Source organism: Pelophylax lessonae, assembly GCF_965119305.1.
Source record: "Pelophylax lessonae genome assembly, chromosome: 3".
NCBI classification, from domain to species: Eukaryota; Metazoa; Chordata; class Amphibia; order Anura; family Ranidae; genus Pelophylax; species Pelophylax lessonae.
The window spans coordinates 361,276,388-361,564,745 of record NC_138770.1 but is presented as its reverse complement, the minus strand read 5'-3'; the positions used below and the strand labels follow the sequence as shown (position 1 = coordinate 361,564,745).

At 44.2% G+C, this 288,358-nt stretch overlaps 2 protein-coding genes and 1 pseudogene across 3 annotated transcripts in view; all 3 read right to left on the bottom strand.

The window, feature by feature from the left end:
• The window catches only part of LOC309551352 (cytochrome P450 3A9-like), a 97,674-nt gene extending 67,743 nt beyond the window's left edge, over window positions 1-29,931 (bottom strand). The window contains exons 1-6 of the mRNA XM_082251905.1: window positions 29,751-29,931; window positions 26,279-26,372; window positions 24,889-24,941; window positions 22,864-22,963; window positions 11,257-11,370; window positions 11,000-11,088 (exon numbers count right to left, since the gene is read on the bottom strand). Of these exons, the coding sequence (XP_082108031.1) occupies window positions 11,000-11,088; window positions 11,257-11,370; window positions 22,864-22,963; window positions 24,889-24,941; window positions 26,279-26,372; window positions 29,751-29,821 (521 nt within the window). The 5' untranslated portion in view covers window positions 29,822-29,931. The remainder of the gene's footprint in view (window positions 1-10,999; window positions 11,089-11,256; window positions 11,371-22,863; window positions 22,964-24,888; window positions 24,942-26,278; window positions 26,373-29,750) is intronic.
• A 97,490-nt stretch (window positions 29,932-127,421) lies between these two features.
• LOC309551353 (cytochrome P450 3A9-like) lies at window positions 127,422-268,183 on the bottom strand. The gene is made up of 13 exons (XM_082251906.1): window positions 267,985-268,183; window positions 264,161-264,254; window positions 262,244-262,296; window positions 260,004-260,103; window positions 236,559-236,672; window positions 236,302-236,390; window positions 232,405-232,553; window positions 181,862-181,989; window positions 179,856-179,931; window positions 166,556-166,716; window positions 155,442-155,668; window positions 154,060-154,222; window positions 127,422-127,555 (listed from the first exon to the last, which is right to left on the bottom strand). The coding sequence occupies exons 1-13, from the start codon at window positions 268,053-268,055 to the stop codon at window positions 127,478-127,480; spliced, it is 1,503 nt and encodes a 500-aa protein (XP_082108032.1). The 5' UTR covers window positions 268,056-268,183; the 3' UTR covers window positions 127,422-127,477.
• An 8,184-nt stretch (window positions 268,184-276,367) lies between these two features.
• LOC309550537 lies at window positions 276,368-277,135 on the bottom strand (annotated as a pseudogene). The gene has a single exon. The product of its transcript is annotated as an uncharacterized misc_RNA (transcript).
• Window positions 277,136-288,358: the final 11,223 nt, after the last annotated feature.

The window sequence follows — 288,358 nt, the reverse complement described above, 5'->3', positions numbered from 1 at the left end:
CTCATTAACATTTAACAATGGAACAGACAGGTAAACTTTAACACAATACAGATTCCCTTCCAATACACAAACAATAGGGAAGTCTGCGAATGACAGTCTTTGTGTCTCTCTCACAGCCAAGCATGGAATACACTGTGTAAGGTGGTATTAAATCTTCATATTTCTATATGAAGATTTTGCTGACAAATATTGAAGCAATCCAAACCATTACTTATCTGTCTTTCACTCATAGTGACGGTTAGTACCGTCACATATAGCATAACTGCAAACCTACCAAGACATGGCCGTCCACCTAAACTGACAGGCTGGAAAAGGAGAGCATTAATCAGAGAAGTAGTTTAGAGGCCCATGGTAACTCTGGAGGAGCTGCAGAGATCCACAGCTCAGGTAGGAGAATCTGTCCACAGGACCACTATTATTTGTGCACTCCACAAATCTGGCCTTTATGGATGAGCGGCAAGAGGAAAGCCATTGTTAAAAGAAAGCCATAAGAAGTCCGGTTTGCACTTTGCGAGAAGCTATGTGGGGGACACAGCAAACATGTGGAAGAAGGTGCTCTGGTCAGATGAGACCAAAATCAAACTTTTTGGCCTAAAAGCAAAACACTATGTGTGGCAGAAAACTAACACTGCACATTACCCTGAACACACCATCCCACCGTGAAACATGGTGGTGGCAGTATCATGTTGTGGGCATGATTTTCTTCAGCAGGGATAGGGAAGCTGGTCAGAGTTGATAGGAATTTGGATGGAGCCAAATACAGGGCAATCTTAGGAAAAAATCTGCAAAAGATTTGAGACTGGGGCGGAGGTTCACCTTCCAGCAAGAGAAGGACCCTAAACATACAGATAGAGCTACAATGGAATGGTTTAGCTCAAAGCATATTCATGTGTTAGAATGGCCCAGACAAAGTCCAGACCTAAATCCAATGGAGAATTGGTGGCAAGACTTGAAAATTGCTTTTTACAGACTTTCTCCATCCAATCTGACAGGGCTTGAGCTATTTTGCAAAGAACGAAGGGCAAATATTTCACTCTCTAGATGTGCAAAGCTGGTAGAGACATACCCAAAAAGACTTGTAGCTGTAATTGCAGTGAAAGGTGGTTCTACAAAATATTGACTTAGGGGGGCTGAATACAAATGCACGCCACACTTTTCAGATATTTTATTTGTAAAAAAATTTGAAAAACATTTATCAATTTCCTTCCACTTCACAATTATGTGCCACTGTGTTGGTCTATCACATAAAATGCAAATAAAATAAATTTATGATTTTGGTTGTAACATGACAAAATGTGGAAAATCTAAAGGGGTATGAATATTTTCTCAATTGTATGATTTACACAACTGTTTCTTTAGGTTTTGCAAATATTGATCATGCACACATCTGCTGGCTGATTTACAGTATACGTCAGGGCTACTTGCTCATATTGCCTGAATTTACATGACCATAATGTGTTCATTTTTAAAGCAGATTTGCCAGATGTTACTAACTCTTTTTTTTTTCCGTCAAATAAGCATATTCCTCCTCATTTGGCAGCCTACTGCAGTGGATGGATAGATTTGGATGAAATTATATGAGGAGTTAGCCTGTAACTATGGAAACTTTTAAAAAATGCAACACTTGCCTATGGTCATCAGCCAGCATATTTCATTTTTTATTTAAAAAAAAAAAAAATCCTATAAGCCTTTTAAATTATGGCAAGAGTTATTAGCAAATGCCAAGTTTGAGCAAATGTCAAATGCTGTTCCCTCAATCTCTTGAGACACAGGCTCATTCTGACTGCTTGGCTTGGGCTCAAGTCAACATTTACGTAGTGTGCAATCCTTTGTTCCTGGAACACCCTGAAAAAAATGGGGCAGTTTTAATTTAAAGTCGAACTAAAGACAAAACATTTTATTTTTATTTTAGATAGAGCCAGGGATGGTTGCAACCCCATTAAGGTTTTTTTTTTTTTTATATCGGTGTCCCATTGGGAGAGATCCCTTTACTTCCTGTCCATTCCCAAAACAGGATGCAGGAGAAAGTCCCTTTAAAGTAAGGGAATTCGTGGTTATCACCAGAACTACTTTCACCATTGGAAGATTCCCCTCCTATTTATGTTCTAGTTTCAAACTCAGTAACGGTCCCCAGGACAGATAGAAAGAGAGTAAATCTCCCTGATGAATACACAGACAGACAACATTAAAAAAAATGGACAGGTGTTCTAATTCTTCTACACTCTATCCAAAAAAAAAAAAAAAGTGCCTTTAGTTTGGCTTCAAATACATAACCTGACTTTGTTAAAGGTATATTATAGATGTAGCAACCTCCTAGGTAGGTGCTAGGAAAAGTATATATGTGGCCCTGTCTGCTTATCAGGGGGGCCTGATCATTCAGTTAGGCTGTCATGTGCTTCTATGTGTGGTCTGTTGAGTCTGGGGAGTCTCCCCACTGTATCCAATGAGGGCTCTTGTTGGACAGTGGAGGAAACCTGGCCAATAGCGCACCCGGGCTTATAGCTGTCTCAGTGGGCGGAGGTTGCCGCAATGCACCCTGGGATCAGATATAAGTCTGAGTGGAGCATGTGACAGGTCGTCTTTGGCGGGAAGCAGAGTCCCAGGAGGAGGCTGACGGCTATCTCTCCTTCTGTCAGAGCAAGTGAGGGTGTCCTGGGCGGTCGGCCTAGAGGACCAGAGGCTGAGCTGGGCTGCAGGAAGGATACAGAGTGCTGTGGACCGAGTGGAGCTGCTGGGCAGAAGTTTCCTGGAAAAACAGTTTTGTGAGTACTCGAAACTGCCCAGGGGTCTGCCTGAGAGAGAGGACCAATCCAGAAGGTCAAAGGGATCCAAAAGCCAGCTAGCCAGTAGTGGTGGTTAGAAAGGGGGTGCCAGTATCTAAGCCCTGAAGATTAGAGAGAGAAAGGGGGTGCCGGTGTGGGCCCTGAAGTGTTCAGCGGTGCAACAGTGTATTCAAGTAGATACCTCAGCAGGAGTGCTTAGGGGAGCTTGAAGAGGACTTCTTTAGTCAGAAAGCAGTCCCAAGTCAATTCAGCATTAAAAGGCTTCCAGCCAGCATTAACCAGCGTCAAGTCAGCGTTGATAGGCATTCAGCCAGCGTCAAGTCAGCGCCAAACAGTAATATTCAAGTGTCTCTGCCAAATATGCCTAGTTTAGTTCCAGGAGTATCTCACTCATCCCTTCTCTCATCCGAGTTACCAAATAAATACAAAAAACCCAAAGATACTGGACTGGTCATTGTCTCAGTGCTCACACTTGGAGAACATGCTTAAATGTGCTGTTGTTGCTAGCAGTATCCCAGGGGGACCCATATCCAGCAAAATGGCTGGGAATTGTGCTACATAAATGTTAGTAAATTCATTCTTTACTAATATGAAAAGGGGTGTGATGTTCAGTCCCTACTAGAATGATACGATTGGACAAAGCTTTAGCTTATACAGTAATTACCCTGCATCTGCTGTAGTGGCAGTAGGCTTTAATACAGGGCCACTGATAGGGCAGGGCCAAGGCCCCATCAGTTAAACACTGCAGGCTTCTTCTCCTCTCCCTCTCTCTGGATGCGCACCTTCCTTTCTTGAATTAACACAATGACTGTTCTGTACCAGTCATTTCATCACTGAAGCATAGTAAACTGTTAACTATGCTTCAGTTTGTGAATGAATAGGAAGCCTCCGAGTGCTTCCTCTACATTCATCTGTGCAACTGTCCCTCAGTCCCATTCTTAGTTTCAAAAGTGAGACATTAGGGTTCTGTATAGACCCCTGATATTTCACCAAGGCCCCAACAACAAGGCAGTAAAAATATGTAAAAAAAAGAATTCTAAAAAAAAAATCAAAAGGAAGAAAATTACAATTCTAAAAAGATTTAAAAAATTGAAGGACTTGTTCACATGTGCTTTGCTCTCTAAAGAACAGTCTGCATTTGGATCGCTCTTCAGAGAACATTTGACAGGAGGTGAGGAGGCATATTGTTTCCTCACCACCTGCTTTACACGCTGGTGCGGGGTACTTGCAGAGCAGCGCTATTCACTTGAATGGTCTTATTCGATGGGGGTATAATTTCTGCCATGGCTGCAGAGCATAGCATCACAGCCATGGCATGTGTACATGTATGGCATGCGTATGTTTCGGGGTGGGGGCTCTGTCAAATAGGCTGTATGGGATCCCCATGATTTCTTACAGCAGCTCTGCTTTTAAGTATTATTCCTATGTTTAAAGGAACTTTAGATGACGATGACCCCTGCATTGAGCAGGACCATTAGGAATTCCTCCCAGACACAGAAAATTGGACAGTTTATTTGTCTGAGAAATAACAGCATTATGAGCAAAGCTTTATTACTTTTTCGCACTGTAGCCATGGAGACTTTCATCATTTCTGTGCATGGTAGAGTACTTCATACTTTTCAGTTAATAACTGAGCTCCAAGCAACTATTTGCATTACTGTAATACATATATTTTACCTCCCATACAGCAGTAAAATTTGGTCAAAAACACTAGGTCAAACCACATAATCAACCTGCTGATTGGTCAATACAGCAGCAGCAACATACTGATGAGGTCACCCCTCTGTTCACTCTGTGCTCTCCTCCTGTCAGCACCTATGCTGTAAGCACATGAGTTTTTAGTAATGTGATGCCATACAAGACATTATAAATGGCCGATATCAAGGCAAATTTATTTAGTTGCATTTCAAAATACATATAGTGATATATACTGTATTATATATATATATCTTTTCATATGACAACACTGAAGAAATTACACTTTGCTACAATGTAAAGTAGTGAGTGTACAGCTTGTATAAGAGTGTAAATTCGCTGTCCCCTCAAAATAACTCAACACACAGCCATTAATGTCTAAACTGCTGGCAACAAAAGTGAGTACACCCCTAAGTGACAATGTCCAAATTGGGCCCACTTAGCTGTTTTCCCTCCCCGGTGTCATGTGACTCATTAGTGTTACAAGGCCTCAGGTGTGAATGGGGAGCAGGTGTGTTAAATTTTGTGTTATCGCTCTCACTCTCTCATACTGGTCACTGGAAGTTCAACATGGCACCTCATGGCAAAGAATTCTCTGAGGATCCGAAAAAAAGAATTGTTGCTTTACATAAAGATGGCCTAGGCTATAAGAAGATTGCCAAGACCCTGAAACTGAGCTGCAGCACAGTGGCCAAGACAATACAACGGTTCAACAGGACAGGTTCCACTTAGAACAGGCCTCGCTATGGTCGACCAAAGGAGTTGAGTATACATGCTCAGCGTCATTGTAACAGATCCCCAATACTTGGACCAAATATTTCTGTCTTAGGTCTCCAGACTCTCACGTGATGCAGTGACCTGGCCCCTCAATTCTCCCCAAACATCAGCCTAAGCTTGATGAAGGGTAAAACAAAAGACACTTGATTCAACAAACTCACTTCCAATATATACAGTTTTAGGTGCTTGATTACATCATGCAAATGTATTGTATACAGAACATAATTAACCACTTAAGCCCCGGAAGATTTTACCCCCATTCCGACCAGGGGGTATTTTGCGATTCGGCACTGCGTGACTTTAACGGACAATTGCGCGGTCGTGCGACGCTGTACCTAAACGAATTTGGCGTCCTTTTTTTCCCACAAACAGAGCTTTCTTTTGGTGGTATTTGATCACCTGTGCGATTTTTTGATCACGCGCTATAAACAAAAAAAGAGCGTCAATTTTGCAAAAATAACAATATTTTTCACATTTTTTTTATATGAAATTCCCCCCAAAAAAATGTAAAAATCAAAATTTTTTAACATTTTCAGCCAATTTGTTTTATGCTACCTATGTTTGGTAAAAAAAATCGCAAAAAGCGTATTTTGATTGGTTTGCGCAAAAGTTATCGCGTTTACTAACAAAGGGAAAGATTTTTGTCATTTTTGTTGTTTTTTTTTTAACGCGTAATGGCGGCGATCTGCGATTTTTTTTGCGGTACTGCGACATTGCGGCGGACAGATCGGACCCTTGACTGACATTTTTGACACTTTTGGGGTTACCAGTGACATTTCTACAGTAATCAGTGCTATATATATGCACTGTTACTGTAAAAATACACTGGTAGTGAAGGGGTTAACTTTATTTGGGAGGGAGGGGCTGTGTGTGTCCCTAGGGGCGTGCTTTCTACTGTGATTGGCTGTGGCTTCAGCTGTAAGGACACTGATCAACGGATCTACATAGTAGATCCATGTGATCAGTGTCTTTGCAGCGAGGAGAATGACAGGCAGCTTGTTTACACAAGCTGCCTGACATTCTCCCTCTCCCCCGCCAATCGCCGAGTGGCCGGCGGACATCGCGTCCACTGGTCACACGCGCGGGGGGGTCCGTGATTAGAATTAACATAATTGACTCCACAAACAACCAGCCCAAACATAGCCAAATACACATTCCTAGAAGTTTGAACACACTTCACCTCTAAACAGATGAAAGCAGAAGACATAGGCTTTCAGACTGCCCGTCTCCATTTTCAACACACCTTATTATAACTGTCAATACACATCCCCACAGTAGTCGTCATTAGCATCTCTTTAGTCTCTCAATGTGTGGAGAAGTCCTCTGCTGCAACACTACTCCCATGGTCCTCCAGCATATACCCCCACACAGAGGTGCACTCCCCTACAAGCCAGGGCCTGTAGTCCGTGGGCAGGAGGCTGGCCTCCACACTCCTCCAGTAGCCCGTGGCGAACATCCCAGCAAATGGGCGTTTGTCACAGTCATATTCAGAGGTTGTCTTTGGGAATAGACATATGAGTGCTGCCAGCATTTCTGCAGAGGTTGAAGGGGTGGGGTTAGCCTGTCAGTGCTCAGACCATACGCCGCTTACTGCATCAAAGTGGTCTGCATGGCTGTCATCCCAGAAGGAAGCCTCTTCTAAATATGATGCACAAGAAAGCCCAAAAACAGTTTGCTGAGGACAAGCAGACTAAGGACATGGATAACTGGAACCATGTCCTGTGGTCTGATGAGACCAAGATAAACGTATTTGGTTTAGATGGTGTCAAGCGTGTGTGACAGCAACCAGGTGAGGAGCACAAAGACAAGTGTGTCTTGCCTACAGTCAAACATGGTGGTGGGAGTGTCATGGTCTGGGGCTGCATGAGTGCTGCCGGCACTGGGGAGCTACAGTTCATTGAGGGAACCATGAATGCCAACAAGTACTGTGACATATTGAAGCAGAGCATGATCCCCTCCCTTCAGAGACTGGGCTGCAGGGTAGTATTCCAACATGATAATGACCCTAAACAGACCTCCAAGACGACCACTGCATTGCTAAAGAAGCTGAGGGTAAAGGTGATGGACTGGTCAAGCATGTCTCCAGACCTAAACCCTATTGAGCATCTGTGGGGCATCCTGAAATGGAAGGTGGAGGAGTGCAAGGTCTCTAAAATCCACCAGCTCCATGATGTTGTCATTGAGAAGTGGAAGAGGACTCCAGTGGCAGTGTTGCCAACCGCCTGTGGATTTACGGGCAGCCTGTAAAAACAGGGAACTTTTAGGCTGCCCATATATATGCCCATAGGAGCTGAAAAGTACCAGTAAAAATAGCAGCTACGGGCTCGGGTGAGAACTGCGCATGCGCAGTTCTGGAAATCGCCGACTCAATCCGATCTTGAGTCCACGCCGGCGCACCGCCCAGTGATGATGTCATGCCGCATGGCCGACGGCCTATAGAATTTAAAATGCAGAGCCGTGGCACGCCGAGCCGCGGGCTGACGGGAGAGGACTTGTTGTGTGGAGCCGAACGGACTGGCAGCACCAGCGGGAAAAAACAGACAGCACGGACCCGAGCCACCCCAAATAGACACACAAGGCCATGACCAGTGCCACTAGCCGGCACTGAGCACACCCTGCCCTGGCTGCAGCCCCTTGGTGAGTGAGTGGACTCAAGAGTGTAAGCATATAAGCCCATTTTATACTGGCCCTCTCTTGTATCCTGTCTCAGTCTGTGCATCCTCTGGCCCTCTCTTGTATCCTGTGTCTGTGCATCCTCTGGCCCTTTTTTGTATCTTGTGTGCATCCTCTGGCCCTCTCTTGTATCCTGTGTCTGTGCATCCTCTGGCCCTCTCTTGTATTCTGTGTCTGTGCATCCTCTGGCCCTCTCTTGTATTCTGTGTCTGTGCATCCTTTGGCCCTCTATTGTATCCTGTGTCTGTGCATCCTTTGGCCATCTCTTGTATCCTGTGTCTGTGCATCCTTTGGCCCTCTATTGTATCCCGTGTGCATCCTTTGGCCCTCTCTTGTATCCTGTGTGCATCCTCTGGCCCTCTCTTGTATCCTGTGTGCATCCTCTGGCCCTCTCTTGTATCCTGTGTATGTGCATCCTCTGGCCCTCTCTTGTATCCTGTGCGCATCCTCTGGCCCTTTCTTGCATCATGTTTGCAATCTCTGACCATCTCTTGTCTTTTATCATGTCTGTAGTTTCTGAGGGGGAGTCTGGAGAGGAATCAAGGGTGAGAGCGGGGATGAGATTACGGGAGAAGTCAGACGTGTGTGGATTATGGAGAGGAGACTATGGGATAAAACCAGAGCCACCATCCTTGAGCCATCCTCTGGCCCTCTCTTGTATCCTGTGTCTGTGCATCCTCTTGCCCTCTCTTGTATCCTGTGTGCATCCTCTGGCCCTCTCTTGTATCCTGTGTCTGTGCATCCTTCGGCCCTCGCTTGTATCCTGTGTGCATCCTCTGGCCCTCTCTTGTATCCTGTGTCTGTGCATCCTCTGGCCCTCTCTTGTATCCTGTGTCTGTGCATCCTCTGGCCCTCTCTGTATCCTGTGTGCATCCTCTGGCCCTCTCTTGTATCATGTGTGCATCCTCTGGCCCTCTCTTGTATCCTGTGTCTGTGCATCCTTTGGCCATCTCTTGTATTCTGTGTCTGTGCATCCTTTGGCCCTCTCTTGTATCCTGTGTCTGTGCATCCTTTGGCCATCTCTTGTATCCTGTGTCTGTGCATCCTTTGGCCCTCTATTGTATCCCGTGTGCATCCTTTGGCCCTCTCTTGTATCCTGTGTGCATCCTCTGGCCCTCTCTTGTATCCTGTGTCTGTGCATCCTCTGGCCCTCTCTGTATCCTGTGTGCATCCTCTGGCCCTCTTAAGTACTTTTTTGCAGTGTCAGTAAAACATTTTTGGCATCCTGGGGAGTTGGCAACACTGTCCAGTGGCAACCTGTGAAGTTCTGGTGAACTCCATGCCTAAGGGGGTTAAGGCAGTGCTGGAAAGAAAATGGTGGCCACACAAAATATTGACACTTTGGGCCCAATTTGGACATTATAACTTAGGGGTGTACTAACTTTTGTTGCCAGTGGTTTAGACATTAATGGCTGTGTGTTGAGTTCTTTTGAGGGGACAGCAAATTTACACTGTTATACAAGCTGTACACTCACTACTTTACATTGTAGCAAAGTGTAATTTCTTCAGTGTTGTCACATGAAAAGATATAATAAAATATTTGCAAAAATGTGAGGGGTGTACTCACTTTTGTGAGATACTGTGTGTGTATATGTGTGTGTATATATATATATATATATATATATATATATATATATATATATATATACAGCCCTCAAAAATTCTATTCGACTGCTCGCATTTTGCGAGTGGAATTTAATTGAGGGTGAGTGTTGTAGCTTGGCTTAGATGGTGGTGAATGGTGGTGGATCGAATGGCTCGACTCGGGCTGGGGGCTGGTGGATCGGATGGCTCGGCTCGGCTGGGCTCGGGCTGGGGGCAGGTCTGCTCGGCTTTAGACAAGCCGCCTCCCCAGTCATCTATATGGAGGGCTCTATGAGCCGCACTGCACACTGGGAAGTGTAGTTTCCAGCACAGCACCGTGGATTTTCTCCTCACTTACATGCCGGACTTGAGGCGGCAGAGAAGATGCGCGTCCCAGGGCAGTGAGGAAGAGGAAGAAGAGTCAGCAGCGAGAACTCAAACTTCAGGTAACAGCCTACTGGGAAGAAGTGAGAACCGAGACGTTGGGGAGACCATCAGAGAGACAGAGAGAGACAAGTCAGAGTGTGTAAGTTTGCACAAGCAGGCAATGTACAGGGATGATGGGTACAGGCTGTTAACTTATCATACCAACTGTACTGGCTTCTGAATGGTTGCTATTAGGCCCCATTTACACCTAGCGATTTATGCACAACATGCATAGGGCAGCCCATTCATTTAAATGGGGATACACTACATAAGGCAAAGTAGCTCATTGAGCTTTTTCTGGATTCAGTTTTTAGTTTTTATTTTTACACCACTTATTTTACAGTGCTTTCACATTTTTGCATGCAGAAAAACACATGTCAGCTTGTGGTGTCTGGGATGCCATAAACAACGAATGGCACAGCAAACTTGATGTGGTTTTAGCATGTTTTATAAATGCGTGCATATGCAATTTTGCATGCGTTTACAAAACACATATGAAAACAAGTATGAGTGGAGCTTTAAGGATGGGGTCGGTGAGAACCCAGAAAGAAGGTGTCACTCCTGCACAATAATTTAGCGTAGCATAGCGCACCTCTCAACCCTACAGTCTGTTCGTAGTGCACCTCTCAATCCTGCACTCTGTATGTAGCGTATATTTACTTAAAAAGGCCGTAATGATGTTTAAAGTGCCTGTGCCCATATTATTAAAGTTGTTGTTGATAAATAGTTTTGTAACCTAATTCTGCATACAACATTTAACAGTGTAATTTAATGAGATAACTAGGGGGGCATGTTTAGGGGTGGAATTATAGGCGAGGCAGGGTAGGGGTTGGGTGGGGCAACTGGTGGTGAGTAACTCTTAAGGCCTGGCTAGTAGCTCAGGACTTGAAATTTTGAGCCCTGTATGTGTATATATATATATATATATATATATATATATATATATATATATATACATACACACACATTTATTATACATATACAGTATACAGTTTTTATTTTCTCAATAGCTGCTGGGGGTTCAGCTTTAATGTCATTTCATTCACATTGAATAAACTCACTCTTTCATTTGACATGGCTCATCTTTGGCAACATAAACTTGTATATTCTTGACCAGTGTGTTAGAATATTCCTTCATTATCTTGAACATCTAAAGAGAAGAGATTTTAGTTTAGAATAATCAACTTCTAAGTATTCTTGCATAAATACAAAGGGAGGTGATATCCTGTAGAGAATGATCTCATTTGTTCCCTAATCCTAATATAGCGGTGCACAAAAGAACTCAAGAGATACAAAGAAGCTGAGTAATAACATTTACCTCCTTCAGTTTCCCACTGGTAAATGATGGTGAGAGCACTGTACGAATCCTTTTCCACTGGTCATCCTCTGCAATTGTTAGAGCTGATTCCAATGGACCATTAAGGCCAAAATTCTGTATCAGAGAAAAAAAAAATCTTCACAATACATTTTTGTTGTGTTCACTTTTATTTGAAAAAAAACAAAAGAATTTTATCATTTACACAGAAGTACTTTGCAATCTGAGTGCTATTTAAACATCAGACACAAATAAAGATAACTAATTAGAGAAGGAAGGAAAGAAAAAGTATTAGCAGTAAGGCAACATTCACACTGGCATTAAAAGCAGGCGTTTGAGAGGCGTTAAAGACATTTATGCAAATTATACAATGGACAGCACAAAGTGCTATTCACACTATCAAAACATGAAGCGTTCCTGTCCCTTCGCTTCAAAATTGAAGGCGCATGTCGAGTCAGGAGGCCTTTCAACGCCTCCCATTCAAGTCTATGGTAATGCTTTGCAAACGCTCTGGCAGGCAGTTGCAGTGCGTTAAGATTAATTTATTTCCTGTAATGGAATAGGCATTTGTGGAGCAGTTTTAACGCGCCTAACACTCATCAAAGTGATGGTCTCGGATTTCATGCATCATACTCCTGAGACTGAAAGAAAAGCATTGTGGGGACTGTAGTCTTCTGGAATGATATTACTGCACTGCTGAACTGTTTATGAACTACACCTCCCAGCAGACCATTCACTCCAGGGGAGAATTGTGGGAGAGACTAACGGGATCTGCTGATCAGGCCCACGCTCTCTTGCTTCCCAGTGTTCATTGTGTGTGCATTGGTCCACCACAGAGAGAGAGGACTGCGGCCTACTACACACCACCCAGCTGTCTGCAGACTCAGCCTGGGCGGGACGGATGACACTCGCTACATCACGGACATGGTCATCCCTGTAGCATCGCTGATCTAGTTGGAGTTGGCGGGACTCACTGAATGAGCAGAGCACGGCCTTCTCAGTGTCTCACAGCGTGGAGAATTGCCTTTGCCTGTTCTTCCAGAAGTTATAAGAGGGACATCAGGATTGGTGAGAGAGAGCACCTGCTCAAAGTCCAGTTATCAATAGCCATAGCTTCTCTTGAAAACTGAACACAGGCACCCAACACTTGAATCAGTTAGTGGATCAACATTTATCAGAACCAGCTATCTTACATTGCCTGTCTTACACTGTGCTACACTGGGGAATCATTTGTTCTTTGAACTCCAACTGCTAGTGAAGATAATAGCAAGGCCTTGCATTCTTAAGATTGCTATCTTATTGCTTTTGAAGGGGACACGCTACTGGTATCTAGATTACCTCATCTCTCACTAGGATATAGGCTGGCCGGGGGTTCCCCTTTAGCAGGGGTATTTCATATAGCAATTTATAGCTTCCTGAGAGATTCATTCACTTACTGTAAGATACTGTGTATATTGGTGTATTTAATTGTTACTCTAACTGGTTATTTAACTGTTCTTTAGTGTTATATCAACTGAGCCTTGGCTGTTTACCCAGAGCCCAGTTGATTAATACTCCCTTTGAGGGGAGTCCAAACGATGGCACTCCAGCTTTTCAGGAACTACAATTCCCATCATGTCTAGTAATGTCTGTGAATGTCAGAGATTTACAATGCCTCATGGGACATGTCGTTTCGTAACATCTGGAGAGCCGTCATTTGGACACCCCTGCAGTTTAAGCCTTCTTTTTGAGTAAAGCAGTGTGTCATTTAAAGGTATAAACAACATGTCTGAACCTAGAGTGTCAAGGGTGCTGGACGGTTCACAGGGTCGAAGCGGCACAGAAGAACATACAACTAAAAACAACTCCCAAGGGGGGATTGCTACATTTGGGGGCTCGTCCGGGAAGTTCTTTGCGGTAAAGGTCCTAGTCAGCCCAGTCATGAGCCATTTAGAGAGAAAGAGATGGACCCAGTTGCTGTAGCTGCCTGGGGAAGGGCTTGGATGGAGTGAAGCACTGTTCTAGAGATCTCAGGAAGTGAGTGTACAGAGAAGGAGATCTGACAGTGGGTTAGGGCCTTAGTGCCAGAGCAGAGGACCTACATCTTGGATGTGAAGGCAGGATTTACTCTGGACTATGTGTGGGTGTTGATGGAGTGGCAGGAGGATATACCTGCCTATTTCCAGGAAGAAGAGGTATCCTTAAAAGAACGGGTAATTGCTCGGGAGGTCCCACTTCAAGAGAGTGAAGAGACCACAGAGGGGCTATCGCCACCCCAGGCCAGTGCGGGGATAATGGGCCAGTGCCCCATTTCGTTCTATACAGACATGAGTCGGCAAGTTGAGAGTTTGGTGAAGAATGGTTCTGGTAATGCAAGCCAAGGATGCAGAAAGCTCCAGGTCTTCTCAGGGCAGTGATTGACTGGCTGGAGAAGAGGAATTCGAGACATGGATGGGTCAGGCCACTCAGGCAGTAGAAGAGTGGAGTGTGCCAGAAGCTGTGAAGACAGCAGCTTAGTGAGAGCCTCAGGGGTCCTGCACTCGAAGTGATCCAAAATTTGCAGATGGGAAAGAAGGACTGTGTAGCTATAGATTACATAGATGCTTTGTATGCTTTTTTTGGAAGGGTAGGGAATCAGTTGTACAAGTTTAGCCACACCCACCAACAAAGAGGGGAGAGACTTTCTGAATATATTTCTTGAGTAGATAGGATGTTACACCAGATCATCCTCAAGAGGGGCATAAACCCCAAGGATGCTGACCAAGTTCAACTGGATCGAGTTCTGCAAGGGCCCATCCAAATCACCCAATTGTGTTGAAGTTACTGCTGAAAGGAGCATGGATGGTTCCTACTTACCCGGAACTGATGAGAGAAGTAAGGGAGGAGGAAGCTTTGTTGGAAGAAAGGAGTCAAGGGACAAGAGAGCTAATTGCAGGAGGGGGGAAAAAGGAGAGAACTTCTGGCCGTGTTGTTCATGCAGAACCTAATTTCTCGGATGAGGACATAGAGACCAAAACAGATCAAGAAGGGAGTGAGAGCCCAGACAGCAAGAAGGCAGTGGACACTCTGAAATCGGCAGAATTGATGACTCGAGTTGCTCAAGTTCAAACTCAGATATATCTTGCTCTGATGCGAGTGATGGAGACTCAAGGGAAAACACAGGAACAAAGATTTAACCCTGGAGGATCAAGGCTATTTTTAACCAGGGAAAGGAGATGTTTTGAATGTGGAGAAGTTGGGCGTTTTAAAGGCTAAATGCCCCAAAAAGGGAATCAGTCCAGAGCTGCTGGCAGAAGTGTTGAAAGCCTTACAGAAGATACTCTTTCCACAGAAGGAAGGAAACTTCTGGGGACCTCAGTGAAGGAGCCAATTGAGTGTTCCGAGACCAAACAGAGCTCCAGAGTTAGAGAGGTATCAAAGAAAAAGCAAAGGACAAAGTCTTCTGTTTGTCCTTTTACCTCTCTGCCTGTATCTAAAAAGGAGTCGCCCAGGTTGGGGGGAAAGGCACAAGAGGACAATGCACCCTCTCCTAAAAAAAAAAGAGGACTCTATCACCATGGAGGAAGTTAGTTAGGCCCAGGCTAAGGAGTCACAAGTGAGAAACGTGCAAATACAAGTGGTAGAACGAACTCTATCGCCACAAAGGAAACTAGTTAGGACCCAGTCTACAGGTGCACAAGTCAGAAACATGCCGAAGAACTTGGTAGGGCCCTCTCTAATAGTTTTGCTGCAACTGGAAGGGATCTACACTAAAGCTTTGCTTGATACTGGAGCCCAAGTGACACTATTGTACAGGGATGTCTATGACAAACACTTAAAGCATATCCCTCTGTGCAAGTTGGAAGAGTTGGAAATCTGGATACATACCCTTCAAGATAACCTTTGACCCTTCTTTGGCTGGGAAGCCAGAGACCTTTGATACACTAGCAGTTGTTTGTCCTCAGCCTCGGGAGCAGGACAGAATTCCTTGTTGATAGGAACTAATACTGACTGTACGAAGACTAATCATCCTGTTAGCCACAAAGGGCTGGGTTGCAGAGGAGACACTCACAGTTGAGACAAGCTTTCCAGTGTGGTCCAGGAGCAAAGGGCACCAGCTTAAGGAGTGGCAAGGCTGTGGTGATTGGACACTTGAGAGAAGGTGTTGCAACCCGGAGAGAGAGTATGTATGAAAGCCACTTTTCAGTTGTCTTGGGACCAGCCAGGTCCATTCATGGTACTGGAAGCTGACCCATTGGGAGAAGATAATGTAATAAAAAATCTGCGCTAAGGATATGTCTCTCTGGCTGCAGCCTACCTCCTATATATAATCCCACTAGGGGACATATAAAGGAATTTGTAACTAGAGGGAGGTATGTGGCGCTGCCTACTAATCCAATAAACTAAACGTCTAGTGATTGAGCGTAAATCAAATCAAAATAAATCAGCAATATTTGATCAAGTAAAAAATCACAATAAAGTGACAAAGTGTATTAAGTGAAAAAAATCTCAATTAAAGTGCCAAAGTGCAATAACTTTTTCACTTTGTGACTATATAAATAAATGACCAAAAATAGTTAACTATAGTGAGCAACACTTAATATATAATATATAGCCAATGTGACCAATGTGCATAAATCGGTGATGTATAGTGTCACACCACTACCACATTAAATTAGTGACTTTATAAATCTTCAGTAATAAACCATATATATAGCAGCAAGGAATAAAATCAAGTGACATGTGAAAAGTGACTCAGTGCAACTCCAAAAAACTGACCATGTAAATGAACATAAAATGAATAAATCTTGTAAGCAATCTTGATGTTCTCCAAACATGACTGGTGATTGTGAAAGAACTCTCGTGCTCCCAACACTCCAAGGACCGCACTCACCAGATATGAGAACTCCCACAGGGGTAATAAGCGTTTCTGGTTTTAAGGGATGTAGCTTATATAGATAGCCAGTAACGGACCCCAGCATCAGTAGATGGTATGCATAAACACATATGCCCCAGATATGTAGGAAAGAGAAAGGGCTCACATAGTGAAGTACCATTTTAAAATCCAATACATTTATTAAAGAAACGTACTCACAATGGTAGAAATATTACAGGCAGTGCAATAACCGATTTTCACAGCTTTCCGGGTGGAATAGGATCGCTTCCGGAACGCAATGTTTTCCAACGACTGAAAGTGCGTTCCAGAGATGTGGAAACGACGCAATGACACTCTACGCTTTACATCGATGTGACGTCATTGGGAGAAGAAACAGGGATAGAATTGGTTCCAGAAATTGTGCCCACGAAGATGTTTTCGACAACCAGGGGAAGAGTCCCGGGTAGTTACTGCAACTTTACAGGTCAACCTGTCAACCTGAAGCCTCGGATGGTGCTAGGATGGGTGAATGCGGCCACTCCTGTGACATTGGATGATTTGGTTCAGAAGGCCACTGGTGAGGACCCGGAAGGAGAATTTCAGGTTCAACATCCTGCTATGCCCCTCAAGGGGAAGGAGAAGATCAAAGCCTAGCTAGAAAGATGGGAAGCGATGTTTTCTAAGAATGACTATAATGTGGGTTGTGCCAAGAGTGCCCAACACCGCATTCGGCTTAATTAGGACAAACCTTTCCAGGAGAGAGCTCAGCGGATCCCTCTGAGTGACCTTGAAGACCTTCAGCAGCAATTAGCGGAGCTGAAGAAGTCTGGGGTCATTAGGGAATCCAGAAGCCCTTATTATGGCGGTGCACAAGAATGGAACCATTCGGATGTGTATCGATTATAGAACACTAAACCGAAGAACTATACCTGATCAATACACCACCCATCGGATAGAAGATACTTTGCAGCGTCTGTCTGGAGCGAAGTGATTCAGTATGTTAGCTCTGAAGAGCGGGTATTACCAATGCACCCTGATGACCGAGGAAAAGTATGTAGTCTCGGCCAATGGAGTAGCCACTGACATACGAAAGCTGGAAGCTGTTACCACTGCTTCAACCAAGGACAGTTACAGAACTGAGGTCCTTTCTAGGATTTTTCTCCTATTATAGAAGATTTGTGAAGAATTTTCCGCAAATTGCAAGACCTCTGAACGAGTTGTTGCAGAGGGAAGGGAATGAAGAGTCGCAGAAGTTGAGTCCAGGGGAGCAAAGGCTATTGGGGCCTAGAAGACCGCGTGAGTCTGTTCAGGATCAATGAACTCCAAAGTGTGAAAAGGCTTTTAGACGTTTGAAGGAGAGCCTTACAGAAGCCCCCGTTCTGGTCTACGCTGACCCTTCCAAGCTTTGAGTTGCATGTGGACGCTAGCTGAGATGGGCTCAAAGAGTTCTGTATCAAGCGACGGCAAGGAAGCTTCATCCGATAGCGTTGATATGTGAGTGGAAGTCTTACTTCCTTTGAGAAGAACTACCCTGTGCACAAGTTAGAGTTTCTGGCCCTCAAAGGGGCAGTAGTAGACAAGCTGCGAGACTACTTGTATGGAGCTTCGTTTTTGGTAAAAACAGATCACAATCCATTGACCAATCTGTTATATACTGCTAAGTTGGATGCCACATGACATCGGTGGTTGGCTGCACTGTCTGAATTTCAATTTAGCCTGAAGTATCGGCCAGGGAAAGGAAATCGGGATGCAGATGCTTTATCCCAAAGACTGTATGTTTCGGATGATGGTGCCTGGAATTGGATACATCTGACCCCCGAAGGAGTACCTCGATACAAATAGACCAAGACAGTATCTCTCCTGAGCTCAAGTGGTATGCGAGAAGGTAAATGGTCTATGTGATCTTTATTATCACAACCTAAGGTCTTGCAGCCTCCTCAGGACCATGGGTATCCGAATATACTGCAAAACAGCAACAAGAGAACAACAACAAGAGAAAGTACTTTTGGGTCCGAGTAAGAGGGTTCTCCCTCTAAACGCATCAGCCAGGCATATACAAACATTATCAAGTCTCCTTGCACCATTGGTGCATCCCAGCAGTCTTAGATGCGATTGGTTCCACTTCTTTTACTTGCGTACAATTATCATGCACTTGTGAGTATAATGTATGCTGTTTTTCTAATTTTAATAAAACATTTTTAGTGGTAATGCACTAGGTCGGTGCGCCCTTCTCTTGTTGTTGTTTTTCAGTACCTCAATACTACTGTGATCTGACTCAAGTGTGCAGTCAAGAACTGCCTCATCTGACAAAGGAGAATCTAAGAAGGGATCAGCGGGCAGATCCACTATTGGCTCGTTTCCACTGAGCTTTCTGGTACGGTTCGGTTCAGTACGCTTTTTAGGCCGTTTCCATTATGAATGGTACCCTAATTCCGAACCGTACCGTACCACTTTTTTGGTACTCTTTCGTTGGAGTACCAAGGACATTAGTACCGTACCAACAGGGTGGAGCTACACTCTGCAGAACTTTGATTGGTTGACAGAGAATCGTCTATCACAGCTTTCCTGCTATACCATGCCTATCATGAAAGGGTACTATTGGCAGTGGAAACGCAATGTGTACCGCTCCGAACCGTACCGTACAGAACCGTACCATACCGTACCGTACCACTCAGTGGAAACGAGGCATATGTGACCTTGTCATGAAAGCATTGGTGGCTCAAGACTGCTACTGAAAAGTTTAGATGATGGCGCCAAAGTAGCTTACAAAGAATGGAAACTAATGCAATTGGAAGATGGGATTGTATATCAGAAGTGTCAATCTGAAGAACCAGAAGGTATTCAACAATTGTTTCTTCCTGAAAAGCACAGGTTAATAGTGTTGACATGATCATGGACAGCTGGGACTGGATAGAACCCTTAAGCTAGTTAGGGATAGTTTCTATTAGCCATCTATGAGGACAGAAGTTGAAAGTTACTGTCCTTCTTGCATTCAGTGCATCCAGAGAAAGACTTTGCCCAGCCGAGCTGCCCCAATGGGCCATCAATGAAGTTAAGGGCCAATGGAACTTGTGCGCATTGACTTCTTGTGTCTAAAACCTGACCTGAGTGGGCGCAGTAATGTCCTGTTTGTGACAGATCATCTCACCTGTTATGCTCAAGCTTTTCCGACCAAGGATCAACAAGCCAGAACAGTTGCCAAGACTCTGGTGGAGAAGTTCTTCATTCATTACGGCCTGCTCCAGCGTCTTCACTGGGATCAAGGTCGGGATTTTGAAAGTAAATTAGAAAAATGGCTCTGCAAACTGTTAAGCATTCAAAAGCCCAGAACCACCCCTTATCATCCTCAAGGGGATCCGCAACCAGAATATTTCAATCATACTTTGTTTAACATGTTGGGAATTTTTCCGTTAGAGAAGAAACAACACTGAGGTAATCATATTGCCGCTGTAGTCCACGCTTACAATAGCACAGTGAACGACTCTACTGGGTAGTCCCCCTACCGGCTGATGTTCACTTAACTTTCAGAACATCTTCAGATCGCACCTCTCTGGCCTCTTATCGTGGATATGTCGATAGGCTGTGAAGGAATCTGAAGACTACTTATGAGAAAGTCCAGGAAGCATCCACTGCAAGGGAACAAAGAAACAAAAGAAATTTTGATCTCAACGTAAGAGTTCAGGACTTGCAACCAGGAGATTGAGTGTTGTTACGCAATCTGGGAGTGCCAGGTAAACACAAACTAGCCGATCGATGCCGTTTCCAACCTTACATCATCTGCAGACAGCTACCTGGACTTCCTGTGTACCAGATCTGCCCAGAGGGAAAGACCAGTCTGCTTAAAACCTGGCACCGAAACCACCTTTTGCCAATTTTAGGTTTTGGTGTCTTCACCCCCTTGTTCTGATACACCCTGCTCTCCTAATTTAAGGTCTAGAACCCGTTGGACACCCCAAACCTACACTCCAAGAGGATGAGGAAGAGGAGAGTGATGGAGAAGAACTGACTCTTGACTGGTTGTGGGTTTTCCCACCCGAAGACACCACCGGTGTTTCTCGGTCTTCAATGGAAGATGTAAGTGCAGTGTCTCCACCTGAAAGGGTAGAACATCAGCCTGTTGAGATACAGAGACCTGCACCATCTCCTATAAGAGGAACTGGAGGGGTTAAGCTAGACCCAGCTGACAACCCTGAAGTGCCAATTGTTGGAGAAGATCCTTACCCTCCACCCACGATGAAGGAGAAGGAACTGCTCTCTAAGTTTAGAAGAACCAAAGCTTGGTTGTAGTTTTTGGAGTCTGGGACATGAGCCTGAAACCATAGAAACATGTATTCCAGGCATAGATGGGAATTTCTTCCACCCAAGAGACTAACATATGACACCATTGGAGAAAGTTCAGGTGAACGCTTTCTACAGCTCAACGTTCTAGTCAAGTGCCAGCCTGCTGTACCGAACCTTTGGTAGAGGATGACCCTGTCCCACCCTCTGATACTTCTCGGTGGGCCACTAACCCAATTTTGGCCTGTTATCAAAAAGATTTAACTTTGTCTGATGACTTGTATAGTTTACTGTTGGAAAATCCCTCTATTAGCCACCTATTTGCTACTGTAGGTTCTGGTTGGCAGAACTTATGTTTTCAATTTTGAGATATTACTCTCTTTAATTAAGTTATATTCTGTCTTTAAGGACCAAACACTTTTCAAAGACTTACTGTAAGGTACTGTGTATATTGGTGTATTTACTTGTTATTATAACTGGTGTTTTAACTATTCTTTAGTGTTATATCAACTAAGCCCTGGCTGTTTACACAGAGCCTGGTTGATTAATACTCCATTTTAAGCTTTCTTTTTGAGTAAAGCAAAGCTCAAGAGTTAAAACACATTATGTCAGTGTGTAATTTAAAGATATACACAACAAGTCTGAACCTAGTGTCAGGAGGGCTGGATGGTTCACAGGGTCAAAGTGGCACAGAAGAACATACAACTACAAGCAACCCCCAAGGGGGCAGGGTTACATATATATATATATATTTTTCCTTATTATTCTTTCTCTTTCTGGAGGTTTGGTTTCAGCTGCTATGCCAGAAGATCCTTACAGATACAGCTCAGTAAAATCTGATGTAGATAATTTTAGTAAGCATTAATAAAAATAATAATAATGATAATAATCAGAAAAATATTGCATTATGGTGATTAGATGGAGCTGACGATGATTTATATATTTACTCTATTCTGTATGAATGAAAAACACTTGACCTAGAGAGAAAAACAGCCTAATAACATTCATTTATGCTCGCTTTCACAAAGAACGAGCGTTCATGTAGTGTCACAGAATGAATAGCTCTGCAAATCTTTTTTAAAATACCCACTAATTGTTGGAAAACTTAGCTGGTGGTTATTTCTGTGTGTGTGGCATTTTCATAGCCCTCTTTCACATCGGCGCGATTTGACAGGTCAAAGCGCATGACAAATTACAGCCTATTGCCGTCAATGGCACCGTCCCAATCAGTGCGACGCTGACTTTGCGGCACCGCATCGATTTTCAAAAGTAGTTCCTGCACTACTTTTTGCGACTTCAATAGACATTTGTGCATGAACCCACACAGATGCCTTTCAAGTTTCCGCCGAAGTCGGACTGAAATGCAGCTTTGATAGTGCGAGTTCAGGTGAAGTTGCGCGGTTTCAAAGCCACGTTCAATGTAAAGGAGGGCTAAGGCTCTGTTCCCACTATGGCATCCCGGAGACTACAAGAATTTCCAAAACTATTTTTGGGCGACAGGCGTCCCACGATTCTGTTTGCGTGATTTTACCATGATTCGTCGGACGACAATCATGGCAAAATCGTGCCGCAATTTGTGGCGATTCGGAATCATGGGCAGAATCGCAGCGTTTTCTGCCCGAGATCCAGAAGGCCATAGTGTGAACGAAGCCTAATTCAGTAATAATCAAATAGTTCACTATTTATGGTTTCCAAACTTTTAACATAATAATTTAGGATAATTAATCTGTATTACATAATACATGCGCAGCTTAGCGTACAATTCTAGCATCTGAAAAAATGAATTAACTCCTGTGCGCATTAGCAGGAGTTACGTCATCCCAGCCTGGCCAATTAAGATGGCTGAAGATTTTGAATCCAGAAGAAGCTGGCAAAAAGATGTCAGCATTGGCAAGGAAGTTGTGAGCATTGAATTACTGGTGAGTGAGTATAGTATATGGGTGTGTCTATTTCTGTTGTAAATGCATAAAGCCACCTTTGTAATTGTGCAGCTTGTAATGCCATTTTTACACAGGCTGAAACCATGAGGTATTGTGATTCACTATTGCTGCTGTTTTGAGACAAATTATTGTTAAAGCGGTAGTAAATTGCTAGAAAAAAAAAACAAAAAAAAAAGTATGTATCGCCTCATACTAGCACATTATGAAATACTTACCTTAGAAGGAAACTCCCACAGTGGAGGATGGTCACCGCTGAGGGAGCTGACATGTTCCCCCTGTGTTTCTTCCGGGTTCGTGGGCTCCGGCTCTGTGCATGCGCGCGGGAGCCCTCCGTTCTGGCAAGAAGCTCTCAAGTTGGGGCACGATACACCAGACCTTCAGAGTGCATGCGCCGCTAATGTCAGCGGCTGCATGCAGGGTGAATATCTCCTACACCGTGCAGGTTTAGGAGATATTCATTTTACCTACAGGTAAGCCATTTTATAGGCTTTCCTGTAGGTAAAAATCACCAAGCGGGGTATACAACCTCTGTAAATAATTTTCCCCAAGGACACTTACCCGTCTGTTTATGAAGTTAGTGTAACACTCTTTCAGCAGAATGGCTTTTATTAAAACGGGGTCTAGAATTGCAAGAACTGGTTGTCTTCCATCATACAATCTGCAACAAAATATACAACAGACATTATTCATTGCTAAAAAATATATAAATGCATATTCAATAACAAAATGATCTGTCACCAGCCATGTATAGCAGGCTTCTAGAAGTTCTACATAAATGATCATGTACCCCAGAGTGCCTCAGAAGCCCCAGAGTACCGGGTGATCAATTTTACAAGTTTCTGTTAGCTCCTGTGGTCAAGACATCTGGTCTCCATTCCACACTGATCTGTTACTAATTTTGGCAGTCTCACTGACCAATAGTGAGACATGGGAACTAGAAAGGACTAGGCCTGAGCTCTTTACCATTGGTTAAAATGTGCTAAATGGAATTCCCCAGGGTTTGCATTTTCCAGGGTTTTCTATAGTCAACGGCCTCTATGTGGCTTTGACTAGTGACAGTTTTGAAAGATGAAAGGTAATACTGGTGTAGTTCCCAGTAGGGATGGATCCTCTATTCTTTGACTCTACCTTTTCCAAAATAAACACAACCCATCTAACACACAAGGTTGAGAGTTTAAACATACAATATCACAAGAAATCACTGAAGGTAACATTTAGTACCCAGTAGTAGTGCTATATCAAAAAAAAAAAAAAAAAAAAACAAGCACCAAAGCATGTAGTAAAGGCAAATTTAAAATATTGTCAACCAATATGGTTAGTAACTAGGCAAGCAGAAAATGGGATAACAGTGGTAATAACACAATTTAGTATACACAGTAATTAACACTAAAGACTATGCATAAGATGACATTTGGCATCCAGATCAGCATAAACAGTAGCAAGGCCACCTCAAATGCAGCAATGAGCGGTAGTAGAGTTAAATCTACCGAGTGCTGGAACTCTACTGCCAGAGCGTATTCAGAGTGGTGATGCTAGTCCTAGACCGACTGGTTATGAACAGTCAAAAAGAAAAGAAAGATGGCAGCAGAGGGGGAAGGAACAAAGGGGCTTGCAGGATAATTTTTATGGAAGGGAAAGTCCTTTGAGATGTTCTTTTGCCAGCTATTGTTGGCATCAATGCACTTAAAGATTGTCAGTGCATTTAATGACGGTCCCAGGTAACCTAATTGCAGTATAGGTACAGTATACAGTAATCTCGGCACAGGTGCAAGGTTGATGTCGTTCAGATGCGGTGATGAACTGTTAGGTTGGTATAGGTGCAGTCTAGGTTTGGAATAAGTGCAGTAGAGGGTGTGGTATGGGTGTGGTATAGATTGGGTACACTTGGTGTCCTGCTCTGAGTGTCTCTGGTGTCCTTTCTAACAGTATCAGCAGTGGGTGACTAGCCCTTTCACCAGTCCCTGGAATGCTGTGGTGATCTTTTGATTTAGAAGGTAGTCTCTGGTGATCAGCGATGAGACGCAGAAGGTGAGTGGACACTCCTGTCTTCCTGTGACAGCGGTGCAGGTCCTATCATGTGGGCAGTGCTGTGCTGTCCAGGGTGTCCTCACTCCAAGTCACAAGCTTGGATCTCCACTGGTATGAGCTACAGCTGGCAGGTGAATATTCAGACAATAGTCAGAGGTGCTCTCTTTAACTCCCTCAGTGCCAAGAAGAAACACTTTTGGGGGTAGTTTAATAAAAATCCTCTATCCACTCCCCCCACTGCACAGTGCCTATTGGCATTTGTATTGTAACCATTATATTGTAGCCATTTTATGGCTGCCATCTTGCCATCTAAAACTACAACTTCCAGGATTCTGAGCACTCTGCATATGTTTATAGGTTGCTTGGGCTTTAGATCTCCTCCTGCTGGTCAGAGGAAGAAGGTGCAGCATAACATCAGTTTCTCAGTAAAGGGAGAGAAGAATAAAGAGCAATGTCTTCATATTCATCTGGCTACATAGGGTATAATTTTGAATCATCGGCTCAACTAGAAATTGGTATCACAACAAAATGTATATTCTGGAGCTTTGAACTCACCCCCATAATTTTCCATATTTTTTAAAGCATTCGACATCATACTGAACCACGCCCTGCAAAATTAGCAAACATATAAACACACACATACACAAATAAACATGCATATTTTCAGATGAATAATACTGTATGGCACCTAACATCCAAACTTTGTTTAAGCGACATTGCAAAAACTATTGGGCAATCAGGAAAAACTCAACTAACCAACCAGGGAGATCTACAGTTTATGCTCAATGCTGCTATCCAAACTTTATAACATGTCGTTTAAAAAAAAAAATTTTATATGGCTCCTTTTGACATTTTAGTCTGAGTTCATTGGAGCCACAGTATGTGCCTCTGATGACGCTGTTACAGTAAAATGCGTCAGTTTTATTGCTAGGCTTTGGCAATGCCCGATCCTGGAGACACATATCACCGTTCTCTCTCCCTGCTGCTATACTCTATCTCAGATGGACTCATAGACTCTTGGCCATGAGTTTTAGAGGTACAGGCACTTGGACGACACTCTGGTTTGCTAAAGTATAGTAAAATATGACCTGCATGCCTGGTATATTTGAGGATGGTGTCTTGTGAAATGAAATTGTTTGCTAGTATATTGAATACAGCAAGTGCTCTCTACTATATAATGTGCAATGAAATTAACATCAGAGTTTTTCATTTCTCAAACTGACTGTGTTTGGGCATTTTTATGTACAAAAGCAAACTTGTGAATCACATTGTTCATAGTATTATGGACATTGCATTTACCTTTATGTCCATGCACATTTTTTGTCAGATAGCAATATGTGCATTGCACAATCTGTGGACATTTGCATTCATTTGGATTGTGTTGACTAGTGTTTTTCTTACATACCAGTTGATGAATACAAGTATCCGGTGGGATTTACCGGGTCTGTCGTGTCATTGTTACATATTGTTCAGATTTATACAGTGTAAGCATACTATTCATGTGGCAATACAAGTATATGAGGCTGCTCCTGGAGGGTACTAGCATTTCTGTTTAGGTTTTTATTTTTGTCTTTGTTTACTTGGCAATAAAAACTGGATAGAGGCTATAACCCTTCCTTGCTTTATCTAAAACTAAAAATTGCTTGGCTAATGTTGGACTTATAAGAGTTCCTTAATTTATCCAGGGAGCACCACACGGATATACAGTAATTACCAGAGCTTTTATTCCTGTATAGTTTTTCTAAAACGTAAAACAGGCAAAGTTTTCTATATACGTTATTATCATATGTATAGTCTATTGCCATAATATTGCACACTAAATGGGTACATTATTAAATATCATCAGCCAGGTGATATTTTTTCAAAAATTTTCATACCAGTAAATGTGACTCTCGGGTAGATAAAGATTGGGAATTTTGGGTCTTTGATAAAATCACATACTTACTTTTCTATATCCAAGAAATGTTCCAATAAATGGAACTGGAGAGGGCCCTGGAACTTTCAACTTCTTAAATATTCCATATGGCCATAGACCGTAACTAAGTAGAAATAAGAAATATAGTAAAAAAATAAATTTTACATATAAAGTACAAGTAAACAGAAAATGATAGAGCAAAAAAAATAAATAAAAAAATAATAATAATAGAAAAACGACTATTTATTTAGACCTCATAGTGTCAGTTTGTACTACTTCCTCAAAATGTAGCATACAGTAGATTTGCATAGCTTAGTTAACATTGAAGTGTATATAAAACCCCCAAAAAATTATGTAATCTATTGCATCTTACCAGTTCTTAGATGTGGTGGCGGCATTCATTTTCTTCTTTCCAGGCTTTTTTTTTTTTACCAGGTAATGCTGTAAGTAACACACTTCCTGTCCCGCATGGCTACACTCTTCTCTCCACTGTATCTATGGAAGGTGTCATGGTTTTCACACAAGCTGGACTTCAAACTTATCTGCCTTTGCCTAATTCCATCACAAGGTGGTTTAATGAAACTAAGGCCCCTTTCACACATACGGTCCGTTCAGTTCATCAGTTTAGTCACGTCAAAATGTATCAGTTTTCCATCCGTTTTTTATCCATTTTTCGTCCGTTTTTCATCCGTTTTTCGTCAGTTGTCATCCGTTTTTCGTCAGTTGTTATCCGTTTTTCATCCGTTTTTCATCAGTTGTTATGCGTTTTTCATCCATTTTTCATCAGTTGTTATCTGTTTTTCATCCGTTGTCATCCGTTTTTCATCCGTTGTCATCCGTTTTTCGTCCGATCCGTTTTTTTGACGGATGAAAAATAGGGCATTTATCCATTCAAAAAAACAGACATTGTCGGAAGCGGATGAAAACGGATGTTAACTGATGATCATTCGTTGTCATCCGTTTTTACATAGAGATACATTGATGTCTGTTTTTCTAAAACTTTATAGGATAGGGATGTTTGTGGTTTCTTCTGCAGCTCACAGAATGAGACAAGGACACTGCTGGTCAGGCAAGATCAACGGGTAATTTCTGTACGTGCTAAAATAGGTTTAGGCATTTAGGCAAATGAAAGCTAATGTAGCCACTACATCCAAGGGCTGCAAAACATTTTTGCTTTTAGGTTTAGATATGTGTTTATACTATACTACTATACCATATTTACATAAAAGTCTTAGAATAGGCTGCATACCTGTAATCCTTACATAAACCTTTTGATAGAAATGTCTTTCCCACATAATAGAGGCGCTGTGTTGATTAATTGCTAATTGATGTATTAAAAGAGCTTCATTACTAGTGTTTGGGATTTCTTGCATGGTCAACATAAAGAGGGCAATTCAGTAACACATGTGCGACCCATTCCTGGAGGTTTGGATGTAATTGCACGCCTTGCGTCAAATTATAAATCCCTGCAACATTTTCATTGTTAGGACTGACATGTGCAACACATTCAAGTACTTCTCAGCTGCAAAACTATTATGCCTCTTTCACACATATGGACCGTTTGTCCATTTTTCATCCATCTGTTGACAGAGGAAAAATGGACATCAATGCATCTCAATGGAAAAACAGATGTAAATGGATGATCATCTATTTACATCCGCTTCCATCAACATCTGTTTTTTTGGAACGGATCAAAGTCATGTTTTTCTTCCGTTAAAAAACGGATCGGACGAAGAGTGGATGTAAACAGACAAACGGTCCGTTTTTGCGTGAAAGAATGGCTCGGGGATTCAAGCGGTTATGGATTCTAGCTGGCAGATGTAAAAAACTGATGTATAAAAGGATGAAAAACGAATGAAAAACTGATGTAAACTTCATACATGACTGAACTGATAGAACAAACGGTCCGCATGTGGGAAAAGGGCCTTACTGTCTGTCTCTTTTGTTGTACAAGTTCATAAAGAAATACTTACTGTACATATAGAAAAATGCATACATTACATAAAGAAATTCACCAAATTGGTGAAATGGAAAGTGGATGTAAATAAGACCTCTTTCATGTTGAGGAAAATGTGTTGCATGTGTAAAGCAACCCATAGATTTGCAATTTTCTTTCCTTCCACCACGCAGGATTGGAACCCTTCCGCAGCGCTATTGTGTTCTGCTGGCGGGGAGCCTTCCCTGCCGGCAGAACACAATTACTGCTGGCAGCTATATCGCCGCTGGCAGTGATCACATACAAATAATTCAATGGGCTGGTTGTGCCCAAGTCGTGTGGATTGACTTGAGTACAATCAGACTGCCCGTAGCTGGATTGAATCTCATCCAGTCCCAGCTGAACCGGCCAAGATTCGATCCATCTATGGCCAGCTTAAGTATTGTGTGCAGACATAATTTTTCTGAGACAATTCTGCGACAGATTAATACACTGTACACTTTATGGACATGTACACAAATCTGTCAGAAGCTGCAACATCTGTATTTTCAACACTTTTTGAATTTAACAGAATCTGAATTGTGAATCTTTGATGAATCTGAATTCTTTATGAATTTGTCGCAACAATAGGGACAGACAATAAAAGTGTTGCAAGAACTGCGAGAATTGTTGCACACATTGGTACTAAAAATGAAAACGATGCACAGGTTTTGTGAATTTAGCGCAAAGTGTCAGACTATATCCACACCTGGAAATTTACAGCATCTCTAATGCCGTATTAATCTGGCCCAATTATGTTTCCCTAATGTTGGTCCATTCTCTTGGGGCATTTCTGTCATGTTTTGCCCACTTTCTTTAGACTTGGCACAAGCACTGGCTGTCACTCCCTGTTTACTTAGCTTATTCAAATACCTTACTAAATGCCTAAATAAAATTAGCAATCAAGACTGAAGCATGTAGGAAGATATAAGGGGCATAGCTATACTTCAACCCAGAAATAAAATGTAGTTATTCTTGAATCTGTGTTTCATACTCTATGCAGCTCATAGCAGCCAATGCATATTATAAGTAACCTAGAACACATACATTTCTTTTCAGCTTAACAAGGTATATGTGTGTCAGGAAGTTGATATAATTGATAATTAGCAACACAATCACTTATCCAGCTTTTTTTTCCCCCTTAAGTCCAATGTCTATGATATAGCCCAGGGTTTCACCATGTCAATATTAAATACTCTTTTATAGCAAAACATATTTAATTTTATTTCATTACTTTTATTTAGTATAACACAATAGAAGCCTGCAAGACAGGTGTGGAAGTTACAAGTCACTTTTCATTTCTGAACTTAATTACTTAACTAACTGTTACTTAATTTAAGAAATCACATCATTATGAGAAATGTATTTGCATAATGTCTACTGATAGTTATTAAACTTGTATTTGTGTAGGAAGTGTGCAATCCCATGTTTGTAACTAATCCCAAGGTTGTAACTAAATCATGCTCCTTGTATGTATAGTATACTAGTGTGTATATTGTGTATTATGTCAGACTATATTATACTTACATTAAAAAGAGAAGCCAAAATAAAGCTATTAGGATCCAAGTCTCTGAAGAGAAGCTGGGGATGAAGTTCATGATTCTTCTATGACGTCCACTGTCCTTAATGTCAGCATGTACTGCCTTCTATGTCTCCTTCACCCTAGCTCTTTGTTTCCTATATTCTAGTACATTGTACAGCTGCTTTCCAGTTCCTTGTTGTCAAGCCTAGCAACTTCCTTTGTGTCTCACAGAGCAGTCATATGATCTCATGGGCTGGCCACAGAAGGTATTGCTTGGATGTGATAAATACATACATTCCAAGCGAAGGTATTGTGCAACAACTGTACAAGGAAAGAGTGCATATAGGGAAAGCTTATGTGTTTTATGGGAAAAAAATAGTACTTTAAAAGTCATATAAGTAGGGTCACACACAGTTATTGATTTTTCATACTGAGCAAAAGCATTATGCAGGCATAATTAGTCACTTATTTCATTACATAAGTGTTTAATGTCTACAGGAGCATTATCAGTACAGTTTGTTCCATTCTTTGCATAGGTCTAACAATTAGTATTAAAGGTTTTAGTTGCACAACATTTGCAAAGATAGGGGGAAGTCGTCCTGCCTAAACAAGGAAGTGCTAAAGCTGGCCATAAATGGAAAGATCTAGGAAATGCAAAATGTCTGTAAAAAACACACTGAAGTGATTTTTAGGGCAAACAAACGCAATAAATTACCCAATTTTTGGTGACATATAAAAGATGAGGTTGCACTGAGTAGATATCCAACATGCTAACCCTTAGGTTTGTGTGCGCCCGTGAAATGGTGACCAATTTCAGTACTCTATATTTTCTGTAGGCTACAATTCAAAAGCCCCCTATAGGTCATAAGTTTAGTGTTATGGAGGAGGTCTTGTACTAGAAATATTGCTCCCTCTCGCGTTATGTAATGTGTACTGCAATAAACATTTTCATGTGTAGGCGCTTCTGACACGTTAATGTTCATACGTACATATATGTGGGGGTGGGAGGGCCTCAACGTTTTTGGGTGAGATTCTATGTGCTTGGGTGTAACTATATTTTTTTGCAATTAAAAGAACATTTTTTACCTAACTTTTGTGTCCGCTCTCCTCCCTGCCCACCACCCACCATGTTTGTCCTGAGCCTACGTACATGGGGGGGGGGGGGGGTGGCACAATTGGGGGAGGGTGTGTGGAAGAAATCCACCTGACAGGCGGGAGATTGCTTGTTAGTTTTACACACAATCCTGGTGGCTGCAGCTATCTGATTGTGTGTGAACCCCCCCCCCCCCCCCGCTGTGAGGTCTGTATTACCTTGCAGAGAAAGGGTTAAACATACAAACAAAGTCATAAAACGACATAATGTATTGAGAGCAATTCTTAACATTAATAGCACAATTACACCTCTCAAATACCCTGTTAAGACAAAAACAAACACTGTCATGCGGACATAAAAGGTAAAACTACATACTGTATGTGGGCAGGTGAAACAGTTGGTTAGTTGCTGTCCCAGCTGGGAGGATAGGAGTTGATGCCAGTCCCAATTTCTTGGTCTTTTTGGTGGGTTTTTGTCTGAGTTTGGCCCACTTATTCTGTGAGATATAAATTGGGTCAATGACTTGGCACAGAGAGTTCTCTCCTTAGCAGAGAACCAGGTTGGGTATTGGGAGAGCATTCCCCTGCAAGGAAACTAGAGCAGCTGTGGGTTGCGAGGCCCATAGGGGGTTAAGAGAGGAGATGAGACCCAGAGCAGCAGAAGGAGGTTGTGTACCACTGCCAGCATGTAGAGACATTTAACCTGGGGTTCACAATGAAGACATCAGCACTGGAATATGCCGCTAAAGGATTTGCATTTGGGCGAGAGTGCCTCTGAAGAACTATAACTGCTGGAGTACACCTTTGCAGGTATGCCGGGGCAGCACTCAGCCTGTAGGTATAGTTAGGGAATTAGGAATGAATAATGCCTTTTTATGTTGGACTGTAAGATGTCTGAATTGCACCTTTCTTAGATAAAGTATTGAAATGTTGTCCTCGCCTGGTCTGAAATTACTAAAGAGGTTTATCGTAACTTCGTAAGTAACTGACACCTACATAGTTTACCTAGTGGGTCTTATCACATTAAGGGTATGAAGATGTCAGTATGGAGTGGAGTAGTACGAAAATACAAGTGGTTACCTGGGGTAACGGAAGTGTAACAAGTAGCCTGTTGATAGCGTGTACCTGTTATAGGTGACATGGCCTCTAGCAGAAGGAGAGATTTTGTTGGCACTCCTGCCAGCTGTCTGTCTCCCAGAGCAACAGGAGCAGATTGCAATGCAGAGGCTCCCCATCCTGTACAGATGTACAGAAGGTCAAGAGTTAAGTCAAGTGCACATGTGGAGCCCATGCAGAGTGCACAGCACTACACATACATTACATATAAACCAACAAATATAAACAAACATATCCAGAATTCCTAAACATTGGTTTATACATGACCCCTTATAAAGTTTTTATAGAGTCCATAATGCAACAAATACTCAACTAAATAACTCTAAACAGAATTGATCACTCATATTAATGAGTCAGATCCCAATCATAATTTCAACCTCCTGGAATTCTTGTCTGTATGTGGAATATTCAAAAAACTTCTCGCTTACATATAAGTATAAAGGTATCCCCCCTCTTTTTAGGACACATTTTTTTCTATGCCCTGTATCTGTAAGTCTAAGGAACCTCCTCCATGTAGATCATTAAAATGCCCTGCTGTATTTGTGTAATTTCTTTTCTCTCTGTAGCACCCTCTAGTGTGTGTTAGACGTTAGTACAGAGTATGTTAGTATTTAGAGTAGGTAAAATATAGTTTAGCTCAGAGCTAAATCTGAGCCATGGAATCTGGGTCAGGGCTCAGAAGGTCCAGGACTGGGTAACTCATCCTGGCAGCTCTCTGATGCCTCCCCCTGGTCTAGAAGGTTGGAGAATCTTCTAGAATTAGTGGGTGGAGGTTAGGAGGAGCTGTAAAAAGGGGGGAAAGATCCACGCTTAGGATAAATAATATAAAGTGTAGAAAGTTGGCTGCAGCCTACCTCTTAACTGTTAACAAAGGTATACAGTAGAAATGAAAGGATTATTGGGGAGGTAAATGGCGCTGCCAAATATGGATGAAAGAGTACAAATAGAAAGTTGTGTAAGTGTGGTCACACTGTAAGATTTATATCAGCAAGTAAAGGATAAATAAATGGCTAAATGGTTAATATGTAATCAAGAAAATGAACACCAAATAAATGCTTATACTTGATATACTGGGTGATACACAAATAAGTGACCAGTAGAGTTTAAAGAAGGAAAGAGGTGGTCCTTCTGCAAGGATTAAAGTGCATATGTACTGAGTGGCTCAGTGATATAGATCAATCAATACATAGAAATGTCCATTGTAATAAAAAAAGTGCAGATAACAATCAGAATCCGAAATAAAGTGCTGAAGTGACTGAGTGTGAATAAATTCAACAATGAGTAAGCCCAAAGGGGCAGGTGAAAGTGGATACCAATTAGTATCCAAAATAATAAAGAAATAAGGTGCTAATAGGGCAGGTAATTAATAGTGCAAAGTGATGCGATTCCAAATCGCATAAGCATAAGAAGTGGACAAATTCATATACAGGGAAGTATATACAACATGGGTGTCTTTTTCCTACATGAAGTGAATATAACTGTCAATAAAAAGATTGAGTTATATAATAGTTCCAATTGCACAAAAAAAGGGTGCTCCAGTGCAGGGCTAAATCAGTGCAACTTCACATCAAAGGTGACTTGTTGACTTGGTGACAAATGTGCTTCCTGTGACTCTTCAAGTGTGGCCGGAGTGATGAGTCAATGGTGCCCCCCTCACTCCCAGGACCGCACTTACCAGAAGGAAGAACCCCTACAGGGGTAATGGGCCTATAATCCGGGTTAGATGTGGTTCCTATGACCATCAAAGGTCATCCCTTGGTTCCTCTGGATGTTACATCAATAAGGATCCTATCACCTTGGATAATTGGGAACAGCCAACGGGGGTCCTATAGTGTGATCTCTCAGATTCCAGATGTACTCCGGGTACACATGTGAGGAAGTTGACTGTTCCCAGTTATCCAAGGTGATAGGATCCTTATTGATGTAACATCCAGAGGAACCAAGGGATGACCTTTGAGGGTCATAGGAACCATATCTAACCCGGATTATAGGCCCATTACCATTTTAGGATTTCTTCCTTGTGGTAAGTGCGGTCCTGGGAGTGAGGGGAGCACCATTGACACATCACACTGGCCACACTTGAAGAGTCACAGGAAGCACATAAGTCACCTTTAATGTGAAGTTGCACTGATTTAGCCCTGCACTGGAGCACCCTTTTTTGTGCGATTGGGACTATTATTTAACTCAATCCTTTTTTGACAGTTAGGAGGAGCTGCCTTGAATATTTATGGAGCCTATGCCAATTTTCAGAGGTAGGCTGGCATGGGGCTGAGACCACTCCATAAATAGACATGGGCCATACCAGCAGGGGCAGTCAGGTGGAAGATAGAAATACAGTGCTAAGGAGGCTGTCAGTGGCTCTTTAGGGTTACCCTCTAGTCTGGGGCAGGTGTCCTGCATCGGCCGGGGCTTGGATACTTGAAGGATTCTGCCATAACACTCGGGACGAAGCCCTTCCTGGAGGTATGGGAGTAAGAGAGGACAAAGTGAGTAGAGCAGCACTGTTGAGGACTAACAAGGGGGGGGGGGACTGCCACATGTAGTCAGTCTCCCTGAAGACAGTGGTGTACTTAAGTCTTGATCATTCCCTGAGAGATCTCCTGAGATTCAGCAAAGTGGAATGGTGAAGAGTCAGCCAGGTGGGCTAGTGAAGTGTCAGTCAGGAGGACTGGAGTGAGGGTTAGCCTGGGGGGCTAGTAAAATGGGCAGCTGCAGGCAGGTCGGTTGGTGGTGCCGGGATCAATGGCCACAGTTGATAAGATACAAGCTGTCTCACTATATTTATTGCTAACATCTGACTGGGAGCCTGTCAAATTATTCTACAGTGATTCAGCTGAAACAAGTGTGTGCAGGAGGCAAGTGAAGGAGACTGTATATAGACTGTATATAGGAAGATCTCCCTGAAGTTATGCTGAAAGTTTTGCTGAACTCAAGTGGGCATTTCATAACCTACCATCCCTATCCAAGTTATTAACCCTCAATAAATAACAAAAACAAAGTCCCGGACTGTTCTCTAACTCTGGGTGCTTGTGAAAATTTGGTGTGCTTGGCTGTGCAGGAGTGGGGTATCCAAGTTCATCAGCAGTCCCTAAGGGGGTGTGCTACATCTATATGATAAGTATGATTATCCAGATGATCTTGCAGTCTAGCTGTCCTCCATACATATGTTTCAGTTTAAGCTGGTGCCTTGACCACTGCCAAGAACTAGAGTTGTGCCTCCCTATATACTGCGTGTATCATCAGAAACACACAGTGTAGTAGTCAAGGATGGCAGGGCTCCTCCCTGCTCCTCCATCCTCCTCCCTCTTCCTTCTCCTAGGTAACAAACTGACTAGAGACTGTACTGTCCACTGATAACTCTTTCCTGTGAAGACTGGAAGTTCAGGAAAGCTGCACTGAGAGGATCAGGAGCCAGCAGCATTAAAAGTTGTAAACTGTGCTAGGGTAAGAATTAAAAAAAAATAGTTTACTGTGGAATGTTTATTTTATTGTGCTTAATGTGTGACCATAGAACTATAGGCAACACTTTTTTTTTTTATTTGGATAGAGTAAGGAAGTAATAACCCCTGTTTGATTTTTTATTTGCCACCTATGTTCCATTGGGGAGATTTCCATTCACATTCAAAACTGCAAATCCCTGAAAATGAACCACTTTCTGACCAGAGTATTGTTTTCTGGTTTGCACTGCGCTACTTTAACTGGTAAATGTGTGGTCATGCAACGCTGTACCCAAACAAAATGTATTTCCTTTTTTCCCACAAATAGAGCTTTCTTTTGGTAGTACCACTGGGATTTTAATTTCTGCGATATAAGCTAAAAAAGATTGAACATTTTGAAAAAAAAAAGATATTTTCTATTTTTTGTTATAAAAAAAAAAACATGCAATAAACTCAATTTTTTTCATACATTTAGACCAAAATGTATTCAGCTACATGTCTTTGGTAAAAAAAAAATCCCAATAAGTGTATATTGCTTGGTTTGTGCAAAAGTTATAGCGTCTACAAACTATGGTATACAGTATATACTGGAATTTACGTAGCATTTATTTTCAGACTACCCCCCCAAATTACACCTTTTTGGAACATAGACTCCCCAAGGATTTTGCTGAGAGGCATGTTGAGCCCATTTTATAAATTTTTTTTACACAAAGTTGTCACTAAATGATATATGGCTCACACATGCCATGGATATATGTGAAATTACACCCCCAAAATACATTCTGCTGCTTCTCCTGGGTATAAGGATACCACATGTGTAAAACATTTTGGAAGCCTAGCCGTGTACGGTGCGAAAAACGAAATACCTTGGGATGTCTTCTTTCCAAAAAAATTTGGGGAGTTTTTGTGCTATCTTGCCATTTAACCACTTTACCACCGGAGGATTTTGCTGTCTTCCGTCCAGACCACTTTTTGTGCTTCGGCACTGTGCGACTTTAACTGACAATTGTGCGGTCATGCAATGTGGTACCCAAACGAAATTTACGTCCTTTTTTTTTCCCACAAACAGAGCATTCTTTTGGTGGTATTTGATCACCTCTGCGCTTTTTATTTTTTGCGATATTAATAAAAAAAGAGCGAAAATTGTGCAAAAAAATGACATTTTCAATTTTGTCTTTTAAAAAATATCCAATATACTCAATTTATGTCATTTTTTTTGGCCAAAATATATTTAGCTACATGTCTTTGACAAAAAAAATTCAATGAGCGTATTTTTATTAGTTTGCGCAAAAGTTATAGCGTCTACAAACTATGGTGTAAATACTGAAATTTTACGCAGCTTTAATTTCTGACTGCCTATCTCAATTCATGAAGTGCTAAAATGGCAGGGCAGTACGAGACCCCCCCAAATTACCACTTTTTGGAAAGTAGACATCCTAAGGAATGTTCTGAGAGGCATGTTGAGCTCATTGAATATTTAATTTTTTTGTCACAGGTGTTTGAAAAATGAATAAAAAAAAAAAAATTTTTTTTTTTAACACAAAGTTGTCACTAAAAGATACATTTCTCACACATGCCATGGGTATATGTGTAATTACACCCCAAAATATATTCTGCTGCTTCTCCTGAGTACAGGGATACCACATATGTGAGACTTTTTGGGAGCCTAGCTGTGTACGGGACCCCGAAAATCAATCTCCATCTTTAGGTTTTCTAATGGCGTAAATTTTTGATTTTACTCCTCACTACCCATCACAGTTTCGGAGGCCCTGAAATTTCAAGATAGCACAAAACCCCCCAAATGACCCCATTTTGCAAAGTAGACACCCCAAGCTATTTGCTGAGAGGCATGGTGAGTCCATGGAATATTTTATATTTTGCCACAAGTTTTGGGAAAATTACAATTTATTTATTTATTTTTTTTTAACACAAAGTTGTCACTAAAAGATAAATTTCTCACACATGACATGGGTATATGTGGAATGACACCCCAAAATACATTCTGCCGCTTCTCCTCAGTATGGGGATACCCCATATGTGAGACTTTTTGGGAGCCTAGCTGTGTACGGGACCCCGAAAATGAATCTCCATCTTTAGGTTTTCTAATGGCGTAAATTGTTGATTTCACTCCTGACTACCCATCACAGTTTCGGAGGCCCTGAAATTTCAACATAGCACAAAACCCCCCCAAATGACCCCATTTTGCAAAGTAGACACCCCAAGCTATTTACTGAGAGGCATGGTGAGTCCATGGAATATTTTATATTTTGCCACAAGTTTTGGGAAAATTACAATTTATTTATTTATTTTTTTTTTTAACACAAAGTTGTCACTAAAAGATAAATTTCTCACACATGACATGGGTATATGTGGAATGACACCCCAAAATACATTCTGCCGCTTCTCCTCAGTATGGGGATACCCCATGTGTGAGACTTTTTGGGAGCCTAGCTGTGTACGGGACCCCAAAAATGAATCTCCATCTTTAGGTTTTCTAATGGCGTAAATTGTTGATTTCACTCCTGACTACCCATCACAGTTTCGGAGGCCCTGAAATTTCAACATAGCACAAAACCCCCCCAAATGACCCCATTTTGCAAAGTAGACACCCCAAGCTATTTGCTGAGAGGCATGGTGAGTCCATGGAATATTTTATATTTTGCCACAAGTTCCGGGAAATATATTATTATTATTTTTTTTTTTTGTTTTTTTTACACAAAGTTGTCACTAAATGATATATTGCTTACACATGCCATGGGTATATGTGAAATGACACCCCAAAATACATTCTGCTGCTTCTCCTGAGTACAGGGATACCACATGTGTGAGACTTTTTTGCAGTCTAGCCGAGTACAGGTCCTCGAAAGCCAACCCCCACTTTCAGGCTTTCCAAGGGCGTAAATTGTTGATTTCACTCCTGACTACCTATCACAGTTTCGGAGGCCATGAAATGCCAAGACAGCACAACCCCCCCCCCCCAAATGACCCCTTTTCGGAAAGTAGACACCCTAAGCTATTTGCAGAGAGGCATGTTGGGTGTTTTGCAGATCTCACTTTTTGTCACAAAGTTTTGGAAATTGAAAAAAGAGGAAAAAAAATGCATTTTCCTGTTTTTTCTTCATTTTCCAAAAAAAATGAGAGATGCAAAATACTCACCATGCCTCTCAGCAAATAGATTGGAGTGTCTACTTTGCAAAATGGGGTCATTTGGGGGGGGTTTTGTGCCATCTTGGCGTTTCATGGCCTTCAAAAGTGTGATAGGTAGTAAGGAGGGAGATCAACAATTTACGCCCTTAGAAAGCCTGAAGGTGGGGAGTGGTTTTCCGGGTCCTGTACACGGCTAGACTGCAAAAAAGTCTCACACATGGGGTATCCTTGTACTCAGAAGAAGCAGCAGAATGTATTTTGGGGTGTCATTTCACATATACCCATGGCATGTGTGAGCATTATATCATTTACTGACAACTTTGTGTAAAAAAAAATAAAAAAAAATAATAATTTTCCTGAAACTTGTGGCAAAATATAACATATTCCATGGACTCATCATGCCTCTCATCTAATAGCTTGGAGTGTCTACTTTGCAAAATGGGGTCATTTGGGGGGGTTTTGTGCCATTTTGGCATTTCATGGCCTTCAAAAGTGTGATAGGTAGTAAGGAGTGAGATCAACAATTTACGCCCTTAGAAAGCCTGAAGGTGGGGAGTGGTTTTCCGGGTCCTGTACGCGGATAGACTGCAAAAAAGTCTCACACATGGGGTATCCTTGTACTCAGGAGAAGCAGCAGAATGTATTTTGGGGTGTCATTTCACATATACCCATGGCATGTGTGAGCATTATATCATTTACTGACAACTTTGTGTAAAAAAAAAAAAAATAATAATAATTTTCCTGAAACTTGTGGCAAAATATAACATATTCCATGGACTCATCATGCCTCTCATCTAATAGCTTGGAGTGTCTACTTTGCAAAATGGGGTCATTTGGGGGGGTTTTGTGCCATTTTGGCATTTCATGGCCTTCAAAAGTGTGATAGGTAGTAAGGAGTGAGATCAACAATTTACGCCCTTAGAAAGCCAGAAGGTGCGGATTGGTTTTCCGGGTCCTGTATGCGGCTAGACTGACAAAAAGTCTCACACATGGGGTATCCTTGTACTCCGGAGAAGCAGCAGAATGTATTTTGGGGTGTCATTTCACATATACCCATGGCATGCGTGAGCAATATATTATTTAGTGACAACTTTGTGTAAAAAAACAAAAACAAAAAAACAAATTGTCATTTTCCTGAAACTTAGGGCAAAATATAAAATACTCCATGGACTCAATATGCCTCTCCGCAAATAGCTTTGGGTGTCTACTTTCCAAAAAGGGGTAATTTGTGGGCTGTTTGAACAGTCCTGGCATTTTATGCTCAATTTTAGCAACACATCACCCACTCTTCTAACCACTTGAAAACCAAGCCTTTTCTGTGAGTTTTTGTTTACATGAAAAAATATTTTTTTTTCACAAGAAAATTACTTTGAACCCCCAAACATTATATATATATTTTTTAAAGCAGAGGCCCTACAGAACAAAATGGTGGATGTTGCAATTTTTTTTGTTACACGGTATTTGCGCACACATTTTCCAAACGCAATTTTTGCGTAAAAAAACACTTTTTTTATTTTTAATGCAGAAATACACTATATAATTCCAAATTGTTTGGTAAAATGTAAAAGATGATCTTATGCCAAGTTCATAGACACCTAACATGACATGCTTTAAAAATTGCGCACGCCCGTGCCGCGGCAACAAACTACGTACGGTTTTAAAAGCCTTTAAAAGTCTTTACAGGTTACCACTTTGGACTTACAGAGGAGGTCTACCACAAGAATTACTGCCCTCGACCTGGCGTTCACGGTGATACCTCACATGCATGCTGAAATTGCGGTTTACATATGACACTAGACCAACGCTTGTGCGCGCATTTGCGCGCAAGCACGGGGGGACAGGGGGGCTTGATTTTTTTTTTTTTTCTTTAATCATTTTTATTGTTATCACGGTGAATTTAAATTTCCTCTATGATAGCAATCTGTAGTGACAGGTACTCTTTTTAAAAAAAATTGGGGTCTTTTAGACTCTAGATCTTTCCTCTGACCTTAACGCATCTGACCATACCAAAATTGGTGTGATAAAATACTTTCCCAATTTCCCAATGGCGCTGTTTATTTCTGGCGAAACAGAAGTCATGAAATGCTCGTAGCCTCCGGCATCTTAGGCCATAGAGATGATTGGAGCCATTCTCATCTCCAATCAGCTCTATGGTTAGATAATTGAACCACCGGCTGCACTCTCGGGTTAACCGGTGGGACAGGAGAGCCCGAGAAAAACCGTGGAAGGCAGCGGAAGGCGGCAGGAGGGGGGGGGGAGTCCCCTCCCACTGCATGTAAAAGCAGTCTAGCGGCCAATTATCCGCTAGGATTGCTTTTACATGTAAGCCGACCGCTTGCTGTAAAAAACGATACCAAGATGATGCCTAAATCTGCAGGCATCATCCTGGTATAACCACTCACATTCCAGCAACGTACCAGTACATTGCTGGTCTTTGTTTGGCATATAGGTTTTTTTTTTTTCATGCAGCCTGTGGGCTGAACGAAAAAAAAGAGAACCTATCAGAAATCAGCACAGGAATAATGCGTAGTATTACTCATCATTAACCGCCCAAACAACCACCCACTGAATTTAATGATGGGTATACACGACACTATCCACGTATACCAAAATAGGATTTTAACTGCAGTGCTGAAATCAGAAAATCACCACAGCTGCTATCAGCAAAGGTATCCATATATGCTGAGTGCAAACGCTGTTTGTGTCAGAATATATAAAATCAATGCATGGTAGCCGACGAGTACCTGCAAGAGAAACAGGTCACAAAAAAATGAAAAAACAAACAAAGTACATTAAAAAAAAGTACATTAGGAAGAGTAGGACATATAAAATGACTGACACAACAAAAGTTTTTGGATTCTCATCATTAACCGCCCAAACAACCACCCACTGAATTTAATGATGGGTATACACGGCACTATCCACGTATACCAAAATAGGATTTTAACTGCAGTGCTGAAATCAGAAAATCACCACAGCTGCTATCAGCAAAGGTATCCATGTATGCTGAGCGCAAACACTGTTTGTGTCAGAATATATGAAATCAATGCGTGGTAGCCGACGAGTACCTGCAAGAGAAACAGGTCACAAAAGAATGAAAAACAAACAAAGTACATTAAAAGTACATAGGAAGTGTAGAAGAACATAAAAAATGACTGAGACGACAACTATTTTTGGCTTTTATGTATTTTTTTTTTTTTTTTCTTCAAACGTCGAGTTCCAGGTTCCAGGTTCGGGTCTCTCAAAATGACGATAGCCATCGAACATCTTTTGAGACCCTGTGTAAATGTGCCCTAAACTGTGCCGTGCTGTACCCTATGCTAATAATCCACTAGTGTGTGGTAGCGACGGAAACAGTCACCGTGGCAAAGACCAGGTCGGTCAGGACAGTCGGGACAATAATTCCGGGTGTCACGCCTAAATCCGCGCTTGCTGCAGACACGGCATCTTTTTTGGGGGTATCGTTTGGTAGGGGTACTCGGGAGGTATTTCGGAAAATGCCTCTCATGCAGCCGGCTCACTGCATCTGGTTGGGGAAGTTGGGCAGGAGCACCAGCTGAATACAGAAGGGCTCTGATTATCTCTTCTTGGAATTGAAAGAAGGATAATGTTCCAGCAGACGCTTTGTATAAGACAAAAGCGTTGTAAACAGCCAATTGAAATAGGTATACAGACACTTTTTTGTACCAGCGTCTGGCCTTACGGGCAATTAAGTACGGTCCCATCATCTGGTCGTTGAAGTCCACCCCTCCCATTTTACGGTTATAGTCGTGGACACAGAGGGGTTTCTCAACAACAACACCGGTGACCGTAGTAATTTGGACTGCCGTGTCTGGGTGAATGGAGGACAGCACGTAAACGTTTCGTTTGTCCCTCCACTTCACTGCAAGCAATTCATCGCACCTCAAGCAGGCCCTCTCCCCCGAGCTCAGTGGGGCATTCACTAGCCGTTGGGGGAAGCCCCGACGATTAGATCGCACGGTGCCACAAGCGCCAATTTGCAATTGATAGAGGTGTCTAAAAAGTGGCACGCTTGAATAGAAATTGTCCACGTACAAGTGGTACCCCTTTCCGAATAAGGGTGACACCAAGTCCCAAACTATCTTGCCGCTGCTCCCTATGTAGCCTGGGCAGTCGGGGGGCTCCACAGTGCTATCTTTTCCCTCATAGACACGGAAATTAACTGTATAGCCTGTGGCCCTGTCACAAAGCTTATACAACTTGACCCCGTATCTGGCACGCTTGCTGGGGAGGTACTGTTTGATAGCAAGGCGACCAGTAAATTTAATCAGGGACTCGTCAACGCAGACATCTTGTTGGGGGGTAAACAAGGCTGCGAACCGCTGATTGAAGTGGTCTATGAGGGGCCGAATTTTGTGGAGCCGATCATATTCAGGGTCTCCCCGAGGACGACAGAGTTCATTGTCGTTGAAATGCATGAACCGAAATATTTGTTGGTATCGAGCCCTGGACATAACAGCAGAGAACACGTACATTTGATGAATTGGGTCAGTGGACCAATATAATCGCAATTCATTCTTTCTTGTAATGCCCGTGTTGAAGGAAAGGCCCAGATAGGTTTTAAACTCCTGAATCGTAATAGGATTCCAGGCGAATGGTCTGGCAAGGGGTGAATTTGGGTTGGCGGCGATGAATTGTTGAGCGTACAAATTTGATTGGTCCACAATAGATCTGAAAAGATCTTCAGTGAAAAACAGCTCAAAAAAGTTTATGGGATTAAAACCAGCTGTTTCCACTTGGATTCCGGGTTGGGCGGTGAATGGGGGAAGTACTGGCGCTGTGGAATCTGTGGGCTGCCAATTAGGATATGCCAGCGCTTCAGGGAGGACACTATGGGCTCTACGGGCCTGTCTTCGGATACGCTGTGGCTGCGGGCCACTACTCGTGCTAGCCACCGCACCAGCTTCAACTGCACTCAGGTGACTCGCCACGTCACCAGGTGATACTGTAGTGCTGGTTGAAGGTCCAGGGTGTACTAGGCCGCTCGTGCTTGCCAGTTCATGAGAAGTGTGAGCGGCACTAGTACTGGCACTCTGCTGCATACCAGAAACCTCCAGTTCTTGCAAGTCAACAACTCCAGAATGGGGTCGGGTACGCCTGACCCTAGCAGGGACCCCTCTGTCGGAGCTATCTGTCAGGTAGCCGCTGCTGTCATCTGGTTCGTATACTGACCCTGATTCTGACAGTGAGGCTTCCCCATCGCTCTCACGTGCCGCGGTCAGCATTTCGTAGACCTCTTCACCACTGTACCAACGTTTTGTCATTTTAGTAACTAAATTTACCGGTACAGTAGTGCGACTACTAGGTAATAAAAGCACCTGGTTGTGGAGGACTATTTGGTCGCTACAAAGAAAAACTGCTAGTGCTAACAGAGATCAGGCCTGACTCTGCTAACGCAGCGGTTTTGTGTGATGTGTTTTTTGGAAGTGTCAGTAATCTATTGATTACTACACTTGCCTGGGTAAGGTGGGCTGGGCAGGGGGGCTAAACGCAGGTGCTAGCAGGAATCAGTGCTGATTGTGCAAACACTGCGTTTGGGGAACACTAAATTATGAGGACGCTAGTATAGTTCTGATCAGATCAGATATTGATCTGTTCAAACACTATACTAGTAACGGTGGTGTGTGTGTGTTAGTGTACTTGACTCTAACTGACACTAAGTAACGGTGGTGTAGTGGGACCCTGACGCTAACTAGCTAGCCTAAGTTGTGTCACCCGTGACGCTAATACAGTGATCGGTAATCACTGTATATAGTGAACACTGTGACAGGGAAGTGAAGGGGTTAAACTGGGGGAGATCAAGGGGTTAAACCTTTATAGAGGATAGATGGCGGGTGGCCTAAACCTATTCGGGCCTAGCGCAAGCGCAAATTAGGGTCACCAGTGACACTAAATACAGTGATCAGTAGTTATCTGATATACTGTATATATTAGTGCACTGTTTTATATGGAGTGAAGGGGTTAACTGGGGAAGATCAAGCGGTTAAAAGTTTATTAGGGAATAGGTGGCGGGTGCCCTAACCCTATATGGGCTTAGCGCAAGCGCAAATTAGGGTCACTAGTGACACTAAATACAGTGATCAGTATTTACCTATATACTGTATTTAGTGCACAGAGTAATAGGTAGTGAAGGGGTTAACTGGGGCTGATCAAGGGGTAAAAACTTTATTAGGGGATAGGTGGCGGGTACCCTAACCCTATTTGGGCCTAACGCAGGCGCAAACTACGCTCACAAGTGACACTTATACAGTGATCAGTAAAATATCTGTATACCACTGTATATAGTGTTCACTGTGAGGGGTTTGGGGGTGATCAGGGGGTGATCAGAGGTGATGAAGGGGTTAAATGTGCCTATGTGAGGTGTGTCAGTGTAGTGTTGGTGGAAACTCACGTTTTTGGTGTGTCTCTGTCTCTCTCCTGGAACCGAAAGGACTTCAGGAGGGACAGTGACATCACTTCCCCTGTCTGTGTTTACATTACACAGACAGGGGACAGATTGCCATTGGTGGGGACCGATCTACAGACACTGACCAAAAATCATTGGTCAGTATCTGGTGATTGATCGGTTCCCTACCGAATGCCATCGGTATCGGGACCCGTGGTGCGCGGGAGCGCGCTCTGGAGCCGCGATCGCGCATGACGTTAATACTACGTGGCTGAGCGGTATCGTGCCGCATTGCCGCAGTAGTATTACCGCGCGCGGTCCTAAAGTGGTTAATGGCCTCCGAAACTGTGAGTTGAGTGAGGAAGTGAATTTAAGTGAATTGAGCAATTTAAGCCCTTAGAAAGCCTGAAGGCAGTGATTCATTTTCAGGGTCCAAGATGTGGCTAGACTGCTAAAAGGTTTCACACATGGGGTATCCCCATACTCAGGAGAAGCAGCAGAATGTATTATGAGGTGTAATTCTACATATACCCATGGCATTTGTGAGCAATATATTAAGCGACAACTTTTTTGTAAAATAAAAATAAATACTCTTTTGTCATTTTCCAGAAACTTGTGGCAAAACATAAAATATTCCATGGGCTCAACAAGCCTCTCAGCAAACAGCTTGGGTGTCTACTTTCTCATTTTTTTTGGGGGGGGGGGGGGGGTTGTGCTATCTTGGCATTTCAGGGCCTTCAAAACTGTGACAGGTAGTCAGAAAGTTTAATGAGAAAATAACGCCCTTTAAAAGCCTTAAGTTGCTTATTGGATTTTTTGGTCCTGTACGCGGCTAAACTCAGGGCTGGAATCAGTATAAGGCAGCTTAGGGAGCCGCCTTAGGGCGCCAGGCAGATGGGGGTGGTAAATTCTGACACCCGATTCCCTATTTGCCAACCATATTGCCCTTTCGCTAGGCATCATCTCGCCTCAACTGTGTCCTCACTGCTTAGCTGTGTCCCCGTAAAGCCCATGGCCGCCCACACACATTGCTGTACATGATAGGTGGCATACTGTGTAGCCCGAGACCTTCCTCTCCCAGCACACTGTATAGCCCATGCCCCAGTCAACCCCCCCCACACACACACACACACACACACACACACACGCTCACAGTGCAGGCATTTCAGTAGACTGTTCTTCTGCACCAGGAAGAGGGCCAACTACTGTCTAGCCCCCTGGGACCTCCCCTCTCTGTCCTGCATTGCAGCTAGGGAGAGGGGCACTGCATGCTTCCTGTACACTCCTTGGCTTCTTCATAGACACCAAGGAGTGCCTGGGCAAGGTAATCACATGTGGGTGGGCTTACACCCTCCAGGTCCACCCCTCAGTGTGCACTGCTGCCTGTCCTCTGATACACACCAGGAAAGAAGATGAGGGAGAACGATATTGTCACAGGTGTGCTGGATTTGTGTGTGTGTGTGTGTTGGGGGGAGGGGGGGTGGTTGGTTGCATAGGTGGGTGTGCTGGATGGGGGTTGATTGGAGGCATAGGTGGGTGTGCTGGATGGGGGAGGATTGGTGGCATAGGTGGGTGTGCTGGATGGGGGGTGATTGGAGGCATAGGTGGGTGTGCTGGTTGGGGAAGGGGGGGGGGGTGATTGGAGCCATTGGTATGGGGGGGGGGTGGTGTTTAGAGGCATAAGTGTACTAGATGGGGGAAGGGGAGTGATTGGAGGCATAGTTGTGCCGAATGGAGAAAAGGGCGGTGAGGGGAAGGATTAGGAGGTATGCTGGGGGGGCATTGGAGGAAGAGGTCTGCTCGGGGCATGTTGGTGGCAGAGTAGTGCTGGGGGGTACAGAGGTCTGATGGGGGGGCATAAGTGGAAGAGGTGTGCTGGGGGGGCATCTGTGAATGGGGAAGAGCTTCACAGAAGACCCAAAGGCTATTAACCCCCGCAGGAGAACTTCAGAGACTAGAGGGAGATAGGGCATCTCTGCACAGAATCCAGCTGCTTGGGATTACTTTCATTATTGGTAAGTACGCTCACTGAAGCTATAGAGATTTTTTTTTTTTTTTTTTTTAGCTAATCTTCATCTTTAAAGTGGCAGGAAAGTCCACTATATATTTTTTTTTTCTTTTTAGGGGCTCCCTGCAGGTATATGCCATAATATGCTGGTATGCACAGCATTTTAGCACAATATGACAGACTTACTTGTCAAAGGAGCCTTCCAGCACTGTGGTGTGATCGATCCAGCGGGTCCCAGGTGCTTCCATCTTCACCTGGTCTTCCTTCTGGGTTCCATGTCTTCAGCCACTTGAATGGGTGGGCCACGGTGATGTCACTCCTGCGCATGAACATAGGAGTTACATCACTGCAGCACAGTTTGGGGGCGACCAATGTACACTGAGCTGCGCATGCACAACTCAGTATACATGGTGGCTGACAGGTAGGAGCAAGCTTTTATGACAGAAGAGACCGACAATGCTTCTTATGTCATAAAAATCCTGCCTGTCAGCAAGTTTTCAAAATGTAGCTTTGCCACCACTTTAATGATACGCCTATTTTAGAATCACACTCATTTTAAAAGAATGCCCTGCCCCTAATTAAACTAATTCTCAAAAAAGTCTCCCTAGAAATGTTGTTTTTTTTTTTTTTATTTTGTGTAGCACTGCCCCCTAGAGGGCTGCTGAGAATTACACTTTCTGGATTCCCCTGGATTATCCATAGCAACAGTTTGTAGAAACTTATCACTTTAAATGTTTGGTTCAGACAATGAACCGTCCAGGGGATTTGTTTTTTTTGTTTTTTGTGTTTTATTTGGAACGGGGATGGGATACTCCAACTATGAACTATACACAAATCTTGAGGACAACTTGCTGTAGTGTGCGGCAAGGCCACTGCTTCACCTTGAAACTGAAGTGAAGATAAAAAATATGATCCTGTTATAGTTTCTTTTCAGGGTCCTAACTTGGCACCCCCTTTCTCATTTGCTGTGCATGCTAGCCCCTGTCCACTGACTCTCCACTGGAGTGGTCCCCTTCCTGGGCAGACCCCTGGCAAGCTTCCTGATACTCACGGACACTGTTTTTCCCAAGGTTGCTCTGCCTTCAACTCCACTTGTCAGCATCCACTGGACCTCCTGGCTCAGCACCACACTTCTGGCTCACTAGGCCGACCGCCTGTGACCACTTTCCATAGGCTTCTCCAGGCTGGAGAAGAGACAGCCATCAACCTCCTCCTGGGACCTGGCTTCCTGCCCAAAGACACCCTGTCACATGTGCCCTTGGCTTTTATAACATATCCCAGGATGCACCACTGTTTGTGCCAACCCACTGGGATAGTTACAAAGCATGTGTGTCACTGGGTGGGTTTCCTCCACTGTCAAACATGCCCCCCTATTGGATACAGTGGGGACACTCCCTCAGCCCAGATGAATCACACATGGAGACATGCAACAGGCATAACTACTGATCAGGCTCCCCTGATAAGCAGATGGAGCAGACTATGAGTTTCCTGCTGCTCCCCTGTTAAGCAGGTAGAGCAAACAATTCTCCTTCCTAGCACGATCTAGGAGGGTGCTATATCCACCCCCCACCAAAATTGAGCCATGTCCCCATTGGCCCTGGGGAAGCCGTCCCCTTCAAAAAGTCCCTACCGGAAAAATCTTTCAGGAGTATCCCACAAACCTGGAGAGGAGGAAAAGGGAAAACAAATGTACAAGAATAAATTATGTAGAAAAAAAAATAGGCATTTTGTTTGTACAAGTATGATACAATTTTGGGGTGCATTTGGAACAATGCACCCACCAAGCAAACTTTGCTCCGGTGGTTAAACACAGCATCCTAGCTAACTATCTACAATAATTTTAGAAATCCTGAAAGGGAGAAAGAAGAAAGGTTAGGCACTTTTGCATGTATACAATTAGACAATCACATGTCTAGATCATTCTTGATGAGAAGACCCTCCCCGCCGGGGTGGCCTTCTCATCCAACATCCATAACTAAACAGCCCATCAGGCATTGGCTTGTCAGTCTTGACACATTGTTCCATGCTGCTCCTTTAAGGCTGTCCTGGACCCTGTCACTGACTATCTATTAAAAAAAAAGCGCGTGTCTGCTATGCCCTCTTCATCGCAGTATCTGCACCCAGTTTTCTTCCCTACAAAAGACTTTGTTGCCGGAGCCTGGGCAACCCATCAGTCCTGTAGGGGCTTGTAGTAGCTTCTTCAGGGGCCCCTGGCACCAGGACACCCCCCCCCAAGACTCCTAGGGTACCGCCCACTTCTTTCAGGCGGTCACCCGCAAAGTTCCACTGTGGCCCATTGGCCCAAAGAAAGTTCACTTGGAACTCCGAACAAGTTGTAATCCATGATCCCGGCCCGATGGCCCAAAGGATCTCCGGAACAGCATATAGCAGTCCTTTGTTTCTCCTGAGAGGGTCGGCCCTCTGGTATGAGTCCACTATCAAGTGCCATCTTGATTTAATGGAAAGAGGGCATAAGCCCCAGCAACACTGAACTTTAATTTTAGTCCGTGAATCTTTTCAATCATAGGCTAGCCAGCCTCAATTGAACTCTGTAAGTTCTCCTCAGCAATAGAAATCTGGATGGGGGATCCGTACAATCTTCCCCTCCTTTTCTTAAATACTGATCGACAAGGCCTGGCCAGATCCATCTGGGTGGCAGATCTCTACCCGCTCCAAGTAGATAGCCCGCCCATGGTTCCACTGTGCCTTCACCGATAGGAAGGTCTTCCACGAGCCCAACCTGGACTGGTCACGATATTGCTTGGGGACAAAGAGCAAGTCCCATATAGCTTCATCACACTCTCTTTTGGCCTCTATCTCCAGCATGACCTCCCACGGAGCATAGGGATAGTCATACACATACTCTAAGGCCCCCTTCCTCTGTATCCACCTCTGCATCCTGGAAAATCTGGGGAGGGTTTTCCAATTACCTCTCCCAGCTGGGGAATATGGGGTCTCCTCTCTTTTGATGAGGGAGGCGTAGGCCTCATTCTGATCCCAAGCCCAGGCATAGTTTCTAGGTGGGGATAGGTCTGGGACCCGATTAGTGTAGGCCTCAAAGAACCCCAGATTCCTCGCGCACTGCCCTCGCACCACAGAATCCCTAACCTCCTCATGAGGTGGGCCAAGACTGACTGGACTGCTCCGATCTTCGGACCCCCAGTCTCATTCAGTCATCTCCTACGACTTCCAAACATCCAATCCCTCCTCCAAGGATCCAAACCGATTCTGGAAGCTGGGAGACCCCACATCAATGACCCCGGCCTCTTCCTCGCTGCTCACACTCACACTTGCAGCCTCAGTCACCGCTGGCCATCTTCTCCCCTCTGCCTGTATGGGAACAGACTTTACTCCTGCCAATGCAGCTTTTGATGCACCAGGTGGCCGCTCCCTGGCCCGCACTACCTGCATGCATCCCGGCTTGGACATTCGGGTCTCTCTCCACTTGCACTCTGAACCACTGACAGTTTGCATGGACTCCAGCTGCATTAGGAACCTCAGCACTCCTCTTCCACGACCCGTGAAAGGCCCCGACTCTGCAGCCAACAGGGCGTGAGTGACTTCGCTCTCCCAAAACACATTCAACTTTTTGGGCCGACCTCCACTCTCTTCCTCCCGCAGCAGTAGATGGCTGCAATGCCCGCACTGACCCACACCTGCATACGCATGGTCACATTCAGACACTGAGGACATACCAGGCCCAAATGATCCATGCCTCCTCCGGTGCACAATGCCAGTCTTCCGTCGGGCACAGGGTGGATGTCTTCGGCTCTCCGATCTGCTCCGCAGGTTCTCCGCCAACACGTGGGATAGAATCTGCACTCCGGCTCACTCTGGTACTCGCCATCTTGCTCTTCTCAGCCCCACCCGGAGGCGGAAGTAATTTATAGACTTTCCTTCCTGTTCCAGATTGGCTGTGAGTGAGCTGTGTCTCTGCCCACATCTCCGGATTGGCAGTGGTTCCTCCTGCTAGGCAGAACTTTCCAGCGTGTGCTTTCCCACGCGGTACATTAACCCCTCCATCTTAGCTCAGCCTGCATGGAAGTTACTGTAAAGCGGACTGTTCCTCTCAACTTGCATGCATTCCACCATCTTTGCCTGTACCAGGGCTCCCACTGCGCCTCCATCAGCTGACCCTCTTTGCTATGTAGTAGAACTGTCATATGCATGGCCAACATTTCTCTTCCTAGCTCTTTTACAGGCAACACTCACCATAGTGTATTTAAAAAATGTCCCACTGTCATTGAAAGCATGGTCAACAGTTTTCTTTACTAGGGATGATCGAACTTTTGAAAAGTTCGGTTCGACCAGAAAACCCAAACTTCCCGAAAGTTCAGCCCGGATTTCAGAACCCCATTGAACTCAATGGGACCCGAACTTCGGTAATCAAAAAACACCATTTTGAAGCCCTAAAACCCAATAAATGCCCCTAAAAAGTGCCTAGGGTTCTGGGTCATGCCCCAGGGACTATTAATCACACAAAAAAAAAGTTCTTAAAAATTGTAATTTTTGATAGAGAGCCAATTATTGAAAAAATTATTGAAAAAAAATGAGATTTCTTTGGATTTAGTGTCTGGGGGGTCTAAAGGGTGTACCTGTGAAGTTTCAGCTCTGTAGCATGTCCAGAACTAGAAAAAAAAGATTGTTTGTATTAGAATTGCAGTAGAACAGGCATATGGCTTCGCTATTTTCACACCTGGCTTTTTGTTGCAGGCGTTTATAGGGCTTTTTTGTGGACGTGTTTGGAGGCAGGCATGACATCTGAACTTCTGTGTAGGGGTATATTTACACACACACATGTATGTATATATACACATACACATATATAGGTGTGAAAGTAGCAGAACCCTATGCCTGCGCTAATGAAATAATTAGCAGGCATAGGGCTACGCTCCTATCACACCTATATGTGTGTATGTGTTTAAATACATATAAGTGTGTGTGTGTATATACCCCTATGCAGAAGTTCAGATGTTATGCCTGCCTCCAAAGACACCCAAAAAATGCCCAAAAAAAGGCCTACAACAACAAACCTGGGCGTTTTTGTTGCAGGCTTTTTTTTGGGCGTCTTTGGAGGCAGGCATAACAGTTGAAACTTCTGTATAGGGGTATATATATACAAACACACTTATATGTATTTATACACATACACACATATAGGTGTGATAGGAGCGAAGCCATATGCCTGTCAATTATTTCATTAGCGCAGGCATAGGGTTCTGCTACTTTCACACCTATATATGTGTATGTGTATATATACATACATGTGTGTGTGTATATATACCCCTACACAGAAGTTCAGATGTTATGCCTGCCTCCAAAGACGCCCAAAAAATGCCCATAAAAACGCCTGCTAAAAAAAAAACGCCCAGGTGTGTTGTTGCAGGCGTTTTTTTGGGCTTTTTTTGGGCGTCTTTGGAGGCAGGCTTAACATCTGAACTTCTGTATAAGGGTATATATACACACAAACTTATATGTATTTATACACATACACACATATAGGTGTGATAGGAGCGAAGTCCTATGCCTTCTAATTATTTCATTAGCGCAGGCATAGGGTTCTGCTACTTTCACACCTATATATGTGTATGTGTATATATACATACATGTGTGTGTGTATATATACCCCTACACAGAAGTTCAGATGTCATGCCTGCCTCCAAAGACGTCAACAAAAAAGCCCAATAAACGCCTGCAACAAAACGGCCAGGTGTGAAAGGAGCGAAGCCACTATCCTGTTCTATTGCAATTCTAATACAAACGATCTTTTTTCTATGGCGGTCACCCTGAAATGGAAGGGTTTGGTCACCCTGCCATAGCAGTCAGAGTCAGTTAACCCTACACTACACTACAGTCACCCTGACACTTAACACTTTCCCTATAGAAACTATATTTTCTAATCTAACTATAGTGGAAAATAGTACCCTAACTACACTAGATATCCCTTTCCTCACACTAATAATTGCTAAATGACACTTTGAAGCAGGAGTAACAGAACTGCTTCCACTCTCTTCCACATCCCTGTATTACAGTGCTAGAGATTCGGCGGGGCTATCTTATATACTGGGGGGCGTATTCACTACTGATTGGACTCTGGACCCCCTAGTCACTCCAATCACATTCCTATAATCCTCCTGCCCCCTCAATTGTCTTTTGCTGATGGTTCTGGTCCAATCACGGACTTTTAAAGCCCAGTTACTGTCCCATTGCTTTTTGGTCGGTTCTGGTTGCCGAATTCCGAACTTTTCGGCAAAAAGTTCGGATATCGGCCGAATTTCGAACAGTCAATGTTCGGGTCGAACCGATGGTCGACCCGAACCGTTCGATCATCCCTATTCTTTATAGCATCCACTTTGCCACTATGTTGGAAGAATGTCCCGCTGTCATTGGATGCACGGTCAACATTTTCCTGCATTGCTCTAGCACACATATGGCTCCCGACACACCAATCCACATGCCCTGGGCCGCCATTTTCTCCGTCCACACTTGCACGATTTACTGTTAAGCAGGCACAGTCCCTTTTCACAGAAAGATGCAACTCTCCCGCTCTCCAGCACATTACTTGAGCAGACAATTCACAGTTCAAACAAAGGTTCTTCTGTTGTCATTGGCAACCATCGTTGTGCATTTGATTCTTCATCTCACTCTCTCTATCTCCTGTAGAACAGGCCTCACACTTCTATTGAGCATTAGAACACAGTTCTTGAGAGAAAAATTACATTTTTGGTAATTTTCTGTGGCCGTTGCCGTTAGCAACCATTCCGGTAACCCAGGGCGATATCCCGGATGATCCCCCAAATGTAGCACTGCCCCCTAGAGGGCTACTGAGAATTGCACTTTCTGGATTCCCCTGGATTACCTGTAGCAACAGTCTGTAGAAACGTATCACTTTAGATGCTTGGCTTAGACAATGAACAGTCCAGAGGATTTGGTTTTTTTTGTGTTTTATTTGGAACTGGGATGGGAGAAGGGATGAGTGGAATACTCCAACTATGAACTATGCACAAATCTTGAGGACAATTTGCTGTAGTGTGCGGCAAGGCCGCTGCTTCACCTTGACACTGAAGCGAAGATAAAAATTATGATCCTATTATAGTTTCTCTTCAGGGTCCTAACTTGGCACCCCCTTTCTCACTTGCTGTGCATGCTAGCCCCTGTCCACTGACTCTCCTCTGGAGTGGTCCCCTTCCTGGGCAGACCCCTGGCAAGCTTCCCTGTACTCACGGACAATGTTTTTCCCAAGGTTGCTCTGCCTTCAACTCCACTTGTCAGCATCCGCTGGACATCCTGGCTCAGCACCACACTTCTGGCTCACTAGGCCTACCGCCTATGACCACCTTCCATACAGACAGTAGGAGAGACAACCCTCACCCTCCTCCTGGGACCTAGCTTCCTGCCCAAAGACACCCTGTCACATGTGCCCTTGGCTTTTATAACATATCCCAGGATGCACCACTGTTTGTGCCAACCCACTGGGATAGTTACAAAGCCTGTGTGTCACTGGCTGGATTTCCTCGACTGTCCAACAGGCTCCCCTATTGGATGCAGTGGGGACACTCCCTCAGCCCATAGGAAGCTGGCAGGTGAGGCAAACTAAAACGTCCACGCTGCGCCTGGCCATATGGCATTTGGATGTGGGGGGGTTGCATTGTGGAGGGGGAACCAAAATGCACCTTCGCCCATGTAGATAAAAATCCTTGCACCTGGCACTGGCTCAGTTTTTGGCTAAACTGCCAAAAAATCTCTCACCTGCGGTATCCCTAGCAGAATGTATTTTGGGGTGTAATTCCACATATACCTGATCGCATGTGTGAGCAATATATAATTTAAATGACAACTTTGTGTAAAAAAAAAAAATTTAATTTTCCAGAAACTTGTGGCAAAATATAAAATATTACATGGACTCAACATGCCTCTCAGCAAATAGCTTGGGGTGTCTACTTTCCACATATTGGTCATTTGGGGAATGTTTGGACTGTCCTGGCATTTTATGGTCAACAACATTAGAAGCTTATACCACACATCACCCACTCTTCTAATCACTTGAAGACCAAGCCTTTTCTAACACTTTATGTTTACATGAAATTATTTTTTTTTGTTAAAAAATTACTTTCCTGACAGTCTCCATGGCAGCCTACGTGTGGGTTAACCCCGCCTCCACTCCAAGGGTATAGAACCCCTTTCCCATAAATTTCAGCTCACAGGTACAGCCAGTGTTCCTTTTTTGTCCTCCTCCAAGGACCAAAGATATTGGATTACTTGTGTTTTGGATGGCCGGCTTGCCTCAAATTTGGATCAAGTGGTGTCTGTGTGCCCAGGGCCCAGCCATGGGCGGGTGAGTGGCACTTTGAATATCCCCCTGGCTATGTGCGGACTTCGCCCGACGTTCCTTGGCAGGGTCCGAAGAGCTCTCTGCAAGTATTTCCATGGCAGTTGTATTTGTCTTGTCTCTCTCCTTGTCTCTTTACTCCCTGTTGCTAGTGGGTTTTTTTTTGCCAATGGCATCTGGAACGCTCCCTGCGTTACAGGCACTTCCTTCCTTCTCCTTCGCTACTAGATACTGCGGGCGCATGCGCAGTCAGCATGTGGAGCTCGGTCCTGGTCCCGTGCATGCACACTATGCCGCAATCGAGATCGAGGCCTGGTTTGCGCATGCCGGACCACTTATGACGTCATCCTGCCGGGGAATTTAAACCGCTGTCAAGTCCCAGTGCTTTGAGAAGTACTGTGGGCATAGTGGCAGCTTCCCTGTGCATTTCTGCTCGGAATCTTAGGTATGTGGATGATGGCGGTGGGGGGGAGGGGGTACAATTTTGCCTGAAGCATGGATCCTGTATCACCGCCCTCCTGTGGCCAGCCCTCTCACAACAGGTGGGTGCTGGTGTGTTCAGGGGGGGGGGGGCATTGGGAAAGGATGCTGGCATATGGTTCACGGCTAAATCCTATGTCTCCCTGGATTTTCTCTTTTCCCCAGCTCTTCCAGGTCTGGTACTCATCAGGAAAGAGACCCTGCCAGGTCACGAAGAGATTCATCTTCTAGGTGCCATGAGTCTCCATCAGGGAGCAGGCTGCAGAGGAGACGCTCAAGTTCCTCCTCCAGACACCACACACACCGCCATGGTAGCCAGATAGCCCAGAAAGCCTTTTGGGGATGTGGGGCACATGTCCCAGAGGACAAGTCCCTTTGCGAGCCATGCTTCACTCGCGCAGCCGGCGAGAGGGAGACTGAGGACCAGAGGCTGGAGTCCCTGGTGAAGCGGGTCATGCAGCAATCCCTGAAAGAGTGGGGAGTTGCTCCCATACAAGGTCAAGCTACAACTAGCTCTCCCATTGAGGCCCCAGAAGATCAGGGCCCCTCTCAGCCGAGCTTTACTTCTGGAAGGTCATCTGACAGTGACTCCGAAGAGGATGGAGCTATAGGGGCTTCGACTTTGCTCTGGTCTCACCATTGATTAAGGCTATTAAGGAAGCCCTGAAATGGGAAGATCCTGTGGCTCCCCAGGCGAAGCAAAGAAAATCATTCAAACATCTGGGTAAAGAGTGCCTTAATCTTCCATACCTTACTGAGCTGAAAGACGTCATTACGGAAGAATGGAGTAAAGGGGATAGCAAGTCTTCCCTATCTTCCAAACTGGAGAAGCTCTATCCATTCAAATCAGAGGATGTAACTCATTTGGAGTCAGCCCCTCTCGTAGATGCAGCAGTCACAAGACTGGCAAAACATGTTACTTTGCCATTGGATGATGCAGTCTCTTTTAAGGATCCCTTAGACAGGAAGATAGATCTGGACCTGAGGAGGCTTTACGTTACGGCTGGTGCAGCCTGCAAACCTGTCCTGGCTTTAGCCGCCATGTCCAAAAGCCTTGGAAACTTGGGTGTCCGACATTGAGATTAAGCTGGGCAGCATCTCAGAGGAGGCAGTAGAAGGTTCCCCAGTCCAAGAGCTCATATTAGCCTCAGTCTTTTTGGGAGAAGCCTCCATCGACACCCTTCGTCTCTTGTCCAGAGCCATGCTTTCCTCGATTACGGCCAAGCGGGCTCTATGGCTGCGCCCCTGGCTTATGGATCCAGAATCCAAACAAGCCTGGTGTAAAATTCCCTTTGAGGGTTCCTCTCTCTTTGGGAATAAACTGGATAGCGCCGTAGCGCAGGCCACTGGGGGGAAATCAGGTTTCCTTCCCCAAGATAGACGTCTCTTTGGCCAGAAGAAGTCTAAACAATCTAGGAAACAGTATACAGATCAGGCAAGGGATGCTCGCTCCTACAGGCCTGGTCGGGGCTTTAGAAGGAATTGGAGAGGAGATCAGACATCCTCCCAAAGATCTTTAAAAAACCCTGCTCCTTCTGGGCAGGAAACTGTGAAGTCTTTTTCAGATTGGGCCTGCTCAGACATGCCAGGTAGGGGGACGTCTGCTCCTCTTTCGGGGTGTCTGGGCGGCCTCAATCTCGGACTTCTGGACTGTTTCCACAGGCCACACATGGTCCTTCCTGACAGATCCTGTTCCCATGTTAATTCTAGCTTGTTTGCCTTATCAAGAAGAGAAAAGAGGAGTTTTCTCGCTTATGTAGACAATTTGGTGTCTCAAGGTGGTTCCTGTGCCCGATCAGTAAAAATTACAGGGCGTGTACTCACCTTTCTTCCTAGTGCAAAAGAAGAACGGATCTTGGAGGCCTGTCATAGACCTTACTTATTTGAACGGGTTCATAGAGAACGAAAAGTTCAAAATGGAGACCCTTTCCACTATCCAAAAGGCAGAGCTACCAAGCGACTGGTTAGCCTCAATAAATCTCAAGGCAGGGGAGTCACAAGGGGTGTGTGGGGGGGGGGGGTCGGACCGCACCAGGGTGTCCACCGGGGGGAGGGTGACACCACTCTGCCTCTGCCCAAGCTCCCGATTCTTCTCTTCTCCCTCTCATCTATGCGGGCAGGGCAGCATCGCATCGTCGCTGAGCCACATAATGTGATGTGTACTCAGTGGCGGCAGGTGCGTTGGGGGCACAGGGATGCCGCCCCCCCATCCATGTGTCCGGCCCACAGAGACTAAGTCATTGCGACTCTCATAGAATTCGGCTGGTTGTTGAACCTCCAGAAGAGCCAGCTGGAGCCCACTCAATGCCTAGTTTATCTAGGGGCTCAGTTCGACACCATCAGGAGTACAGTCTCTCTTTCTCTGGAAAAAATCTCGGTGGTTCGGGAAAGGATCTGTTACGCTCAGCACTCCGGGCCCCCTGCTGGCCTTGGAGCGCTCACAGCGTGTGTCCCCAGGCGGCGCTCCTGCGTCTCGGCGTGTGCGTCTCCGCTGTCTAGGGCGCGCACGCACCGGGACTCTTAGATCTAAAGGACCAGTGACCAGGTGATTGGTGCCTGGTCCAAACTGGTTATTAAGGGTTAAGGGTTGTGAGAGGCAGTGCTGACTTAATTAGGTTTCACCTGTGCACTACCCATAAATACCTTCTCCTCCCACAACTTCCTGCCGGATCTTTGTGCCTTGTGCCTCTGAGAAAGCGTTCCCTACTGAGTTTGTCTGCTTTGCCTGTTGCCGAACCCGCTGCTACCGACTACTCACCTTTGAATCTCTGCCGCCTGCCCTGACCTCTGCTACGTCCGACTACGCTCTTGCCTACTCCCTGTGTACCACGCCAAATCAGCTGCCAGAGAGATCGAGTTGTTACTAGGGGACACAACCTGGTAGTTACCGCCTCAGCAAATCCATCCCGCCTTGCGGCGGGCTCTGGTGAAGACCAGTAACTGCTTAGAACCGGTCCTCTAGTACCAGTGGTGTATTTAGGTTTTGTGCTGCCCTAGGCCGGACTAAACTTGTGCACCCCCTAATTTACCTACGACCCACCCCTTCCTGTCAAGGCCAAACCCCTTCCTGTTTCAGACCCGCCCTATCATCTGTAAACCACACCCCTTCCTCTTTAGGCTCCACCTCTTCCTCTCTGTACATTAAAAGTGGGTACAAAGTGCCTACTTGTATATTTCGTTGTTTTGTATGGGTACATTGGCTCGTGAGAGCGTTCCTGGGGGCCCCCACTAGGCAGCAAGGATGCCAATCTACGGTGCCAGCGGCCGCAATTGCCGCCGGGCACCTGCGATCGATCCCTGCTGAGAGAGAACGACGGCCTGCTGTTGTAAATACAGCTGACCATTGTTCTCCCTGAAATGATCACAGAGCCCCTGTGATCCTTCTATATAGGAACACAGGTCTCTATGGTCATTTCACAAGCCCCTCCCCCATACAGTTAGAAAACACCACCTAGGCTCACACTTAACCCTTTGATCACCCCCGGGTTAACCCCCTTCCCTCCCAGTGTCATTATTACAGTAACAGGGCATATTTGTAGCACTGATTACTGTAGTAATGTCACTGGTACCCCCAAAAGTGTCAAAAATGTCAGTTAGGGGTCCGATCTGTCCGCCGCAATGTCGCAGTCCCACTAAAAATCGCAGATTGACGCTATTACTAGTAAAAAAACAATAAATTAATAAAAATTACATAAATCTTTCCCCTAGTTTGTAGACACGATAACTTTTGCACAAACCAATCAATATACACTTATTGGGATTTTTTTGACCAAAAATATGTAGCAGAATACAAATTGGCCTAAAAGGATGACAAAATTAGATTTTTAAATTTTTATGGGGGAATGTTATATCGCAGAATGTGAAAAACAATATTTTTTTTTCCGAATTGTCGCTCTTTTTTGGTTTATAACGCAATAAATAAAAATCACACAGGTGATCAAATACCACCAAAAGAAAGCTCTATTTGTGGAAAAGAAATGACATTCATTTTTTTAGGGTACAGTTTTGCACGACCGCGCAATTGTCCTTTAACCGCCTTAGCGGTATCCCCGAGCGTGACTCGGGGTAGGAATTTTCTGCTATTAGCGGTATCCCCGAGTCACGCTCGGGGTCAATGGGCAGAGCGTGCAGACAGCGCAGCGGAGCTTCTCTTACCTTATCCTGGCGATCCAGCGATGAGCTCTCATTGCTGTGACCGCCAACCGAGATCTCCGCCGCTCGTCTGTCGGTAGGAGGACTTCCTAGTTCCGTTCCCTGCAGCAGCAATGCTGCATGGGAGCGGAACTAGGGAGGGAAATTCAAAAAAAAAAAAAAAAAAACGTTGCACAAAACACATAACACATTTTATATTATATATATGCATATATATATATATATATATATATATATATATATATATATATATGTATATATATATATATATATATATAAATATATATATATATGTGTATATATATATATATATACACACATATATATATAGATATATATATATATATATATATATATAAAATTATATTATTGATTCGATTATAATCCATGCGTTATATATATATATATATATATATATATATATATATATATATATATATATATATATATATATATATATATATACACACACACATATATATATAATATATAACGCATGAATTATAATCTAATCAATAATATAATTTTATTATATATATTATATATTAAATAATAAAATAATATTATTGATTCGATTATAATTCACTTGTTTGTGTTTCAAATTTATCACATCTGGGATGTCTACTAGAGTCTTGTTTTGGTCAGGTTTAAGTCAGTAATTACTAAGAATTGTAGGCCTATAATACATAACGCCAAATTTCCATGAAAAGAATTGTACCGCTTTTGGAACAGAATTCCTGACAGAATCATACCGCCAGGGAAGTTAAAGTAACGCAGTCCTGAATTGCAAAAATGGCCTGGTCATTAAGGGGGAAAATCTGCCAGGGCTGCGGGCATAGTGCAGGGGCTGCAGACATGGTACAGGAGATGCAGGGGTTGCTGGAATTTGCAGGGGCTGCGGACATGGTACATGAGATGCAGGGGTTGTTGGCATGGTGCAGGGGCTGCGGACATGGTACAGGAGATGCAGTAGTTGCAGGCATAGTGCAGGGGCTGCAGACATGAAGATGCGGTGCTGCGGGCATGGTACAGGCATGGTACAGGAGATGCAGGGCTGTGGGCACTGGGCAGCATGGTACAGGAGATGCAGGGCTGTGGGCACTGGCAGCATGGTACAGGAGATGCAGGGCTGTGGTCACTGGGCACTGGCAGCATGGTACAGGAAATGCAGGGCTGTGGGCACTGGCATCATGATACAGGAGATACAGCAAGGCTGTGGGCAATGGCAGCATGGCACAGGAGATGCAGCAAGGCTGTGGGCACTGGCAGTATGGCACAGGAGATGCAGCAAGGCTGTGGGCACTGGGCACTGGCAGCATGCACATGGCACAGGAGATGCAGCAAGGCTGTGGGCACTGGGCACTGGCAGCATGGCACAGGAGATGCAGCAAGGCTGTGGGCACTGGGCACTGGCAGCATGGCACAGGAGATGCAGCAAGGCTGTGGGCACTGGCAGCATGGCACAGGAGATGCAGCAAGGCTGTGGGCACTGGCAGCATGGCACAGGAGATGCAGCAAGGCTGTGGGCATTGGGCACTGGCAGCATGGTACAGGAGATGCAGCAGGGCTGTGGGCACTGTGACTGAGCAGCATAATATAAAAGATGCAGGGCTGTGGGCAGCATAGTACAGCCGATGCAGGTGCTGCGGGCATGGTACAGGAGAATCTCCTGTACCATGCCCGCAGCACCGGCATCTGCTGCGGAGGAGTCCGAGTCTCACTTACCTTGAGGCGCCTTCCATTTAAAAATGGCGCCGCGCGGCGCCATTGCGTCACCGCACAGGCGCCGCCTGCCCGGGAATAGCCGAACATCATGTTCGGGTTTTCCCGAGCGGCGGCGGCACATGCGCAGCGCGCATGTCGGGCCGGCCGCAGCCATTTTTTTTCTTTCAGGTTCAGCGGCGGAATCGGGGGGGGGGGGGTTTCATGCAGGGGGTCGGCTTTTTTGCCGCCCCCCCCCACAAAGTGCCGCCCTAGGCCTAGGCCTTGTTGGCCTAGGCCTAAATACAGCAGTGTCTAGTACAACCCACGCCATCGCCTCTCTGGTCCAGAGGATCCACTATCAGTCCTGCCGGTTCGTGACAGGATCCTTCCAGCTCTTTCCTCCTCCCTTCTGAAGGCTTCTCAGTGCCTCAATATCATTGGAACGATGGTGTCAACGGCTCCCATGGTCAAATGGGCCTTGTGGCGAATGCAGCCTTTTCAAAGAGGTTTCCTGCAGCAGTGGAACCCAGAGGAGCAAAAACAATATATTCAAATCTCCAGCATGAGGACCAGTCTTTGGTGGTGGCTCCAGCGCAAGAATCTGCTCAATTGTCACTCCCTGACTCCAGTCTCATGGACCATCATCACGACAGACGCCAGCAACTCCGGCTGGGGAGCTCATTGCCTGACAGAAGTTGCACAAGGGAGGTGGCCTCCTCAAGTTCACACTCCTGTCTCCAACATTTTGGAATTGCGGGCTGCATTTCTGGCTCTCAGAGCCTTCCGCCACCTTATAGAAGGGATGTCCGGTCTCCTCAGGATGGACAATACCACAGTGGTGTCCTACGTGAAGAGACAAGGTGGGACCCGGAGCCTTCCCCTCTTGCGGGAGTTAGACCCGATCATGTCCTGGGCTCAATATATCCGCAGTATACATCCTGGGGTCTTAGAACGTCCAAGCGGATTTTCTGTCCAGAGTTCAGTTGAACCACAACGAATGGTCTCTCCACGTAGAGTCGTTCAAATGGATTCTGTCACTTGGGGTTTCTCCCAAAGTCGATCTGTTCGCCTCTCCTTGCAATCACAAGTTGGAGAAATACTTCACGAGAGGCAAGTGTGACCAAGCCTGCGGGACAGATGCGTTGACCAACAAGTGGGAGTTCAGCAAGGCATATGCCTTTCCTCCAGTTCCCATCATCCTCAGGTTCCTATAGAGACTCCAGGCAGAAGATGTGGAAATTGTGATGGTGGCTCCGTACTGGCCGAACAGGCCTTGGTTCCCGCTTCTCTTGCCACTCAGCTATCGGGACTTGATCCCTATTCCCCTCAGACCAGACCTTCTTTCGCAGGGGATAACATTACACCCCTGCCCTGCAATACTCCGATTGACGGTCTGGTTCTTGAGAGGGAGAGGTTTGTATCCCTTGGCTGTCCCTCAGGGGTCATTCCCAGCTTAATGAGCGCTAGAAGACCGAGCACGAATAGAGTTTATTGCAGAGTCTGGGCAGGATTTATGGAATTCAGGTACCTGGAAGGAAGGTCCTCTTCAGACCCTGGGATTCAAGAAGTCCTGAAATTTCTCCAAGCAGGTCTAGATATGGCCCTTTCAGTTGGCACTCTTAGAGTTCAAGTATCGGCCTTGACTGCTTTCTCTGGTGTCCTGTGGGCCAAACACCCACTCATCCAGCAATTCTTTAAGGGAGCGGCCAGACTCAGACCACAGAGGAAACCTAGATTTCCTAAATGGGATCTCCCTCTCATCCTAAATGCCTTCTCAAAGTCCGGTTTAGCGTCCTCTACATCAATCAAGGACCTTACTATCAGGACAGTCTTTTTGGTAGCGATCACCTTGGACAAAAGGGTCTCGGAGATAAGTTCCCTCGGTCACAAGGAACCATTTCTGACCTTTATTCCAGACCGGATGGTCCTTATACCCATGCTGAACTCAAATCCGAAAGTCAGGTATTTCATGAGAACCAGGAGATTGTTCTCCCTATCTTCCGGTCTTCAGATAATTCCAGTCCTCATCCCTTGGATGTGGGTGAAACCTTGAGAAACCTAGACAGTCAGACAATCTTTTCATCCTGGAATTTTCCATTTTGAACCCCCAAACATTATATATATTTTTTTTAAAGCAGAGGTCCTACAGAATGAGATGGGGGGTGTTGCAATTTTTTTGTCACACAGTATATGCACAGCAATTTTCCAAATGCAATTTTTTCATGGAAAAAAATACACTTTTTTTGAATCCTAATGCACAAAAACACAATATGATGCCCAATTGTTTGGTAAAGTCTAAAAGATGATCTTATGCTGAGTAAATAGATACCAAATATGACAGATTAAAAATGTGCACGCCTGTGCAGCAGCGACAAACTATGTACATTTTTAAAAGCCTTTACAGGTTACCACTTTAGATTTACAAAGGAGGTCTGCTGCTAGAATTACTGCCCTTGATCTGATGTTCATGGTGATACCTCACATGCAGGTGATACCTCACATGCATGGTGCAATTGCTGTTTACATACCACACGAGACCGATGCTTGCATTCGCCTTTGCGCCAGAGCAAGGGGAGACAGGGGTGCTTTCATTTTTTTTTGATTATTTATTTTGCTTTTTTCACTGTCCCTTTCATTTTTTTTTTTTTATTTTATCACTTTTATTGTTATCACAGAGAATGTAAATGTCCCCTGTGATAGCAATAGGTACTGACAGGTACTCTTTTTTTGAAAAATGTGGGGTCTTTTAGACTCTAGATCTCTCCTCTGCCCTTAAAGCATCTGACTACACCAAGATCAGTGTGATAAGATGCTTTTCCAAGTTAGAAATGGAGCTGTTATTTTCCGATTAAATGGAAGTGATGAAATGCTCATAGCTTTCGGTTTCTTAGGCCATAGAGATGATTGGAGCCATTTTGGTCTCTCATCAGCTTTATGGTCCGCTAGCGGAACCACCAGCTACATTCTTAGGTTCCCAGGTGGGACGGGAAAGCCGGAGAAATCCGTGGAGGGCGGCGGGAGGGGGGGGGGGGGTTGTAATTAGCCACTAGGATTTCTTTTAAATGAAGTCCAACTTCCGGCTGAAAAAAACTATACCAAGATGATGCCTGCACCTGCAGGCATCATCCCAGTATAGCCACTCAAAGTCCAGCAACGTACCAGTACATTGCTGGTCCTTGTTGGGCATATATTGTAATGTTCTTTTTTTTTTTTTTTTTTTTCATGCAGCCTGTGGGTTAAACGAATAAAGACAGATTCCTCCATTCACATCGATCAATGTGGATGAAGAAATCTCTGCCAGAAAAAATGTGTGGTATGCCCACCATTAGAATATACTGCCCTGCATCCACCCACTTCAAATGATGGGCATAACCATGGGCTCAATGAAAAAAAAAAGAATCTAACAGATTCCTCCATTTATGTGGCGATTGATGTGAATGAAGAAATCTCTGCCAAGAAAAGTGGGGAAAAAAAATGTATGCCGAAGCATCGGCACCGCACCGATTCCCAAAAGTAGTTTCTGTACCACTTTTGGTGACTTTGGGGGCATTTTCCATAGATATCTGGGCAGGAACCCGCACAGATGTCTGTGAAATCGTCCCCAAAGTTGAACTGAAATGTCGGCTTAAATTCGTGCGAGTTTAGCTGAACTCGCAATCGCATGATTTCAAAACAGCCTCAGTGTGAACCTGGCCTGACAGAAGTTGATTGTTTGCTGCAGCTGCTGGTCAAAGTATGCTGACAGAAGCAGGTGCGCTGTCAGACTACAATGTCCCGGCGTGGGGGACTCCTTCATTCATCTGTGAATGGAGAAATCTTTCATGTAAAAGCAAATGCGGTATTCAATGGACTGGAACGCCAGCCAAGAAACCACCAAGATATGGGACTTTAAAGGTGTATGGTAGTGGCACAGACAGAACAAACAAAAATTGAATTAAAATTAAATTTTATTAATTAACATTGTAGATTAAAAAAGATACAGTAATTGTACCCAAGCGTTAATGGTCAAATTACATAAAGCAGACGTTACAGTAGATATACATGTGAATACTACGTTCATTGTATGCCGCGGAGATGCAGGGGGTCACCGGGGTCCTACATGTTTCGCCATTTCATTGGCTTCGTCAGGGACCAAGTGACTTGTGACCTCTCGCAATGGCTCTAAACACAACACGTAATAAACATAAGCAGAGCAACTGTGAACTGCATGGCTGGACGTGCGTATAAAGTGGTGCCAGACCTTCCCCCAGGTCCTGAATGGACGCGGGGTAGTGAGTGCCTTGAAAGGCCAAACCAATGCTGGACCGGGCTGGGACACAACAGTCGGCTAATTTGTCAATTGCAGAAGAGTAGGATAAAAGATTCCAGCCTCATGAGACCAGATCAAAGTTGCAACCGTCCCGCGCAACGCAGCATCAGGTAGTGATCATCATTAAGTCTCCAAGAAGTCTCCTGGAAAGAAGGGTACATTATGGCTACAGCCGACGTAGCGTCGCTGTACACCGTAATAGATCATGAACAGGGACTTGAAGCTGTAAAACATTATCTAGATCTTTGGAGCCCTTTGCTTCAGGAACAAAAGTGTTTTGTAATTGACATGATTAAATTCGCTATGTCACATAACCTTTTTTGGTTCGACAACACCTTCTATTTACAGAACAGGGGAGTCGCAATGGGGGCCAAATTTGCCCCCAGCTTGGCCAATCTATTTATGGCCAAGTGGGAGGAGGATGTCGTCCTTACCAACCGTCCGCCGCAATTAATTCTGTGGCGGAGGTATATCGACGACATCCTCCTCCTATGGGATGGCAGTGCCCCGTCGCTTGACTCCTTTATGCCTTGTTTAAATGTCAACAATAGAGGCATTAAACTGGATCATACCAGCAGCTCTACTGACATTACTTTTCTTGATTTGAATTTGGTGGTACAGGGTGACAAAATTATAACCACCACTCATTTCAAGAAAACAGACCGGAACAGCTTCATTCCACGTGACAGCTGCCATCATCAATCATGGCTTAACGCCGTCCCAAAAGGCCAGTTTCTGCGGTTACGCAGAAACTGTACCCGACGGGAGGACTTCCTACTACAAGCCAATACCCTTAAGGCTAAATTCATAGAAAAGGGATATGATGGCAATCAATTAGATGCCACTATTAAAGATATAGTAGCTTTAGATAGGTCGTCTTTACTACGCCCAAAATTGAAGGGAAATGATAACGAAGGTTTCAAGAACTCATTTGTCACTTCCTATTCCACCCAACATTTTCTGATTAAGAAAATTATTAAAAAACATTGGCCGGTTTTAAAAAATGACCGCATTCTGGGCTCTCTGTTATCCGAACATCCCAAGATCATCTTCAGGGGTGTGCCTTCCTTGAGACATAAAATAGCCCAAAATGTTATCGAAAGACCCATCCAACCTTCCTTCTTTGGCGATTTTAAAGGTTTCTATCCATGCCATAGATGCAAAATTTGTGCTCTCAACTCCTTCAAGGGAAGGAAAGTTGAGAAATTTACATCCTCTGCAACAGGACGAGAGTATAAGATAGATTCACTTATTACTTGCTCGTCCACCAATGTTGTATATATACTTCAATGCAAGTGCGGACAACAGTACGTGGGCCGCACGACGAGGAAATTGCAGGTTAGGTTGGGAGAACATGCAGGCAATATTAGGAAGGGCTTCCCAGGCCATAGTGTATCAAAACACTATGACCAGTGCCACCACAATAACCCTAAAAATACACTATTCATAGGGATAGATAAGTTTTTACCTCATTGGAGGGGATCCAATGCAAGACGCGAAATATCAAAAATGGAGACTCGCTGGATCTATATTCTTAAAACTTATACTCCCTACGGGTTAAATGTGGACTGGGATGTAAATGCTTTTATTAATAATAGTTGATTTTAACATATTTTATATTTTTAAATTTGTCCTATTTCTCATGTTTTTATGTACAAAAAAAAAAAAAAAAATTTTTGTTATGAGATCTTTGTGGTAGTGTGTCTATGTGTTACTATTGTTGTGATACACATCTCGCTGTATATATTTTTTTATAAATTAGCACTTTATATATTCAGATAAGGCCGTCATTGGCTTTTTTGCCTAGCACTTTATATGGTTTATGTGTGATCGTCACTGATCTTTTTTATACTTTTTATATTTATTTTTATATTTCTTCATATTCACTTTTATATGAATCGTTTTCAGTACACGGGTCACTCCCATAAAATTATCATGAACACTTTTATTATTCCTTTTTTAAGTTTTTGTCTTTTTGCCACATGTTCTTTAGTGGATTCACATATAGTTTATAGGTGTTTAAATGTTACACCACTTTTTGGCCACTAGATGGCATTTTTTTTACAGCTGGATGAAATAGACACACTGCCCTAGAATTGTCATTATAATCATTAATTATGAGATTGTTTTAACTTATTGTAATTATATAAATTCTTTTATATTTGTTTTCTTGTAATATTGCACATAATTCCCGCTGTTTGTGCCTTTTATGAACAACTAATGAGCGGACTCTCCATATTGGATATTGTTAGTACCGCACATATATGTGGTTCTTTTTTGAGAGAAATCAATATTGCGGGGATATTCGGGCATCAATGACGAAATTCTTGTTATGATATTTCCCAAATGCTCACTCCCTTGTCAAAATCAATAACGGGAGGAGCGATGTGCCATAAGATGTTTACTTCCTTGGTATCCTGGTCATGTGGCCTCCACAGGTGTTCGTCATTGGAGTATTCCGCCGGAGGCGGTGAGCGTCACTTCCGCCGGCTTTGGATTGGCTGACGAACGTCATGCCACTTCCGCTGGGGAAGACGAACATCACTTCCGCTGACACTGGATTGGCTGACGGGCGTCACTTCCGCCCACTGGGGATTGGTAGACTCTCGTCGCCATAGTTACAATCATAGCCAATTGCGGACATACAGAAATCGGATTGGCTGACGAGCGTCGCTTCCGCTGACTGCGGATTGGTAGACGCTCGCCGCCATAGTCAATTGCGGACATTATGCGGTGGACCTCACGGCCAGTGAGCAGAGTTATGGGGGTATTTTAGGCGTGTGAGTTGCGTCTGGGGTCACGCCCCCAGACGAAGTCTATTGAGACGAAACGTTGGCGACTCCAGACGCAACGTCCACACGCCCCTTGAAACTTCCGCCGGCCTTCTACTATTTTGCCACCTGGGACAGTCTGCGGGACGCCGCACTTCCATCCCTTGTACCACTATTTGATATGCCTGTCTATTCATGCTACACTGTGAGTACCATTTTTTAATAAATAAGATTGTTATTTTAAACGGGATCACGCTATGGGCCTCGCATTCTTTTTCCTTGCATATTCATTTATGACCGATGGAAAATATTGAGGAGTGTCTATCTCGTACTGATCCCTTTACGCATCCTGAGAGGTGGTCCATTGAATCAAATTAGTTTCCACGTGATATCAGATCTTCAGTGGTCTTGATTAAGAGCTGGGAGAGGCTGACTCATTAAGTTGAGCAGCCATTGATATCTGGTAAGCTGCTTTACTTACCCCATCACAGAGGTGCTCCTTTCCTCCACATACCCTTGGTGTCACGGGAAGAAGTCCCCCCCTGGATTATTGTGCATGTGGATTTATGATTTGATTTCACATCAGTTTTCTTTGGGACTTATCTATTTGGACACAAAGTTTTTTTTCCTTTTTTTCTATATACACATCATTGTGATTGTTAGTTTTTCATTAATTTGGACACTATTTATCATTTTTTGTGATTATTCACATTACTAGCGCTACACTTTTACGTTTTATTATTAATTTGAGTCATTGTTGGTTGATTTTGTGTTGACTGCTGACATTTATTATCATTTCTATTCACTCATTACACCAGCGCGGAAATTTTTTGAATTTTATTTTATATTTTGGTATTACTGACACCATTTCTGCTGCTTATCATTTATTATCTCCTATATAATGGCTGTTGATTCAGACATTTTTGACTATAGAAGTAAGTATGTTTTAGATGTGGGTGATGTATTTGACGGCAGCGGGGTCGTTTCAGATGACCTTGCTGGGCGTTTTTTATGCCTAAAAAATCTGATGACTGCAGAAACCCACACTAATTGGGATATCGCATTTCTAGAGAAGTACGTGGTGGATAAAATGGTCCCCCGTAGCCTCAGATGGGAGGTCAACCCCCAAAGTGATGAACCAGACATAGATGGCTGGTTCCAATACTTTAACGAGGCAGGGGTCAGATTTATTCAGTTCCTCATCAGTAGAAAGAAATGCAAATTAGTTAAGATCAATGAGGAAATAGAGACCTTAAAAACGTCCCTCGCTGATCTTAAAACAGATGAGGAATATAAGAAGAGATCTGAAACACTCAAAAAACATCTAGAAAAACGATTGAACAAAAAAACAAAAAGAAAAGAAAATATAATAGGGATTTACAGGATTATAAAAATAATACTGTTTTTAAGTGGCAAACACTAAGAAATCCTGAGGGCTCTGGGAATACTAATCCCCTAGAAGAAGAAATGGAGATACAAACACAGTTTTCCATTCCTTTAGCCCCTCTCCCTCCTCCCCCCAGACCGCAACAAGGGGGTAGAGGAAGAAAGCCTCCTTTAAAACAAGGACCCCAGAAACAAAGAGGGAACAATTTAAATAATTTTCAACAACCCTTTAGAAACCCACCTCATAATAGGGAGGGTAATAACAATAACTATAGAGGGTCCAACGGAGATTTTGCAACACCTAGAAATCCACCTTATAATAGGGAGGGTAATGGTAATAACTATTACTATAGAGGGTCTAATGCAGACTATATAACACAGAGGAGGTCTGAAATTCCCCTTCATAATCGGTTCACCCCGCTGGAAAATGGAGGTCGGGATTCCCCTGTTAATACTGGAGAGAGGATCATTACCCGCCATCCCAGTGAGACCCCCAACAATGGGTGGTCAGATAGAAGACCTTCCAATGGGTATTACCTACCCAGAAACACCCCCGGTCTAACTATCCGTCTTTTGACCTCCCACGGGAAGTCAACTATCAACAAGGGGATTTTCACAGGGAAGGTGGAAACAAGAGACATATAGATCAAAGAGAGGGACCAGAGGGGGGAGGCGGACAAGGAAGAAAAAGGAGGAGAGTATAAAAGATCCAGGTATATTCAATTTGTCTAAGGTTCAGTTCTCTGACAAGGAAAAAGCCGTTCTCCATCGAGGATTAAAATTTGCACCTCCTAAGGCGCTAAATAAATTTGGCGTCTTTATGGACGTGCAAAAATATGTCAGGAAACTGAACATTCAGAGATATATTATCTCCAATCCCACCCGTACTATAAACAACACTGACCATAGGTATGTGCATACATCCCTGGCCAATGCTTCCTTGTTTAACCCTCCCAGCAAAATTGCCCCCTCAGTCCAGGTTTTCAAAGACCTGGTCTCTAAAGATATAGAAAATATCAGAGTAAAAAGACCTCCTAACAGGGATGAATTCCATATAGGACTTCAAACCCTCTGTAACAACAAAGATATTGTTATCCGCCCCGCCGATAAGGGGGGCGGTATAGTCGTTTTGGATAAAGATGACTACATTTCTGAGATGAGGAATATCTTAAATGATAGAAACACCTACAAAGCCCTCACCTCTAACCCCACCTTAAGATACAAAAAGGAATTGCAATCTTTGGTGAACAAAGCACATGAGGAGGGAATCTTAAGTAAAAAAGAGAAATTATTTTTAATCCCCTCAGCCCCTCGTTTGCCCGTTATTTATTTTTTACCTAAGGTACATAAGAATCCCACAAAGCCCCCAGGACGCCCCATAATTAGTGGGATCGATTCCCTGTGCTCCCGGATTGGCAAATATGTGGACGAGTTCTTGCAGCCCTTAGTTAAACAAGTTCCATCTTACCTCAAGGACACTACTCACGTCCTAAATATTCTGCAAGAAGTCTCCTGGAAAGAAGGGTACATTATGGCTACAGCCGACGTAGCGTCGCTGTACACCGTAATAGATCATGAACAGGGACTTGAAGCTGTAAAACATTATCTAGATCTTTGGAGCCCTTTGCTTCAGGAACAAAAGAGTTTTGTAATTGACATGATTAAATTCGCTATGTCACATAACCTTTTTTGGTTCGACAACACCTTCTATTTACAGAACAGGGGAGTCGCAATGGGGGCCAAATTTGCCCCCAGCTTGGCCAATCTATTTATGGCCAAGTGGGAGGAGGATGTCGTCCTTACCAACCGTCCGCCGCAATTAATTCTGTGGCGGAGGTATATCGACGACATCCTCCTCCTATGGGATGGCAGTGCCCCGTCGCTTGACTCCTTTATCTCTTGTTTAAATGTCAACAATAGAGGCATTAAACTGGATCATACCAGCAGCTCTACTGACATTACTTTTCTTGATTTGAATTTGGTGGTACAGGGTGACAAAATTATAACCACCACTCATTTCAAGAAAACAGACCGGAACAGCTTCATTCCACGTGACAGCTGCCATCATCAATCATGGCTTAACGCCGTCCCAAAAGGCCAGTTTCTGCGGTTACGCAGAAACTGTACCCGACGGGAGGACTTCCTACTACAAGCCAATACCCTTAAGGCTAAATTCATAGAAAAGGGATATGATGGCAATCAATTAGATGCCACTATTAAAGATATAGTAGCTGTAGATAGGTCGTCTTTACTACGCCCAAAATTGAAGGGAAATGATAACGAAGGTTTCAAGAACTCATTTGTCACTTCCTATTCCACCCAACATTTTCTGATTAAGAAAATTTAAAAAATGACCGCATTCTGGGCTCTCTGTTATCCGAACATCCCAAGATCATCTTCAGGGGTGTGCCTTCCTTGAGACATAAAATAGCCCAAAATGTTATCGAAAGACCCATCCAACCTTCCTTCTTTGGCGATTTTAAAGGTTTCTATCCATGCCATAGATGCAAAATTTGTGCTCTCAACTCCTTCAAGGGAAGGAAAGTTGAGAAATTTACATCCTCTGCAACAGGACGAGAGTATAAGATAGATTCACTTATTACTTGCTCGTCCACCAATGTTGTATATATGCTTCAATGCAAGTGCGGACAACAGTACGTGGGCCGCACGACGAGGAAATTGCAGGTTAGGTTGGGAGAACATGCAGGCAATATTAGGAAGGGCTTCCCAGGCCATAGTGTATCAAAACACTATGACCAGTGCCACCACAATAACCCTAAAAATACACTATTCATAGGGATAGATAAGTTTTTACCTCATTGGAGGGGATCCAATGCAAGACGCGAAATATCAAAAATGGAGACTCGCTGGATCTATATTCTTAAAACTTATACTCCCTACGGGTTAAATGTGGAATGGGATGTAAATGCTTTTATTAATAATAGTTGATTTTAACATATTTTATATTTTTAAATTTGTCCTATTTCTCATGTTTTTATGTACAAAAAAAATTTTTTGTTATGAGATCTTTGTGGTAGTGTGTCTATGTGTTACTATTGTTGTGATACACATCTCGCTGTATATATTTTTTATAAATTAGCACTTTATATATTCAGATAAGGCCGTCATTGGCTTTTTTGCCTAGCACTTTATATGGTTTATGTGTGATCGTCACTGATCTTTTTTATACTTTTTATATTTATTTTTATATTTCTTCATATTCACTTTTATATGAATCGTTTTCAGTACACGGGGTCACTCCCATATAATTATCATGAACACTTTTATTATTCCTTTTTTAAGTTTTTGTCTTTTTGCCACATGTTCTTTAGTGGATTCACATATAGTTTATAGGTGTTTAAATGTTACACTACTTTTTGGCCACTAGATGGCATTTTTTTACAGCTGGATGAAATAGACACACTGCCCTAGAATTCTCATTATAATCATTAATTATGAGATTGTTTTAACTTATTGTAATTATATAAATTCTTTTATATTTGTTTTCTTGTAATATTGCACATAATTCCCGCTGTTTGTGCCTTTTATGAACAACTAATGAGCGGACTCTCCATATTGGATATTGTTAGTACCGCACATATATGTGGTTCTTTTTTGAGAGAAATCAATATTGCGGGGATATTCGGGCATCAATGACGAAATTCTTGTTATGATATTTCCCAAATGCTCACTCCCTTGTCAAAATCAATAACGGGAGGAGCGATGTGCCATAAGATGTTTACTTCCTTGGTATCCTGGTCATGTGGCCTCCGCAGGTGTTCGTCATTGGAGTATTCCGCCGGAGGCGGTGAGCGTCACTTCCGCCGGCTTTGGATTGGCTGACGAACGTCATGCCACTTCCGCTGGGGAAGACGAACATCACTTCCGCTGACACTGGATTGGCTGACGGGCGTCACTTCCGCCCACTGGGGATTGGTAGACTCTCGTCGCCATAGTTACAATCATAGCCAATTGCGGACATACAGAAATCGGATTGGCTGACGAGCGTCGCTTCCGCTGACTGCGGATTGGTAGACGCTCGCCGCCATAGTCAATTGCGGACATTATGCGGTGGACCTCACGGCCAGTGAGCAGAGTTATGGGGGTATTTTAGGCGTGTGAGTTGCGTCTGGGGTCACGCCCAGACGAAGTCTATTGAGACGAAACGTTGGCGACTCCAGACGCAACGTCCACACACCCCTTGAAACTTCCGCCGGCCTTCTACTATTTTGCCACCTGGGACAGTATGCGGGACGCCGCACTTCCATCTCTTGTACCACTATTTGATATGCCTGTCTATTCATGCTACACTGTAAGTACCATTTTTTAATAAATAAGATTGTTATTTTAAACGGGATCACGCTATGGGCCTCGCTTTCTTTTTCCTTGCATATTCATTTATGACCGATGGAAAATATTGAGGAGTGTCTATCTCGTACTGATCCCTTTACGCATCCTGAGAGGTGGTCCATTGAATCAAATTAGTTTCCACGTGATATCAGATCTTCAGTGGTCTTGATTAAGAGCTGGGAGAGGCTGACTCATTAAGTTGAGCAGCCATTGATATCTGGTGAGCTGCTTTACTTACCCCATCACAGAGGTGCTCCTTTCCTCCACATACCCTTGGTGTCACGGGAAGAAGTCCCCCCCTGGATTATTGTGCATGTGGATTTATGATTTGATTTCACATCAGTTTTCTTTGGGACTTATCTATTTGGACACAAAGTTTTTTTTCCTTTTTTTCTATATACACATCATTGTGATTATTAGTTTTTCATTAATTTGGACACTATTTATCATTTTTTGTGATTATTCACATTACTAGCGCTACACTTTTACGTTTTATTATTAATTTGAGTCATTGTTGGTTGATTTTGTGTTGGCTGCTGACATTTATTATCATTTCTATTCACTCATTACCCCAGCGCGGAAATTTTTTGAATTTTATTTTATATATCTATACTTCCATTCCATGTTTCGATTGCACTAAAAATCTAAAAAATCTTGCTAATTGTAGCTAGCTTGCATATTTATGATTTTCCATTGCATAGCTATTATAAAATCCTCATGATTTTCTTTCAGCTATAATAATCCCATCTAGCGATTTAAAAGTAAAGTTAAGCCTGTGAAATATTTTAAAGTCACACTGATACCCAAAAGCACTGGTGATGATGATAATCATTTGGACAGTCAAATGAAGGGCGTATGGGAGTATGGGGGCATATTGAGAAATACATTAGGGGTCTGTAATCCTAAATAGGAAAAAGGGTTAATTCACCTTTACCAAAAATGGTCTATGTGGGTAAGAGGTATCTGTAGATGAAAACAAACTGCAGCTTTGACTAACGTTTGCTATAGGTGTAGGCCATTTATGTACAGTAACTTCTGAAGCCTGACTGAAAAACTCCTAAAGATGGCATTATCCAAATCCATCCTTGTTGCTAGGGCATTGCTAAGACACACCCAGCTGTTACTACTCATTTCCATCAACACAGGAGTGAGCTCTCAAACCCCTAAACATGTGTCTTCTGTTATTGCCACCAGTGGCAGAACTACCAGGGTTGCAAATGTCGCACTTGCGACCAGGCCCTGCCATTCTACCACTGTCAGGGGGGCCCTAGCGGGGTTGCTGGCTGCAGCGCTCTGAGCTGAGAGAGTCTCTCATACATCCCAGAGCCTGCACTAACAATTCCCTGTCCCTCCTCACCGCGGGAAGTGTGAAGCCCAGAAGCAAAAGATCAAACTCATTTGCTTAGCTTCACACTTTCCGTGGTGCACACACAGGAGAAGGGAGGGAGGCAAAGGAGCAGATTGTCTCTCTCCTCTCACATCCATGCAACGGAGGGGGATCTGCCAATGCAGGCTGTAAGCTGAGAGCAGCCCAGAGTCTGCACTGACAGTTCCACCTCCCTTGCACAAATAGGAGAGGAGAGAGATGCTCTCAGCTCAGAGCCCTGCTGAGGAGGCAATAATAGGCAGCACTGATGGGCAGCACTGATAGACACCACTGATAGGTTGCACTGATAGGTGGCACTGATTAGCAACACTGATGGGCACTGATAGGTGCCATTGATGAGCACTGATAGGAACTGATAGGTTTCATTGATGAGCACTGATAGGCAGTACTGATAGGCGGCAGTGATGGGCACTGATAGGCAGCATTGTTGAGCACTGATGGACAGCACTGATGGGCACTGATAGGCAGCATGGATGAGCACTGATAGGCGGGATTGGTAGCCTTGCACTGATGGAACTGCACTGATGATCAGTGCCCTGATTATCAGTGTAAACAATGTACTGACAATCTTGCCAGTTAGCTGCTCTCCTTTCCTCACACAAACACAGCATGGGAGGAAAGGACTGCAGGTCTGTTTACATGTGATTAGCTGATCACAGATACAAAAAGAAAAAGAAGGCACAGGCATCCAAGTGTATCTATTTATTGGTAAAACACACATGAATTAAAAGATTGCACTCACAGAATGTAGGGAACGTTCATGCAAAGTAATCATCCTTCTCAGGAAACTGATGACGAGAGTGGATCCAGAGAGATGGATGTGTCAGTATCAAATCACTACTGCCCCTAGCAGTCACCGATGACATGTCAGTGGGGGTAGTGCTGGATGGCTCTGTCAGCAGGCAGCCGAATGTCCGCAGTTATCTGGGGAACAGGGGTGAGTGTGTCTGGAGATCACCCCCGGACGAACTGACAGGCAGGGAGAGATTAGTTGGTCACATGCTAAAGGGCCATTGTGCTTGGCCCTTTACCGTGATCTGTGATCAGTTGTGTCCAAAGGTGGAATAAGAAAAAACTGAATGCACGAACCAGGGGACACGCGAAAGGCAGGGTTCTGGAAGGATGTCCATGAACGTCCTCCCAGAACTAGAAACCTGGAGCTCGGCTGGAGGGGTCAAGGGGGCCCTTAATGGTTTCTTGCACTGGGGCCCTGAAGGTTCTAGTTACGCCTCTGATCTCCACCATCGCAGCATTGCTGAGCTCAGAGCTACTATGATGAAAGAATTGTCTGGGAGTGTCTTAGTAACATCCTAGCAACAAGGCAGGATGGCATAATGCCATCTATTGGAATATTCCAGTGAGGCTTTGAGAGGTACATAGAAGGCCTTCACTTATAGCAAGGGTAATATTTACCTTTGGTCAAAGCTGCACAATAAGTTTTTTTCTTCAAGTGCCCCATACCTACATAGGCAGTCTTCTGTAAAGGTGAACTATGCTTTTATAAACCCCCTGGTTTATTTGGAAATGTATAAATTGTTGGAGATCCATAGGAAACTGATCTGTTATCTTAATTAGATCTTATGTTCGAAGGAAGTTCAAGCAGTTAGTCACTGTTTAACTCCTAGTACCTGTCGTCTCATCATCAAGATGGTTTTTTTTCTTCTATGTATTAGTCAATACATTGGAGTGTGATTGTTTATGTGTGGGTGGAGGGAAAGATGAGGCGAAAGATCAAATTCCTGAGCTTATCTATAAGGTATATATATATATATTATACACACAAAGCTGCTGTGGCAGCACATGCGCTGAAAGTAACATTTTATTCTTTTAGGTCTCATGCACACGCTGCCAGAATATGGCAGAAAAAATCCCTTTAGTGTTGCATTTTTATGCATGTTTACGTGCATACTGCGTTTAATGGCATATGAGCGTAAACTCAATCTACTGACTAGAATAATAATTTATTCTAGTCACTAGAATTAGATTATGTGCATATGCCCATGTGTAGGCACACTTGTGCACGTTTACATGCGTACGGGTTTAAATTGTGCTGGAAAACTCCTCTCTGAATGTAGGTTTGGGGCACTTTTTTCTAAACCCTTGAATGCTGCTCTAAAATATGCCTTTAACGACTTCCATACCGGGCCATAGTCAAATGACGCCGGGTACTGCGCTCTCCCGGGGGCATGCAGCGAGGAGATCATGGATGAGGCTCGTCCCTCGGACAGAGCCCATCCCCGATCAAGGTAAACAGCCAATTTCATTGGCTGTTTACCACGTGATCCGCTGTGTCCAATCACAGCCGATCACATGAGCGGCTCCAGCGCGAGCCGCTCATTCTCTCTGCAATGTGCGCCCCCAGGGGCACGCAGCGCGGCGATCGGGAACAAGGCTTGTCCCTCGGACAGACCCCATCCCTGATCTAGGTAAAGAGCCAATGAAATTGGCTTTTTACCACATTACCAGCTGTCAGTCACAGCCTGTCACAGAATGTCAACAGAGACAACGGTAACTAGCTGTTACTGTGTTTTCCTCCTCACACACTGATCCTGTGTGAGGAGGAGATTGTGGTAACAGCTAGTTACCGATCATAGTGAACCCCAAAACACACTGATTGCCCTCCCAATAAAGAGAACCTGTCACTAGCCCATCAAAGTACCTGTCACTAGCCCATCAAAGTACCTGTCACCAGCCCATCAGAGTACCCAAGTACCTGTCACCAGCCCATCAGGTACTCTGATGACAGGTACTCGGGTACTCTGATGGGCTGGTGACAGGTATTCGGGTACTCTGGTGACAGGTACTCTGTTGACAAGTACTCGGGTACTCTGATGACAGGTACTCGGGTACTCTGATGGGCTGGTGACACTTACTCCGGTACTCTGATGGGCTGGTGACAGGTATTCAGGTACTCTGATGACAGGTACTTGGGTACTCTGATGACAGGTACTCGGGTACTCTGATGGGATGGTTACAGGTACTCGGGTACTCTGGTGACAGGTACTCGGGTACTCTGATGACAGGTACTCGGGTACTTTGAGTACCTGTCATCAGAGTACCTGAGTACCTTTCATCAGAGTACCTGAGTACCTGTCATCAGAGTACCAGTGTACCTGTCATCAGAGTACCCGAGTACCTGTCATCAGAGTACCAGAGTACCTGTCATCAGAGTACCTGAATACCTCTCTCTATCCCATCAGAGTACCCGAGTACCTGTCTCCAGCCCATCAGAATACCCAAGTACCTCTCTGAAGCACATCAGAGTACCTGAGAACCTTTCTGAAGCTGATCAGTGTACCTGAGTACCTGTCTGCAGCCCATTAGAGTACCTGAGTACCTATCTGCAGCCCATGCCTTCTAGATTATGTGTTGGGGTGTTTGCTTTCCAAAATAGGGTCATTTTGTGCGGGTTTCCATTGTCTTGGTGTTCCAGGGCCTTCAAAAGTGTGATAGGTTGTAATGAAATTATATGTGTAATTTATGCTCCTAGAACACCTGACGGTGCTCCTTGCATGTTGGGCCTCTGTATGTGGCTATGCTGTGACAAAGTCCCACATATGTGGTATCATACTCAGGAGGAGTAGAAGAATGTATTTTAGGGTGTCATTTTTGCTATGTACATGCTATGTGTTAGAAATATCTTATAAATTGACAACTTTGTGTAAAAAAAAAATGCGTTTTCATTTTCTTTCCACATTTTCCAAAAACTTGTGGAAAAAAATGACATGTTCAAAAGACTCATTATGCCTCATAGAATATACGTTGGGGTGTTTTCTTTCCAAAATGGGGTCATTTTGTGGGTAATTACATTGTCCTGGTGCTCCAGGGCCTTCAAAATTGTGATAGGTCGTTAGGAAATTATATGTGTAATTTATGCTCCTAGAACACCTGACGGTTCTCCTTAAATGTTGGGCCTCTGTATGTGGCCAGGCTGTGTAAAAGTCTGACACAGGTGGTATCGCCATACTCAGGAGTGGTGTTGAGCGAACACGGACTGTATTATTCGGGTCCGTACCGGATAATTGGATTTTTGTTACCCGGACACGGACCCGAAAACTTTACTGTATGTTCGTGTTTAAAATCCGTGTTCGGTAATTTTATTTCCTGTTTTGTATGTAATGGCACGCTTTTAATGGCGGGCTTTCAACAGCCAATCAACAAGCGTTTAACTGGTGTGCCATAGAAGCCATCACAGCCATGCCTACTAATGCACACGCGCTGTGCGTCAGTCTGCTGTAGTGTAGGGAGAGAGCACACATAACGGTGCTGGCTGCTGCTGATTAGGGACAGACAGGGAAAAACAACATTGTGCCTGAAAAGAATGCAGAGACAGGTCGAAGTGTAGGCAGGGAAAGATATTTGAGCATTTTAGGGACAGGCTGGAGAGAGTAAGCAGGGAGAGATTAGGAGACACAGGACAGAACAATCATCCGTTAGCGATCTACATCGATTTTGCTGTGTGGGGGGTGGTGCAGTGAATAATCTTTTTGCCCTCACTTGAGCCCACTGAGGAGGAGGAGAAGGAGGGAGAAAAAAAAATATTTTTATCAGTCTGTTGTGTGCAGCGTTCAGCTATATTTTACTACAGAGTGCTGTTCTAATCTGCTATTTAAAAATTACAAAGTTAAAGGGGAATTTTTTTTTTCCCTTCATAGCCTGCTGCTGACCGTGACATAAAATATAAGACACTGCTGTGTTCACATGTGCTATTGAAAAATCACCAATTTTATATACTTTTTTCTATTCCGCTATTCAATATACACCCTTTTGGGGTAAAAAAAATTTAATTGCGGCATAGTCTGTATTGGTACGTGTGAGATAGACCATTTTATATACTTTTATCTATTCCGCTATTCAATATACACCCTTTTGGGGTGAAAAAACGTACGGTGTGAGATACACCTTTCAAATTTTTTTGGCGCATCTTCCACCGCCGAGGATTGCAGGGCGCTTCAGTTTGCCTCCTGTTCCGAACTCCTCCTACTCCTCTTCCTCATCCTCATCCTGCCTTTAGGGTACAAAAAATTGTAATCGGGGCATAGTCTGTGTTTGTACGTGTGAGATACACCGTTTTATACATTTTTTTCTAATCCGCTATTCAATATACACCCTTTTGGGGTAAAAAAAATGAAATTGCGGCATAGTCTGTATCGGTATGTGTGAGATACACCTTTCAAATTTTTTTGGCGCATCTTCCACCGCCGAGGATTGCAGGGCGCTTCAGTTTGCCTCCTGTTCCGAACTCCTCCTACTCCTCTTCCTCATCCTGCCTTTAGGGTACAAAAAATTGTAATCGGGGCCTAGTCTGTGTTTGTACGTGTGAGATACACCGTTTTATAAATTTTTTTCTATTCCGCTATTCAATATACACCCTTTTGGGGTAAAAAAAATTAAATTGCGGCATAGTCTGTATCGGTACGTGTGAGATACACCTTTTTATATACTTTTTTCTATTCAATATACACCCTTTTGGGGTGAAAAAAATTTAATTGCGGCATAGTCTGTATCGGTATGTGTGAGATACACCTTTTAAATTTGTTTGGCGCATCTTCCACCGCCGAGGATTGCAGGGCGCTTCAGTTTGCCTCCTGTTCCGAACTCCTCCTACTCCTCTTCCTCATCCTCATCCTGCCTTTAGGGTACAAAAAATTGTAATCAGGGCCTAGTCTGTGTTTGTATGTGTGAGATACACCGTTTTGTATAATTTTTTCTATTCCACTATTAAATATACACCCTTTTGGGGTGAAAAAAATTTAATTGCGGCATAGTCTGTATCGGTACGTGTGAGATAAACCTTTTTATATACTTTTTTCTATTCTGCTATTCAATATACACCCTTTTGGGGTGAAAAAAAATAAATTGCGGCATAGTCTGTATTGGTACGTGTGAGATACACCTTTCAAATTTTTTTAGCGTATCTTCCACCGCCGAGGATTGCAGGGTGCTTCAGTTTGCCTCCTGTTCCGAACTCCTCCTACTCCTCTTCCTCATCCTCATCCTGCCTTTAGGGTACAAAAAATTGTAATCGGGGCCTAGTCTGTGTTTGTACGTGTGAGATACACCATTTTATATAATCTTTTCTATTCTGCTATTCAATATACACCCTTTTGGGGTGAAAAAAATTAAATTGCGGCATTGTCTGTATCGGTACGTGTGAGATACACCTTTCAAATTTGTTTGGCGCATCTTCCCCTGCCGAGGATTGCAGGGCGCTTCAGTTTGCCTCCTGTTCCGAACTCCTCCTATTCCTCTTCCTCATCCTCATCCTGCCTTTAGGGTACAAAAAATTGTAATCGGGGCCTAGTCTGTGTTTGTACGTGTGAGATACACCATTTTATATAATTTTTTATATTCCGCTATTCAATATACACCCTTTTGGGGTGAAAAAATTTAATTGCGGCATAGTCTGTATCGGTACGTGTGAGATACACCGTTTTATAAACTTTTTTCTATTCTGCTATTCAATATACACCCTTTTGGGGTGAAAAAAAATAAATTATGGTATAGTCTGTGTCGGTACGTGTGAGATACACCTTTTAAATTTGTTTGGCGCATCTCCATTCCACCGCCGTGGGTTGCAGGGCGCTTCAGTTTGCCTCCTGTTCCGAACTCCTCCTACTCCTCTTCCTCATCCTCCCTGTAGGGTACAAAAAATTGTAATCAGGGCCTAGTCTGTGTTTGTAGGTGTGAGATACACCGTTTTATATACTTTTTTCTATTCCGCTATTCAATATACACCCTTTTGGGGTGAAAAAAATGAAATTGCGGCATACTTTGCATATTTGACTGTGAGATACACCCGTTGTATTTGTATACTGTTTTTCTATTCCGCTATTTAATAAACACCCTTTTGGGGTAAAAAAATTAAATTGCGGCATAGTTTGCATATTTGACTGTGAGATACACCCGTGCGATACTGTTGTTGTTTTGTTCCGCTATTCAATAAACACCTTTCTAGGGCAAGATCATAAATTACAGAAATATGAGGAGAACGTCAAATAGGGGCCGTGGCCTGGGTCGTGGTGCTGCTGGTAGAGCTCCTGTTGCAAGGAGAGGACGTGGTCGATCTGTGCCAGCTACACGCACAAGTGAAACACCTTCCTCAAGTGTGAGTAGGCGACAGAACCTGCAGCAGGGCATCATGCGCCTCTACAAGTGTTGAGGCAAGAACAAGTACAGGCGATAGTAGATTGGGTTGCTGACAGTGCCTCCAGTTCCTTCACATTGTCTCCCACCCAGTCTACTGCAGAAAGGTCAGAGTTGGCACTTGCAGCTGATGTCCAACCGTCTTTCACCTCACCCCCTTGCAAATCAGGCAAGCAGTCTGAGCCCCAAGTCATGCAGCAGTCTCTTCTTCTTTTTGATGACTCTGTCAGCAGGGTTTCCCAGGGCCATCCACCTAGCCCTGCCCCAGAAGTGGAAGAGATTGAGTGCAGCGATGCCCAACCACTTATTTCTCAAGATGAGTACATGGAAGGACCATCGCAGCACGTCTCCGATGATGACGAAACGCAGGTGCCAACTGCTGCGGCACTCAGAATTGTGGAGACCGACAAGGAGGGCAGGGGTGAAGACTGGGTGGAAGATGATGTGGAGGACGATGAGGTCCTCGACCCCACATGGAATGAAGGTCATGCAGGTGACCTGAGTAGTTTGGAGGAAGAGGCGGTGGTCGCACAGAGCCACCAGCACAGCAGAAGAGGGAGCAGGGTGCAGAAGTGGAGCCTGCTACTGCCCAACGCAGCAAGGGACTGCTGTCATTCCGTCTGGTGGAGACGCAGAGTTTTAAAAGCCTTATGTCGGTGGCTGTCCCACAGTACGTCGTGCCCAGCCGCCACTACTTTTCCAGGCAAGCCATCCCTTCCCTGCACAACCAAGTGGGGGAAAAAATCAGGTGTGCACTGCGCAACGCCATCTGTGCCAAGGTCCACCTAACTACCGATACGTGGACCAGTAAGCACGGTCAGGGGCGTTATATCTCCCTAATGGCACACTGGGTAAATGCAGTGGCGGCTGGGCCTGAGGCGGATAGCAATTTGGCGCATGTCCTTCCACCACCGAGGATTGCAGGGCGCTTCAGTTTGCCTCCTGTTCCTAACTCCTCCTACTCCGCTTCCTCATCCTCTACCGCCTCCTCATCCGGTCAGAGTAACACCTTCACCACCAACTTCAGCACAGCCAGGGGTAAACGACAGCAGGCAGTTTTAAAACTTGCCTGTTTGGGGGAAAAACCAAACACCGCGCAGGAGTTGTGGAGGAGCTTGGAACAGCAGACAAATGAGTGGTTGCTGCCAGCGAGCCTCAAGCCCGGCCTGGTGGTGTGCGATAACGGGCGAAATCTCATAGCAGCTCTGGGCCAAGCCGGTTTGACGCACATCCCTTGCCTGGCACATGTGCTGAATTTGGTGGTGCAGAGGTTCCTTAAAAATTACCCCGATATATCAGAGCTGCTGCAGAAAGTGCGGGCCGTCTGTGCGCACTTTCGGCGTTCTCACCCTGCTGCTGCTTGCCTGTCAGCGCTGCAGCATAACTTCGGCCTTCCCGCTCACTGCCTCATATGTGACGTGCCCACAAGGTGGAACTCCACCTTGCACATTCTGGAAAGACTGTGCGAGCAGCAGCAGGCCATAGTGGAGTTTCAGCTGCAGCGCGCACGCTTGAGTCGCTCTGCGGAACAGCACCACTTCACCACCAATAACTGGGCCTCCATGCGAGACCTGTGTGCCTTGTTGCGCTGTTTTGAGTACTCCACCAACATAGCCAGTGCCGATGACGCCATTGTCAGCTTAACTATCCCACTTCTATGCCTCCTTCAAAAAATGATTCAGGCGATGATGGAAGAGAATGTGGCACAGGAGGAGGAGGAGGAGGAAGAGGGATAATTTCCAAGGCTTTCAGGGCAGTCATTCACAAGTGGCTCCGAGGATGGGTTCCTGCACCCACAAACGCCAGGTACACAATTGTCCAGCAGGGGCACAGTTCTGGAGGATGAGGAGGAGGAGATGGAGGAGGAGATGGAACCATGTTCACAGCAGGGTGGCACCCAGGCCAGCTCATGGCCATCACTGGTGCATGGCTGGGGGGATACAGAGGACACAGACGATACACCTCCCACAGAGGACAGCCTTTTGTTGCCTCTGGGCAGCCTGGCACACATGAGCGATTACATGCTGCAGTGTCTCCACAACGACCGCCGAGTTGCCACATTCTAACTGCTGATTACTGGGTGGCCACGCTGCTGGATCCCCGTTACAAGGACAACGTACCGTCCTTAATTCACTCACTGGAGCGTGATCGCAAGATGCGCGAGTACAAGCGCACGCTGGTAGACGCGATGCTGCTGGCATTCCCACCTGACAGCGGGGCCACAGTGGAAGCACAAGGCCAAGGCAGAGGAGGAAGAGGTCGCCAACGCAACCAGGGCACCGCCAGCACCTCAGAAGGCAGGGTTAGCATGGCCGAAATGTGGAAAAGCTTTGTCAGCACGCCACAACAAACAGCAGCACCAGCAGCTCATATGGAACGTCTTAGCAGGAGGTAGCATTTCACCAACATGGTGGAGCAGTATGTGTGCACACGCCTACATGTAGTGAATGACGGGTCTGCCCCCTTCAACTTCTGGGTCTCCAAATTGGGCACATGGCCTGAGCTTGCCCTTTACGCCTTGGAAGTGCTGGCGTGCCCTGCTACCAGTGTATTATCTGAACGTGTATTTAGCACGGCTGGGGGCGTTATCACAGACAAGCGCAGCCGCCTGTCCAGAGACAATGTGGACAAGCTCACATTTATTAAAATGAACCAGGCATGGATCCCACGGGACTTTTCCGTACTTTGTGCAGAATATAGATGGATACCAACCTTACCCAGGCATTGTTATATTTTTGATCTTTCTCATTCTTTTGGGGTGTACCCTAATTTAAAATGACTAAAAAAAGCAGTGTTGGCTACCTCATCCCTCTCCACCGCCGCTTCCACCTACACCGCCACATCCACTGCCACCTCAACCTCCCTCCTACTCCATATGGGCCTCGTCCTTCACAGATGAAGACAATTGTTTTATTTTTCTGTTTTTTTTGTTGTTTTAAGTTATTTCCCTATCCGCATTTGTTTGCAGAGCACTTGCCATGCTCTTAACTACATTTTGCTGCCATTTGCAGCACTCTAGCCCTTTCCATTGTTTTTTTTTTAGAGCCATTTTAGTGCCTGAAAGTTCGGGTCCCCATTGACTTCAATGGGGTTCGGTGTCCGGGTAAAGTTCGGAAAAATTCCGGGTCACGGACCCGGACTTTTTTTTCAAGTTCGGCTGAACCCACCGAACACGGACATGCAGGTGTCCGCTCAACTCTCCTCAGGAGGAGTAGCAGAATGTATTTTGGGGTGTAATTGCAAGTATTCATATACTGTGTGTGAGAAATAAATTATTATTATGACAATTTTGTGTAAAAAAAAAAAATTCTTAATTTTTCCCAAGAATTGTGGGAAAAAATTACAACTTCAAAAAACTCACCATGCCTCTTACTAAATAGTATACCCTGGAATGTCTACTTTCCAAAAAGGGGTAATTTGGGGGGTATTTGTACTGTCCTGACATTTCAGGGCCTCAAGAAATGAGATAGGCTGTCGGTACATCAGGAGTGATTATGTGCGATCAATTTTCAATGGTTGGTGCCATAGCTTTTAGACTCTATAACTTTAACACAAACTAAATAATAACCACTAATTTGTTTTTTTTTTGGTTTTTACCAAAGATATGTAGAAGTATACATTTTGGCCCAAATTTATGAAAAAAACTTATTTGCTAAATTTTATAATAGAAACTAAAACAAAATGCTTTTTTTTTCACATTTTTCGCTTTTTTTCACTTATATTTTATAATAGAAACTAAAACAAAATGCTTTTTTTTCAAATTTTTCGCTTTTTTTCACTTATATCGCAAAAAAAAAAAAAACCCAGTGGTGATTAAATACTACCAAAAGAAAACTCTATTTGTGTGAAAAAAATTATAAAAAATGATAAAAAATGTGATTGGGTACAGCGTTGTATGACTGAGTAATTATTCAAAGTGTGAAAGCGCTGAAAGCTGAAAATTGGTCTGGGCAGGAAGGGGGTGTAACTGCTCTGTATGGAATTGGTTAAAGGACACAATGGGGTTTATTTACTAAAATTGGAGAGTGTAAAGGCCTGTACACACTTGATGGAAATCGGACGAAATATCCTCCGATTTTTCTCTCTCATGCTTAGTGTTCACAACCGTTTTTTAGTTCACAGTGCATAAATGTTCACAAAATTTCTCGTCCGATTTTTTTTTTTTTTTGACGTTTGTTCGTAGAGTGTGATGTAAGTACGTATACGTGTGACCCCCGATGCCACGCCTTCCTTCTTGTGGATGTGACGTGGCTTTTGTTCTCGGACCATTAGTGGAACTGCGCTTCGTATTATTCAGAAATTTCGAGATTTATCACCTTTGTCATTATACAACGATCTTGGAAGATGGAGATCGAAACATCCTGGCTATCCAAAGGCAGCAGAAAAGGAAGATGAAGAGGAGAAGAGCATGGTGCAAGAGATGGCTGCTGAACCGTGACCAGTTCTCTCATATGTCACTACTGAGGGAATTGAAAGAGAACAATCCTGATGACTTCAAGAACTATTTACAGATGACTGATGAGTGCTTACATGTACTCCTGAGTGCAGTGCGGCCATACATCCAAAAGCAGACACCATTCTGCGGAAGGCTAACACTGCAGAACAGAGATTAATCGCCACTTTGCGTTACCTGGCCACAGGCAGAAGCTTACAGGATCTTAAATTCATGACAGGCATCTCTCCGCAAGCCCTTTGAGTTATAATACCTGAAACCTGTAATGCCGTCATCCAAGTCCTCCAGGAAGAATACATAAAGGTATATATACATGTATTTTAAACTAAATTGATAATTGTTGAATATGCCTGTTCAATTTGAAAAACCTAAAAACATATACAGTATATTGATCTTAAAAATGTTATTTTTTTTCTTTTCTGCAGAGGATTGGAAGCAAATTGGAGTCCGATTTAACCAGCAGTGGAACTTTCCGAATTGCGGAGGAGCTGAGGACGGTAAACATGTTTGAATTAGCCCTCCCCCAAAATCGGGTTCCTATTACCATAACTACAAGGGCTTTTTTGGTATTATTTTGATGGCTCTTGTAAATGCCAACTATGAATTTATCTATCTGGATATCGGGAAGAACGGTCGTAATTCGGATGCCGGGGTTATTGATCAGACCGAATTTTATAAATGGTTGATGAACGGAACCCTAAATTTGCCTGCACCTGAGGATAACATTGAAAACATGAATTTCGTATTCGTAGCAGATGACGCCTTTGCACTCCAGGAAAGTGTATTAAAACCATTCCCTATGCGCAATCTCACACGTGAACAGCGAATATACAATTATTGACTGTCTCAGGCTAGGCGTGTAGTGGAGAACACCTTTGGAATTATAGCAAATCGGTTTCGGATTTTCCTGACTACCATCAACCTGGCCATATACAAAGTGAACAAACTTGTTCTTTGTTGCTATATTTTGCATAACTTTCTTCGGAGACATGTAGCTAAATACATTTCTGCGCATCAATTTGATGAGGATCCAGCAAGGGCAGGGAACACATCTGGTGCACAGGAACATGAAATTCTGGATGTCATGACACCCATTGGCATGGGCCGTCCTGGACTAGCCACTCAGAGCGCTAGACAAAACAGGCTAAACTACATGCATTATTTCAATGGAGTTGGTGCAGTGGAGTGGCAAAATGACATGTAACCATCAGGATGTGCATATTCTTTAGCCACTTGCCGACTGCCGCACGACTATTTACTGCAGCAGTCTGGCTCTCCTGGGCAAACCGACGTAGGGCTACGTCGCTCGCCCAGGAGCCTCTAGGGGGCGCGCGCGCGCCGCCGGAGACGCGCCCCCGCTTGTTCCTGAACATCCTCCGATGTCCGCCGGTCACTCGCGATCTCCCGCTGGAGAGGGAGAAAGGCAGGCGGCTAATGTAAACAAAACCACCTGTCATTCTCCCTGATGTAACTTCAGAGACTACACTATCCTGCTATGTAGGATCGTATGTCTCTGTTGTTACATCACAAGCCACGCCCCTTTACAGTTAGAATCACGCCCCTAGGGACACACTTAACCCCTTGATCACTAATAAAGTTAACCCCTTCCCTGGCAGTGTAATTTTTTACAGTAACAGTGCATATGTATAGCACTGATTACTGCAGTACTGTCACTGGTACCCCCAAAAGTGTCAAAAATGTTCGTCAGGGGTCAGATCTGTCCGCCACAATGTCGCAGTCCCGCAAAAAAATCGCAGATCGCCGCCATTACTAGTTAAAAAAAAACAATAAAAATTACATAAATCTTTCCCTTAGTTAGTAAACGCAATAACTTTTGCGCAAACCAATCAAAATACGCTTATTGTGATTTTTTTTACCAAAAATATGTAGCAGAAAACAAATTGGCCTAAAATGTTAAAAAATTTAGATTTTTACATTTTTTTTTCTGGAATTTCATATAAAGAAATGTGAAAAATATTGTTATTTTTTCAAAATTTACGTTCTTTTTTGTTTATAAAAATAGCACAGGTGATCAAATACCACCAAAAGAAAGCTCTGTTTGTGGGAAAAAAAGAACGTCAATTTCATTTGGGTACAGCGTCGCACGACCGTGCAATTGTCCATTAAAATCACGCAGTGCCGAATTGCAAAATAGGCCCTGGTCTTTGAGCAGGAAAATCCTCCGGGGCTTAAGTATTGTTTCCCTATTACAAATACCCAGCTTAAATGGTTGTTTTTCATGTTATGTGCCTGTTGTATCACATAGTTTATTACATTTTTACTGTTTATTTCATATTTCTTCTTGTTCATAGTGTTATAATTAAATAATAAATATTTATGTATATAGATACACACGTCATGATTCTCTTGTCTTCTATATTTGCATATAGACATACCAATTCATTGATCAGTTAACATAAGCCTATTGACTGTTATAAAAGACCATATCTGATGTTCGAATAAGTAGAGAGAAACTGTACTTCCAAAAACAGAAAAATATACTTTATTGACACATTTTTACATAACAAAAAAGGTGGTATAATGATTAACATTATAAAGTGGGCATAATTTCCCTGGTGCAAATTGTGTTATTGGTTTGTTAACATTTTCAAACAGTAAAGTGCATAAACAAAGTGCTGTATAGTACACTAACGTTGTGCAATGTCATCTTGAAATCACCTATAATATTTGTAGAAAAGTTCACATTTTTTATTAGGCAAACAATGTAATTTATACCTAATTACAGTACGTAGGAGTGTCATTGTCTTCCATCTTGATTCCAGGTGAGGAGATAGTTGCACAATATATTATTGCACTTTTATTAAGATTAATGAAATGTACTAAAAGAGGGGGGTGGGAAGGTTGAGGGAAGGGGATGTACTGGGTTTGGGAGACAACTGCATCCCTGTGTCAGAGCACAATATTGGAGATGATTATCTCTGTGAAAACATGCATATAACTTTAAAAAATGTAACAGACCTCATAGAATTTCTGTGGAAGAGCAATGACATGTTTAAAGCTAAAAAACAACATTATTAAACAATTTTTCACAACCATAGCTTCATTATAGACTGTGACAATAATGATCTAAATGAGTCTAAAAAAGACCCACAGCAATGGGCACTGGTGAGGATGTCATGCTGGGACTTGTAGTCCCGTGAATGGACCTGCCAAGGTCTGCAAGTTCCAGCATGAACCCCTCAGAGCTGAGGACATGACAGCCCCCAAACTAGTGAAAGGCTATAAGTCCCAGCATGAGCCCCTGAGATTTTTGTTTCACTAGTTGGGGGGGGGGGTCAGGTCTTCAGCTCGGAGTGGTTGAATTTTACAAAGTACGTCGATAAAGTCCTGCAATTTTTGACGTAAAACATTAGCTTCATCCCTTATTTTTTCTAATTCGTGACAGCAGTGGAACAAATCCATGGTCAGTCTTGCAATGGTGCCACTATCCACACCACGACCTGTAGTAATAAAGACATTTATCAAAGCAAAATTGTCGAAAATATAATGTTAATTAAAAAAATATGTACAATACATGTGTAGGGGACATACTCACTGTCATGTATTCTTGAAAAAACATGATCGTCAGCATTTTCTCCATCAAGCTCACATCTAGATTGGGAATGTCATCTGTAACTTGGCTTGAGGAATAGTCTTGGATGTCAATCGCAGAATCGGGATATGTTGAATGCAGTATATTATCTTCATTCGGGGTGGTTGTGCCCACACCTTATTATAAAAAAAAGCAAAAGTTTACAGGGGTGTTGTTGACCTTTTTTGTTTCTTACAACTACTATAATACTGAACTTTTCTAAGAAAAAAATGGCTGAGAGCCTTGTGAAAAATAGCATAGATAGACGGTTTTTAATGATATTAAATACCGTATTATTAAACTCACCTGTGCATGACAGATCTTTAGTGGCAATTTTCTTCAGTGTTTCCTCTTCAAATTCTAGATCTTGTATACTAGTTGTATCCATTATCCTCGAACTATCCTCATCACTGACATCTATCTGTACAACTGTTGATTATAAAAAATGACATTAACATACTGTAGTATTCAACATAATTGCAGCAAGGTGAAAGAAATGTGACTGTACGCTTTTTATATATCCACATTTTTTCTCTCTCTCTCTCTATATATTATATATATTATATATATATATATATATATACTTACATACATACATGTTAGCTCCAATCTTGTCAGGAGGCAATCACGATGATATTACAGCCCTTCAGTTTCTAACCCCCCAATAGATAATGAATTCACCCTCCGTCCGGCCGGGAGTTATGACAACACATAGCACTCAAACGAAGTGCAGTCACAACTGTTTATTTCAAGTTTCGTGCTCCCATTTAAAGGATATTTCGGCAGCAGAAACTGCTTGAAACTGGTTACAAGTCATGAGTCAATTTAACAATAGGACATATCTTACAGAAACTGTACATGAAAGGCTTTTGTTTCCCTATGCATTTGTGTCAATATGAGGTGTTTTGTTGTAGTATCGGTCTGTCTTGTGTTCAGCTTGTCTGTGTTAATGTAAGCAATTGTCAATTGTTTACAAGACATTTTGCATAGAGACTGACACCACCCGTAATCTAAATGCTAAATATCCAACTGCCAAGTGTTCAAATGAATGAATAGAGAAGTGTTTAACATGTCGTCTAAATGCAAAATACAGCTGTCTGATGTCCCGGGCCGTATGAATGAGTGTCAGTCTGGATCGTTAAATCTGTAATTGCAGGGGGCCACATTCTATCGTAGAATGAGCCCTAACAAAGGTAATATGAAATATAATTTTTGTAAGGCACGTTGATACACTCTTTCAACCCAACCTTTGATCCCAGCTTATTCATAACGGTGGGATCACTTAGAGTCTTTGAATAGCACAAAACAGGTGACATTATATTCTGAAGTGTATGTAGGCTGGTGACTTGGTTGTGTGCACATAGGGATATAACTTATTAGAATTCTATCAAATCAAAAACAGACATGTTCAATGGGGAGGGCCATAGCTTGCAAGAGTCCATGGCCTGAAAAATCCAACTCCATTATTACGGCAATAAAGTCACTACAAAATAGACCATGGCAGCACATACCACCTGTTGACGATGGCATGTGGTTTTTCAACATGTCCTAAGGCCTTTTCCAGGAAAGGGCAAAAAATAAACCTCCCGTTTTAATGAGAGGAAAAAAATTCCCTTTCAACCCTCGTTCAGAGCGGTCAGACCAAGTCCCTGGCGGCTATAACGAAAAAACAATGTCCTTTGTGTCCAATCGGCTTGACTTCGACTGTAAAGTGGAGACATGAATGTCTCGTGTCTCTCTCTTTTCCTGGGGTGAGTAAGGGCAAAATGAGGAGAGGTTCTCGGGGGGGGGGGGGTGAGCACATGTTGCAAGTAACCAGACAGTGGCTACTAGTGCTCAGCTTGCTACAAAGCGTACCACTGTCGCACGAATGCGACGTCTTCCAGGAGTAGAGGTGTCCGCTGGCATTGTACCAATGCGTCTGTCTAGATCCAGCTGGAACTCGTCTGGTGCTCGTCGTCACAATCTCCAATGATTCGGCTGGTGCTCGTCACAATCTCCGGTAAGTTGTCGTGGGGTCCAGGGGTGGGGCTTCCGTCTGTCGCGATGCGTGGATCCAAACCGGGGAGTCGTCTGTCAGTACCGCTGTTCTGGTCACTGCTTGAACTGTTGCAGGAGGTCCGTGGGGTGGGTCTAGCGACGTCAGCTTATGGAGGGGCCTTCCCCAGGATTCTGTCTCCAGGCTTGAATGGGTGGGTTGGTGCACCTGTTGGCAAAGGAAACGATAGCGAGATATCACCATAATCACTGTTTAATTTTTTCAATTACCACATATTCCTCTTGCAAAATCTCTAGATATGAGAATAAATGGACTCATAGGGTTGAGACGGGTCTGAAGTCATTCTGACTTTAGCAAGAATAGCAGGTAAGTACTGAGACAAAAATACAAGTTTTACAAGAATGGCAGGAGTATTTTGCGCCACTGGGCTTCTGGCCTATAGACAGGCAGCAAAAATAAATGCTAGTGAAACTACTCGCAGCACTGAGGTTTAGGGCCTACATTAAGGCAGGTAACAGGAAGGATACTTAATGGCACTGTTTTGGGAGAACACAGCATGTCTACACATGCAACAATGGTGAGGGCCCTTGGAGGGTTTGAACTGCCTTGTATTCCTCCTGAGGTGGAGATGGGTTAAATTGCAGTCCTCTGACTCACCCAAGCAGGAAGCTACCTAGAACTGAGTATCCCTTGCATGGCTAAGAAGCTGTGATCACTGAACAACAGGGAGTGAAATTCAAGCTGTCTTGTGTACATGGACACATAGAGACACACAAAACAGCTAGAAATCAGTACTCATGCAAACATAAATTTATAAGAGATTGCACAATTGCTTGGTGACACCTGAACAGGAAATTGAAACCAAATGGCCTTGGAGACACAAAATCTGACTTCAAGAACCATTCATATGCAAAACCTGGGCAATGAGTCACTTTTTTGGATGAAAAGAGATCAACTAATTGAATTCACCGCAGGAGGTTACCTTTAAAATCTTATCAAAGTAGTAACACTGGCATAAATTCATTTTAATTCTTAGCATACTATCAACAAGCCAACCACTTCCATCCTATTTTTTTTTTTTGAATGACAGCTTTCTATTCTATTATTTAACAATACAGATTTCACAAACTGCACATCTGATAACGTGCTGTGACATATAAATGACAATAAGCTCACTAGTTTCCAGAGTTACATATGGTATATGTACACAAATCTGTAAAATTTCATTTGTATCCAAGATTATAATATAAGAGTAGTACTACAGTATCTGCCTGAGCACATTATCCCATACCAATAATCTTGGCAAGAGAAAAGGTAGTAAAAGCATAAGTGCATAAATTAGATCATGGATGCAAAAATTAGTGTTTAGCACCAGAATACAAAAGTATGTACCAATATACCAAAAGAAAACTCTAAAAAAAAAAAACCAGAGATGCTTAATTATCTAAAGCATAGCACCTCATTTATGCCACAGCTCATATATGTCAAATTAGAACACATCGAATATCTGACACCCAATAAATAGAAACTTTCTAACACCCATAAAAACAGTCTAATCAATCAGAAAAAAACAATTTGGAAACAATACTCCCATAAGGTTGGTTGTTGTTGAAGGCTGTGCTTGGTCGTTCTGAAAATCTCAAATTTCACTTATCTGAGGAATAAGCATCAGAAAGGTTTAGTAACAAAACATTTTACTTTTCCTCCTAAAAATAAACCAACGGTTAGAGGAATTGAGCATACAGTAAGCATATCAAACATTTCCCTTCCTAACAGTGCACTTCTCTAATACCAAAAATTGTTGACGTCAAAGTAATTATTACCACGTGGATTTCTATATTTTTTTGTTATTATTATGGTATACCATAAACTTAAAGAAAAAAATTATTATTGTTCACCATGGTTGAAAAAAAAAATGAGCAGCTCAAAACATTAGTAATTTCTCATTTGAAATACAAGAACCCATACGTCACCCATTCTTTAGCAATTCGGAACATTCCTTAAAACTTGTTTTCTCTACAAGGCAAAACTGATCGTTAATTTGTATGACAATACAGCTGTTTACAGTCCCTCTTGCTATTCCCTGTGTCACAGACCGAAAGAGGTGGGGGGGGGGGAGGGGGGTTTGTTTGCTAAAAAGGCACTAGAAAATATATTTTTTAAAAAAGCCAGTGATAAAGAAAGAAAAGTTGGTGACACAAAACCTTAATGATGAAAGTTCAAAATTGCTTACGATTTTTTTAAGGATAGAGATACAATTTTAGTCCTTAAGGTCACACTTTACACACCAAATATATATTTCCTTGCTTCTAAAAGCTGCCATGACCAGCATAGTACGGCAAAATCACATCACTTTTAAAACATAAGTAATAACCACAAAACAAATTATTATGCAACCAATATTCATTTAGTGTTATGAAATGCTTTGCTGATACAGCACCTATAGGAACAGTGTTAAAACGAACACAACATAACGATTCATGGATCTAAGGTTGCCCATACACGATACAATTTTCATACAATCTTCCTAAACGTAAATTTCATCATTTTCTCGGAATTCTCCTTACCTTGAAAATTTCCCATTATCTTAAGCTCAGAATACAAAGTGAGATCAGCTGAGTTTGAAGGTTTATATATATCTATATAGGGGTAGTGAGGTCAGTATTTATACTTTATTGGAAAAACCTAGTTTCCCAACTTATGTGGTTTCCTGCATCTAAATAATCAGATTTATACACATCCAACTCATCTATGTTAACTATCCTTGGTGGCCAAGTGTATACCTTCAGGCTCAGCTTAATATCACATACAATCTCCACATACATCTATACAATGGCATGCAATCTTATATAACGACTAAATACACTTAAGTGTCTATACAAATATATACAAGGTTTTGGAGGGAGAATTCACCATCACACACAGTACTGCTTTGTAACTGGGTTCCAAACCCCATTTTATCTTTGGCGCTTCAGGCGCTGGAGTATCAGACCCCATCTTTGGGAATTTCAGATTCCTGGGAGGTGCTAAAATTAGCGGTTAACTGGGTACCGTTTATCTGCTCTGACAGTATAGGGTAGTAATAATAATAATAAAAATATAATCACTTACCCCATACTGTGTTTTTGGCAGATCTCACTTTCTGACACCAAAACTGTTAGCTCCAATCTTGTCAGGAGGCAATCACGATGATATTACAGCCCTTCAGTTTCTAACCCCCCAATAGATAATGAATTCACCCTCCGTCCGGCCGGGAGTTTTGACAACACATAGCACTCAAACGTAGTGCAGTCACATCTGTTTATTTCAAGTTTCGTGCTCCCATTTAAAGGATATTTCAGCAGCAGAAACTGCTTGAAACTGGTTACAAGTCATGAGTCAATTTAACAATAGGACATATCTTACAGAAACTGTACATGAAAGGCTTTTGTTTCCCTATGCATTTGTGTCAATATGAGGTGTTTTGTTGTAGTATCGGTCTGTCTTGTGTTCAGCTTGTCTGTGTTAATGTAAGCAATTGTCAATTGTTTACAAGACATTTTGCATAGAGACTGACACCACCCGTAATCTAAATGCTAAATATCCAACTGCCAAGTGTTCAAATGAATGAATAGAGAAGTGTTTAACATGTCGTCTAAATGCAAAATACAGCTGTCTGATGTCCCGGGCCGTATGAATGAGTGTCAGTCTGGATCGTTAAATCTGTAATTGCAGGGGGCCACATTCTATCGTAGAATGAGCCCTAACAAAGGTAATATGAAATATAATTTTTGTAAGGCACGTTGATACACTCTTTCAATGCATCTTTTTACATATATGTCAAATATGCAATGTTCATTGGATAGGACACAAATCATACATTATGTGCACCTACCTGTACTGCTCTGACGGGTGTCTGAGTCCACGTTTTCAATTATTATTGTTGAACACTGCTCACTTTTCCCATTTGTGCTGTTAGCATATCTTTTCCTAGATATTTTCCTTTAGAAAGGTGCTTCTTGAGTTTTCCTGAAAAGAAGAACATGTCATGTCTATTCTATATGCTTACAACAGGTGCACAGTTCTACCACATTGTAAAAAACATAAGATTGAAAAGCCACAATACTTACTTTTCTTTAGGATTTTGTGGATACTTGCAAGCTTCTCAAGTTCTCGATGTTTGAGATCAGACTAGAGTTGAGCGGACACCTGGATGTCCGTGTTCGGCGGGTTTGGCCGAATTTGAAAAAAAAGTCCGGGTCCGTGTCCCGGACTTTTTCCGAACTTTACCCGGACACCAAACCCCATTGAAGTCAATAGGGACCCGAACTTTCAGGCACTAAAATGGCTCTAAAACACCAAAGGGAAGGGCTAGAGTGCTGCAAATGGCAGCAAAACGTAGTTAAGAGCATGGCAAGTGCTCTGCAAACAAATGTGGATAGGGAAATAACTTAAAACAACCAAAAAAAAACAGAAAAATAAAACAATGTTCTTCATCTGTGAAGGACGAGGCCCATATGGAGTAGGAGGGAGGTTGAGGTGGTGGTGGATGTGGCGGTGTCATAGGCGTGCGCACAGGGTGTGCCGGGTGTGCCTGGGCACACCCTAATCACCTAGGGCACATTAGCATTATCGCATTGTTTGCCAGTGAGGAGATGGGAAAGATCTCCCTCGGACCTGCTCTGCCATAAGAGAAGTGCCACACACTTCTATTTCACTTTGCCAGCAGGGAGAGTAATGTATCGGGCCATGTACATGTAGGCAAACACATGCATGTGTATTTAAACTTTGGGGTGCACACCCTAATGCAATAGGCTGCGAACACCTATGGGCGGTGTAGGTGGAAGCGGCGGTGGAGGAGGACGAGGTAGCCAACACTGCTTTTTTTCAGTCATTTTAAATTAGGGTACACCCCAAAAGAGTGAGAAAGAGCAAAAATAGAACAATGGCTGGGTAAGGTCGGTATCCATCTCTATTCTGCACAAGGTACGGAAAAGTCCCGTGGGATCCATGCCTGGTTCATTTTAATGAACGTGAGCTTGTCCACATTGTCTCTAGACAGGCGGCTGCGCTTGTCTGTGATAACGCCCCCAGCCGTGCTAAATACCCGTTCAGATAATACACTGGCTGCAGGGCACGCTAGCATCTCCAAGGCGTAAAGGGCAAGCTCAGGCCATGTGCCCAATTTGGAGACCCAGAAGTTGAAGGGGGCAGACCCGTCATTCACTACATGTAGGCGTGTGCACACATGCTGCTCCACCATGTTGGTGAAATGCTGCCTCCTGCTAAGACGTTCCATATGAGCTGCTGGTGCTGCTGTTTGTTGTGGCGTGCTGACAAAGCTTTTCCACATTTCGGCCATGCTAACCCTGCCTTCTGAGGTGCTGGCGGTGCCCTGGTTGCGTTGGCGACCTCTTCCTCCTCCTCCTCTGCCTTGGCCTTGTGCTTCCACTGTGGCCCCGCTGTCAGGTGGGAATGCCAGCAGCATCGCGTCTACCAGTGTGCGCTTGTACTCGCGCATCTTGCGATCGCGCTCCAGTGAGTGAATTAAGGATGGTACGTTGTCCTTGTAATGGGGATCCAGCAGCGTGGCCACCCAGTAATCAGCACAAGTTAGAATGTGGGAAACTCGTCGGTCGTTGTGGAGACACTGCAGCATGTAATCGCTCATGTGTGCCAGGCTGCCCAGAGGCAACGAAAGGCTGTCCTCTGTGGGAGGTGTATCGTCTGTGTCCTCTGTATCCCCCCAGCCACGCACCAGTGATGGCCATGAGCTGGCCTGGGTGCCACCCTGCTGTGAACATGGTTCCATCTCCTCCTCTATCTCCTCCTCCATCTCCTCCTCCTCATCCTCCAGAACTGTGCCCCTGCTGGACAATTGTGTCCCTGGCGTTTGTGTGTGCAGGAACCCACCCTCGGAGCCCCTTGCGAATGACTGCCCTGAAAGCCTTGGAAATGTTACCTCTTCATCCTCCTCCTCCTCATCCTGTGCCACATCCTCTTCCATCATCGCCCGAATTGTTTTTTGAAGGAGGCATAGAAGTGGGATAGTTAAGCTGACAACGGCGTCATCGGCACTGGCCATGTTGGTGGAGTACTCAAAACAGCGCAACAAGGCACACAGGTCTCGCATGGAGGCCCAGTTATTGGTGGTGAAGTGGTGCTGTTCCGCAGAGCGACTCACGCGTGCGTGCTGCAGCTGAAACTCCACTATGGCCTGCTGCTGCTCGCACAGTCTTTCCAGCATGTGCAAGGTGGAGTTCCACCTTGTGGGCTTGTCACATATGAGGCAGTGAGCGGGAAGGCCGAAGTTACGCTGCAGCGCTGACAGGCGAGCAGCAGCAGGGTGAGAACGCCGAAAGTGCGCACAGACGGCCCGCACTTTCTGCAGCAGCTCTGACATATCGGGATAATTTTTAAGGAACCTCTGCACCACCAAATTCAGCACATGCGCCAGGCAAGGGATGTGCGTCAAACCGGCTAGGCCCAGAGCTGCTATGAGATTTCGCCCATTATCGCACACCACCAGGCCGGGCTTGAGGCTCGCTGGCAGCAACCATTCATTTGTCTGCTGTTCCATGCTCCTCCACAACTCCTGCGCGGTGTGTGGTTTTTCCCCCAAACAGGCAATTTTTAAAACTGCCTGCTGTCGTTTACCCCTGGCCGTGCTGAAGTTGGTGGTGAAGGTGTTACGCTGACCGGATGAGAATGCGGTAGAGGATGAGGAAGCGGAGTAGGAGGAGTTAGGAACAGGAGGCAAACTGAAGCGCCCTTCAATCCTCGGTGGTGGAAGGACATGCGCCAAATTGCTATCCGCCTCAGGCCCATCCACCACTGCATTTACCCAGTGTGCCATTAGGGAGATATAACGCCCCTGACCGTGCTTACTGGTCCACGTATCGGTAGTTAGGTGGACCTTGGCACAGATGGCGTTGCGCAGTGCACACCTGATTTTTTCCCCCACTTGGTTGTGCAGGGAAGGGATGGCTTGCCTGGAAAAGTAGTGGCCGCTGGGCACGACGTACTGTGGGACAGCCACCGACATAAGGCTTTTAAAACTCTGCGTCTCCACCAGACGGAATGACAGCATTTCAAAGGCCAAGAATTTTGAAATGCTGGCATTCAGGGCCAGGGATCGCGGGTGGGTAGAGGGGTACTTCCTCTTCCTCTGAAGTGTTTGGGAGATGGAAAGCTGAACGCTTCCACTGGACATTGTGGAGATGGTTGGTGACCCAGGTGGTGGTGTTGCTGAGAGATCGTCTGTTTGCGGGGTGGCAGGTGCCGGTATCACTACAGAGGTGGATGGAGAGGCCGAGACAGCAGCAGAAGAGGAAGCAGGAGGAGCCAGCCAGCCTTTCTTGGTTTTGAAGGTGTCTACTCCACTGCAGCTCGTGCTTTGCACTTAGATGCCTGATCATGCAGGTTGTGCTCAGGTTGAGAAGGTTTATGCCTCGCTTCAGGCTCTGATTGCACAGGGTGCAAACCACTCGTGTCCTGTCAACAGCACATTTTCTGAAGAACTTCCACGCTAGAGAACTCCTTTGAGCTCGCTTTCGTGTACTCGTTCCCTTGCTGCGTTGGGCAGTAGCAGGCGTAGTGTCTAGGGCACGGCCGCTCCGCTTCTGCACCCTGCTCCCTCTTCTGCTGTGCTGGTGGCTCTGTGCGACCACCGCCTCTTCCTCCAAACTACTCAGGTCACCTGCATGACCTTCATTCCATGTGGGGTCGAGGACCTCATCGTCCTCCACATCATGTTCCACCCAGTCTTAACCCCTGCCCTCCTTGTCGGTCTCCACAATTCTGAATGCGGCAGCAGTTGGCACCTGCGTTTCGTCATCATCGGAGACGTGCTGCGATGGTCCTTGCATGTACTCATCTTGAGAAATAAGTGGTTGGGCATCGCTGCACTCAATCTCTTCCACTTCTGGGGCAGGGCTAGGTAGATGGCCCTGAGAAACCCTGCTGACAGAGTCCTCAAAAAGAAGAAGAGACTGCTGTATGACTTGGGGCTCAGACTGCTTGCCTGATTTGCAAGGGGGTGAGGTGAAATACGGTTGGACATTGGCTGCAGGTGCCAACTCTGACCTTTCTGCAGTAGAATGTGTGGGAGACAATGTGAAGGAACTGAAGGCACTGTCAGCAGCAAACCAATCTACTATCGCCTCTACTTGTTCTGGCCTCATCACTTCTAGAGGCGTATGATGCCCTACCAAATACTGCTGCAGGTTCTGTCGCCTACTCACACTTGAGGAAAGTGTTTCACTTGTGCGTGTAGCTGGCACAGATCGACCACGTCCTCTCCTTGCAACAGGAGCTCTACCAGCAGCACCACGACCCAGGCCACGGCCCCTATTTGACGGTCTCCTCATATTTCTGTAATTATGATCTTGCCCTAGAAAGGTGTTTATTGAATAGCGGAACAAAACAACAACAGTATCGCACGGGTGTATCTCACAGTCAAATATGCAAACTATGCCGCAATTTAATTTTTTTTAACCCAAAAGGGTGTATATTGAATAGCGGAATAGGAAAAAGGATAAAAAACGGTGTATCTCACACGTACAAACACAGACTAGGCCCCGATTAAAATTTTTGGTACCCTAAAGGGAGGATGAGGAAGAGGAGTAGGAGGAGTTCGGAACAGGAGCCAAACTGAAGCGCCCTGCAATCCTTGGCGGTGGAAGGAGATGCGCCAAACAAATTTAAAAGGTGTATCTCACACGTACCGATACAGACTATGCCGTAATTTAATTTTTTACACTCCAAAAGGGTGTATATTGAATAGCGGAATAGGAAAAAATTTATAATACGGTGTATCTCACACGTACAAACACAGACTAGGCCCCGATTACAATTTTTTGTACCCTAAAGGCAGGATGAGGAAGAGGAGTAGGAGGAGTTGGGAACAGGAGGCAAACTGAAGCGCCCTGCAATCCTCGGCGGTGGAAGGAGATGCGCAAAACAAATTTAAAAAGGTGTATCTCACATGTACCGATACAGACTATGCCGTAATTTAATTTTTTACACTCAAATAGGGTGTATATTGAATAGCAGAATAGGAAAAATTTTACAAAACGGTGGTGTATCTCACACGTACAAACCCAGACTAGGCCCTGATTACTTTTTTTCGTACCCCCAAAGGCAGGATGAGGAGTAGGAGGAGTTCGGAACAGGCAGGAGGCAGACTGAAGCACCCTCAAATCCTCGGCAGTATGAGATGCTCCCCAAAAATTGGAAAGGTGTATCTCACACGTACCGACACAGACTATCCCCAGGGCTGCTGATAGAAATCGCGGGGCCCCTTACAGACTACCTGACAGGGCCCCCAAGAAAATATTAAAGCTATATTTAGCTAAAAATACAATAAAATCATTATTAGCAGAAACAAATACAACATAACTCACAGAATTCCTGCTAAATCTAAAAGAAAAAACTGAGTTAATAAAAAAAATGAAGATGAGATGAAAAAATATACAGGCTGGGCAGTTAGAGCTCTGGATCAGAGAGACAGAGGGAGAGAAACAAAGATACAGAGATAAAAATCTCAGGAGCAGAGCTAACATTAGAGCCAGGGATGGGAGAGGGGCCCACACAGGGAGGGGGATTAGTGAAGGATAACTGTCTCTTTCTCAGCAGATAAAAGCTGGCAGCAGGAAGAGGGGGAGAGACCAGCTTTCAGCTGCTGGAGGAAGAGTTCATCACTAAGCCCCCCTCCCTGTGTGGGCCCCCTGTGTGTTTGGGCCCCCTACTAAATCCAAAGGGGGCACACAGAAAATGCTGAGGGTAAGCTAGCTGTTTTGAAATGGCACTGGGGTGGCTCTGAAATAAATTGCCGCCAGTGCTATCCCTACCACATTTTAAAGCAGTGGTGATGAGAACTAAAAAAAAAAAACCTCAAAAATAAGCTGGGCATAAAATTTCTGCACCTGAGGAGCTGCAGGTGCCACCGTATACAGCCTTCTAACACCGTATACAGCCTTCTATACAAGTTCATGTTCTCTTGATAAAAGCTGATGCTTCAGATACTGCATATAGATCTTTCAGTTCATCTCATTGTTCCTCTCTACACTCTTCTGTTCTCTGCCTCTTTCTTTCTCTCTTTCCTCCCTCATTCGTTCACTCTGTTCCTCTTTCTCTCTCCACCCCCTCATTCATTTCTCTCTTCCCTCCATCATTTGTTCACTCTGTTCCTCTTTCTTTCTTTCTTTCATTCATTATGTCATCCTTTCCTCTCTCTCCATTTATCTTTCTGCTCTCTCTTTTTCCCTCTGTCCATTTTGCTCTCTTTACCTACCTATGATATATATATATATATATATATATATATATATATATATATATATATATATATATTCTATCTCTCTCTGCTGTATCTCTATCTTTTCAGTCTCTCTCCCTCTCTCTCTCTTTATCCATCTTTATTCTGTAATATATAATCTTTATTTTTCTCTCTACTTCTCTTTCTCTCTCTCTCTCTTTATTTCTCTCTCTCTCTCCCCGCCCCTCTCTCTTTCTGCCTACCTCTATGCTTCTTTCTCCATTTTTCTTTCTCTCTTTCTCTCTCTCGCTCTCTCTTCATTTTTTTCTTATATAATATTTATCTATCTGTCTCTCTCTTTCTGTCTGCCCCTCCATCTGTAATTCTCTCTATGTCTTGTTTTCTCCATCTGTGGCTTTCAGTCTCTTTCCCCATCCATCCCTCTCTCTCTCTCTCATCTGAGTTTTTATATAAAGTGAAATCAGTGAATTTTAGGGCAGTGTTATAATGCTTCCCACCTCTGGCAGGGAAAACCCTCTTTGTTAATTCATTATGTATTGAATTCCTGATACTTTCCCTTGTAACAGAAGTGACAGAATGCATTTAACAACACTGCTATATGGTTAGTTAGCATTTTATTTCCAACATGAAAAAAAAAAAAGTTTCTGTTTTCAGAAAGCTTGATTTAAAAGCACACATGTCAAAGGATAACTTTTATTTCTATTTACTATAGAAGCCTTTAGGCTGACTTGGGAAATAACAGGCAAACACATATTTAGGTATAGCAATCCTGCAAACGTTCACAAAGTTAAATAAATAAAGAGACAATCTGGACTTTCCCTGAATTTATAGCCCTGCCAGACTCTATGTGAAATAAATGTGTCTTCAGAAAGTCAGACAGCCAGACACACCTGTTCTGCTGTGTTAGGCACTGGCAGCATCACCAACCTCTTCTTCCCCTCAGTTCCTGCAGTGCTGCTTCCTGTGGAGAAATGTCGGCTGAGCTGTTTCCTCTTCCGCCTCACAGCATCCAGGCTGAGTGGAGAGAAGACCTGAGCACTGTGAGCAGGAGAAGATAGATCACTCCGCCAGGGAAGGCAATATGCAGAGAATCCTATGGAGGGCGGACACTGAATTGACATGTGCCCGAAATAGGAGAAGTAGTCCCTCCCACACACTCACCAGAAAATCACTGCAGAGGGGCCCAGAAAAAGGAAAAACACACCCAGCTAAGTCATTAGGAGGGGGTGCTGCCTGGTTTTAATTCAGAAAGGCTTTTTTTTCTATTCTGCACTGTGTGTTTGATTTTAGATTGCCCGGGCCCCCCTGCTGAGCTGAGCACTCCGGGCCCGGTACAACAGGGCCAGTTGTACTGGCTTATCAGCGGCCCTGACTATCCCGCAATTTAATTGTTTTTACCCAAAGGTGTAGATTGAATAGCGGAAAAGAAAATATGATATCAAAAGGTGTATGTATCTCACACGTACCGACACAGACTATCCCGCAATTTAATTGTTTTTACTCCAAAGGTGTAGATTGAATAGCGGAATAGAAAATATGATATCAAAAGGTGTATGTATCTCACACGTACCGACACAGACTATCCCGCAATTTAATTGTTTTTACTCCAAAGGTGTAAATTAAATAGCGGAATAGAAAATATTATCAAAAGGTGTATGTATCTCACATGTACAGAACCAGACTAGGCCGCGATTACTATTTTTTGTACCCCCAAAGGCAGGATGAGGAGTAGGAGGAGTTCGGAACAGGCAGCACCCTCAAATCCTCGGCAGTATGAGATGCGCCCCAAAAATTGGAAAGGTGTATCTCACACGTACCGATACAGACTATCCCGCAATTTAATTGTTTTTACCCAAAGGTGTAGATTGAATAGCGGTATAGAAAATATGATATCAAAAGGTGTATGTATCTCACACGTAGAGACCCAGACTAGGCCCAAATTACTATTTTTTGTACCCCCAAAGGCAGGATGAGGAGTAGGAGGAGTTCGGAACAGGCAGCACCCTCAAATTTTTGGCAGTATGAGATGCGCCCCAAAAATTGGAAAGGTGTATCTCACACGTACCGATACAGACTATCCCGCAATTTAATTGTTTTTACCCAAAGGTGTAGATTGAATAGCGGAATAGAAAATATGATATCAAAAGGTGTATGTATCTCACATGTAGAGACCCAGACTAGGCCCAAATTACTATTTTTTGTACCCCCAAAGGCAGGATGAGGAGTAGGAGGAGTTCGGAACAGGCAGGAGGCACACTGAAGCACCCTCAAATCCTCGGCAGTATGAGATGCGCCCCAAAAATTGGTAAGGTGTATCTCACACGTACCGACACAGACTATCCCGCAATTTAATTGTTTTTACCCAAAGGTGTAGATTGAATAGCGGAATAGAAAATATGATATCAAAAGGTGTATGTATCTCACACATAGAGACCCAGACTAGGCCCAAATTACTATTTTTTGTACCCCCAAAGGCAGGATGAGGAGTAGGAGGAGTTCGGAACAGGCAGCACCCTCAAATCCTCGGCAGTATGAGATGCGCCCCAAAAATTGGAAAGGTGTATCTCACACGTACCGATACAGACTATCCCGCAATTTAATTGTTTTTACCCAAAGGTGTAGATTGAATAGCGGAATAGAAAATATGATATCAAAAGTTGTATGTATCTCACACGTAGAGACCCAGACTAGGCCCAAATTACTATTTTTTGTACCCCCAAAGGCAGGATGAGGAGTAGGAGGAGTTCGGAACAGGCAGCACCCTCAAATCCTCTGCAGTATGAGATGCGCCCCAAAAATTGGAAAGGTGCATCTCACACGTACAGATACAGACTATCCCGCAATTTAATTGTTTTTACCCAAAGGTGTAGATTGAATTGCGGAATAGAAAATATGATATAAAATTGGTGATTTATCAATAGCACATGTGAACAGTAGTGTCTTATATCAGGCAGCTCTGCTGCAGGCTATGGAGGGGAAAAAAAAAAGAAAATTCCCCTTTTAAGTTTGTAATTTTTAACTAGATTAGTACAGACTATGCCACAATTTAATTTTTTTAACCCAAGGGTGTATATTGAATAGTGGAATAGAAAAAAGTGTATAACTTTTGAAATCACTCAATAATAGCACATGTGAACACAGCAGTGTATTATCACAGTCAGCACAGCAGCACTGCAGGAAAAACGCTGCACACAACTGACTGATAAAAAATACTTTTTTCTCCCTCCTCCTCAGTGGGCAAAAAGATTGTGTTCACACCACCCCACACACAGCAAAATCGATGTGGACCACTGACACCTGCCTATCTCCAGACTCTCCCTAAAAGGATCAATAAGATCGGTCACTGCCGGCACTGCAAACCCCCCCACACTGCAAAATCGATTGTAGAACACTGACCCTAAATATCTCCAGCCTCTCCCTAAAAGGATTGATAAGATCGGTCACTGCCGGCACTGCAAACCCCCCTCACACAGCAAAATCGATTGTAGAACACTGACCCTAAATATCTCCAGCCTCGCCCTAAAATGCCTATATCTCACCCTGCCTGCAGCACTCCGACCTGTCCCTCAATTCTTTTCGGACACAATATGATTTTTTGCCTGTCTGTACCTAATCAGCAGCCAGCACGTATGATGTGTGCTCTGTCCCTGTACTACAGCATAGTGACGCAGCGGCGCTCGGTCTCGAACTTATAAAGACTTGGTCACATGCTTCAGATGGCCAATCACAGCTACTAATACATTTGTAGGCATGGCTGGGATGGCTTAAGGCACACCAGTTAAACGCTTGTTGACTGGCTGTTGAAAGCCCGCCATTAAAAGCGCGCCAATACATACAAACCCAGAAATAAAATGACCGAAAACTGATTTTTACCTGAACATACAGTAAAGTTTTCAGGTCCGTGTTCGGGTAACAAAAATCCAATTATTCGGTACGAACACGAATAATACAGTCCGTGTAGACCCTCAACCCTAGATCAGACCATCTCTGTCTGACTTGCTCTTTGGATCTTTCAACCTCACACTTCTTTTGCAGAACTTGTAGAATTTTAGTCAGAATCTGGTCCTTTCTGGCGTTTGGTTTGAGGTAGTTCTTCAACCTTCCATCATAATCATATTTTTCGAGCAGGTGCACCATCTCCACCATTTCTTTACTGCTCATGACTGTTGCCTTGCCTCTCCCTGCTTGGTTGCTGCACTTGCGGCCTTCTCCGGTGTCCTCCATCTTCCCTGTAGCCCTGTGTCGCAGATGGCATCTGGCGGGCACATACTGACTCCGCGTGATATGCAAGGAAGGAGCCACGCACAGAACGCACGGGAGGTGAGAGACATTGGTCACAAACCTTTTATAACCGCTAGCACACCGGAACTTTCACCATTGTTCCAGATGTTCTACAGGAAAGTTCCTCTGTACTACGGAAGTTTCTCTGTACTACGGAAGTTTCTTTGTGATATGGATTTTTCTCCATCACCAAAGTTCACCCACAGCAGAATCTTGGCTGTACGAACAAAGGTAAATTCATTTTTTACAAGAATATTCTTTGTAGTGTATATGCTATTACAAACGATGGTTGACAGTCATTTTGTATGTTGCAGGTGACAGACATGGCAGACAAGTTCACATCACCTTCCTTCTTGCCCCAATTTATTGAGGAGTACTCAATGATGCCTTGATTATGACTAATTATTGACTAAGATGCCTTGATTATGGAAAATAAAATCAAAGGAATATTCCAACAGGGTTCTGAAAAATGAGGCTTTGGGAAAACTTATGGAGCTGTGCAAAACCATAAGTCCTAATACAGACATAACTAAATATATATAATATATAATATACATAAAATACATTTCCAATCTGCGCACAGTGTTGAAAAAGGAATTGAACAAGATCAAGGAGTCAGAACGTTCTGGAGCTGGAGCAGATGACATCTACGTGCCAAGATTGTAGTACTTCGAAAGCTTACGCTTTCTGACGGATCAGTGGGACTGCAGTCCTTCATTGTCCACATTACCGTCTACCTCTACTGAGTCAGAGTCACCTGAACTGTTTGGAGAAGACAATGAGGAGATACCGCTCACACAAGAGCCATCATTGACCCAGGAGATCTCAGGGACAGCGGTAAGTTTGTTTTAATTTTTTTTTTCTAATGACATTAGTTAAATGAAAAAGATGTTTATATGTCTTTTCTCATTATCAACTCTAGGACAGCGACACTGTCATGCCCACACCTCGCTTGCCTGCAGCAAAGAGGAAGCGGAAAAATATTGAGGATGCTACAACTTCATTTTTAAGTCACGCGTCTGCAGCTCTAAACAATAAATATGATGCTGCAGATGCGTTTGGGTTACTGACTGCCAATAAACTGCGTAGCATGTCTGAGGTGCAAAGACAAATGGCAGAGTGCCTTTTATTGAACGTTCTCAACAAAGGAGTAAGAGGTGCTATCACCAATAACACTTGTGTATCCGAGTATATGGCTCCTACTCCACCTCCACCTCCAACTCAAGCTTCACCTCTGCCAACATCACATTGGCGTTATCTTGGACCAGATGGACATAATAACTCACCATGGACCCAGGATTACAAATACACAAATTTATGATTTTAGTTACAATTGAAAACTTTTTTTCTTTGCATTTGCACTTTTTTAATTATTTATGTTCTGTTAAGTTATTATATGAATTTATTTCCATTTCCAGTTGAGATGAGTAGTGTTCAATGTTTTGTTTATTTTGTTTAAATTAAAAATAATCGTTATTTCATATATTAATAGTTGTGTTTTTATTTATCCAACACACATACATGGTAATATAATATAATGTAACAACATTGGTGTATAGAATGTACACACCCCCTGTAGACTGAATACACATGTATTGAAACTAATGAATTGCTATACACATACAAAGACAATGGATATATAAATTCTTCAAAACACTGTAGTTTTCTCTATGCTGACATATATACATTGCTGTATAGAATGTACACACCCCCTGTAGACTGAATACACATGTAATGTAACTAATGAATTGCTATACACATACAAAGACAAGTACAACGAAAATAGATACGAATTATCCATTTTAGTTGTTTTTTTTTCTGATAAACTTCTCGCCAGTAACTTCTGATCATGCGCGGTCTTTCGTAGCCGATTTTTCCAGGACGTACTGTGTACATATTAAACGAACATTGGTCGTGATGAGGACGGGCGATTAAAATTTTGGTGTTTGTCCCTCCGTTTTTTTTCGTTGACAGGATCGGCTGCTGAAAGTTGTGTACACACTAGCCGAAAATCGGACGATTTCCCCTCGGGCGGGAATTTTCGGCAGATTTTCTACTAGTGTGTACCCCACTTAAATCAGGTGCAGCTGTATATGGTAGCCAATCGGCTTCTAACTTCAGCTTGTTCAATTAGGCTTTGACAAAGAAAGCAAAAAACCTGGGAGTTGATTTGTTTTTATGAAGAGCTGCACCAGATTTTGCACTCTCCAGTATCAGTAAATCAATGCCAATGTACATATGCACATTAAATAATCTTGAGCTTAAAAAAAAAAGCCAGATGCCTTTACCAGCAGCATTTTTTCTGCCAGTGTGCATGAGACCTAAGACCCCTTTCACACGGGCGATCTGATCCAATCCGCCTGTCAGTTTTTCAGGCACACCTGATTGGATGCTCCATGCATCCCTATGGGGCAGATCTGCTGACACTCGCTGCTATCCGATTCCGTCCTGTCCGTGAAATCTGGACGGATGGAAACCCTATTTTCCATCCGTCTGGAGGATAGGATCGGATCGGATGAGAACGGACAGGCGGTCCATTCTCATCCGATCTCCCCATAGAGGACAGCAGGGATCTGGCAGCTCTGTCTCTGAACACAGAGCGGAGACAGAGCTGTCATCCGCCTGCTCAGCGGGGATCGGCGGTTCGATCCCCCGCTGAGCAGAACTGACTCTGTCGGGCGGTGCGCCCGTGTGAAAGGGGCCTAAGTCTTACACAAAGTCTTGAGTAACATTTATGATATTGTAGGCAAGTTGAACTATGTTCGGTTCTAGTGAGTTAGCGTGGAGCCCAGATGGGGGAATGGGGTTAATTTGGGGGTTAAGATCTGTTCCTGGGGTTTTTGGTCCTAGCTACCTGTGATATTATAAGGGGGAAGGGCGATGACCGAGGCTCACTTCTTGGCCGTCTCATCCTAGCTGACTGTGTTCTGTCTGCACATGAAAGTAGGAATGAAGACACCAGGACTCTTGGAGACAGCCAAGCCATGGACAATGCCATAATGGACATTCACCCCACAAAGGTATGCCTGGGCAGCCACACTACTATAGTTAAGGTTAGAGGAAAGACATTGTTGCTATTGAACTGCCACATTTGTTTAGTAAAGTTATATTAATCATTATGAGCCTGGTTTGATTTTATTCAAAGGGGTGCATGTTGGTTCTGACGCATTTAAAGAACCAGGGTCTGTAAAGCACTACGGGGTATGAAGTACTACTACAAAGGGTTAACTCTGCAAAACAAAGGGAAGGAGTATAGTTGCTAAGAGTAACCAAGTACAAATTCAAGACACCAAGCAGCCAGTCATTAGGCATGGTACCTGGTAAGGTTACAGGGCCTCTGGTAGCAGGGGGGTCAATATTCTGGCTCCCTCCCTAGCATTTGGTATCCAATAGCAACTGGACGCAAACTCAGATTATGGAGACCCATGGCCTAGTTACATTCTGTTACTGGGAGCAGGGCTGTCTTTAACGCAGGGCAAAAGGGGCACCTGCCCAGGGCCCAGTCATTGTTAGGGGGCCCCTTGAGCCTGCAAAAAGTTCGGCCACCTCTGGTGCTGGTCACATGCTGGCTGCTCGCTACTATCACTTGTAAATACAGAAGCGCTGCTTCTGTATTTACAGGTGACAGCTCTCCCATCCCACCGGCCGCTCTGATCCCTCTTGAGTACACACTGATCTATCATCTATGAGAGCAGAGGAGGAGGTAGGCGGGGAAGCTGCATCTGGAACAGGAAGGCTGCACGGACATCAGGCAACATGCTGTGAGTAACATTTGGGACAGAGGAAAAGTCTGTACTGGAATTAGGAGGGGAGGAGGAGCGGAGAGCCTTGTACTTGGGGGGAGTAGAGCTCTGTACTGGAGCCAGGGGTGGAAAGAGAGCCGTGCACTCTACTACCACCTCACCCCTGCACTCTGCACCCTGCACCTACCTCACCTCTGTACTCTGTACCTACCTCACCCCTGCACTCTGCTCCCACCTCACCTCTGCACTCTGCTCCCACCTCACCTCTGCACTCGGTACCTACCTCACCTCTGCACCTTCCTCACCTCTGCATTCTGCTCCCACCTCACCTCTGCACTCGGTAACTACCTCACCCCTGCACTCTGCTCTCACCTCTGCACTCTGCTCCCACCTCACCTCTGCACTCTGCTCCCACCTCACCTCTGCACTCTGTACCTACCTCACCTCTGCACTCTGATCCCACCTCACCTCTGCACTCTGTACCTACCTCACCTTTGCACCCTGCACCTACCTCACCTCTGCACTCTGCTACCACCTCACCTCTGTATTCTGTACCTACCTCACCTCTGCACTCTGTACCTATCTCACCCCTGTACTCTGCTCCCACCTCACCTCTGCACGCGGTACCTACCTCACCTCTGCACTCTGTACCTACCTCACCCCTGCACTCTGCTCTCACCTCTGCACTCTGAACCTACCTCACCTCTGCACTCTGTGCCTACCTCACCCATGCACTCTGCTCCCACCTCACCTCTGCACTCGGTACCTACCTCACCTCTGCACTCTGTACCTACCTCACCCCTGCACTCTGCTCTCACCTCTACACTCTGTACCTACCTCACCCATGCACTCTGCTCTCACCTCTGCACTGTGTACCTACCTCACCTCTGCACTCTGTACCTACCTCACCTCTGCACCCTGTACCTACCTCACCCCTGCACTCTGCTCTCACCTCTGCACTCTGAACCTACCTCACCTCTGCACTCTGTACCTACCTCACCCATGCACTCTGCTCCCACCTCACCTCTGCACTCGGTACCTACCTCACCTCTGCACTCTGTACCTACTGTACCTTACCCCTGCACTCTGCTCTCACCTCTACACTCTGTACCTACCTCACCCATGCACTCTGCTCTCACCTCTGCACTGCGTACCTACCTCACCTCTGCACTCTGTACCTACCTCACCTCTGCACCCTGTACCTACCTCACCCCTGCACTCTGCTCTCACCTCTGCACTCTGAACCTACCTCACCTCTGCACTCTGTACCTACCTCACCCCTGCACTCTGCTCTTACCTCTGCACTCTGTACCTACCTCACCTCTGCACTCTGTACCTACCTCACCTCTGCACCCTGCACCTACCTCACCTCTGCACTCTGCTCCCACCTCACCTCTGCACTCTGCTCCCAGCCTCACCTCTGCACTCTGTACCTACCTCACCTCTGCACTCTGTACCTACCGCACCTCTGCACCTACCTCACCTCTGCACTCACCTCACCCCTGCACTCTGCTCTCACCTCTGCACTCTGTACCTACCTCACCTCTGCACTCTGCTCCCACCTCACCTCTGCACTCTGTACCTACCTCACCCCTGCACTCTGTACCTACCTCACCTCTGCACTCTGCTCCGACCTCACCTCTGCACTCTGCTCCCACCTCACCTCTGCACTCTGTACCTACCTCACCTCTGCACTCTTCTCCCACCTCACCTCTGCACTCGGTACCTACCTCACCTCTGCACTCTGTACCTACCTCACCTCTGCACTCTGTACCTACCTCACCCCTGCACTCTGTACCTACCTCACCCCTGCACTCTGTACCTACCTCACCTCTGCACTCTGCTCCCACCTCACCTCTGCACTCTGCTCCCACCTCACCTCTGCACTCTGTACCTACCTAACCTCTGCACTCTTCTCCCACCTCACCTCTGCACTCGGTACCTACCTCACCTCTGCACTCTGTACCTACCTCACCTCTGCACTCTGTACCTACCTCACCCCTGCACTCTGTACCTACCTCACCTCTGCACTCTGTACCTACCTCACCCCTGCACTCTGTACCTACCTCACCCCTGTACTCTTAACCTACCTCACCCCTGCACTCTGCACCCACCTCACCCCTGCACTCTACACCTACCTCACCCCTGCACTCTGCAACTACCTCAACCCTGCACTTTGCACCTACCTCCACTCTGCACCTACCTCACCCCTGCACTCTGCTACTACCTCCACTCTGCAGCTACTTCACCCCTGTACACTGCACCTAGAGCACCCCTGCATTTTGCACCTTGCTCACCTCTGTGCTGTGCACATAGCGCATCCCTGCACTGTGCAAATAGCACACCCCTGCATCTAGCATACCTCTGCGATCTGCACACAGCGGATCACTGCATGTAGCACTCCCCTGAACCCTGCACTCTGTACCTAGCGCACCCCTGAACCCTGCACTCTGTACATATCACACCCCTCAATCCTGCACTCTGCATGTAGTGCACCCCTCAATCCTGCACTCTGCACATAGCGCATCCCTTAACTTTGCAATCTGCACGTAGCGCAACCCCCAACCCTGCACTCTGTACATAGCACACCCCTGCACTCTGTACATAGCGTACCCCTGAACCCTGCATTTTGTACATAGTGCACCCTTCAACTCTGTATGTAGCACACCTTTGAACTATGCACTCTTTATGTAGTGCACCCCTCAACTCTGCACCCTGTACATAGTATACGCCTCAGTGCTAGTGCAGTTTGGCCACACCCGCAATTTGATGCAGAGGTTATAATGTGCAGTAACCTCCAGCAACCAATCAGTGAGCAATAATGAATTGCAGTAACCTCTGGCAACTAATCAGTGAGTGGTAATGATGTACTGTAACCTCTGGCAGCCAATCACAATCGCTGCCTGATCTTCTGCAGTAAAAACTCATTTTGAGTCTAGCGGGGGGCCCCAGGAAAATTTTTGCCCAGGGTCCAATCAATAATAAAGACGGCCCTGAGAATATCCTCGCTAAAACATATAAATTGCAAATGAGCAGCTGCTTAAGCTATCTGTGACACTAGATGCAAGAATTGTGATAAATATATGAAGCAGCGCTAAAAAATTTAATTCAATATTGTGAAAACCTAAAAATGAATCAATATAATTACATCAAACTTAAGTGAAAAACATATATAAAGAAATCACACCAAATATATAAATAGTGTCCATAAAAGCCCATTACACAAGGGCTGAAAAGGAAAAATATATGTGAAACAAGAAAGTCCAAATAAAACAAATTGTCCACGATTCACTTGCTCCACCAGTGTCCCCACAATCACAATTCATAGTGCTTTCACCACCAGGTGACAACAAGTATTAAAGCCTCTTAGCGGATCCTGTGGACCATCATATAGTATGGTCAAATGTGCGTGTTACATCTTCTTATGAAGGGGAACTCCAAAGCGACGTGATGCAGTCAGGGTTGGTTCATCAGCAGGATGAAAAATAAAAAGCATATAGTGTAACCAATAAAAAACATTTATTCAAAAAATAACAACGGAAACTTGCAAAGGGAATTACACTAAGCAAATCCTTGGGCAATAGGTTTAAAAAACTTGCATAAAGCAATAAAAACAGATACAATTGCTCTCCCAAAAATCAGCAGGCTGTGTGGCTGCACTAAACTCTCCCGCCGGTCAACAAGTGTGTGTGATGACGAAACCTCGTAGCAACGCCCAACTAGTTTCGTCAAGGAGATGACATCAGGGGACTGGCTTACACATCATACACCACGCTAGACATTTTTAAATGTCTGCTGATAACCAGGCAACCAACACAGACTGTGAAGTGCTCATTATTGTAACGCAGCACATTTGAGAGAAGGGAAACAAAAGGGAGTTATTGTAGACGGGTTTGTAATTTCCTTATTGTCCTACTGACCTATTGGTAGCCACATGGGCACCTTTTCAGCCAATCAGACTAACAAAACCTATAAAATGTATTCCGTGATTACATGTGACACTAAAAATGTTGTTTATATGATTATTTGCCTATGTGGCTACCAATCTGTCAGAAGGACAATAAGGAAATTACAAACCCGTCTGAAAGAACATATTTAAACCATTAGGGCAGGTGTTGTAAATCATAGTGTGCCTACACTTTTTGCTAGATGTCATGGTAGAGACCCTGCTGGTACTACCTTTTTGGCCATCGATACATTTTCTTCACATTGGAGAGGCAGTAATACCTGGAGGGAAATTTCACACTTAGAAACAAAGTGGATTTACAGCCTGCAGACTTATGTTCCCTTTGGCATGAACGTTGATTGGGACGTGAACTGCTTTATTAATAATGGCTGACCTACCACTTTTTTTCCTTTGATGGTTATAATAATTTTTCTGTATATGCACTCTGCATTCACCAATGGGTGAGGCATGGGTGGTTTTAGGCCTATGGATGTGTTTTATTGTATAATCTTTTTTGATTACAATGATCGTTTTTTATATTTATGCTCATGTTCATATGTACAGTAGTTTTGTTCAAACAATAGCAGCAGGCTGTTTATCTGAGAACATTTATAAAAATAGATTAATTTTAAATTAAAAGTTTTTTTCAGTGTAATATGTTGCTTTGCCACTAGATGCCATTGAGTACTTTCACACTACAAGGTGGCTTTTACAATAACTTCCTTTTGTTTCCCTTCTCTCAGAAGTATCGGTTGTTAAGGACGCAGGCGGCCTCCAGTTAGAAAAAAAAATCAAAAAAAAAAAACCTGTGCACCGGCATTTAGCAGAGTTTAGGAGATGTCGGCGGTTTTTCTGCCAAAATGCTGCTGCTCCAGAACGCACACTGGCAGAGGATTTTTTTTCACTGCCACTAAACTCTCCTGTCACAAAACACTGCTAAAAGCCTACGTGTGCTTGAATACATAGGATGACATGCAGGGGAGTTTAGAGACAGTTAAAGAAACGTCTGACACCCAATATATCTTTAAATACGACCAGTGCACATGAAGCCCAATAGTTTTTTTAAATTTGTATGATTACTCGAATCTGTGGGGTTGGACTGCACAGTTGTGCTGTGAAGCCTTAAGGCCCGTACACACGTACCGATCGTCAGCCGACAGAACGTCCTACAAATGTTCACGGCTGGTGTGTTTGTTGTTTGTCTGTTGAAAAGTGCTCAAAACTTGCCCAGGACATTTGTCTGCCGACAGAAAATGACGTCACTACGTTCCACGCACGTTCGCCGCTACAAAAGAGGAAGTGAGTGTTTGGCCGTGACCCTTCTGGGCATCTCGTGCTGATTTCAGTAGCATTTGTTTGGTTGACGACATTTCGCTATTTTCCGAGACATCGTTCGAGAATTTATTATGGCTACCGTGAATTCGTCCGTTGCTGTCGTTAGTGTTGGAGTTTTGGCTCTGAGACGACGTACGAGCAATAGGAAGAAGAAGCGGACCTCCTGGACGAAAAATTGGTTGCTTAACCGTGATCAATTTTCTCATATGTCCTTGCTGAGGGAGCTCCAGGAAAATAATCCTGATGACTTCAGGAATTATTTGAGGATGACGGATCCCATCTTTTACCGTCTTCTTGCCCTGGTGTCCCCCTATATTCTGAAGCAGGATACTTGTATGAGGCTTGCAATTACTCCTGAGCAAAGGTTAATTGCGACGTTGAGGTATCTTGCAACAGGGAGAAGCCTGCAGGATCTGAAGTTCACCACAGGCATCTCCCCCCAAGCACTTGGAGTCATCATCCCTGAGACCTGCTCTGCCATCATCAAGGTCTTGCAGAAGGACTATATCAAGGTATGTTTAATTTTTTACATTACATGTATTAGTTGTTTCACCAGAATTATTAGGTTTTTGGATGTACAGCAATTGACACAGGCCATTATTTTGTAACTACCCTCTGTCCGCATGCACATAGTAGTAAAGATGTAGATTATCTTAACCATTTGTAAAATTACCCACTAACCACCCCAGCATTTTCTCCTATGTGTCCCTAAACGCATTGCCTGTTAACAGTATTTTTAATTTGGGTCATTTTATTACTTTTTCTCAAACAATTATTCCTTGGCCAATGTTTTATTACCTAGTTTATGATTTATCTAAAATACATCAGTCCATCCATTCCCACCTATGATTGTGTATGTTTATGTAATGATGTTAAAACCTTCACTGACCACAAGCCCTTATTGATGTATAAATGCCCAGTTTTACTTACCCATCCCCCACCCACATGCTAAATCTCAAAGTCAGCATATACCAAAGCTCAAGCTCTGAGGTCTTCAAACTACGACCCTCCAGTTGTTCAGGAACTACAATTTCCATCATGCCTAGTCATGTCTGTGAATGTCATAGAATTACAAGGCCTCATGGGATGTGTAGTTCTGCAACAGCTGGAGGGCCATAGTTTGTAAATCTCTGCTCTAGCTGGTGAGTATAATGGGCCATACACACTATAAGATTGTCAGAACAATTTATCCTTCCGATTTACCTAAACCAAATAATATGAGGTCCAACAAACACTTTCAAATCCTATGCAATCTGGTAGGCCCTTGCACTACATAGAAAAGGTAAATCTGCAGGAAAAAGTCTTCAGAGAATCTTATAGTGTGTATGGCTCTTTACAATATAAGAACAATAGGAGGTTGAAAATAAATTTATGTATATGTTACATCCCCTAATCCAAACGTTTGCCTTCCTGTTGTTTATATTTTTAACAAGTTGCATAAGCATTTAACAGACAACTGTGTGTGTAATTAATAATGTGATGTGCTCAAGCACTAATTTTTTTTTGTTTCCCCACAGTTTCCTTCAAACGCAGAGCAATGGCTGGAGATTTCTGCTCAATTTCTGGAGAAGTGGAATTTTCCCAATTGTGGGGGTGCTATTGATGGGAAGCACGTCCGCATTGTCCCCCCTCCGAATTCCGGCACATTTTATTATAATTATAAAGGTTTTTTTTAGTATAGTCATGCTAGCCATAGTTAATGCAAACTATGAGTTTATTTATTTGGATATTGGCAAAAATGGCCACAATTCTATTCTAACAGTTATTGAGCAGACGGAGTTCGCTCGTCGTCTAAAGAACGGCACTCTGAACCTGCCATCCAGGGAGCAAACTGTTGAGGGTATGAGCTTTGTGTTTATCGCAGATGATGCTTTTGCGCTTGGGGAGCATCTCATGAAGCCCTACCCTCAGAGGAACCTCACCCCCGACCAAAGGATTTACAACTACCGGTTGTCCAGAGCTCGCAGAGTTGTGGAGAATGCCTTCGGGATAATGGCCAACCGGTTCCGGATATTCCTGACGTCCATACACCTGGCACTGTACAAAGTGGATAATGTGGTCTTGTGTTGCTGCATTTTGCACAACTTCCTATGCAGGAATGTACACAATTATGTTTTGCAGCAACTGGATACAGACCCTGCTATGCCAGGTACAAGTGGAGAGGCCCAACCTCCAGACCAAGTGGAGTCCATGACGTCAATGCAAGTTGGACGGTCAGGATTGGCATCACACAGGGCCCGTCAGATCCGCCAGGAATATCTGGACTATTTCTTGGGGAGAGGAGCTGTGTCATGGCAGCAATCAATGTCACACACACATTAATGTTGTTAAAGATTTGACACACAAGATAAATGTCAGCGATCTATTATTTTAGAACACATTAAACAAAAATTGCTATGATTCTGTATTGTGGATTCTAATCATTTGGGCACATATGGCCAACATAATTTTTGGTGTAAATCATGTGTTATATATGTGTGACTTTGGAAGGGTTAATACATTCATCACTGGGTTTCTTTGCTGTAGTCTCTCACCAGCTGATCCAAAGTGATGATGGCCATGTGTTATTTTTTAGCCAGTGGTGTAAATAAAAAGGCCTTCTGCACCCCATAAAATTTCCACAAACCCTCTCACATTGAGAACTAGGTCACACCCAAGGTTCATCTAATGTCATCTTACATTGGTGGTCATTGTCCAGAAGGTGCCCATACTATATATTTCATATAATACATTAGGGTATTAACAACGTACCTACACCTGTTATGTTGTGTTCATTTATGACATCCTTCTCACTGCCCACCAATGTTAGGATATTTCAGTGTTATGTGAAACTTGATCATTGTTCATCTCAAAGTGTTATATATATATAGGTAATGGAAAGTGAACTAGAGCAACGAACAAGCAATACACTATAGATTACACTGATCTCCCTACACTGATTGCTACTGGCAATATCAATGCCATATTGAATCCTAGGACTGCTAGTACCTTGAGTGTTGAGTCACACTTATGCGATGTGGGAAGTCTGCGACTTTGCAGCCTTCCAGCATTGCATAAGGGTGACCCGCCACTTACTTTTTGCACAGGATTGTATTCCACAAGTGTTAAGCACTGTGCGATCCAATCCAGATACATCCGAAATAAAGGGTCATGTGCGACTTGTATGCGTGTTCATTGCGAATGTAGCCATACAAAGTGTATATGTCTCAATTCACACTGCACATCTGATGGCATGTAATATCGTAGCGCACTGCTCCTTTATTACATGCGATCAGATGTTGATGTGAAAATCATCTATACAGTTTGTATGGCTCAATTCGCACTGCACTCGCACAAAAGTCGCACATGATGCATTTATTCAGCCGCATCAGGATAGGATCGCACAGTCGTTCAAACTTGTGTGATCCGATCCTGTGTGAAATGTCAGATCGCACTGTGATATGCATTAAAACTGGGGGTATCTTTAACATTTCATTGACACCTCCAGCAACTCGCACATGGCAGTGTCCAAAATGCTTTCATTAACATGTAAATATGGGAATAGGACAGCCATCATACATTTAGTGCTTCTTTACACAGCTTTAGACCTCAACCCCCCCAACGAAAGTCTAATAAAGAATTGAACACACATTGTTGAATGTAAAAATGTTTTAGTATCAAACATTCACAGGGTTAGGGTTAGGGTTAGGGTGTTGTAAAGTGCTTTTCCCAAACTTGGGTACACTCTTTAACATCTGAGTGTCATAAAACTGGCATAAAAGATTATATAAAATTTTGAACATCAGTAACATCCCAATACAAACATTAAAAACTTTAAAAAAATTTTTTTTAGAATTTGCCAAGCATGTCCACAAAATCACGCATTTTGGTTTGCAATGCCGTTGCAGTCTCCTTTATTTGCTCTAGGTCTGAGCAGCATTGAAGAGCCTCACGGGTCAATTTGGCCAAAGTGCAACTATGTAATACATGATCTGGAAAATAAAATACAACGGAGTCAATGTGAATCACCTACATGAGGTCATAATAGAGAAACATTTGGTGTGCAGGTAATCTTAAAATCCTCTCGAGTTAATACCTACCCTGTTCTTAAGCTCTTTTGCCCTAGGCTTTTCTTCTTCCTCCTGTCCTCCTCCAATGCTGTTGCTGATGATTCTGACGGTCTCCTGAGCTTACTATATATTCATTAGGGGTGTGAACGCATGATGACGTCATTGTGAGGGCATGGTCGTAATGTATATATATTAAGATGCAGAGACCAGAGACGGGCAGAATGCACGGCAACAGCATCGGAGGAGGACAGGAGGAAGAAGAAGAGCCTAGGGCAAAAGAGCAGACAACATAAGAGCAGAAGATTGGACAGCAGAAGACTGGAGAGGAGAAGATCCAAAGAGCAGAGTGGAGAAGACCGGATGAAGATCTTTAAGAACATTTCATAAACGTCTCCTGTCGTTATTCACATACACTTCCATTTATGTGGTTAATGTGTAGGGGTACTATGTACCCCATACCCATTCACATAGTGATTGGGGTCTGGGATCTGGGGGCCACCCTTTGTTAAAGGTTGCTTCCAAAGTCCTAGGAACCCCCTGGCCGCATGACACCCCCCAAAACCACCAGACAGGGTTGTGGGGATGAGGCCCTTGTCCTCCTCTACATGGGAGCAAGGTGCTTTTGGGTGTGCGGTGTAGAGGCCCCCTGGCCCAAAGCAATAAAACCCCCCCATGTTGAGGGCATGTGTCCTGCTGTGGTCCAGGGGGTGTTTGGTCCGCTTGCTCGTTCTCTTTCCTGGCCTGACAAGCTGCATGCTTGGATAAGGGTCTGGTAGGGGTTTTGGGGGTAACCCACGCTGTCTTTTTGTTGTGGGCATACCCACAAACTCAATACCACACACCAAAGGCCTGGTTGTGAACTTGGGGGGGACACCCACGGTGGGTTATTCAAATTTGTCTGTGTAGTTCCCCCTCAAAAATCTTCACAGCGCAAGTGGCCCCGCAAGTCAGAGCATTCTGATCCGACTTACGGTGCCACTTCCATTCAAATAAAGAGGCTCCCATAGGGAACTAGTGTTGACAATTGGAGGCTACAAATAACACTGATAAAAATCATTATGAAAAAACCTACGTGGGCACACAACTGGCTCTCTGACACTTGGTCCTGGATCCTCCACAGTTTCGGAAGTGGCTTCCACGCTGCTTGCCAAGTTGCCAGGAGATCGGGGTTCTGACATGGCTGGGGATGCCACATCCTGGCATGACGCAACATCTGTAATGTAAATTTGTAAGGGAATACAAGAATATAAGGTTAAACAATCATTGCAAATACACATATTTCTATGATCCCACTACACAAAAATCTGTGCCTACCAACCTTCATGTTGCTCTGGTGTCTCGTCACTTGTTGGCTCCACCAGGATTATTTCCGGAATAATGTCTTCATCTACATAATACAAAAAAGTTGCCATATCATAAAAGTCACAAGAGGTACATTTGTTAGGACATGGTGCCCTGCTTGATAGCTCTTTTAGTAACAAATATGAAGACATGTACATGGTTATCTATGAAAAATATGGTACATTAATGTTTGACTGTGCATAGGAACCAATTACCTTTAGTGGAATCTGTGCCACCATCTGGGCCCATGTCCTCATCTTCTTCCACAACTGCCGATGGAGCTGCCAAACCTCTCCTCCTCCTTTCCCATAGTTTGGCACGGAGTTTTCGTTTTTCTCCTATTTAAAGGTTTGATTAATAATCTGTGATTAATAGGAATGTTTGCAGAGAAGATTCGTGCAGGAAAGAACGTTCGTTGCAACACAATACATATATTTTTAACTATGGCTTCCTGACTTTTAATGTCATATACTAAAAACATCAACAATAGATCGATCTAATCACGACATGACAACTAAAATGAGTAATCTAACTTTTTACATAGACATTATAATCTAGACATGTTAATACAACATACACAAAATTATAAAAAACATATTGCATGTTTAAAAAAATAAATAAAAAATAAAACTTACTTTTTTTCAAAATCCGATGGATTTGGCCTAGCTGATCCTGCTCACGGTGTTTCAGGTCGGACCACCGTTTCCTAATTTGATCTTTTGATCGCTCCACACCAAATTTTTTTAGCAAACAGGCCACCACCTTATCCATGATGCCATCTTTCCTGGCATTGGGCCGGTCGTAATTTGCCAACTTGCCATCATAGTCCATTTTTTCTAAAATGGAGACCATCTCCACCATTTCTGGCTTTGTCATGGGTGTAGCCCTTGATTTTCTGGTGGCCCAATCACTTCGGCCCCCACTTGATGAACTCTGAGATCTTTCAGACATTCTTCTTGATTAAAAGATTGTTCCACTGCTTCAGGTGTGTGTGTCGCATGTAGGCCTGATCTTCAGCACGTACACACCCCTGCACAAGCCCGCCACTGGAGGAGGAGTTGACGCATGCGCTGTATTTAAAGGACGCCAGATCTTTCGGCCGACGATTCGCTAGCGGACATATCGAGGGTTGGAGCACGATCGAGCGGCGAATCACGACTTTTCCCCACAAACAAAGGTACGACTATTTTAATAGAAAGTGTGTGTTTTGGGCCCTATACAGCTTTTACTATGAATATCTTTATTATGTCCCAAAATACATGCTATTTTAATATGTTTTGTGTTGTGTTGTGTCTTGCAGGCATATACTGTCCTGCAAAATGGTGGACAATTACACCACACACAACTTTCTCATCAGTTTCATTGATGAGTTCAGGCAACTGCCCTGTTTGTGGAAAGTGAAGTCGGCAGAATATAAAAATAAGAAACTAAAACAACAGGCCATTGAACACCTAGTGGCCTTCTACAAGCCCGTCTGTCCTGGGGCAAATGTGGAGTATGTACGGCGAAAAATTAACAGCATTCGCAGTGCCTACAGGCGGGAGGTTAAGAAAATTGAGGATACCACCAAGTCTGGAGCAGGTGCACAGAATGTACATGTACCACGGCTGTGGTACTTTGATAACCTGCGATTCCTGGCAGACACCTTGGAATCGAGGCCATCCATCTCAACACTGCCTTCGACTTCGGCAGAGGGCTCAGTGTCAGTTGATCCAAGCCAGGATGAAGATATCCTGGAGGAGAGTTTTACTCAGGTATGGCATGTCACTATATATTGTCTGCTAAAATTTAATCATGTAACAAAATTATAAGCTAAAGCATAATTGACCCTTTATGTAAACTGGCATAGCAAGGGGTTGGCATGACAGGCAACTGCCAGGGGCGCAGGCCAAGGGGGGTGGGTCGCAAAAACATTGGCATTGTTTTAATGATTTTTTGAACAATCCACTCAGCCTGCACACCCCAGAACCCCCAGTTTGCAGGCGGATTCATGCAGGTGTAAAACATTGAGAGCTGCTTCATGCAGGTGTAAAACATTGAGAGCAGCTGAGCCAAAAGACCAGGAGACTGAGACTGCCTCTCACTGCATCCCCAGCACACCTCTGGTCTTACAAACACTGCTGCATCCCCAGCACACCTCTGGTCCTAACAAACACTGCTGTAGCCTCAGCATTCCTCCGGCTCAACCTTTTTTAAAACAAAACTAACAAACTAACAGCTCCTGCAAATGATACATCCATCCTTGCTTCCATGTCTCTGGTCTCTCACTGTGGGTCAGCAAGGCAGGTGGCTCCCTTATTCATGTTTTCCTGCAACGCTTCACCCTTAATGCCCTACATCAAGCCCTCTGCAAGTTCAGGCCCCTCTCTCTCTGCAACCCCCCTCCTCTCTCTCTCACACCCCCTCTTTCTCTCCCTCTCTCTATCTCTCACCCCTCTCTTTCTTGTTTTTCACACCTGAGACAATGATTGCCCACTAGAGAGCTCTACACTGGGCAAACAAGGGACAAATGAAAAACATTTAATGCCCTTTTATATTTGGGGGGGGGGGGGGGGGTTACATTTTTACATTGATCTTGGGGGGGGGGGGGTTGTTGCCAAAACAGCTCCTCAACAAGGGCACTGGAGACCCTAGATACGCCACTGTATGTAAAGTCTGCTATTTGTTCACAATAATATAACAAACATGCATTTTTATATACACTATAACATTTTAAACAATTGTTCATTTTTATCAACAGGGAAGTGTCACTGAGGAGGAGGCAGGTTGCAGCCAGGAGCCTGGGGAGCCTGAGGAGCCTGTGGAACTCTTTCCACCACCACCTCCTCCTGCCAAACGGAGGCAAAAGAGGAAACACATCGACGACATCACTGATGAATTTATACAGGAGGCCACCATAGCCCTACGTCGCAAACCGGAGGCCAATGAGTCCTTCGGCAACATGACGGGCAAAATTTTAGATAAGGTGGACCTCAGGCAGTGTCAGTATGCCAGAAAAATTATTCTGGATGTGCTGCAAAACGCTGAAAACGGCATCCTTAATGAGCACAGCCATGCATGCCAGGAGCACCCATGCCCTCCACCTCCACCTCCACCTCCACAACAGCCACTACCTCGCCAAATGCCACATGGCCAGTGGCAATATGGCCAGCAGGATCCAAACCTGCCCTCATGGCAGCCTGATTATAGCTATCACCAACTTTAATTTTTGTAACCCCCTATTATTTATTTTACCCCTGTTTGGCAGTTTCTAATTTAATTTAGTCCAAATGGACCTTTTTTATGTTTTTTTTTTTTTATACGGAGAGTATTGATGTTTTCATTTGTTTTTTCAGAGATCCAAAAAATAAAGAAAAATGTAACTAAAAAATGGCCTATCTGAATTTGTTAACATGTTTAATATGGTGCATAACCTGAAAAATATGTTTTATACATTAATTCATAAAAGAATAAAGGGTCATATCAATAGTTAGATCTTTGCTGTTAAAAAAAAAAAAAAAATGGTGAAGAGTTCAAATTATTTAATTATAAAATTTGATAGAACAGATAGAATATACAAACATTATCTTCATCATAACAGAACACATGCCTTTTTATTAGAAAAGTATGGCATTATGAGCAGCATCTTCCTTCTTCTCACATTTATCAAGATGAGCATGTGCTCCGCATTTCACCTATTTCTTGGACTGCCGCGAGCTTTACTAGAGTTTACTAGAGAAAATTCTTCCGGGACCTTATTTGGTTTGATCATGCGTGTTGGGATTTGTAGCTGTGTGTCGGCTGATTTCTGTACTGACTGGCGAACAATCTGCCGTTCTGGTGTCGGCATACAAAAATTTCAATGCTTGCAAGACAGATTCTTGTCCACAGAATGTGCGCTGACGGCTGTCGGAGGCACCATACTAACAAGCGTACAATCGGCAGATCTTTCGTCCACCGACGTTTGTATGCCGACGATCGGTACGTGTGTACGGGCCTTTAGGCCTCTTTCACACAGGGGAGTCCATCGGCGGACTCCGTTTTTCTCAGCGGGGGATTGATCTGCCGATTCCCCGCTAAGCAGGCAGATTGCTGCTCTGTCCCTGCGCTGTGTGCGGAGACAGAGCTATCAGGTCCCCGCTGTTCTCTATGGGGGAATCGGATGAGAAGGAACCGTCTGTCCGTTCTCACCTGATTCCATCTGATCCGCTGGACGGATGGAAAATAGGGTTTCCATCCGTCCAGATTTGACGGAACGGATCGGATGTCAGCGGACATGTTTCCGCTGACATCCGATGCCCCATAGAGATGCATAGGGCATCTGTTCAGATTCGCCTGAAAAACAGACAGGCAGATCTAAACGGTCCGCCTGTGTGAAAGGGGCCTTATACTGTTGACTGATAACCATTTGGCTGATCAAGTATTCATCATGATTAGCCATTGCCCAGTAACAAACTGTTTTACTTTCTTCTGTAAAACACATCCAGTAAAAAAATGTAAAAAATCTAATTACTTCATAAATTTAGGCAAATTTGTATTCTGCTACATGCTTTTGGTAAAAAGCCCAATAAGCATGTATTGATTGGCTTGTGCAAAAGTTACAGCGTCTACAAACTATGGGATATATTTATGGACTTTTTATTTTTTTTTATTGTTTTTACCAGTAATGGCGGCGATCAGCGATTTTTAGCGGGACTGTGACAGTGCGGCAGACAAATCTGCTACTAAGTGGCACTTTTTGGGGACCAGTGACACAAATACAGTGATCAGTGCTAAAAAAAAGCACTGTCACTATAAATGACACTGGCAGGGAAGGGGTTAACATCAGGGGTGATCAAAGGGATAACTGTGTTCTCTGAGAGTGCTTTCTTACTGTGTGGGGGATGGCTTAACTGAAGAAAGACAGGGATCCGTGTTCCTGCTTAGCTTTCTTACTAGCAGAACGGCTATCTGCCTTGTTTACAGTCATAGGCAGACTGCCATTCTGCCACTCAGAATAAGTAAGTAATGACGTACAGTATATATACCTTTGCAATGGGAGTTTTATTATTGGTGAGAGTTTTATTCACATCTAAAGGATTGCACACACCGCTGTTTTTCTGATTGCAACAGTGTGATTGCACCAGGTGGTTACAATGAAGGCAGACCTCTCTGTTTAGAAATTGGCTTGATAAAGGACAGAATATCATTCTCCAAAAAACGTGTTTAAAACCTGGCAAGATATATAGTTTGCCTGTAGGGGTTTGTTTTTTTCAAAAAAATCGCAAGGTCTTCTCATGCTAGTCATGCTCCAGGTTAGTAACCTCCTTACTACTGGAAAATGAGAACTTAGAAATGATAAGCACTTGAGAAAAACTAACTGCAGTGACAGAAAAATAGGTGTCATAAAAGCAGTGTCAAAAATGTTGTGCACATTATATATCACATACTATGTTTTTCAGTTTAGCTCCACTTTATTTGTCATTTTTATTAAGAACATAAAAGCAATATGAAATCTACGGTTAGAGGACCCATTCTTTATTTCAGCGTTCTCTTTTCAAGATCGAGATACAAATTTCAAAATAATTGGTTTCTTGGGTTGCATGAAACCTTGAGTGCTGAACTCCATTGGGATCTGTATACAGAAAAATAGGAAACAAACATGTAAGCACCATAGCCAACAAAGCCAGGAAAACAAATTATATTCTACAATAAAGGCTTTTGGGTAAAACGAATTGCAGTTTTCCAGCTTAATTTATTATTTTGTTGTTTCTTCCTCTTCAGCTGTGTTCACTTACTGTATACTTTTTAGTGCTTGTTGCATCCTTTGTGCTTTCCAATAAGATATGTTCTCCATAGTATGAATGTCGATACATGTAATATGCACTAAAAACACATCTAACATGAACTGCAGTGTTTAAAAAAAAGCATATGGTGAATGTAAACTTTTAATAATTAGTGTGCGAGGTATCTCCTTTTTCAGAATAGTCAGTGGGTGACAGACTGCCTGTTGTAGTGCAAGTCACTATTTTTATACTATTGCCACTATCAGAAACCTGTTGCTTAAAGCAGAGCTCCACCCAAAAGGGTCGCACCCCCCCCCCTCCACTGCCACATTTGGCACTTTTTGGGGGGAGGGGTGGGGGTACCTGGTTTTGACAGGTACCCGCTCCCACTTCTGGGTAGGATCGCTGATCTACAACATTTCCAGCCCCTCCTCCTTCCCCCTTGCTGCCTTCTGGGACACACACAGGTCTCAGAAGAAAGCGCAGCATGACTCTGGCATGCACAGTAGGAAACTGGCTGTGAAGCCTGAAGGCTTTATTGTCAGTCTCCCTTACTTACAATGCTGGTTCCTGCACCCAAAGCCGTTTGATGAATTGGCTTGGGGTGCAGACATCGCAGGATTCCTGGGCAGGTAAGTGTCCTTGTCATGTTACATGAAGCTGTTTTATTATAATGTACTGTTTCTTTAATGCTCATATTAAGATTGTCTCTTGTACCACTCCGTAGTTTCCATGCTGGAGGTTTACCCCTCCCCTTTTTTCTGTATCAGCCATTTCTGCTGTAAAATTCAATGTGACAAGTACTCTCTCCTACCTGTATGGAAGAATCGTTATTTTACCTGATGTAACTGCACATTCTACGGATCATACGACGAATAAACATCGCCAGATCTTCTTACATGTGAGTTGTGACTGAGTAAACTATCTGGGAAGGTGATTTGGTATTGATAATCTCACCAGAGCAATGAGCTCCATGTGCTCATGAAAATCACATTCATAGCCTTTGCGGCCGGTCCAGAATAGTAAAAGAACGTATCCAGCAGCTTTTACAGAGATTGCTGTGTCACAGGACAGATCATAGTGAAGTGTAACTGTGTGTATTGCATCAGAAGTCTGCATACAACCCCAGCACAGCTTGTTACAGCTCCACACAGTATACAGACACTCTTCACTGCTACAGCCAAGCCTGTGTACTTCAGACCATCATGAGTGGAAAGGGCTCAGTATGTGATGAAACAACACAGCATGCACCACAAAGAGAAAGCCAGGATGAGGATCCAGAGCCCAGTGCATTGACTAAACGCTCTGTGAAACCCACTTGGAAGGTTAGAGAGAACTATGAATCCATGAGAACTGAACTAGCATCCAGTTTGAAGCAGATTTGGGATAAAATCCTCACCCACATTGATGTGTTTTCATGTCCCAGCCATGAGGTACTGCAACTAGAGGGTGCCATAAGGCATCTCTCTGCTTCATATGAACTGTACCAGACTACAAGCAATAAATATAAAACCAGTCTGCAAAGCATTAACACTGAGGAGTCCTTAGAGCAACTTAACAATGTCCAGCTTCTTAATGTGGAAAGAGAAAGCAAACTAAAGCAAAGGTAGAAGCAAAATGAATGCTGCCACAGGACACTGTATCTCACAGATCTGTATCCACCAGACATTCTAAAAGTTCCTCTAGATCCCGAAGTTCAAGGCACTAAACGCTTAGTGAACAGCTTATAAATGCCCGTGCTGAAGCAGAGGCTATCAAAGTACAGGCTGCATATGCAAAAAAGAGAGCTGAGGCTGCAGCAATGGAAGCTGAGGCAACACGTCAAAGGGCAGCGCTGGAAGCCGAAGCAACAGTAATGCAAGCTGAAGCAGCACGTCAAAAGGCAGCAATGGAAGCTGAAGCAACAGCAAGGCAAGCTGAAGCAGCACGTCAAAAGGCAGCAATGGAAGGTGAGGCAACACGTCAAAGGGCAGAAGCCGAAGCAACAGCAATGCAAGCTGAAGCAGCACGTTAAAAGGCAGCAATGGAAGCCGAAGCAACAGCAAGGCAAGCTGAAGCAGCACGTCAAAAGGCAGAAATGGAAGCTGAAGCAGCACGTCAAAAGGCAGCAATGGAAGCTCAGACAGCATGCCAAAGGGCAGCAATTGAAGCTCTAAAGGAACAGAGCAACTACGAGGCATCGGTGCAGATGAAAATGCTAGTGAAAGGGTCAGCATCAAGGCAGATGTAGAAGATCCTTTCGAACGCACTAAGAACTATGTTCTAAGCCACAGCAGTGAACGCTCAATTGCCTCCATGCTTCGCGCCAATCCAAGGACTTCACCACACCACCAGGTTAAAGCTGTTCCAGCAACTTCCTACATGCAAAATCACCCCAGTGCATCTCTGGACTGCACACTAATCTGCAAGCAAGTCACAAACCTCCTGCTAACAGTACCGTTCCTGACTTTAACCCAACAACTCAGCTGAACGCTTTTGCTGCACCATACCTTCCCACGTCTTTAAACAATGCTATCCGCAACATTCAACCAGCAACCTCCTACATAAAGTCAGAGGAAACTGATAAAGCAGAGTTCGTAAAGTATATACTTCGACGTGAGCTCACCAAGTCAAGCCTAGTAAGCTTCAATGACCATCCTGAGAACTACAGAAGCTGGAAAGCCGCTTTCAAAAATACAATAGGTGATCTTGGTATTACTGCTGCTGAGGAGCTAGATCTGCTGATCAGGTGACTTGGCCCTCAATCTAAAGAACGTGTCAAGAGCCTCAGGTCAGTCTACATCGACAATCCAACTGTAGGTCTCACCGCTGCATGGGAGCATCTAGTTATGGTAGTCCTGAAGCCATAGAGAATGCATTGCTCAAACGATTGGACAATTTCCTATCGATATCCGGTGAGGACAAGAAAGAGTTCCAGAGACTCAGTGACCTTTTTCTCGAAGTCCAGCTTGCCAAAACCGACCCTAAACTACCTGGCCTCAGTTACTTGGACACTGCTCGAGGAGTTAACCCTATCGTTCACAAGCTTCCGTATGGCCTACGAGAAAAGTGGATCAGAATTGGGCCATCATACGAACGGGAAAACAAGGTTTCCTTCCCCCCGTTTTCACACTTCTGCGATTTTGTCAGGAACATTGCCGACACCAAGTATGATCCTAGTTTTGTATTCTGTGAGCCCAGTACTTCCTCGCTTAAAGGTGACAATCTACACATCAGCTACAGGAACCGTAGAGGTCCGGTGTCCGTCAAGAAGACAGACATTATTTCAACGTCCACCTCAGCTCCTGTCTCAAACAAGAGTGGCAAGATCGAAAACCCAAACCGATTATGCCCTATCCACAAGAAGCCACATCCCCTCAAAAAATGTATCGGCTTTAGGAAGAAGCCCCTACAAGAACGAAAGGAACTCCTAAAGGCCTTTGGGGTATGTTATAGATGCTGTGCTTCCACTGAGCAATTTGCCAAGGAATGTAAAACATGCATAGAGTGTGGTTCCGAGGACCATGTGCAAGCTCTCCATCCACTTGGGTCCAATCCTTCACAACCCGAAAACCTTTCTCCTGGGCCAAATCACGGCAGGGGGAGTACAGATCAGGTGCCCAACTCTACCATGATATTTTCCTCATGAACTGAAGTCTGTGGGGAAGGCCACTGTGATAAGTCTTGTGCTAAAATATGCCTAGTCAAGGATCAACCAGGAAAGACTTTAAAGGTGTATGTTATCTTAGACGATCAAAGCAATTGATCACTTGCCCGATCTGAACTGTTTGATCTATTCTGCATAAAAGGAGAGGTTCACCCTTACACCTTAGGCACGTGTAGTGGCACCACAGAGGTCTTTGGAAGAAGGGCCCATTGATTTATTGTGGCTTCTCTAGGAGGTAACTTACAATTACCCTTACCCACACTCGTAGAGTGCAACCAAATTCCAGCCAACAAAGAAGAAATACCTACACCAGAAGTCGCCTTCTACCATCCTCACCTAAAGTCAATAGCAAGCGAAATCCCACCGCTTGACAAATATGCTGAAATCCTTCTTCTGCTGGGAAGAGATATCCTAAGGGTCCACAAGGTACATAGGCAGGTCAGTGGACCCCCAGATGCTCCATTTGCCCAGCACCTGGACTTAGGCTGGGTCATCATAGGCAATGTCTGTATAGGCAAAATGAAAAGGCCTACTAACATTTCTTCATTCAAAACAAATGTATTGCCAAATGGTTGTTATACTCACTTTGAGCCATGCCCACATCACTACTGGGTAAGAGAGAAGGTAACTAGCTGCAAGTTGCAACATGGCGACACAAACCTTTCCCGCACCTGCGATAACAGTTTTGGCTCTACAGTTTTCAATACAAGCAGCAAAGACGACATGTTAGCTCCTTTGGTAGAAGACAAGGAATTCCTCAAAGTAATGGACAATGAGTTGTTTCAGGAAGATTCCAATAGTTGGGTAGTATCCCTACCCTTTCGCCTCCTAAGAGAGAAGCTACCAAACAATATACATCAAGTCATTAAAAGATTCTACTCCTTAAAGCGTACTTTAAGCAAGAAACCAGGGATGAAAAGACATTTTGTGGACTTTATGCAGAATATCTTTGATAGAGGTCATGCTGAACCCGCACCTCCACTGAAAGAAGGAGAAGAATGCTGGTACCTCCCTTCCTTCGGTATGTAAAACCAGACCAAATCACAGTTGTCTTTGACTCCAGTGCCCAACATGAAGGCATCTCTCTTAACGACATGCTCCTCACAGGTCCCAACTTGAACAACAGCCTGATTGGAGTCTTAATTTGCTTTAGTCAAGAACCTGTAGCAGTGATGGCTGACATTCAACAAATGTTCCACTGCTTCATCGTCAAGGAAGACAACAGGAACTACCTCAGGTTTCTATGGCACAAAGACAACGACATCAACAAAGAGGTAATTGAGTACCGAATGAGGGTGCATGTCTTTGGGAACAGTCCTTCCCCAGCTGTAGCAATCTATGGACTAAGAAAGACAGCCCAGCTCGGAGAAGCTGAGTATGGATCCGACGCTCGTCAATTCATTGAAAGGAACTTTTACGTAGATGACGGGCTCATATTCTTTCCTACTGCTAAAGAAGCAATTGATCTTCTCACCAGAACAAAGGAGATGCTATCTGTAGCAAACTTGAGACTTCACAAGGTTATATCTAACAGCCAAGAGTTAATAAATGCATTTCACTCTGAGGACTATGCTGCCAGTCTGAAAGACCTTGACCTTGGGTGTCACGGGGTAACGTGGCAGAGCCTGACGTAAGAGGAGTGGCTTACCAGGAAGTTGGCGTGGCACAGGTTCACCAGAGGCGCGGAGTCTAAGTGTTAGCCAGTTTTCACCAGGGCCCCAGATGGTGGGGATGGACTTGGCTGCTTGCTAACACCAGGTCGCGGTCCCCCGGATTCCCTGGGTGAGCCAGGAAGAGGTCCAGGACCAATAGCCGGTAGCAAGTAAACAGATCAGGATGAGGCAGGAGAATAGTCAGGACAAGCCAAGGTCAGGGCGGGCAGCAGGTAATCAGAATCCAAAGACAAGCCGGGTCAGGTAAACAGGAACAATCAGAATCCAAGGACAAGCTGGGTCAAGTAACAGGAACAGCAGATATAACAGGCACAGGATACAGGAGAGCTGATGATCACACAGCAATGACTCAGAGTGATCACTGGCTTTAAATAGGCCGTTTGGCGCCAAAGGCGGATTGCGTGCCCACGCACATTTGCGCCAACGCAAAATAACCTCGAACTACCTAAGGTAGCCTCAGCGCATGCTCATGCGCATAGGCGTTTGCCGGTTAGCGACGCCAGTGCGCCTGCGCTGGGTATTGAGTCCCTGACATTGGGTCAGACACGCCTCCTATGCAGAGAAGTCTAGGTCTGCTGTGGAACATCAAAGAAGACACATTCACCTTTCAAGTGTCTACTTGTGACAAGCCTTTTATCAAGAGAGGAGTCTTGTCCACAGTGAACAGCATCTACAGCCCACTGGGATTTATAGCCACAGTCACCACCCAAGGTAAGATGCTTTTAAGACAGCGTACTACTGATAACATAGATTGGGATACTCCGCTACCTATTGAGAACCAACAAAGATGGGAGAAATGGAGAGTATCTCTGAAGCCACTAGAACAGCTTCAAATCCCATGTTGCTATGCCCCAGTCACCATTTCAGCTGCTAACCAGAGGGAAATCCATATTTTCTCAGACGCATCAGTTGAAGCTATTGCTGCAGTGGCTTATTTGAAGACCTCAGGGGTTAATGGAGATATACATAGCTTTTTCTTGCCTAGAACAAAATTGCAAACACCAAAACCTGCACATACCATACCCAGACTTGAACTTTGTGCAGCCGTGCTAGCAGTGGAAATTGCTGAAGTCATAAAGAGTGAAATGGACATTAAAATTGATTCCTTCACATTTTACACAGACAGTAAGATAGTACTTGGTTACATTTACAACCAAACTAAACAATTTTACAAGTACGTCAGTAATCGAGTAGAACGTATCAGAAGGTTCTCCATGCCAAAGCAATGGCATTATATTCCCACTGACCTTAATCCTGCTGATTGTGGGACAAGAGCTACTGTATATCTTCAGCAGCTCTCCATGGCTGCTTGTGGCTGTCGCCTCCAAGATTTCTTTGTGAGAACTCCTACTCAATTTCCACTGACGTTACGTATGAACTGGTACATCCTGATGATGATACAGAAATCAGGTCTATGAACACCACACTGCTTACCTCTGCAAGTTCAGAACCTAAACTCAAGTCACATAGTTTTTAATGTTTTTATACCTGGTCATCAGCCGTTAGGGCTGTTGCTTATTTGATTCACATTGCTCATTGTTTTAAAAGGAGCTCAACATCAGAGTGTCATGGCTTGCACTTCTGTACCAACCATCCTACCGCAACGGAAATTGAGCGTGCAAAAAGGGTTATCATTCGCTGTGTACAGCAAGAAGTGTACATGGAAGAATTACACAGATTCAAAGGTGGAATACCTTTATCAAAGGGTACTTCACTATTCAATCTAAACCCTGTGGTTGATGACTATCAGTTGTTGCGAGTTGGAGGCCGAATAGAGAAATCTGACCTGTGCAGCAAGGAACAAAACCCTATCGTCATACCAGGTCAGCACCACATTGCCACTCTTCTAATCTGGCACCATCATGAACTAATACAACACCAAGGTCGACAATTTACAGAAGGTGCTATCAGGTCAGCTGGCTTGTGGATTGTTGGAATGAAGAGATGTGTTTCTTCCCTGATTTTCAAATGCATCAAGTGTCACAAGTTAAGAGGTAGACACCAATTACAAAAAATGGCAAGCCTGCCAGCTGATCATTTATGTACAGATCCACCTTTCCCCTACGTTGGAGTTGACGTTTTCGGTCCTTGGACTCTGGTAACTCGAAAGACTCGTGGTGGAGCAGCCAATAGCAAGAGGTGGGCTGTGTTGTTTACTTGTCTCAGCATACAAGCCATACATATTGAGGTGATCGAGTCAATGGATTCTTCTTGTTTCATCGACGCTTTGCGAAGATTCTTCTCCATCCGAGGACCCGTCAAGCAGCTAAGATCTGACTGTGGTACCAACTTTGTTGGAGACTGTAAAGAACTTCAACTAGACAATTTCTTAGCAAACAATGGGTGTACTTTAATCCACCACATTCTCCACATATGGGAGGATCCTGGGAGCGAATGATTGGAATCGCTCGAAGAATTCTTGATTCCATGTTACTGGACCACAAGTCTTCCCTATTGACTCATGAAACTTTGAGTACCTTTCTCTCGGAAGTATCCGCCATCATTAATGCAAGGCCTCTAGTACCAGTATCTTCCGATCCTGATTCTCCAGTAATTCTTACCCCAGCCACACTCCTTACTCAGAAGGTTGGGACTACTTTGATAACTTCTGCTGAGATCGACCCTAAGGATATCTATAGGCTTCAATGGAAACAGGTGCAACACCTAGCTAACGTGTTTTGGCACCGCTGGAGAAAGGAATACCTACATATCATTCAAAGCCGTTACAAATGGCAAACACCCAAGCCCAACCTCAAAGTAGGCAACCTTGTTCTTCTGAAAGATAGAGAAGTCTGTCGCAATGAGTGGCCTATGGGTCTGGTAACAAGTGTGATGCCCAGCGATGATGGAAAAGTTCGGAAGGTTGAGATTAAGATAACCAAAGGAGGTTCCTCTCGAACATTCTCACGATCTATCACAGAATTGTTACTTCTTCTCCCAAGTGAGTGACTTAAGCAAGAGCACCAGGCTGTACCATGCTATGGCGGGGAGAATGAACATGCTATGGCGGGGAGAATGCTACTAATAACTGTTAATAGCCGTGGAACTTCAACAGTGGCATAGTTAACTGTAGACTACAGAAATTTGCCATCTGTTATTGGACTTCATGTTTGGTTGTTCATTTACTGCATACCTTCTTGTTTTGTAGGTATCTCATATTTGTGATTTACACACCAGTATTATTTTCTAATGTCTTCTTCACTTACAGGTTAAATTTGGACTTTTGACATTTGGATTTATCTTTATACATATTTAATAGTTGTCAGGGTCCGGACTGGTAGCAGGAGCGGTGCAGGGAGTGTGTCAGTGAGGGATTGGCGTGGACCGTACCGGAGGATCGGTTCTAAGTAGTTACTGGTTTTCACCAGGATGGGCTTGCTGCGGCGGTAACTACCAGGTCGTGTCCTCTGGTAGCGGCTCAACCTCACCGACTGCTGATATAGGCGTAGTACAAAAGGGACAGGCAGAGGCGTAGTCAGACTTAGCAAAGGTCAGGGCAGGCAGCACAGGTTCAGAGGCGATAGTCGTTAGCAAAGGGTTCGGCAACAGGCAAAGGATTACACAAATAACGCTTTCACTAAGGCAACAAGGCAACAAAGATCTGGCAAGGGCTGGAAGGGGCAGGTCACTTATATAAGAAACAGGAAACAGGTCACAGGAAACAGGAAGGGAGGTTTGGACCAGGCACCAATTACTGGTGCACAGGCCCCTTAAATTTCAAACAACTGGCGTGCGCGCCGGGAACCATGTGAGCGGGGAGCGGAGAAGGGAGCCGGAGCGGGCACAAGTGAGTGGATCTGGAACGAACGCCGCGAGCGCTCCGGTCCAGAAGCAGGGACCGGAGCGCTCAGCGTTACAGTACCCCCCCTTTGGTCTCCCCCTCTTTTTGGTACCCAGAAACCTGAGGATGAGGTTACGGTCTGTAAGATTCTGGTACCTTCGGTACCCTTCCAGCCCAATTCTTCCGCATATAGCTACCTGTCCCTTTAAATCTCGTGACGTCATCACTAGGCGCCGCTCTGAGCGGCTATTTCAATTGCCGGTTTTCACTCACAAGGTGTTCGTGCAAACCGCTTGTTACACAGCCTTGTCTGACGCTGCCGAAGCCTCCAGCTATTTCCTGTATCTCGCTACGGATCCTGTATCTCGCTACCGATCCTTCTCCTCATTACCGGACCCCTCATCTCTCTAAAACCAACTAGTGATAAGTACCCCGCAGGGGATTCCTTCCTATCAACTTACACTATCTACTCTTGTATACTAAAGACTGTTGCTATCTATGCATTACTATTTCTATCATCTGCACTGTTACATAGATTGCTAGCTCTTGAGTCTACTACCATCTATATCCTTGCACTGAGTTAGCAATTCCTGTACACTTCATCTGCTGTCCCCTACCACCTGTTAATTGTACATGATTGCTAACCTATCTGCATACTATCTATCACCATCTGCTAACACTCCTGAACATTACTATTGAGTGCCTATCATTGCTATCACTACTCACGCCTGTCCTTTCAGCACATCACCTCTATACTATCGTATACAACCTATCACTCCAGGAACATCTTATCTGAGTGCCTGTATATTTGCATGCTGAGGCAGGCTGGGCCACAATGATGAGTCTGGAGAGTTGGATATGGTGATTCAACACATCTCTGCACGACTACTGAGTGGAAATTCTGCAGCTGCAAATCCAGTTCACTAAACAAACGCCGGAGCGTTACTGTAACGCTCCTGCGTTTTATGTATAATGTGGATTTACAGCTGCAGAAATATTCCACTTCAGTAGTCATGTAGAGAAACGCTGAGACACCAATCCCAACTCCCAAGACTCATCATGTGTGGATAGTCTCAATTCAGCAAGTAGATACACACACTCAATAAGATGTTCCTAGAGTGACTTATATGTATAGTAATATAGTGATGATAGGCTGAAGAGACAGGTTGGGTAGAGATGGTAGATGACAGACACTTGAAAGGAATGTTCTTGAAAGTAAGATAGTAGCAGATGGGATGCAGATAGGTTTAGCAATCATGTATGGTAGCAGATGATAGAGTAGCAGGTGAACATACAGGATAGACCAACCCAGTGCAAGAGCAGATGGTATTAGGCTCAAGAGCTAGCAATCTTAGTTAATGCAGATGTAGTAATAGTCCTTAGTATGCAGAGCTAGATAGTGTAAGCTTTAGTATGAAGGTTATAGAGGTTTCCCCTGTGGGGTACTTATCACTAGTAGCAATGTAGTAGAGGAGAGGTTCGGCAAGAGCGGATGATCCGGTAACGGGATACAGGGATCAGCAGCGTGGTTCCGATAGCGAGGTATGCTTGCAAGCATGAGAGCTTCAAGGCAGATTATGCGACGTTGAACGAACATGTGAGTGAGACCGCCGGAGGTTGAAATAGCCGCTGCAGCGGCGCTCAGTGATGACAGCATCGGTCTTAAAGGTGTATGCGCACCTTACCAAAAGAGAATGGTGGGGCGCATAAACTTAGGAAAAGTGGAATTAGGGTACCAAAGGTACCAGAACATTACAGTACCCCCCCCTTAAGGCCGGCTCCTGAAGGCCTCTGGAGCTGGTTTGTCTGGGTACTTCGCATGAAAGTTGCGGATTAATCTAGGGGCATGTATGTCAGAGGTGTTTAGCCAGGTGTCGTCTTGGGGCCCATAGTTCTTCCATCGAACTAAGTATTGAAGTTTTCTTCTGTGGATACGAGAATCCAGAATCTCTTTTATCTCATATTCTTCTCCACCTTCAACTTGTACAGGAGGAGGAAGTGGGATAGTAGGCCTTATTCCTTGGTCAGGAACATGGGGCTTCAGTAGCGACACATGGAAAATGGGATGTATTTTGAGGTCTATTGGCAATGTAAGCTGTACTGCAGCTTTTCCAATAAGTTTCTTGATTGGGAAAGGTCCCAAGAAGAGAGGTCCAAGCTTTTTGCTAGGGATTTTCAGTCTTAAATTTTTTGTTGAGAGCCAAATGAGGTCCCCAATAGCATACTGAGGAGAAGGTCTTCTGCGAAGATCATAGTACTTCTTTTGTTGACTATGAGCGTGTGCAATGGTAGTATTAAGCAAACCCAGAGAGTCCTTTATTTGGGTAAGATAGTCTGAGGCTACTGGGTTATTTGAAGGAAGGATGCGTGGTGGAAGAATAGAGGGATGAAACCCATAGTTCAAGTAGAACGGACTCTGCTTGGTCGTACTGTGGGTTGCGTTGTTGTAGGCAAATTCTGCCAGAGGGAGAAGATCCACCCAATCATCCTGTTGGTAAGAAGTGTAACAACGTAAATATTGCTCGATGCATTGGTTGACTCTTTCAGTCTGTCCGTTGGTCTGCGGATTCCGCTCAATTCGTAGTATGTGACATAGTTCTTGCCAGAACTTGGAAATAAATTGTGATCCACGGTCAGACAGAAGAGTTTTTGGGATACCATGTAACTTAAAGACATGTTTCATCAGGAGTTCTGCCGTTTGTTTGGACGAAGGTAGTCTGCGAATAGCAATGAAATGTGCCATCTTTGTCAGATGGTCCACTGACACCAAGATGGTATTAAATCCTTTGGAAGGAGGTAGTTCTACTATAAAGTCCAAGGACATAACTTCCCATGGAGTTTGGGGTATTGGTAGACTGCATAGTAGACCGGATGGTCTTGTAGTGTCAATTTTGGACCTGGCACAGACATTGCATGAAGAGACGAATTTTTGTATAGAGGTTTTCATGTCAGGCCACCAGAATTGTCTGGTAATCAGATTAAGAGTCTTTGTCATACCCATATGTCCTGCCATAGGCACATCATGCGATAATTCCAAGATCTTGGTGCGCATGGTAGGTGGTATGTAAAGTTTGTCGTTGTAGTAGAGGAAGCCTTCTGCATCGGTATTTAGTTGTGGTGGGGGTGAATCCAAACTTATACCATGCAAAACCTCTTCCTTCAAAGAACGGACAACTCCAATAATACGCTTGTGAGGTATTATAGGAACGGAAGGGATTTCGAAGTAGTTTTCTTCAGTTAGTCGTGATAGTGCATCCGCCTTTTTGTTCTTATCTGCAGGTGTGTAGGTCACTAGGAAGTTAAACCTTAGAAAGAATAGTGACCATTGTACCGGTCGGTGAGAGAGAGTTTTGTTAGTCTGAAGATATTGAAGATTTTTATGGTCCGTGTATATAAGTATTGGTGATCGGGTGCCTTAGAGTAGATGTCGCCAATTCTCCAGAGCCAATTTTATAGCAAGCAGTTCTTTTTCACCCACGGGGTAATTTACCTCTGGACTGCTTAAGGATTTAGAAAAGAAGGCGACTGGATGGAGTGGTGAAGTGTTAGTTGGTCGTTGGGAGAGTATTGCTCCTACTGCCATGTTTGACGCATCTACTTCCAGAATGTATTGGAGGGATGGGTCTGGATGGCGTAGTATGGGAGCAGAAGTAAACCTTGTCTTTAACAGGTGAAAAGCTTTATTTGCTTCATCTGACCATTTGAATGGTCTCTTAATGCTAGTGAGCTGTGTGAGGGGTCTCACAATGGCAGAGAAGTTCCTGATGAATTTCCTGTAGAAATGAGAAAATCCAAGGAATCGCTGTAGCGCCTTGCGGGTGGTTGGTGTAGGCCAATCCTGAATGCAGGATATCTTACTCATGTCCATCTTGATTCTTGTTTTGGATATGATGTAGCCTAGAAACAGTACCTCTTCTTTATGAAACAAGCATTTTTTCAGTTTCACGTATAGGTTGTGTGCAAGCAATCTCGATAATACTAGTCTTACATGTCTTATATGTTCAGACAAGGATCGTGAATATATAAGTATATCGTCCAGATATACCACAACACAGACATCTAGTAAGTCTCTGAAAATATCGTTTATAAATCATTGAAAGGCTGCAGGGGCGTTGCACAACCCGAATGGCATTACAAGATATTCGAACAATCCGTATCTGGTTCTGAATGCAGTCTTCCACTCGTGTCCATCACGGATTCGAATGAGATTGTATGCCCCTTTCAGGTCCAATTTTGAAAAATAGGTAGCTCCACGCACCTGCTCAATGAGCTCAGGGATAAGCGGTAGAGGATAGCGATCTTTTATTGTAATAGCATTCAATTGCCTATAGTCGATGATAGGCCTGAGACTTGAGTCCTTATTGCGGACAAAAAAGAGTCCTGCTGCTGTGGAAGAAGTGGAAGGTCTAATAAAACCTTTTTTCAAATTCTCATCCAAATATTCTTTGAGATGGGAAAGTTCATCCTGTGAAAGAGGATAAACATGACCGAACGGCAATTTGCTATTTGGGAGTAGATCAATACTACAATCATAGTCTCGATGGGGAGGTAGTGCTTGAGCATTTTTCTCAAGAAAAACCTCAGAGAGATCCTGATAACATAGTGGTGCAATCTCATCTGTCACCACAGACAGGATCTTCCCGGAAGACGGGAGGTTACACGTACCCTCGCAATAGCAAGAGAGGAAGGCCAGGGTCCGTTCCTTCCAATCTATGGTTGGTTGATGTGTGTGTAACCAGGGAAGTCCCAAAACAATGGGAAAGTGGGGTGAAGGTATTAGATCGAAGGTAGTGGTCTCCATATGAGACCCGTTAGTAGTGACTAGGAGTGCCTGTGTCTGATCAGTGATCAGACCAGAGGATAAAGGAACACCGTTAATAAGACTCACTGAGACAGGTTTAGGTTTAGAAATAATAGGGACTTTATTTAAAGCAGCAAAACGTATGTCAATATAATTTCCACAAGATCCTGTGTCAATCATGGCCTTAGTAGTAATCTTGTTCTGGTCCCACTGTAATGTTAAGCAAACAAAAAGGTAAGGGTTAGTAATTGAAGTTGTCAATCCCCCTAGGAGGACATGTGAACACTCACCCTTCTTTTTGTAGACTAGGGGACAGACGTTTATCTTGTGATCCGGGGATGCACAGTACAAGCAGAGATTACCAGATCGTCTTCTGGCTCTTTCCATAGTTGATAGAGGTGGGCGTATGGTTCCTACCTCCATAGGAGTGGGGTCATCGGCCGAAATCCGAGAAGAACTGGATAATGGCATTCCCATTTTTTCAGCCTTTCTTTCTCGTAGTCTTCTATCTATGGTGATACTGAGTTGTATCAATGCATCCAGGGTTTTTGGCAGATCCGCTCGGGCGAGCTCGTCTTTAACGGCCTCTGATAGGCCAAGCCTAAATTGAGTTTTCAGAGATGCATCATTCCATTCTGAATCAAGGGTCCATCTCTTGAATTCTGCGACAAAGTCTTCCACAGGTCTCCTACCTTGTTTCAAGGACCTTAATTGAAGATCGGCAGTACTCTGCCTATTGGGATCATCATATAGGCTAGTAAGTTCTGCTAGAAATAAGGCATAGGATTTGAGAAGCTGATCGTTTTTCTCAAAAAGAGAGTCTGCCCAGGCCCGAGGATCGCCTGTTAGGTAAGAAATAATAGTATAAACCTTAATGTGATCAGTAAGGTAGGTACGGGGTTTTAGCAAGAAAAGTAACTCACCTTTTTTTTTTTTAAATTCGCTAATTTTTTTGCGATCGCCTGTAAATACCAAAGGAGGATTTATTTTGGGTTCAGGGGACTGAGCAGTGGTAAGTTGTGTCAGTCTGGTTACCTGCTGCGTCAGAGCCTGATTTTCTTCTCTTAATTCAGCAAGTGCGTGTATTAACGCAGTTACTTGCTGTTTTAATTGTGTCACCTGAGTGGTTATTTCTGCTAAATCCATTTGAGGTTCGTTCAATCTGTAACGCTCCTGCGTTTTATGTATAATGTGGATTTACAGCTGCAGAAATATTCCACTTCAGTAGTCATGTAGAGAAACGCTGAGACACCAATCCCAACTCCCAAGACTCATCATGTGTGGATAGTCTCAATTCAGCAAGTAGATACACACACTCAATAAGATGTTCCTAGAGTGACTTATATGTATAGTAATATAGTGATGATAGGCTGAAGAGACAGGTTGGGTAGAGATGGTAGATGACAGACACTTGAAAGGAATGTTCTTGAAAGTAAGATAGTAGCAGATGGGATGCAGATAGGTTTAGCAATCATGTATGGTAGCAGATGATAGAGTAGCAGGTGAACATACAGGATAGACCAACCCAGTGCAAGAGCAGATGGTATTAGGCTCAAGAGCTAGCAATCTTAGTTAATGCAGATGTAGTAATAGTCCTTAGTATGCAGAGCTAGATAGTGTAAGCTTTAGTATGAAGGTTATAGAGGTTTCCCCTGTGGGGTACTTATCACTAGTAGCAATGTAGTAGAGGAGAGGTTCGGCAAGAGCGGATGATCCGGTAACGGGATACAGGGATCAGCAGCGTGGTTCCGATAGCGAGGTATGCTTGCAAGCATGAGAGCTTCAAGGCAGATTATGCGGCGTTGAACGAACATGTGAGTGAGACCGCCGGAGGTTGAAATAGCCGCTCCAGCGGCGCTCAGTGATGACAGCATCGGTCTTAAAGGTGTATGCGCACCTTACCAAAAGAGAATGGTGGGGCGCATACACTTAGGAAAAGTGGAATTAGGGTACCAAAGGTACCAGAACATTACAGTTACACGGTCCAAGATATTCTCCTCTGGCTCCCAGGATCTCTCTTCAGGACCGCAGCCCTCCCAGTCCACCAAAAAATATCTTCTCCTCTGACCAATTTAGAGGCCAATATTTCCTGAACGGAGAAGACATCCGAGGTACCGGATACAGGCGTGGGAGGAAGATTCTTAGGGGAAAAGCGATTAAAGACCGCAGGCTTGAGGAGGGAGACATGAAAACAGTTGGGAATTTTAAGGGAGGAAGGGAGATGGAGTTGGTAACACACAGGATTGATCCTCTTCTTGACCTTGTAGGGTCCCAAATAACGAGGACCAAGCTTGTAACTAGGAACCCTGAAGAGGACGTACTTGGAGGAGAGCCAAACTCTGTCCCCAGGAACCAGGACAGGAGGAGACCGACGTTTCTTGTCCGCTTGGATTTTCATGCGGGATGAGGCCTGTAAGAGGGACAGGCGCGTCTCACGCCAGATGGCAGAAAAGTCTTGCACCAGGTCATCCACTGCAGGTACACCGGAGGAGGAGGATAACAGCAGAGGAGGCAGAGGATGACGACCGTAAACCACGAAGAAGGGAGACTTGTTGGTGGCGGAAGAGTCTTTGTGGTTATAGGAGAACTCCGCCCACGGGAGGAGGTCGACCCAATCGTCTTGACGGGAGGAAACGAAGTGGCGAAGGTAGTCGCCCAAGATTTGATTGACCCGCTCTACTTGTCCGTTGGTTTGGGGGTGGTATGAAGAAGAGAAATCCAGCTTGATTTTAAGCCGTCCACAAAGAGCCCTCCAGAACTTGGACACAAACTGGACTCCTCTATTGGAGACAATATGTGAAGGCAGGCCGTGTAACTGGAAGATGTGTCGGAGGAAATGCTTGGCCAACTGAGGTGCGGATGGTAAGGCTGGCAACGGGATGAAGTGCGCCATCTTCGAAAAGCGATCTACGACGACCCAAATTATCGTTTTCCCGTGAGATGGTGGTAGGTCCGTAACGAAGTCCATCGCGATATTGGACCAAGGGGTCTCTGGTATGGGAAGTGGCTGGAGAAAGCCGGCGGGTCTTTGGCGAGGGGTTTTGTCTCTGGCACATACAGAGCAGGACTGTACAAATTCAGACATGTTCTTCTCCAAGGATGGCCACCAATATCTCCTGGAGATAAGTTGTAGAGTCTTTTGGACGCCAGGATGTCCTGCGAGAAGAGAAGAATGTCCCCACTTAAGAACCTTTAGGCGAAGATGGGGAGAAACATAGGTCTTTCCGGGAGGGAGGTTACGCAAGTCTATAGGTGCCACGGTGACCAGACATTCCGGGGGCACAATGTGCTGTGGCTTGACTTCCTCTCCTGTGACATCAGACGAACGAGAGAGGGCATCGGCCCTGAGATTCTTGCTCGCTGGACGAAAGTGGATCCGGAAGTTAAATCTGGCAAAAAATAGAGACCAGCGAGCTTGGCGGGGATTTAGTCTCTGAGCAGACTGGAGGTAAGATAAATTTTTATGATCCGTGTAGATGTTCACGGGATGTACCGATCCTTCCAGTAAATGCCGCCACTCTTCCAAGGCCAGCTTGATGGCGAGTAATTCTCTATCCCCAATAGAATAATTTCTTTCAGCGGGAGAGAAAGTCTTAGAGAAAAACCTGCAAGTAACTGACTTGCCTCTCGTAGTCTTTTGCATGAGCAAAGCACCAGCACCAACAGAGGAAGCGTCTACTTCCAGGTAGAACGGCTTAGTAGGATCCGGTCTGGACAGAACTGGGGCGGTGGCAAAGGCAGACTTAAGATCGCTGAAGGCCTTCTCGGCCTGGGGCGGCCAAGATTTCGGGTTAGCCCCCTTCTTAGTTAGGGCTACAATTGGTGCCACAAGGGTGGAGTAATGCGGGATGAACTGTCTATAATAGTTTGCGAATCCGAGGAATCGCTGGATGGCCTTAAGGCCAGAGGGACGAGGCCAGTCCAGGATGGCAGACAGTTTGGCAGGATCCATTTGTAGTCCCTTGGCAGAAATGATGTAGCCCAGGAAGGGAAGGCTGGTACGGTCGAACAAGCACTTTTCAAATTTAGCGTAGAGACGGTTCTTTCTGAGACGGGAGAGTACTAAGTGGACATGAGCACGGTGTTGATCCAAGTTAGTAGAGAAGATGAGGATGTCATCCAAAAAGACCACGACACAGGTATAGAGCAGGTCTCGGAAAATGTCATTAACGAACTTCTGGAAGACCGCTGGAGCGTTACAGAGCCCGAAAGGCATGACTAAGTACTCAAAATGCCCGTCTCGGGTGTTAAAAGCCGTCTTCCACTCGTCACCCTCTCGGATGCGAATAAGGTTATAGGCCCCTCTGAGATCCAACTTGGTGAAGTACTTGGCGCCTTGTAACCGGTCAAAGAGTTCCGTAATCAGGGGAAGAGGGTAACGGTTCTTTACAGTAATGCTGTTGAGACCCCGAAAGTTTATCCAAGGCCTAAGGGTACCGTCCTTCTTCGCAACAAAGAAGAATCCTGCTCTGGCAGGAGAAGAGGATCTCCTGATAAACCCTCTCTGCAGGTTCTCCTGGATATACTCTGACATGGCTAGAGTCTCTGGAGGGGAGAGAGGATAGATTCTTCCCCTAGGCGGCGTAGTGCCAGGTTGCAAGTCAATGGGGCAGTCATATGGCCTATGTGGAGGCAACACCTCCGCTTGTTTCTTGCAAAAAACGTCTGAAAAATCCGCATATTGTTCAGGCAGACCGGGAGGAGGAGAAATAACAGGTGCAGACTTGACTCGTACCAACTTGAGACATCTGCCGAAACAAGCCGAACCCCAGCTTCGAACCTCTCCGGAGGTCCAATCCAGAGCGGGACAATGGCGCTGGAGCAAGGGAAGACCCAAGAGGAGTTCTGAGGTGCAATGGGGTAACACAAAAAACTCCAATCGCTCAGAATGCAGGACTCCGATGTCCATCTGGAGGGGTTCTGTACGGAACTGCACCATACCGTCGAGTCTCTCTCCATTAACTGTGGAGATGAAGATGGGCTTCAGTAAACGAACCACAGGGATGTGGAACTTGTTCACCAGTGAGGCGTCGATTATGTTACCGGCTGAACCGGAATCTAGAAAGGCAGAGGCAGCAAAGGAGATCTTGGCGGACACGGAAATCCGCACGGGTACCGTAATGCGTGGAACGCCTCTCCCACGTTGACTAGGTGCGAGCGTTTCCCTGACGCGGTGGACGGAGAGGACAGTCCTTTACAAAGTGCTCAGTACTGGCACAGTACAAACAGAGGTTCTCGTCTCTACGGCGGTTCCTTTCTTGCCTGGTCAGGCGAGACCGATCCACCTGCATGGCTTCCTCGGCGGGAGGCCCAGAAGAGGGTTGCGGTGGATGCTGGAAGATAGGCGCCAGACGAGGAAAGCGTCTGGGACGAGCACTTCCCTTTTCCTGTAGCAGTTCCTCTCGTCGCTCAGCAAAACGCAGGTCAATCCTGGTGGCCAAATGGATGAGGTCACTCAGGTTGGTAGGGACTTCTCGTGCGGCCAGGACGTCCTTTATGGCGCTGGACAAGCCTTTCTTAAAGGTAGCACAGAGCGCCTCGTTATTCCAGGAGAGTTCCGAAGCCAGGGTGTGGAAACGGATAGCATAGTCTCCGACAGAGGAACTCCCCTGGGACAAGTTCAATAACGCAGTCTCTGCTGAGGCAGCCCAGGCTGGCTCCTCAAAAACACTCCGGAATTCCTGAAAGAAATTCTGGCAGTGGCAGGATCTTTGCGGTCCCAAAGCGGTGTAGCCCAGGCCAGGGCCTTCCCTGAAAGCAGGCTAACGACAAATGCCACCTTGGCTCGCTCCGAGGGGAACTGGTCAGCCGACATCTCCAGGTGAAGGGAGCATTGGGATAAGAATCCGCGGCACAACTTGGGATCACAGTCGTACTTGGCCGGCATGGACAGACGGACTCTAGAAGTGGCGGCGGCCACAGGCTGCGGTGGTGAAGCAGATGCAGGCGGTGGAGGCGGCTGCTGCTGTGCTGGAAGAAGCTGCTGCAGCATGGCGGTCAACTGTGCCAGCTGTTGACCTTGCTGAGCGATCTGCTGTGACTGCTGGGCCACAACTGTAGTAAGGTCCGCGATACTAGGCAGAGGCACATCAGCGGGATCCATGGCCGGATCTTACTGTCAGGGTCCGGACTGGTAGCAGGAGCGGTGCAGGGAGTGGATCCGCTGTGTCAGTGAGGGATTGGCGTGGACCGTACCAGAGGATCGGTTCTAAGTAGTTACTGGTTTTCACCAGAGCCCGCCGCAAGGCGGGATGGGCTTGCTGCGGCGGTAACTACCAGGTCGTGTCCTCTGGTAGCGGCTCAACCTCACCGACTGCTGATATAGGCGTAGTACAAAAGGGACAGGCAGAGGCGTAGTCAGACGTAGCAAAGGTCAGGGCAGGCAGCACAGGTTCAGAGGCGATAGTCGTTAGCAAAGGGTTCGGCAACAGGCAAAGGATTACACAAATAACACTTTCACTAAGGCAACAAGGCAACAAAGATCCGGCAAGGGCTGGAAGGGGCAGGTCACTTATATAAGAAACAGGAAACAGGTCACAGGAAACAGGAAACAGGAAGGGAGGTTTGGACCAGGCACCAATTACTGGTGCACAGGCCCCTTAAATTTCAAACAACCGGCGCGCGCGCCCTATGGTGCAGGGGCGCGCGTGCTGGGAACCATGTGAGCGGGGAGCGGAGGAGGGAGCTGGAGCGGGCACAGGTGAGTGGATCTGAAACGAACGCCACGAGCGCTCCGGTCCAGAAGCAGGGACCGGAGTGCTCAGCGTTACAATAGTCTTTGAAATCTAAAGGTTTCTAAAGGGAGTGTCATGTTACATGAAGCTGTTTTATTATAATGTACTGTTTCTTTAATGCTCATATTAAGATTGTCTCTTGTACCACTCCGTAGTTTCCATGCTGGAGGTTTACCCCTCCCCTTTTTTCTGTATCAACCATTTCTGCTGTAAAATTCAATGTGACAAGTACTCTCTCCTACCTGTATGGATGAATCGTTCTTTTACCTGTTGTAACTGCACATTCTACGGATCATACGACAAATAAACATCGCCAGATCTTCTTACATGTGAGTTGTGACTGAGTAAACTATCTGGGAAGGTGATTTGGTATGGATAATCTCACCAGGGCAATGAGCTCCATGTGCTCCTGAAAATCACATTCATAGCCTTTGCAGCCGGTCCAGAATATTCCTTATAGTAAAAGTCAGCAGCTACAGTAATTTTGTTTTTTTTTACAGACTGGAGCTCCTCTTTAAAGTGATAGACCCTTACATAGGTCCTGAAGTGACCAGCATCAGGTGATACACAGTGAAAAATGAAATTCTCCTACATAAGTGGTACCTATTTTTCTTCAGATTTATATCCTCTACAGCCTTCTAAAGTATACAGGTGGTATTTCTCAGCTTCTAGGAGGTAAGGGGATATGATGTCACTTACTGCACAGAGTGTAATCTGAGATCTGAGTGGAGAGAAAGGAGACACCTCCCTATGCACATTCTCATAGGGAAACATGCATAGCTGAGGGTGTCAATGATTAACTGTCAGAAGTGACTCATGCAGTGCTTTCATTTAAAAGGTTTTCAACAAACTTAAAGCTAATATTCAGGCAGATATGCAAAATATACCAATGAAAGCAGATGTATTTTTATTTGAAATTGAAATGAATATTGAAAAATCATAAATGTATTTTAAATGCAATCAATATAATACATACATTTTACTTGAGTTCAGTATGCTGGAAGACGTAGCGTTCACATGCTAGATTTGATGCCAAAGAACACACTGACAGTAGGAAATAGACAACTTCATATGTCTGTTGCTGCTCCCTCACTGTCCAGTCAGAGACTGAGACCAGGGAAGGGAACTAGCTGTGTTGTTTATCTGGAGCAGATAAATGTCAGATCACCTGATTGGTTGTGCTATATGGCAGGGTTGTGTAAATCTCAGGACTAGTGGACAAAAATGCTCATGACCATAATGAGGATGGTATTGACACAGGCCCAAAGGATCCACAATGGTTTAAAAGTGATATGGTCCAGAAATATTTAGACAGAATAAAGGTGGATAAAGCGCCTGGACCAGATGGCATCCACCCCCGCATCCTAAAAGAATTGAGCGCTGTAATTTCAAAGCCTGTGTTTCTAATTTTTAGGGACTCGTTAGGACTGGAATGGTACCACTGGATTGGCGTAGGGCCAATGTGGTGCCTATATTTAAAAAGGGATGAAAGATGCCAAGTAACTATAGACCTGTTAATTTAACTTCTATAGTCAGGAAGATACTGGAGAGTTTAACCACTTAAGCCCCGGAGGATTTGGCTGCTAAAACACCAGGGGGTATTTTGCGATTCGGCACTGCGTGACTTTAACGGACAATTGCGCGGTCATGCGACGCTGTACTTAAACGAATTTGACGTCCTTTTTTTCCCACAAACAGAGCTTTCTTTTGGTGGTATTTGATCACCTGTGCGATTTTTTGATCACGCGCTATAAACAAAAAAAGAGCGTCAGTTTTGCAAAAATAACAATATTTTTCACATTTTTTATATGAAATTCCCCCCCAAAAAAAAGTAAAAATCAAAATTTTTTAACATTTTCGGCCAATTTGTTTTATGCTACATATGTTTGGTAAAAAAAAAATCGCAAAAAGCGTATTTTGATTGGTTTGCGCAAAAGTTATCGCGTTTACTAACAAAGGGAAAGATTTTTGTTGTTGTTTTTTTAACGCGTAATGGCGGCAATCTGCGATTTTTTTGCGGCACTGCGACATTGCGGCGGACAGATCGGACCCTTGACATTTTTGACACTTTTGGGGTTACCAGTGACATTTCTACAGTAATCAGTGCTATATATATGCACTGTTACTGTAAAATTACACTGGCAGTAAAGGGGTTAACTTTATTTGAGAGGGAGGGGCTATGTGTGTCCCTAGGGGCGTGATTCTAACTGTGATTGGCTGTGGCTTGAGCTGTAGGAACACTGATCAACGGTCCTACATAGTAGAACCGTATGATCAGTGTTTCTACACAGGGGAGAATGACAGGCGGCTTGTTTACACATGTGTACCAAGGGAAAAAGGGGGGTTTACACAGCCTGCCTGCCTTTCTCCCTCTTCCCCGACGATCGCAGAGTGACCGGCGGACATCGGGTCCGCCGGTCACAAGCGCGGGGGGGGTCCGTGACCACGCGGGAGCAGGAGCGTGCTCGCTCCCCAGAGCCTCACAGGCTAGTGACGTACCGATACGTCACTCTGCCTGTGAGGGGCTGACCGCCGCAGTATATGTACTTGCGGCGGTCGGCAAGCGGTTAATAAAAGACTACATAGATGAGTTCTTGGGAAAAAATATTTTAAGCAACAGACAACATGGATTCATGAAAGGCAGAAGTTGTCAAACAAACCTGATTTGTTTTTATGAGGAGGTAAGTAAAACCTTGGACAGAGGGGTGGCTGTGAACGTAGTATACTTGGATTTTGCAAAAGCATTTGACACAGTTCCCCACACACGGCTAATGTGTAAGGTAAACACTGCAGGCTTGGAAAGATCAGTTTGTAAATGGATAGAAAATTGGCTAAAAGATAGAATTCAGAGAGTAGTGGTTAATGATTCTTACTCTGAATGGTCTAAGGTTAGCAGTGGTGTACCCCAAGGTTCAGTGTTGGGACCCTTATTTTTTAATATCTTTATAAATGATATAGGGTCTGGGATTAAAATTACCATTTCAGTCTTTGCAGTTGACACCAACTTACAAGCTGATCTCAATGCACTGTTTCATTGGGCAACTATGTGGCAAATGAAGTTTAATGTTGATAAATGTAAAGTTATGCACTTGGGGGGCTAATAATATGCATGCATTATACATACTAGGGGGATTACAACTAGGGGAATCTATAGCGGAGAAGGATCTGGGTGTTCTTCTGTTCTGGCAGATCCTAAGCTTAATAATAGCATGCAATGCCAAGCTGCGGTTTCTAAAGCAAGCAAAGTCCTTTCTTGTATTAACAGAGGCATGGACTCCAGAGAGAGAGATATAATTTTGCCCCTGTAAAAATCATTAGTAAGACCTCATCTGGAATATGCAGTTCAGTTTTGGGCACCAGTTCTAAAAAAGAATATTGGGGAACTGGAGAAAGTGCAGAGAAGGGCAACCAAACTGATAAGAGGCATGGAGGAGCTCACCTATGAGAAAAGATTAGAGGAACTGAATTTATTCTCTCTTAAAAAGAGGAGATTAAGGGGGATATGATTAACATATATAAATACATAAGGGGTACATATAGTGAACTTGTTGAGTTATTCACTTTAAGGTCAACACAGAGGACAAGGGGGCACTCTTTGCGTCTAGAGGAAAATTGATTTTGTCTCCAAATACGGAAAGGTTTCTTCACCGTAAGAGCTGTGAAAATGTGGTGGTTCTGGCTAGCTCACTAGATTGCTTTAAAAAAGGCCTGGATTCTTTCCTGGCTGTACATAATATAAATGGATACTAATATTTATAGGTAAAGTTGATCCAGGGAATATCCGATTACCTCTCGGGGATCAGGAAGGAATTTATTTCCCCTGCTGTAGCAAATTGGATTATGCTTTGCTGGGGTTTTTTCGCCTTCTTCTGGATCGGATTATAGGGTATAGGATTGTGTATATGTTATTCTATGGTTGGGTTTTCTTTACTGTATTTTATTTTATTGGTTGGCCCAGATGGACTTGTGTCTTTTTTCAACCTGACTAACTATGTAAAATGCTAACAGTTTTGCAGGTAAAATAGATTCCAATGCATACCTTCCAACTTTTTAAAATAATAAGCAATAAAGAGGGACAGCTTTTAGCACACAATATGTAGAGCAATGAAAACAAGTTTTTTTTCACAAAAAAATTTAAACAAACAGGGAAAAACAATATTATGCATATTTTTGGGTCTTCAAACACAGAGTGAAAATCATGTTTTCTGAATTACATTTAGCTATCATGATGATACTCTTTTGACTGGCATGTCATCAGGGAAAAACTCAATTTTTATACACTGAACGTTTATGAAGAACAAACCAACATGTGGACAAAGAAAAATCCTCGCCGCTCGTAACATGTTTATATGTAGACATGGCTAGAGGGGTCACTCATAATGACATTACTTCCTTTTGTACTGTGGCATGTTGCTACGTATGGGGGAAATTATATTGTCTTACGAAAAGTTTGAAATTTTGGTACTGTTCGCAAACCAGCCATGGGTTTGATATGAGACTAGCATTTAAAAAAAAAAAAAAAAAAACCGAAAAAAAAGGACCAATTTAGACGGGCCAATAAACCATCAGCATGTCTTTGAAGCACTGGCTTACGATACACTTTAGTCAAATACATACCATACATACCAAAAATAATTGTCACTATCAGGAAAAGCACCAAAAAACACTTTTAAAATATAGTATAACTCCAATAAGAAGTATAGTAATACACCACAATGTAAAAGGTCAACTAGGGGCTCACAAATTTACCTTTCAAGTATATCAGCAACCATTAGAGAGATTAAAATGTATCCATATCCAAAACTTATTTTAGCTTTGCACAACGTGGGGAAAAGTTAGAAACCCCGTCAGATTTTACTGCTATCCAGGGCTCTGTTAGAGAGATTCCCCTCACTTTCTGTTCTGGGGACAATCTTTTACCAGAGATGAAGTAAAGAAAAAATGCAACAGAGAAACAGAAAACAATAAAAAACAGACAGATGTTCCAGCATTTCTGGACGTAAAAAAAAAAAAAACATCTTTACATCTGTCTGTGTTGCTGATAGAGAGGTTTCCCCTCACTTCCTGTCCTGGGGACATCCTTTTTACCAGACAGGAGGTGAAGGATTCTCTCCAGTGGAGTTCTAATCTTACCCAGTCTATCCAAAACTAAAAGAAACGTTTTGGCTATAGATACATATCAACAAAATGCAGCATTTTGCCAAAGATGAAGCCGGCTCCAATCAAAACATTTTTTTTTTCTTGTTTTGGGTTGAGTAGAGTAGGGTTAGTGCCTTTTTTCATTCTATTGCTGTCTGACTCCCTGTTGAGGATATTTTTTCCTCACTTTCATTTCTACTTAGTAACGTAAGTAGGAATCTCCAAAATGGGGACACAAACTGTAAAAGAACTCAAAAAGGTTATTAACCTTCCATAAGCTCTTAAACAAATGCTCTTATTGCTGAGTCCCCAACAGTGATCAGATAGCAGCAAAAACCTGGTTCCACAAAGCATGCGAGAGGAAACCGGCCCAAATAAATTGCATACATTAAAAAAAACCTGGCATGGTTTCTAGACTTCTTCAATTCTATGCAAAACTAAAAAATCTCTTAGGCTGGAATTCCACTTTAGGAACTAAAAAGATGTTAATACCTAAACAAACTCTTTTGTGAAATAGATGTAAATGTAGAGTGAGATGGATAATACTATCTTTATAAAAAGTACAGATATTTAGCTTACCAGCGTGTCTTCACAGGGTCGACACATGAAGTGCTGGAGGATGGTCACTGTTGCTACTTTCATGCTTAGCAATGCAAACCTCATTCCAATGCAGTTTCGTGGTCCATCTCCAAAGGGAATGAATGTGTATGGAGTATGACTTTCTCTGTTTTCCTTGCTAAACCTGTAGAAAAAAATATTACTGCCAAATGAATACTTACTATGAGCTGCAGTATTTTTATTAGGCTACAAAAGGGTGACTAATATTTTACTTTTGATATATTTATTGTCTTTTGTAAGAATAAAGCACACAACCTTATAACAGTAGTTATACATCAAAAGTACATAAACAAGGCAAGACAGGGAAATACCTCCCCTGGGTACATGGTCCATGGGTGACTAATATTTTAAATAAATGTTGGAACAGATCAGGTATTCGAGAAATGGTACTCTACTTTGTTAAAGTATTTTATACTATACTATTTTACAACTATTTATGTTTGAGATCTATTCTAAGCGCTGTCAGCAAGTTGTTTTTTTTTTTTTTTTTTGCATAAGATAAGATCATAAACTATTTGCATACATTCCATGTTTCTACAAACAAATAAAAAACAATATGTGATTGGTTATATATGGGCAACAACAAATTCTTATTTCAGTAAATATAATCCATTGCAGGTTTTTGGGTGACCACCTTTTTGATTGTGTCAGTTCATATCAGATAATGAATTGTTTTTAAAGTTGTCACTGGGGACTGATATCAAGAGGTAAACAGCTTGACATCTTCTAGTTTAGGGTCAAACTGGAATATGCACCAAAGGAAATGATAAGGGTCAATAGAGCCTCTATTGATCTCTCAATCTCTCAAGTATGGAATTCTGTCATTTGCATTTATTCCTATCGTTTTCCAGAGGCTATTGAAGCAGAGGTCCTGATTGTTGATGTCCTCAATGTAGCTGTCAGGGGCTCCACTGCTCTTGCAAATTAATAGTAGCGTCAATTGACACAACTGGCAAGTGCATCTATATAAGTGGAGGTCTAGCTGTTCATTATGACCTTTGCCAGTGAGTTATAGTATAGAAATTTAACATATTTGAAAAATCTGGTGCCAAAACTTAACCTCAAAAGAGTGTGGTCCAAAGGGAGATCCACAAAATGAGGGAAATGCCTTTGTGACATCTGAAAATGACAGCACCAAGCTATTTGTATTTTTGTCAAATATGTTATGTGTATATTCAGATAGCATGTTTGGCTCAGATGTAAAATGTTTTTTTTTTTTTTAACTATTATTGATTGTGAGAATAAAATCTCAACCAACATCCTTATTTTAATTTTGAAGCAGGGAAATGGGTCAGTAAGGATGGGAGTTCATGAACAGTATGCTGGTATTTTCCATACTATACCTTTCAGGTCGAAACTCTTCAGGCTCCGGCCAGTATTCTGGGTTATTATGCAACGCATATGCTGGGATCATACAGACCATTCCTTGTGGTATGGTAACGCCATTGATTTCAACAGTTTTCTTTGAAACCCTCTCCACTCTTGCTGCAGGAGGGTACATTCGAAGAGTTTCCTGAATCACCATATCCAAATATTCCATTTTCATAAGAATATCATAAGTGGGGCTGGCCTGAGAGGGTAACATTAAATAAGTACACTCAGGCAAAAAAAAAAAAAAAAAAATCACAATTTAATGCATATCCAAATTCAATCATTTAGTTTGCTAAGGCCCTTTGCATCATAAACAGTTGCTATTTTTTACAGTTAATAAATGCTGTTTTCACCTTTTTTTTATGCTTTTTTTGCATCTCTGTGCGGTTGATCTTATAAAGCCTACACTCACTCCAGCATCAGCTGCAAATAATCGCTCTGTGCTGGCTTACTTTTAACCATGCCTGTACAATGTGTGTACTCTTAATAAGCAGGAGCGCACGTGATAGGTGACATGGCAGCAGTACATTTAGGCTATTTACATTATAAATCAATATGCTTTAAGTTCAAGCTGAGAAATGTGAAATATTTATTCTGTAAAATGAATTTCCCATTGCAGTAACCTTTCTTTATTTACTGATGTGTTGATCCAGAGGTAGACAAAAAAAAAAAAAAAAACAAAGTGAAAAAGTAGAAAAATAACCAAAGAAAAAAATCAGGGGGAAAAGTTTACTCGGCTGGGTGATATTGATTCAGCTAATGCGTTGTTCTGTAAAATTAATTTTCCATTGCAGTAACCTTTCACCTTTGGTGATGTGTTGATCCTGAGGTACACAAAAAACCTAAAGTGAATAAGTAGAAGAAAAAACAAAGGAAAAAAAATCATGGAGAAAAGTCTACTAGACTGTATGAGGTTGAGTCTGCTAAAACTTACATTTTATGTTTATGTGCAAATCTTGTGCGGAAAAAGTCATTTTTGTAATCAGATCTTTCTAAAACCTCTGAAAGCTGTTTGAAGTTGACCTGTGAGAATGCAAAAAAGCTTCCAAAGCTAAATTGGGTTTCAAAGTCCAGGCTCAAGGTCTGCTGATTCTGGCTCCAATAACTAGTGAGTGACTGACCTAGAACAGGCATGCAGACAACAAAGTATAAAAAGTCAGAGCTGTCATTCTACATGATTATTCATAGTCAATGATGCCAGCATCAAGATTGAAGCTTTAGAAGTGGCACTTTTAAAACTAGGTAAGCAAAAGCAGTGTAATATAGGAATTTAACTCCTTTATTTGTGGCTTGGGCCAAACAGCATGCCACCACTGCAATCCTTTTGTATTGAAGCTCCCCAGAGATCCCATTATTCTTAGGGGCAGAACAGTGAGATATAACACCCTTGGGAACTCTAGGCAAGGCCCAGCCTGGCCTAACCTAGATACAGTCCCACTACTGAGCTCTCCCTCTTTAGCCAGCACAAATACCTTTATCACTTCACACAGATCCATGTTCAAGAGTACCTCCCCACTTTGTAAATAACATAAGCATAGGCTGGATAGCATGATCAACAATCAAAGCGTTGCTGTACAAGTGAACAGTAATACATCAGTGGCAGTTATTACTCCACAAGCACCTCTGAAAGCTCATAGCTTTAAGAATGTTTAAAATGCCTAGGCCACTCTGAGAGACCCATGCCATCATTTGCTTTGTTATCAAAACATGTTCTTCAAGTTTAAGCCTCGGTTTCCACTAGTGCGGCTACGAAGTCGTGCTACTTCTAGCACGACTTGATAGCGAAAGTAAACTGCGGCTTTAGTGAGACTTGTCCCTCATATATAGAGGGAAGTCGCACTGAAGGCGGCTCAAAAGTAGTGCACAATCTACTTTTGAAGTCGCCGCAACTGAAGCCGCGGCAGTGGAAACGGGCCCCATTGAAAACAATGGGTTTTGACTTGCGTGCGACTTAACATGTGTCAAGTTGCACCGCAAGTCGCACTAGTGGAAACCGAGCCTAAGCTATAGTCCAGTCATCCTGCCCTCTCCAAAGGAAACAGTCCAAATGCTCCCCCAAAGGGCAGCATACAACCCAGTACTGTCTGCATCCACATTCTCCTTACTGCTGGCTCACCAAGGGAATAGTAATCTCTTTATTGCTGTTGCCTGTCAACTCAACTAGAACTTTACCCAACTTTGACTTTATACCTTAACTGCAACAACAGTGATAGACAGAGGAAGATTGCCAAGCAATCTAAGTTGTGATCCAAACTTAAAAGACTTCTATCTCCCTACAGTAGCTCACGTATTATTCCTTACTGGCTCCAAAAAAAGCATTTGGCTAGCTAGCAACTATATGGGGAATTTTCTGGACAAATCACTTTTTTAAAATGGACTATTATAACTGTTTTTTTTCCAAGCTCAGGCTTCCATTTCACATTTTTTTCAGAAATGCCATTCCAACACTGTTTTATAACTGTAGCATCCCTTCTTAGAACCATATCCATGGTACTTCCACATTGTGGTTGGATGGGAAATGCCTATAATGTCTTTCTAAATTCCAGTGAGCATTAGCAGTCAGTCTAGAGGAGCCCAGAGATTACCACCACTTCCTTCATTCCTGCTTCACAGCTCTAGATGGAAATTGCTGCCTGATGTGATTGGTACTTTTTAGGGCTGTGCTGGCAAGCAGACAGATCATGCCTACAAATGCAACTTCCCCTTAGTGTTTACAGCCAGCTCCACTCAGCCAACCCCACTTCAATTTTGATTTTCTGTTCGCTGATAAAATTGTGGAATAAAAGAAGAGATAAGGTACTGTGCTAAATAAATAATAAGATCTGATAAGTGATATACCCCAATGAATATCACAAACATGGAAAGCAAGATAAATCAGGTAGATGTCTGTGATGATGACAGGTGACTCAAATAAACAAATAGATTGGCATTAGGTGAAATGATGCATAAAAATAACCCTTAAGTGACCCTTAAATATAAGATATTATTTGAAAAATCTTAAAACGAATGAATTGTGAAACAAACAGTGTAAAATCATAAAGTGTCCAGATAGCATGTAAACATTGTCAATCCAGAAGGTGAATCAGATCCAATAGATCCTAAGATATAGACAATGGAACACCCAATGAAGTGAATGAATGAATCCCAACACCAGGCAACAAAAAAGGGATGCAGGGAGAGGAGGTCTTCTCCGGATGCGCTACACCCTTACCTTACTGCTGTAAGGCAACAGCATAAAACAAATCCACTGGCAATGATGGAATATTCCCTGATTGGAAACGGGAGAGAAATACTCTGTATGATCAAAAAACTTCTTTGACAGATGCTAGATCGTCCCAAGCTCGGACAGGGTAATATGGAAGAACAAGGGCTCCATATAGTGTAGTAGGAAACAACTAATTTATTGTAATAAAATATACAACTCACATTTTGGTTAAGTAAAACAAGCTAAAAATGTATGTAAAGTCCATTCGTCAGCCGCACTTCTGGGTTCACCTATCCTAAATCTCCCAACGCGTATCATCACGGTCACGTGACTTCCTTTAGGGGATAATGATAGGCTAATGGAGTGTGTCTAAATAGCAGAGTAATAGCGGCATAGTAATAAAAAGGTAAAAGACTGTTACTATACAGCCATGTGAGTGTAGACTAAATAATATCATACTAAGCCAGGCAGCTTGAAAAATAAAAAAGTATATAAAAAATGTTCCAAACACAACTAGATGAACCTAAAAATAAGCACAGGAGAGAAAAATCCCTGATGCAATTTAAAATAAGTGTGAAATAAAAAAACTATGAGATGTTGATAAAAAAAATTGGGGGGGTGATCCCAAAAAGGTGACCGAAGGATGGGGAGGTTCAACAACTGAATAAACACAATATGTACAATGAATAATGCCCATAGTCCCTAAAAGGGTATTTGTAAATGTATAATGACTAATATCACATGTGACGATCATAATGAATGAAGGGTAAGGAAAAGTAGAGTAAAGAACATAAAAAGGAAAAAATGGGAGAGCGGCCTAAATAAAAAGGGTATGTAGATGGAAAGGCAATTTAGAGAATCTAAAATGTTTTCTGATTGTCAGGTCACCTGTGGTCAGGTGACAACTGCACCCTGTTGGAGGCAGGGGCGCAGCGCAAGGTAGGGAACCCGATAGCAGACTGCTGCGAATGGACCAGAACGTGAACCCAAGATTCCCCAGGGCGCGGAGTCTAAGACCCAGCAGGTGTTCACCAGAGTCTCTAGTGGTGAGGATGGACTTGGCTGCAGCTGGGCCCAGGTCGTGGCCCCTGGGGTCCCCCAGGTCACGCTCCGTAGGGATAGAAGGGAAGCAGCCACTCAGGACACACAGAATGGTGAAGGGTAAGCCGAGGTCAGGGTAACAGGCAGACAAGGGTAACCAAGGGACAGGCCAAAGGTCAGGGTAACAGGCAAATAGGAATAGTCAGAGATAAGCCAAAGTTGGTACACAGAAAAGTAGATTAAGCACACAGCAAACAGGAAACAGGAACCAAACACTGTTGAACAGCAAAGCAGACCTGCAGTGCACTGGTTAATATAGACTTCCTGTGATGACCTGGGTGGGGCAGGAAGATGAAGGAGAGGTGATAAAATGGAACCAGAAGTGCAGTCTGACCTCTAATACAGACATGAAGGGACAGGTAAGCTTGCCAAACTCTATTGCAAGTCCATGACACTGATGCAGCTGAATAACAATGATAGAAACATCAAATTATCATGGGAAATCAATCAGCATGCTATATCCTTTTTGGATCTCGAGATTATTCAAGTAAATCAGAAATTTACCACCAGAACTTATTTCAAAAACATTGATAGGAAAGCTACCTCCCTATTGAAAGCTGCCATCACAAGAACTGGATATTCAACATCCCGAAAGGACAAATGATAAGGGTAAGAAGGAACTGTACCTCTTTAGAAGACTACTCTACACAAGGCTATGATACCAAATTTATAGAAGAAAAGATTAAGGAAGTGTCACACTTGTATAGAAGGGAGTTAATTAACAAGGATAGGAAGGAAGTTAATAAATTAGATGGAACTCCTATTATGCTAGATTTTAGTATCCAGCATAAAAAAGTGGAAGAAATCATCAGGTGTCATTGGCACATTTTAAAGGCAGACAAACTTCTTCAAAATATATTACCAACTGATCCGAAGTTTGTCTATAAAAAGTTTGTCTATAAAAGAGCTCCTACTATTCGTGATAGGGTTGTGAAAAATGTTGTGGATCCTCCAAAAAAAACCTTCACCTTCTTTAATGGGAAAGGATTTTATCCCTGCAGAAGATGTTTTGCTTGCACACATACCCATCGCCCTAATGAGAGAAAATTCCAGTTTACAGCAACAAGCACGGAGGTCCGGTTTTACATTAGAGATTTCATCTGTTGCAACCCTGAAGGTGCAGTGTATGCACTAGAATGTGATTGTGGGTTGCAATATGGGTTGGTCAAACGAAAAGACTTTTAAGACTAAGAATCAAAGAACATGTCCAAAACATCATCAAAGGATATGATAAACACAGCGTTTCCAGACACTTCGCCAAAGTCCATAACAAAGATCCTAAACAGCTCAAATTGTGGGGCATTACCCCTTACAAGAAACATTGGCAAGGTAGCCATAAAGTTAGAACCCTTAGCCAATTGGAATCTAAATGGATATTCTCTATGAATACCTTTGCCCCTCATGGGTTAAACAACAAATTTGATTTGAATTGCTTCATAAGTGATTTCTAACCCTCTCCTATATTATACATGCCTATATATTTTTTGTTTATTTAAAGGTTAATTGGTTGGACATCTACACACCCTTTTTATGTAGCCCGCTCTCTCATTTTTTCCTTTATAGGTTCTGCGCTCTCTTTTTCCTTACCATTCATTCATTATGATCTTCACACGTGATATTAGTCATTATACATTTACAATTACCCTTTTAGGGAATATGGGCATTATCCAGTACATATTGTGTTTATCCAGTTGCTGCATCTCCTCGTCCTTCGGTCACCTTTTCGGGATCACCTCCCCAATTTTTTTATAAATATCTCATAGGTTTTTGATTTCACACTTATTTTAAATTGCATTGGGAATTTTTAGAAACATAGAAACATAGAATGTGTCGGCAGATAAGAACCATTTGGCCCATCTAGTCTGCCCAATATATCTGAATCCTATGAATAGTCCCTGGCCCTATCTTATATGAAGGATAGCCTTATGCCTATCCCATGCATGCTTAAACTCCTTCACTGTATTTGCAGCTACCACTTCTGCAGGAAGGTTATTCCATGCATCCACTACTCTCTCAGTAAAGTAATACTTCCTCTTATTACTTTTAAACCTTTGCCCCTCTAATTTAAAACTGTGTCCTCTTGTGGTAGTTTTCCTTCTTTTAAATATGCTCTCCTCCTTTACTGAGTTGATTCCCTTTATGTATTTAAAAGTTTCTATCATATCCCCTCTGTCTCTTCTTTCTTCCAAGCTATACATGTTAAGGTCCTTTAACCTTTTCTGGTAAGTTTTTTCCTGCAATCCATGTACTAGTTTAGTAGCTCTTCTCTGAACTCTCTCTAGAGTATCTATATCCTTCTGGAGATATGGCCTCCAGTACTGCGCACAATACTCCAAGTGAGGTCTCACCAGTGTTCTGTACAGCGGCATAAGCACTTCTCTCTTTCTACTGCTTATACCTCTCCCTATACAACCAAGCCTTCTGCTGGCATTTCGTGCTGCTCTATTACATTGTCTTCCCACCTTTAAGTCTTCTGAAATAATTACTCCTAAATCCCTTTCCTCAGATACTGAGGTCAGGACTGTGTCAAATATTCTATATTCTGCCCTTGGGTTTTTACGCCCCAGGTGCATTATCTTGCACTTATCCACATTAAATTTCAGTTGCCAGAGTTCTGACAATTCTTCTAGTTTTCCTAAATCCTTTTCCATTTGGCGTTTCCCTCCAGGAACATCAACCCTGTTACATATCTTTGTGTCATCAGCAAAAAGACAAACCTTACCATCGAGGCCTTTTGCAATATCACTTATGAAGATATTAAACAAAATTGGTCCCAGTACAGATCCCTGAGGTACCCCACTGGTAACATGACCTTGTTCTGAATGTTCTCCATTGACTACAACCCTCTGTTGTCTGTCACTCAGCCACTGCCTAATCCACTCAACGATATGGGAGTCCATGCTCAATGACTGCAGTTTATTGATAAGTCTTCTATGTGGGACAGTGTCAAAAGCCTTACTAAAATCTAGATATGCAATGTCTACTGCACCTCCACCGTCTATTATTTTAGTCACCCAGTCAAAAAAATGTATAAGATTTGTTTGACATGATCTCCCTGAAGTAAACCCATGTTGTTTTTCATCTTGCAATCCATGGGATTTAAGATGTTCCACAATCCTATCCTTTAATAGGGTTTCCATTAATTTGCCTACTATTGATGTCAGACTCACTGGTCTATAGTTGCTCGATTCCTCCCTACTACCTTTCTTGTGAATGGGCACAACATTTGCCAATTTCCAATCTTCCGGGACGACTCCTGTTACTAATGATTGGTTAAATAGATCTGTTAATGGTTTTGCCAGCTCACCACTAAGCTCTTTTAATAATCTTGGGTGTATCTCATCAGGACCCTGTGACTTATTTGTCTTCACTTTAGACAGCAATCTTAGAACGTCTTCCTCTGTAAAGACACATGCATCAAACGATTCATTAGTCATCCTTTCAAGTGGAGGTCCTTCTCCTTCTTTTTCTTCTGTAAAAACTGAACAGAAGTATTCATTAAGGCAGTCGGCTAGCCCTTTATTCTCTTCTACATACCTTCCGTCCTTTGTTTTTAATTTAGTTATTCCTTGTTTTAATTTCCTTTTTTCATTTATATATCTGAAGAATGTCTTATCCCCCTTTTTCATAGACTGAGCTAGTTTTTCTTCTGCCTGCGCTTTAGAAGTTCTTATAACTTGCTTGGTCTCTTTCTGCCTAATCTTGTAGATTTCCTTATCTTCACTGCTCTGGGTTTTTTTATAATTACAAAATGCTAGCTTTTTATTTGTAATGATTTGGGCCACTTCTGCTGAGTACCACAGTGGTCTCTTCCTTTTTTTTTGCTTTTACTGACAAGTCTAATGCAATTTTCTGTTGCCTTCAATAATGCACCTTTTAAGTAGTCCCATTTCTCCTGGACTCCATGTAATCCGTTCCAGTCTGATAAGGACTAATTTATGACTAATTTCATTTTTGAAAAGTCTGTTTTTCTAAAATCTAAAACTTTTGTTTTTGTGTGGTGTGACTCTTTCACAGTCCTTATATTAAACCACACTGACTGGTGATCACTAGATCCCAAGGTTTCGCCTACAATGACATCATATACCGAATCCCCATTTGTGAATACCAAATCCAAAATGGCCTCCCTCCGGGTTGGCTCCTCAACCACTTGTTGCAGAGACAACCCCAGTAGGGAATTTAGAATATCTGTACTCCTGGTAGAACTTGCTATTTTGGTTTTCCAGTTTATATCTGGAAGATTGAAATCTCCCATCATGATAACTTCTCCTTTCATTGTCATTTTAGCTATTTCTTCAACTAGTAGATCCATCTAGCTCTTTAACTTGACCAGGTGGTCTATATATCACACCTACACGAGTTACTGCATGATTAGCAGTGATTTTTCACTCCTGTGCTTTTTTTTAGGTTCATCTAGTTATGTTTGAGCCATTTTTTATATATTTTATTTTTCAAGCTGCCTGGCTTAGTAGGATATTATTTAGACTACACTCGCATGGCTGTATAGTAACAGTCTTTTTACTGTTTTTATTATGGCCGCTTTCATCACTCGATCATCAGGACACATCTTAATACCATCACTTGTATTTAGTATGGCTTGCCAGTCTTCTATATATAGAAGTTCCTCTTTTGTACTGCCCATCTGGTTAGTGTCACCTGATCAACATTGTCAACATTTCTATTAGATACTGTTAGTATGCTGTTCTATTAGAGATGGCTACAAGAAAACGGCCGATGTGTATTATTTTCATATACGATCTTCAGGCTACTACAAAATGGCCACTGCTACTACTCTACTATTTAAACACACTTCGTTAGCCTATCATTATCCCCTGAGGAAGTCACATGACCGTGATGATGATATGCGTTGGGACGTTCAGAATAGGCGAACCCAGAAGTGCGGCTGACAGACAGACTTTACATACGGTACATTTTTAGCTTGTTTTACTTCACCGAAATGTGAGTTGCATATTTTATTAGAATAAATGAGTTGTTACCTACTACACTATATGGAGCCCTTGTTCTTCCATGTTACCGTGTCCGAGCTTGGGACGATCAAGCATCTTTTAAAGAAGTTTGATCATACAGAGGATTTCTCCCCCTGTTTCCAACCAGGGAATATTCCATCTTTGCCAGTGAATTTGCTTTATGCTGTTGCCTTACAGCAGTAAGGTAAGGGTGTAGCGCGCACGGAGAAGACCTCTTCTCCCTGCATCCCTTTTTGTTGCTTGGTGTTGGGATTCATTTACTTCACCCTTTTAAAGATAATGGAGTGTTCCATTGTCTATATCTTAGTATCTATTGAATCTGATTCACAAAGTTTACATGCTATATGGACACTTTATGATTTTACACAGTTTGTTTGTTTTACAATTCATTGGTTTTGAGATTTTTCAATTAATATCTTATATTTAAGGGTCACTAATTGTCCTACCTTCACCTTTTAAGTCATTCTTATGGATACTTATTATTATTTCAGGTACTTATATAGCGCTGTCAATTTACGCAGCGCTTTACATATACATTGCACATTCACATCAATCCCTGCCCTCAAGGAGCGTATAATCTAAGGTCCCTAACTCACATTCATACATACACATAGTAAGGCCAATTTTTTTTATACAGGATCTAATTAACCTACCAGCATGTCTTTGGAGTGTGGGAGGAACCCGGAGTACCCGGAGGAAACCCACGCAAGGAGAACATGCAAACTCCAGGCAGGTAGTGTCGTGGTTGGGATTTGAACCAGCGACCCTCTTGTTGCTAGGTGAAAGTGCTAACCACTACACCACTGTGCCGCCCTTCTTGAAGATCCTTTTTATTTTTATGCATCATTTCACCTAGTGCCAATCTATTTGTTAATTTGAGTCACCTGTCATCATCACGCCTTCATTTGAATCCCTCACACACATCTACCTGATTTATATTGCTTTCCACGTTTGTGATATTAATTGTGGTATATCACTTATCAGATCTTATTATTTATTTAGCACAGCACCTTAATGCCCCGTACACACGTGCAGATTATCTGAAGACTTTTGTCTGCAGACTTACCTTTTCTATGTAGTGCAAGGGCCTGCCGGATTGCATACAAATTGAAAGTGTTTAGGTTTGACCTCATATTATATGGTTTTGGTAAGTCTGCAGACAAAAGTCTTCAGATAATCTGCACGTGTGTACGGGGCATTACTCTTCTTTTCATTTCATTTTTCTCAGCCTAGGATGGGCTGACTGGTGGTTGCAGCTCTAACATTCCTTTCATTATTTATTTACTTTTTTCAAGATAGCGCAGGGGTTATCCTCCTATATTTTAACATTGTGAAATAGATTAGAGCCATAAGTGATCTACTGCTGCAAAGATTACTGGGGAAGTACTAAAAAACAAAATGTATAAAAATGAAACTTTAATAAAAAATATAATGCCCTCCCCCAAAACCTCAGGTTCAAGTGGACACTTTTTAAATTTGTGTTATTGCCAAAAAATTGTGCCACTAAATTGGTTGCTGCTAACACAAACCTAGCTTGATCTTTTGTAATATCGTCTACTAATCTAAAGATACTGTCATTTAAAGATACTTTCATCTGTGTTTGCCATTTGTAAAAGCAAAAGAGTAAAAACTCTCGTAATCCTAAAGTAAAACCTGCACTTTTCACTTCATTCAAATAAAGATCATAGGCATGTGGCGGTCTTGTGGAATGGAGCTTAAAAGAATTAGAGACAGTATTGTGTTTGTTGTGCATTACAGATTTAAAGCTGCTTATCACCAGGTAGTTTCTCACCTTGTTGGGAAGATATGAGTCAACTTCCTCTTGCAGTTTTAGTTGTACATCAGGGTGTGTTGCCAGGTTATAAAATAGATAGGTCAGTGTCAAACTAGTGGTCTCGGATCCAGCGAGTATAAAAACAAGAGATTGAGCCATTATTTCTGAATCTGTCATTGCTGTGGAGATAGAGCCAAGGGTTATAGTGCTAGTAATGATATTTTTAATTGTGATCATACCACAGCAAAGTCTAGTATACACTTCTTCAATTGGTGAAAACTTGGTGCTTTTTGGATTCTAGGGTCAGTGTTACATCTGTGACAGACTGTTAACAATACAGAACTGACATGTTCATATACATAAAGTTTCCTTAGAAGATTATAGACCTCTTATTTTCAAGCACAACTGTAATTTTAGAGCAACTTAAATGCTTCAAAGTAGGTTTGTAAGATGGGAACTACCTTTTTTATGTGTTTTTAGACCTTGTACATATGGGCTTCAGCTTGTAAAAGAGCAATGTGTACTGTAGAGTTTTAGAAAGCATTTGCAAAGCTATCAGCAAGCTTTAAACAGATTTCCTGAAGTGGGAGCAAACTACCATGTATGATATAAAAGGCTTACCTATAGGTACAGAAAATATCTCCTAAATGTGCACCGTATAGGAGTTACTTACTTTACATGCAGTCGTGCCATAAACAGTGACTCCCATGTGCATCCGCTGGCCATTCATAAACCCAGAAAGAAGACCGGGTGAAGATGGAAGCACCATCAGTGGTGACAATGCGCCACTGGAGGGCTTCAATTTCAGGTAAGTCTTGCATATTGTGCTAGTGTGCAATGCATACTAGCTTGTTATGACTTAAACTACCCTGGGTCCATTTTTAAAAAAAAATTTTATGCAGTTTCCTGCTGTTTTAAAGCCTTCAACAAACCCTTCTGCTCCAGTGCAGGGATGTTAAACACAAATCCTAATATTAGTCCTAGCTGTCACATTAACGTAAAATGAAACCTTCCTATTCTTTACAGCCAAGGAAGGGGCCATCTTACTGCCTGTTTGATCTGCAGTTACCATGGTGCTGCACATGTGATCAGTTATAACACCAGCCAAGTGAGCAGTGGCGGCCCGTGCATAGGGGGCGCCAGGGCGCCGCCCCCCCCTAAAAAAAAAGAAGAAAAAAAAAAAAAAAAGACAAAAAGAACAATAAAGTTCGGAAAAAAAAAAAATCAGTTCGCCGGCCAATGTGGTGGCTAAAGGGGGGGTGGGGGTTACGACCCAGAAGAGGCGCCGATTGGCTGCCTTCTGGGGGCGTAACCTGGGCGCAGGAAACAGCGCTTGGCCACCCCCACCTTCGTGATATCCTGGCTGTGATTGGTCCAGTCTCCAGCCTGGACCAATCATCATCCAGGATATCGCTGACGTCGAATGGGGGCGGTGCCGGTGCGTGCGTCAATCACTCACCGTCACTGCCGCTCAGAGAAGAGGAGAGGCCGGCCGCCGGTTCCCGCCGCGAGACGAGGGAGAAGGACCCGCCGCAGAAGAGGAGGAAGAAGCTGAGCCGCGCCGCCACCAGGTAAGTTTGAAGGGAGCACGCACGCTGCACTCTGCATCGATTGGGGTACACTGCTGGCACTCTGCAATCATTGGGGGACAATGCTGTGGCGCTCTGCAATAATTGGGGTACAATGCTGTGGGCACTCTGCAATAATTGGGGTACAATGCTGTGGCGCTCTGCAATAATTGGAGGACAATGCTGTGGGCGCTCTGCAATCATTGGGGGACAATGCTGTGGCGCTCTGCAATCATTGGGGGACAATGCTGTGGCGCTCTGCAATCATTGGGGTACAATGCTGTGGCGCTCTGCAATCAATAGGGGACAATGCTGTGGCGCTCTGCAATCATTGGGGGACAATGCTGTGGCGCTCTGCAATCATTGGGGGACAATGCTGTGGCGCTCTGCAATCATTGGGGGACAATGCTGTGGCGCTCTGCAATCATTGGGGGACAATGCTGTGGCGCTCTGCAATCATTGGGGGACAATGCTGTGGCGCTCTGCAATCATTGGGGTACAATGCTGTGGCACTCTGCAGTGATTGGGGTACAATGCTGTGGCGCTCTGCAATCATTGGGGGACAATGCTGTGGCGCTCTGCAATCATTGTCGGACAATGCTCTGGCACTCTGCAATTATTGGGGGACAATGCTGTGGCGCTCTGCAATTATTGGGGGACAATGCTGTGGCGCTCTGCAATCATTGGGGGACAATGCTGTGGCACTCTGCAATTATTGGGGGACAATGCTGTGGCACTCTGCAATTATTGGGGGACAATGCTGTGGCGCTCTGCAATCATTGGGGGACAATGCTGTGGCGCTCTGCAATCATTGGGGGACAATGCTGTGGCGCTCTGCAATTATTGGGGGACAATGCTGTGGCACTCTGCAATTATTGGGGGACAATGCTGTGGCGCTCTGCAATTATTGGGGGACAATGCTGTGGCGCTCTGCAATCATTGGGGGACAATGCTGTGGCACTCTGCAGTGATTGGGGTACAATGCTGTGGCGCTCTGCAATCATTGGGGTACAATGCTGTGGCGCTCTGCAACCATTGGGGTACAACGCTGTGGGCGCTCTGCAATCATTGGGGGACAATCCTGTGGCGCTCTGCAATTATTGGGGGACAATGCTGTGGCGCTCTGCAATCATTGGGGGACAATGCTGTGGCGCTCTGCAATCATTGGGGGACAATGCTGTGGCGCTCTGCAATTATTGGGGGACAATGCTGTGGCGCTCTGCAATCATTGGGGAACAATGCTGTGGCGCTCTGCAATCATTGGGGGACAATGCTGTGGCACTCTGCAGTGATTGGGGGACAATGCTGTGGCTCTTTGCAATCATTGGGGTACAATGCTGTGGCGCACTCTGCAATCATTGGGGTACAATGCTGTGGCGCACTCTGCAATCATTGGGGACAATGCTGTGGCGCTCTGCAATTATTGGGGGACAATGCTGTGGCGCTCTGCATTGAAAGGGGCATGCACGCTGAACTCTGCATTGAAGGGGGCACAGTACAGTGTTTATTGCATTGAAGGGGGCACAGCACATTGTTCATTGCATTGAAGGGGGCACAGCACAGTTGCATTGAAGGGGGCAGGCACGCTGAACTCTGCATTGTGGGGGCACAGCACAGTGTTCATTGCATTGAAGGGGGCACAGCACAGTTGCATTGAAGGGGGCACGGCACAGTGTTCGTTGCATTGAAGGGGGCACAGCACAGTGTTTATTGCATTGAAGGGGGCACAGCACAGTGTTTATTGCATTGAAGGGGGCACAGCACAGTGTTCATTGCATTGTGGGGGCACAGCACAGTGTTCATTGCATTGAAGGGGGCACAGCACAGTGTTTATTGCATTGAAGGGGGCATATCACAGTGTTCATTGCATTGAAGGGGGCACAGCACAGTGTTTATTGCATTGAAGGGGGCACAGCACAGTGTTTATTGCATTGAAGGGGGCACAGCACAGTGTTTATTGCATTGAAGGGGGCATAGCACAGTGTTCATTGCATTGAAGGGGGCACAGCACAGTGTTTATTGCATTGAAGGGGGCACAGCACAGTGTTTATTGCATTGAAGGGGGCACAGCACAGTGTTTATTGCATTGAAGGGGGCACAGCACAGTGTTTATTGCATTGAAGGGGGCATAGCACAGTGTTCATTGCATTGAAGGGGGCACAGCACATTGTTCATTGCATTGAAGGGGGCACAGCACAGTTGCATTGAAGGGGGCATGCACGCTGAACTCTGCATTGTGGGGGCACAGCACAGTGTTCATTGCATTGAAGGGGGCACAGCACAGTTGCATTGAAGGGGGCATGCACGCTGAACTCTGCATTGTTGGGGCACAGCACAGAGTTCATTGCATTGAAGGGGGCACAGCACAGTGTTTATTGCATTGAAGGGGGCACAGCACAGTGTTTATTGCATTGTGGGGGCACAGCACAGTGTTCATTGCATTGAAGGGGGCACAGCACAGTGTTTATTGCATTGAAGGGGGCATAGCACAGTGTTCATTGCATTGAAGGGGGCACAGCACAGTGTTTATTGCATTGAAGGGGGCACAGCACAGTGTTTATTGCATTGAAGGGGGCACAGCACAGTGTTTATTGCATTGAAGGGGGCACAGCACAGTGTTTATTGCATTGAAGGGGGCATAGCACAGTGTTCATTGCATTGAAGGGGGCACAGAACAGTGTTTATTGCATTGAAGGGGGCACAGCACAGTGTTTATTGCATTGAAGGGGGCCCAGCACAGTGTTTATTGCATTGAAGGGGGCACAGCACAGTGTTTATTGCATTGAAGGGGGCATGCACGCTGAACTCTGCATTGTTGGGGCACAGCACAGTGTTCATTGCATTGAAGGGGGCACAGCACAGTGTTTATTGCATTGAAGGGGGCATGCACGCTGAACTCTGCATTGTTGGGGCACAGCACAGTGTTTATTGCATTGAAGGGGGCATAGCACAGTGTTCATTGCATTGAAGGGGGCACAGCACATTGTTCATTGCATTGAAGGGGGCACAGCACAGTTGCATTGAAGGGGGCACAGCACAGTGTTCATTGCATTGAAGGGGGCACAGCACAGTGTTTATTGCATTGAAGGGGGCATGCACGCTGAACTCTGCATTGTTGGGGCACAGCAGAGTGTTTATTGCATTGAAGGGGGCATGCACGCTGAACTCTGCATTGTTGGGGCACAGCACAGTGTTTATTGCATTGAAGGGGGCATAGCACAGTGTTCATTGCATTGAAGGGGGCACAGCACAGTGTTCATTGCATTGAAGGGGGCACAGCACAGTGTTTATTGCATTGAAGGGGGCACAGCACAGTGTTCATTGCATTGTGGGGGCACAGCACAGTGTTCATTGCATTGAAGGGGGCACAGCACAGTGTTCATTGCATTGAAGGGGGCACAGCACAGTGTTTATTGCATTGAAGGGGGCACAGCACAGTGTTTATTGCATTGAAGGGGGCACAGCACAGTGTTCATTGCATTGTGGGGGCACAGCACAGTGTTCATTGCATTGAAGGGGGCACAGCACAGTGTTTATTGCATTGAAGGGGGCATAGCACAGTGTTCATTGCATTGAAGGGGGCACAGCACAGTGTTTATTGCATTGAAGGGGGCACAGCACAGTGTTTATTGCATTGAAGGGGGCACAGCACAGTGTTTATTGCATTGAAGGGGGCACAGCACAGTGTTTATTGCATTGAAGGGGGCACAGCACAGTGTTTATTGCATTGAAGGGGGCATAGCACAGTGTTCATTGCATTGAAGGGGGCACAGCACATTGTTCATTGCATTGTGGGAGCACAGCACAGTTGCATTGAAGGGGGCATGCACGCTGAACTCTGCATTGTTGGGGCACAGCACAGAGTTCATTGCATTGAAGGGGGCACAGCACAGTGTTCATTGCATTGAAGGGGGCACAGCACAGTGTTTATTGCATTGAAGGGGGCACAGCACATTGTTTATTGCATTGAAGGGGGCATAGCACAGTGTTCATTGCATTGAAGGGGGCACAGAACAGTGTTTATTGCATTGAAGGGGGCACAGCACAGTGTTTATTGCATTGAAGGGGGCCCAGCACAGTGTTTATTGCATTGAAGGGGGCACAGCACAGTGTTTATTGCACTGAAGGGGGCATGCACGCTGAACTCTGCATTGTTGGGGCACAGCACAGTGTTCATTGCATTGAAGGGGGCACAGCACATTGTTCATTGCATTGAAGGGGGCCCAGCACAGTGTTTATTGCATTGAAGGGGGCACAGAACAGTGTTTATTGCATTGAAGGGGGCACAGCACATTGTTTATTGCATTGAAGGGGGCCCAGCACAGTGTTTATTGCATTGAAGGGGGCCCAGCACAGTGTTTATTGCATTGAAGGGGGCACAGCACAGTGTTTATTGCATTGAAGGGGGCATGCACGCTGAACTCTGCATTGTTGGGGCACAGCACAGTGTTCATTGCATTGAAGGGGGCACAGCACATTGTTCATTGCATTGAAGGGGGCACAGCACAGTGTTTATTGCATTGAAGGGGGTACAGCACAGTGTTTATTGCATTGAAGGGGGCACAGCACAGTGTTCATTGCATTGTGGGGGCACAGCACAGTGTTCATTGCATTGAAGGGGGCACAGCACAGTGTTTATTGCATTGAAGGGGGCATAGCACAGTGTTCATTGCATTGAAGGGGGCACAGCACAGTGTTTATTGCATTGAAGGGGGCACAGCACAGTGTTTATTGCATTGAAGGGGGCATAGCACAGTGTTCATTGCATTGAAGGGGGCACAGCACAGTGTTCATTGCATTGAAGGGGGCACAGCACAGTTGCATTGAAGGGGGCATGTACGCTGAACTCTGCATTGTGGGGGCACAGCACAGTGTTTATTGCATTGAAGGGGGCATAGCACAGTGTTCATTGCATTGAAGGGGGCACAGCACAGTGTTCATTGCATTGAAGGGGGCACGCACGCTGGTCTCTGCATTGAAAGGGGGCATGTACCATCTCCTGTACCATGACCTGTGACATGCTTATACCATATCTGTGCCGTGCCTATACCATCTCCTGTACCATCACCTGTGCCATGCCTGTACCATGACTTCAAAGTCACGCAATTTTTTACTGCGTTTTTTGACGCGAAGCAATACCTATTACATTTTTCTTTTTGCGCCCCCCCAAAAATTTTGAGCACCAGCCGCCACTGCAAGTGAGCAGGTTTCAGCATACTTCAGTGCTACATGCAACCTCGATTTATATTGTATTGTATACACGCAGCACATATGTTAATGAACACGTGTAGGCGAGAATGGACTCAAAGTGTTTCCATTTGTTTTTCATACTAAACTACAGTACAAAGAAGTGAACCAACCAAATAGAAAAGAATGGGATTTCTACTTGACATGCACGTCATGTAGCAAATTCAAGAGATTTGTGGCTTCAAAATGGAAAAGTGTGAACAGGTTTATTGCCTGCTAAAGCCTACTAGCAGCTTGTTAAATAACCAGCACTTATTTTAGGATGTGTTCTAACCACAAACTGTCAGTGGGTAGGTCCTGCTGTCAATACAATGTCCTGGCAGTGAGAATTACTCCATTCATCTCATTTGTGTGGATGGAGGAATCTGTCAGCCGGCTGAACGAAAAAAATCGAACGCATCTACAGCCAGCTTTAGTCTAATCTGGAAAGGCGATATTAAAGTGATTGTAAGGCTTTTTGTTTTATTAAAATAATAAACATGTTAGGCTTACCTTGTCTGTGCAATAGTATTGTACAGAGCGTCCCTTAATCTCTTCTTATCGGGCCCCCCACTGGCACTCTTGGCACCTCCATTTCTTGGTGCACCACCATAGGAAGCCACTTCGTATGAGGGCACGCTTGCAGGCTCGCTCCTAAACCAGGCTGTGTGCAGCTATAGACACACACAGTGTGGCTTGGCCCTACCCCCTGCTCCCTCCTCACAGGATTTAATTGACAGGAGCCAATGGCTTCCACTGCTCTCACTGAGTCCTGTAGGAGCAGTTAAGTAGTTTTGGGTTCTCTGGACTGAACCTTGACTCCAAGAACAACCTCAGCCCTTTTCGAGAAACCTGATTGAATATAAATAACTGCAAGAATGTATAAAGACACCAATGTAAAATACCATTTGCCTGGCTGTGGGTTGCTACTAGGAAAATAGACACACATGTTTAGTAATAAATGCACGTCATCAACTGATGCAAGCTTAAAGTAAATGACAGTAGAACATAAATGAGCACACAGCGAGCAAATTTTAGCACAGTTTGCTAGACAGAGTAATAACTATGCCAAAGTGACTAAGATCAGTCTCTATATCACTAACTGAAATAAATACCCATATTAGCAAACCAGCAATAAACAGTGTAAATGAACGTTAAATGTATTGTAAGTTATGCTACTACTACTGCTCTGGTTTAGAGTGCACTCTAAGGGATTGGCTCGGGTATGGTGTAGCGTCTCCTAAGAGGTACCTCTTTAACTAAGCAAAAGCGCAAAGGCCTTAGGGCAGAAACTGTTAGGGGCAGTTTTTAGTCCTCACTTTTCAGCCAGCTAAAGGTTGGGGCCCAGTAACCATTGATGTGCTAACCAGTAACCAGGCAGTCAGCAAGGCCTGCAGTCAGTACTAGAGCTATACAGTAGCTGGCTCAGTAGTTCCTAATGACTTAGGCCATTATGGTGGTAGCAAGTAGTGGCCACAAGGCCCTCTCACCTGACCTAGCGACACAACAACAGAGGTCCCTCCGATCACGTGTCAGCTCACTCTGGATGCCCATGGTGACTCCAATAGGCAGCACAGCAGATCTGTATTCATGTAGTGGCTCTGTCCCTCAATGCACAGGTAACCGCTCTGCACTTTCCAGGTGTAGGCACAGCAAAGGGGCTCTTGGGCGGCTCTTTCTCCCCTTCTCTCTGATACAGACACACAGCAGGAACCTTCACAATTCCCCTCTCCATGCTACACTGCGACTTTCTTAAGGATTTGCCTGTCAAAGTTCTGCTCTCTCCTCCTCTTTTTAGCAGGGCTAGCTAGGGGCTGTAGTGCATGCCCCATTGACCCTATAGGTAGCGCTGGCCAGGGGAATACATGTCCCATCTGGCTCCTCTCCTCCCCTTTGATTGGTCCCTGTGTCACTGCTGTTTAACAGGAAGGGGGGTGGGATCAAGAAGGAGATTACATAGAGCCTGTAGCTGCCCTCAGCTGCTGCCATAAAACCTTTAACTGCACAGGGGGGTTGGGGGAGGTTGTAGACAAGTGAATTAGGGGATAGGTTGGAGAGCGAGGGGGGGGGGGGGGGGGAGACAGAGCACTTGGCTACATGGACCTAGAATAATTTATGCTGTTTTGAAGGCAAATGTGGTCACACCAAATACTGATAGAATTTAGATTTCTCTTCTGTACATTTTACTTTCCATTTTGTTAATTAATATATATAAACTATTACCACTTTTATTTCTGAAAGCATTCTTAAGTTACAGCATTTTTCACACCTGTCTAAAACTTTTGCACAGTAGTTTATTTATATATTGTATGAATATACTGTATATATCAAAGTTGCAGCTGTCAGGAGGTTATGTGATTGAAAGTCGACATGTGCAACTTGTTTCAATCTGAATACAAATTCAGACAGATTTTTGGTGATTCAGAGATTGGGATGTATCCAAATCTCTGAAAGAAATAGTAACGAATAGTAACAAATTTTGTTAAAATTCATTAAAATTATTTTAGTTTATTCATTTTCTAAGAAATTCCAAACGAATAGAATTCAGATCAGTCGAATAATGATCGACTGATTCGAATTCTGTGTGAAGAATAGCTGGTTGTTAAGCAGTGGGCCGGGAAGCTGGCCGCCGCGTCCTTAACCACTTAAGCCCCGGAAGATTTTACCCCCTTCCTGACCAGGGGGTATTTTGCGATTCGGCACTGCGTGACTTTAACGGACAATTGCGCGGTCGTGCGACGCTGTACCTAAACAAATTTGACGTCCTTTTTTTCCCACAAACAGAGCTTTCTTTTGGTGGTATTTGATCACCTGTGCGATTTTTTGATCATGCGCTATAAACAAAAAAAGAGGGTAAATTTTGCAAAAATCTCCTCCCCCTTCCGCACGCGTTACATCCGTGGACGGGACTTCTTCTTCTAACCAGAAGAAGTCCCGCCCACGGACGTAACGCGTGCGGAAGGGGGAGGAGATCGTGACGTCACCCGCAGTCCCTGTCAGCAGAGCGTGGCTCTGTTCATCTTGTTTGCTGATATCGCCGTTTTTTCTTCTGAATCAAGTAAGAGGCTGTCTTGTCGTTTCTCAATAAATGTGGTATTACATGCATAATACGCTACGATCCGCCTTTTGCTTTTTCTGGGGAATATCATTACCTGAACTTGGGAGAAGGGGATACATGTAAAGGTCCGATGATCCAGTGTGGAGATTTGACTATGCTGATTATTGAATAAGGCTGCTTACTCTCAGCCTTCAGGTGAAAGGCTAGAACCACTGGTGGAGGATATTGGCACTGAGTGTGAGCACCTTGTATCTGGATATTGTCAAGCACTGTGCACTTTTTCCCTTGGCTTCTCTTGGACTTTTTAACCCCTCCCTCCCTTATTTTTAAGATGTAACACAGCGATCTTTTATGAATGATCTTTCATGAATGATTTTTAGATATTTATTGACCATTTGAGCGCTGCACTTTTTTGCTTGTTTGACTTTTTAAGGTTTTCTGTATTTTTACCTTGGTGTTAGCTGCTTTGTAATATTTGTTCTTTTGCTTGCGCTGATATATTTTTCTGTTAAGCCCATTGAATGGCCTGGATGATCCAGGAAGAGATAGATCTTGAAGAAGCTCTTGAGCCCTTGTTCTTTCCATTAAAAGAGACAAATAGATACTCTGACTGTCGGAAGGGAACCGTAGCTTCCAAATACTGCTTGATGCAATTACCCAAATCCAGCGGGTGGACAGGTGAGCCCTCATCCTGCCTGAAGGTGGGCAACACAATTTCTGCATTTTCATGAAAGACAGAGGTAACTTTGGGTCTTGCATCCAACATAGGAATTAGGACTACTCTGTCCGGAAAAAAGGTCAGGAAGGGCTCTTGTGCCCCTAAAGCCCCAATCTCAGATACCCTTTTTGCCGATGTAACGGCTTCCAGGAAAAATGTCACCAACATCAGCTCTTTGATGGTAAGAGGCTCAGTTGTATCACGAATGCGTTGAGCTAGGAAGTCCAGATTTAGGGAATCTTGGCTTCTTCTGGGGTCTGAGTCTTACTGCTCCCTTGAAGAATTGACGCACCAGAGTATGGCTAGCCCAAGAAATTCCCGTAAACGCTGAGATGACCGATACCTGGACTCTGAGTGAACTCACTGAGAGTGGAAGATCCAAACCAGATTGCAGAAAACTCAGCACATCTTGGATTTTAATAGACAAATGAGGGTCAGGCCTTGCGGCTAAATGTGAGGAGAATCTCGACCATATCCTTTCGTACACTCTATTAGTTGAATTTCTCCTAGCACTCAAAAGTGTAAAAATAGCCTCCTCAGGGCATCCTAAGGCTTGTAACCTTCTCCTCTCAACAACCACACCTTCAGATGTAGCCGAGCAGGATTCAGGGGGCTCCTGGGTTAAGTCACAGGGCTTTATACTTCTCCTCAAAGTTACAGCCACGCTGGAAGAACTTTTTCTGCAAATGCTTTAACACATTCTATTTGTAATGATATACAGAAACAAAACTTGTGGAAAGGAGAGTCGGGCTGGGACCATTTCGAGTGTTGGCTGGCTTAGTACCGCGGCTCCCTGCTGGATTTGCATAGACCATCGAGAGAGAGGTACCAAGCACCCTACAGGAGTTCCCATTATATGTTGGATGCCTGTATTTACCTTTATCTGGTAAGCGTTTAGTGTGCCCACAGCATGCAGCACTAATTGTGGAAGAAGTCATAGAATTGGTGGTGGATTCTTTTCCTGCACTTGGCACCCTAAATTGGACTTTCCTGTTTCTTTATGGACACTATATATTAACAGATAATTTGCTGTTTTTCATAGACAATATTACTTATTGTTTATTGCCATATATGTAATTGATCTATATGATTTAATTTCTAGCACAATTTACGGCTATTGCTTTTCACTATTCATAGTTTGATTTATTTCCAATATGTCAATTTAGCGCGGCTCTTCTTTGCATTTGTCACACATGGACTTGCCTTCAGGGACACGGGCGCGACAACCCCAACAACCCGCTCTGTCTAGGTGTCGTGAGGGTCCGGCTGATGCAGACGCCTTCTTATGATGCTGGGAGCCCGACGGGGACCTCGGAGCTGATTTTGAAAAAGAGTACCGGTGATGCTAACTTGACCGACGCTCATTCCTGTGTGAGGAGTGTCGAGCATCCGATCGGGAAGGGCTGTAAAACAAAAAGAAACAAAGCGGACACAGATAGGGAGCCAGGAACATAAATAATGCTCCAATCCCCCCTTAACACACCCCAGACCCCCAAAGCCCTGAGTACCTGTTAAGGGTGGGCTGACCACAGGAGGGCGGAGAAGTTTCCATTCTGGCGCTGACCTGCAGGGATGAGCTGGACAACGGGATCATGGAAGGAAGAGGGAGGGGGGACTCCCATAACCCTGGAGCCAGTGTACTCACCAAGAACAGAGAGGCTTGAACGCAGAGCAGCAGCAGCAGCAGAAGATCCGAATACAGCAGCAGCAAAAAAACAATCCTCCTGCAGCAGAATGTGTATAAACACACTTTGCTGACACTTGGAGGGTTTTTAAATATGGCGCCCGCTGATGTCATCCAGCGGTGCCGCAAATAGCTACTGCGCATGTGTCGAGCCACTATTGCGCATGGGCGGAAACCAAGCCTTGTTCTGAGGTGCTCGCGTATGCGCAGTAGGCCAAAAAAAACGGCGGCCGGTCAGGAAGTGAATGCATACCGGCCCCCGGACCACTAGCCACCAGGGAGAGCAGGAGAAACCAGGTAACACGCAAAAACACTGCCCTGAAATAACAAATTAGCTGCCATGGAGAAAAGTAAACACAGTACTCACTGCGGACCACTAGCCACTAGGGATCCATTAGCCACCAGGGATGGATGAATATATACACACCGGACTTTCATATGGGGACAAGCCACCCGCGGCAGCTGGGTTCACTGGCCAAAGCTGCATGTAGAAGATCTAGCCCCACTCCATACCCCCCAGCAGCTGGGGCTTATTGGAGACACTCAATACCATACTGGCAGAGTTATCCCTCTCCAGGGATCCAAACGGGTAGGATACAGGTAATCCTTAGGAGGACAAAAAAGGAACATGTGTGCTGAACAGGTGCAAAGATTTATGGGAGTGGATGTCCTATAGGGTAGGTTTGGAGGCGGGACTTAACCTGATACGTATGCTGCCATGGAGTCTGTCAGGAAAATTAGATTTTTTTTTTTTTATTGGGAATTATATAGTAGAAAGTGAAAAATATTGTTTTTTTTTTAGAATTGTCGCTATTTTTATGTTTATAGCACAAAAAATAAAAATCGCACAGGTGATCAAATACCACCAAAAGAAAGCTCTATTTGTGTGAAAAAAAGGACATCAGTTTTATTTGGGTACAACATTGCACAACTGTGCAATTGTCAGTTAAAGTAACGCATCGCAGAATCGCAAAAAAAGGCCTGGTCATTAAGGAGGAAAATCTTCAGGTCCAGAAGTGGTTAATGTAAATGAACAGAAAGCATAATAATGGAAGTCAGCTTACCTTTTTGTTCTTTGTCCAGACCACTGATGTCTTCTGTTTTGGAATCCAGCATAAGCTGTAGGAAGTCCACACGACCCTGTTGATTAAAACATACCAAGCAGACATGATGACATACATCACATTAATAAAATATAAGGCAGTAGCAGATCTGTATTTTTATGCCACCTTTCACCCTCATCATAAAAGCAAGCATTGGGCAAAACACTGCATTCATATATACATACTGAGTAGCTCCTGTGTCTGAATTTAGTTTTCTGGATACAGCTTTCAGAAGAGTGAATAATCTGAAAGACTGGATTCACACTTATGCACTTATGTTGTGGAATGTTTTTGATGTACAAAGCACATCATTATGCATTGACATTCGTTGCCATTTCTCTTCAAACTCTTTAAAATTGCACTGATGGACATGACCTTTTTTTGGTGATTGCATGTCCCCGTGCTGCATGTATGTGAACTAACACAATAAAAACATTAAAAACCTCTGAATGCTAACAAGTGCTTTCAAATGCATATGTGTGAAGGGGCCCTCAGGGAAACCTGCAAAGAGGGAAACAGGTAAGCTGCCATAACTGACCTCCCCTCTGGCTCACATGCTGGTGTCATTACCTTCGGAATAAAGCCCAGTACACATGTACCGATTGTCGGCCGTAAATATTCGGCCGCCGACCGATCGGCCGATTGTAGGCTTGTTAGTATGATGCTTCTGACAGCTGACAGCGCATTTTCGGCCGAACAGAATCTGTCATGCAGACTTTAAAATATTTGTTGGCCGTCACCAGAACGGCCGATTGTTCGCCAGTCAGTACAGAATTCGGCCGACAAACAGCAGATTAGCAAGACTGGGCATGCTCAGAAAAGAAAAAACACACGGAAAGTTAACCATCACATGACATCACTTCTGCAGTCGGCTGTTGTTGGCCGACAAAATTCATGTGCAGTCTTTATCACTTTTCAACCGACAGGACAGCACCGGACAAAAGACGGCCGATCGTACGGCCGACATTCGGTACGTGTGTACGGGGCTTTACTGAAACAAATATGCTGAGAAAAGAGATCTGACTTCACTTATGACGCTTTTGTTCTATGTCATCAAACCAGAAAGGATTGAAGCCATTGATTTACCATGACAGCAAACATTTTTAGAAAGAAGCCAGGAACAGTAGGCTACCTATTTCTCCTCGTGCAACTTTGTTTTAATGCTACAAACAATTTTTGAAAACCAGCAGCAAATGAAACCTGCTTTGGATACAGTAGTAAACAATTAAAACCCCGGTAAGATTATATATACTGGCTGTTTCCAGTATCACCTGGACTTTTTTCCCCATTGGAAGATTTACCCCTCAGTTCTGGTTCTATGGCAACTCAAATTATTTGGAGTTCCCATCACTTTTGTCTCAGTGGCCTTGATTGCCACCAGCAGAAATATAGAGGGTAAATCTACCCAGAGGGGACACAGACAACAATAAAAATCTGGCAGAGAGAGCACAGTGTACTAAAAACACCCTCTGTACACATTTTTGGGTGTACGTAACACGCCTTGCGTTTTTTTTTTTTTACGCCTTGAGTTTTTTAAAATTTTGGTGTCAGTTAATCATTTATAAATACCTGTTAATACCGCCAGTTTCTCTGAGGCCCTTTTATAATGGGGTAACCACCATCCAGTCTGCTACAGCCAATGGCCCTTCCTGGTTCACTGACAGCTCTGCCCATTTAAAAGCTGAGGCAGGGACCCCCTGTAACTGTACCTTACAATTTTTGCTGGCCAGCTTGGCCTGTTACAGGAAGAGGCAAAGACAGGAGCAACAGGTAATACATTGACGTAATACTGCTGTGTTATTGACAGACTACATCATAAATGGTATTTTCTTATTTATTGTGGCTATACAGTAGTTGTACTCTAAATCTTCTCAAAAACATAGCGTGTGTAAAGCCATATTGTTAACACAATATTATGGCACTGATCATCTCAGTATACACGTTATTTATTAGTAGGGAGGACTTACTGAGTGGTCTCCTTTCTGACGCTTCTCCTTGAAACTAGTAACAGCATTCATGTAGAAAGTTACAAACTCTTTTGGAAACACGGTGACATTCAGCCCCTCCAGGATAGGACGAAGGAATGGGAAAATAACTGAAAGCAAAAAAGTCATGTCACTCTAAGATCATTTTTTTTTAATGCAACATATTTTCAGTATTTTAAAGTTTGGCATAATGCAGGTGTTTAATTTTTGTATACAGAGCTTGATTATTAATTTTATTTTTTATTACAGGTACTTATATAGCGCTGTCAATTTACGCAGTGCTTTACACATATACAATATCCATGGAGGGATGTACAGACCTCTACAGGCAAGACAATGGTACCCAGACTGCCATTAGATATCGGATGAAACCCTGGGACCCATTGTCAGACCCTACGCTGGTGCAGTGGGTCCTGGGCTCCTCCTGGTGCACAAGAATGCCCAGCCCCATGTGGTGAGAGTATGCAGCCAGTTCCAATGAATGGCCCCCACACACGCCTGACCTAAATGCAATAGAACACTTCTGGGACATTATGTTTCGGTCCATCCGACACAGCCAGGTTGCACCTCAATCTGTTCAGGAGCTCAGTGATGCCCTGGTCCATATCTGGGAGGAAATACCCCAGGATACCATCCGTCGTCTCATTAGGAGCATGCCCCGACGTTTTCAGGCATGCATACAAGTAGGTAGGGGCCATACAAACTACTGAGTACCATTTTGAGTTGCTGCAATGAAATTTCAGCAAAATGGACAAGCCTGCTGCATCACTTTTTCACTTTGATTTTCGGGGTGTCTTTGAATTCAACCCTCTGTAGGTTGATAATTTCCATTTCCATCAAATGAGGTGGCATCCTTTCGTTCCTAACACATTACCCAGTCCATATTCATATAGATATGCAGCATGATATTTTCCCCATTGAGATCTGATGTATTTTCAAAGTGTTCCTTTAATTTTTTGAGCATTGTAAATTATTACTTTCACTGTTTCACAGTATAAATGAACCCCTTATAGTAGCGATTATCTGCTCTTTTTGTACTGTAAAGGGCTAATTTTTCCCCATTATGACAGGTGATACAAAAAAGAAAAGCATGCTGTTGCTACTAAACATCTTAGGCCTGGCCTGGTTCACACCTATGTGTTTTTTGGTGCTTTTTGCAGAAACGCACTACAGTTAGTTTAACATGGTCTCCTATGGGACAGGTTCACATCTATGCTTTTTTCAGCTGCTGCTTATTTGGAAAGGGTCAAGGACTTTTTTCAACACAAAATGGTGCTTTTTTTGCTTTTCTGGTTCAATAGACTTCAATGGAGAAGCGGCAGAAAAACATGTAGTCCACAGACTGTGAACCTTACTCTTTTGACTATTTTCATGATCATGATTATCATGATCATTTTCCTGGACTGTATCCTGTTGCATGTCTGATGTCTCTGAAACTGAATATTCACCTAAATGTATGTTCGGCCCTTTGGTGATGGGGGGGGGGGGGAGGAGGCGGGTCATACCTGTGGCCCCCTATATCAAGAAGCTTGACCACTACTGCCCAAGCCTAAGCCTGTATTGTTGGTGTGCATTGAAATATGTTGGTGGCAGGCAGCCTCAGTACTAGCAAGGGAGATCTAGGCATATATGTAGCAGGCCCCTTCAGGGGTGAGGGCTACAATAATAAATTTGCCAATGTCTCCACCCAGGACAGGGCCCCTGTGAGCAGGAGGGATTTCCTTCCTGCGAAATTAACCAGTAATCTAACCAAAGTAATTGAGAAAAGCAAAACTACTGCAGCCAGCATAAAACATTTACCATTAGTATACAGATACACACCAGTATGGAAGCATCACCAGTATGGAAAAATTGTTGCATAATAAAAGATTAGTAATAGTGCATGCATCCAATGTAGAAAACAGGTAATATCAAAAAAGGGTACAGCAGGAGTCAGTTTAGAATTCTGCACATAAACTCTGGTATATATACTGTAGTTAATAGAGATACCTACAGATGAATGTTGCAGCAAAGTCAATTTGCAGGAGCTCCTAAGGATGACCATGATGTGGCCTCTATCTTGGTTTTGAAGACCTAAAGACAGTCAGTGGTGATGGGGAGATCCTCCAGCCCATGTCCGACTAATCTAGAACATAGCTTTTCACCAGCAAAAACTGTGATGTGATGCTGGAACTCAGGGTCAGCCTATCTACTCTCCTTCTTAGTCCCTAGTAACTTCTAATCTTCCATGCAACCGGACCTCTAACTTCCTACTGGGCTGTTGGATGCCTAACCTGGCTCTAGCCTAAGCTCTGAGCTAAAACTAGCTACAGAATCCCAGACCAGAAGGGACAGGGTTAACTAAAATAACAGGAGCTGTATATAGATTCTATTGCAATGAACCTGTTCATCCACTAATATACTGGAAGATGACCACTACATACATACAGTATAGTAAAACAGACCAAGCTATCTGGCACTGTGCATGTCACATAATAACAATAGGACAAAGACTTGTCTTTCACTAGGATTCATATCAAGAAGTTATGAGTAGGGATGATCGAACTTTTGAAAAGTTCGGTTCAACCAGAACACCCGAACTTCACGAAAGTTCGGTTCGGATTTCAGAACCCCATTGAAATCAATGGGACCCGAACTTCTGTAATCAAAAAACACAATTTTTAAGCCCTAAAACCCAATAAATGCCCCTAAAAAGTGCCTAGGGTTCTGGGTCATGCCCCAGGGACTATTAATCACACAAAAAAAAGTTCTTAAAAATTGTCGTTTTTGATAGATAGCCAATTATTGAAAAAATTAAAAAAAAAAAAAAAAAGAGATTTCTTTGGATTTAGTGTCTGGGGGTTCTAAAAGGTGTACCTGTGAAGTTTCAGCTCTGTAGCATGTCCAGAACCAGAATTACAGCATACCAAACCTTCAAAAAGGACTTTTTTGCTTAACCGCACCTTTCTTTTGCTCCTAATCAACGGCTCAGCCAATGTGTATGATGGGGACATATTGCAGTGCACTGGGAACAAGATTAGAGGTTTTTTTGGAAAAAGGTGCTGTCTCTTTAAGTGTGCATATAATTAACGGGTGTATTTCCACAATGGGGCTTTTATTACCAAATGTTTCAAGAAGTCCAAAGATGTATGTAATTGCACTTTGTTTCATGTAAAATGGTGTTTGGTGCACTTTAACTTGAAATCTCACAAGAAACAGACATATATGCACGGATACATTGAGGGTTAGGGGTAGGGGCCACAATGTAGTGCAGAGTGAACAAGATTAGAGATGTTTTGGATGAATACTGTTGTCTCTTGACTTTGAATAGAAGTAAAGGATGCTTAAAAATTGGGCATTTGGTGGTGCGGACGATGCCTTGACACCATATCCCTATGAAAGTGCTGGTAATGAAAGCAATAATTGCCTTTGTAAGGAAAAAAATTACAATGATATGCATCTGTGTGACAGGTGCGCAAAAATTGTTGTTTGGGTGTTGGCGGAGCCATACCACTGTAAGCCCAAAGAGCTGGTGTTGAAGAAGGCGTAAAAATTATGAAGGTGTGCACATGTGGAACAGGTGCGCAAACATGGTAGTTTTGGTGTTGGCGGAGCCTCCCCACCATAACCCCAAAGAGCTGGCTTTGAAGGAGGCCCAAAAATTGTAAAGGTGTGCACCTGTGGAACAGGTTCGCAAACATGGTAGTTTTTGTTTAGCATAGCCTCCCCACCTTAACCCCAAAGAGCTGGTGTTGAAGGAGGCCCAAAAATTGTAAAGGTGTGCACCTGTGGAACAGGTGCGCAAACATTGTAGTTTTTGTTTTAGCATAGCCTCCCCACCTTAACCCCAAAGAGCTGGCGTTGAAGGAGGCCCAAAAATTGTAAAGGTGTGCACCTGTGGAACAGGTGCGCAAACATTGTAGTTTTTGTTTTAGCATAGCCTCCCCACCTTAACCCCAAAGAGCTGGTGTTGAAGGAGGCCCAAAAATTGTAAAGGTGTGCACCTGTGGAACAGGTGCGCAAACATTGTAGTTTTTGTTTTAGCATAGCCTCCCCACCTTAACCCCAAAGAGCTGGCGTTGAAGGAGGCCCAAAAATTGTAAAGGTGTGCACCTGTGGAACAGGTGCGCAAACATTGTAGTTTTTGTTTTAGCATAGCCTCCCCACCTTAACCCCAAAGAGCTGGTGTTGAAGGAGGCCCAAAAATTGTAAAGGTGTGCACCTGTGGAACAGGTGCGCAAACATTGTAGTTTTTGTTTTAGCATAGCCTCCCCACCTTAACCCCAAAGAGCTGGCGTTGAAGGAGGCCCAAAAATTGTAAAGGTGTGCACCTGTGGAACAGGTGCGCAAACATTGTAGTTTTTGTTTTAGCATAGCCTCCCCACCTTAACCCCAAAAAGCTGGTGTTGAAGGAGGCCCAAAAATTGTAAAGGTGTGCACCTGTGGAACAGGTGCGCAAACATTGTCGTTTTTGTTTTAGCATAGCCTCCCCACCTTAACCCCAAAGAGCTGGCGTTGAAGGAGGCCCAAAAATTGTAAAGGTGTGCACCTGTGGAACAGGTGCGCAAACATTGTAGTTTTTGTTTTAGCATAGCCTCCCCACCTTAACCCCAAAGAGCTGGTGTTGAAGGAGGCCCAAAAATTGTAAAGGTGTGCACCTGTGGAACAGGTGCGCAAACATTGTCGTTTTTGTCATAACCAAAATGAGGTTCTGTGAACGTAAAGAGAATGAGAGGAGGGTTTGAGGGTGGCACCATGGTCCAGGCTTAAACTGAGGCTCAACTGCCACATCACAACGATAGCCTAGTCTACAAGGCCTGCATCAGGTGCATCAAAGCTTGATATCCACGACTGATTCATCTTAATGAATGTCAAACGGTCGACTGAGTCGGTGGAGAGTCTAGTTCGATGGTCTGTGACGAATCCTCCTGCTGCGCTGAATGCCCGTTCCGATAGGACACTGGAAGCAGGGCAGGCCAACAACTCCATGGCATACTGGGCCAGTTCTGGCCAGTGGTCTAATCTTAAGACCCAGTATGCCAGTGGATCGGATTCGTCACATGAAAAGCCCTCTGTGTCACTTTGTGCCCTCACGTAATCGTCCACCATGTGATGCAGACGGTGTCGATGCGATGTGGCAGCTGAGAGGCCTGGGCAGTGAGGACTAAAAAAAGACCGAAAGGCATCCGTCAACCGCACGCCTTCTCCAACGCTCCTCTCGTGACCACCAGTAGAATCCATGGTAGGTTGTCCCCGCCCCTGCACCCTACGGGAGTCGGGGAACATGTTCACCAGATTCCTCTTGAGACTGTCCTCAAGGGATTTGATCCTGTGGACTCTCTGGGTGGATGGGAAAAGCTCCGAGACTTTACACTTGTACCGGGGGTCAAGTAGGGTGGCCAACCAATAGTGGTTAGTCTCTTTAATGGCCTTGATTCTGGGGTCCTTTCGCAGGCTCTGGAGCATGATGTTTCCCATGCGTCGCAAATTAGCGAAGGCCTGAGAAGCTGACTCCTCGGGGTCACTCATAACGACATTATCTTCAACGGGCTCCTCCTCCTCCCAGCCACGTACTACTCCAAAGTGTCCCGAGGGAGTCAAACTAGGCCTTGCAGATTGCCGCATGTCTTCCTCCTCCTCCTCCTCAAACCCTGCAAAAGTTCCCGCAGAATCGTCCTCCTCCTCCTCTTCCACCCCTGGATCCTGCTCGGGCCTCTGGGAGCTAGGCATAATGGGGTCAGGATTCTCAGGATAAAGGGGGCCTTGAGAGGCAAGGAAGTCCTCCTCTTCCTCCTGCTGCTCTGCCTCCAGTGCCCTGTCCATAATGCCACGCAGAGTGTGCTCCAACAAAAACAGTACCGGTAGGGTGTCACTGATGCATGCGCTGTCCCGGCTGACCATCCTTGTGGCCTCCTCAAATGGCGAGAGGACAGCGCATGCATCCTTAATCAAAAGCCACTGCCGTGGTGAAAAGAAGCCCAGGCGCGCAGAGCCAGTGCTGGTGCCGTACTCGCATAGGTATTCATTGAGGGCCCTCTGCTGCGTGTACAGGCGCTGCAGCATAGCCAAGGTGGAGTTCCAGCGGGTGGGCATGTCACAGATGAGGCGGTGTACCGGCAGGTGAAACTCGCGCTGCACTTCGGCCAAACGTGCAGTGGCACTGTACGACCGCCTGAAGTGACTGCACACCCTTCTTGCCATCCTTAGCACATCCTGCATTCCCGGGTACGAGTTCAAAAACCGCTGTACCACGAGATTCAGGACATGCGCCAGGCATGGCACATGGGTTAACTTTCCCTGACGAAGGGCGGCCAGGAGGTTTGACCCATTATCAGTAACCACCATCCCTGGCTGCAGCTGGCGTGGTGTCAACCACCTCTGGGCCTGTGCCTGCAGAGCCCCAAGAATCTGAGGGGCAGTGTGCTGCTTGTCCCCTAGACACACAAGCTGCAGCACTGCGTGACACCTTTTGGCCTGAGACATAGAATAGCCCTTTGAACGTTTACGTGGTACCTCATCATATTCAAAGGACCATTCTGCAGAGGAGGGCATGGAGGAGGTAGAGGAGGAGGAGCAGGAGGGGGTAGAAGTGATCGATCTACCCGGATCAGCGACACCACCAGCTGTTTGCAGACGTGGGGGCAACACTGGCTGCAGCACCGAGCCCTGGCTACAATCCCTTCCACTGGCAAGCAGTGTCACCCAGTGAGCAGTGACAGAAATGTACCGTCCCTGCCCATGTTTGCTTGACCAAGTGTCAGCCGTCAAGTGTATCTTACGGCTGACTGACTTGGCCAGGGACGACACTACATTGCCTTCCACATGTTGGTATAGGGATGGCAGGGCCTTACGGGAAAAGTAATGCCGACTTGGCACCTGCCACTGTGGAACTGCACATTTTGCGAAGTCACGGAAGGGAGCAGACTCTACCAGGTTAAATGGTAATAGTTGCAGAGCCAGTAGTTTAGCCAAACTACTGTTTAGACGCTGGGCATGTGGGTGGCAGGGAGTATACATTTTTTTTCGTTCCAGCATGTGTGGAATCGAAATTTGGCGTCTAGATGTTACAGCTGGTGGTGTGCTGGAGGTAGATGCGACACTGCCTGCTATATCATCATCCCTGCCAGTGGAGGCTGCCAACAGGTGACGAGTGACTATAGCAGGGCCAGGAACAGACTGATGTGTAGGTGGAGCAGGTGGAGCAGATGGAGCATGAGGAGGAGCGCGAGGAGAACTAGGAGGCCGACTGACCGATCTTTGGCCCTTTTGTGGGTTCTTTAAATGCTCCTGCCAACGGGCCGAGTGGTGGGTTGTCAAATGCCTGTTTAGGCAGCTTGTACCCAGGTGGTTGACATTTTTGCCACGTTTTATACCCTTCTTACAAATCTTGCAGATCGCAACTGTTTTATCTGCATGGGATGTCTCAAAAAAGGCCCAGCAAGATGAGGTGTGTATAGTGGCCCGGGAGACAACAGGTGCGGCCTTAGATGGAGTAGGCCGTCTGCTCTCCCCTCTTGCTTGCTCTGCCTCCTCCTCAACCTCAGACCCAACATCTGACTCCATCAAAGACTGAGCATCAGGCCTGGCCTGGAAGACAACAGGTGCGGCCTTAGATGGAGCGGGCCGTCTGCTCTCCCCTCTTGTTTGCTCTGCCTCCTCCTCAACCTCAGACCCAACATCTGATTCTATCAAAGACTGAGCATCAGGCCTGGCCTGGGAGACAACAGGTGCGGCCTTAGATGGAGCGGGCCGTCTGCTCTCCCCTCTTGTTTGCTCTGCCTCCTCCTCAAACTCAGACCCAACATCAGACTCCATAAAGGACTGAGCATTAGGCTGGAGTAGATGGCCGACACTGTGGTCAAACAGCTCAGCTGACTCCTCTGCCATGTCTGAAGTTGGGTCTAAGGGAGGACATGAGGTGAACATGGACTCATCTGTATTTGTTCTGACAACTGCAGAAGACTGACCACTTTTCTCTGCCTGGGTCACTGTAGTTGCAGATGATGCCGATGATGAGGGTTTGTTCATATAGTCCACCACCTCCTGTACATACTGTGGACGTATAGCTTGGCCACTGCCGGAGAACAATCCAAATGGTGGCCTGGCTGGGGACTGACCACCACGTCCACCCCTGCCTCTAGACACCCTAGAAGCTGTGCCCCTTTCCGCAGCAGGGCCACGTATGCCTTTTCTTGGTCTACCAGGCATATTTCTCACTGATGCGTTGGCAACTGTGTGCGGTGAAAAACGCACACTGCTATGCGACCCACAGTTGTCGCTGGATACAGCACAGCAGATGTGTCACGCACAGTAGCAAAGCCTTTTGCACAGTGGACCTAACGCTTTGAACAACAGGCGTTAGGTTGTCACTGATGCGTTGGCAACTGTGTGCGGTGAAAAACGCACACTGCTATGCGACCCACAGTTGTCGCTGGATACAGCACAGCAGATGTGTCACGCACAGTAGCAAAGCCTTTTGCACAGTGGACCTAACGCTTTGAACAACAGGCGTTAGGTTGTCACTGATGCGTTGGCAACTGTGTGCGGTGAAAAACGCACACTGCTATGCGACCCACAGTTGTCGCTGGATACAGCACAGCAGTTGCGTGTCACGCACAGTTGCAAAGGCTTTTGTACAGTGCACCTAACGCTTTGAACAACAGGCGTTAAGTTGTCACTGATGCGTTGGCAACTGTGTGCGGTGAAAAACGCACACTGCTATGCGACCCACAGTTGTCGCTGGATACAGCACAGCAGATGTGTCACGCACAGTAGCAAAGCCTTTTGCACAGTGGACCTAACGCTTTGAACAACAGGCGTTAGGTTGTAACTGATGCGTTGGCAACTGTGTGCGGTGAAAAACGCACACTGCTATGCGACCCACAGTTGTCGCTGGATACAGCACAGCAGTTGCGTGTCACGCACAGTTGCAAAGGCTTTTGTACAGTGCACCTAACGCTTTGAACAACAGGCGTTAAGTTGTCACTGTATTTTGCTGCCTAGCAAGCACGTATACCTGCTGTGATAGAGCAGCACTGTGCCACGTGCTCACTAAACAGAACCCTCACACTTTCCCTACAGAAACTAAATTTTCAAATCTAACTAATGTAGTACAAAGTTCCCTAACTACACTAGATATCCCTTTCCACTAAATAGAAAGCTCCATACAGCAGAAGACTGACACTGTCCCTTAAGTTTTTTTTTTTTTTTTTTTTTGTAACTCTAAGAACCAGCACAATCGCTGTATCTAACTACACTGGCTGTAAGCTAAATACAATTCTGCTATATGGAGCTTTAGAACCACTCGATATATAGGAAATGTAGTGTAGCAAGCAGGAGTCAGACAGAACTGCTTCAACTCTCTTCAACAGGCTCTGGATAACTGTGCTAGGGGTTAGGCGGGGCCATCTTATATAGTGTGGGGCGTATTCACTCCTGATTGGCCTCTGGTCCCCGTAGTCACTCCAATCACGTTCCTAGGAGACTCCTGCCCCCTCATTGGCTTTTGCAGACGTTTCTGGGCCAATCACGGGCTTTTAAAGCCCAGTTCCTGTCCCAGTGCATTTTGGGCGGTTCTGGTGGCCGAATACCGAACTTTTGCCGCAAAAAGTTCGGTATTCGGCCGAATATCGAACATCCAATGTTCGGGTCGAACCGATGGTCGACCCGAACCGTTCGATCATCCCTAGTTATGAGCAGGTACAGTTAAACAGACAGAACAATTACCTAATAGCCCCTGCTTCTGATCTATATTAAAAACAGCAGCAGCTCCTGCATGTGGACATGTGATCTTAAAAAATCTCTCTATCCACCTCCTTCTTCAGGGGTTTTTAACCCAGCCTCCCAGAGACAGGAAGTGCATACATAAATAACTGTGTTATATTAAGAGTACAGGTATTCACATATACAGGCAGTAGAGGGCAGCAAATCCCTAGACAGATATTACAGGCGGTAGCTAAATCAGTGGTGGTAAGCCAGTTAAATATAGAGAGCCTCAAGTGTGGCCTCTGACATGTCCAAGGGGTCCACACAACAGTATATATACTTAATTGATAGACAACAGATATAGAAAAGAAACAGATAGACATGTTACATTGCACTGTGCTGCCAGAAATAGTGAATGCACCATTTTTGGTGTGTTGCCAGCCCATTCATTTGCAGCAGGCTGATTCCACCCACGCCTAGGAGCAGGGAGCTTTAATTGGCTTCAGCTTTTTTTCACATGTGGTCCCTATGGACAAATCACTTATCTGTCTCTCTAGACCTCATGGAATAGAAATAATGGTTCCCAATGCAAAAAGAGCTAGATCTGATTTAGTGCACCTCAAGTTTTATTTGTCTTGCTAATTCTGATACACTCTGCATTCTCAACCTCTCTGCAGCAAGTGTCAACCCCCTAATATTTAACCTGTATAAGCCCTGGAAGGCCATCTTTACTAATGCAGGTAGAGTAACAGGAGTCCACACAAAAAGGTTTTCTTGCAAAATGTTTCAGCTCTTTTACTGTAACAGTTCTTTTTTTTTTTTTAAAGACTTTTTCAATTTCATCGTTGAAGCATCTGTTTGATACTGGAACTAGGTCTTAGGCCACTTATTCCTCTGCTTTTAACTCCATCTGGGAGGAACAAAAACCCCTGGGATGATCATCAAGACCAGTGATCACAGTATCCCGAGATTAGATTAGATTCAACCTAATCAGGGAGGATGAAAAACGGGCGGTCCCTTGTTCCATCATCTTCACTTCAACCTCCGCATGTGCATTCCCTTCTTTAACTGGGGAAAAAACACCAATCAGACGAGAGAGTGGGTTACTTAGGGAATTTCTTAATAAAGATAAACAACATCACCTTGTAGAACCCATAACATGTTCTAAAAGTGAACATTACCACGTTCATGTTCCAAAAAAACTAAAATTCTAGCAATCAGCATAAGAGCCTTAGCATGACTCGATGTTCAAGATAAAAATAAGCAGCATGCCATACATTAGACCAGAATAAACCCAACTATATTTCTGTTTTAAGCCTAAACTGTAGTAATGCAGAAACAATTTTAAGTTTTAGTGCAACAACGTGTGTCCAGAATACACAAAACATTGCTCCTCTCATCACGATTCTATGGTCTATCTATGTGTTATGGGGATGGATAGTCTGGGGCTTTTGTTTGGAGATTTTCTTCTGTGATTGAATTCACAAAAGCAGTCCGTAAAATTTTGGGTCATCAAGTTTTCTACCCTGATGCTGTGCTGTGACTTTTAAGGTGACTTAATAAGCCCAATCACCCACACACCGCAAAGCAGGGAGTCAAACAGTTCATCAAATCTCTTCCAACCCATAATCCTACTTGACTTTTATATTAAAATCTGGCTAAATTGGGGAGTTTTCCTAACCATCCCTATTCCTGATGGTAGATATGAGTTTGTGGTCTGTATATCAAATCACAGTACAGCATCAGTTAGCAAAACCCGTAAAAACAACAACAAATCACCTAGGAAGTAACCTGAGGGTTGCACAGTGCATTTCACATAGAGCATAATCAAAGGCCACATCACAGTGGTACACTGGTACTGTGTGCAACTTCTTTTCTTCTATTATGGAGCTAACACAAGATATTGGGATGATTTTACAGAAGTTTTACCTACACCATTTTAGCCCCTGCCTTGGGGGGATGCTGGCAGGGCCCCATACTTTCCACTATCAGCAATCTCTTGTTGCCCAGGGTTGGTCAGAACCTGCAATTCTGACTTTTTTTTGTCTCCACCCAGCTCATTGTTCTGCTGCCATTCAGATGCAAGTTCTTTGGCTCAATATGCATTGGCAGCAATTTGATCAAAAGTTCCTTCATATGTTTACACTTGCTCAATGGTTGATTTGGCTGTGTCACTTCTTACAGGGTATTTCCAAAGGCACAAAGCAGCATAGCACCAGAGCAGATCTAGGTATGAAACAGGGAACAGTGGGAAAGAGTTCCCTTGACTACATCCTTGGGCTTCTTCTGGCTTGAACACTCATGTTGTCTGCAATCTTTGGCTTGTACAAACCCTCTATAGTATTGAATATAGAGAGTGTTCTGCATTCATTAGCAATATGTTGAATAAATGAAGTAAAACAAATTTGCGCAACAAAAATCCAATCAAGATGCAAGCAAGTATATATAATGAGCGTAAAAAAATATATATATATATAAAGTGCTGCACATTTAATATGTAAAAAAAACTAAACTAACTAAACATAATATATAACTGTGTAATGTGCAAACAAATAAAATAAATATGAATGCACAGTTTATGAGTTCTGTGATTATTTAAATGAGAACATTCTGTGAAGAAAAGTCCACTTAAAGTAAATCAAAAACCGATGATTATTCCAAAGGATCCATGTTCAAGGTGAAATACAAAGATGATCGTGGAAACCACCACCAAAAAACCTACAACAGTCTGTTTACCTTCCAGATGGGCCCTTATTACAGGGGCCAATCAAGCATTGTAACAATGAACCAGAAGTCTCCAATAGTAACTACAGGTGGATATTAATGGGATATCTGTACTAGAGTTGAGCGAACACCTGGATGTCCGGGTTCGGCGGGTTCGGCTGAACTTGAAAAAAATGTCCGGGTTCGTGACCCGGACTAAACACGAACTTTACCCTGATCCCGAACCCCATTGAAATGGCTCTAAAACAAACATGTAAAGGGCTAGAGGGCTGCAAATGGCAGCAAAGTCTTCTTAAGAGCATGGCAAGTGCTCTGCAAACAAATGTGGATAGGGAAATAACTTAAAATAACAAAAAAACAGAAAATTAAAAAAGAATAATCTTGAATGATGTAGGAGGACGAGGTTCATATGGAGTAGGAGGTTGAGGTGGCGTTGGATGTGGTTGTGTAGGTGGAAGCGGTGGCGGTGGAGGAGGAGGACGACGAGGTAGCCAACACTGGTTTTGGTTTTTAATTTAATTTTGTCTTTTTTTAAATTAGGGTACACCCCAAAAGAGTAAGAAAGATCAAATACAACAATGGCTGGGTAAGGCCGGTATACATGTCTATTCTGCACAACGTACGGACAAGTCCAGTGGGATCTATGCCTGGTTCATTTTAATGAACGTGAGCTTGTCCACATTGGCTCTGGACAGGCGGCTGGGCTTGTCTGTGATAAAGCCCCCAGCCATGCTAAATACCCATTCAGATAATACACTGGCTGCAGGGTAGGCCAGCACCTCCAAGGCGTAAAGGGCAAGCTCAGGCCATGTGCCAATTTGGAGACCCAGAAGTTGAAGGGGGCACACCCGTCATTCAGTACCTCTAGGTGTGTGCACACATACTGACCATGTTGGTGAAATGCTGCCTCCTACTAAGACGTTCCATATCAGTTGGTGGTGCTGCTGCTTGTTGTGGCGTGCTGACAAAGCTTTTCCACATTTCGGCCATGCTAACCCTGCCTTCTGAGGTGCTGGCGGTGGCCTGTCAGGTGGGAATGCCACCAGCAGCGCGTCTACCAGCGTGCGCTTGTACTCGCGCATCTTCCGATCACGCTCCAGTGAGGAAATTAAGGACGGTACGTTGTACTTGTAACGGGGATCCAGCAGCGTGGCCACCCAGTAATCAGCACAAGTAACAATGTGGGAAACTCGACGGTCATTGCGGAGACACTGCAGCATGTAATCGCTCATGCGTGCCAGGCTGCCCAGATTCAACGAAAAGCTGTCCTCTGTGGGAGGTGTATCGTCTGTGTCCTCTGTATCCCCCCAGCCACGCACAAGTGATGGCCATGAGCTGGCCTGAGTGCCATCCTGCTGTGAACATGGTTCCATCTCCTCCTCCATCTCCTCCTCCTCATCATCCTCCAGAACTGTGCCCCCGCTGGACAATTGTGTACCTGGCGTTTGTGGGTGCAGGAACCCCACCTCGGAGCCACTTGTGAATGACTGCCCTGAAAGCCTTGTATATGATACCTCTTCCTCCTCCTCCTCATCCTGTGCCACATCCTCTTCCATCATCGCCCGAAGCGTTTTTTCAAGGAGGCATAGAAGTGGGATAGTTAAGCTGAGAACGGCATTATCTGCACTGGCCATGTTGGTGGAGTACTTGAAACAGCGCAACAAGGCACACAGGTCTCGCATGGAGGCCCAGGTATTGGTGGTGAAGTGGTGTTGTTCCGCAGAGCGACTCTCGCGTGCGTGCTGCAGCTGAAACTCCACTATGGCCTGCTGCTGCTCGCACAGTCTGGCCAGCATGTGCAAGGTGGAGTTCCACCTTGTGGGCACATCACATATGAGGCGGTGAGCGGGAAGGCCGAAGTTACGCTGCAGCACTGACAGGCGAGCAGCAGCAGGATGAGAACGCTAAAAGTGGGCAGAGACAGCCCGCACTTTCTGCAGCAGCTCCGACATATCGGGGTAATTTCTAAGGAACCTCTGCACCACCAAATTCAGCACATGCGCCAGGCAAGGGATGTGTATCAAACCGGCTAGGCCCAGAGCTGCTACGATATTTCGTCTGTTATTGCACACCACCAGGCTGGGCTTGAGGCTCACTGGCAGCAACCACTCATCGGTCTGCTATTCAATGCCCCTCCACAACTCCTGCGTGGTGTGGGGTTTTTCCCCCAAACAGGCAAGTTTTAAAACTGCCTGCTGCCGTTTACCCCTGGCTGTGCTGAAGTTGGTGGTGAAGGTGTTACGCTGACTGGATGAGGAGGTGGTAGAGGATGAGGAAGCGGAGTTGGAGGAGTTAGGAACAGGAGGCAAACTGAAGCGCCCTGCAATCCTCGGTGGTGGAAGGACATGCGCCAAACTGCTATGCGCCTCAGGCCCAGCCACCACTGCATTTACACAGTGTGCTGTTAGGGAGATATAATGTCCCTGACCATTCTTACTGGTCCATGTATCCGTAGTTAGGTGGACCTTGCCACAGATGGCATTGCGCAGTGCACACCTGATTTTGTCACCCACTTGGTTGTGCAGGGAAGGGATGGCTGAGCACGACGTACTGTGGGACAGCCACCGCCATAAGGCTTTTAAAACTCTGCGTCTCCACCAGACAGCATGACAGCATTTCAAGGCCAGGAATTTTGAAATGCTGGCATTCAGGGCCAGGGATCGCGGGTGGGTAGGGGGGTACTTCCTCTTCTGCTACAGTGTTTGGGAGATAGAAAGCTGAACGCTTCCATGGGACATTGTGGAGATGGTTGTTGGTGACCCAGGTGGTGGTGTTGCTGGCAGATCCTCTGTTTGCGGGGTGGCAGGTGCCACTGTCACTACAGAGGTGGATAAAGAGGCTGAGACTGCAGCAGCAGAAGAGGAAGCAGGAGGAGCCAGAGACCTTTCTTGGTTTTGGAGGTGTCTACGCCACTGCAGCTCGTGCTTTGCACTTAGATGCCTGGTCATGCAGGTTGTGCTCAGGTTAAGAAGGTTTATGCCTCGCTTCAGGCTCTGATTGCACAGCGTGCAAACCACTCGTGTCCTGTCATCATCACATTGTCTGAAGAACTGCCACGCTAGGGAACTCCTTTGAGCTGGCTTTGGTGTGCTCAGTCCCTTGCTGCGTTGGCCAGTAGCAGGCGTAGTGTCTAGGGCACGCCCGCTCCGCTTTTGCACCATGCTCCCTCTTCTGCTGTGCTGGTGGCTCTGTGCGACCACCACCTCTTCCTCCAAACTACTCAGGTCACCTGCATGACGTTCATTCCATGTGGGGTCGAGGATCTAATCGTCCTCCACATCATCTTCCACCCAGACTTCACCTCTGCCCTCCTTGTCAGTCTCCACAATTCAGAATTCCGCAGCAGTTGGCACCTGTGTTTCGTCATCATCTGAGACGTGCTGCGATGGTCCTCCCATGTACTCATCTTGAGACATAAGTGGTTGGGCATCAGTGCACTCAATCTCTTCCACTTTTTGGGCAAATACTGCTGCAGGTTCGGTCACCTACTCACAGCTGAGAAAGGTGTTTCACTTGTGCGTGTAGCTGGCACAGATCGACCACATCCTCTCCTTGCAACAGAAGCTCCACCAGCAGCACCACGACCCGGGCCACGTCCCTTATTTGACCTTCTCCTCATATTTATTGAATTTTGGATCTTCCCCTAAATGGGTTTTTATTGCAAAGCGGAATACAACAGCAGTATCCAATGGGTGTATCTCACTGTAACATATGCAGACTAGGCCACAATTTATTTTTTTCCCCCTAAATGAGTTTTTATTGCAAAGCGGAATACAACAACTGTATGCAATGGGTGTATCTCACTGTAACATATGCAGACTAGGCCGCAATAAAATTTTTTTCCCCTAAATGTGTTTTTATTGCAAAGAGGAATACAACAACAGTATGCAATGGGTGTATCTCACTGTAACATATGCAGACTAGGCTGCAATTACATTTTTTCCCCCTAAATGGGTTTTTATTGCAAAGCGGAATACAACAACAGTATGCAATGGGTGTATCTCACTGTAACGTATGAATGAAAAATGTTTATTTTTCCCTTTAATTGGTGATTTTTGAAGAGCAGATTTGAACTGCAGTGTCTAAACGCTGTATGACAGTGTCACAGTAAAGTATGAATTAAAAACTGAAAAATAATTGTCCCCTTAATTGGTGCTTGTTGAATAGCAGATTAGAACTGCAGTGTCTAAATGCTGTAAATCACAGTAAAATATGAAAAAAAATTATTTTTTTTTTAAAATCCAGATTAAGCAGACGCATATGCATGCCTAACAGGTTGGATACTGTTGTTCTATTCCGCTACTGAATAATTAACCACCTTCCACCCGGCCACTGTACATATACGGCCCTGTGGGAGTCTCGTCCTTCTGATCGGCTGTTCCCGAACGTCCTTCAGAAGGAGCCAAATATCAAATATTTGGTCTGACCAGACTTCTGGGGTTGAGCACCCCACCCTCCCACACCTGTACTTTGTTATCAGTGTCCACCAGTAAGCAGATATAGGAGGAGTCCCTTATAGTGCAGTTGCACATCTCTCCCAGTAAGGAGTAGTATCTCCAATGGTTTAGAGAGGCTGGATTCATCCTTCTTTTTATGGATAGTGTAGGACCCACTGACAATGGGGTACTTTGACGTAGTGGTGGGCTTGAGAACGTTATGGCCATATGGTGGGACTAAATCCCCATTTTTATTTATTGATTGCCTTTATATTTGATAGTCATTTCTTTTGCATGTGTGCACTATTCTCTCTAAATATGCATGATGCTTGGTTTTCATAGCTGCACCAGCTTTGGAAATGCATGTTTAGGGTGTGCCCCCCCAGCTCTTTGTTTGTTTGTTATGTATTTGGTCTGACCAGACTTCTGGAGTTGAGCACCCCACCCTCCCACACCTGTACTTTGTTATCAGTGTCCACCAGTAAGCAGATATAGGAGGAGTCCCTTATAGTGCAGTTCAGGGTGTGCCCCCCCCCAGCTCTTTGTTTGTTTGTTATGTATTAGGGGGGAATAGTGACCTGGGGTGTGCCATGGTCACGTGGCCAGTATGCCTAAAAGAGGGCATACTCAAGAAGTAATTAGTAATCAGAAAAAAGAAGAGTTAAAGGGATGGGTGTGTGGGGTAATGTGAAAGGTAACGTCGACAAGATGAGCGGATTGGGTGCAGGTATTTATGGAGCGAGACTCTTTCTACAAATTCAGGCTGACCTATGGTCAGCCTTCCTCTTTGTACTTGGAGTCTCTTAGAAATAGTCCAGGAAAGGTAAGAGAGGGAGGGGGGAATAGTGACCTGGGGTGTGCCATTGTCACGTGGACAGTATGCCTAAAAGGGGGCAAAATTAAAGACAGTAGGATGAAAGAAAAAATAGGTTTATTGAACAATTTGCATAACAGACTAGTCAGCCAAGTGTGAAAGTGCGTGAGACATCTTGATGTGTGGCTCCGGGATATACCTGGAGTAGCCTGATGTATTCCACCTAACTAACTTCTTAATGGTGTGAACGGGGACCCCTTGGCGAAAGGCTGCGGAAGCAGCTCCCATTCTGAAGGAATGGCCAGGGTATAACTTAGGGTCTAAGCCTAGGTTCACTAGGAGGATGCGGCAATGTTTAATGAATTGTGTTGTAGTAAGCAGTGTACTTGGGAATGGTAGGAGCAGGCTATCCTTGGGTTCATCTGCCGACTCCATCATGAGTTTGTCTAGGACTGCTCTTGGGCGCCAAGCAGTATGGGTCTCAAAAAATGTAATATCAGGAGAATACGGGACTTAGTACCGGTACATGTAAATTCACCTGGTCTTAAGAACCCATAGAAGGCCAGATATATGGCTGCCTTGAGGACCAGACTAGTTATTAGCCTGAAGGGGGACCTAGTAAGCATATCAGACATGTTGCGGAATATATGTAATAGGGAGCGTGCTGGCCAGGGCAGGGGGACTACTCTTCTGAATCCCCTTTAATATGGCCTTAATGGGCTATGCCAAAAAAACAGAGGGCCTATTGGGGTGCAGTAAGTACACAAAGTGCTTTATTGTATGCCTTTCTTGTGTTGGCTAATAGTGACTTGTCGATCAATGCAACCGCACTGGCCCAGTCAGTATCTAATCCATTTTTAACAGTGAGTAGTGCAGGGCCGGAGTGGTGATGGCGTTTGCGCCTGGAACCTGCTGGAAATACAGTGGGTAATTAAATCATGATAAAACATCCACGGCTGTATTATCCACACCATTAATGAATCTGCAGTGAAATGGAATTTGTAGTAGAGGGACAGCCAAATGAACCTGCGTGCGAACTACATGATAAGTGATGAACTGGACCTACCTTTGTTAATGATTTCAGAGGTGGCCTGATTGTCTGTGGAGAAAGCTACAGTGCTACCTATCCCTTGGTGACCCCACATGCATGGATATGGTCTCTAATTCTAGCTAATTTGTCTGCAGGCAGACTTACCTGCATGGACTGGGTGTCCCCAGTAAGGTGAGTGCAGTAGCTGGGTCCTCAACTTTCTTAGCTGCCACTGGAATGTTAAGTGCAGAAAAAGTGCCATCAGCTTTTGTAGATCAGTAGGGGCTTGTTGAGGACTTTCAATAAGAAGGTAATTGTCTATATAGTGAATGACCCTCTGACAGTGTGCTTCATGCACGAGAATCCAATTTAGTGCCTGTGTGAAGGTATCAAACAGCCAGGGGCTACTTTTGTAAGTTTGGTAGAGAAATAATACAGATCTCTCCACTTGATACCATGCCACTGCCAGAGGGAAGGCAATACAGGGAAAAGCTTGAAGGCATCAGAAAAGTCAGCCATACATACTTACCCATACTGATAATATACTGGATCAACCAAAGTATATTTGAGTGAAAATTCCTCAGATGGGATCAAGGCATTTAGACTAGGCACGTTAGAAGAATGAGGCGCTGACAAATCGTAAATTAAACGTAATTTATTGGAGAATTTACCCCTAACCAGACCAACCTGGGTTAACTCTCCAGTTGTGGAATGGTGGGGTCATGAAAGGCCCTATAATAAACCCTTCTCTAGTTCAGGTTGGAGTAAACAATGCACTGCCTCCATATCCGCGGCTGTCGACAGTAGATTTTTACACTTAATAGTGGATTGTAGTAATGAAATGAACCCTGTGTGGAACCCCTGTGTGAAACCATTTACCAGTTAACGGACTTAAAGTGGGGGAAGGGTGAGTAGCCAAACAGGCCTGCAAGAATAGAATGTTGATGCGGCTTAGTCATGTGGTCTTGGCTGGTCCCAGCGTGCAGGCAGACTTGGGGTGAGCCCTATAGCAAATAGCACAGACATCCAAGAGGCGGCACTGACTATAATTGCACATGGCTTGATTGAAATTGTTGCCGAAAACTGAATTGGGAGCCCTAGCTTATCTAGTTGTGCTGTATGAGCTGGGGCCGGGAGTAAACCTGTGGATGCCCTGGATGTGCCTGGTAGGATGGTGGATTCCGCATTGGGGCACCAGTAGGTATTATGTATGGATGATTGGCAAGTCACACAAACTGGAGATCTAAGTCCAGAAAAATGCAGGCAAAATAACTCTGCATCCACAGTGCTCCAGACTGTAACTATCTGATGCTGGGCCAGAATAGCGGCAGCCTTGGCGGAAAAGGAGAGATGGTAGTCATAAAAGCCGACCCGCAGTATTTCTGACCAAACTCCACTACCGCATAAAGGTAGAGGTCAAGCTCCTCCCTCCTATGTGAGTTTACGGAGCAGATTACATCCCTGAAAATACTAAATGCAAGGACAAAGTCTGGGATGGAGAGCTTATGGTTTAGCCTGTGGTCCCTGGTCTTGACCACTAAGGAGACATCAATGCAAGTGTATGACTTGTTGTCGGCTATATCGTGGGCAGCTATTAAAAGGGAAGCCAAATTAACATCTTTACCGTCTAAAATATCTTTCTTAATATTTACAGGTATGAAATGAGCCGGGTGACATAGAGGGTACTACTAGCGCCCTTACCTGAGGCTAATGTCATGGGGGCTGAGACAGTGGGTGTCTTGGAAAATGCTGGTGTCCTGGAAATGGAGGGTGCCTCGGGGGTTGGGGTTGAGTGGCTTTCCAATGCATCTATCCAGGTTCGTAACTCATGCAAGGAGGTCACCAATGAGCTAAGGGTAGTGTGAATTTGTGAGAGGGATGTGGTAATCGTGCGTAAGGTCACTTGCTCAGCATTGGCGCCTGATGTACTGGGGAATAATAGTCTGAAAAGTTTAGCTTTATGAGCCGAAGCTGGGTACGAGATACCCCTGCGCTGTAGCTCGGTCATGAATTTGGGGATGGTCCAGGATCTCAGAGAGGGCGTGCTACCATGTTCTGATTTCCTGGCAGAAGATGGTGGGACAGAATCAAATTCTTCAATGTCCAAAGCCTGTGACATGACCTATGTAACTAAGAACAAATCTATCGTGAATATATACTGTATATGCGCTGCTAAACACTTCAGGGCCCACCTGGCACCCTCTTTCTAGTGACTTATCTTCAGGGCTTAAACACTGGCACCCCCTTTCTCTAAACCTTCTCCACAGGTTAGCTGGCTCCTGGATCCCCTTGACCTTCTGGAGTGGTCCCCTCTCCTAGGCAGACCCCTGGGCAGTCTCAAGTACTCACGATATATATATATATATATATATATATCTACTTATGTAGAACATTCGAAATGTATGAATGGATAGCATGAAAAGGCGGATGAGAAGAAATCTTTTGCAAAAAAAGCACAACATTTTCGTAACATAACGATGCTGAAATGAAACTAGTAAAATGCAAGTGTACCAGGAATGAAGCAGTCAGACAGTAGTAACCTGTGAAAAATCATGGCGAGACCAGTGCCCAATTCGGGGAAAATGTAATTTTCTGTAGAAGAGTCGTGTGGAGTACCGCGGTGTAGAAAACCTTGTGGCAGTGTCGGCATCCTGACGTCCGGAACTCAGAAACAGAACTAGCAAAGTGAAAGGTAACGTCAACAAGATCAGTGGGTTGGGTGCAGGTATTTATGGAGCGAGACTCCTCCTACAAATTTAGGCTGACATACTGTCAGCCTTCCTATATATATATATATATATATATATACATACATACAGTCCGGTCCATAAATATTGGGACATTGACACAATTCTAGTCTGTTTGGCTCTATACACCACCACAATAGATTTGAAATAAAACAAACAAGATGTGCTTTAACTGCAGACTTTCAGCTTTAATTTGAGGGTATTTACATCCAAATCAGGTGAAAGGTGTAGGAATTACAACAGTTTGTATTTGTGCCTCCCACTTTTTAAGGGACCAAAAGTAATGGGACAATTGGCTGCTCAGCTGTTCCATGGCCAGGTGTGTGTTATTCCCTCATTATCCTATTTACAAGGAGTAGATAAAAGGTCCAGAGTTCATTTCAAGTGTGCTATTTGCATTTGGAATCTGTTGCTGTCAACTCTCAATATGAGATTCAATGAGCTGTCACTTTCAGTGAAGCAAGCCATCATTAGGCTGAAAAAACAAACCCATCAGAGAGATAGCAAAAACATTAGGTGTGGCCAAATCAACTGTTTGGAACATCCTTAAAAAGAAAGAACGCACCAATGAGCTCAGCAACACCAAAAGACCCAAAAGACCACGGAAAACAACTGTTGGTTAATGACCGAAGAATTCTTTCCCTGGTGAAGAAAACGCCCTTCACAACAGTTTGCCAGATCAAGAACACTCTCCAGGAGGTAGGTGTATGTGTGTCAAAGTCAACAATCAAGAGAAGACTTCACCAGAGTGAATACAGAGGGTTCACCACAAGATGTAAACCATTGGTGAGCCTCAAAAACAGGAAGGCCAGATTAGAGTTTGCCAAACAACATCTAAAAAGGCCTTCACAGTTCTAGAACAACATCCTATGGACAGATAAGACCAAGATCAACTTGTACCAGAGTGATGGGAAGAGAAGAATATGGAGAAGGAAAGGAACTGCTCATGATCCAAAGCATACCACCTCATCAGTGAAGCATGGTGGTGGTAGTGTCATGGCGTGGGCATGTATGGCTGCCAATGGAACTGGTTCTCTTGTATTTATTTTTTTTTGTTTACAAAAGATTTTACTAGAAAGTCATAGAAAAATTTAACACAGGTCAACCATGTAACATAGTACAAAAATATACATTGCATATAGAAAACGAGAAAATTGCAAATATCAAAAGTACATTGGTCATAAAATAAGAGCATATCAAATAGACCGTTGCCAGCATAGGGTCAAAACCTTCATATAAAACACACTATAAATCTCTGGAAGCATAATAAAGCCTATACACATACATCCCAAGGATCCCATTTAGCATGGAAAGTCATCATTGAACCATGTAGGGAATGAAAGATTCTTTCTGTTAACTTGATGCATTCCATTCTGGAGAGTACCCGAGGCCACAATAAGGTGTCTGATCGCCAGTTAAGGGCAATCATCCAGTGAATGGAACACATCAATGTGTGGATCAAATTGGAGGAAGGTTTGGGAACACCTGGGACTTTCACAAAAAGTAGACACACCTTAGGAGAGAGAGAAACCGATGTACCTGTCAGTTTAGATACCAGCCTTTGTGCTTGGTCCCAGATGGGCCGCAGGAGATTGCAGCTCCAAAAGAGATGGAGTAGGTTACCCTCCTCCGGACAGCCCCTGTAACAGTGAGGGGAAACTGAGCCGTAGAAGGTGTGAACCCGGGAGGGGGTCAAATACCATCTGGTAAAGAGCTTAAGAGGAGTCTCCCTGCATGCACTAGAACGTGAGCATTTGCGCATGTTGGATATCATATGATGCCACTCAGGAACAGAGAAAACACAGTTAAGGTCCTGCTTCCACTTAATCATATACTTGTGTTTATCAGGGAGGGTGAGGGTAACTAGATGTGTGTATAATAATGATATCAGCCCTCTATTTCTGGATGAGGAAGAACATATGTTCTCAAAAATCGTAAATGGAGGATTCAGTGAAAGAGGGCCTTGTGATTGAAAAAATGCTCTCAACATAGTATAGTGGTCCCTTTCAGAACTGGGGAGTTTATGCAGGTCCACCAGTTGTTCAAAGGTACAAAAAATGTTACCCACTGAGAGTTTCTGAAAGTTCACCAGGCCTCTGGTTATCCATGGAGATAAGTCATCCCTGCTCAGCGGGAGTGAATGGGAACCAATATGTCCCAAAAAGGACGTCAGGGGAGAGACTTGAGACATTAGATTAAGGGGGGGGTCTTCACTTTTAACCACAACCGGTATAAATGGTTGATTATTTTGTTCGCAAATGAATTGTAGTTGATCGGGTGTGAACCACTCCAGAGAACAGCCGAGAGAGAGCACGGGGAGACTGAGGCCTGTTCAAAGGAGAGCCAGGGGATACTAACGGATTCTGCATTCCACTGTGCAATTTGTATGAGTTTGGCTGAGAGGTAATAGGACCATAAGTCTGGGATACCCAGACCACCCAGGGACTGGGGGGCGTAGAGAATATGGCTATTATATCTAGATCTTTTGCCATTCCAAATGAATGTAGAGATCTCCTGCTGAAAAGAGATAACATGGGACCTAGGAACATTGACCGGGAGGGCCCTGAAAAAAAACAAGACCTTTGGTAGAATAATCATCTTCGTAGCCATAACCCTGCCCAGGAACGAAATATGGTAGGAAGACCACGTCTTTAACAACAAGCCTAGTTTCTTAAACACTGGAGGGAAATTTGAAATGAAAAGTGATTCATAATGAGGAGTGATTTGAACCCCTAAGTATCGAAATGATCTCGTACACCAGGTGAATGAAAAACTCTCCCTTATGGAGGTCTGCATCCAATTAGGCAAATTAATCGGCATAAGAGAGCATTTGGAAAGGTTCACCCCCTAAGCCTGACATGGAACGAAATTTCTCCAACTCAATCAGCAAATGAGGCAATGAGACATGAGGTTTGGACAGGAACAATAAAACATCATCAGCATACAAACTACGTTTAAATTCTACCCCCCCCCCCCCTCTGTGGTACCCCGCAATATGAACATTTTTCCTGATGGCCGTTGCCAAAGGCTCGATCGCAAGGGCAAACAGAAGGGGGGAGAGCGGACAACCTTGCCTCGTGCCCCTTTGCAAATGAAAAAAGTTAGAGTTACACCCAGGGAGGTGAACTCTTGTCTGCGGGGACTCATACAAAGCTTTGAAGCTGTGAATGAACCTGTCACCCAGACCGTACTTAGGCAGAAGATGTTCTAGATAGGGCCAACTAACGCTGTCAAAAGAATTGTGAATATCTAAACTCACAAGGTATGTAGGGGATTTGCTAAGATTAGCATCATGGACAACATTTGCGACCAATCTAATGTTGTCTGAGAGCTGTCTCCCTGGAATAAAACCCGTCTGATCAGGATGGATCAATTTATGAATAAAAGTGGACAGTCTGTTAACTAGAAGTCGGCCAAATAGTTTAAGGTCGTTATTCATGACCGAGATGGGTCTGTAGTTTTGAGGGAGAGAATGATCTTTATCGGGTTTCGGAATGAGGGACATGTTAGCAAGGAGCATTTCCTCTGGGAAACTTCCTCCCTGAAGGACGTGGTTAAATAGCTTAGTTAGTCTAGGGGCCAGAATTGGGGCAAAGGATTTATAATAATAAGAGGAAAATCCATCCGGGCCTGGGGCGGTGGACGATTTGAGTGATTTGATCATTTCTAAAACCTCATCGACCGTACAAGGTGCTTCCAATACATCTTTTTGTGTAACCGACAGGGACGGGACAGATAACCCATCAATCCAGGGGTGAAACTCGTTTAAGGGCAGCGTAGAAGGTACTGAGAGAAGATCTTTATAGAAGTTTGTAAAAATATCCAAAACTTCTTTAGGGTGCGAAACAACCCTTCCATCAGGCCTTCTAAGCTTGTATACGTGAGTGGGTTTAGTTGTCTGAGTTAACTTTTTAGCAAACATAGTAGATGTAGAATTGCTGTGAAGGATAAATTTGGCTTTGGACCACCTAAGAGCCTTTTCCGTATTACTGGAGAGGATGTCATCCAGGGCCTTTCTTTTAGTGTTAATCTGGTCCATTAGTATAGAGGAGGGGGAGAGACTATGTTGGTTGTATAATTGATCTAATTCTTTCGTGAGGGATTTAATGTCCGACAATCTAGCCTTGTTCCTGGCTGAGGCTAGTGCACTCAAATTACCCCTAATGACCGCTTTGTGTGCTGTCCAAACAATGGGTATAGGTGAAATACCATCTTCATTTATTTGAAAATAATCCACCAGTGAAGAGGAGATCTGGGCCACCAACGCAGGATCATTCAGCAGTGAATCATTTAATCTCCAGTTATACGTTGTGCCGCCCATTCCCACTCCCCCCGTTTCAAACATTACTACTTGATGATCGGACCATGGGCAGACATGGATCCGCGCATCAGAAGAATTTGCCAACCAAACCGGTGTACAAAAAATATAGTCAAGCCTGGCAGAGCTATTGTGAGGGAGAGAATAAAAGGTATAACTTTTCACTCCGACATTGTGCGCACGCCAGGTATCTATCAGTTGCATATTGCTGAGAGCACGGGTCAGGCTTTTCGGGAAAGCTTTAGATGAGGCTGTAATGTTGCTCCTATCTAATGCGGGATGAGCTGCAAGATTGAAATCCCCTCCTACCACCATATGGGGGGACTCAAACCTGCCTAGCACTTCGAAAAAGTGTCTAAAAAATGATGCATGCGTGTCATTAGGGGCATAGAGAGAAGCAATACTAATTAATTTGCCAGCAATACTACCCTTAATAATCAGAAATCTGCTCTCTGGGTCACTATATGTGGAGGAAATATTGAATATGATATTATTTCGAATGAAGATGGCAACACCTCTTGTCTTATTCTGGAATGAGGAGCATTTAAATTGTCTAAAGGATTTGTCAAAAAATTTTGGGTGTCTATCTGTCGCAAAGTGTGTTTCCTGTAATAGGGATTATATCCGCACCTAATCTTTTATATTGTTTGAAGGCCTTATGCCTCTTGTTAGGGGAATTGAACCCTTGGACATTATGTGACAAAATCTTAATCCCCATGATCTATATAAGGAGAACTACTCTCAATCTGAAGCAGCTGAAGGTTGGATTTTTGATGAATAGAAAAAAGAACCAGAACTGGTCTTGATTGAACCCACATAGGAAACACCTGAGAAAAACAGGGATAAGGCCCCGATCCAATTGGGGGCTGATTCCCAGCCACAATGGAGCGTGAACCCAGCCCCAAATTAAGGGTCACAGAAGTGTATATTGACCAAGATACCTGCATGATACGTAAAAGGACCTGAAAAAATGACTTTCTGTTTTCACATGAATTTTTTCTAAAACAACTACTGACTATACATGAAAAGATCAACCAAATGTATTGAACCTGAAAATACTTCTTGGAGATGGGCAGAAAAAGAGAACCCATCCAAAAAAATTACCACCCAATGGACATAACCGTCCAATAGCCGTGTGCGGAGACCCGGGCCCCAGAGGCGCGGAAGGTCCAAGGGGACCCCCCCACAACCCAGGTGCACGAATCCTCGCAAAACAGCACATAGGGGACAAACCAACGGGAGAGGAGAGAGAGAGGCAAACAATCAACTTCAAATATATGCGTCAGAGAAAATAAAACATTTGAGTATCAGTGCAGACACGCCGGCGGGCACAGTCACCCCGGCACAGCCGCCCCATGAGGAGGGAGCGACCACCCAGGGGCAAGGGCACACCAGCGTCTATGAATCAAATGGTACAAGCATGTAAACTCTAATGTAGCACCAAAAAAGTTTCCATCCACTGCAGGCTTCCTCAGAATACACCATCCCTGAAGGGATTGCGCCATCTACGCTGATCTCTTCTGGTTGCTGGGGTGGACCAGGAGGGCAAAGGCCTAGGAGTGATCTGCGGGCGAGCATCAGGGGCGGCTTCCAGGAGGCCCAGTTTACAGAAAAGTTCCTTTCCTTCTGCTAGGTTATAGACCACATAAACAGTGCCATTATGAGGGACTGATAGCTTAAAGGGGAAACCCCATCTATAGCGGATTCGGGCTGCCTGAAGCACAGAGGTGACCTCTTTCATTTTGCGGCGCCTTTCAAGTGTGGCCTGAGATATATCAGGATAAATCTGAATGTGCGTGCCCTCCATTAAAATATTAGGAGTGTTTCTGGAGGCCCGCAAAATGTCCTCTTTGATCAGGAAGTCCTTGAGGCACAAGATGATGTCTCTTGGAGGCTTATCAGGAGGTGGTTTGGGACGCAAGGCTCTGTGAATACTGTCACAAGTGAAATCGGACTCCTGCTTGTCAGGCAGCAAGTCAGTGAAGAGCTTGGAAACCGCAGGGATCAGATCTGTGACCGATTCTGGAATGCCTCTAAGGCGCAGGTTATTCCTGCGATTCCTATTGTCCAAATCTTCCACCTGTGTTTGTAATAAACTATAATTATCTGATAGCAGCTCAAAGTCCTTTCTAAGGTCATTATGGGCGATAGAAAGTTCATCATGCTTGGTTTCTAATAGGTTTGTGCGGCCCCCTAAAGCAGCGATCTCCTGTGTTAGTGTATTAGTTGATTTGTGAATCTCAGACTGAAATTTGTCTGCCAGCTTCTCATAAATGGCAGCAAACCCTGCATCCAAGTCTGACTTTGTAACCCCACAAGAGTACTCACGAGTCCCGGATTGAGTGCTGGGAGAAGAGGGTGGTTGCACTGTCTCTGCCTGTGGGGATGGGAGGGCCTGGGCGCCATCTTGAGGCATCTTGTGATCTCCTTGGTGCGTAGCTGATAAGTCGTCAGGGAGTGCTTTGGCGGACCCCCCGGTTCTTTTTCTTTAATGACGGCATGCACAAGGTATTCCCACGGGGGTGTTGAAAGTTACGGGTTGATGTGAGCAAGAATGGCCCCGGGGATCCCGCCGATCTCTCTCCTCTCCGACGGAGCTGCGCTTCTAGCACCCGTCCAGCTCCGTGCCGCGCATGCGCCCCCCCTCTTGTATTTATTGGTGATGTGACTGCTGACAAAAGCAGCAGGATGAATTCTAAAGTGTTTCGGGCAATATTATCTGCTCATATTCAGCCAAAATGCTTCAGAAGTCATTGGACAGCGCTTTACAGTGCAGATGGACAATGACCCGAAGCATACTGCGAAAGCAACCAAAGAGTTTTTTAAGGGAAAGAAGTGGAATGTTATGCAATGCCCAAGTCAATCACCTGACCTAAATCCGATTGAGCATGCATTTTACTTGCTGAAGACAAAACTGAAGGGAAAATGCCCCAAGAACAAGCAGGAACTGAAGACAGTTGCAGTAGAGGCCTGGCAGAGTATTACCAGGGATGAAACCCAGCGTCTGGTGATGTCTATGCGTTCCAGACTTCAGGCTGTAATTGACTGCAAAGGATTTGCAACCAAGTATTAAAAAGTGAAAGTTTGATTTATGATTGTTATTCTGTCCCATTACTTTTGGTCCCTTAAAAAGTGGGAGGCACATATACAAACTCTTTTAATTCCTACACCGTTCACCTGATTTGGATGTAAATATCCTCAATTCAAAGCTGAAAGTCTGCAGTTGAAGCACATCTTGTTTGTTTCATTTCAAATTAATTGTGGTGGTGTATAGAGCCAAAAAGATTAGAATTGTGTCGATGTCCCAATATTTATGGACCTGTCTGTATATATATATATATATATATATATATATATATATATATATATATATAGCACCCTCCTTGGTAGGTGCTAGGAAAAATATATTGTGGCCCTGTCTGCTTATCAGGGGGGCCTGATCATTCAGCTAGGTTGTCATGTGTTTCCAGGTGTGTCCTTTGAGTCTGGGGAGTCTCCCCACTGTGTCCAATGAGGGCTCTTATTGAACAGTGGAGGAAACTTAGCCAATAGCACACCAGAGCTTATGGCTATCTCAGTGGGCAGAGTTTGCGGCAATGCACCCTGGGATGAGATATGAGGTTGAGGGGAGCATGTGACAGAGCGTCTTTGGCGGGAAGCAGAGTCCCAGGATGAGGGTGATGGCTGTCTCTCCTCCTGTCAGTGCAAGTGAGAGTGTCCTAGGGCAGTCGGCCTAGGGGACGGAGGTTGAGCTGAGCTGCAGAGGAGGGATACAGAGTGCTGTGGACCAAGTGGAGCTGCTGGGAAGAGGTTTTGGAGAAAACAGTATCGTGAGTACTTGAGACTGCCCAGGGGTCTGCCTAGGAGAGGGGACCACTCCAGAAGGTCAAGGGGATCCAGGAGCCAGCTAACCTGTGGAGAAGGTTTAGAGAAAGGGGGTGCCAGTTTTTAAGCCCTGAAGATAAGTCACTAGAAAGAGGGTGCCAGGTGGGCCCTGAAGTGTTTAGCAGCGCAGCAGCAGTACAAGTAGCTACCTCAGCAAGGAGTGCTTAAGGGAGCTAAAGAAAGGACTTATTTATGTGAGAGAGCAGTCCAAAGTCAATTTGGAGTTAACAGGCAGCAAGCCAGGGTTAACCAGCATCAACTGGCGTTGACCGGCATTTAGCCAGCGTCAAGTCAGCACCAAGAAACTTTTTCAGTTGTCCCTAGCAAATTGTGCAAAGTTGAGCCAAAGGAGTATCCCACTCATTCCCTTCTCTCATCAAAGTTCTCAATAAATCAAAAAAAAAAAAAAAAAAAACAAAGTTACTGGACTGGTCATTGTCTTAGTGCTCACACTTGGAGGAACATGCACAGGGGTACTTTTGTTGCACCCGGTGGCCCAGGGGGACCCATTACCTCCATTGCGGAGGACCCGAATCTTGGACACCGCAGGCTATGTCATGCAGGAAATTGCAGCCCCACACCTCCAGACGGGTCTAGGACTTCTTCATAAAGCCGCCACAGCAGGGGCTCTCAAGATGGCACCGGGCAGGGCAGCCACCCGCCATCCCCTCTTTCTCATGCGAACTAGGCGCCAGATGAATCATCTGACATAGAGGAGTCTGCTCCTGCGACCACTGCCTCTTCTTTCCCTGCTGACAGAGTTAAAGAGCAGCAATCTCACCAGCACACTGCCCTAACAATCCTCCAGCTATCAAAAAAGCAACACTGGAGAGAAAACACAGCTACCACACAGGCAGACACTCCCTGCACAGCACTAGCTGCTTTAGCTGCTACAGACAATCCTACTTCAGAGAGATTTAAAAAATCTATGCTTGTTATTCTACATACTGATCTCCAGAGAGATCTAAAAAGCTTCATTTCACATATTCATGACAAATTTGAACTTGTGGAGGAGCGCACTAACTTTCTAGAAAACCAAATGGGTGCTGTGGCCAAAGCTCATAATGCTGTAGTGGATATGCAAGACGAGCATGCTGACATTATTCGGCAACTACAACAGAAAATTGCCAACCTGGGGGACCGCTCCAGGCAGAATAACATAAAATTAGGAGGCATCCCAGAAACAGTCGAACCTGATGAATTGAATTCATACCTAAATCAGCTCTTTCTTAAACTGCTCCCTGATCTTTCTACACAAGATCTACTAATAGACAGGGTACACAGGATTCAGAAACCAAGTCATCTTCCAACCGTGGTCCCTTGAGACACCCTGGCAAGATTACACTACTTTCATGCCAAAGGAAGGATAATCCATGCAACTGGTCCTCACAGCAACTTACCCAAATCTCTCTATAAAATTATATATCTGTAGCCACCTCACAGGCTCGGAAGGCATTTGCCCCAGTCACCTCCATACCACAGGTGCAGGAAATAATTTACGGATGGGGCTTTCGACCAAATTACTTGTGACCTATCAAAATCAACTGATTTTTGTTCCTTTGTCGCTGTATTTTTTCTTTTTTTTTTTTACTTTTGTGACAAACCTCTGGTATCTTAGATTCTGCTCTTGTTTGAATACCTTTGTAAGTCTTTCTCCTATCTATGCCAGCATCCCCACCTTTGCCATGACTTTGAATATCACTTCTATTAACTTTTAGGGTCTCAATCATCCCTTTAAATTCTCTCTTCTATGGAAAGAGGCTCTATCTCAGCATACAGATATATTATATGTACAGGAGACACAATTTGCTAAAAACATAACTCCCTGACATTCCCACAAAATGTATCCTCATTGTTTTACTGCATCTGCTGATCTTAGGAAAAAAGGAGTCAGGATTGCTGTCCACGATTCTGTTGGATTTCATTTAGATCAGGTAATACAAGATTCCTCTTGACGATTTATAATACTTTCCGCTTCAATTAACAACCATCCCCTGACAATAGTGAATCTAAGTGCCCCTAATAGCCACCAGTCATCTTTCTACAAATCTATTTTCAGGAATCTATAAGTCTACCCCAAGGATAAACTCCTTATTTGTTGAGAATTTAATGAAGTAATAGATCCTTCCCTAGACTCCCCTAATATCACCAGTAAATGCTCTGCGCTGTCCTCTCTTCTCCTTTGGCAAAACCTATACGACATTTTGCGATGCATGCATGGTACGGAGAAAAACTTTACTTAGTTTTCACACTGCCACTCCTCTTATTCAAGAATTGATCTGTTCCTGACTAGTGATGGACGAACATTGGTCGGGGCGGTTCGCGAACGTCAGCCGCAAATTTTCTCAAATGTCCGCTAACCGCAAGTTCGCGGCGGGCCCCATTGACTTTCATGGAAGGCGAACTTTAAAAACATTTAGGTCATATTTGCACCCACAAAAGACTTACTAGTTGTGCACAAATAGTCCCACCACATGGACAATGTCATAACAGAAGTATTGCAATTGGAAAAGTTGCCCTAAAAATTATTATTATTTTTTTTTACAGCAAAAAATTTTATTTTTTTTCCATAAATCAGCCAGAACTGACAGCAGCCGGTAAATACATGTCAAATACATATAGGGTCCATTCACACATCTGTAATATGGGTCGGCATCCATTCCACAATTTGGCGGAACATTTACAGACCCATTGATTTTCAATTCCAGTCTGAAAAATTAGCCATTCACAGGATAAAGAAGTAAGTGTCATCCAGTACAGGCCCCAAAAATTAGCCCACATGCATTTACCTGACAGCTAAGAATGTTGTATTCTGTGGCTGAAGGTACATTAGGCATTGACAGGATACAGAAGTAAGTGTCGGCCAGTACAGGCTGCAAAAATTAGCCCACATTGGTTTACCTAACAGCTAAGAACGTAGTATTCTGTGGCTGAAGGTTCATTAGGCATTCACAGGATACAGAAGTGTTGGCCACTGTAGGCCCCAAAAATTAGGCATTCACAGGATACAGAAGTGTCGGCCACTATAGGCCCCAAAAATTAGCCCACATTGGTTTACCTGACAGCTAAGAACGTAGTATTCTGTGGCTGAAGGTTCATTAGGCATTCACAGGATACAGAAGTGTTGGCCACTATAGGCCCCAAAAATTAGCCCACATGGGTTTACCTGACAGCTAAGAACATAGTATTCTGTGGCTGAAGGTTGATTAGGCATTCACAGGATACAGAAGTAAGTGTCGGCCACTATAGGCCTCAAAAATTAGCCCACATGGGTTTACCTGACAGCTAAGAACATAGTATTTGGTGGCTGGAGGTACATTAGGCATTGACAGGATACAGAAGTGTCGGCCACTATAGGCCCCAAAAATTAGCCCACATGGGTTTACCTGACAGCTAAGAACGTAGTATTTGGTGGCTGGAGGAACATTAGGCATTCACAGGATACAGAAGTGTAGGCCACTATAGACCCCAAAAATTACCCCACATGGGTTTACCTGAAAGCTAAGAATGTAGTATTCTGTGGCTGAAGGTTCATTAGGCATTCACAGGATACAGAAGTAAGTGTCGGCCACTATAGGCCCCAAAAATTAGCCCACATGGGTTTACCTGACAGCTAAGAATGTAGTATTCTGTGGCTGAAGGTTCATTAGGCATTCACAGGATACAGAAGTGTCGGCCACTATAGGCCCCAAAAATTAGCCCACATGGGTTTACCTGACAGCTAAGAACATAGTATTTGGTGGCTGAAGGTACATTAGGCATTCACAGAATACAGAAGTGTCGGCCACTATAGGCCCAAAAAATTAGCCCACATGGGTTTACCTGACAGCTAAGAACGTAGTATTCTGTGACTGAAGGTTCATTAGGCATTGACAGAAAAAATAATTGTCGGCCATGAAAGGCCCAAAAAATTAGGCATTCAATGGACATGAAATGCCTTTTATGCCGCTGTATTTAGCGAAGACAAGGACCAGAAATTGTTGTGGGTGGATGGCGGTCTGGCGGATATTTGTGGCCTGTCATGAGGAATTTCAATTAAACATGGTCTATTGGTCACATGTGTTGAATTCCTCAGAGATCCATGCCTCATTCATTTTTATAAATGTGAGGTAATCTACACTGTCATGAGCTAGGCGAGTTTGCTTATCGGTCACGATCCCCCCTGCTGCGCTGAACGCCCTTTTGGACAGGACACTGGACGGGGGGAAAGCCAACAGTTCCATTGCAAATTGTGCAAGCTATGGCTAGAGGTCAAGCCTGCCCACCCAGTAGTCCAGGGGTTCATCACTCCTCAGAACGTTCACATCGGCCGATAACCCGATGTAGTTGGTCTAAGTATTCCCTGATGCTGGATCCGGAGTACAGCTCTCGATGGGTCGGCTGAAAGAAGGATCTCATATCTGAACTGACCAAGACATCTTCCAACCACCCTCTTCTTGCAGGCGCTGTTGGATTGCTACCCGCAACTGTCTCTCTGTGACTGGAAATTCCTCTGCCAGCGCACACAAAAACAGAATGCAGCATTTCTCACAGCAAGCCCTGGAAGTGCTGCATTCTGACCGCCCTCTGTGATGCTGGTAACATTTCCCCCATTTTTTGTTTGTACAGGGGGTCTAAGTACGTTGCCACCCAGTACTGGTCCTTGCCCTTTATGCTTTTTATACGGGGGTCCCCCTTAAAGCACTGGAGCATGAAGGCCCCCATTTGCACTAAACTGGAAGTGGTGTAGTGGCCTGGCTCCAGCTCATCATCCAGGATAATGTCATCCTCGTTCTCCTCCCCCCATCCACGGATAACACCAGGGATCCCAGACAGGTTTAAAGCATGCTCTTCTTGCTCCTCCTCATCCGCCCCGGCACCATCCTCCTCTGACTCCTCTTCAGACTCCTGTTGTTGACTTGTCTCAGATGGAGTAGCACCCCCTGGGAATTCATCCAACATTGCGACTTCCTCATCTTCCTGCTCCTGCTCCTCGATGGCTTGATCAATGGCACGACACAATGCACGCTCCAGAAAGAAGGCGTAAGGTACGATGTCACTGATGGCACCCTGGCCATGACTGACCAGTTTGGTGATCTCATCGAATGTCCGCAGAAGTCTACATTTGTCCCGCATCAGCAGCCACCGGTGAGGTGAAAAAAACCCAAGCTCCCAGAACCTGTCCTGCCGCAGAGTTCGTACAGGTAGTCGTTAACTGCACGTTTCTGCTGGAGCAGCCTATCAAGCATATGCAACGTAGAGTTCCAACGCGTTGGGCAGTCACAAATAAGACGCCTGACGGGCAAGTTGTGTCGCCTCTGAATGTCAGCAAGGTGAGCCATGGCTGTGTAAGATCTTCTGAAATGGCCTGAGATTTTCCTGGCCTGCTGCAAGACGTCCTGGACCCAAGGGTATTTGGCAACGAATCTCTGCATGACCAAGTTCAGGACATGTGCCATGCATGGCACGTGTTTAATTTGCCCTGTTTCAGCGTGCTCAGCAGATTGGCATCATTGTCGCACACCACATTACCTACTGTCAAATTCAGTGGTGTCAGCCACTGATCTGCCTGTGAACGCAAAGCTGTAAGGAGTGCAGGACCAGTGTGGCTCTTGGTTTCCAGGCACAACAGACGCAGCACAGCATGGCAACGTCTCACCTGGCATGTGGAATAGGTTCTGGGGATCTTGGGCGGCGCAGTGGAAGAGACGGTAGCAGTGGAAAAGGATGAGTAAGCCGAGAAGGAGAGGGAGGATGGAGGAGGAGAAGAAGAGGCAGCCCTGCATGAAATCCGTGGCGGTACAACCATATCTACACGGGTGCCACGGGTTACATGCTTGACGGCCGTCAGAAGGTTCACCTATTGGGCAGTAAAAGTGATATACCTTCCCTGCCTATGTTTGCTAGACTATGTGTCTGTGGTCAGATGTATCTTGGCACCAACACTGTGTGCCAGAGATATATTCCCTTGCCGCTGAACATGGCCATACAGCTCTGGAATGCCCTTCTGCGAGAAATATTTCCTGCCTGGGACCTTCCATTGTGGTGTTCCAATGGCCACAAATTTACGAAAGGCCTCCGAGTCCACCAGTTGATATGGCAGTAGTTGGCGGGCTATCAGTTCCGACAAGCCAGCAGTCAAACGTTGAGCAAGAGGGTTATCCGGCGTCATCATTTTTTTCCACTCCAACATTTGGGCCACAGAAGCCTGCCTTTTTCCAGAACAACCTGACGATGGCATCATGGAAGGTGGAGTGGAGGACAATTGTGAGGAGAGAGGAAAAGGAGAAGAGGCTGGACGGTGAGAGCCTGGAGTGTGGCTTTGTGGGTTCTGATGGTGTTGCTCCCACTAGGCTTGGTGATGGGAGTTCAGGTGCCTTCTTAAGGCGGTCGTCCCTAGGTGATTGTTGAGCTTACTGCGACTTATGCGTTGACTGCAAAGGCTGCAGATGGCAACACTGTTGTCAGCAACGGACACATTAAAAAAAGCCCACACTGCGGAGCCATGTGCCGGCGTCCTGGGAGCGCCAGATGTGACTGTACATGGTTGATGGCTCGCTCCTGATACATTTGCAGTCTGATTTGTACCTCTTGTGCAACGCATGTTCCGCCTGCCTCTCCTCACTATCTGCTGGTCCGTCTCTCCATCTGAACTCCCCTCCTCTTCCTCTCTTGTGGCCACCCACGTGACGTCCATAGACACCTCATCATCCACTTCACCTTCCCCACCAGTAACATTCGAGATCTCGGAGTAGGCAGCATAGGGGACCAACCTCCTTGGGCTGATCTGGGTACTGTCGTCAGACTGCTGAGTGGCGGCTGTTGCTACCTCCTCTTCCTGATCCGATGCCAACAATGGCTGCGCATCGCAAATGTCTTGTGATGGATCGGAAAATAATTCCAGTGACTCAAGCGGAGGGTATGTGGTGGTGTTTGTGGTGGTGTCTTTGGGGGTGCACACAGCAGAGAGTGAAGAGGGTACAGATAGGGAGGATGAGGAGGGTGCAGAAGAAGAAAGCTAAGTGAGCCACTCAACCAAGTCTGGTGCGTCCTTTGACGTAATCGAACGCACCTTCTGAAACTACACACTTTGGCTCTGGCCTACTGCTCCTGCCCTACCCCTACCACCCCTGCGTAAGGACCTGCCTCTTCCTCTGCCTGTCATTTTTTAAATTACCCTATGACAAAAGTCTCTAGAGAATCGCAGTATATCTGGAAAGAGGTATATAACCGCTTCAATCTGTGGTATTGGGGGCCACAGGTTTATTGCACCAGTTCTACAAATAATTGGCCAGTAACTGCTGTCACTGTGTGTAGCACAGTTAACACAGCAAAAGAGGCCAAATTTTTGCAGGACTAAAATACACTCTTAGAAAAGTATACTGTTAAATAACACCCCACTTCAATATTTGGTATTGGGGGGCCACTGGTTCATCATACCAGTTGTTCAAAAAATTGGCCAGTGAGTTTGGCACTGTGTGTATCAGAGTTAACACAGCAAAAGAGGCAATATTGTTGCAGGACACAAATACACTTATGAAAGTATACTCAGATAACACCCTGCTTCAATCTATGGTATTGGGGGGCCACAGGTTTATCACACCAGTTCTACAAATAATTGGCCAGTAACTGTTCTCACTGTGTGTAGCACAGTTAACACAGCAAAAGAGGCCAAATTTTTACACTCTTAGAAAAGTATATTGTTAAATAGCACCCCACTTCAATATGTGGTATTGGGGGGCCACTGGTCTATTACAACAGTTATAATACATTAAAAGTGCTTTTGTCACTGTTTGTAGTATTGCTGCAGCAACGCTCAGTCACCACACCATTTACAATGCTGCACAGTGCACAATACAAATCCACTATAATATGCTTTCTATATTACAAAGTATATTATACGTGGATTACACCCCTACATAGTGCACTGCACACCTATACCAAAAAGCAGCCCTTAAAATGACTTATGTGGACCTTAACAGAGCGATTTGTGTCACTGCCGATCTGTCCCTGGTGCACACTGCATACCTGTCCCTACACTGACAAAAGACTGCACACCTATACCAAATAAATACCAGCCCTGAAAAGGACTTTTGTGGATCTTAACTGAGCGATTTGTATCACTGCCGATCTGTCCCTGATGAACACAGCATACCTGTCCCTACACTGAAAAGAGACTGTAGTACACCTATACCAAATACCAGCCGTTAAAAGGACTTTTGTGGATCTTAACAGAGCTATTTGTGTCACTGGCAATCTGTCCCTGATGCACTCGCCATCCTTTCCCTACGCTGACAAAAAGCAGAATGTGAAATGGCCGACAGCTCTGGTCTGTTTATAAGGTAGGGGGCATGTCCATTTGCTGAAATGTTTCAATTAAATGTCCCGTTCCACCTGACGGCTGTGTCATGGGTCAAAGTTCTCCCAAATGTAAACTAATATGGCCGCCGTGAACAACGCCATGTGTTCGCGAAATTGGCGGGTAGCGAACAAGCAAAATTTGCCGCGAACTGACCGCCGGGCGAACCGCAAGGCCATTCCTATTCCTGACATCTTCTCTACTATTGCAGAAAATATCCTCATCTAACTTTGGGCTGATCACATGGTCTGACTACGCTCCCATAAACATTAACTTTTCTCTTTCCTCCACCCCTAAGGATGACAACCTCTCTTCCTAACCACCCAAATTATAGTCCACAGATCAAGTCTGTAAATGAACATTATTTCCTTGCCAATGCAGGTTCCATCTCTACCCCCCGCTACACTCTGGAACACCCACAAACCTGTAATTCGTAGTCACTTTCTGAAATTCAGTGCCCTGGAGAAAAAAAGACGCTCCGTAAAAACGACACGTTTGCTAAACTGCATCCACGTTCTTGAGCAAGGCAATAATCCTCCCCCTCACCACAAGACGCTACCGAACTTCTGCAACTTCGCTCAGAACTTAGCTCCCACTCACGCAAAAATGTTGACTTTTTTGTCTCCCGCCTTAAACTTAACCGGTACTCACACAAGGAGACAAATCTAGCAAGTTTCTTGCAAGCCAATATAAACGCAAACAGTCCCAGACAAAAATCCCTTATATGACTGATTCTAAGGCCACCAGACTCACAAACCCATTCGACAGTGCTAACTGCTTCTGCAAATGTATTGCTAACTTTTGATAAGTGCATGATACACACATATTGCTAACTTTTGCAACTTAGGATCTGCAGGTTCAGATGATCTGCCTACGGATCAAACCATCCACTCTTTGCTCTCCAAGGTCCATCTGCCTACACTGACAGCAGACCAGATTGTGACACTTTCCCAGCTCTTCACGCCTCATTAAACCGTTCAGATGCTCGGCACCTTACCTCTACACAAAGCCCCGACCCAAACGGGTTCTGCAATGAATATTTTAAAGAACTTTAAAATCTCATTACACCCTACCTCTGCGACACACTAAATCCCTTTCTCTTGACTGGTGCAATCCCCAAAGAATCCCTTCAAGCCTTTATTGTAACCATTCCCAAGCCAAACAAAACTTTTGACAATCCAGCTCACTACAGACCTATATCCTTCCTTAATACGGACATTAAACTTTACCCCAAACTTCTAGCTTCCCAGCTGGCAATATACTTACCAAACCTTATACACAATGACCAGGTAGGGTTTGTTTCCCACAGACAAACTTCTGATGGCACTAAATGCTTCCTGAATTTGATTCAATAGGCTGAACACCACAAAACGCCTTCTCTGTTGATCTCTTTAGACGCAGAGAAGGCGTTTGATAGAGTGCACTGGGGATACCTCACAGAGGTCCTGACAAAGTTTGGCTTCTCTGGCAACATCCTATGAGCCATCCTAGGGTTATACTCTAAACCAAGTGCCAGAATGTGGGCCTCAGGTTATAAGTCTCCCTATTTTTCAATCACTAATGGGACCCGCCATGGCTGCCCCCTATCTTCGCTCAACTTTGTGATGGTATTTGAACCCCTAGCCGCAACTATACGGTCCCATCCCCTTATGTCTGGTGTCATGGTCGGTAACTCCACTTACAAAATTGGTCTCTATGCAGACAATATCATAATCTCACTTACAAACCTGATTGACTCCCTCCCTCACCTATTGCACACTCTACTGTAGAAGATGCACTTCAGATGCACTCCAGTTAGCTGATCTGTTCATCTCCAGCTACTTGATACCTCATATTGCCTTTCTCCTCTCTCCATACTTCATAAAGAGCCATCCTTAATCCACCTAACAACATTACTGGTCCTACTCGCTGTTATTATGTTCCCAGATGCTAAGCTATACTCCCCCATGATAAAATATACCACCCCCCTTTATTAATACAAATACACCACTCACTCTTTTCACTTGGAATTTTGGAACTATGCGTCAGTAACTCTTATTTGACAATGTCAATTATCCCTCATCCATATACCATATCTCTCCCTTTGACTTATGTTATTGTTTGCATTATTTTACTGACATTACGTTACAACCGCTTAGTAAAAGCTTGATGATATTTGATGGTATGAGGCATCTATTTCTTTACCCAAATGTACAACTCTGTACTATCTGTACTTAAAAAAAAACCTTCAATAAAACCTGCTTAAAAAATAGATCCTCCTAGCAACAAAAGATTCCCCAGCAGCCAGCATCAGTAGACCCTCCAGCACCCCTTGCCATTACATACATTCGGCGCTAGAGGTGCCAAAAAACTGCGTTCCACCACATTCCCACTAAAAAAGCCATACATATATATATATATATATACACACACATAGTATATATATATATATATATATATATATATATATATATATATATATATATATATATATTGTAAGGGATTAGCTCGGTGGTAGGCGTAGATGACTCCTTGGGGAGTGCGTTTTCACAGGGAAACAACCGATAAGTGCTTGAAAACAACAGTTTGGTTTATTAGGTCAATTTTCTTCATACCAGTGCCAGCATCAAAAACAGCAAAATAAAATAAAAGACAAAATAAATCCTTGCCTCTGTGGGCGGCTACCTACTCACTCTGGAACCTACCTAAGAAGTCTTCCCAACCTACTGTTGGGCCGACACTGCTGATCCTACAGCAGACACTCAAATGTCCATTTGTTTGCTTTTCACACAGCACAAACATTGTCCATTGAACATGTCCCTTTGTTTTCTTTCACACAGAAACACTTCGTCTTCTCACCTTTGAGACGTCTTCACTCGTTTTTACCCTCCTGAGCGCACACCGCTTCAGGAGGTCTTCCCCATGCTCACAGCTTTCAGGGGGCACACAGGACTGTCCTCTACCCACATGGCGTCAGGATGCAGCAGTCCTTCTCCCATGCCCACACGGCGTCGGAAGGTACACGTATGTCTGTCCTCCTCTTCCCAGCTCACACAGCGACAGGAGGCAGCAATGCATAAACTTTCTTTGGACAAATTATAGAGGCCTTAATTTCCTCATTCCGAACAGCTGAAGGCCTTTCAACCTCCTTACACCTTCCTGCTGCCTTTGGCAGCCGACACCCTATAATAATTAGTGAACTTTTCAAAGCAGGTGGGAATGTGTCTCCTCTCAGTGACTACATTCCCAGATTTACCTGACTTTCTGTCACAATATATATATATATATATATATACATACATACAATATATACAGTATCTCAGAAAATTGAGTACACCCCTCACATTTTTGTAAATATTTTATTATATCTTTTCATGTGCCAACACTGAATTAATGACAGTTTGCTACAATGTAAAATTGTGAGCTGTATACAGCTTGAATAACAGTGTAAATTTGCTGTCCCATCAAAATAAGTCAACACAAAGCCATGAATGTCTGAACTGCTGGCAACAAAAGTACCCCTAAGTGAATTTGTCCAAATTGGGCCCAAAGTGTCAATATTTTGCGTGGCCACCAGTATTTTCCAGCACTGCCCTAACCCTCTTGGGCATGGAGTTCACCAGAGCTTCACAGGTTGCCACTGGAGTCCTCTTCCACTCCTCCATGACGACATCACAGAGCTGGTGGATGTTATAGACCGTGCGCTCCTCCACCTTCTGTTTGAGGATGCCCCACAGATGCTCAATAGAGTTTAGGTCTGGAGACATGCTTGGCCAGTCCATCACATTTACCCTCAGCCTTCTTTTTTTATTAAGAAAAACTTTATTAAACATTCACATAAAAAACATAACAGTAACAAAGTCCAAGTCCGGTTCACCCCCTCATTGCGCACAAATAATACAGATGTCAATTCCCTCCAACACCCAATCAGCAATTATACATAATACCAATAATTAATACCTCTCCCTTTTTTTTTTTATATTTTTTTGCCGCATCAAATAACAACCAGCTGTGTCGAGACCCACCGGTCCTCATCCACCATACTGGTTATCAACATCCTCTTTCACTTAGGTTTTCTCCTACATTTGCCCACCACCCACCAGCAGCCTATCTAATACCAGGTCCATCGGTGCCAACACCCGGCATAGCTAGCCAGGGGGCCCACAGCTTGTCAAATTTACCCAGATTTCCCCTATGTTGATGGATGTACTTCTCCAACCTTATAGTTTCCCCCACTTGAGTAATCCATTCCTTGACAGTCGGAGGGTTTGGAGAGATCCAGTGTCTCAAGATCAACTTCCGGGCTTGAAACAGTGCCCGCAGAATGGCCTGTTTAGTGATCTCAGGAACCTGTACCTTCCCCCAAATTCCCAACATGCAGAGTTTAGGATCCTGTTGCAATGTAATTCCAAACACCCTCGACAATGTACAAAGCACCTCCCTCCAATATATGTGAAGCTTCGGGCACTTCCACAATAGATGTATCAGATCCCCATGGTCCCTCAGACATCTAGTGCACAGGGCATTGTCACGTCTACCCATTCTATGCAATCGTGCAGGAGTATAGTGAGCCCTGTGGAGTATATACAACTGAGACAGCCTTTGTGCCACATTCAAAGAACTCGCCTGTACCACCTGCAAAGCTTCCCCCCACTGCCCTTCCTCAAAAGATCCAACATCCCGCTCCCAAGCGCCAATCATACGTAAAGGGTGTTGATCTAGAAGGGAACCCAGTAACAATGAGTAGCAGTGTGATATAAACCCTTTAAGAGAGTCCACTTCTGACATAAAGTGAAAGACAGGGTTGGGGGACTGCACCTATATATCCACCCCTCCCTGGGCTCTAACTGCGTGCATAAGCTGCAAATAGTAAAACTTCACATATATTGGTAGGTGATATGATTCCCTTAGGTCATCAAAGGACCTGAGGGTGCCATTGCAAATGATTTGTTTCAGGAGGGTAACACCATGCGACTGCCACTCAGCCCTGTGGGGCACCTTGGCCAATTCAGAATACCTAGAATTGTTCCAAATTGGGCTGAAACTAGTAAACCCTACCATCTGTTGAAGCTGTCGGGCTTTTTTCCATATTTTCTGGATAAGAGCATATGTGGGAAAGAGTTTATTAGATTTGCTGTAGATTTGGGATTCCAGAAGAGCAGCCAACCCACCTGGGCCCACTGTATGGGTCATAAGTAGGGCAGCGAACTCCCCCCTCCCGCATCCCATGCACCTGGCTATATGCTGCAACTGAGATGCCAAATAATAAAGCCATGGATTTGGGAGTGCCAGACCCCCAAGATCTTTCGGTCGCTGGAGATACTCCAGCTTGATCCTAGGGTTCTTAGACAGCCATATAAGGGACCTAAAAATAGAATTAATAATACAAAATATTCTCAGAGGTATAACCACCGGGGAATTTTGAAGAACATATAACAGCTGTGGCATAAGGATCATTTTGATTAGGTTGGCCCAGCCTGCTAGCGACATGCGAAACCGGGACCAAACCCTAACTTTTTCTCTAAATTTAACCAACAAGAGGGTCACATTAAGGCCTACAAAATCTAGAAATTTAGGAGTAATCTGTAAACCCAAATATTGGAACTCCTCTGACACGGTAATACCCGTATCGGATAAGGACCTGCCAACAGGTGACTCATCAATAAACATCAATGAGGACTTTGTCCAGTTAATCAAGAGGCCAGAGTAAGAACCAATGTCCGTAATAATGGACATCGCCTCCACCAAGGACTGGGACGTGTCTCCTAATAACAGCATGGTGTCATCTGCATAAAGCAGGATCTTTTCCTCCACTATACCATATCTAAAACCCACTATCTTCTTGTTGTTTCTAATAAGGGCGGCAAGAGGCTCTATAGCCACCGCAAATAATAGCGGGGATAGAGGGCATCCCTGCCTAGTGCCTCTATATAATGAGAATGGGGAGAATACGCGCCCATTTTCCCTAATAGCTGCCTCTGGTAAATAATACAAAAGTTGAACCCAGGAGATATATTCTTCCCCAAGCCCAAATCTACTTATGACAACCCACAGGTAGTCCCACTCCACGCTGTCAAATGCTTGTTGTGTATTCAAAGACAGTAATGCACGATCGCCGCCATTGTCCACCGGGGATTGCAGGTTCAAATAAAGTCTGCGAAGATTAATCGAGGTAGACTTCTGGGGCATAAACCCAGCCTGATCCAAGTGGACAATGGAGGCAATCACCTTATTCAAACATAGCACCAACACTTTCACAAATATTTTAATGTCACTTTGCAACAGTGATATAGCTCTATATGATCCCGGATCCAGCTTGTCCTTACCTGGTTTTAAAAGGAGGATAATATTAGCTTTACGCATTGAAGTAGGCAGTCGCATGGTCTGTTTCGCCTCCTGAAAAACCTCCAGGAGATGTGGTAACGTCTCTTCTGAATATATCTTATAAACTTTGATCGGGATTCCATCCTCACCTGGCGCCTTAGTGTTAGGAAATAAAGAGGAGGCATGTTGCAACTCCTTTAGAGTCAGGGGGGCATCTAAAAGTTCCCTCTCCAACTCAGAGAGGGACACCAATGGAATAGCCTCCACACATTCCAGCAGGTCTATCTCCGAGTGGGCCTGTCTTGACTGATACAATGTAGAATAATATGATACTAGAACTTCCATAACGGCATCCGGTTGGCTGACCACCCTCCCCCCGCTCCCCTTTAGAGCACCTATAGGGGGAGAGGACTGATTAGAATGGGCAATTTTAGCTAAAAGGCGACCTGTACACTCCCCTTCCTCTTAGAATGCCTGCCGATTAAAAAAATTGATTCCTTTCAGCCCCAGCAGTGTTAATACGCAGGAGAGCCTCCTGTGCCGCTACCCAGCTATCGCGATTGATCTCCGAGGGGTCAGCATAAACCTAGCCTCCAGGCCACCAACTAATTGCTCGGCCTGAACCCCCTGCGCAGCTGTATTTCATTTAATGGACTGAACCTCAGTTATAAATAGGCCCCTCATATACACCTTAAAGGCCAACCACCTAATACCCAAATCACCCTCTCCTATATTCACTTGCCAGTACTGCTGAAGCTTAGTTCTCACTTTATCATGGGACGGAAACAGATTTAGCCAAAGAGCATTCAGTTTCCATGGTGCCCTCCCCAAAGTTGCTAGGTCGCACCTCTAAGTACAAGATGAGTGGGGAGTGATTTGACACACTCCTCAGTCCACATCTGATATTGTAGACATATCTGAGCGCATCCGTGGAACAAAGGCACGGGTCAATACAGGAAAGCGACATATGAGTTTTGGAAAAGCATGAAAACGCCTTTTCGGTTGGATACCGAAGTCGCCAAGGATCTACCTTTCCCATCTCCTCAGCAATTTTAGCCAGGATTGTACGGCCTGTGCCCCCGCCCCCCACCGCAACAGAGTGTCTATCTAAATTGTTGTCACATACACAGTTATAGTCCCCAATGATATACAACGGGACTTCAGGATGTTTCATCAAATATGCCACCAGTTCCCAAAGGATTCCACTATGGAAAGGTGGTGGCACATAGATGAAAGCCAATATGCAATGCACAGTGTATAGTTTACAATATAAAAAAAACATATCTCCCTTCCCCTTCCACCTTAGAGTGGTGTTCCTGATAATCCAGGGATCTGTGGATCAACACACTGACCCCCCTAGAATAGGAGGTATGTGTACAGTAGAGTGATATTCCCACCCTACCCAAGCAAAGTGTAAGCAAGACTGAGAGTCCACAGTTAGATGAGTCTCTTGTAGTGAACAAATGGCCAGTAGATGCCTCCGGAGCACAGAGGAAACCATTGTGCGTTTAAGCGGGTCGTTCAAACCTCTTACATTCCATGATACTACTGGTAATGCTGTCATGGTGGCTGGAATGCAAGCATTGCAGTGAAACGATGGGGCCTGAAATACAGGTCCCATCCTGTCACCATCAAATTGCAAGGTATATAATAAAAGGGAGTATATCCATCTATGCATGGAAAATATCCGAGGTGGGCCTCGGTTGGACTCACAACTGTAATGGCCATCAGGCCCAATAAACATAACATAAAACTAATATCTTCTACTAGGGGGAATGTGCCCCAGGCTACAAAGCAAGCCCTTAATCACAGGGCCCAATCCACCCAGCACCAAAGCAATCAAGACTGGAGAATTCTCCAGCACAAGCTGCACCTCATTTTTCCTAACTACCAAACCCAGCAGTTGCATACCAACGACAAAATGTTAAATAATAGTCTATATGAAAAAATGAAAACAATTAATTGAACCAAAGGTCCACGGAATGGTCAGATCCCCTGAGCTCAAAAAATAGAAAAAAAAAGTAAAAGTTCCCATCATGGTTCCACAGCGGTACATGTAAAAAAATAAAAATAAGAATTCACCACTTCAGCCTGCCTTTTAGTCCACAGTTGTAGATATGCCTACTTCAACCATCACCCTCAGGTGGAGGTGGACGAGGGCGCAGGAGATGGTCATTACGGTCAATCCAGGTGGAGGCCTCTGTAGGGTTTTCAAAAAAGTGACTCTGGCCCCCTGCAGTAATCCTCAGTTTAGCTGGATATAGCATGGCATATATCACCTGCATTTGCCTCAAGCGTTGTTTAACTGCAGAGAACTTCGCTCTATTCCTTTGGACCTCCGCCGAGAAGTCTGGATAAAATTAAACTCTTATTCCATTGTATTGCACATCACGGCGTTCTCTTGCGAGATGCAATACAGTCTCTTTATCATTGTAATTAAGGAGACGTGCAAGCATAGTACGCGGGGGGCGGCCCGGTTGCAGGGGGCGAGAGGGGACCCTGTGAGCCCTCTCAACTGCATACAGAGGGGAAAAAACATGTTTACCAAAGATGTCAGTCAACCAAAGTTCAATGAACCCCGTGGGGTCCCTGCCCTCCACCTTTTCCGGGAGACCCACAATCCTGAAATTATTTCGCCGAAGTCGATTCTCTATGTATTCAGCCCTTGCTTCCAGAGCCCTAGTCAACCGAGCAGTGTCCTGAAAATCCTTGGTTAAAGGATGTAGCTGATCTTCCAAATCACTTATAATGCTTTCAGCCGCAGTTGTGCGTTTGCTGACCTTCTGCAGATCCTGACAGATCAAGGAGACTGCTTCAGTCAAGTTACCAAATTGGGCCTGTAAATGATCCACAGAAGCATTGCACTTTTGCATTGCCTGAAATATATCAGCTAGGGTGGGCTTCTCAGTGTCCCCGGGGTCCCCATCCTGCACCCCCACTGCTGTAGTATCAATAGTGGTGTCCATGGGCTCGCTCCCTCCATGTATTGAGGGCTCCACTAGGCCCAATCCATGCACCGCCCCTGCACTCACCTCCTTAACCGCTGGAATGGGGGATTTCTGTGTAAAAAAACGAATGTCACGTTGCACTTCCTTGGAGGTGGATTTAGGCGGCTGACTGACTTTGCTGGAACTCGCAGGCTTGTCTCCTTTGATGGACTTCTGTGATAGACTCAGCGTGGTGGCTTCTTGGATTCCTGGCATTGCGGCTTCCTCCCGCTATTTGCGGCGCCGCAACAACCGGTAAACAGACAGGTAAAGACTGCCGGATGTCCGTGAGGCTATCGGGTATCGGTGGCTGCAGGGTAACCCGGCTGTGTGACTGGGAAGAGGATCAATTTGGACGGATGCCGGCGGGAGCTCTGTGAAACACGTCTGCTCACATGCCGCTCTTGGCCACGCCCCCCAATCACCCTCAGCCTTCTTTAGCAAGGCAGTGGTTGTCTTGGAGGTGAGTTTGGGGTCCTTATGTTGGAACACTGCCCTGCAGTTCAGTCTCTGAAGGGAGGGGGATCATGCTCTGCTTCAGTATGTCACAGTACATGTGTACAAATTATTAAACAGCGCTGGCGACCATCATGTGATATATAAATGAATAATTAAATTGATATGAACAATACTGAATTAAAATATTGTTGTGAAAAGTCTCTCCTATAAATTGGATATAATATATTAAAGTGCTCAGGTGCAGATCTTTATCCTTCAGTGTAGATAATAGATAAAGGTGCTCGGGTGCAAATCCTTCCAAATATAAGGTTCTCTCATGAGTGACCCTCCAGGTCCCCTACTCACCACACTGTAGATATATCAGCGTTTGACATAGACTGATGGGACTTGTGATGTCCGAGCTCCAATGTTTTATCCAAACTATTAGGGAAAAGCCTCTGATAGGATTGCTCCAGTGGGATGTAGATCATATATCCCGATATATGTGAATGAAAAGAGGGGCCAATAGTGTAATCATTTTCAGCTCGGACATCACAAGTCCCATCAGTCTATGTCAAACGCTGATATATCTACAGTGTGGTGAGTAGGGGACCTGGAGGATCACTCATGAGAGCACCTTATATTTGGAAGGATTTGCACCCGAGCACCTTTATCTATTATCTGCACTGAAGGATAAAGATCTGCACCTGAACACTTTAATATATTATATCCAATTTATACGAGAGACTTTTCACAACAATATTTATTCAGTATTGTTCATATCAATTTAATTATTCATTTATATATCACATGTTGGTCGCCAGCGCTGTTTAATAATTTGTACACATGTTTTTCCAATAATTGTTTTGGATGCACAGCAGCTGCACATTAATTAATTTATTCACACACATATAATTTTAATTATTGTTATTAAAATCTTTTCATTCATATGTAGGTGTTTAGCGCTGTTATAAGTTCGTTTTTCTCACATGTCACAGTACATGTTGACATTTATGGTTCCCTCAATAACTGTAGCTCCCCAGTGCTGGCAGCACTCATGCAGCCCCAGACCATGACACTCCCACCACCATGCTTGACTGTAGGCATGACACTTGTCTTTGTACTCCTCACCTGGTTGCCGCCACACACTCTTGACACCATCTGAACCAAATACGTTTATTTTGGTCTTATCAGAACACAGGACATGGTTCCAGTAATCCATGTCCTTAGTCTGCTTGTCTTCAACAAACTGTTTTTTTTTTTAATGACTTGGAAAAATGTGTGAATTCTGTGTAAAACTTGTGCATCATCTTTAGAGAAGGCTTCCTTCTGGAAAGACAGCCATGCAGACCAATTTGATGCAGTGTGCGACGTATGGTCTGAGCACTGATAGGCTGACCCCCACCCCTTCAACCTCTGCAGCAATGCTGGCAGCACTCATACGTCTATTTCCCAAAGACAACCTCTGTATATGACACTGAGACACTGAGCATGTGCATTCAACTTCTTTGGTCGACCATGATGAGGTCCTGTTCTGAGTGAAACCTGTCCTGTTAAACCACTGTATGGTCTTGGCCAACCTGCTGCAGCTCAGTTTCAGGGTCTTGGCAATCTTTCTTAAGCCTAGGCTATCTTTATGTAGAGCAGCTATTCTTTTTTTCAGATCCTCAGAGAGTTCTTTGTCATAAGGTGCCATGTTGAACTTCCAGTGACCAGTATGAGAGAGTGAGAGCGATAACACCAAATTTAACACACCTGTTCCCCATTCACACCTGAGACCTTGTAACACTAACGTGTCACATGACACCGGGGAGGGAAATGGCTAATTAGGCCCAATTTGGAAATTTTCACTTAGGGGGTGTACTCATTTTCTTTGCCAGTGATTTAGACATTATTGGCTGTGTGCTGAGTTATTTTGAGGGGACAGCAAATTGACACTGTTATACAAGTTGTACACTCACTACATTTCATTGTAGCAAAGTGTCATTTCTTCAGTGTCGTCGCAGGAAAAGATATAATAAAATATTTACAAAAATGTGAGGGTGTACTCACTTTTATGAGATACTGTATACACACACTATATTGTCAAAAGTATTGAGACACCTGCCTTTAAACACACATGAACTTTAATGACATACCAGTCTTAGTCCGTAGGGCTCAATATTGAGTTGGCCTACCCTTTGCAGCTATAGCAGCTTGAAGTCTTCTGGGAAGGCTGTCCACCACTGCCCTACTGACTGACACCATCCACTTTTATTTTCTATGGGAATCTTTGACCATTCTTCCAGAAGCGCATTAGTGAGGTCAGGCACTGACGTCGGATGAGAAGGCCTGGCTTACAGCCTCCACTCTAATTCATCTCAAAGATGTTCTATTGGGTTAGGGTCAGTCAAGTTCTTTCACTGCTCATCCATGTCTTTATAGACCTTGCTTTATGGGAGCTGTATCCAAACTGGAAGCCCTGAGCTGTGCTCAGGCTTGAGTATATAATGTTCCTGTGTATTTACAGCACAGCATCCAGCAAAATGTGGACACAGGATTAAAGGTTCCTTCCCACCCAAAACACTTTTGAACCTTTAAACTCAAGGCCCCAATCCAGGTAACAGGATCCAGAGAAAGCCAAAAACACATCTTTCCCTGTTGAGAAACAATAGTCTGGAACCTTGCATTAAGCATTAATGCAAATCCTGTGTCATTTTCTCCTATATTTTCACAATGGCAGGGCCTTGCACTGTCACAATATATACAACTGTGTATTTTGCTGCCAGGGGCTCCTCTTTAATAAATACAGGCTTTAAAATATAAATAAAAATTACTTTACCTGTAAAGATAAGCAACGGGCTGAACAATCCAAACTTTAGAAGTTGCTTGGTCTTTGTAACAAATGGGTCATCAGGCTTGTTCAGAGTATCAACATGCACACTGAAGGAACTGCTGGTGACAACATCCAAACTGTAAGCTCCCATGACACTAGAAAAGGAAAATAAGAAAGTGGCTCAGTAGCACTTTATACTGCACATGATTGTATAGAGCCAATTAGAAATATGTAGAAATGCAAGAAATGTTTTGTTCTTTCAATGACTAACTCAGAACTTCAGAAGCACAATGAATAGCTCTGAACTTTGGGCTGTCCTCATTCTCAGTAATAATTATCATAGTTATAATTGGGATATTTTTTAACTGCCCACAAGATTGATTCTTAGTCATTTGTACCAGAAGATTATGTAAGAAAGTAGGTAGCTAAAGCTGCAATTCAAATTGTGTCATATCTAAAAATAGTCTAGAAAAGAAATTGCAAAGGAATTTGCACCTAAAGTAGCTGTAAACCCTTACATATAGCCCATAAAGTGATTAGCTTTAGGTGATACACAGAGATGGAAAAAATCCTTCTGTATAAGTTGTTTGTTTATCAGCATTCCTCTAATTTTTACAGCTATTTAAAGTGCACATTTTACAAAAGTATTTCTGAGCTTCAAGAGGCAAGGGTCGGGATCTGATGTCACACACTGCATAGCAAAGAGAGGACAGCTGAGAGTAATCTGAGACCTGAGTGGAGGGAATGGACACCCCCTCTGCAAAGTCCCATGGGGAACAATGCACAGCTGAGGCTGTCAATCATCTGCTGTGTGCTAGATTGCAGCAGGTATACACTATAGAAAGATATGATTTGTTCATTATTTATGTCAGAGGCTTACAAAACTACTTTAAAGTGTGCAAATATTGGGCTCATTGTATTTTTAAATATAAACTTATACAGTATATATCGGGACCCATAAATTACAGTCTACCTGTCAACCGCAGGCAGGTGACAGGTAGACCGAGAACAGGCAGCACAGCTCAGGACAAAGGGAGGGAGGAGGACCTGGTCAAATTAACTTTTCAAGTAAACCCACAGGTGAATGGTTAATGGTTGCTAGGACACAGTGCTGCCCTAAGCAAATAATCACCAGCTTAGTAATATGAAAAGTCACTCTGGCAGCTCCCGCTCTCTTCCTCCTTCCAGAACTCTGCTGCCTTCCACTCTCTCCCCTGTGTACACAGGTAGGACAGTGCCTATGTGGGGGGGGGGGGGAGGGGGTGATGTTAAGAAAGCAGAGCACACTACTTTGGGGGGAAAGGGGGGGCAGAGATCAATGCTATGAAGGAAAGGGGACTACTTTGTGTGTGTGTGAAAGGGGGGGGATGAAGAGTGGTAAAGGACACTATTGGGGGGGGGGGGATACTACTGTGGGAGAGGTGATATGAAGGGGGCAGAGGACACTGCTATGGGCAGGGCCACCCCATAGCAGTATTCTCTACCATCCTTTACATCACCCCCTCCCCCTCAAAGTAGTGTCCTCTGCCCCTCCTTTCCCCCATAGCAGTAAACTCTGAGCCCCCCCCCCCCCCAGCAGTGTCCTCTGCCCCCTCTTCTGTCCCATAGACAGGCATTTTAAAAATCTGAATTCCCAGCAAGTGGCTAGGAATTCAGGTTTTACTGCCCTCCCCCCCTAGGCTGGCACCCTTAAGGGAGGTCTGCCTATGCCCCCCCCCCCCCCGTGTCTCCACTTTCACGAAAGCCCACCAACAGGGCTCCTATAAAAATTGTAAAAAATATTGAAAAAAAAAACAAACAAATGGTAAAAAATAAAAACTATAAAAACTACTAACACGGTCCACTGCCCTACCAACACCAACCTCTTCCCTACTGGCGCCATCCAATGCCCTACTGACTGACACTGTCCACTGCCCTACTGACACCATTCAGTGCTCTCCTGACTGACACAACCCACTGCTCTACTGACTGACACCATCCACTTTTAAGGTAGGCTAAGTTTTTATTTTTACAGTGACGTTTGTTTTATTATATTTTTCCTTACTATTTAGTTAGGCCTTGCTAATTAAGTCTTTTTTTAAATGGTGCAAAACCCCAGTGATCTTTGAGCTCCTTCATGTTGTTCAGGTAGATCTCCACCTCTCAAAGGTTGCCTACCCCTGGTACAGTGCCTTGCAAAAGTATTCGGCCCCCTTGAACTTTGCGACCTTTTGCCACATTTCAGGCTTCAAACATAAAGATATAACACTGTAATTTTTTGTGAAGAATCAACAAGTGGGACACAATCATGAAGTGGAACTAATTTTTTTGGATATTTCAAACTTTTTTTAACAAATAAAAAACTGAAAAATTGGGCGTGCAAAATTATTCAGCCCCCTAATTTAATACTTTGCAGCGCCATCTTTTGCTGTGATTACAGCTGGAAGTCACTTGGGATAGGTCTCTATCAGTTTTGCACATCGAGAGACTGACATTTTTGCCCATTCCTCCTTGCAAAACAGCTCGAGCTCAGTGAGGCTGGATGGAGAGCATTTGTGAACAGCAGTTTTCAGTTCTTTCCACAGATTCTCGATTGGATTCAGGTCTGGACTTTGACTTGGCCATTCTAACACCTGGATATGTTTATTTGTGAACCATTCCATTGTAGATTTTGCTTTATGTTTTGGATCATTGTCTTGTTGGAAGACAAATCTCCGTCCCAGTCTCAGGTCTTTTGCAGACTCCATCAGGTTTTCTTCCAGAATGGTCCTGTATTTGGCTCCATCCATATTCCCATCAATTTTAACCATCTTCCCTGTCCCTGCTGAAGAAAAGCAGGCCCAAACCATGATGCTGCCACCACCATGTTTGACAGTGGGGATGGTGTGTTCAGGGTGATGAGCTGTGTTGCTTTTACGCCAAACATAACGTTTTGCATTGTTGCCAAAAAGTTCAATTTTGGTTTCATCTGACCTGACCACCTTCTTCCACATGTTTGGTGTGTCTCCCAGGTGGCTTGTGGCAAACTTTAAACAACACTTTTTATGGATATCTTTAAGAAATGGCTTTCTTCTTGCCACTCCATAAAGGCCAGATTTGTGCAGTATACGACTGATTGTTGTCCTATGGACAGAGTCTCCAACCTCAGCTGTAGATCTCTGCAGTTCATCCAGAGTGATCATGGGCCTCTAGGCTGCATCTCTGATTAGTCTTCTCCTTGTATGAGCTGAAAATTTAGAGGGACGGCCAGGTCTTCGTAGATTTGCAGTGGTCTGATACCCCTTCCATTTCAATATTATCGCTTGCACAGTGCTCCTTGGGATGTTTAAAGCTTGGGAAATCTTTTTGTATCCAAATCCGGCTTTAAACTTCTCCACAACAGTATCTTGGACCTGCCTGGTGTGTTCCTTGTTCTTCATGATGCTCTCTGCGCTTTAAACGGACCTCTGAGACTATAACAGTGCAGTTGCATTTATACGGAGACTTGATTACCCACAGGTGGATTCTATTTATCATCATTAGTCATTTAGGTCAACATTGGATCATTCAGAGATCCTCACTGAACTTCTGGAGAGAGTTTGCTGCACTGAAAGTAAAGGAGCTGAATAATTTTGCACGCCCAATTTTTCAGTTTTTTATTTGTTAAAGTTTGAAATATCCAATAAATTTCGTTCCACTTCATGATTGTGTCCCACTTGTTGTTGATTCTTTACAAAAAAATTACAGTTTTATATCTTTATGTTTGAAGCCTCAAATATAGCAAAAGGTCAAAAAGCTCAAGAGGGCCGAATACTTTCGCAAGCCACTATATATATATATATATATATATATATATATATATATATATATAATACATATACATTTTCTCAATAGCTGCTGGGGGTTCAGCTTTAATGTCATTTCATTCACATTGAATAAACTCACTCCTTCATTCGACATGGCTCATCTTTGGCAACATAAACTTGTATATTCTTGACCAGTGTGTTAGAATATTCCTTCATTATCTTGAACATCTAAAGAGAAGAGATTTTAGTTTAGAATAATCAACTTCTAAGTATTCTTGCATAAATACAAAGGGAGGTGATATCCTGTAGAGAATGATCTCATTTGTTCCCTAATCCTAATATAGCAGTGCACAAAAGAATTCAAGAGATACACAGAAGCTGAGTAATAACATTTACCTCCTTCAGTTTCCCACTGGTAAATGTGGGTGAGAGTACTGTACGAATCCTTTTCCACTGGTCATCCTCTGCATTTATTAGAGCTGATTTCAATAGACCATTAAGGCCAAAATTCTGTATCAGAGAAAAAAAAAAAAGAATAATATAGTTTACACCGAAGTACAGTACTTTGCAATCTGAGTGCTATTTAAACATCAGGCACAAATGAAGGTAACTATAACTAATTAGAGAAGGAAGGAAAGAAAAGAGTATTAGTAGTTAGGCAGCGTTCACACTGGCATTAAAAGCAGGCGTTTGAGAGGCTTTAGTCGCCTATGCAAATGATACATGGGACATGGGATTTGATACACACTATCAAAACATGAAGCGTTCGCGTCACTTCGCTTCAAAATTGAAGCCGCATGTCGAGTCAGGAGGCCTTTCACTGTCTCCCATTCAAGTCTATGGTGACGCTTTGCAAACGCTCTTGCAGGCAGTTGCAGTGCGTTAAGATTAATTTATTTCCTGTCATGGAATAGGCATTTGTTTTAACGCACCTAACACTCATCCAACGCTTCAAAACTACCCATAGGGCGTTTGGGGAGCATTTTTAACTCGTCATTAACGCTTGTCTAACGTCCATACTAAAGCTCATTAACACAAGTCTAACGGTCATACTAACACTATAGGAGCGTTTGTTAAGCGTTAAAAATTTAGTCAAGTGTGAACAAGCTCTTAATGTGAATACTGCATCTTAAAAAGTAACTCCACTTTTGTTGATACAAAAACATTCCCCGCTGGGTGATCTATGTACATTGCAAGGGTTTTAACTAACTTTGTTGCAGATTCCTACCTTTTGTTATTCTGAAGGAAATTACATTTTTGTTGCAGGGGGTGCCAAAAATCTGACCTGTATGTTAGTGCAGACTTCTGGGATAATCAGTAAGCCAATCACACAAGCAGGAAATTACATTTTCAGGGGGCGGTCTGTACACGATCTGCGTTCAGAACATCTTCAGGTAACCATAATGCATTGCATTTTACAGAAAATGACAGCGCTGCAGATTGAAAAGGAAAGGTATTTCTTAATACCATTCAATTACAATATGACTTATTGCAATTATATATGATATATATATATATATATATATCCCCCCCCCACAAAAGGGGTTAAATGTGTACCTAGGGGCGTGTTTCTAACTGTATGGGGGTTGGGTTTGTGAAATGATCACAGAGACCTCTAATCCTATATAGAAGTATCACAGGAGCTCTATGATCATTTCAGAGAGAAGAACGGTCGGCTGTGTTTACAACAGCTGACTGTTCTTCTCTCTCAGTGGGGAATGATCGCGGGTGTCAGGCGGCAATCGGAGCCGCCTGCCCCGTGCATCAGAGTCCCCACTGCCGAGCTGCAGGCACGCGACCGATGTAGACCTACGTCGTTTCGCACAGGAGGGCTGCCCTGTCACAGTAAATTGGCGGCGGACAGTCCGAATGCGGTTAATAATAACACAATTATTGCTAATAGATGTAGCCGGGAGCAGACTACCATTATCTGACACTGCAGACTTATTCTCGGCTCTCTCAGACTGTCTCTGTGCTCCCCTAGTGTTGGTCTTGGATTTCATGCATCATACTCCTGGAAGAGACTGGAAGAAAAGCATTGTGGGAACTGTAGTCTTCTGGAATGATATTACTGCACTGCTAAACTGTTTATGAACTACGCCTCCCAGCAGACCATTCGCTCCAGGGGAGAATTGTGGGACAGACTATAAAGGGATCTGCTGATCAGGCCACGCTCTCTTACTTCCCGGTATTCATCGTGTGTGCATCGGTCCGCCACAGAGTGAGAGGACTGCGGCCTACTACACACCACCCAGCTGACTGCAGACTCAGCCCAGGCAGGACAGATGACACTCGCTACATCATGGACATCCCTGCAGCATCGCTGATCTGGTTGGAGTCAGCAGGACTCTCTTCTCAGTGTCTCACAGCGTACAGAGTTGCCTTTGCCTGTTCTTCCAGAAGTTATAAGAGGGACATCAGGATTGGTGAGAGAGAGCACCTGCTCAAAGTCCAGTTATCAATAGCCATAGCTTCTCTTGAACACTGAACACAGGCACCCTACACTTGAATCAGTTAGTGGATCATCATTAATCAGAACCAGCTATCTTGCATTGCCTGTCTCACACTGTGCTACACTGGTTAATCATTTGTTCTTTGAGCTCCAACTGCTGCTGAAGATAATGACAAGGTCTTGCATTCTGAACATTGCTATCTTATTGCTTTTGAAGGGGACACGCTACTGGTATCTAGATTACCTCCTCTCTCATTAGGATATAGGTATTATAGGCTGGCCCAAGGTTCCCCTTTAGCAGGAGTATTTCATATAGCAATTTATTGCTTCCTGAGATATTAATTTACTTACTGTAAGATACTGTGTATATTGGTGTATTTACTTGTTACTATAACTGGTTATTTAACTGTTCTTTAGTGTTATATCAACTGAGCCTTGGCTGTTTACCCAGAGCCTAGTTGATTAATACTCCCTTTAAGCCTTCTTTTTGAGTAAAGCAGTGTGTCATTTAAAGGTATACACAACATGTCTGAACCTAGAGTGTCAGGAGGGCTGGACGGTTCACAAGGTCATAGCGGCACAAAAGAACATACAACTAAAAACAACTCCCAAGGGGGCAGTGCTATGTTTAGAGGCTCATCCGGGATGTTCTTTGCTGCTAAAGGCCCTAGTCATCCCAGTCATGAGCCATTGAGGTAGAAAGAGATGGACCCAGTTGCTGCAGCCGCCTGGGGAAGGGCTCAAGGAGCTTGGATGGAGTGAAGCACTGTTCTAGAGATCTCAGGAAGTGATTGTACAGAGAAGGAGATCTGACAGTGGGGGAGGGCCTTAGTGCCAGAGCAGAGGGCCTACATCTTGGATGTGAAGGCAGGGTTTACTCTGGACTATGTGTTGGTGTTGATGGAGTGGCAGGAGGATAAACCTGCCTATTTCCAGGAAGAAGAGGTATCCTAGACAGAAGGGGGTAATTGCTTGGGTGGTCTCACTACAAGAGGGTGAAGAGACCACAGAGGGGCTATCGCCACCACAGGCCAGTGCGGGGATAATGGGGCCAGTTGGTGCAGACCCCTGTGGGACCTGGCCCCCCCCATTTTATTCTATACAGACATGAGCTGGCTAGTTTAGAGTTTGGTGAAGAATGGTTCCGGTAATGCGAGCCAAGGATACAGAAGGCTCTGGTTTTCTCAGGGCAATTGTCGATTCACTGGAGAAGAGGAATTTGAGACATGGATGGGCCAGGCCACTCAGGCAGTTGAAGAGAGGAGTGTGCCAGAAGCTGTGAAGAGACAGCGGCTTAGTGAGAGCCTCAGGGGTCCTGCAGCCGAAGTGATCCAAAATTTGCAGATGTGAAAGGAGGACTGTGTAGCTATGGATTACATAGACGCTTTGTATGCTGTTTTTGGAAGGGTAGGGAAGACCCCAGATCTATTGTACAAGTTTACCCACACCCACCAACAAAGAGGGGAGAGACTTTCTGAATACATTTCTCAAGTGGATAGGATGTTATACCAGATCATCCTCAAGAGGGGCATAAACCCCAAGGATACTGACCAAGCTCGACTGGAACGGGTTCTGCAAGGGGCCCATCCAAATTAGGGATAGACCGATTATCGGCAAGGCCAATATATGGGGGCCTGATATGCACTTTCCCCGATATATCGGTATCGGCCCCAGAACTGGCTGATATTTTTGTGACGTCGTTCTGCCTTTTTAGGCCACCTTCCTCGCCTTGGACAGCCCTGTCTGGAGTCAGGACTAGTCTCGTGGGAGATTATCACAGCCATACACCCACCCACATCAGCCCGGTGCCAGCCAGACACCCACATCCACAGGCTCTGTACCAGCCAGCCAGCCACAGGCACTGTACCAGCGAGCGAGCCAGCCAGCCACCCACAAGCCCTGTACCAGCCAGCCACCCACAGCCCCTGTGCCAGCCACCCCCCCACCACAGGGTGCCAGCCAGCCACCCACCACAGGGTGCCAGACAGCCAGCCACCAACAGACAGTGTGCCAGACAGCCAGCCACCCACAGGCCCTGTACCAGCCAGCCACCCACAGGCCCTGTACCAGCCAGCCACCCACCACAGGGTACCAGACAGACAGCCACCCACCACAGGGTGCCAGCCAGCCACCCACCACAGGGTGCCAGCCAGCCAGCCCTCCACCACAGGGTGCCAACAAGCCAGCCACCCACCACAGGGTGCCAGAAAGCCAGCTACCCACCACAGGGTGCCAGACAGCCAGCCACCCACCACAGGGTGCCTGCCAGCCAACCACCACAGGGTGCCAGCAAGCCAGCCAGTAAGCACTAAACAAAAATGAACATGTTCAGTACCAGATTTCTGTCAAAAATTGTCTTTATTTTTCAAAACTTTAAATGTACAAAATATCGGCCCATATCGGCCGATACCGATACGTTGTGACCAAAATATCGGTATCGGCCCTGAAAAAGCAATATCAGTCTATCCCTAATCCAAATCACCCCATTGTGTTGAAGTTACTGCTGAAAGGAGCATGGGTGGCCCCTACTTACCCTGGAACTGTTGAGAGAAGTAAGGAAGGAGGAAGCTTTGTTGGAAGAAAAGAGTCAAGGGGCGAGAGAGCTAATTGCAGTAGGGGGGAAGAAGGAGAGAGCTTCTGGTCGTGTTGTTCATGCATAACCTAGTTTCTCGGATGAGGACAGTGAGACCGAAACAGACCAAGAAGAGAGTGAGAGCCCAGACAGCAAGAAGTCAGTCGACACCCTGAAATCGGCAGAATTGATGACTCGAGTTGCTCAAGTTCCAACTCAGAAATATCAGGCTCTGATGCGAGTGATGGAGACTCAAGGGAAAATGCAGGAACAAAGATTTAACCCTGGAGGATCAGGGCTATTTCCAACCAAGAAAAGGAGATGTTTTGAATGTGGAGAAGTTGGGCGTTTTAAGGCTAAATGCCCCAAGAAGGGAATCAGTCCATAGTTGCTGGCAGAAGTGTTGAAAGCCTTACAGAAGATATTCTTTTCAAAGAAGGAAGAAAACCTCAGTGAAGGAGCCAATTGAGTGTTCCTGAGACCAAACAGAGCTCCAGAGTTAGAAAAGTATCTAAGAAAAGGCAAAGGACAAAGTCTTCTGTTTGTCCTTTTACCTCTCCGCTTGTATCTAAAAATGAGTCGCCTGGGTTGGGGGGAAAGGCACAAGAGAACAATGCACCCTCTCCTAAAAAAAAAGAGGACTCTATTACCACGGAGGAAGTTAGTTAGGGCCCAGGCTACAGAGTCACAAGTGAGAAATGTGCAAATACAAGTGGTAGAACGAACTCTATCGCCACAAATGAAAACTACTTAGGACCCAGTCTACAGGTGCACAAGTCATGAACATCCTGAAGAACTTGGTAGGGCCCCCTCCAATAGTTTTGTTGCAAGTGGAAGGGATCTACACTAAAGCTTTGCTTGATACTGGAGCCCAAGTGACACTATTGTACAGGGATTTCTATGACAAACACTTAAAGCATATCCCTCTGTGCAAGCTGGAAGAGTTGGAGATCTGGGGCATTGGCACTCAAAAGTTTCTATACAATGGATACATACCCTTCAAGATAACCTTTGACACTTCTTTGGCTGGAAAGCCAGAGACCTTCGATACACTAGCAGTTGTTTGTCCTCAGCCTCCGGGAGCAGGACAGAATTCCTTGTTGATAGGAACCAATACTGACTTAGTGCGAAGACTACTCATCCTTTTAGCCACAAAGGGCTGAGTTGCAGAGGAGATACACTCAAAGTTGAGACAAGCTTTCCAGTGTGTGGTCCAGGAGCAAAGGGCACCAGCTGAAGGAGTGGGAAGGCTGTGGCGATTGGACACTTGAGAGAAGGTGTTGTAACCCGGAGAGAGAGTATGTATGAAAGCCACTGTCAAGTTGTCTTGGGACCAGCCAGGTCCAATCATGGTACTGGAAGCTGACCCATTGGGAGAAGAGACAGGGATAGAATTGGTCCCAGAAATTGTGCCCACAAAGATGTTGTTAAAAACCGGGGGGAGAGTCTTGGTTAGTGTCCGCAACTTTACAGGTCAGCCTGAAGCCTCGGATGGTGCTAGGATGGGTGAATGCGGCCACTACTGTGACATTGGATGATTTGGTTCAGAAGGCCACTGGTGAGGACTGAGGACCAGGAAGGAGAGTTTTAGGTTCAACGTCCTACTATGCCTCTCAAGTGGAAGGAGAGGATCAAAGCCCAGCTAGCAAGACGGGAAGAGATGTTTTCTAAGAATGACTTTGATATGGGTTGTGCCAAGAGTGCCCAACACTGCATTCAGCTCAATTAGGACAAACCTTTCCAGGAGAGAGCTCAGTGGATCCCTTTGAGTGACCTTGAAGACCTTCAGGAGCAATTAGCAGAGCTAAAGAAGTCTTGGGTCATTAGGGAATCTAGAAGCCCTTACGCGTCCCCTATTGTGGTGGTGCGCAAGAATGGAACCATTCGGATGTGTATAAATTATAGAACACTAAACCGAAGAACTATACCTGATCAATACACCACCCCTCTGATAGAAGATACTTTGCAGTGTCTGTCTGAAGTGAAGTGGTTCAGTATGTTAGCTCTGAAGAGCAGGTGTTACTAATGCACCCTGATGACCAAGGAATGACAGCCTTCATCAGTCCATTGGGATTCTTTGAGTTTTATTGCATACCACAGGAATTGGCAGGAGCCCCAGCCACCTTTCAGAGGTTGATGGAGAACATAGTGGGAGATCTGAATTTGATAGAGGTACTTGTGTATCTGGATGACATCATCATGTTTGGCAAGACCCTAGAGCAGGGGTGGGGAACCTTTTTTCTGCCAAGGGCCATTTGGGTATTTATAAAACCATTCGGGGGCCGTACAAAATTATCACCTTAAAAATTAGCCTGTTATATTTGGTCAAACATTTAACTCACCCCTAATGTGATGGCTGCAACTGCTTCTCTTTGGTGAGGTGTGTGATGTTAGCTGGTATTGATGATGTTGCTACTTGCAACAGGTTTTCCAGGTTTGCATCGGTCAGTCTGGAGCGCAGACGACTTTTTTGTAGTGGAAAGTTTTGAAAAGAACTACTGGCAGGTACTGCTGGTGGGTATAGCTGGCTGGTACTGCTGTGGGTACTGCTGGCTCAGGCTGGTACTGCTGGCTTGTACTGTGCTGTGAGTACTGCTGGATGGTACTGCTGGTTCAGGCTGATACTGCTGTGGTTACTGCTGACTCTGTGCTGTAGGTACTGCTGTGGGTACTGCTGGCTCAGGCTGGTACTGTGCTGTGGGTACTGCTGGCTGGTACTGCTGGCTAAGGCAGGTACTGCTGGCTCAGGCTGGTACTGCTGGCATGTACTGCTGGCTGGTATTGCTGTGGGTACTGCTGGCTGGTACTGTGCTGTAGGTACTGCTGGCTTGTACTGTTGTAGGTACTGCTGGCTCTGCTGTGGGTACTGCTGGTTCTGGCTGGTACTGCTGTGAGTACTGCTGGTTCTGGCTGGTACTGATGGTTCTGGCTGGTACTTCTGGCTCTGGCTGGTACTGCTGTGTGTGCTACTGGCGGGAAATGCTGGCTAGGAGAAGTGTAGCAGCGCCACGCTGGAGGAAGAGGTGATGTTTCCTGTATTGGTCACAGGCGGAGTGCATTTGATATCACTCCGCCTGTGACTCACTCAGACTGTCATAACGGAGCAGGAACTATACAGGAAGCATCGGCTCCATTCTGACAGATCAGCTGAGAGACACAGACTCCGCTGCATGGGGGGCCGGACCAGATGACTCCGGGGGCCGCATACGCCCCCCGAACCATAGGTTCCCCATCCCTGCCCTAGAGGAACACGAGGCATGACTCGAAAAGGTCTTCCAGAGGCTTCATGCAGAGGGGCTGAAGTTGTTGTTGGAAAAATGCCAATTCTACCAGATGTCAGTTACTTACTTAAGGCATGTAGTCTCGGCCAATGGAGTAGCCACTGACATACGAAAGCTGGATGCTGTTACCACTGCCTCGACCAAGGACAGTTACAGAACTGAGGTCCTTTCTAAAAATTTTCTCCTATGATAGAAGATTTGTGAAGAATTTTGTGCAAATTGCAAGACCTCTGAACAAGTTGTTGCAGAGAGAAGGGAATGAAGAGTCGCAGAAGTTGAGTCCAGGGGAGCAAAGGCCATTGGGGCCTAGAAGACTGTGTGAGTCTGTTCAGGATCAATGAACTCCAAAGTGTGAAAAGGCTTTTAAACGTTTGAAGGAGAGCCTTACAGAAGCCCCAGTTCTGGCCTACGCTGACTCTTCCAAGCCATATGAGTTGCATGTGGACTCTAGCCAAGATGGGCTCAGAGGAGTTCTCTATCAAGCGACGGCAGGGAAGCTTCGTCCGATAGCGTCGATATGTGAGTCAAAGTCTTACTTCCTTTGAGAAGACTACCCTGTGCACAAGTTAGAGTTTCTGGCCCTCAAAGGGGCAGTAGTAGACAAGCTGCAAGACTACTTGTCTGGAGCTTCGTTTGTGGTAAAAACAGATCACAATCCCTTGACCTATCTGTTGTCTACTGCTAAGTTGGATGCCACTTGACATTGGTGGTTGGCTGCACTGTCCAAATTTCAATTCAGCTTGAAGTATCGGCCAGGGAAAGGAAATTGGGATGCAGATGCTTTATCCCGAAGACCATATGTTTCAGATGATGGTGCCCGAAATTGGATACATCTGACCCCCGAAGGAGTACCTCGATACAAATAGACTGTGACGTGAGTCACTTTGGCTGGGGGGCTTATGGAACCCAGATTACCTTAGAGAGTTTGGGAAACTCCTTGTCCAGCTTCCCCGGCCCCTCTTATGTGTAAGTCACCCTGTGCCTATTAGGGGCACAGGGTAACCAAGAACCCCAGTCGGGTCTGCACTAATCAGACTCGCTGTACAACCACACCTGACTCAGCATTTCCTGTTACCCTGGTTATCCTGGGTTCTATATGTGTGGTTTGTGTTGAAAGAGTAAAGGCCTCTTTCCCTTGGGACATTAATATTTCTGGACAATGTCCCTCAAGAGATATATAGAGATAGACAATTTGACTTTTCAGATTGCTAGAATATTGTAGGAGTGTCTCATAGACCCTTGCTAGATAGTGAGGTGGGGTGGGGTTTGTTATTGTTAAGTGCCTGTATCCCATTGTTCTATTGTTTCTGTCTGCCTTAAGATCAATCTATTATAGAATTTATATATGTATGTGGATTGGCTGCTAAGAAGGGGGGGGGGGGGTTGTCCCACAGTGTATATCTCTTTGTGTCTATGTTTGAATCAACAGTTTTATTCTGGTTGAATCCAAAACTGGTACTGTCGAGTCCTTGGGGTAACTATAGCCAGATTCACGGATCTCGTGTTCTAGCGCTTAGGTAGCAGCTTCTTGGTGTTGATACCCAGTCGGAGTGTCCGGAGTCCGTCACATAGACCAAGACAGTATGTCTCCTGCGCCCAAGTGGTATGCAAGAAGGTGAGTGGTCTATGTGATCTTTATTATCAACCTAAGGTCTTGCTGCCCCCTCAGGACCATGGGTATCTGAATATACTGCAAAACAGCAACAAGAGAACAACAAGAGAAAGTAATTTTGGCTCAGAGGAAGAGGGTTCTCCCTCGAAACGCATCAGCTAGGATGCCATCAGGTCTCCTGGCACCATTGGTGCTTCCCAGCCATCTTAGATGCGATTGGTTCCACTTCTTTTACATGCGTGCAATTATCATGCGTTTGTTAGTATAATGTATGCTGTTTTTATGATTTTAATAAAACATTTTTAGTGGTAATGCACTAGGTCGATGCGCCCTTCTCTTGTTGTTGTTTCGCAGTACCTCGATACTACTGTGATCTGACTCAAGTGTGCAGTCAAGAATTGTCTCACCTGACAAAGGATGATCTGAGAAGGGATCAGCGGGAAGATCCACTATGTGACCTTGTCAAGAAAGCATTGGTGGCTCAAGACTGCTACAGATAAGTTTGGTTGATGGCGCTAAAGTAGCTTACAAAGAATGGGAACTAATGCAATTAGAAGATGGGATTGTATATCGGAAGTGTCCATCTGAAGAACCAGAAGGTGTTTGACAATTGTTGCTTTCTGAAAAGCACAGGTTAATAGTGTTGACATGATCATGGACACCTGGGACTGGATAGAACCCTTTAGCTAGTTAGGGATTGTTTCTATTGGCCCTCTACGAGGACAGAAGTTAAAAGTTATTGTCGTTCTTGCATTCAGTGCATCCAGAGAAAGACTTCGCCCAGCCGAGCTGCCCCAATGGGCCATCAACGAAGTCAAGGGCCAATGGAACTGGTGCGCATTGACTTCTTGTGTCTAGAACCTGACCTGAGTGGGCGTAGTAATGTCCTGGTTGTGACAGATCATTTCACCCGTTATGCTCAAGCTTTCCCGACCAAGGATCAACAAGCCAGCACAGTTGCCAAGACTCTGGTGGAGAATTTCTTCATTCATTACGGCCTGCTCCAGCGTCTTCACTCGGATCAAGGTCGGGATTTTAAAAGTAAATTAGAAAAATGTCTCTGCCAACTGTTAAGCATTCAAAAGCCCAGAACCACCCCTTATCATCCTTTAAGGGATTCCGCAACCAGAACATTTCAATCACACTTTGTAGAACATGCTGGGATCTTTGCTGTTAGAGAAGAAACAACACTGGGGTAATCATATTGCCGCTGTAGTCCGCGCTTACAATAGCACAGTGAACGACTCTACTGGGTAGTCCCCCTACCGACTGATGTTAAGGAGGGAGGCCCATCTGCCTGTGGACTTAACTTTCGAAACATCTTCAGATCGCACCTCTCAGGCCTCTTATCGAGGATATGTCAATAGGCTGTGAAGGAATCTGAAAACTACTTATGAGAAAGCCCAAGAAGCATCCACTGCAAGCGAACAAAAAACAAAATAAATTTCAATCTCAAAGTGAGAGTTTAGGACTTGCAACCAGGGGATCGAGTGTTGTTACGCAATCTTGGAGTGCCAGGTAAACACAAACTAGCCGATCAATGGCGTTTCCAACCTTACATCATCTGCAGACAGTTACCTGGACTTCGTGTGCACCAGATCCGCCTAGAAAGAAAGACAGGTCTGCTTAAAACCTGGCATCAAAACCACCTTTTTCCCATATCTGAGGCCATTTGGGTGTCTTCACCCCCTTGTTCTGATAAATCCCGCTCTCCTAATTTAAGGTCTAGAACCTGTCGGACACCCAAACCTACACTCCAAGAGGATGAGGAAGAAGGGAGTTACAACGAAGAACTGACTCTTGACTGGTTGTAGTTTCCCCCACTCGAAGACACCACCAGTGTTTCTCAGCCTTCAATGGAAGATGTAAGTGCTGTGTCTCCACCTGAAAGGGTAGAACATCAGCCTGTCAAGATACAGAGACCTGCATCATCTCCTATAAGAGGAACTGGAGGGGTTAAGCTAGAACCAGCTGACAACCCTGAAGTGCCAATTGTTGGAGAAGATCCTTACCCTCCACCCACGATGAAGGAGAAGGAACTGCTCTCAATAGTTTAGAAGAACCAGAGCCTGGTTGTAGTTTTTGGGGCCTGGGGCGTGAGCCTGAAACCACAGAAAACATGTATTCCAGGCATAGATGGGAAATCCATCCACCCAAGAGACTGACATATGACATATGACACCATTGGAGAAAGTTCAGATTAACTTTTTTCTACAGCTCAACGTTCTAGTCAAGTGCCAGGCTCCTCTACCGAACCTTTGGTAGAGGATGAACCTGTCCCACCCCCTGACACTTCTGGGTGGGCCACTAACCTAATTTTGGTCTGTTATGAAAATGATTTAACTTTGTCTGATGACTTGTATAGTTTACTGTTGGAAAATCCCTCTATTAGCCAGCTATTTGCTACTGTAGGTTCGGGTTAGCAGAACTTATATTTTCAATTATTTTTGAGACATTACTTAGTAACTACTTTAATGAAGTTATATTCTGTCTTCAGGGACCAAAGACTTTCAAGTGGGGGGGATGCAGCCGGTAGCGGACTACCATTATCTGACACTGCAGACTTATTCCCTGCTCTCAGACTGTCTCTGTGCTCCTCTAATGTTGGTCTCAGATTTCATGCATCATACTCCTGAGACTGCAACAAAAGAATTGTGGGAACTGTAGTCTTTTGGAAGAATATTACTGCACTGTTGAACTGTTCATGAACTACACCTCCCAGCAGGCCATTCGCTCCAGGAGAGAACTGTGGAGATACTATAAAGGGATCTGCTGATCAGTCCCAGGCTCTCTTGCTTTCCGGTATTCATTGTGTGTGCATCTGTCTGCCGCAGAGAGAGAGGACTGCGGCCTACTGCCTGCCACCCAGCTGTCTGCAGACTCAGCCTAGGCGGGATGGATAACACTTGCTACATCACGGACATCCCTGCAGCATCCCTGCAGCATCCCTGATCGAGTTGGAGTTGGCAGGATTCTCTTGTTCTCTTGAACACCCTACATTTGAATCACTTAGTGGATCATCATTAATCAGAAACAGCTATCTTGCATTGCCTGTCTCACACTGTGCTACACTGGGGAATCATTTGTTCTATGAGCTCCAACTGCCGGTGAAGATAATAGCAAGGCCTTGCATTCTGAACATTGCTATCTTATTGCTTTTAAAGGGGACACGCTACTGGTATCTAGATTACCTCATCTCTCATTAGGATATAGGTATTATAGGCTGGCCCAGGGATCCCCTTTAGCAGGAGTATTTCATATAACAATTTATAACTTCCTGAGAGATTCATTTACTTACTGTAAGGTACTGTGTATATTGGTTTATTACTTGTTATATCAACTAAGCCCTGGCTGTTTATCCATGGCCCGGTTTATTAATACTCCTTTTAAGCTTTCTTTTTGAGTAAAGCAAAGCTAAAGAGTTAAAACACATTATGTCAGTGTGTCATTTAAAGGTATACACAACATGTCTTAACCTAGTGTTATAAGGGCTGGACAGTTCACAGGGTCAAAGTGGCACAGAAGAACATACAACTACAAGCAACCCCCAAGGGGGCAGTGTTACATATATATATCGTTTTTTCCTTATTATTCTTTCTCTTTCTAGAGGTTTGGTTTCAGCTGCTGTGCTAGAAGATCCTTACAGCTACAGCTTAGTAAAATTGGTGCGATTTGACAGGTCAAAGCGCATGACAAATTACAGCCTATTGCCGGCAATGGCACCGTCCCAATCAGTGCGACGCTAACTTTGCGGCACTGCACCGATTTTTAAAAGTAGTTCCTGCACTACTTTTTGCGACTTCAATAGACATTTGTGCATGAACCCACACAGATGTCTTTCAAGTTTCCGCTGAAGTCGGACTGAAATGAAGCTTTGATAGTGCGAGTTTAGATGAAGTCACACAATTTCAAAGGCGCGTTCAATGTAAAGGAGGGCTAAAGCCCTGTTCACACTATGGCATTCTGGAGACTACAAGAAGTTCCGGAACAATTTTTGGGCGACAGGCGTCCCACGATACTGTTTGCGTGATTTTACCGTGATTCGTTGGGCGACAATCACAGCAAAATTGTGCCGCGATTTGAGTGCCATTGTAAATAGTAGGGATTGCAAGGGTGTCTCGCAAGTTGTGGCGATTCAGAATCGTGGGCAGAATTGCAGTGTTTCCGCCCGCGATCCGAAAGGCCATAGTGTGAACGAAGCCTAATTCAGTAATAATCACATAATTCACTATTTATAGTTTCCAAACTTTTAACATAATCATTTGGGATACTTAACCACTTAAGCCCCGGAAGATTTTACCCCCTTCCTGACCAGACCCCTTTTTTCAACTTGGCACTTCGTGACTTTAACTGACAATTGCGCGGTCATGTAATGCTGTACCCAAACGAAATTTACGTCCTTTTTTTTCCACAAACAGAGCTTTCTTTTGGTGGTATTTGATCACCTCTGCGCTTTTCATTTTTTGCGATATTAATAAAAAAAGAGTGAAAATTTTGCGAAAAAATGAAATTTTCAACTTTGTCTTTTAAAAAATATCCAATATACTCAATTTATGTAATTTTTTTTGGCCAAAATATATTTAGCTACATGTCTTTGACAAAAAAAAAATTCAATGAGCGTATTTTTATTGGTTTGCGCAAAAGTTATAGCGTCTACAAACTATGGTGTAAATACTGAAATTTACGCAGCTTTAATTTCTGACTGCCTATCTCATTTCATGAAGTGCTAAAATGGCAGGACAGTACAACCCCCCCCCCCCCAAACTACCACTTTTTGGAAAGTAGACATCCTAAGGAATGTTCTGAGAGGCATGTTGAGCTCATTGAATATTTCATTTTTTTGTCACAGGTGTTTGAAAAATGACTAAAAAAATAATTGTTTTTTTTTTTTTTTTTTTTTACACAAAGTTGTCACTGAAGTGATATATTGCTCACACATGCCATGGGTATATGTGTAATCACACCCCAAAATATATTCTGCTGCTTCTCCTGAGTACAGGGATACCACATATGTGAGACTTTTTGGGAGCCTAACAGTGTACGAGAGCCCGAAAACAAATCACCACCATCAGAATTTCAAAGGGCGTACATTTTTCATTGCATTTTCTCACTACCTATAACGGTTTAGGAGGCCCTGAAATGTCAAGATACCACAAAACCCCCCCAAATTACCCCATTTTAGAAAGTGGACACCCTAAGCTGTTTGCTGAGTGGCATGGTGAGTCCATGGAATATTTTATATTTTGCCACAAGTTTTGGGAAAATTACAATTTCTTTTTTTTTTTTTTTTTTACGTAATGTGGTCACTAAAAGATATATTTCTCACACATGACATGAGTATATGTGGAATGACACCCCAAAATACATTCTTCCGCTTCTCCCGAGTATGGGGATGCCCCATGTGTGAGACTTTTTGGGAGCCTAGCTGTGTACAGGACCGCGAAAACCAATCAACACTCTCAGGTTTTCTAATGGCGTAAATTGTGCATGTCACCTCTGCACTACCTGTCACAGTTTCGGAGGCCCTAAAATTCCAAGATAGCACAAACCCACCCCCCCCAAATGAACCCATTTTGGAAAGTAGACACCCCAAGCTATTTGATGAGACATGAGGCATGGGGAGTCCATGGAATATTTTATATTTTAACACAATTTCCGGGAAGATTCTGCTGCTTCTCCTGAGTACAGGGATACCCCATGTGTGAGACTTTTTTGCAGTCTAGCCGAGTACAGGACCCCGAAACCAATCCCCACTTTCAGGCTTTTCAAGGGCGTAAATTGTTGGTTTCACTCCTGACTACCTATCACAGTTTCGGAGGCCATGAAATGCCAAGACAGCACAACTCCCCCCCCCAAATGACCCCTTTTCGGAAAGTCGACACCCTAAGCTATTAGCAGAGAGGCATGTTGAGTGTTTTGCAGATCTCACTTTTTGTCACAAAATTTTGGAAAATGAAAAAAAAGGAGGAAAAAAATGCATTTTCCAAAAAAAAATGAGAGCTGCAAAATACTCACCATGCCTCTCAGAAAATAGATTGGAGTGTCGACTTTGCAAAATGGGGTCATTGGGGGGGGGGGGGGGGTTTGTGCCATCTTGGCATTTCATGGACTTCAAAAGTGTAATAGGTAGTAAGGAGTGAGATCAACAATTTACGCCCTTAGAAAGCCAGAAGGTGCGGATTGGTTTTCCTGGTCCTGTACGCGGCTAGACTGACAAAAAGTCTCACACATGGGGTATCCCTGTACTCAGGAGAAGCAGCAGAATGTATTTTGGGGTGTCATTTCACATATACCCATGGCATGTGTGAGCATTATATCATTTACTGACAACTTTGTGTAAAAAAACAAAAAAAAAAATTATAATTTTCCCGAAACTTGTGGCAAAATATAAACTATTCCATGGACTCACCATGCTTCTCAGCCAATAGCTTGGAGTGTCTACTTTGCAAAATGGGGTCATTTGGGGGGGGGGGGGTTGTGCTATCTTGAAATTTCAGGGCCTCTGAAACTGTGACAGGTAGTCAGGGGTAAAATCAGCAATTTACGCCATTAGAAAACCTGAAGATGGGGATTGGTTTTCGGGGTCGCGTACACAGCTATGGTCCCAAAAAGTCTCACACATGTGGTATCCCTGTACTCAGGAGAAGCAACAGAATGTATTTTGGGGTGTCATTTCACATATTCCCATGGCATGCGTGAGCAATATATCATTTAGTGACAACTTTCTGTAAAAAAACAACAGAAAAAAAAAAAAGAAATAATAATTTTCCCGACACTTGTGGCAAAATATAAAATATTCCATGGACTCACCATGCCTCCACCAAAGCAAATAGCTTTAGGTGTCTACTTTTCAAAAAGGGGTCATTTGGGGGGTGTTTGAACTGTCTCGGCATTTTATGCTCAATCGTATCCACACATCACCCACTCTTCTAACCACTTGAAAACCAAGCCTTTTCTGTGACTTTTTGTTTACATGAAAAAATATTATTTTTTTTTACTAGAAAATTACTTTGAACCCCCAAACATTATATATTTCTTTTAAGCAGAGGCCCTATAGAATAAAATGGTGGATGTTGCAAATTTTTTTGTCACACGGTATTTGCACACAGATTTTCCAAACGCAATTTCTGCGAAAAAAATAATTTTTTTTAAAATTTATTGCACAAATACACTATATAATTCCAATTTGTTTGGTAAAATTTAAAAGATGATCTTATGCCGAGTACATAGATACCAAACATGACATGCTTTAAAAATTGCGCACGCCTGTGCAGCGGCAACAAAGTACGTACATTTTTAAAAACCTTTAAAAGTCTTTACAGGTTACCACTTTAGACTTACAGAGGAGGTCTACTGCAAGAATTACTGCACTCGACCTGGCATTCACGGCGATACCTCACATGCATGCTGCAATTGTGTTTTACATATGACACTAGACCAACGCTTGCGTGCGCCATTGCGCGCAAGCACGGGGGGACAGGGGGGGGCTTGATTTTTTATTTTATTTTGCTTTTTATGTTATTTTGACACCTTTCCTTTCATTTTTTTTGTATAATTTTTATTGTTATCACAGTGAATTTAAATATCTCCTATGATAGCAATCTGTAGTGACAGGTACTCTTTTTAAAAAAAAATTGGGGTCTTTTAGACTCTAGATCTCTCCTCTGACCTTAACGCATCTGACCACACCAAAATTGGTGTGATAAAATACTTTCCCAATTTCCCAATGGCCCTGTTTATTTCTGGCGAAACAGAAGTCATGAAATGCTCGTAGCTTCCGGTATCTTAGGCCATAGAAATGATTAGAGCCATTCTCATCTCCAATTAGCTCTATGGTTAGATAATTGAACCACCGGCTGCACTCTCGGGTTAACTGGTGGGACAGGAGAGCCCGAGAAAAACCACGGAAGGCTGCAGAAGGCGGCGGTGGGGGGGGAGGCCCGTCCCACTGCATGTAAAAGCAGTCTAGCGGCCAATTACCTGCTAGGATTGCTTTTACATGTAAGCCGACAGCTGGCTGTAAAAAACGATACCAAGATGATGCCTAAATCTGCAGGCATCATCCTGGTATAACCACTCAAAGTCCAGCAACGTACCAGTACATTGCTGGTCCTTGTTTGGCATATAGTGTAGGTTTTTTTTTTTTCATGCAGCCTGTGGGCTGAACGAAAAAAAAGAGAACCTATCAGAAATCAGCACAGGAATAATGCGTAGTATTACCCACCATTAACCGCCTAAACATCCACCCACTTAATTTAATGATGGGTATACACGACACTATCCACGTATACCAAAATAGGATTTTAACTGCAGTGCTGAAATCAGAAAATCACCACAGCTGCTGCCAGCAAAGGTATCCATATATGCTGAGCGCAAACGCTGTTTGTGTCAGAATATATAAAATCAATGCTGTGGCAGCCGACGAGTACCTGCAAGAGAAACAGGTCACAAAAGAATGAAAAACAAACAAAGTACAGTAAAAGTACAGTAGGAAGAGTAGAAGAACATATAAAATGACTGACACAACAACAGTTTTTGGATCCTTTTATTTTTCTTTCTAACTGTTGTTTCTCGATTTGCGACTGCGATTTTTCCAGCTTGGGTCTCTCAAAATGTCGATAGACATCCAACATATTTCGAGGCCCTGTGTTTGTGTGCTCTACACTGTGTCGTGCTGTACCCTACACTAATACTCCACTAGTGTATGGTAGCGCTCGAAACATTCCCTGATGCAGAGACCAGGTTGGTCAGGACATTTGGGACAATAATAACGGTTGTCACGCCTAAATAAGCGCCTGCTACAGACACGACATCTTCTTTGGGGGTATCTTTGGGTAGGGGTACTCGGGAGGACATATGAAAAATGCCTCTCATGCAGCCGGCTCCCTGCATCTGGAAGGGGAAGTTGGGCAGGCATGCCTCCTGGGTACAGGTAGGCAAGGATGATCACTTCCTGGAATTCCCGGAAGGATCCAGTTCATCCTGACGCCCTGTATAGGACAAAGGCATTCAGCATAGCCAATTGGTAAAGGTAAACAGACACTTTTTTGTACCAGCGTCTGCCTTTATGGGCAACTAAATACGGCGCCAAAAGCTGGACGTTAAGGTCCACCCCTCCCATATTAAGGTTATATTCGTGGACACAGAGGGGTTTCTCCATAACGCCAGTTGCCGTAGGAATTTGGATCGTCGTGTCTGCATGAAGGGTGGACAGAACATAAACATCCCGTGTATCCCTCCACCTCACCGCAAGCAATTTGTCAGTTTTCAAGCAGGCTCTCGCCCCCCGACTAAGACGGGAATTTACAAGCCGTTGGGGGAAGCCCCGGGGATTAGGTCGCACGGTGCCACATGTGCCAATTTGTAATTCGAGCAGATGACTAAATCGTGGTACGCTTGTGTAAAAGTTGTCCACGTACAAATGGTACCCCTTTCCGGATAAGGGTGACACCAAGTCCCAAACAATCTTGCCACTGCTCCCTATGTAGTCTGGGCAGTTTTGGGGCTCCACAGTGCTATCTTTTCCCTCATAGACCCGGAAACTAACTGTCACACAGTTTATACAGCTTGACCCCGTACTTGGCACGATTGCTGGGGAGGTACTATTTCATAGCAAGGCGGCCAGTAAATGTAATGAGACAACTTGTTTGGGGGTAAACAAGGCTGCAAACCGCTGATTGAAGTGGTCTATGAGGGGCCGAATTTTGTGGAGCCGATCATATTCAGGGTCTCCCCGAGGACGACAGATTTCATTGACGCTGAAATGCATAAATCGCAGAATTTGCTCATATCTCACCCTGAACATGGAGGCAGAGTACATGCGCATATGGTGAAGTGGGCTAGTGGACCAATATAACTGCAATTCACTCTGTTTAGTTATGCCCATGTGGAGGGAAAGGCCCAGAAAGATTTTAAAATCGGAAACCGTTATAGGTTTCCAGCCGAATGGTCTGGAAAGGGGCGAATTTGGGTTGGCGGCGATGAATTGTTGTGCGTATAAATTTGATTGATCCACAATAGATCTGTAAAGATCTTCCGTGAAGAACAGCTCAAAAAAGTTCAGGGGCATAAAACCAGCTGTCTCCATGTGGATTCCAGGTTGGGCAGTGAATGGGGGAAATACTGGCGCTGTAGAATCAGTGGGTTGCCAATTGGGATATGCCAGCGCATCAGGGAGGGCACTATGGGCTCTACGGGCCTGTCTTCGAATACGCGGTGGCTGCGGGCCACTACTCGTGCTAGCCGCCGCACCAGCTTCAACTGCACTTATGGGACTCGCCACGTCACCAAGTGTTACTGCATTGCTGGTTGTATTAGGTCCAGGGTGTACTAGGCCGCTGGCGCTTGCCAGGTTGCCAGAAGGACGAGTGGCAATAGTAACCACACTCTGCTCCATACGAGTACCCTGCGATTCCTGCATCTCAACAACTCCAGAATGGGGTCGGGTACGCCTGGGTCTAACAGGGACCCATCTGTCGTCGGAGCTATTTGTCAGGGAGCCGCTGCTGTCATCAGGTTCATATACTGACAGTAATTCGGCCAGTGTAGCTTCCCCATTGCTATCATCTGACACTGCCAGTATACTATAAGCCTCTTCACCACTGTACAAAAGTTTGGACATTTTGGTAACTAAATTTACCTGTACAGTGGTGTTGACTCACAGGTAATAAAAGCACCTGGTTGTCAAGGACTATTTCAAGCGCTACCAAAAAAAACTGCTAATGCTAGCAGGGATCAGGCCTGACTCTGCTAACACAGCGGTTTTGTGTGTTGTGTTTTTTAGTGACAGTAATCTATTGATTAGTACACTTGCCTGGGTGAAAGGGTTAAACGCAGGTGCTGGCAGGAATCAGTGCTGATTGTGCAAATACCGCGTTTTGGGAACCTTAAACTATGGGGGCGCTAGTATAGTTCTGATCAGATCAGATATTGATCTGTTCAAACACTATACTAGTAATAGAAGTTTAAGTGCGTGTGTGTGTGTGTGTGTGTGTGTGTGTGGTAATCAAGGGGTTATTTCTAACTATGCGCTGGGGATCTGCGCTTTTTTAGACTGACACTAACACTAGCTAATGTCACCTGTGTCACTAATAATAGTGATCAGAGAAAAAAAAAACTGTACACTATAAAAGTGACACTGTGACAGGGCAATAAAGGGGTTAACGGGGGTGATCAGGGGGGATCAGGGGGTTAAATCTTTATTGGGGGGGGTGTTGGGACCCTAAACCTCCTTTGGGATAGAAACAAACTCGCTAGCGCAACCTCAGGTCACGATCACACTAATACAAAATACAGTAAAAACACTATATTACGTGTGTATTAGTGTGCAATGTGACAGGGGGAAGGGGTAAACTGGATGTGATCAGGGGGGGATCAGGGGGTTAAATCTTTATTGGGAGGGGGTGGTGGGTATCCTGAGGATAAAAGGAAAGGCGGCAAGCGCTAAACCTGGTCACAAGTCACACTTATACGGGTATATAGAAAATGCTATATACTGTATACAGTGTGTGTTGTGACAGGGGGTGTAGGGGTGATCAGGGAGGGATCAGGGGGTTAAATCTTTATTGGGGGGGGGGGGTGGCAGGGACCCTAAACCTCCTTGGGACAGAAACTAAGTCGCTAGCGCTAATTCAGATCACAATCACACTAATACAAAATACAAAAACACAGTATATTACGTTTGTATTAGTGTTGAATGTGACAGGGGGGAAGGAGTTAACTGGGGGTGATCAGGGGGGATCAGGGGGTTAAATCTTTATTGGGGGGTGGCGGGTATTTTAAGTGGAAAAGGGGAGGGTCGCAAGCGCTACACCTGTTCACAAATCACACTTATACAGGTATATAGGAAAATGCTATATGCTGTATACAGTGTGTGTTGTGACAGGGGGTGTAGGGGTTAACTGAGGGGGCGATCGGGGGTTAAATGTGCCTATCTAAGTGTATGTGAGTGTGCTTGGTGCAGTTACTTACAGTTAGATGTGCTCTCCTCTCGAGATGAATCCAAAAAGGATCATGGGAGAGGAGGGCACATCTTTTCTGAGCCTGTGTTTACATTTCACAGGCTCAGAATGGATTCTGATTGGGCAGGACCGATCTACAGTTCCAGGCCAAAAATCATTGGCCTGGACCTTTTGACTGATTGGTTCTGAACCCAATCAAGTCATCGGTGTCGGGGGGGCGTGCGGGAGCGCGCACAGGACCGGCGGGAAGTAGCGACGTAGACCTACGTCACTTTGCCTGGCCGGGGCTGACCGCCGCACGACTATTTACTGGTTAATCTGTATTACATAATACATGCGCAGCTTAACCACTTTCCCACTGGCACAGTGGCTCGTTATCGTCTGGCGACGTAGACCTACGTCACCAGACATTCCCCTCTCTCGGCAGGCACGCGCGCGCCACCGGAGGCTCGCTTCCGCTGTTTTCAGTCACAGCGGGAGTCGGGCCAGGGGAGGAGTGGCGGTGATCACCGCCGCTCTTCCCCGATCGTCGGGGATCGAGTGTGGAGATCGGCCCGCTTGTGTAAACAAAGCGGGCGGATCTCCTAAGTGACAGACAGGGTCAGATTGCAGGATTCAGCATAGCTGAACCTGCGATCTGTCCCTGTGTCACATAGTCCCCTCCCCCCACACACGTTAGTAAGCACCAGGCATACATTAACCCCTTGATCACCAATAAAAGTTAACCCCTTCCCTGCCAGTGTCATTTTTACAGTAACAGTGCATATTTATAGCACTGATTACTGTAGTAATGTCACTGGTACCCCCAAAAGTGTCAAAAATGTCAGTCAAGGGTCCGATCTGTCCGCCGCAATGTCGCAGTCCCGCAAAAAAAAAAAATCGCAGATCGCCGCCATTACTAGTTAAAAAAAAACAATAAAAATGTCATAAATTTCCCGTAGTTAGTAGCTGCGATAACTTTTGCGCAAACCAATCAAAATACGCTTATTGCAATTTTTTTTACCAAAAATATGTAGCAGAAAACAAATTGGCCTAAAATGTTAAAACATTTTGATTTTTACATTTTTTTTTGGGGGGGGGACGGAATTTCATATAAAAAAAATGTGAAAAATATTGTTATTTTTTCAAAATTGTCACTCTTTTTTTGTTTATAGCGCAAAAAGTAAAAATCGCACAGGTGATCAAATACCACCAAAAGAAAGCTCTATTTGTGGGGAAAAAAGGACGTCAATTTAATTTGGGTACGGCGTTGCATGACCGCGCAATTGTCAGTTAAAGTTGCACAGTGCCGAATCGCAAAAAGTGGCCCAGACGTAAGACAGCAAAATCCTCCGGTGGTAAGGTGGTTAAGCATACAATTCTAGCATCTGACAAAATTAATTAACTCCTTTGAGCATTAGCAGGAGTTACGTCATCCCAGCCTGGCCAATTAAGATGACTGAAGATTCTGAATCCAGAAGAAGCTGGCGAAAAGATGTCAGCGTTGGCAAGGAACTTGTGAGCATTGAATTACTGGTGAGTGAGTATAGTATATAGGTGTGTCTAGTTCTGTTGTAAATGCATAAAGCCTCCTTTGTAATTGTGCAGCTTGTAATGCCATTTTTACACAGGCTTGAAACCAAAAGGTATTGTGATGCACTATTTCCCCCAGCGTTTCTTTCGTGTTCGTGGGCTCCAGCACTGTGAGTGGCCGGAACCGCGATGACGTCAATCCCAAGCATGAGCGCGGGAGCCCTCCGTTTTGGCAAGAAGCTCTGAAGTACCGGCACAATATGCCGGACCTTCAGAGTGTATGCGCCGCTGATGTCAGTGACTGCATGCAGGGTGAATATCTCCTAAACCGTGTAGGTTTAGGAGATATTAATTTTACCTACAGGTAAGCCTTTTTATAGGCTTACCTGTGGGTAAAAATCACCAAGCGGGGTATACAACCGCTGTAAATAATTTTCCCCAAGGACACTTACCCGTCTGTTTATGAAGTTAGTGTAACACTGTTTCACCAGAATGGCTTTAATTAAAACAGGGTCTAGAATTGCAAGAACTGGTCGTCTTCCATCATACAATCTGCAACAAAATATACAACAGACATTATTCATTGCTAAAAATAAATTGTTGAGCAGCTAAAAAATACATAAATGCATATTCAATAACAAAGGGATCTGTCACCAGCCATGTATAGCAGGCTTCTAGAAGTTTTACATGCACCCCAGAGTGCCTCAGAAGCCCCAGAGTACTGGGTGATCAGTTTTACAAGTTTCAGTTACCTCCTGTGGTCAAGACATCTGGTCTCCATTCCACACTGATCTGTTACTAATTTTGGCAGTCTCACTGACCAATTGTGAGGCATGGGAAGTAGAAAGGACTGGGCCTGAGACATGGTAGCCAGGAAATGCCGTTTATCAGCTTTCCTCAGTTCGCGCTGACAAGGCGCGATTAGAGGAGAGCCGATCGGTGGCTCTCCTGACAGGGGGGTCTGCACTGATATTTAGCGCATTGATTATCAGTGCAGACCTATCAGAGATGTCCACTAGAGCCCCACCAGGGATGCCAACCCATGCCACTAGGGATGCCAACCCTAGGCCACCAGGAATGCCAATCAGTGCTTATCAAAGATGCCACTCAGTGCCTATTAGGGATGCCAATCAGTGCCCAGCAGTAATGCGTGTCAGTACCTCCTCATCAGTGCTGCCTATTAGAGCCATCTATCTGTGCCCATCAGTACCACCCATCAGTGCCGCCTATCATTTCCCATCAGTGCCACCTATAAGTGCCCATTAGTGCCGCCTATCAGTGCCCATCAGTGCTCATCAGTTCTGCATATCATTGGCACCTATCATTGCCACCTATCAGTGCCCATCAGGTCTGCATATCAGTGCCGCCTATCAGTGCCCATCAGTGTTGCATATTAGTGCCTCATCATCAGTGCCCATTAGTGCCACCTCATCAGTGCCCATCAGTGCAGCCTCATCAGTGCCCATCAATGCAGCCTCATCAGTGCTCAGTGCAGGAGAAAACTTTACTTATTTACAAAATTTTATAACATAAACAAAGAAAACGTTTTTTTCGTTTTTTTTGAGGGTGCAGTATGGGAGTGGTATAGATTGGGTACACTTGGTGTCCTGCTCTGAGTGGCTCAGTCCTTTCTAACAGTATCAGCAGTGGGTGACTAGCCCTTTCACCAGTCCCTGGAATCCTGCGGTGATCTTTTGATTTAAGGCCCGTACACACGTACCGATCTGCCGATTTTCGGCTTGTTAGTATGATGCCTCCGACAGCCGACAGCGCACATTCGGCTGAAAAGAATCTGTCATGCAAGCATTAAAATTTTTGTATGCCGACACCAGAGCGGCCGATTGTTCGCCAGTCAGTACAGAATTCGGCCGACAGACCGCAGATTTGCAAGACTGGGCATGCTCAGAAAAGAAAAAACACAGGGAAAGTTAACCATTACATGACATCACTTCTGCAGTCGGCTGTAGTCGGCGGACAAAATTCTTGTGCTGTCTTTGCACTTTTCAACAGACACCGACAGCCTGGGGACAAAAGACGGCCGATCGTTCGCCGACGATCGGTACGTGTGTACGGGGCTTTAGAAGGTAGTCTCTGGTGATCAGCGATGAGAAGCAGAAGGTGAGTGGACACTCCTGTCTTCCTGTGACAGCGGTGTGGTCCTGTCATGTGGGCAGTACTGTGCTGCCCAGGGTGTCCTCACTCCAAGTCACAAGCTTGGATCTCCACTAGTATGAGCTACAGCTGACAGGTGAATATTCAGGCATAGTCAGTGGTGCTCTCTTTAACTCCCTCAGTGCCAAAAAAAAAAAACCTTTGGGTGTAGTTTAATAAAAATCCTATCTCCACTCCCCCTACTGCACATTGCCTATTGGCATTTGTATTGTAACCATTATATTGTAGCCATTATATAGCTGCCATCTTGCCATCTAAAACTACAACTTCCAGGATTCTGAGCATTCTGCCTATAAGTTTATAGGTTGCTTGGGCTTTAGATCTCCTCCTGCTGGTCAGAGGAAGAAGGTGCAGCATAACATCCGTTTCTCAGTAAAGGGAGAGAAGAATAAAGAGCAATGTCTTCATATTCATATTGCTGTAGCCCAGCATCTGGCTACATAGGGTATAATTTAGAATCATCGGCTCAACTAGAAACTGGTATCATAACAAAATGTATATTCTGGAGCTTTGAACTCACCCCCATAATTTTCCATATTTTTTAAAGCATTCCACATCATACTGAACCACGCCCTGCAAAATTAGCAAACATATAAACACACAAACATACACAAATAAACATGCATATTTGCAGATGAATAATACTGTATGGCACCTAACATCCAAACTTTGTTTAGTGCCAGTTCACATTTGTGCGATGCGGGAACGCTGAGAATATGCAGCGTGATCCCGCATCGCATCCGCACCTCTGGCAGTTCACACTGCCATATGCAATTCGCAGGTGGTGTCAATTAAAAGTTAACGATACCCCCAGTTGTGATCGCATATCGCAGTGCGATCTGCAAGTTCACACAGAATCAGATCGCGCTAGTGTGAACCTCAATGCGATCCGATTCTGCTGCGGATGAAAAAAATACCTCATGTGTGAGTTTATTGCGGATGCGGTGCGAATTCAGCCATACAAAGTGTATGGCTGAAATTCGCACCGCACATAAGATCGCATGTAATTTAGGAGCAGTGCGCTCCGAATTACATGCGATCTCCGCAATTGCACAAATGTGAACCGGGGCTTAAGTGACATTGTGAAAACTATTAGGCAATCAGGAAAGACTCAACTAACCAACCAGGGAGACCTACAGTTTATGCTCAATGCTGCTATCCAAACTTTATAGCATGTAGTTTTATATGGCATTTTGTGCCCCACACACATAAATATCATGAAATGGAACATATACTATATGTTGAGATATCATGCAATGGAATTTTGATTTGAAGCCCTATAGGAACAAACCAGGTGAGTGTTGGTTTGGTTGCGTGTTACCAGCTCTGCTCCTTTTGACATTTTAGTCTGAGTTCATTGTAGCCTTAGTATGTGCCTATGATGATGCTGTTACAGTGAAATGCGTCAGTTATATTGCTAGGCTTTGGCAATGCCCGATCCTGGAGACACATATTACCGTTCTCTCTCCCTGCTGCTATACTCTATCTCATATGGATTCTTATGGATTCTTGGTCATGTGTTTTAGAGGTACAGGCACTTGGATGACACTCTGGTTTGCTAAAGTATAGTGACATATGACCTGCATGCCTGGTATATTTGAGGATGGTGTCTTGTGAAATGAAATTGTTTGCTAGTATATTGAATACAGCAAGTGCTCTCTACTATATAATGTGCAATGAAGTTAACATCAGAGTTCTTCATTTCTCAAACTGACTGTGTTTGGGCATTTTTATGTACAAAAGCGAACTTGTGAATCACATTGTTCATAGTATTATGGACATTGCATTTACCTTTATGTCCATGCACATTTTTTTGTCAGATAGCAATATGTGCATTGCACAATCTGTGGACTTTTGCATTCATTTGAATGTGTTGAGTAGCGTTTTTCTTACATACCAGTTAATGAATACAAGTATCTGGTGGGATTTACCGGGTCTGTCGAGTCATTGTTACAGATTGTTCAGATTTATACAGTGTAAGCATACTATTCATGTGGCAATACAAGTATATGAGGCTGCTCCTGGAGGGTACTAGCATTTCTGTTTAGGTTTTTATTTTTGTCTTTGTTTACTTGGCAATAAAAACTGGATAGAGGCTATAACCCTTCCTTGCTTTATGAAAAACGAAAAATTGCTTGGCTAATGTTGGACTTTAAAGAGGTCCTTAATTTATCCAGGAAGCACCACAGGGATATACAGTAATTACCAGAGATTTTATTCCTGTATAGTTTTTCTAAAACGTAAAACAGGCAAAGTTTTCTATATACGTTATTATCATATGTATAGTCTATTGCCATAATATTGCACACTAAATGGGTACATTATTAAATATCATCAGCCAGGTGATGTTTTTTCAAAAATTTTCATACCAGTAAATGTGACTCTCGGTTAGATAAAGATTGGGAATTTCGGGTCTTTGATAAAATCACATACTTACTTTTCTATATCCAAGAAATGTTCCAATAAATGGAACTGGAGAGGGGCCTGGAACTTTCAACTTCTTAAATATTCCATATGGCCATACACCGTAACTGAGTAGAAATAAGAAATATAGTAAAAAAAAATAAATGTTACATATAAAGTACAAGTAAACAGAAAATGATAGAGCAAAAAAAAAAAAAAATAGTAATACAAAAACTACTATTTATTTAGACCCCATAGTGTCAGTTTGTACTACTTCCTCAAAATGTAGCATACAGTAGATTTGCATAGCTTAGTTAACATTGAAGGGTATACAAAACCCCCAAAAAATGATGTACTATATTGCAGCTTACCAGTTCTTAGATGTGGTGGCTGCATTCCTTTTCTTCTTTCCAGGCTTTTTTTTTTTTACCAGGTAATGCTGCAAATAACACACTTCCTGTCCCGTATGGCTACACTCTTCTCTCCACTGTATCTATGGAAGGTGTCATGGTTTTCACACAAGCTGCCTAATTCCATCACAAGGTGGTTTAATGAGACTAAAACTTTTTATAGGATAGGGATGTTTGTGGTTTCTTCTGCAGCTCACAGAATGAGACAAGGACACTGCTGGTCAGGCAAGATTAACGGGTAATTTCTGTACGTGCTAAAACAGGTTTAGGCTGACAAATGAAATCTAATGTAGCCACCACATCCAAGGGCTGCAAAACACTTTTGCTTTTAGGTTTAGATATGTCTTTATACTATACTACTATACCATATTTACATAAAAGTCTTAGTATAGGCTGCATACCTGTAATCCTTACATAAACCTTTCGATAGAAATGTCTTTCCCACATAATAGAGGTGCTGTGTGCTCTTGAAGTATCATATTGATTAATTGCTAATTGATGTAGAAAAGGAGCTTCATTACTAGTGTTTGGGATTTCTTGCATGGTCAACATAAAGAGGGCAATTCAGTAACACATGTGCAACCCATTCCTGGAGGTTTGGATGTAATTGCACGCCTTGTGTCAAATTATAAATCCCTGCAACATTTTCATTGTTAGGACTGACATGTGCAACACATTCAAGTAGTTCTCAGCTGAAAAACTATTATGCCTCTTTCACAGATGCGGACTGTTTGTCCATTTTTCATCCATCTGTTGACGGATGAAAAACGGACATCAATGCATCTCAATGGAAAAACAGATGTAAATGGATGGTCATCTATTTACAGTAAAACCTTGGTTTGAGAGTAACTTGGTTTAAGAGCGCTTTGCAAGACAAGCAAAATTTTCAAATAAATTTTTACTTGATATACAAGCGTTGTCTTGATATACAAGTAGCCTCAAGTCACAGCTGAGTATAAAAGAGAAGAGAGGCGCCTCTAAGTGTAGCAATATGGTTACATTTAATGAGGGTACAACATTTAGCAATTCACATGGTTGATGATTGGAACAGGCACATCTAAGGATGCAGGCATCAGTGGTAAAGCTGTCCACATAGACCATCCTCCGCACTGCCATCTACGTCATCCCTTCCATGCTGCCCCTCGCTTTCAGATCGCTTTACTGCAGGGTGGTCTTCCCGGTCAGGATTACAGACTGGCAGCCGGCGGTGCAGAAGATAGTCTATGTGGACAGCTTTACCCCGGATACCTGCATACTTAGATGTGCCTGTTTTATTCATCAACCATGTGAGTTGCTAAATGTTGTACCTTCATTAAATGGAACCATATTGCTACCCTGTAGCTCCTGCTGGATTTTGCTTCCAATCCCCTTGTGGAATGACATTTTATGGTTATATAACCTATCGCAATGCTATAATCTTTTTATATGGACTAGAAAACTGAAGGATTTATGAATAAATGGTTGTGGAACAAATCATCTGAGTTTCCATTATTTCTTATGGGGAAATTCGCTTTGATATAAGAGTGCTTTGGATTACAAGCATGTTTCCGGAACGAATTATGCTCGCAATCCAAGGTTTTACTGTACATCCGTTTACATCCGCTTCCATCAACATCTGTTTTTTTTTTTTGGAACGGATCAAAGTCATGTTTTTTTTCCGTTAAAAAACAAATCGGAAGAAAAACGGACCGGACTAAAAGCAGATGTAAACAGACAAACGGTCCATTTTTGTATTAAAGAATGGCTCCGGGATTCAAGCGGTTAGGGATTCTAGCTGGCAGATGTAAAAAACTGATGTAAAAAAGGATGAAAAACGAATGAAAAACTGATGTAAACTTCAAACGTGACCGAATTGATAGAACAAATGGTCCGCATGTGGGAAAGGGGCCTTACTGTCTGTCTCCATTGCTGTGACAAGTTCATAAAGAAATACTTACATATAGAAAATGCATACAGTACATAAAGAAATACACCATACTGGTGAAATGAAAAGTGGATGTAAATTAGACCTCTTTCATGTTGAGTAAAATGTGTTGCATATGTAAAGCAACCCATAGATTATGCAATTTTCTTTCCTTCCACCAAGCAGGATTGGAACCCTTCCGCAGCGCTATTGTGTTCTGCTGGCGGGGAGCCTTCCCTGCCGGCAGAACACAATTACTGCTGTCAGCTATATCGCCGCTGGCAGTGATCACATACAAATAATTCAATGGGCTGGTTGCACCCAAGTCGTATGGATTGACTTGAGTACAACCAGCCTGCCAATAGATGGATTGAATCTCATCCAGTCCCCGCTGAACTGGCCGAGATTCGATCCATCTATGGTCAGCTTAAGCATTGTGTGCAGACATAATTTTTCTGAGACAATTCTGCAACAGATTAATACACTGTACACTTTATGGACATGTACACAAATCTGTCAGAAGCTGCAACATCTGTATTTTCGACACTCTTTGAACTTAACAGAATCTGAATTCTAAATCTTTTATGAATCTGAACTCTTTATGAATTTTTCTCAACAATAGGGACAGACAATAAAGGTGTTGCAAGAACTGCGAGAATTTGTTGCACACATTGGTACTAAAAATGAAAATGATGCACGGGTTTTGTGAATTTAAGCTTCGGACTATATCCACATCTCTGGAAATTTACAGCATCTCTAATGCCTTATTAATCTGGCCCAAATATGTTTCCCTAATGTTGGTCCATTCTGTTGGGGCATTTCTGTCATGTTTTGCCCACTTTCTTTAGACTTGGCACAAGCACTGGCAGTCACTCCCTATTTACTTAGCTTATTCAAATACCTTACTAAATGCCTAAATAAAATTAGCAATCAAAACTGAAGCATGTAGGAAGATATAAGGGGCATAGCTATACTTTAATCCAGAAATAAAATGTAGTTATTCTTGAATCTGTGTTTCATACTCTATGCAGCTCATAGCAGCCAATGCATATTATAAGTAACCTAGAACACATACATTTCTATAGGTGTGTCAGGAAGTTGATATAGCGTATAATTAGCAACACAATCACTTATCCAGCTTTTTTTTCCTCCTTAAGTCCAATGTCTATGATATAGCCCAGGGTTTCAACATATCAATATTAAATACTCTTTTATAGAAAAACATATTTAATTCTATTTCATTACTTTTATTTAGTATAATACAATAGAAGCCTGCAAGACAGGTGTGGAAGTTACAAGTCACTTTTCATTTCTGAACTTAATTACTTAATTAACTGTTAACTGTTACTTAATTTAAGAAATCACATCATTATGAGAAATGTATTTGCATAATGTCTACTGTTAGTTATTAAATAAACTTGTATCTGTGTAGGAAGTGTGCGGTCCCATGTTTGTACACATAATGTTGTAACTAAATCATGCTCCTTGTATGTATAGTATACTAGTGTGTATATTGTGTATTATGTCAGACTATATTATACTCACATTAAAAAGAGAAGCCAAAATAAAGCTATTAGGATCCAAGTCTCTGAAGAGAAGCTGGGGATGAAGTTCATGATTCTTCTATGACGTCCACTGTCCTTAATGTCAGCATGTACTACCTTCTATGTCTCCTTCACCCTAGCTCTTTGTTTCCTATATTCTAGTACATTGTACAGCTGCTTTCCAGTTCCTTGTTGTCAAGCCTAGCAACTTCCTTTGTATCTCACAGAGCAGTCATATGATCTCATGGGCTGGCCACAGACGGTAGTGCTTGGATGTGATAAATACATACATTCCAAGCGAAGGTATTGTGCAACAACTGTACAAGGAACAAGTGCATATAGGGAAAGCTTATGTGTTTTATGGGAAAAAAATAGTACTTTAAAAGTCATATAAGTAGGGTCACACACAGTTATTGATTTTTCATACTGAGCAAAAGCATGATTATGCAGGCATAATTAGTCACTTATTTCATTACATAAGTGTTTAATGTCTACAGGAGCATTATCAATACAGTTTGTTCCATTCTTTGCATAGGTCTAACAATTAGTATTAAAGGTTTTAGTTGCACAACATTTGCAAAAATAGGTGGTAGTCGCCCTGCCTAAACAAGGAAGTCCTAAAGCTGGCCATAAATGGAAAGGTCTAGGAAATGCAAAATGTCTGTAAAAAACACACTGAAGTGATTTTTAGGGCAAACCCAATAAATAACCCAATTTTTGGTGACATATAAAAGATGAGGTTGCACTGAGTAGATATCCAACATGCAAACCCTTAGGTTTGTGTGCGCCGTGAAATGGTGACCAATTTCAGAACTCTATATTTTCTGTAGGCTACAAATCAAAAGCCCCCTATAGGTCATAAGTTTAGTGTTATGGAGGAGGTCTTGTACTAGAAATATTGCTCCCTCTCGCGTGGACGGCGATATGTAATGTGTACTGCAATCAACATTTTCATGTGTAGGCGCTTCTGACACGTTAGGCTCCTTTCACACATGCGGACCGTTCAGATCCGCCTGTTCGTTTTTTTGGCGGATCTGAACGGTCCCCCCATGCATTCCTATGGGGCATCGGATGGCAGTGGAGACACGTCCGCTGACATCCGACCCGATCCGATCCATCAAATCTGGACAGATGGAAACCCTATTTTCCATCCGTCCAGCGGATCGGATCGGATGGGATCGGATGAGAATGGACAGATGGTCAGTTCCCATCCAATTTCCCCCATAGAGATGCATGGGGAACTGACAGCTGTGTCTCTGCACACAGCGCGGAGACACAGCTGTCATCCTGCTGCTCAGCGGGGGATCGGCGGCTCGATCCCCCGCTGAGAAAAACGGAATCCGTCCGACGGACGGATAGTGTGAAAGGGGCCTTAATGTTCATATGTACATATATGTGGGGGTGGGAGGGCCTCAACATTTTTTGGGGGAGATTCTATGTGCTTGGGTGTAACTATATTTTTTTGCAGTTAAAAGAACATTTTTTACCTAACTTTTTTTTTTTTTTTACATAAGGGACAAAAAAGTATTCTATGTGATGATTTTTGGTGACAGGTTCTCTTTGATGAGACATGTCTCCTCTGGGCTCCACTGAATGTATTGCAATGCAGATCACTTGGGAAGGTGACAGGGTGACCCGGTAGTGATGTCATACACGTTGCTTTCCAGGTCACCAATAGAAAGGGTGTCCGCTCTCCTCCCTCCCCACCACCTGCCATGTTGGTCCTGAGCCTGCGGGGGGGGGGGGGGGGGGTGTAAGCAATCCACCTGACAGGTGGGAGTCTGCTTGTTAGTTTTACACACAATCCTGGTGGCTGCAGCTATCTGATTGTGTGTGAACCACCCCCCCCCCCCCCCCACTGTGAGGTCTGTATGACCTTACAGAGAAAAGGTTGAACATACAAACAAAGTAATAAAACTACATAATGTATTAAGAGCAATTCTTAACATAAATATCACAATTACACCTTTCAAATACCCTGTTAAGACAAAAACAGACACTGTCATGCAGACATAAAAGGTGAAACTACATACTGTATGTGGGCAGGTGAAACAGTTGGTTAGTTGCTGTCCCAGCTGGGAGGATAGGAGTTAATGCCAGTCCCAATTTCATGGTCTTTTTGGCGGGTTTTTGTCTGAGTTTGGCCCACTTATTCTGTGAGATATAAATTGGGTCAATGACTTGGCACAGAGAGTTCTCTCCTTAGCAGAGCACCAGGTTGGGTATTGGGAGAGCTTTCCCCTGCAAGGAAACTAGAGCAGCTGTGGGTTGCAAGACCCATAGGGGGTTAAGAGAGGGGATGAGACCCAGAGCAGCAGAAGGAGGTTGTGTACCACTGCCAGCATGTAGAGACATTTAACCTGGGGTTCACAATGAAGACACCAGCACTGGAACATGCCGCTAAAGGATTTGCATTTGGGCGAGAGTGCCTCTGAAGAACTATAACTGCTGGAGTACACCTTTGCAGGTATGCCGGGGCAGCATTCAGCCTGTAGGTATAGTTAGGGAATAAGGAATGAATAATGCCTTTTTATGTTGGACTGTAAGATGTCTGAATTGCACCTTTCTTAGATAAAGTATTGAAATGTTGTCCTCGCCTGGTCTGAAATTACTAAAGAGGTTTATCGTAAGTAACTGACACCTACATAGTTTACCTAATAGGTCTTATCACATTGGGGGTATGAAGATGTTAGTGTGGAGTGGAGTAGTATGAAAACACAAGTGGTTACCTGGGGTAACGGAAGTGTAACAAGTAGCCTGTTGATTGCGTGTACCTGTTATAAGTGACATGGCCTCGAGCAGAAGGAGAGATTTTGTTGGCACTCCTGCCAGCTGTCTGTCTCCCAGAGCAACAGGAGCAGATTGCAATGCAGAGGCTCCCCATCCTGTACAGATGTACAGAAGGTCAAGAGTTAAGTCAAGTGCACATGTGGAGCCCATGCAGAGTGCACAGCACTACACATACATTACATATAAACCAACAAATATAAACAAACATATCCAGAATTCCTAAACATTGGTTTATACATGACCCCTTATAAAGTTTTTTAGAGTCCATAATGCAACAAATACTCAACTAAATAACTCTAAACAGAATTGATCACTCATATTAATGAGTCAGACCCCAATCATAATTTCAACCTCCTGGAATTCTTGTCTGTATGTGGAATATTCAAAAAACTTCTTGCTTACATATAAGTATAAAGGTATCTCCCCCTCTTTTTGGAACACTTTTTTTCTATGCCCTGTATCTGTAAGTCTAAGGGACCTCCTCCATGTATTTTTTTCTCTCTGTAGCACCCTCTAGTGTGTGTTAAAAGTTAGTACAGAGTATGTTAGGATTTAGAGTAGGTAAAATATAGTTTAGCTCAGAGCTAAATCTGAGCCATGGAATCTGGGTCAGGGTTCAGAAGGTCCAGAACTGGGTAACTCATCCTGGCAGCTCTCTGATGCCTCCCCCTGGTCTAGAAGGTTGGAGAATCTTCTAAAATTAGTGGGTGAAGGTTAGGAGGAGCTGTAAAAAGGGGGGAAAGATCCACGCTTAGGATAAATAATATAAAGTGTAGAAAGTTGGCTGCAGCCTACCTCTTAACTGTTAACAAATGTATACAGTAGAAATGAAAGGATTATTGAGGAGGTAAATGGCGCTGCCAAATATGAATGAAAGAGTACAAATAGAAAGTTGTGTAAGTGTGGTCACACTGTAAGATTTATATCAGCAAGTAAAGGATAAATAAATGGCTAAATGGTTAATATGTAATCAAGAAAATGAACACCAAATAAATGCTTATACTTGATATACTGGGTGATACACAAATAAGTGACCAGTAGTGTTTAAAGAAGGAAAGAGGTGGTCCTTCTGCAATGATTAAAGTGCATATATATAAGGTGACTGAGTGGCTCAGTGATATAGATCAATCAATACATAGAAATGTCCATTGTAATCAAAAAAGTGCAGATAACAATCAGAATCCGAAATAAAGTGCTGAAGTGACTGAGTGTGAATAAATTCAACAATGAGTAAGCCCCAAAGGGGCAGGTGAAAGTGGATACTAATAAGTATCTAAAATAATAAAGAAATAAGGTGCTAATAGGGCAGGTAATTAATAGGGCAAAGTGATGCGATTCCAAATCGCATAAGCATAAGAAGTGGACAAATTCATATACAGGGAAGTATATACAACATAGGTGTCTTATTCTTACATAAAGTGAAATATAACTGTCAAAAAAAAGATTGAGTTATATAATAGTCCCAATCGCACAAAAAAAGGGTGCTCCAGTGCAGGACTAAATTAGTGCAACTTCACATCAAAGGTGACTTAAGTGCTTCCCGTGACTCTTCAAGTGTGGCCGGAGTGATGAGTCAATGGTGCTACCCTCACTCCCAGGACCGCACTTACCAGAAGGAAGAACCCCTACAGGGGTAATGGGCCTATAATCTGGGTTAGATGTGGTTCCTATGACCCTCAAAGGTTATCCCTTGGTTCCTCTGGATGTTACATCAATAAGGATCCTATCACCTTGGATAACTGGGAACAGCCAACGGGGGTCCTATAGTGTGATCTCTCAGATTCCAGATGTACTCCGGGTACACATGTGAGGAAGTTGACTGTTCCTAGTTATCCAAGGTGATAGGATCCTTATTGATGTAACATCCAGAGGAACCAAGGGATGACCTTTGAGGGTCATAGGAACCACATCTAACCCGGAATATAGGCCCATTACCCTTGTAGGGGTTCTTCCTTGTGGTAAGTGCGGTCCTGGGAGTGAGGGGAGCACCATTGACCCATCACACCGGCCACACTTGAAGAGTCACAGGAAGCACATAAGTCACCTTTGATGTGAAGTTGCACTGATTTAGCCCTGCACTGGAGCACCCTTTTTTGTGCGATTGGGACTATTATTTAACTCAATCCTTTTTTGACAGTTAGGAGGAGCTGCCTTGAATATTTATGGAGCCTATGCCAATTTTCAGAGGTAGGCTGGCATGGGGCTGAGACCACTCCATAAATAGATATGGGCCATACCAGCAGGGGCAGTCAGGTGGAAGACAGAAATACAGTGCTAAGGAGCCTGTCAGTGGCTCTTTAGGGTTACCCTCTAGTCTGGGGCAGGTGTCCTGCATCGGCCGGGGCTTGGATACTTGAAGGATTCTGCCATAACACTTGGGACGAAGCCCTTCCTGGAGGTATGGGAGTAAGAGAGGACAAAGTGAATAGAGCAGCACTGTTGAGGACTAACAGGGGGGGGGGGGGGGAACTGCCACATGTAGTCAGTCTCCCTGAAGACAGTGGTGTGCTTAAGTCTTGATCATTCCCTGAGAGATCTCCGGAGATTCAGCAAAGTGGAATGGTGAAGAGTCAGCCGGGTGGGCTAGTGAAGTGTCAGTCGGGAGGACTGGAGTGAGGGTTAGCCTGGGGGGGCTAGTAAAATGGGCAGCTGCAGCCAGGTCGGTTGGTGGTGCCGGGATCAACGGCTACAGATGATAAGATACAAGCTGTCTCACTACATGTATTGCTAACATCTGACTGGGAGCCTGTCAAATTATTCTACAGTGATTCAGCTGAAACAAGTGTGTGCAGGAGGCAAGTGAAGGAGATTGTATATAGACTGTATATAGGAAGATCTCCCTGAAGTTATGCTGAAAGTTTTGCTGAACTCAAGTGGGCATTTCATATCCTCCCATCTCTATCCAAGTTATTAACCCTCAATAAATAACAAAAACAAAGTCCCGGACTGTTCTCTAACTCTGGGTGCTTGTGAAAATGTGGTGTGCCTGGCTGTGCAGGAGTGGGGTATCCAAGTTCATCAGCAGTCCCTAAGGGGGTATGCTACATCTATATGATAAGTATGATTATGGAGATGATCTTGCAGTCTAGCTGTCCTCCATACATATGTTTTAGTTTAAGCTGGTGCCTTGACCACTGCCAAGAACTAGAGTTGTGCCTCCCTATATACTGCGTGTATCATCAGAAACACACAGTGTAGTAGTCAAGGATGGCAGGGCTCCTCCCTGCTCCTCCATCCTCCTCCCTCTTCCTTCTCCTAGGTAACAAACTGACTAGAGACTGTCCACTGATAACTCTTTCCTGTGAAGACTGGAAGTTCAGGAAAGTTGCACTGAGAGGATCAGGAGCCAGCAGCATTAAGTTGTAAACTGTGCTAGGGTAAGAATTAAAAAAAATAGTTTACTGGGGAATGTTTATTTTATTGTGCTTAATGTGTGAACATAGAACTAAAGGCAACACTTTTTTTTTATTTGGTTAGAGTAAGGAAGTAATAACCCCTGTTTGATTTTTTTATTTGCCACCTATGTTCCATTGGGGAGATATCCATTCACATTCAAAACTGCAAATCCCTGAAAATGAACCACTTTTTGATCAGAGTATTTTTTTCCGGTTTGCACTGCGCTACTTTAACTGGTAGTTGTGTGGTCATGAAACGCTGTACCCAAACAAAATGTATTTCCTTTTTTTCCCACAAATAGAGCTTTCTTTTGGTAGTACCACTGGGATTTTTATTTTCTATGATATAAGCTAAAAAAGATTGAACATTTTGAAAAAAAGATATTTTCTATTTTTTGTTATAAAAAAACATCCTATAAACTCAATTTTTTCCATACATTTAGACCAAAATGTATTTAGCTACATGTATTTGGTAAAAAAAAATCCCAATAAGTGTATATTGCTTGCTTTTTGCAAAAGTTATAGCATCTACAAACTATGGTATATATACTGGAATTTACGCAGCATTTATTTGCTGACTCCCCCCCCCCCCCCCCAAATTACACCTTTTTGGAACATAGACTCCCCAAGGACTTTGCTGAGAGGCATGTTGAGCTCATTTTATACATTTTCTTTTACACAAAGTTGTCACTAAATGATATATGTCTGACACATGTCATGGATATATGTGAAATTACACCCCAAAATACATTCTGCTGCTTCTCCTGGGTATAAGGATACCACATGTGTGAGACTTTTTGGAAGCCTAGCCGTGTATGGGTGCAAAAAACCAAATACCTTGGGATGTCTACTTTCCGAAAAGGTGTACCGTAATTTGGGAGTTTTTGTGCTAGCTTGCCATTTCATGGCCTCCAAAACTGTGATAGGCAGTGAGGAAGTGAAATGAGCAATTTAAGCCCTCAGAAAGCCTGAAGGCGGTGACTTGTTTTTGGGGTCCAAGACGTTGCTAGACTGCTAAAAAATCTCACACATGAAGTATCCCCATACTCAGGAGAAGCAGCAGAATGTATTATGGGGTGTAATTCTACATATACCCATGGCATTTGTGAGCAATATATTAAGCGACAACTTTTTGTAAAATAAAAATAAATGCTTTTTTTGTCATTTTCCAGAAACTTGTGGCATAACATGAAATATTCCATGGGCTCAACATGCCTCTCAGCAAACAGCTTGGGGTGTCTACTTTCTAAAAAGGGGTAATTCTGGGGTGGGGGGGGTTGTGCTATCTTGGCATTTCAGGGCCTTCAAAACTGTGACAGGTAGTCAGAAAGTGTAATGAGGAAATAACGCCCTTTAAAAGCCTGAAGTTGCTTATTGGATTTTTTGGTCCTGTACGCGGCTAAACTCAGGGCCAGCATAAGGCAGCTTAGGCAGCTGCCTTAGGGCGCCAGGCAGATGGGGGTGGTAAATTCTGACACCTGATTCCCTATTTGCCAACTGTTAGCTCATTCACGTCAGGAGGCAATTGCAAGATGATTTACGACCCTTCAGTCCTAACTCCCCCGTGTAGTGAATTTTCCTTCTCTGGCCAGGAGATGTAAAAACATACAGCACTTAAGCTTAATGAGGATACATCTGATTTATTTCATTTCAGCTCACATATTTATGGGCCATTTGAGTGGGAAAAAACAGTTTAAACTAGTGTACAATCCATGGGTCAGTTTAACAATAGAATATATCTACAAAACAATACATGAAAAGGTTTGTGTTTTCCCTAACACATTGCTGTAAATGTGGGGGGTCTTGTGTCTGAAGTTGTGTTTGTGGAAGGGCCGTTCTGTCTCTGCTCAGCTGTCTGATGTGTTAAGATGTAAGTAATTGTCAATGTATTCAGGTGTCGTCTGTAATCCATATGCAAAAGTCTAACTGTTAAGTGTCCAGGATGAATGACTGAGATGTGTTTAATATGTAAACACTTATTAATGTGTCTGTAATCTGTATGCAAAGTCTAACTGTTAAGTGTCCAGGAGATATGACTGAGATATGTTAATGTAATTTCCAGAGATCATATTCCATTGTGAAGTGGGTACTAGCTGAAATGTATTTATCTGGTATCATGAAATTTAATATTTCATTAAGGCACATTGATACACTCTTTCAACCCAACCTTTGATCCCAACCTTATTCATAAGGGTGGGGTCACCTAGAGTCTGAGAATAGCCCTCCTGGGATATATGTCCAACTATGAGTCCCACATGATAGTAACCATCCCTTAGGGAGCTGGACATTCTTGACATAACTGGGTTGCATTATTGTATGAGTGCACGTCATATTATTGGTAACTGACAGACGAGGTTCTAAACAGGTGACATTATATTCTAAGGTGTATGTAGGCTGGCGACTTGGTTGTGTGCACATAGGGATATAACTTCTATTGCAGGTCATGTTGTAACATACCTCAGCGGAGGTTACATATCCTGTATCTACCTCTACCATTGTTTCTGTGAGTGAATATGAGGATCTGTCACTACGATAAGCATATAGATTTGGATGAGTGTATATATCAGTGTCTTCCATACTTGAGTCGGCCCATACCCCACTATAATAGACTTTTAAAACATTAACTGGGGTAGGAACAGCTAGCAGGCAGGTAGGGAACAAATAATTGGAATGGTAGTGGTCAGAAAGGCAAAAATCAGAAGAGTTCAGTATGTTGGCAGCAATAAACATCCATATGTTATCCTTTGTGTCCAATAGGCTTGAGTTCAACTGTAAAGTGGAGACATGAATGTCTTGTGTCTCTCTCATGTCCAGGGGTGAGGAAGGGCATAATGAGGAGAGGTTCTCCGGGTGGTGAGCACATGTTGCAAGTAATCAGACAGTGGCTACTAGTGTTGAGCTTGCTACAAAGAGTACCACTGCTGCACGGATGGGAAGTCTTCCAGGAGTAGGGGTGTCCGTTGGCATTGTACCAATGCGTCTGTCTGGATCCAACTGGAATTCGTCTGGTGCTCGTCACCATCTCCGGTCCGCAGTCGTGGGGTCCAGAGGTGGGGCTTCCTTCAGTCGCGATGTGTGGATCCAAACCAGGGAGTCGTCTGTCAATACGGCTGTTCTGGTCACTGCTTGAACTGTCGCAGGAGGTCCGTAGGGTGGGTCTAGTGACTTCAGCTTACGGAGGGCCTTCACCAGGACTCTGTCTCCAGGCTTGAATGGGTGGGTCGAGAGCGAAATATCACCATAATCACTGTTTAATTTTCAATTAATTTTGCCACATATTCCTCTTGCATCTGCTGCAGATCTCAAGGTATGAGAATTAATAGATTCATTGTCCATGGGGCTGGGAAGGGTCTCCCTATCAAAATTTCAAAGGGAGATAGCTTGGTTCTTGGGTCTGGAGTCATTTTGACTTCAGCAAGAATAGCAGGTAAGTACAGAGACAAGAACTTGGATAGCACAGAATACAAGATTTACAAGAATGGCAGGAGTATAGTGCGGCACTGGGCTTCTGGTCTTACAGGCAGGCAGCTAAATAAATGCTAGTAAGAACCACTTGCAGCACTGGGGTTCAGGGCTTACAGGAAGGCAGGTAATTTTAAGACAGGAAGGATACCTAATGGCACTATCTGGGGAGAACACAGCATGTCCACACATGCAACAATGGTGAGGGCCCTTGGAGGGGTTGAGGTGCAAAGTCTAATGAACTGCCTTGTCTTCTCTAAAGGTGGAGATGGGTTAACTTGCAGTCCTCTTACTCACCCAAGCAGGCAGCTACCTAGAACTAAAGGCCAATAGACAACTGAGAATCCCTTGCATGGCTAAGTTGCTGGGATCACTAAACAGTAGGGAGTAAAATTCAAGCTGTCTTGTGTACATGGACACAGAGAGACACACAAAACAGCTAGAAGTGAGTACCCATGCAAACAAATTTATAAGAGATGGCACAGTTGCCCAGTGACACCAAACAGGAAATTGAAACCAAACAGGTTTGAAATAGACTTGGAGACACAAGGCTTGACTACTAGGAACATTAATATGCAAAGCCTGGGGCAATGAGTCACCTTAGAATGAAAAGAGATGGCTTGGCTGGCCATGCAGCTAATTGAATTAACAACAGGAGGTTACCTAGTCTTAAACTTGAATTAGCAATACCAAAGTAACCTTAACAATTTGTAGTAACACTGACATATATTCATTGTAATTCTTAGCACACTATAGGTGTAATAATAGAGCAACAATTTATCCAATTCCATTCTATTCTTCCATCTCACAATATAATAAAAACTTTATAAGACAGGAGATGCTTAATTATCTAAGGCATAGAAACTCATTAATGCCAGAGCTCATATGTGTCAGATTATAACACATCAAATATCTGACACCCAATAAATAAGAACTTAGAAACTGCTACAAGCAGTACAACACCCATAAAAACAGTCTAATAAACCAGAAAAAAACAATTTGGAAACAATACTCCCATTGGTGAATTGTCTTTGAAGGCTGTGATCTTCTTTCGTTCTGAAAGTCTTAAATTAATAAAACCAGGGCATAGAATTTATCTGAGAAATAAGAATAAAAAAAAATTTAGTAACCAAACATTATATTTTCCTCCTAAAAATAAACCAAAGGTTAGAGGAATTTAGCATACAGTAAGCATGTTAAACATTTTCTTTCTTAACAGTGCACTTTTCTAATACCAAAAATTGTTGACGTCAAATTAATTATTACCACGTGGATTTCTATTTTTTTTGTTATGGTATACCATAAATTTAAAAAAAATTATTATTGTTCACCATGGTTAAAAAATGAGCAGCTCAAAAATAAACATGAGTAATTTCCCATTTGGCTACACGAAAATTATACTTCACCATATTGCACCCATTTGGAACATTCTTCAAAAGCAAAAATTATCGTTAATACACATCTGTATATACAATTAACATATTCTTTTGTACTTTCCTTTTAAAATTTACTCTGCTCAGACAATTTGCATGACAATACAGCTGTTTACACTCCCTAAGCCTTGCAATTAACCAAATATATTTTCTTGCTTCTAAAAGTTGCCATGACCAGCATAGCACGGATTTGTTACCTTTAGTTGTACTTGTGGCAATGTCACATCACTTTAAAACATAAGTAATAAACACAAAACAAATCATTATGCAACCAGTATTCATTCAGTGTTATCAAATGTTTTGCTGATACAGCACTTTAGGAACATTATTAAAACTAATACAACATAACAATCCATGGATCTCACACACCTCTACACGACTAAGGTTGCCCATACACGATACAATTCTCATACAATTTTCTAAACTTAAATTTCATTTTTTCCTTGGGATTCTCCATACCTTGAGAATTGCCCATTATTCTAAGCTCAGAATATGAAGTGAGATTAGCTGAGTTTGAAGGTTTATCTAGGGATGTTGATGTCAGTATTTTAGACTTTACTGGCAAACCTGGTTTTCCAGCTTATGTGGTTTCCTGCGTCTTTCTAATCAGATTTATCTACACCCAATTTATGGTTTGCTTTTAAATATTCTCAGTGGGCAAGCTTATACCTTCAAGCTCAGCTTGATCTCACATACAATCTACATATACATCTATACAATGGCATGCAATCATATATAACGACTAAAAATACACTTAAGTGTCTATATAGCAATATACAATGTTTAGAGGGAAAATTCACTATCACACACAGTACTGCTTTGTAACCGGGGCATCAGACCCTCTATTATCTTTCTAACTGGGGCATCAGACCCCCTATTATCTTTAGGAATATCAGATTCCTGGGAGGCGCTACAGTAGCGCTAACCGGGTACTGTTAATCTGCTCTATAGGGTGTCAATAATAAAAAAAAAATTACTCACCCGGTACTGTATATGGCAGATCCCAACTTCTGACACCAAACTGTTAGCTCATTCACATCAGGAGGCAATTGCAAGATGATTTACGACCCTTCAGTCCTAACTCCCCCGTGTAGTGAATTTTCCTTCTCTGGCCAGGAGATGTAAAAACATACAGCACTCAAGCTAAATGAGGATACATCTGATTTATTTCATTTCAGCTCACATATTTATGGGCCATTTGAGCGGGAAAAACCAGTTTAAACTAGTGTACAATCCATGGGTCAGTTTAACAATAGAATATATCTACTAAAACAATAAATGAAAAGGTTTGTGTTTTCCCTAACACATTGCTGTAAATGTGGGGCGTCTTGTGTCTGAAGTTGCGTTTGTGGAAGGGCCGTTCCGTCTCTGCTCAGCTGTCTGATGTGTTAAGATGTAAGTAATTGTCAATGTATTCAGGTGTCGTCTGTAATCCATATGCAAAAGTCTAACTGTTAAGTGTCCAGGATGAATGACTGAGATGTGTTTAATATGTAAACACTTATCAATGTGTCTGTAATCTGTATGCAAACTCTAACTGTTAAGTGTCCAGGAGATATGACTGAGATGTGTTAATGTAATTTCCAGAGATCATATTCCATTGTGAAGTGGGCACTAGCTGAAATGTATTTCTCTGGTATCATGAAATTTAATATTTCATTAAGGCACATTGATACACTCTTTCACCAACCATATTGCCATTTCGCTAGGCATCTCGCCTCAACTGTGTCCTCACTGTTTAGCTGTGTCCCAGTAAAGCCCATGGCCGCCCACACACATTGCTGTACATGATAGGTGGCATACTGTGTAGCCCGAGACCTTCCTCTCCCAGCACACTGTATAGCCCATGCCCCAATCCCCCCCCCCCCCCACACACAGGCTACAATGCTGGCATTTAAGTAGACTGTCTTGCACCAGGAAGAGTACCAACTACTGTATAACCCCCTGGGACCTCCCCTCTCCATCCTGCAGTGCAGCTAGGGAGAGGGGCAGTGCATGCTTCCTGGACACTCCTTGGCTTCTTCATAGACACCAAGAAGTGCCTGTGCAAGGTAATCACATGTGGGCTGCCTGTCCTCTGATACACACCAGGAAAGAAGATGAGGGAGAATAATATTGTCACAGGAGACTGGATGTATGTGTGTGTGGGGGAGGGTGATTGGTGGCATAGGTGGGTATGCTGGATGGGGAGTGATTAGAGGCATAGGTGGGTGTGCTGGATGGGGGAGGATTGGTGGCATAGGTGGGTGTGCTGGATGGGGGGTGATTGGAGGCATAGGTGGGTGTGCTGGTTGGGGAAGGGGGGTTGATTGGAGCCATAGGTATGGGGGGGGTGGTGTTTAGAGGCATAAGTGTGCTGGATGGGGGAAGGGGGAGTGATTGGAGACATAGTTGTGCCGAATGGGGAATGGGGAAAGGGGTGGTGAGGGGAAGGATTAGGAGGTATGCTGGGGGGCATCGGAGGAAGAGGTCTGCTCGGGGCATATTGGTGGCAGAGTAGTGCTGGGTGGTACAGAGGTCTGATGGGGGGCATAAGTGGAAGAGGTGTGCTGGGGGGGGCATCTGTGAATGGGGAAGAGCTCCACAGAAGACCCAAAGGCTATTAACCCCCACAGCAGAAGTTCAGAGGGAGATGGGGCATCTCTGCACAGAATCCAGCTGCTTGGGATAACTTTCATTATTGGTAAGTACGCTCACTGAAGCTATAGAGATTTTTTTTTTTTTAGCTAATCTTCATCTTTAAAGTGGCAGGAAAGTCCAGTATATATATGTTTTTCTTTTTAGCGGCTCCCTGCAGGTATATGCCATAATATGCTGGTATGCAAAGCATTTTAGCACATTATGACAGACTTACTTTTCAAAGAAGCCTTCCAGCACTGTGGTGTGATCAAACCAGCGGGTCTTCCTTCTGGGTTCCATGTCTTCAGCCACTTGAATGGGCGGGCCACGATGATGTCACTCCTGCGCATGAACATAGGAGTTACATCGCTGCAGCGACCAATGTACACTGAGCTGCGCATGCACAACTCAGTATACATGGTGGCTGACAGGTAGGAGCAAGCTTTTATGACAGAAGAGACAGACATGTCTTCTTATGTCATAAAAATCATGCCTGTCAGCAAGTTTTCAAAATGCGGCCTTGCTACCACTTTAACAATAAGCCTGTTTTAGAATCACACTCATTTTAAAAGAATGCCCTGCCCCTAAATAAACTCATTCTCTGCCTATAGTGGCTGGCTGGGCACACAGCAAAAAAGTGTCCCTGGAAATGTTTTTTTTTAATGTTGTGTAGCCCTGCCCCCTAGAGGGCTGCTGAGAATCGCACTTTCTGGATTCCTCTAGGTTACCCATAGCAACAGACTGTAGAAACTTATCACATTAGATGCTTGGCTCAGACAATGAACCGTCAAGGGGATTTGTTTTTTTTTTTTGTGTTTTATTTGGAACTGGGATGGGATACTCCAACTATGAACTATGCACAAATCTTGAGACTTGCTGTCGTGTGCGGCAAGGCCACTGCTTCACCTTGACACTGAAGTGAAGATAAAAAATATGACCCTGTTATATTTTCTCTTCAGGGTCCTAACTTGGCACTCTCTTTCTCACTTGCTGTGCGTGCTAGCCCCTGTCCACTGACTCTCCACTGGAGTGGTTTCCTTCCTGGGCAGACCCCTGGCAAGCTTCCCGGTACTCACGGACACTGTTTTTCCCCAAGGTTGCTCTGCCTTCAGCTCCACTTGCCAGCATCCACTGGACCTCCTGGCTCAGCACCACACTTCTGGCTCACTAGGCCGACTGCCTGTGACCACCTTCCATACAGACAGGAGAAGAGACAGCCATCAACCTCCTCCTGGGACCTGGCTTCCTGCCCAAAAACACCCTGTCACATGTGCCCTTGGCTTTTATAACATATCCCAGGATGCACCACTGTTTGTGCCAACCCACTGGGATAGTTACAAAGCTTGTGTGTCACTGGCTGGGTTTCCTCCACTGTCCAACATGCCCCCCTATTGGATACAGTGGGGACACTCCCTCGGCCCAGATGAATCACACATGGAGACATGCAACAGGCATAACTACTGATCAGGTTACCCTGATAAGCAGATGGAGCAGACTATGATTTTCCTGCTGCTCCCCTGTTAAACAGGCAGAGCAAACTATTCTTCCTAGCACCTATCTAGGAGGGTGCTACAGTTCCTCCACTGCAGCTTTTGATGCACCAGGTGGCCGCTCCCTGCATGCATCCCGGCTTGGCCATTCGGGTCTCTCTCCACTTGCACTCTGGACCACTGACAGTTTGCATGGACTCCAGCTGCATTAGGAACCTCAGCACTCCTCTTCCAAGACCCGTGAAAGGCCCCGACTCTGCAGCCAACAGGGCGTGAGTGACTTCGGTCTCCCAAAACACATTTAACTTTTTGGGCCGACCTCCACTCTCTTCCTCCCGCAGCAGAAGATGGCTGCAATGCCAACACTGACCCACACCTGCATACACATGGTCACATTCAGACACTGAGGACATACCAGGCCCAAATGCTCCATGCCTCGTCCGGTGCACAATGCCAGTCTTCCTTCGGGCACCATCCGCACCCCTGTTCCACAGGGTGGATGTCTTCGGCTCTCCGATCTGCTCCGCAGGTTCTCCGCTAACACGTGGGATAGAATCTGCACTTCGGCTCACTCTGGTACTCGCCATCTTGCTCCTCTCAGCCCCATCCGGAGGGGGAAGTAATTTATAGACTTTCCTTTCTGTTCCAGATTGGCTGTGAGTGAACGGCGTCTCTGCCCACATCTCCGGATTGGCGGTGGTTCCTCCTGCTAGGCAGAACTTTCCAGCGTGTGCTTTCCCGCGTGGTACAGTAACCCCTCCATCTTAGCTCAGCCTGCATGGAAGTTACTGTAAAGCGGACTGTTCCTCTCAACTTGCACGCATCCACCATCCTTGCCTGTACCAGGGCTCCCACTGCGCCTCCATCAGCTGACCCTCTTTGCTATGTAGTAGAACTGTCCCACTGTCATATGCATGGCCAACATTTCTCTTCCTAGCTCTTTTACAGGCAAGACTCACCATACTGTATTTGAAAAATGTCCCACTGTCATTGAACGCATTGTCAACAGTTTTCTTTACAGCATCCACTTTGCCACTATGTTGGAAGAATGTCCCGCTGTCATTGGATGCACGGTCAACATTTTCCTGCATAGCTCTAGCACACATATGGCTCCCGACACACCGATCCATGTGCCCTGGGCCGCCATTTTCTCCGTCCACACATTTGCACCATTTACTGTTAAGCAGGCACAGTCCATTTTCACAGAAAGATGCAACTCTCCCGCTCTCCAGCACATTACTTGAGCAGACAATTCACAGTTCAAACAAAGGTTCTTCTGTTGTCATTGGCAACCATTGTTGTGCATTTGATTCTTCATCCCACTCTCCCTATCTCCTGTAGAGCAGGCCTCACACTTCTATTGAGCATTAGAACACAGTTCTTGAGAGAAAAATTAAATTTTTGGTAATTTTCTGCGGCCGTTGCCATTAGCAACCATTCCGGTAACCCAGGGCGATATCCCGGATGAGCCCCCAAATGTAGCACTGCCCCCTAGAGGGCTGTTGAGAATTGCACTTTCTGGATTCCCCTGGGTTACCTGTAGCAACAGTCTGTAGAAACGTGTCACTTTAGATGCTTGGCTCAGACAATGAACAGTCCAGAGGATTTGTTTTTTTGTGTGTTTTATTTGGAACTGGGATGGGAGAAGGGATGAGTGGGATACTCCAACTATGAACTATGCACAAATCTTGAGGACAACTAGCTGTCGTGTGCGGCAAGGCCGCTGCTTCACCTTGACACTGAAGCGAAGATAAAGAATATGATCCTATTATAGTTTCTCTTCAGGGTCCTAACTTGGCACCCCCTTTTCTCACTTGCTGTGCATGCTAGCCCCTGTCCACTGACTCTCCTCTGGAGTGGTCCCCTTCCTGGGCAGACCCCTGGCAAGCTTCCCGGTACTCACGGACACTGTTTTTCCCCAAGGTTGCTCTGCCTTCAACTCCACTTGTCAGCATCCACTGGACCTCCTGGCTCAGCACCACACTTCTGGCTCACTAGGCCGACCGCCTGTGACCACCTTCCATACAGACAGGAGGAGAGACAGCCGTCAACCTCCTCCTGGTACCTGGCTTCCCGCCCAAAGACACCCTGTCACATGTGCCCTTGGCTTTTATAACATATCAAAGGATGCACAACTGTTTGTGCCAACCCACTGGGATAGTTGCAAAGCCTGTGTGTCACTGGGTGGGCTTCCTCCACTGTCCAACAGGCTCCCCTATTGGATACAGTGGGGACACTCCCTCAGCCCAGATTAATCACACATGGACACATGCAACAGGCATAACTACTGATCAGGCTCCCCTGATAAGCAGATGGAGCAGACTATGATTTGCCTGCTGCTCCCCTGTTAAACAGGCAGAGCAAACTATTCTTCCTAGCACCTATCTAGGAGGGTGCTACAGTTGGCAACTATAGGATTCAGATTTTTAAAATACCTGTCTTCTTTTATCTAACGCTGCACCCTCTCTCTTATTGGGTGCAGCGTGGAAGTTTTAGTTTGCCTCACCTGCCAGCTTCCTATAGCCAGTGAGGAAGCAGGGAATGCACAATCCCATTGTAGGATTATGCATTTTCCGCTTCCCCTCCCTGGCTATAGGAAGCTGGCAGGTGAGGCAAACTAAAACTTCCACGCTGCGCCCGGCCATATGCCATTTGGATGTGGGGGGGTTGCATTGTGGAGGGGGCACCAAAATGCACCTTCGCCCATGTAGATAAAAATCCTTGCACCTGGCACTGGCTCCGTTTTTGGCTAAACTGCCAAAAAGTCTTTCACATGTGGTATCCCTGGCAGAATGTATTTTGGGGTGTAGTTCCACATATACCCATGGCATGTGTGAGCAATATATAATTTAAATGACAACTTTGTGTAAAAAAAAAAACAATTGTAATTTTCCAGAAACTTGTGGCAAAATATAAAATATTACATGGACTTAACATGCCTCTCAGCAAATAGCTTGGGGTGTCTACTTTCCAAATAGGGGTCATTTGGGGGATGTTTGGACTGTCCTTGCATTTTATGCCCAACATTAGAAGCTTATGCCACACATCACCCACTCTTCTAATCACTTGAAGACCAAGCCTTTTCTGACACTTTGTTTAAATTTTTTTTTTTTGCTAAAAAATTACTTTGAACCCCCAAACATGATATATTTTATTTAAAGCAGAGGCCCTACAGAATGAAATTGGGGGTGTTTCAATTTTTTTGTCACACAGTATATGCGCAGCAATTTTCCAAATGCAATTTTTTCATGAAAAAAAAAAACACTTTTTTGAATCTTAATGCACAAAAACACAATATGATGCCCAATTGTTGGATAAAATATAAAAGATGATCTTATGCCGAGTAAATAGATAGCCTTTACAGGTTACCACTTTAGATTTACAGAGGAGGTCTACTGCTAGAATTACTGCCCTTGATCTGATGTTCATGGTGATACCTCACATGCATGGTGCAATTGCTGTTTACATACAACTCAAGACCGATGCTTGCGTTTGCCTTTGCGCCAGAGCAAGGGGAGACAGGGGTGTTTTTTTTTTATTATTTATTTTGCTTTTTTTTTTTTTTTTACACTGTCCCTTTCTTTTTTTTTTTTTTATCACTTTTATTGTTATCACAGAGAATGTAAATATCCCCTGCGATAGAAATAGGTACTGACAGTCACTCTTTTTTGAAAAATGTGGGGTTTTTTAGACTCTAGATCTCTCCTCTGCCCTTAAAGCATCTGACCACACCAAGATTTGGTGTAATAAGATGCTTTTCCAATTTAGAAATGGAGCTGTTATTTTCCAATTAAATGGAAGTGATGAAATGCTCGTAGCTTCCGGTTTCTTAGGCCATAGAGATGATTGGAGCCATTTTTGTCTCTGATCAGGTGCATGGTCAACTAGCGAAACCACCAGCTACATTCTTAGGTTCCCAGGTGGGACAGGAAAGCCGGAGAAATCCATGGAGGGCGGCGGGAGGGGGGGTTGTAATTAGCCACTAAGATTGCTTTTAAATGAAACTGCCGGCTGAAAAAAACTATACCAAGATGATGCCTGCACCTGCAAGCATCATCCCAGTATAACCACTCAAAGTCCAGCAACATACCAGTACATAGCTGGTCCTTGTTGGGCATATATTGTAATGTTCTTTTTTTTTTTATGCAGCCTGTGGGTTAAACGAATAAAGACAGATTCCTCCATTCACATCGATCAATGTGGATGAAGAAATCTCTGCCAGAAAAAATGTGTGGTATGCCCACCATTAGAATATACCGCCCTGCATCCACCCACTTCTAATGATGGGCATAACCATGGGCTCAACGAAAAAAAAAGAGAATCTAACAGATTCCTCCATTTATGTTGATCGATGTGAATGAAGAAATCTCTGCCAAGAAAAGTGGGGAAAAAAATGTATGCCGAAGCATCGGCGCAGCACCGATTCCCAAAAGTAGTTTCTGTACTACTTTTGGTGACTTTGGAGGGCATTTTCCATAGACATCTGTGCAGGAACCCGCACAGATGTCTGTGAAATCGTCCCCAAAGTTGAACTGAAATGTCGGCTTAAATTCGTGCAAGTTCAGCTGAACTCGCATGATTTCAAAACAGCCTCAGTGTGAACCTGGCCTGACAGAAGTTGATTGTTTGCTATAGCTGCTGGTCAAAGTATGCTGACAGAAGCAGGTGCGCTGTCAGACTACAATGTCCCGGTGTGGGGGACTCCTTCATTCATCTGTGAATGGAGAAATCTTTCAGTAGTGCCAGGGGGCAAAATGAAAAATATCAACAGTGTATGGCCAGATTTAGGGCACAAAAGAATAGGAGTATGGGACTTGATTTCTGAATATTTTATTTAAAAAAATTAAACTACTTCCTATTTAAACCTAATATCAAAATGATAAAAACCAAAGTGATTTGTCAGATGACATAAGTAGCATTGTCAATATCTATACTTCCATTCCATGTTTCGATTGCACTAAAAATCTCAAAAATCTTGCTAATTGTAGCTAGCTTGCATATTTATGATTTTCCATTGCATAGCTATTATAAAATCCTCATGATTTTCTTTCAGCTATAATAATCCTATATAGCGATTTAAAAGTAAAGTTAAGCCTGTGAAATATTTTAAAGTCACACTGATACCCAAAAGCACTGGTGATGATGATAATCATTTGGACAGTCAAATGAAGGGCGTATGGGAGTAT

What these genes read in the sequence shown, in the direction of transcription:
- LOC309551353 (XM_082251906.1), bottom strand. Translation starts at nt 268,055, where the DNA reads ATGAACTTCATCCCCAGCTTCTCTTCAGAGACTTGGATCCTAATAGCT. An exon ending in CATTTCTTGGATATAGAAAA is followed by an intron (nt 262,297 to 264,160) that starts GTAAGTATGTGA and finishes CTAATTTTGCAG; the next exon opens with GGCGTGGTTCAGTATGATGT. An exon ending in GTCAGAAAGGAGACCACTCA is followed by an intron (nt 179,932 to 181,861) that starts GTAAGTCCTCCC and finishes TTTAATCAACAG; the next exon opens with GGTCGTGTGGACTTCCTACA.